Source organism: Ipomoea nil, unplaced genomic scaffold (assembly GCF_001879475.1).
Source record: "Ipomoea nil cultivar Tokyo-kokei standard unplaced genomic scaffold, Asagao_1.1 scaffold3069, whole genome shotgun sequence".
Taxonomy (NCBI): Eukaryota; Viridiplantae; Streptophyta; class Magnoliopsida; order Solanales; family Convolvulaceae; genus Ipomoea; species Ipomoea nil.
In genome coordinates this window covers 4,999,638-5,287,363 of record NW_017619497.1, presented here as the reverse complement: position 1 = coordinate 5,287,363, position 287,726 = coordinate 4,999,638, and the positions used below count along the sequence as shown (strand labels likewise).

The 287,726-nt window shown below is 34.6% G+C and overlaps 26 protein-coding genes, 5 long non-coding RNA genes, 2 other non-coding genes and 1 pseudogene across 44 annotated transcripts in view; 14 read left to right on the top strand and 20 right to left on the bottom strand.

The window, feature by feature from the left end:
* LOC109164565 (probable cinnamyl alcohol dehydrogenase 6) overlaps nt 1-1,263 on the top strand; it is a 2,273-nt gene extending 1,010 nt beyond the window's left edge. The window contains exons 4-6 of the mRNA XM_019313069.1: nt 1-279; nt 760-913; nt 1,014-1,263. The exon at nt 1-279 is cut by the window's left edge and continues 10 nt beyond it. Coding sequence (XP_019168614.1) covers nt 1-279; nt 760-913; nt 1,014-1,219 — 639 coding nt within the window. The 3' untranslated portion in view covers nt 1,220-1,263. The remainder of the gene's footprint in view (nt 280-759; nt 914-1,013) is intronic.
* Nucleotides 1,264-5,017: 3,754 nt separating this feature from the next.
* On the top strand, nt 5,018-7,388 carry LOC109164566 (probable cinnamyl alcohol dehydrogenase 6). Its single transcript, XM_019313070.1, has 6 exons — nt 5,018-5,140; nt 5,259-5,372; nt 5,696-5,923; nt 6,004-6,292; nt 6,719-6,872; nt 7,041-7,388. The coding sequence occupies exons 1-6, from the start codon at nt 5,046-5,048 to the stop codon at nt 7,244-7,246; spliced, it is 1,086 nt and encodes a 361-aa protein (XP_019168615.1). The 5' UTR covers nt 5,018-5,045; the 3' UTR covers nt 7,247-7,388.
* A 297-nt stretch (nt 7,389-7,685) lies between these two features.
* Nucleotides 7,686-11,807, bottom strand: LOC109165768. 4 transcript variants are annotated; one of them, XM_019314690.1, is made up of 5 exons: nt 11,712-11,807; nt 10,633-11,165; nt 10,233-10,560; nt 9,101-9,861; nt 7,686-8,418 (listed from the first exon to the last, which is right to left on the bottom strand). In XM_019314690.1, the coding sequence occupies exons 2-5, from the start codon at nt 10,965-10,967 to the stop codon at nt 8,037-8,039; spliced, it is 1,806 nt and encodes a 601-aa protein (XP_019170235.1). In that variant the 5' UTR covers nt 10,968-11,165; nt 11,712-11,807; the 3' UTR covers nt 7,686-8,036. The 4 variants fall into 4 exon arrangements, with proteins under 4 accessions (XP_019170235.1, XP_019170232.1, XP_019170233.1 ...); XM_019314687.1 differs by having other exon boundaries at nt 10,233-11,165; XM_019314688.1 differs by lacking the exon at nt 11,712-11,807 and adding an exon at nt 11,374-11,672 and having other exon boundaries at nt 10,233-11,165.
* Nucleotides 11,808-17,754: 5,947 nt separating this feature from the next.
* On the bottom strand, nt 17,755-19,736 carry LOC109164788 (fe(2+) transport protein 1). The gene is given in 5 exon segments (XM_019313337.1): nt 17,755-17,940; nt 18,383-18,532; nt 19,152-19,183; nt 19,186-19,271; nt 19,273-19,736. Coding segments are annotated over 5 exon segments (918 nt in total).
* Nucleotides 19,737-20,650: 914 nt separating this feature from the next.
* On the bottom strand, nt 20,651-21,640 carry LOC109164787. Its single transcript, XM_019313336.1, has one exon. It carries the CDS (start codon nt 21,638-21,640, stop codon nt 20,651-20,653), a length of 990 nt encoding a protein of 329 aa, XP_019168881.1.
* A 22,681-nt stretch (nt 21,641-44,321) lies between these two features.
* On the bottom strand, nt 44,322-45,764 carry LOC109165483 (BOI-related E3 ubiquitin-protein ligase 1-like). The gene is made up of 3 exons (XM_019314267.1): nt 45,596-45,764; nt 45,200-45,503; nt 44,322-45,114 (listed from the first exon to the last, which is right to left on the bottom strand). The coding sequence occupies exons 1-3, from the start codon at nt 45,652-45,654 to the stop codon at nt 44,542-44,544; spliced, it is 936 nt and encodes a 311-aa protein (XP_019169812.1). The 5' UTR covers nt 45,655-45,764; the 3' UTR covers nt 44,322-44,541.
* Nucleotides 45,765-57,872: 12,108 nt separating this feature from the next.
* On the bottom strand, nt 57,873-61,767 carry LOC109165484 (vesicle-associated membrane protein 721-like). The gene is made up of 5 exons (XM_019314268.1): nt 61,325-61,767; nt 60,515-60,656; nt 60,316-60,436; nt 58,950-59,012; nt 57,873-58,288 (listed from the first exon to the last, which is right to left on the bottom strand). Exons 1-5 carry the CDS (start codon nt 61,515-61,517, stop codon nt 58,139-58,141), a joined length of 669 nt encoding a protein of 222 aa, XP_019169813.1. The 5' UTR covers nt 61,518-61,767; the 3' UTR covers nt 57,873-58,138.
* A 1,237-nt stretch (nt 61,768-63,004) lies between these two features.
* On the bottom strand, nt 63,005-63,076 carry TRNAK-UUU. The gene has a single exon. It is a non-coding gene; the product is annotated as a tRNA-Lys (tRNA).
* Nucleotides 63,077-63,170: 94 nt separating this feature from the next.
* Nucleotides 63,171-68,418, top strand: LOC109165482 (zinc finger protein ZPR1-like). Of its 2 annotated transcripts, XM_019314265.1 has the most exons (16): nt 63,171-63,439; nt 63,581-63,625; nt 63,736-63,776; nt 63,872-63,953; nt 64,423-64,467; nt 64,717-64,773; nt 64,920-64,979; nt 65,069-65,196; nt 65,714-65,978; nt 66,059-66,125; nt 66,416-66,486; nt 66,583-66,672; nt 66,790-66,898; nt 67,399-67,490; nt 67,813-67,918; nt 67,995-68,418. In XM_019314265.1, the coding sequence occupies exons 1-16, from the start codon at nt 63,293-63,295 to the stop codon at nt 68,111-68,113; spliced, it is 1,524 nt and encodes a 507-aa protein (XP_019169810.1). In that variant the 5' UTR covers nt 63,171-63,292; the 3' UTR covers nt 68,114-68,418. The 2 variants fall into 2 exon arrangements, with proteins under 2 accessions (XP_019169810.1, XP_019169811.1); XM_019314266.1 differs by lacking the exon at nt 63,171-63,439 and having other exon boundaries at nt 63,872-63,942.
* A 471-nt stretch (nt 68,419-68,889) lies between these two features.
* Nucleotides 68,890-69,900, top strand: LOC109165485 (probable NAD(P)H dehydrogenase subunit CRR3, chloroplastic). Its single transcript, XM_019314270.1, has 3 exons — nt 68,890-69,295; nt 69,380-69,492; nt 69,621-69,900. Exons 1-3 carry the CDS (start codon nt 68,946-68,948, stop codon nt 69,740-69,742), a joined length of 585 nt encoding a protein of 194 aa, XP_019169815.1. The 5' UTR covers nt 68,890-68,945; the 3' UTR covers nt 69,743-69,900.
* An 821-nt stretch (nt 69,901-70,721) lies between these two features.
* LOC109165551 (ribonuclease H2 subunit C) lies at nt 70,722-73,816 on the top strand. 2 transcript variants are annotated; one of them, XM_019314366.1, is made up of 5 exons: nt 70,722-71,062; nt 71,151-71,243; nt 73,119-73,294; nt 73,548-73,599; nt 73,637-73,816. In XM_019314366.1, the coding sequence occupies exons 1-4, from the start codon at nt 70,903-70,905 to the stop codon at nt 73,596-73,598; spliced, it is 480 nt and encodes a 159-aa protein (XP_019169911.1). In that variant the 5' UTR covers nt 70,722-70,902; the 3' UTR covers nt 73,599; nt 73,637-73,816. The 2 variants fall into 2 exon arrangements, with proteins under 2 accessions (XP_019169911.1, XP_019169910.1); XM_019314365.1 differs by having other exon boundaries at nt 73,548-73,816.
* Nucleotides 73,817-75,011: 1,195 nt separating this feature from the next.
* LOC109165549 (ADP-ribosylation factor-related protein 1) lies at nt 75,012-78,624 on the top strand. Of its 2 annotated transcripts, none has more exons than XM_019314359.1 (7): nt 75,012-75,184; nt 75,840-75,953; nt 76,981-77,121; nt 77,505-77,613; nt 77,746-77,807; nt 78,092-78,195; nt 78,297-78,624. In XM_019314359.1, the coding sequence occupies exons 2-7, from the start codon at nt 75,861-75,863 to the stop codon at nt 78,394-78,396; spliced, it is 609 nt and encodes a 202-aa protein (XP_019169904.1). In that variant the 5' UTR covers nt 75,012-75,184; nt 75,840-75,860; the 3' UTR covers nt 78,397-78,624. The 2 variants fall into 2 exon arrangements, with proteins under 2 accessions (XP_019169904.1, XP_019169905.1); XM_019314360.1 differs by having other exon boundaries at nt 75,012-75,213.
* A 476-nt stretch (nt 78,625-79,100) lies between these two features.
* Nucleotides 79,101-83,072, bottom strand: LOC109165548 (phosphatase IMPL1, chloroplastic). Its single transcript, XM_019314358.1, has 10 exons — nt 82,541-83,072; nt 82,327-82,394; nt 82,106-82,239; nt 81,624-81,712; nt 81,381-81,438; nt 81,228-81,280; nt 80,764-80,862; nt 80,023-80,136; nt 79,670-79,771; nt 79,101-79,486 (listed from the first exon to the last, which is right to left on the bottom strand). Exons 1-10 carry the CDS (start codon nt 82,832-82,834, stop codon nt 79,388-79,390), a joined length of 1,110 nt encoding a protein of 369 aa, XP_019169903.1. The 5' UTR covers nt 82,835-83,072; the 3' UTR covers nt 79,101-79,387.
* Nucleotides 83,073-90,929: 7,857 nt separating this feature from the next.
* LOC109165553 lies at nt 90,930-91,502 on the top strand. Its single transcript, XR_002051561.1, has 2 exons — nt 90,930-91,090; nt 91,146-91,502. It is a non-coding gene; the product is annotated as an uncharacterized LOC109165553 (long non-coding RNA).
* On the bottom strand, nt 91,411-98,295 carry LOC109165552. The gene is made up of 3 exons (XR_002051560.1): nt 98,099-98,295; nt 94,357-94,407; nt 91,411-91,637 (listed from the first exon to the last, which is right to left on the bottom strand). It is a non-coding gene; the product is annotated as an uncharacterized LOC109165552 (long non-coding RNA).
* A 10,771-nt stretch (nt 98,296-109,066) lies between these two features.
* On the bottom strand, nt 109,067-111,165 carry LOC109165550 (cytochrome c6, chloroplastic). 3 transcript variants are annotated; one of them, XM_019314363.1, is made up of 7 exons: nt 111,024-111,165; nt 110,793-110,931; nt 110,223-110,320; nt 110,098-110,129; nt 109,889-109,952; nt 109,608-109,805; nt 109,067-109,474 (listed from the first exon to the last, which is right to left on the bottom strand). In XM_019314363.1, exons 1-6 carry the CDS (start codon nt 111,084-111,086, stop codon nt 109,665-109,667), a joined length of 537 nt encoding a protein of 178 aa, XP_019169908.1. In that variant the 5' UTR covers nt 111,087-111,165; the 3' UTR covers nt 109,067-109,474; nt 109,608-109,664. The 3 variants fall into 3 exon arrangements, with proteins under 3 accessions (XP_019169908.1, XP_019169906.1, XP_019169909.1); XM_019314361.1 differs by having other exon boundaries at nt 109,067-109,364; XM_019314364.1 differs by having other exon boundaries at nt 109,067-109,331.
* A 2,431-nt stretch (nt 111,166-113,596) lies between these two features.
* On the bottom strand, nt 113,597-118,581 carry LOC109164588 (ankyrin repeat-containing protein NPR4-like). 2 transcript variants are annotated; one of them, XM_019313098.1, is made up of 7 exons: nt 118,245-118,581; nt 116,922-117,398; nt 116,596-116,745; nt 115,062-115,130; nt 114,910-114,957; nt 114,384-114,820; nt 113,597-114,274 (listed from the first exon to the last, which is right to left on the bottom strand). In XM_019313098.1, the coding sequence occupies exons 1-7, from the start codon at nt 118,510-118,512 to the stop codon at nt 113,660-113,662; spliced, it is 2,064 nt and encodes a 687-aa protein (XP_019168643.1). In that variant the 5' UTR covers nt 118,513-118,581; the 3' UTR covers nt 113,597-113,659. The 2 variants fall into 2 exon arrangements, with proteins under 2 accessions (XP_019168643.1, XP_019168644.1); XM_019313099.1 differs by having other exon boundaries at nt 115,062-115,124.
* A 3,201-nt stretch (nt 118,582-121,782) lies between these two features.
* LOC109164786 lies at nt 121,783-123,696 on the bottom strand (annotated as a pseudogene).
* Nucleotides 123,697-124,105: 409 nt separating this feature from the next.
* LOC109164590 lies at nt 124,106-124,798 on the bottom strand. The gene is made up of 3 exons (XR_002051427.1): nt 124,576-124,798; nt 124,340-124,489; nt 124,106-124,123 (listed from the first exon to the last, which is right to left on the bottom strand). It is a non-coding gene; the product is annotated as an uncharacterized LOC109164590 (long non-coding RNA).
* Nucleotides 124,799-133,485: 8,687 nt separating this feature from the next.
* Nucleotides 133,486-134,529, bottom strand: LOC109164785. The gene is made up of 3 exons (XM_019313334.1): nt 134,486-134,529; nt 133,853-134,072; nt 133,486-133,770 (listed from the first exon to the last, which is right to left on the bottom strand). The coding sequence occupies exons 1-3, from the start codon at nt 134,527-134,529 to the stop codon at nt 133,486-133,488; spliced, it is 549 nt and encodes a 182-aa protein (XP_019168879.1).
* A 1,356-nt stretch (nt 134,530-135,885) lies between these two features.
* Nucleotides 135,886-136,350, bottom strand: LOC109164784 (vegetative cell wall protein gp1-like). The gene has a single exon (XM_019313333.1). The coding sequence runs from the start codon at nt 136,348-136,350 to the stop codon at nt 135,886-135,888; it is 465 nt and encodes a 154-aa protein (XP_019168878.1).
* A 6,649-nt stretch (nt 136,351-142,999) lies between these two features.
* LOC109165782 lies at nt 143,000-144,326 on the top strand. Its single transcript, XM_019314711.1, has one exon. The coding sequence runs from the start codon at nt 143,082-143,084 to the stop codon at nt 144,042-144,044; it is 963 nt and encodes a 320-aa protein (XP_019170256.1). The 5' UTR covers nt 143,000-143,081; the 3' UTR covers nt 144,045-144,326.
* A 2,745-nt stretch (nt 144,327-147,071) lies between these two features.
* On the bottom strand, nt 147,072-147,144 carry TRNAV-UAC. The gene has a single exon. It is a non-coding gene; the product is annotated as a tRNA-Val (tRNA).
* A 12,774-nt stretch (nt 147,145-159,918) lies between these two features.
* Nucleotides 159,919-168,407, top strand: LOC109165084. The gene is made up of 3 exons (XR_002051485.1): nt 159,919-159,995; nt 160,734-160,739; nt 168,396-168,407. It is a non-coding gene; the product is annotated as an uncharacterized LOC109165084 (long non-coding RNA).
* Nucleotides 168,408-171,994: 3,587 nt separating this feature from the next.
* LOC109165646 (potassium transporter 10-like) lies at nt 171,995-176,921 on the top strand. 2 transcript variants are annotated; one of them, XM_019314496.1, is made up of 9 exons: nt 171,995-172,315; nt 172,678-172,805; nt 173,449-173,674; nt 173,806-174,051; nt 174,271-174,321; nt 174,407-174,667; nt 174,772-174,939; nt 175,488-175,742; nt 175,838-176,921. In XM_019314496.1, the coding sequence occupies exons 2-9, from the start codon at nt 172,689-172,691 to the stop codon at nt 176,878-176,880; spliced, it is 2,367 nt and encodes a 788-aa protein (XP_019170041.1). In that variant the 5' UTR covers nt 171,995-172,315; nt 172,678-172,688; the 3' UTR covers nt 176,881-176,921. The 2 variants fall into 2 exon arrangements, with proteins under 2 accessions (XP_019170041.1, XP_019170040.1); XM_019314495.1 differs by having other exon boundaries at nt 171,995-172,805.
* A 4,618-nt stretch (nt 176,922-181,539) lies between these two features.
* LOC109165113 (protein CHROMATIN REMODELING 4-like) lies at nt 181,540-194,671 on the top strand. Its single transcript, XM_019313743.1, is given in 14 exon segments — nt 181,540-181,764; nt 183,266-183,513; nt 183,845-183,946; nt 184,043-184,798; nt 186,585-186,680; nt 186,850-186,980; nt 187,017-189,579; nt 190,232-190,386; nt 190,656-190,770; nt 190,883-190,977; nt 191,417-192,029; nt 192,120-193,978; nt 194,054-194,321; nt 194,323-194,671. Coding segments are annotated over 13 exon segments (7,032 nt in total). The 5' UTR covers nt 181,540-181,764; nt 183,266-183,294; the 3' UTR covers nt 194,383-194,671.
* A 2,231-nt stretch (nt 194,672-196,902) lies between these two features.
* LOC109165114 (bifunctional purine biosynthesis protein PurH) lies at nt 196,903-202,328 on the top strand. Its single transcript, XM_019313744.1, has 12 exons — nt 196,903-197,076; nt 197,160-197,256; nt 198,250-198,325; nt 198,829-198,925; nt 199,312-199,414; nt 199,540-199,673; nt 200,000-200,177; nt 200,557-200,711; nt 200,941-201,150; nt 201,284-201,631; nt 201,739-201,865; nt 202,079-202,328. The coding sequence occupies exons 1-12, from the start codon at nt 196,948-196,950 to the stop codon at nt 202,228-202,230; spliced, it is 1,806 nt and encodes a 601-aa protein (XP_019169289.1). The 5' UTR covers nt 196,903-196,947; the 3' UTR covers nt 202,231-202,328.
* Nucleotides 202,329-202,885: 557 nt separating this feature from the next.
* LOC109165116 (50S ribosomal protein L7/L12) lies at nt 202,886-205,662 on the bottom strand. Of its 2 annotated transcripts, none has more exons than XM_019313747.1 (2): nt 205,444-205,662; nt 202,886-203,783 (listed from the first exon to the last, which is right to left on the bottom strand). In XM_019313747.1, exon 2 carries the CDS (start codon nt 203,713-203,715, stop codon nt 203,068-203,070), a length of 648 nt encoding a protein of 215 aa, XP_019169292.1. In that variant the 5' UTR covers nt 203,716-203,783; nt 205,444-205,662; the 3' UTR covers nt 202,886-203,067. The 2 variants fall into 2 exon arrangements, with proteins under 2 accessions (XP_019169292.1, XP_019169291.1); XM_019313746.1 differs by having other exon boundaries at nt 205,439-205,657.
* A 734-nt stretch (nt 205,663-206,396) lies between these two features.
* Nucleotides 206,397-213,211, bottom strand: LOC109165115 (UDP-N-acetylglucosamine diphosphorylase 1-like). Its single transcript, XM_019313745.1, has 15 exons — nt 212,781-213,211; nt 212,310-212,364; nt 212,046-212,197; nt 211,615-211,654; nt 211,204-211,296; nt 211,017-211,126; nt 210,843-210,917; nt 210,184-210,223; nt 209,934-210,016; nt 209,757-209,834; nt 208,605-208,748; nt 207,817-207,884; nt 207,102-207,216; nt 206,852-207,008; nt 206,397-206,654 (listed from the first exon to the last, which is right to left on the bottom strand). Exons 1-15 carry the CDS (start codon nt 212,931-212,933, stop codon nt 206,557-206,559), a joined length of 1,461 nt encoding a protein of 486 aa, XP_019169290.1. The 5' UTR covers nt 212,934-213,211; the 3' UTR covers nt 206,397-206,556.
* Nucleotides 213,212-219,525: 6,314 nt separating this feature from the next.
* Nucleotides 219,526-222,053, bottom strand: LOC109164782 (protein FAR1-RELATED SEQUENCE 5-like). Its single transcript, XM_019313332.1, has 4 exons — nt 221,056-222,053; nt 220,127-220,936; nt 219,812-220,049; nt 219,526-219,696 (listed from the first exon to the last, which is right to left on the bottom strand). The coding sequence occupies exons 1-4, from the start codon at nt 222,051-222,053 to the stop codon at nt 219,526-219,528; spliced, it is 2,217 nt and encodes a 738-aa protein (XP_019168877.1).
* Nucleotides 222,054-232,104: 10,051 nt separating this feature from the next.
* On the top strand, nt 232,105-235,958 carry LOC109165806. The gene is made up of 4 exons (XM_019314747.1): nt 232,105-232,411; nt 234,348-234,422; nt 234,586-234,726; nt 235,453-235,958. Exons 1-4 carry the CDS (start codon nt 232,232-232,234, stop codon nt 235,777-235,779), a joined length of 723 nt encoding a protein of 240 aa, XP_019170292.1. The 5' UTR covers nt 232,105-232,231; the 3' UTR covers nt 235,780-235,958.
* Nucleotides 235,959-243,759: 7,801 nt separating this feature from the next.
* On the top strand, nt 243,760-251,632 carry LOC109165809. Its single transcript, XR_002051588.1, has 3 exons — nt 243,760-243,770; nt 244,654-244,658; nt 251,316-251,632. It is a non-coding gene; the product is annotated as an uncharacterized LOC109165809 (long non-coding RNA).
* On the bottom strand, nt 247,934-251,977 carry LOC109165808 (thioredoxin O2, mitochondrial). The gene is made up of 6 exons (XM_019314749.1): nt 251,650-251,977; nt 250,868-250,933; nt 250,580-250,630; nt 250,324-250,403; nt 249,394-249,438; nt 247,934-248,266 (listed from the first exon to the last, which is right to left on the bottom strand). Exons 1-6 carry the CDS (start codon nt 251,879-251,881, stop codon nt 248,168-248,170), a joined length of 573 nt encoding a protein of 190 aa, XP_019170294.1. The 5' UTR covers nt 251,882-251,977; the 3' UTR covers nt 247,934-248,167.
* Nucleotides 251,978-254,483: 2,506 nt separating this feature from the next.
* Nucleotides 254,484-255,294, bottom strand: LOC109165807. Its single transcript, XM_019314748.1, has one exon. It carries the CDS (start codon nt 255,195-255,197, stop codon nt 254,508-254,510), a length of 690 nt encoding a protein of 229 aa, XP_019170293.1. The 5' UTR covers nt 255,198-255,294; the 3' UTR covers nt 254,484-254,507.
* Nucleotides 255,295-287,726: the final 32,432 nt, after the last annotated feature.

The following is a 287,726-nucleotide window of genomic DNA, read 5'->3' as shown; positions in this document are numbered from 1 at the left end:
CACGTGCCGGAAAGTTTACCAATGGATAGGGCAGCGCCGTTGTTATGTGCCGGCGTGACGGTGTTTTGTCCCTTGAAGGACAATAATTTGGTTGGGAATCCAGGGAAGATGATAGGGATAATTGGAATGGGAGGATTAGGGCATTTGGGAGTCAAATTTGGGAAGGCGTTTGGTCACCATGTCACGGTGATAAGTACATCCCCATCCAAACAGAAAGAAGCTAAGGAGCGTTTGGGAGCTGATGATTTCATCCTCAGCACTGATGCACACCAAATGCAGGTTAGTTAACTAACCTCCACTTAATCATGGTTAAAATATAATAAACTCCCTTTACCCCCATCAGTCCCTCATCACATGATAAAAAAAAAAAGAAGTTTATTATCTATTTTATTTTATTCTGTCACGTTAGGTATGTAATAACAGATTAAGGTTAATTAAATAAGTGCTCTCTATTTTATATTATTAATGTAATTTTGAAAGAAATACTGACAAACTCTACTCTGCACCATCAGTCCATCGCACTTCCCCATTTGAATATTTTAGAGTATTCTGCACTATGATGTCATATTTTAAAAAAAATTTATTTAATTATGCGAAAAGTTAAAACAATTACTTCTTTTTTAGAGATTATAAAATAAGTTAATGCTTATCGTGTCATATGACACCAAGAACCTTACAAAATTAAATTATCTTTTTTTTTTATAACAATAAGTTAATGCTTTTTTGTTGTTGTAAATTTAAATAATTAATAAATCACAGGCCAAGAAAAGGAGTATAGATTTCATTTTAGACACAGTTTCTGCCAAACACTCCCTTGGGCCGTACTTGGAGCTACTCAAAGTGAATGGAACTCTTGTACTCGTGGCTGCTCCAGATAATCCGGTGGACTTGCCTTCTTTTCCCCTGATTTTTGGTAAGATATATAGTATATATTTATATTGTTATATAATTTTAAAATATAATATAATATTACTGTTTTTTAATTAAACTCAAAAATTAATATATATTTGTAGGCAAGAGAACAGTAAAGGGTAGCGTCATTGGAAGCATGGAAGAAACACAGGAGATGTTAAACATATGCGCGAAGTTTAACATTTTGTGTGACATCGAAACTGTCACCCCAGATAAAATTAATGTAGCTTTTGATAGGCTTATGAAGAACGATATTAAATATCGCTTTGTCATTGACATTGTGGGCAATCCAACATCAAGCCTTTAGGCAGCTGGAATCTTAGTCTCTCTTTTTATTGTTTGTGGAGAGTTATGTTAGTCGTTGCATTTGAAGTTTTATTATTATTGATGTAAATCGAAATCAAGAGTTTAGTCTTATGAATAAACTAATAAGAGAGAAGTCTTCAAATGTGATGAATAGTAAATCAATTTTGAATTAGTTAACTTTTTTTTTTCTTTAAATTTAGGGAAATTGGATAATGAAATAATATTTAATTTGGTGAATTGTTGTTGCATGCGTAGACTTTTGCTGTTTGGCACAACAACTAGACCAATTAACCACACCTAAGCTCTATTCTTTTAGGTAATGAGACAAATTTGCAGGTTTTATTTAAAAGTCTATATTAATTAAATCACATTCTTATATTTTAGTTACTTTTAATTAATTAATACATAATAATTAACAATGAATACAATATTTTTAAATTTTCAATAAAATGGAACTTCACATCTAATCATATATTAAAAGAATTTCAACTCTTACTGGCTCAACAAGACTTCCATCTGTTGGAAAAAAATAGCTTAAAATGACATAAAATGGCATGTTAAGTGGCTATTTTGTGGTACAAATATCAGTGGGGTCCACTTCCAATTTGGGTCGGGTCAAAGTGGATTCGGATTCTTCGTAGTGAGACGAAGAGATCGATATATTGTACGCTCAAAACGGATAATGGGTGAATGAGATATTGATTCTCAAAGTAGACCCATTTGAGTTGGAAAATGAAGGGAAAAAGTGAGCTTTTGTCCCACATTGGTTTGGAAAGAGGATTTGTCCCCCTTATATACAAGAGCTCTTTTGAAGCTTGTAGAATTGTATAGCATAGAGGCTCTCTCGCGCGTGGGGAGGGGGGTGCAAATCAAATTCCAACTAGAAGAGATTGAAAAAGGCTTGATTCAAGCCCGAGCTCGTGCGCGCCGACACCTGGGGGCACGAATGTCGTCCGGAAATTTGGCTGGCCTTGCGGGCTAAGTTATGCCAAACTTCGGTATCATTTTCCAACATGCCACTGTAACTTGTTTCGGTTTGGGAACCGAAACTGAACAAGGCCAAACTTCATCATGGCCGAAACTACCATGTTTCGGCCTTGTGAGAGTCATGGCCGAAACATGGTAGTTTCGGCCATGTGGGCACCATGTTTCGACCTTGTGCCGAAACTTTCAGTTTCGACTTACACGAACATGTGCAGTCTGTGACCGTTGGGTGTTCAATTCTACTGTTACGGAATTAATTCTTTGAATTAATTCCAATCTTAAATTTTTGAATTGAAACCCATGGTAATGGTTGCTGTTACCAGGTGTAGTGGGGGTGCCCTTAAGTGCCTAATTAAAAGCTATTTAAGTCCTCCACCCCTATATAAAGAGGAGTTGGGCAGTAGAGTTTTTACATATAGAAAATCTGAACACGAAAGTTCATCTTTTATCCTCAAAACCTCTCTGCTTCTACTCCTTCTTTAGCCTACTGTGTTCATAGCCTTTGTCTTGCTCGCCGGATTCCTTGTTTGAGTGCTCAAACATTGAATCACTAGCAAGTTTTATCCTGGGAAGCCTAGGCCACAACGCTCCTAGCATCTTTGGGAGGTGGCAAATAAGGTTTTAAGGAAAGAGTGCTCACTTGACTCTTGCAAAAACCCAACACCAAACACTAGCCAAATTTCTATCTTTTCTTCCCTTCTTTCCAAAAAATAATAGTCAATTTTATTTTATTATTATTTGTTTTCCTACCAACGGTTCATACACCATCAGCCATTAACTTGGATTAGTACACTATCTATAATAAGTTATCATCAAACAAAACAATTGAAAAGAAAAAAAAAAAAAAAAGATTCAAATTTTATTTTACTCAAGTAATTTAATTACTTAATATAATAATTACGAGTATCAAATTCAACCTAAGAATTGTTGTACTACATATTCACAATTGATGATAGATAGTGATGGAGGAATAATGTATGAGTCTAAGGTTAATTGGATCAATAAATGGAGATTCATGGGTTAATGAGGTCTAGAGAATAATTGAAATTCATGAGCAAGATTTTTGAAGCCTAGATGAGAAGAAAATAAAGTTAGAGGTGCGAATTGGATTGAGAAGTTGCGTTAAGGGGGCTGCCTGCGATGCAAATATTAAAAGCTAAGAATGGAGTTTAAAGTGGGACAATGCGGAAAGTTAATTATTAAGAGGGTGAGTGTGAAAAAACTGAAGGTATATGGTATAAAGTGAAGGAAGGAGGAAAGTTTGAGCGTCAAAACATAAAATTTGAGGTTATAATGGGATTGGGTGGACGGAACGGTGTGTTAACTCCCACACAACTTATAAAAACAACATCGTTTTGAGTCAAGATATACAATGCATTGTGCGTCCACGATATAACGAGTGCTTCCTCACCAATCAAAGAAGTGTGTTTAGCATTAGTTGGGCCAAGGACTTGGACCACTTGGCTTTGATTTTATTCCTTGTACTTATTTGATTATTTGTAGCACAATTAGAATATTCAAAGGACCATGGGTCTTGTTAATATTATTATACCACTATTTTCCTGCAAATTATGCTGGGCAACTGGTGCACACGGTTGTGAAATGACACCGTTTACTATGATGGAGTAACGGTGTCATTAGTGGCACCGTTTAACTCCACTAATCAATTTTTTTTTTTTTAAACAAAAACTCCAATCGACGTATGAATATATAGTTATGCAAGTCTGAATATATAGTTATGAAGTTATAGATATATACTTATGAAGTTATGGATATATAGTTTTGAAATTATGGATGTGTAGTTATGCAATTATGGATATGGTTCTCTGTGAACAAGCACTTTAAGAATTCTGAATATGGAGTTATGTAATTATGAATGTCTAGTTGTGAAATTATGAATGTTTAGTTATTATTTCTGAATGTACTGTTGTCAAATTATAAATATATAGTTATGTAATTCTGGACATATAGTTATGTAATTCTGGATATATAGTTATGAAATTGTGGATATATAGTTATGAAACTGTGGATATATAATTATAAAATTATAGATATATCCTACTGTTTGAATACGAAAGGAAACCGCCTAATGCCGTTAACGACGATCCGAACAGGATTTTTTTAAAAAATGAAACGACGTCGTTTTGCAACCATGCACACGGTTGCACAGCATAACGATTGCTATTTTCCTGCATTATTTAATTTATGACGATCTGATGAATTAAAAACTAAAATATTTGGGTTTGATCTCAAAGATGAAAATATATAGGTAGAGTATTCGTTCTTTTAATCATTCCTAAATGTATTCAAACTCTATCCAAACTCATAACAAGTATTATTTCACCTACCCAAACCTATTCTATTAGACTTCAAGAGAATTGTGTGGCCACTGTTATTATAGTGTTATCTAACTGCAGGTGATACGTGGCTTTCAAAAAAGTTTTAAAAAAATAAGTCAAACATTAGGAAATTCAGAGTGGCTATCAAGGACAGTGACCTGAGAACCACCCACAATATATTCCTATGCAACTTTATTTTTGAGTGACAAAGAAATTTACACTCATTATTTTATGGTATGATTTGGATAAATTTCAATTTATGACCTTAATCGATAAAGGATCATAAGAAAATTGACTTAACTCAGGAAGGTTAATGAATTGTTTGCGTGAAAAGTTAAACTTGTAATATTGTGATTACTAAGTCAACAACCTAATTAACCAATATGGCTGTATACAACTTTAGGTAAGTGTGAAATGAAGCAAGTATATAAAGCCATCATCCCACACTCATTTCTCAAACTAACGCAATCATTTTTCTCAGATTGATACATATACTACTCTCCCATGGCTGCAACAACCCTAACCCACACTCAAGTTGTTTCCGGCTGGGCTGCCCACGATTCCTCCGGCAAGATCGTGCCATATACCTTCAAAAGAAGGTATAACCTACATAATTGTACATATATAATTCTCAGGATGGATCTGATCTTTTATCTTTCTCATTTGGCATGTTTAATATGAGTTGCTGATTTCTAACTCATATATTATTGAAACTAGGGAAAACGGAGCTAATGATGTTACGATCAAGATTTTATACTGCGGGATATGCCATAGTGACCTCCACGTTGCCAAAAATGACTGGGGCACCACTGTCTACCCTGTTGTTCCTGGGTATGCATATATGCATATACAAAATTTCCATTTCTCTTTTTCTTTTGTTATAATTACTAATTAAACTAGCATTGCTACTTGAATTGAAAGCTTGCCATTTCTTTTACCACTTTATTAGTGTCAAAAACTTATGATTTTCAGTTTAAAAAATGATGTTTCAGACCAACTTTCTAACCATTTTAAGGGTTTAAAAGGTTCAAAAAATCTTAAATTTTCATTCACTTTTTGGTGGTGGGTAAACTGAAATTATAAGTTTTCATACGATCTAGTATTAGTTGTTTAACTTTGTTTATCTAAGTTCATTTTTTTTGGACACATATTAGGCATGAAATTACAGGAATTGTGACGGTTGTTGGAAGTAATGTGACGAATTTCAAGATTGGGGATCGGGTAGGGGTGGGTTGCATGGCTGCATCATGTTTGGAATGCGAATTCTGCAAGCAATCACAAGAAAATTACTGTAAAAATATTCAGTTAACGTACAACGGCATCTTTTGGGATGGTAGCATCACTTATGGTGGCTATTCTAAATTACATGTGGCAGATTATAGGTAAAATTTATTTTCATTTCTTAAACTTATTAATCTTTAACTAAGTAAGACTAAACTCAAACATGTTAATTTTGATGAAGGTTTGTGGTGCACGTGCCGGAAAGTTTGCCAATGGATAGGGCAGCGCCGTTGTTATGTGCCGGCGTGACGATGTTTTGTCCCTTGAAGGACAATAACTTGGTTGGGCATCCGGGGAAGAGGATAGGGATAATTGGAATGGGAGGATTAGGGCATTTGGGAGTCAAATTTGGGAAGGCTTTTGGTCACCATGTCACGGTCATAAGTACATCCCCTTCCAAACAGAAAGAAGCTAAGGAACGTTTGGGAGCTGATGAGTTCATCCTCAGCACTGATGCACACCAAATGCAGGTTAGTTAACTTCAAACCAACCAACAATACAAACAACAATCAATTCAGTTATATTCCCCAACAGTGTTGTAAAAATCGACCTAGATGCTCCTAGGCCGAGGCGATTTTATCCCTAGGTGCCTTAGTCGGCTGGCTGACTTGGTCGAGTTAAGCACCTAACTCAACCGAGTCGGGCGCCTAACTCGACCGAGTGATTTTTTTTGCCTGCTCGGCTACTCCTTTTCTATATTTCTCTAGTCATGTATTCAGATAACCATCTAATATATGCAGTTGACCAATTTGAAGATTTTAACAGTCTGACAACTTCTAGCCTCCGGGCGCCTGGTGCCCCGGGAGCGTGACTAACGCCTTCTGCAACATTACTTTATATATCAAAAAGGTTATGATATTTTTTGGTTGTAAATTGAAATAAATAAAAAATCACAGGCCAAGAAAAGGAGTATAGATTTCATATTAGACACAGTTTCAGCAAATCATTCCCTTGGGCCATACTTAGAGCTACTCAAAGTGAATGGAACTCTGGTACTCGTCGGTGCTCCAGATAAGCCCATAGACTTTCTTTGTTTTCCCCTCATTTCCGGTAAGACATATATTTATATTGAAAAAAATTCCATCAGTATTATAGACTCTCTTTTTTTTTTTGAAAACATTATAGACTTTCTTATATTTTTATATAATTTTAAAATAAAATATTATTGTTTGTTTGTTTTTTTGTTTTGGAATTAAACTTAAAAATTAATATATGTAGGCAAGAGAACCGTGAAAGGTAGTGTGATTGGAAGCATGGAAGAGACACAAGAAATGTTAAATATATGCGCAAAGTTTAACATCTTGTGTGACATCGAGACCATTACACCAGATAAAATTAACGTAGCTTTTGATAGACTCGCGAAGAATGACGTTAAGTATCGCTTTGTAATTGACATGGCCGGCAACCCAACATCAAGCCCTTAGGCTGTCAGAGTCCTAGTTTCTATTTTGTTGTTGGTGTAGAGTTGTTGTATTAATGTAATTGAAATTGTAATTTCAATTTTATGAATAAAGTAATAACTATCGAGAGAAAAGACAGGTCAACGAACTTTGTATTAGTTAAAAATTATACATTGGAGCTAGGGCTCTCCATGCGATAGTTTGATCAGTTGTTATACTGTAGACCATGGTCCACACAGTTTTCGATATTATCAATCTAAGTATTGTTGTGTTGTGGAGAGTTGAATGACCCCACCGGCCCCCCCCCCCCCTCTCCCACTCCCAATGGAAGGGTTAGGGCCTTTATAAAGGATTAGCCCTTAACTATTTGATCTGATACCGAGCAAATACAGGTATAGAGAGATATACCCGAGAAATAATTGATAGTATGATCTACACAGCTCCCAAAAAAAAAAAAAATCTCAAGTGAAATATGAAAGTATCACTGCAGCTTAGCTTCCTTCATAAAAGATACAATTACTGTTATGTATCTATCTTCTCTTTCTACCAAGAGAGATTTTGTCATGCATATTTGCCTAAATCTTACAGTAAAAAAAAAAAAAAGTCTAAAAGGGAGAGGGCCACTAGCTCTTAGAGCTAAGGATGATAAACAATGGGGCCTCTTCACTGATCTACAAAATGGAGTTTTCAGAGTGAGATGCTCTGTCTCCTTCCATATCAACCATTTTATTCAATTCAGTGCTCCTCAACTTCTTGCTGAAAAAAAAAAGAAAAAAAAAAAAAAAAAAAGTTCATGTTTACGACTCATCGTTACTCACTGGAAAATGTCTTCATAGTAATTGTCGCTGATCACAGAGACGAACCGCTCCAGCCAAGGAAGCTGATGGAGATCCTTCATGGCGTCGGCATAAGAATCTGTACATCGCGGGGGGGATTGGTACGCTTGGTGGTCGGTCAGGCTGAAGCCTCCCGCCAGAAACCGCTGGATCAGTTCCAACTGCGATCTCTCTTGGTCTGAATATGCATCCATTATCATGGGGACCGACTCGAATGAGTCCCACGCCCAGTGCTCAAATTGTTGCGTGGGATGAGTCACCAAGTCCGGGGAATAATCCTCGTCCCAGAACGCGCATTGACAAGTCTGTTGACCGTCCCTATACTCCGCGCCACATGAATAGCAGAACTCATGCCCACACCTGCAGAATCAGAATGAAGAAGAATAAATTCGAGTTGATCCTTTTTGAAAAATGAAAAGTCGAAATCTTAGGAGAATCTTTAATGCTATCTACATTTAGCTAGTTTACCAAACACTTTTCTACATTCAGCTAATGCTATCAACTAGTCAAACCCACTAACCCAATCAGCTAACAGCCATTTACCAAACACCCCCGGCCCTGTTTGGTAAAATAGTTACCCTATCAGCCAATTTTGGCGTGTTTGACCACTATTAGCTGTTTGACTTGGCTAAACAACCAATATGAATGCTCGATTAATTAGCTTTTTGTAACAGCTTATTGCTACAAAACACTCAAAATTCAAAAAGCTGCTCAACTAGTCAATTTTGTATGTAATCAGTTATCAACTAACAGTTAATTTACCAAACATTTTTCAACAATTAGCTAATGCTATCAACTAGTCAACCCCCTAACCCAATCAACTAACTGCTATCAGCTAACAACTATTTACCAAACACCCTGATATGTTTATCCAATAAAGAACCAAGAGCTTTATTTAATGTTTTCTCATCTATGAAAAGAAACAAGATAATCTTTTGCTTATTATCCTCAGTTAATTTATAGTAGACTTATAATAAACCACGAGGAAATTTATAAAAAAATAATAATAATAATAATAATAATAATAATAAAAAACCCTCACCAGCAAGTTATATGGTAGCAGCCGTGTGTGAGCTCAATCATCCTCTGACAATGTAAACAACGTCTCCATCTTTTATTTTGTGCCAAACGATGCAAAGTGACATCACCAACGTCCCTTTCGTCGTGTGGGAGATTTTGGTACTCCTCACATGTCATCGACGAATGCCAAGGGACCCGACAGTCGACACAAATAAATCTCTGACATTCTCTGCACTCCACGCAACTGTTGTCTGACTGGCTTGACGAGCTAGCTCTCATTGAAAAGCATTCATGGGGATCGAGAAGAACCGAGCAATTAGGATAGGGGCAGTAAATTTTGTCAGCATCAAGAACATTTGCTTCTACCAGGACTCTCTCCAAGGATTCATACGAAGCAACTGGCAAAAAAGATTTACATTCCGCAGAAGAGATATAATACTTGCATCTTAGCTGCGGGCATCTAATAGGAACTTGCGTAGATTGTACTTTCCCTTCAACGTAAGTCTTCATGCATCGAGAACAGAATTTGTGGGAGCATTTCAATGTCATCATCATTAACGCAAGCTTGTCCTCACAACATATTGAACAACTTTCTGTCGAGTCATCTCCCTTAAGACACGGGGAGACAATGCCTATTGCTACTTGGGCAAGCTCCAATGCTCTTGCAAGGTCAGTGCTCGGAACAAATTTTAGAACAAAGACTTCCATGCCATTGGCATAGTCTAATATCCTTTGCCTCAGTGCCATGAGAAGTGGGTTCTCGATCTCCGTTTCATGCATAACCTGAAAAAGTTTACTACTTTTAAACAATGTAAAGAAAATTGAAAACTCATTCAAAAGAGATGTTAATATTAATCCAATTGCATCATGATCATATCAATTGGATTCTTTGAAAAATATTGATTCAGCAGCAATCAGAGAAATGAACTTTTCTGGTGTTTTTAGATTGTGGATGATATTTTAGTCTTAATGAATCGTAATTACCCTTCATTTGGCCTATTAACTAGACTTGTTATGAATCTGTTTTCACTTTCATTTGGCATATCTACTACTCAACACCTAAAACTTAAATGATAAAAGTTTGTTTCATCTCAGTATACCAGAAAACAGGAGACAAAAACGGCATTATTTCTATAGAGAAGATTGGTACTGACCTGATTGTATAAAATCTCAGAATCGGTAACGGCATATACCCGCCTAATTTTGTTATGAGCAGCCTCTACCAACCCATCCATTAAGGCTAAATAATCTGCAGCTAATTCCTCCACGAAAAAATCGAGCTTTTTCTGCACTTCCATGGGAGGAGAGTTTATTATACTCCTCTCCATGACCACCCCAATTCCAGAAAGCCCAGAACCAGTATCTCCAGGGCCACTTATGGAAACGCCTTTGAAGTACAACTTTACAGAATGTTCATCAAGACCTATCTCAGAGTTTTCAATATTCGATTCCTTGTCCTCCACTTCATCATCTTCTCCCTCTCCACACAGCTTCTCTGATTCCTGTTGCTCCTTAAACTCCTCATTCTTGCTCTCTGATTCCTCGTCCTTCTCTACAGCCAGTTCCTCCGACTCCACAGAGTGTCCATCGAGGTCTATCTCAGAGATTTCACTCTCCGTTTCCTCATCCTCCTCTAGTATAATATGTTCTCCTTCTACAATCAAGTTCTCTGGTTCCTGCATATCCTTCAACTCCTCCAGGATATGCTCATTGAGATCTATCTCAGAAATTTCACTTTCCTCCTCCAATTCATCCTCATCCTCTGGTTCCTCCCTCTCCTTCAACTCCTCCACATCTTCACAGCAGCTTCTAAACTCCTCTTCATCTTCTTCTAAATATAAACTCACCCCCTTGGCTGAATTCAAGGAAGTCCCATCTTCCCCATCCATTTGTAACTATTCCCAGAAACCCAAACACAGGGTTTTTAGACCCTAGCTCTCCATAAATGCTTATTCCAAAAGTTTACTCAACCACAACAAGAATTATACAATGTGGAGGAAGTTATTATCTCACAATACCCAACTATCTACCATTCTATACATCAATTGAAACTCCAGAAAAGTTGTGATCTTGGAAGCTCAGTCCTTCTGCAGCAATGTTCAAGAACTACCCATCATGTGCAGATCCAAAAGAAACCATAAAAAATCAAAGGGATAACATAACCATACTATTTCCTAACCTCACAAATAAAGGTGCAAAAACTTTCTGAGATGCAACAAAAGAAAGAAAGCCAAGACTAGGAAGCAGGATCTTTCATTCATTCTCGTATATACATATAATAATACTAATACGAACCTCAATTAAAGGGATTAAAAAAAACAAAACACTGAAGTAAATCGAAGAATTGAAGCCTCTATACACATGGGTCTTCTCTGGCGTTTGACTTTATTTCAGAAGAATTCTTCATCAGAGTCCTTTACCAGCTTGTCTCCCACACCTCTCTTTCTCTCTCTATCTCACTCTCTCTCTCTCTCTCTCTCTCTCTCTCTCTCTCTATACACTTGCATTGCATATGCAGTGTGTGTATACCCGTGTAATCCGTATTTATGTACATAGAATAATAATAATAATACGGATTATATAAATAATACAGAATTACAGAGTATAAAACAAAACTTAAAAAAACAAAAAACCTTAATCTGACAGCGTCACAGCGGATTATGTGTCTCCAAGTGAGAGTAGCGACCATTGCTGAAGTATGTAAATTCCCTTCTTTCTCGAGAGAAAGACGTCAGTTACTGGTTTAAAATAAAATAAAAAATAAAAAATAAAAAGCGAAAAATTCTACAGTGCCCAGCCCCGAAAAAGGCAAATTTGCCTTGTTGCTAAATTCCCAAAAAGCCAAAACTGTCGTGCTATCTGTGATGACTATGGGGTGTAAAATTGTAAATGTGCATAAGTTTGTTGTTTAGGAAAAATTTTAACTTTTTTTTTTTGAAATAATAATAGTAATAATTGACTCATTTAATTAACTCATGAGTACTAAAAATAAAAAAGTATATATAAATAAGTTACAATAAGTAATTAGGATGGTACCAAGACTATGTAGTCTAATGGTACCCGGGTTGGACTTCCATTTGGAAGGTTACGAGTTCGAGCCTCAGTGGAGGCAGAAGTATATGAACAGATACTACAATGTAATTGGCATATTATTAACTTATCTTGTGGTCTAGTGGGACTAAAAACTTAGCAATATTGATTCAAAGTGCCCTTAAGCGAAATAGCTTTGTTGGAAACAACATGAATTTATTAACTTATCTTGTGGTCTAGTGGTACGAATGACTTTTCTTGTTATGAGTTCAATCTCCAATGGGAGTGATATTGACTAAAAAGTTCAATCTCCAATGGGAGTGATATTGACTAAAAACTTAGCAATATTGATTCAAAGTGCCCTTAAGCGAAATAGCTTTGTTGGAAACAACACGAATTTTCGGAGAAGCTTTGTTGGAAACAACACGAATTTTTGGAGAAGAATCATCATTGGTTGGAACAAACTGGAGCATGACTGGATTGCGATCAATGTCGATGGTAGCAGCAGACCTCCGACCTACTCGGCTGGCTGTGGTGGCGTTCTAAGAAATAATCTAGGTGATTGGATCGTGGGGTTCCAACTCTACCTGGAAAATTGTTCAACCGACATCGCTGAGGCCTGGGGCATTTTAACGGGAATTAAGGTGGCATGGCAAATGGTACATCGCAACATCACTATCCAAAGCGACTACGTTAAAGTGGTCAATTTGATAAATGACCTCCTTTTTTACGCCAAGGGTGGTGGGACCCTGAACAACATTATTTTGGAGTGCAAGAATTGGATCAGAAAAGATTGGAATGTCCGTTGTTGTCACATTTTGCGAGAACAAAATCAAGTTGTGGACTGGTTAGCCAAGAACTACAGTGTTAAGTCTGAGTTGGCCCTGTTGTTTTTTTGCCCGAATGCCAATCTTGCGGCTCTTGTCCAAAAAGACTGTTTGGTGGTTCTTTCGGTCCGTGGTGACTAATTTTTTTTTTTTTTTTTTTTTTTGTTTCCTAGAGTTCTACCCTTCCCTTCTTGTAAAAAAAAAAAAAAAAAAAAAAAATGAGTCAGTAGTACTAAGAAAAAAAATAAGTGTTTAAAAAATTTTAGAGTCTAGCTTTCATTCAATAAGCTCATATTATACTACTGCTGGAATCCCATCTCAAGTGTTACCTCTTAGCAATTATAAATCACCAAATTTTTTAATTAAACTATTTCTTTGATAACTTAAAAAATTATTCCCTGAGTAGTTATGAACATATACTACATTGTAATATAGTCAATAATATTTTAAAAAATAATTTTCATTATTTTCTTGATTTTTGAAATCCAAAAAATAATAAAAATAGCAAACCTATATACCACGCTGGCAGTTACATATTACATACATATATTCATTATTTTAAATTATTTCTAGCTTCTCAAATTTTCCAACAAATGGAGATCAGCACACATAATTCACTATCGGTTAAGCAATTGAATTTAGCTTCAAGCCATTCCAGAAAAAATTTTAGTCATCAAGATACTATTATCAAAAAAAAAAAAAAAAAAGTCATCAAGATACTTAAAATTCAAAAACATAGATTGACAAAATGTGACGTGGCAAACAAAGGGGTGCATGCACATATAGTTAATATGGACGGCTGGACACGGGATACCCTCTCGAATCGTTAATGCGGTTTTAACTTTTAAATCAAACAATATATAATGGCGTATTTTTGGGTTTAAGAAAGAATAGTCAGAGGGTCACATGGCTCTGTAGTCTGTACTGTGAGTGCTAAATCCACTTTGACTTTTTTTCAACTCCCCAAATTATTCTTTATTCATTTTACAAGTTTAATGAAAAATACAACTATATTTTCTAACCAAACATTATTTTATTTTAATTTTAAAAAATTATATTCATTAACTATTTTAAATTCACCTATTTAGTTTTGAGTTAATCAAATAAATGAATTATTTGCCAAGATCTTGTAGTCTAATGGCACCAAGGTTGCACTCCTGTATGGGAGGTTGTGAATTCGAGCTTCAGTGGAATCGGCATTGACACGAGTAAATTGAAAAAGTAGTTATGAACAAATATTACATTGTAATAGAGTTGTACCACTCAAAAATAAGTGAATTATTTTAAAACAGAAAAAAAGTGACAGTTAAAAATAAATAAAAACAACATATATTTGTTTTCAAAATATATATATATATATATATTTTTGAATCCTATAAATAAAAACAAAATATATTTGTTTAAAAAAAAAACAAAAAAAAAAATAAAATATATTTTTGAATCCTTGCGAGCATCCTCTGTAGTTTTTTTAGAATTTTTTGCATCTGTGATTATGAAAGAGAAGATGAGAAGAAAGATAATAAAAAAAAAAGAGAAAAAAAAAACCCAAAACAAAGTTGAAAACCAAAAAGAAAAAAAAATTGAAAAGCGTCATTAACACGCCCATCTGGGCGCTGTGTTGCATCTCACACGCCACAAATGGCGTTGTTGTTGCCTGTGGTGGGGCCCACTTCACTGCAAAAACCAAGTGTTTGTAGGGGGATTTTTTTTCTCTCATCATCTTCTCTCTCAAAGTGAGGGGCTCCTTCTGCGCAATAAACAAAGGTCTAGCCTCTGTGGTTTAGTTGAGTTACCATGATTTATATCCTCACAGATGCTCTGTCGGGTTAGAGTGTGGCCATGTAGGGACCCTTGAGGTTGGGAATTCAACCATTTAGAAAGAATATAAGCCAAGTTTCTTTAACAACCTACTCAAAATGCATAAATAGGGGTGCTCTAAGTATTCTTCCCCACTCCTGCTTTAGAGATTAGTGGAGACGAAAATAGATAAATTGTAAGATTTGCCTTACTCGGCTACTAGTACCCACAATTAGACTAAATTCATATTTTCTTTTTAATCTTTGGTAAGATTTGAACATATATGCTACGACAATCAGCAAAGTAAATCTTATGAATTTATTTTGTGTTGATTGGTCAGTTGAATTACCGGAAGCATAAATAAAATATGGGATCATCATGATTAGCCCCTGCTTTTACTTAATCATTGGAGGGCTCCAAATTAATAAGTAATTTACTCGACGTACCAGTTGCGCCAGAGGACATTGATAGTGACAATGGAAGATAATACGGAGTATTATTTAACTAATTACCAAAATTATATTTATATATATTGTTATAATCTAGAAGCATGTTCACGTGATCTTATTTTATAAAATGGGTAAATGATAAGTGTATTTAAGATAATAAAAGTTTAGTCGGGTATCTAAATTTTACGGAAGGAAGAAAAAAATTTTGTTATGGTCAATTTTTAAAAAAATTAATCAGAACATATTATATTAATCAGGAATTTAAAATAGAGTAAACAATTAAGTACATGTAGTATTTGATTGGTGGAAGCATGGAGGGTGAAGTCTAGTATATTATCGTCGAAACGTGATATTACCTATTATATAAGTATTAAAAAAATAATAATAATAAAGTTGTGTATGTGTTACTAGCTTAGTTATCGCTTTTAGCACATAACAATTGGTATCATAACATGTTTATGTGTGGTTGTGTATTCGCTACTAACTATAGATTTTGGTAATAACTAGTTACTTTCACCTCTAATTGATTGACATAAACACGTTAGGTTTAGCCCATAGTTATTATTATTTTCGTTATAAGTCAAGATGAAACATCAAATTCACAACTTAAAATAATAACTGAAAATCTAACGTGACGATCATCGATTAAAGATGAAAATAATTATTTCGTGATAATTGAGAAATACCAAAAATGTTTGATATTTGGTAACAGTTTCGTAAATTTGTACAATTTGTTGGCTGCTCTCCTTGTCCATGCCATATACATAGGTGATAGGAGTGTTGTACCAACTCAAACTTATGGACTGTCGTTTTGTCTATTGATCCGTAAACCTTATATTCGTTAAATTATTGTGGTAGATAAGGTTTGGTGCAAATTAAAGCTGTTGTTGTGGTGGTCGCACCAGCTACAAAGATTCCTTTCTGCTATACTAATTTTATATTTTGAATTTTTTGTCTCCTACTCTTATCTACCAACCATATCACCTTCTATTCTTTGCCTGTAGTCTACCTTAATTATACTCTTTAATAAGCTTGTTCATACATAATTGCAACATGCTTGGTTCAATGTTTTGCACTCATTTTAATTTCATCAATCCTAATCAAAATTATGTTCTTAACTTGACCTAATAAGTAATAATATAATTGCAACATGCTTGGTTGAAAATATGAGTGTCAACGCTGGTCGATCCGTTACGCAGTAAACTGTACTATAAATTTTGTGGGGTTTTATGAGTAAGCTTGCGAGACACACATGTCAAATAATTTTTTTTTATTTATAACACTAACTCACCTCATTTGGATTGCGGTTTGATGGGCCACGCAAGCTTACTTCCATGATATTATTTTTTTAAAAAAAAAAATCATCAATATGTAAGAAATAAGTAAATATAGAATGTATAGAAATTCATAGTTTAGTTAACGTTGATGTAAAAAAAAAAAAAAAATTGTCACTTTTCAACATAATAGTTTGAGACAATTGATAATAAATTGTTAATTCAATTACATAGTCGAATGATTAAGTTTTGTATATGTGTTTCATTTTAAATAGCAATCTAATTTAGAACCTGTTGTGGAATATAATTTTATTGTTTGGAAAAAAAGAAGAAGATACATTATGGTAAATATCATAAATTAATTAATTATTACCATATAATTTCTATTATAATTTTAAAAAAAATGAAAGTAATTTAAAAATTTGAGCTAATAAATTTGGAATAAAATTCATAAAAGACTAATAAATATACTATGATTTATTGTATTATCAGAATATATATTGCTTTAATAAATGTTCCTTAATTATTACTAATTTAAGTACTCAAAAAAATTATTACTAATTTAAATCTTACTCCAAATTATTACTAATTTAAATCTTGACGGACTCTAATGAAGCTATAACAGAATGCAAATAATTTTGTCAAGTTAAAATGTAATATATAACATTTTAAGGGCAATGTATAAATTTAATTATTACCACTAAAAAGGGACAAAACCCAGGAGCATAGCTTGGATCTAACACTTATAATATTTTTAATTTTTTTAAATATAATAAATAAATAGTTATTTACATGTTGCGTGAAGAGAAGCCCAATAGTCATGTTTCTACTAGATTTCAATAGAAACATATTTGCAATTTGGTCATCAATGGTTAGAAATTAAATTTCCGAAAAACGTACGACAACAACCTATTCAAACAACTTTTTTTTTTTTAATGTTACTAAAAAATGGTTAGTGTTATTAACTATTTTGGACTAGTGATTAGAAATAGAGACAAAAAATTCTTTAAATCCTCATAATGATTGAAAATGTCACAACTAATCCAAAACTCTACACACAATTACACTACATAACCTTTTTTTTTTTTTTTTTTCCTTCTAGTACCAAACACTCAACATTAAGAAAATAACAACAACAAAAAAATAATAATAATTTATTTGATTCTCAAAAATTAAACTCACAAGAGTTTGATCTACAACTAAGACAACTTTGAGAAACAAAAACATAAAAAATCACTTTAAGTGTTCCATTTTTTTTTTCAAAATGATTTAAAATGTAAATTGAATGATAGATGTGAATTAAGCCCACTTGGCCAAAATAGACATCCCGGCAGCACCCAGAAACACTGCAACCAAACAATACATCTGTAACTTGATGCTTCTCTGCAACTTTTGGGCCATGAAATCTGCAGCAAGAAGGTCAACCAAAGCCATGTAGATATCACCCTGTTGGCCTTTTTGGTTTTTCCACCCAACATGAGCGTCCTATTAACCTTCTTGTTTTGAGAAGGTCAGAAAATAGAAAGCTTAGTCAGGGTTTACTTCATTCATTGTGGTCATTTGCAGAATTGCAGGCCAGGGTTTACAAGATGGTTTACTAATGTACACCCTCGAGTAGTGACTGTGAGTTTCACTCGTTATTCTTTTTCTCCCAAAAGGTTGAATCTCAACCTCAACTTCAAAACTCCCCACACCCCAGTCCGACAGGGCATTTAGGATGATATAAATCAAGGTGAGACAATGACTCAACTGACATGATCAAATGCTGATGCGCACAAGGGATCTGCATGTCTACTTTGAGCATAATCTCACACTGTTGCTGTCGAAGTTCGAACATTGGTCTCTTCACTCGTTATCCTATTAGTCTTTCAGGTGGTTTTTAATGTGTAACAAGAATAAATAAAAAGAAGATTGAGTGAGGTTTTGCCTGTAGAATACTGCCACCAAGTCCCATTCCTTCAAACATTTGATGGAAACAAAGGGCAGCTATGAGTCCTTTGATGGTGCAAGTGTTGCTTGTAGCTCCCATAGCGAGCCCAATCACCACTGAATGAACTATAATTCCAACCTCCAACACCTTCAAAACAAAATCACCAAAACAATATAGAATCAATTATTATATATATTCACACGATGCATGTGTAACCATATGTAATAATAAAACAAAAACATCTATATACCATATTATATATAATTGATAATAAATTTCCTTTTTTTCTAGTTTAGTAGGCTCGAAATTAGAAGAATACATCTAACAAACATTTAATCGACTATACTGATGATTTTGTTGGTGGTTAAGGTTAAGTTATAACTGATCAATTTGGCACGCAATAAGTAACGGTTTTTAGGCTTTGAATGGTAGAAAATGAGTTATTTTTTACATCAAAATTTTAAATCACTGACAACTTTTTTTGTTGTACATGGTCGAAAATGGTAAGTTTTCTAGTAATGGTTGAGTTTGGATGGATCATGGACCCTAACTTGAATTATACAGTATTATCCTAGTTTAGGACAGAGTAATTTTAAAATCTTAGAACTCCGGGCCAAAAGGGGATGGAGGAGATGAATCACCCTCTCGGTCCCTTAATTAGTTCCATCTTTGCCTATAAATTCTAACATAAGAACTGAGGCATAACATATATATATATATATGTGTGTGTGTGTGTATAATACTGTATATGTATAGAACTAATTACCATGGCAATCACTCGATAACGTGTAAGTTTTGGCCATCTACTTCTTTAATGGATCCATAGTGATGATCATGACTCCGATTGTTCACCGTTCCCATCTCAATGTTGTGGGTGGCCTCCGGCCGGAATGACGCCGGTGCCGGTGCGGGTGTTCTTGGTGTACAAGCTGGTCGCCATGGAGTTAATCGCCATCGTCACAATGGCCGACACCATGGCCACGAAGCCGCCGAACGGAAACTCGTGCAACGGGTTATCGTCCAGGCAAGTGGATTGGAGCATGTCATAAGAGTCCGGCAGGACGTGCATGAATCCGGTGGCGAGGATGATGCCGGAAGAGAACGCCTTAACCACGTAGAACACGTCGCCGCTAGGGTCCAGGACGGAGATCGAACTGGTCACCAGCGGCAGGCAAACCCCTATCATGCTCGCCACCAATATGCTGATAATGGCGATGATTTTTAGGCCTAGTGCTTTGGCCTTGTTGATGCATGGGTTCGGGGATTCGACCCCACACTCCTCTTCTTCAGTTAACGTTTGTGGTGCAGAAATTAAGAGAATAAGAACAATGACGGTAGAAATGAGCCCCATTTGAGTCTCTCGATCTTGCAAAACCAACAACTAAGACTTAAGAGTGATATTTTAATTGGTTCGAATAGCATTATTTTATAAAATTATAAATATATTTTGTAATAATATATATAATGTTCAAAATAGGAAGAATTCAATTTCATGGGTAGGCATGAACTGGCAATTCAAATTGAGAATATGAACACAAAATTGTTAATTAATGTTGTAATTATGGGGAAGGGCATGGGCAAATCTTTGGAGGAATGCTTTTGCTCGTGGAATTCGTGCTAACATGGTAAGTTCACCCTTACATTCTTCCTAAAGTATCAACCCCAACCTAAGGGCCCCTCACACTCCGGTCCGACAGAACATTTGGGAGGATATAAAAGTTCACCCTTACATGGCAGTACAGTTGACTGTGCTTGCTTACATGACTGTGTCCTGCGCAAAACGACATCGTTTTGTTAAGTTGGTAGGGAGTTGACGCGACAAAGTGTATGTGTATTCTGTTATACAATTATGTACATTCTATTACACAATTATGTAAATTTTTTTTTTTAAGGTCAACCATTGGGTTGTATTTATAGATGAATCAAAATAGAATCGGGTGAGACATTGTCCTAGTACATAGCTAATGTATAATTAAAGGCAGTTGATGCTAAAGTATGAGCTAAAGTATTATGCAATCTATAAATAAAACTAAACGAGCAATGATTAAACATATTCATATAGACTCTGTAGTCATCTAGGACGTAACCAAGATAGGATCGTGCCTGAATAGTAGTTGATGACAAATAAGCGAGTAGTGTCTGGCAATCCGTGTAGAGGTTAACTGATTGCTCCCCCCGGCCTTTGAGCCACGATAAAACTTCTTTGCATGCTAGAGCCTCGGCCATAAGTGGTGAGAAGCAATTTTGCGGAGGTACACAAAATGCTCATATATAGTCGCCGGCGTGGGTGAACAATACTGCTCCAGCAGTGGCCGTCATGGACGACGGATGGTAGCCAACATCGATAAAACATCGTCTCGGTTGGGGTGACTGATTTCTGGCGCCTGGGGGTGGCAGTTGTACCGTAGCGGGTGGATGCAACACTGCCACGCCGGACTCCGGGAGCTGTGGCTGCTCCGTAACGGATGGATGCAACACCATCGTGGCAGAATTGGGAGGCACCGGCAGTGGCGTCGGCGGGACTTGCTGGCCATGCATGCCGGCTGTAGGCTGGTCCACTTCGGCAGTAGCGTGCACCCGCTGCCAAGCCTTCATGGTGGTTATAGCTGTAGTCACAATCTTCTTTGGCATTGGTAGGTATGAATTCCAAACTGCTTCGTTTCGGGCCCTCCAGATATTGTATAATATCGCAGCTGCAAACAATATTGCATCAGAATCTAGAACATTTAGTAATGTTCCAAACCATTCATAAAAAACATTTGTCACAATTTGGGGGATTGGAAGGATAGATTGGCTCCATATGGCTTTTGCATAGTCACACAATACTAATGAGTGCATTGTATCTTCATGCATTAAACCACACATGGAACATGTCGGATCAATTTCCACCCTCTTTATAAGCAAGTTAGTAGTAGTGGGCAAGATATTGCTCATAGCTCTCCATAGGAACATTTTCCACTTTGATGGGATTTTAAGTTGCCATAGTGTGTTCCATTTATCAAAACCCGTGCTAGTACTATAGGTGCCCACCATAAGTCTATACCCATTCTTGACCGAGTAGCATCCATTTGGATCTCCATACCAATACCATGTATCCTCATATTCTGGGGAGATAGGGATCTTTAAAATTCTAGGTATACCATTCGGGTGAAAAATATCTGTTAGAATGTGAGGATCCCATGTTCCAGTTGTTTGGTCAATCAATCCTGCAACCTTAGCATCAGCTAACTGTGATAGCATCTCAGTTTGGACCATAGGATCCAACTCATCCTGGAGCTAGGGATGCTTCCATATTAAAGTCGATTCACCATTCCCAATACGTCGACGCACCCCACTGGTAATTAATTCTTTAGCAGCCATAATACTCCTCCAACAGTAACTAGGATTATTCCCAATACTTGCCTCAGAGAAAGGTAGTTTGGGGTAGTACCTAGCTTTGTACACACGGGACACCAATGAGTCAGTATTTGTCAGTAAGCACCAAGCCTGCTTCCCCAACATAGCCAAATTAAACGTCTTTAGGTCCTTGAAACCTAGGTCTCCATTTTTTTGGTAATACACAATCTATCCCATGTTTTCCAGTGAATACCACGATCAGTTCCTGATCCCTACCAATAGCGGTTCATCGTCCGTTGAATAGCTGCATAGACAGATATAGGTAATAGAAAAACGCTCATTGAGAAGGTAGGCATTACCTGAGCTACACTTTTCAACAATACTTCTTTACCTGCCTGCGTTAGGAGTTTCTAATTCCATGACCCAATTCTCTGTCTGATTTTATCCTCGATATAAGCAAAAGCAGCCTTTTTATTCCTTCCTATAAAGGTAGACCCAGATATTTTCCAAAATTCGGGACTTGGACCACTCCCAGAATCTGCGCCACCATCTCCCTGTCCCCATTGCATGTATTCTTACTATAACAAATACTAGACTTATGGTAGTTGACCATTTGTCCTGACAGAGTTTCATACATGGCCAAGCAATTTTTAACCTCAACAGCCTCATGTTGATTAGCTTTAAAAAATAAGAGGTTGTCATCTACGAAAAATAAATGAGAGATCGGGGGTGCTCCCCGTGCTACTCAGTAGCTATGAATTAAACCATTGTTCTGTGCCTGTTGGAGTAATAGGGAAAGCCCTTCTGCACATATAATAAAAAGATATGGTGACAAAGGATCCCCTGCCTGAGAACACGTGTAGGCGTGACCGGGTCACTAGGAGAGCCATTTATCAGAAATCTATAAGACATTGTAGTCACACATAACATAATTAGTTCCACCCATCTCTCATCAAACCCCAAGGCCTTTAACATCCCTCGTAGGAAGGGCCATTCCATCCGGTCATAAGCCTTTGCCATATCTAATTTTAGAGCTCCCCAGCCAACCGTTCCACACTGTTTCCGCCGCTATCATAATATCGTCGGTAATGAGTCTATTCGGTATAAACGCACTCTGTGTACCAGATATAATGTTGTCCATCAAGGGCTTCATTCTTTGTGTAATCATTTTCGCCATTACCCTATAAATAACATTACTTAGGGCTATGGGTCTTAGGTCCGTTACCAGCTCAGGCATATCCTTCTTTAGTATTAACACAACATTCGTTTCATTCAATGCAGAGGGAAAAGCTCGAGTATTAAAGCATTCAACAATATAGCTCGCGAGATCCCCACCTACCACATCCCAAAAATGCTGATAGAAGCCAGGATTCATTCCATCCGGCCCTGGTGCCTTATCAGAGAACATTGCAAAAAGAGCACTCTTAACCTCATCCACCCTAAAAGGCTGTAATAAAGCATCATTATGCTCCTGTGTAACCTTTGGTATAACTTTCTCAAATAAATCATGCCCATCCGCAGGATTACTAGAGCAAAAGATATTGGCAAAATAGTCCAAAATAACATCATTCATGGCATCCCCTTCCACCCAATCCCCCGCATTATTCATAATTCTAGACAGAGAATTTTTCTTTCTACGGTGAGAGGCATACCTGTGGTAGAATTTTGTATTGGCATCGGGATTTTTCAACCAGTGTTGTTTAGATCTTTGTTTCCAGTACGCATCTCCTAGGCCTCAACACGACTCAACTCCTCCTCTAAGCGCTGGAATTCAGTTAATGAATCTGAGTCCGTTCGCCCCCCCCCGCCCCCCCCCCCCCCCCCAACCGAAACTGATCACTCCGGAGCTGCTTAATATGTTCACCAAATTTATGGTACCGATCACCCCCCCCCCCCCAACGAGATAACCGATTCCCACAATATGCAATGCACTCCTGCAAACCATCATGTCTCCTCGCATTCCATGATTCCTCCACCACAGTCCTACAACCCTCATCATATACCCATGCCATCTCAAACCGGAACTGCTTCCTCCGTGGTCTCCCCCACCCCACCGGATCATGGATACCCAGAAAAAGGAAGGAATGATCTGATTTTCTGGTCAGAATATTAGCCACTCTTGCCCCAGGGACAATATCACGCCAGCTATTTGTGGCCAATAGTTTGTCCAATTTCTCCTCTATCCACCGATCCGTGCCCTTTCCCTTCTCCCACGTAAACTGATATCCATCCATCGATAACTGAGTCATACCACAGTACTCAATAGCCTCTCCAAACCCTCGTAAGAGGCTATTTGGATGTGGGTTACCTCCCCTCTTCTCGTGCTGGAATAATAGATCATTAAAATCTCCTATCATAACCCATGATAGACTGGACTGTGGCTTTAACGATTTAATAAGATTCCATGCCTCTCTTCGTCTATTCCGGTGTGGGAAGCCATAATAACAAGTCATCCGCCAGTTCGGAAAACCAGCTATGCTAATCTCCAGATCAATATAATTTGTCGAGAAACTTATCAGTCTTGCCGTATTGTTCTTCTTCCACAACAAAGCTAAACCACCACCCATTCTTACACAGTCAACATAAAATAGCCCTTCAAATCCAAGTTTCACCCATAACCTCTCTGCATGATCTCGTCCTACTGTAGTTTCCATAAGAAAGACAAAATCGGGCTTCTTTCGGGACACCATGCCCTCTATCTCACGAACTGTACGTGGATTGACCAAGCCACGACAGTTCCAGCTTAGCGTACTCATTGGGTCGGGCGGGCTTGTTGGACAAGACCCGCCGCATGCAAGTTTTTTGAAACCATGTTGTTTTCTACATCATCATTCAACATTGTACCCTCCACCTCCAATTCAGTCACGGCCGCACGACGTCGTTTGGATGAGGCCACAATATCCTCATCTGAACTACTCTGCTGCTGCACCATTAGTACATCATTCATGGCATCATCCGTTTCACCAGTCTTCCGTTTGGCCACCGTTGGTCTTATCGCACCAACCGGTGGCAGCAACCACGTCGCACTAACGTGGCCTTCCCCGCCCTCATCCATGGCCCATAGGGGTACGACTCAGGCATAATACCAGATACCCGAGCCTTCACACAGAACTTGTCTAGATGACCTAACATCCCGCAACAAAAACAGAAATTATGGAGACGTTCATACTTTAGATTAACCCATCCCCAAGACTTATCCCGGCGTATCAGCTTCATTCTCCGCTTGAGTGGCTTGTCAACCGGTACCGACACACGCACACAGTAGAACGTTTTCCAGGGCCCTCCCACATTACGATCATCACACCGAATGAACGTTCCTACCAAATTTCCAACCTATTCCAGTATGACATTCGATGTATACCCCATCGGCAGATCATAAACCTGTATCCACATGTCAATAGTATCCAGGTTAACCTCCCCCGGGAGATATTCATCACAAACCTGACGGCACACCAGGGTATGATTCTCAAATGACCATGGTCCCTCCTCCAACACCCGTTTCATATCAGTGACGTGATAAAAGGCGAAGAGGAACAAATTAGCATGTAGTTCCGTGACTCTCATCCCCATCACGGGCTGCCATGTCAAGGCCATCACTTGTCGCATGTACTAGACCTTGATCAGTTTTGTTGTCAGAAACCTACCAACGATCAAGTACACTTGCTTGCCCTCCTCGTCGACCGGTTGGTAGAGACCGCCCGCCTCAACCCCACCCTCCTCATCCTCAATAACCATGTCACCCCACCTTTCGGTCATCCTCTCCATTCCTTCGTTCAATTGCTGCTGCGACGCTACTGCCATGCTGGAGATCGGACGCCCACCGTCGGAGTAGAAGGCAAACGTTTGATCGGTACTGTACGGCAAATCGGAAAACCCTAGATTGGGAGGAAGAGAGAAAAAACCCTAGTTTGGGAGCAATTATGTACATTTTTTATACAATTATGTACATTCGAAATAAGGATTTTTTTGAAGAGTTAAAAGTTTATGTGTATTATGTTAAGAGTTTATGTGTATTATGTATTATGTTAGATTGTGTGTATTATCTTTTCAAAAAAGAGTATGTGTATTCTATTATACAATTATGTACATTTTATTATACAATTATGTACATTCGAAACATAAGTTTTTTTTTTTAAGAAGTTAACAGCAAACACAGAAAGCGTAATTTTAAATTAAAAAAAAAAAGTACAAAACGATATCGTTTTGGACCAGAGCACGCCATATAATTTGCCGACTTGAGGTATGTTTTAAAATTTGGCCCATTTTATTGGAACATCTTGCTGCAGTTTCTTCCCCGATTAAATCCGTTACCAGTAGGTCCATATAATGCAACAGGCCAATCCAACGACAGCCCAATTACAATAATTCCTAACTTCAAATCTTACATTCTCTACGGAAATATGTTAAATCAAGTGAAAAATAAATAAATAATTAAATTTCTTAACCATAAGATTAGAGTTTAAACTGAGACTCAACTATACTGTTCTTATATGCGACCTTTCATTCTGATGAACATAACTAGTTGAATTATTGGAAGACGGTGTTTTACTTTTATTTTTATATATGTATATGGCCTCCAACATTTTTATTACTATGAAATTAATTTAAATTTGGCTCAGGTCACACTTGTAGAGTCAAATTCTTACTTGGAGGAAAGACAGACCAAAAACTCGTCAACACAATAGTTATATTATGGACAATGGTGCATGTCGCAACATACATTCAAACATATCCCTATTTTTTCTCAACTTAAATTTATTTTTATTTTTTGTTACAAATAAAATTAATGTATAAAAAAAATATCATTAAAAAATTTTAATTTTTTTTTTTTATTACAAAGGAAGGGGGATACCCATACAACCTATGCCTACACTGAGGCTTGAAACCTAGACCTCCCACATAAGGGAGCAATCCGATACCAGTGGACCACAAGCCACCGATATTAAAAAATTTTAATTGAGATCTTATAAATGACACTCATATTGATATGTTTTAATTTTTAATTTTTAAAAATAAATCTATAGGTAAACAAAGTCACTACTTTGGCATTATATATATATATATATATATATATATATATAAATTGTTATTGTAAACTAAGTACACATGCCTATATAAGTCAAATTATATTCTAATGGCTAATTGTAAAAATATAATTTATTAATTGTTGATTGACAAAACGTTAACATAATTCGTTTTGATCAAAATTACTAACACAAATTCTTATCCGCTAATAGTTAATCAATTTGTTATTCGCTAAAATTGAATTACCGTAAAATAATAGTGACTTCTTGGACAAATTTTTCAAGCGAGGTCTTCTTTATAATGATTCGGTTGTTGAACTTGATCAAATGACTTCTTGGATGGGATTCTTTGGAGGAAAATTCTTGGATCACATGAATATGGATAAAAAAAAAATTATTTATTGAGTTAATATCTAAAATGATCCTTGACTATAGCTATTTTTCTCAATTTCGTCCTAAACAACTTTAGTGACTTAATGTAGTTCTAGACTTTTATGTTTTTTTCAAGATTGATCATACTTCTTGTACGTAAAAGTGTACATGTAGTGAGAGAATTTAGAATCATTTAGATTTTAAGGTATAATTGGCCAAGTTGAAAATATGGGTTATTTAATTTTTTTTTTTTTAAGGAGTATGAAGTCAATGTTGTTTAGGTGAATCCCAAAGAAAAAAACAAGGACATGTTGGCCGAAGTTACGTTGATTGTTGGGTGGTTGAGGTAAGCTGTTTGAATATGAAATTTAAGGTAAATTACAAGTTGAAAATTGCAAAACATAATGATGTTATGGGTAAGTTTTGGTAGTGGGGGGAAATGATATGATGGGTTCATCAATGGTTTGTCAAATGTCACAAGAAAGACCATTTGGATTTGTTTTCTCTATCCACTTAATCTCTCTCTCTTTTCAAACATTTATTTGGATTCAGCTATCAAATAAGCAACTTTCCCTTTCCCTTTTGTCCCACTCCACCCTTAATTTTCTTCCACTAATTTAATTAATTGACAAATCACAAAGTTTCCATTCCAAGTGACACATGCAATATCAAGATCACTAACCTAGAATGTGCCATTGACTACTCCTACATCTCCACCCCCCACCTTACACGAAAACAAATAATCAATACTTGGATTTCGATCAAATCTTAATCAAAATTTTAAATTCTTCTGATGCTTTCTGATTTAGTCATAAAGTTTGAATAATTCAATATTCTTTGAACTATTTTTAACTTTGGATAAAAATTGTTAATTCAAATGTAGTCAATAAGTGTAAAAAGTTTTTATTATCAGAATACATCGAATGTAGAAGTGAAAACTCAAATGAAAATTTAATGTACAACTTAACTAATAACTAACTATTGAATTGAGAGATTTTGTAAATTCGTAGTCAATCAATCACGCTATGATACAATCATGTCTCTTACAGCATGTTAGTTCACATAATAAATTTTAAGGAAAAGGAATAATATTACATGAAAATTCGAATAGGAAAGGAATAGAACATTAATTGTATTATATTGTTTGATTCGCTGTAGGAATATACCTTAGGAATGTTATTGCAATGTTTGGTTAGTTTAAGAAAATTATTTTTAATTTCTCACACCTCAAAAGCTGACAAAACTCAAAAAAAAAAAAAAAACACTTGTAAAAAATACGACCAATGTGATTACTCTAACCTTTTAAAATTGTAACACATCACACAAACAATAACTCTATCATTTTCAAAAATTACATTATCGAAATGCATTTCACGCGGGCGTGGGTGTGAAATAGTGGACTATGGGTTTAGGCGTAGGGTCTACTTCAAAATGGAGTGGGAGATGAACATACAATAAATTAAAGAACAAATCAAACGATGAAATGAAATTGAAGGTGATGGGAAGTGTATTGACCACGTACACTAAGTCACTAACACCACAATGTTAGGTTTCCAAATCTTGTATTGGATGGCCCAATGCATTAATTCTTGGTTTTTTGTCCCCTCCTATGACCTATGACCTATCCTCTCCCAATTCAATTTTTATGTGGAAAAATAAACCCCCTATGAATGTGGATAATGCCACCCAAGTTTGACAACTTCCTTCCCATTTTTCCCATGATGTTGGACCCACACCCTTTTTCATCAAAGATTGGGGACAAAAATGTGGGCTATATCAAGCTATGATGATACATACTAGGATCTTTACCTCTTTGGGCCCTACCCTTTAGAAAATGAAAAAAGAAAATAAATGTGGGATGGATGAGTTGGTTGAATGTGTGGCAATGCACCTTTTATTAGGTTGGGGGTCTTCAATTCATATGTCCTTGTTCCATGACAAGTGGTTATTGTCCATTATACTTATTCATCCATTTTCATTGCCTTTATACAAGTAGATATAATGACATATTGACATTAGTTAGTTTAGATATGAATAAAGATAAGAAAGTATTCATATCTACAAATTTTGTGTTTGACAACTTTGATTGATTAATTAATAATCACATCACACTTATATTTATATATATATATATATATATATATATATATATATATATATATATATATATATGTGTGTGTGTGTGTGTGTGTGTGTGTGTGTGTGTGTGTCAATATTTTTAGAAGCATGGTGTGCTGTGTTTTCAATATTACATCAAGTTAATAATTATATTGTAATTAATTTGCAATACAATTTAATTTGTAGAATTGTGACGTATAAATTGTGTAGTTCTAGTATTGGATTTGTGAACTTCTAGAATATAAATTGTGTACATAACAGCTGTAGAAGTAAATTTGTGAATACAATACATGGTCACCAAATCCTAATATGTTAATATTGTGTGACTATAATATTTCAAAGGAACTTGTGAATACAAAATAAGGTAATCAATTACATATATGTTAACATCGTGTATTTGTAGTATACAATTGTGAATTTTTTAAAAAGTAAATTGTGAATATTTAGACTCGGATCCACAAATTTTCAAAAAAAAAAAAGACTCGGATCCACAAAATAATTTGCACAATCTATAAGTACCACACTAATTCAATAAGCCCAAACAAAACTAAGTAACATAGTCCACGGGAGCAGTTCAAGTCATGGCCTAAATTCAAATGGAGCGTTTGGTTGGAGGGAATTACAATTCTATTTTCATCTAATACTGAAAGCAAGTAAATTCATTCGTTTGGTTAGAGTGTATTGCAATTCTGCAGAATTGCAAATCCAAATAGGTTAAGTAAACTCGTCACACAATTTTGTAAACAACTGTTATACATAAAATAAACAGTCTCCATCTCCACTTTCGTATAAACCAATCTAAATGTGAAAGTCAAATTTTACAGAAGTGTGGGTATATGAGTTGAATTATATGCAAGAAAGTTTGGTTAGAATAGGACTAGTCACGTAGAAAAACGAAGAGGAAGACAAAGCCATATATAGTGCAGCCGGAACACGATCCACTTCGTTGAAAATCTAGTACCCACATAACATTTTGCCCTGTAACAAGTGGCCGGAAATTAGTACCGACAAATCTAGCACACAAATTTCATGGCAAATAGCTTGGAATTTCAAGCTATGCTATATATCCCTAGGTTTAAACCCGCTACTCATCACCCAGTATAGGGATAGATATTAGGAATAAGGTTCAAATTGGCCACTGAACGTAACCTAAAAATGCAATTAGGCCACTGAACGAAAAAAAAAGTGCAATTAGGCCACTGAACACTCCAAAAATGTGCAATTTCACCTGATAGCAGATTACCCTCAATTTTAGCAGGTTATCTGCTTACGTGGCAGCTGAGTTGGCATTTTAAATAAATTTTAATTAATTTTTAATAAATTTTAATAATAAATTTTTATTAAAAAAAATTTTTTAAAAATAAAAACGACTTTATTTTATTTTTTATTTAATTTTTTTCAATTTTTTATAAAATTTATTATTAAAATTAATTATTAAAAATTATTTAAAAATTATTAAAAATGTCAACTTAGCTGCCACGTAAGCAGGTAACCTGCTAAAATTGATGGTAACCTGCTATCCGGTAAAATTGCATACGTTTGGAGAGTCTAGTGGCCTAATTGCACATTTTTTGAGTGTTCAATGGCCTAATTGCACTTTTTTTTTCGTTCAGTGGCCTAATTGCATTTTCAGGTTACGTTCAGTGGCCAATTTGAACCTTATTCCTAGATATTAATAGAAGAATATTATCACTCTGTCAAGGGTCGAATTTTAAGTTTTTGTGGCCCTGTTCTGATAAATAATTGAGGCCCGCCCTCCAAAATCACAATTTTTAAAATTAATATATGCCAATTTTGAACCTTTGACCTCCAAGTGAAAATACAAAAATACACATTGCTATCATCTCCTCATTAAACCTTTTAAGTTTAATTGAAAATTTTTAATTTTTATTTCTAAACTAGTTAGGTAAATATTAAATATTGGGCCTCTCTAAAATTGGGGGCCCTGTGCGGTAGCCCAGCTTGCACAACCTAAAATCCGGTCCTGACTTCTGTGGACGTAGAGACATATTGTCGAACTACATAAATTTTGCATTTTACATAAATTTTGCATTCTTTTATCTTTCTGCCATTATTAAGACATGTTTGATTCGTTGGAAAATGTTGTCCTTGAATTTGAAGAAAATTGAATTTTCTTTTGTTTGGTTAATGGAAACACTTTCCTAAAGGATAAGGAAAACATTTTCCATTACCTAGAATCCTTGGTATTTTGTTTTCTATGAAAAACAAGTAGGACAATTATCTGATCACCAATTACCATTATTATTATTGTATAGGGGTATAATTGTTTTTATATTCATTATTCCTAATTACAATTCCGAATACAACGAAATAATGAAATTCATATTCACAGTAATTTCTTTTCCATCAACCAAACTAGGGAATCCATTTCCCTGAAATTTATTTTCCATTGAATTTCAATTACATTGCCCTTCAAATATTTTTCAGCGAACCAAACAGGTTGTTATTATTTCTGGTTCTTGTTAATCTCAACACTTTTTTCTCCATTAGAATTTCATCATCTCCCATTAAGAATTATAATTCTAGGATTTATTCAAACGTTACTCCTACATATACTCAATCTTTCTACCACTGAGCTATATCGCGAAATCACATCTTTCTCTCTCTCTCTATATATATATATATATATATCCGTAGTGCAGGCGGAACACCGTGTATCCACAGCGTTGAAAATGGATCTAGTGCCGACATAACATATTGTTCTGATCTGCAGCAATTGAAAACCTAGTACCGACATAACATGCAGTTTCTGCATTACTTCTTGTGTTTTTACTGCAAAGCTAAGCACACAGATTTTTAGTGGCATATATATTAAAGAAGAATATCATAGTAGCTAGCTAGCTATCCTAGCTATGGAGTATGGGATTTTAAAGAGGATCGGAGCAGTGTGATGGCGGAGAAAAAGGGCCTTATAATGTGAATGATGTTTTGTTGCTTTTCGCTACCTCGTCCTTTTGCTTGCTAAAAAAAAAAAAAAAAAAAAAAAAAAAAAAAAAAGGAATTTAAAAAGGAACGAATTTCTTTTCATCAATGTGAAATAGAGAAAATGGTACCGACCCATATTTCTTATCGAACTTTGTACAATTTTATCATGATTTCATGAATTTATATATACCGGATTGATCTAACGGGGCGTTTAGTTAGGTGAAATGTCAATTTATCTTCTTTTTTTTTTTTTGTAATTTAGAAAAGGAAAATTTTTGGTTAAAGGAAATTTAAATTCTGTGAAATTTGAATTCTTTAGAATTCCTAACTCTTTCAGCAAAGTTGTTAATTTCATGGAGGTTGAAAACAAAAATAGAATTGTTAGGACAAAAATACTACTCAATTTATGGACAATATACTAGCTACTTATTTCATTTCAATTTTCATGCAAACCAAATTTTGTTTTCTACTAATTTTATTTCAACCAACCAAATAATTGAATTTGAAATTCTTAATTTACTTTCCTATTATTCATCTCCCAATGAATTTCATTTTTCATGAGTTATGGTCCTCTAACTATTATGATGGTTCTTCGATCATTTGGTTATCGACTTTCAATTCGACCAAAATATGTACATTGACTTTCATTTTTAACCACAAATAGTCATCTATTAAAATTTCTGTTAAATGGTGTTAAATCTAGGAGTATTATCGTTAAATTAATTAATATAATTATAATTACATCTTTTATGAGAATTATTTGAGTTATTTTAATATGATTATGATTACCTCTTTTTAGAGAATTATATGGCAACATAATTAATTTCAAATATTAATAAAAAAATGAAGTTAATAAATATAAAAATCATATTGTAAAATGAAAAGTAAAATTATTATAAATATATAAATTATTCTCATATTGTTAAGCTAAAATATTATTCTTCTTAGATTAAAATATGTAAAAGATAATTATTTATCATTATTTCAAAAGTAAAATTACCTATAGTAATAGTATCAAACATATATAATACAGTTTTATGGATGGTATATGTTGATAAATTATAATAAATAAATACTTATTTTAAAAATTTAAAAATAAAATTTATTATTGACCAGTGAAGTTTAATATACGAACTTTAAAAAACCCTCTCACAAATAATAAATGATTAACCTACACTTTCAACTTAAATTTACCTTATAATATTCATCTCTTCATGTGGTAATGTTTGATTGGATATTATTTCATTTATTTGTATTTGATTATTGAGTAGATTCCTTTATTAACTTGTGCTATGATCGACAAATTAATGAACAACTAATGTATATAAAGAATTTTATTGCCACTCAATATGTGAACACTAGAAGATGGTAGAATTCAGGAGGAAAAATAACATATATAAAGTATTTATTTTTTAAATATAGTTGAGATGAGATCACATTCTTATTGAATTAAAATATATCGGTCTATCAGAGAGAATTTTTTTTTAATATTGTCAAAGTACATTTATTTTCTTAATTTACAGAAAGTCATTATCAGATAGACAGCTACCAAGAGGTATATTTTGAATAAAATCCACATTGTGTCCTAAAAGGAAAAAATACTACAATGAGGTAATTAAACTGACCTAAGTAGGTTGCTCATAGCTTAAACTAAGAAACAATAACCAACTCCTACCAAAACTCAAACTTGAAAGCTTGTCGTTATCAAGTAACTGGCTGACTAACTCGACTGAGAGCTACCCCAAAATGCATTTATGTAACAATCAGAATTGATGGTGTTGGGATACTTGGATTGGGCATAAGCGTGACATTAGGCTAAAGAAGCAATTCATGGATCATATTCATATTAACCCACATAATTCTCTAAAAGAGGTAATTGTATTCATATTATGATTTCACAAAAATACTCATAGATTTAACACCTATTAAAAAGAAATTTTAACGAGTGACTATTTGTAGTAAAAAATGAAAGTCAATGTACGTGTTTTGCTTGAATTGAAAGTTGATGACTAAAAAGAGTATTGCCCCTGTGAGTAATATTAGTGATTCTCATCGCCCCAATAGTTAGAGGACAATTTGCAAAATTACGGGGTCGTTTACTTCATTTCTCTGTTTTTCCATTTCCAGTTTTCCATTTCTCCATTTCTCCAATTTTCCTTCTCCATTTCTCCAGTTTTCCATTTCTCCAATTTTCTAATTTTCATTCCCCATTCCTCTAGTTCTTCATTTCTCTAACTTTTTGTTTTTATTAAATACAATCATCTCATATATCATTTTTACATTTCTACAATAAAATAATAATAATAATAATAATAATAATAATCTTCTGAAGAAGGGGGAAACCTGAAGCAATAATAATAATAATAATAATAATAATAATAATAATAATAATAATAATAATAATAATAATAATCTGAAAAAGAGGGGAAAAACTGAAGCATTAATAATATTATTATGAACTGGGAAGAAAGTCAAGAAACTGAAGGTGAAGAGGCGGAAAGCTAAAGGAGAAAAATTCAAAACAAAGAGCAAGGCATGCTTCGAACCAGCAACATATTGGCCAAAGTTACTGTTCACCCGTTTTTTTTTCCATTCTTCCATTTGGAGATATCCAAATTTGCTTTCTCCAAAAATGTACATGAAGTGGAAAAATGGAGAAGAGTTAGGCAATTAGAGAATAGATTTTAGTAAACAAGTTTTCTATTTTCCATTTTTCCACTTCTCCAATTTTCTGTTTTTCCAGAAAATTTTCCATTTTTCCAGTTTGGTAAACGATCCCTACCTCTTTTTTCATCATAATTTGCTCATTGCAACAAAATGCACTTTAAAAGGCGCTAAGGCAATGACCCTCCGCCATCCCTTGTCGAAGCCTTGGCCAAGAGGTCGGCCAAAATGCCCCATGGCTTTCTTAGCGAAAAATCAGCAAAGTTTATCCTTCCTAGCTTACTTTTCTTACCATTACACCTTACAACCCTGAATTTTATGCCTTGTTACAAATAGGTCCTATACTTTTCGCCTTCACCCACTTCAAACCCCATCTCACCATTGGACGACCTCAATCTCCTAACTCTATTCAATCTAATTTACATCCCTAACTTTCTTCTCTCCATTTGTCTGAGCCCTAAAAACCTTGCCATAAATTTCAGATATTCTCTAGATCCAAATAACTCTTGAATTTCGACTTCTTAACGCAATCGACCTTGGGCTCAAGCCCTATTTCTCCACCTCCTTCTCCAACAACAACAACAACAACTAATAATAATAATAATAACCGGCCATACATTTTTATAGTCACATACATCATATACCTAATTAGTTTTTCTTACATTGATTGACAACCTTATTTTAGAATTCTAGTCTATTTCCTTCTTGCGTTACCTTATTGTCTTCTCATCTAACAATTTAAGTCTTAAAATAACTAAAACTTTTATGTCATAATTCTCACAAGCTTTAATTTGAATATAAATATAAATCTAATAATGAAACACACACGCAAATATAAATTTATACATTGTATAAGATGCGCATGCAGTAGTCATTCAATAATTCATTATCTTTATACACTTGTGATGTTATATATATTAGTAGATACAACAGAACTTAATTAGATAGCTTTGACCATATTATCGATCACAAACGAATTGTTATAAACACTCAAGCTCAAAGTCTCAACCAAATGTCCAAAAGTCACAAGATCGAACCCTTGTGGTGGAGTATTAACTCTTTGGATTGCAACAGATAAAGAAAATATAGAACAGACAATACTGCCTTGTAATAAAGTCAATAGTATTCTTAAAAAAAAAAAAAAATAAATAAAAAAAAACTTTGTAACCCAATAGATCGGGGTGATCTAGTGCCCTATTAGGTAGAAAATAATCTCATATCTCAATTGTCACAATTCTGATTAATACCAACACTCTCTCGATCAATCCTATAGCATAGAATCTTCCTAGTGCAATTAATCATCTTGTATAATTTATGAGTTATTTTATAAGAATGGAATTTACTAATTACATACCTTTAAATAATTAATGCAGATATCTTTATCAATCAAAAAAATGTAAAATAAACAAATAAATATTTAAATGATTTTTGACCAAATAGTTGTAACTTTTATATATAAATAAAAAGTTATGCACGATTGACTATGATTATATCCTCAATTGTCACTAAAATGCCTCCGCTAATCTACTCTCTTTGGTAGTCCACATCAGCGGCCATGTAATTTCGTGACATTTGTATGTTAATTTTCTTTTTATTTAATAAAAATCGTCACAATAACCTTTTTTGAAATGTCGTTTTCATGAATCCGAAGAAAACAACAACAACAATAATAATTAGAAAAAAATAATAATAAAAAAAAATGTTCTGGCTTATCGTGACGGCCTAAACGTCCTTCTCGAAAACACGCCTGGACAAAAAACTACGGATAATCTTTGACAAAGAAATTTATGTTTAAAATAATCAGATGAGATAAGCACCATCCTCAACTGCTACTGCCCTCTTACTGCTAGGCGGCTAGGCCTTCGCCTTCCATCATTTTCTCTATAGTATCTGTTCAAAATTACTTAAGCAAGTAAGATTTAATATCGTCCCATTAGAAATTGATTTCATGACTTCTCAATTAGAAAAGTCACTTCGTATTACTAGATCACAAGGTTATTAACTACAAATTATAGTATTGACTACTAGGTAATTTATTAAAAGGTAAATTTGATATGAGGCCGTTTCACAAGTCTTAGTTCGTAAGACAGGTCGAAGTTTTGATTAATGGGTCAAAATTTTGATTAAAGGATCAAATCTTTGACCTCATTAATTAAAGATCCGATCCGTTTTATGCAAGTTTTTACCTTTATTAACTGATTAGCACTCATGCAATGCATAATTGGTCAACTTAATTAGGCCACTTAACGTCTCAACCTAAACCCCACCACAATCCCATAATTATTATATCTAAGTAATGACATTTAATTTAACACTAATCTCTAGGATTAATAATTAATTATAATAGGTGAAGAGGGAAAGGGAGATGTTGCCCGTGGAGCAAGCTAAGGGACAGAATCTGTCCCACTAGTGGGCCCCAGTCTCTCCATTAATTCAGTATCGCCAAATGTTGCTTTCACCTGCCACACTCATGCCTTTGGGATTTTATTTTCGTTTTTTATCTTTATTCCAAAACATCATATTTAACGACAACAATTTTTTAGTCGTTTTATTATTTTATTTGTGTGGTTGATTCGTTTCACACTAATTAACACAACTATTTACAGTTTTGATTTGAATATTTGATACGGAGTATTCACTGCTGGAAATTATGGAATATTCGACCACCTGAAAGTGATCTTAAATCAAGTTGAAAGTCTTGTTCCGACCACTTTTGGTATCCGGAAAAACCTTTATTGCTATTTCCGACCACTTTTTAGACTTTTTGGTATTAACTTAATTTAAAATTATTTTCCGATGATCGGAAATTCCATAATTTCCAGTAGTGTATTATTTAATCCACTACTTTGATTTATCTAATACATTGAACAAATTTGAAAGCTTTATTAAATGAAATCAATATTTGATATTATTTAATCCACTACTTTGATTTATCTAATACATTGAACAAATTTGAAAGCTTTATTAAATAATCCGTATATTATTAAATAAATACTCCGTAATAAATAAAACATAATCAATAGTACTAAAAAAACATAATATCAAGTTTTAAATTATAATAAAATAAATAAGATAACAAAATAAATAAATATAAGTTTTTTAGTTAATCAACAAGAACCACATATCGAGAATAATTATACTTGATTGGTGAGTTGAGGGGTCCTATGTTCGTCCTCGGCTTGTTAGGGACCTTGTCATTGATCAAATGGTCAATATTGTTGCAGTCAATTCTTGTGTTCCGGACATAATTTCTTATTTGTCAAAATAGCTATTTTGAAGTGATTTATTATGGAATTTTATGAAGATTTTGTCATGTTTGGAATCTAATAAATTTGTAATTCATTAGTTTTTAGGGATTTATTTTCCTAATTTGGCTAAGGGCATTTAATGCTATTACATGTAGTATATGTTCTATACTTCCACTATCTATTGCAGTCCAAAGAGTCAATACCTCATCACTGGAATTCGATCATGTAACCTTCCATCAAGGAGAGCCACAGAGGTACTATCTAAGCACAAGGTACTTGGCGCTCCATCTTGTATATTATATATATATATATATATACCCTAAAAAAGAAAAAGAAAAGACTTGTAAAGAGTTCACAATTTACCAAACCTAAGGTAATATATTGATTTTTTTGCAATTCTTAACAATTGTATACTTGTTTAGAATGAAAATATTATTTACCGACCGTTAATTGACATAGTCATAAAACCAACACTAGTACTTAATGAGTTTTGAGACAACTGAATTTCAAGACTTGAACTATAGCTACTGATTAAACTGAATGAGATCTAGGATATTCCATTTACATATTATGAATATCCAAACTATTTATTAGTGTGAATAAGAGGACAGCAACGTGGCACATGCGATGCTAATATGGATGAATGATAATAATGCCATAATGGCGACTATATGAGAAGAAGAAGAAGATGGACCATTCATGGGTGGCTTACGTTGACACTAAACTAACGACGAAGAAATGCCGATATGATATGATATTATGCTGCTTTTATTCTTGTCTTTGTACACGCCTCTCAAATCTGAATTTTAGTCTGTAGACACATCAATTTATTTGTTTATATTACTATTCATTAAATATAAATATATGGTGTCGTGGTTTATACGTTTCAAATTATTGGACTTCTCAAAATTATTACGGAGTATTATTATTTTAAAAATATATATATTGTTCGAGGAGATGGACCATGCATAGCACAGTGCGCGCTTTTTTATTATTGTCCGGCACATGCATTATTCATCCTCTGTTAAATATTTTCAGATTCCAATTTTTTACTATTAATAATAATAATAATAATAATAATAATAATAATAATAATAATAATAATAATAATAATAGTGTGAATTTTCAATTCTGAGTGGTCACGTTTGCCCATTGATAGACAATTTGAAAAGTAATCAAATTGTGTTTCTTTATAATTAATACAATATAACCGTTATCCATTACCAATATATATTTTTTATCATTTTTATCATTGCTAAATATATATTTTTATCATGTTCATTGTAAATGGTAATTTTTTTCAAAATTTTATTGTTTAATACGCAGTTTTTGTTATTTGATTGTTTTAAATTAATGCCAAATTTGTTTGCAAATACCTACTCTAAAATATTCCATGAAAATTTGATCAAATTCAGGATTAAGATAATGAAACAGACAATAAAATGACGGATGACACCATGAAGAAAATCCAAAAATAAGATATATATGAGATTTGTCTTCTTCTCCCAAAAGGTTGAATCACCAACTCTAGGCCCCCAACACCGTGTCCCGACAGAGCACTTGGAAGGATATAAATTACGGTAACTCAATGATTTAGTGAACATGGCTAAATACCAGTGTGCACAAGCATATATATGAGATTTTTCATTAATACACATTAATGTTTCTAACTTATAAGTATATAAAAAAAAATTGCGATTATACTTTTGATATGATTTTATTTATTTATAAGGATGGGACCACAAAAATTCAAAAAATAACCATGATCTGACACGTTCTTGATTGGAATGAGAAGTCACTCTACGAGTAGAGGTATTATAGATGGAAAATACTTGATGTACTCTCACTCTCAATTCGTACTTCCTCTAACATGTTTTTGATGTAGACATTTTTCTGTGAACTCACATGATGAAAATAATCAATCCTGATTTACCATCTCAATGAGTAGAAATAAGGAAGTACAATTTTGGACTCTATGTAGTAGAACCATTATAGATTTGCACGTAGGGTGAGGTACGGTCCCTTTTCCTTTGTGATTACGCATTTGTATAATAGTGTCCCGCAAAGCCACGAACCCAACCTGCATCATCCAACTCGGTTCACACGTGGTGGGGTTGACGCCTGAACCCATCATTATTCTAAAATTTATTAATTAATTAATTTATGCAAAAAAAAAAAAAAAAAAAAAAAAAAAAAAAAGAGGAAAAGGAAAGGTGATATTTGATTGTGGGGCAGGGGCACATAGAGATACAGTCCAAACGGCCCCTTGTGTTGATCTGATGTGTGAGATTGATTGTTGGCACATGGGCGACTGGGCGTGACGTGCAGTGTATTTTGATCAGACACTCTCACAGGTCTCAGCCAGCCTTTAATTACTGATCCCATCGTTTTGTTTGGGAGTTTGGACCGGACCAGACCACGCCAATTACGTTTCCACAACCACCCTGAGACTTGCCTTTTTCAAACCATCCACTATTAATTCCCACGGTCCCCACTTCTTTGCCCTCTTAAACTCCATCTTATTACACTAAAATAAATCATATATCTTAATTAATGTCAATTATAGTAAATATTTGATGTGACAATTAGTATCATATATGATAATGCATATACGCCTGATCGAGTTTTCTGATAGACGATGAAATCAACCACAGTGATTGTTTATCGGGCGATATTACATTATTACTAGACTAGTCTCACGGTTAGGTTGATCGAAATATTTATCTTTAAGACCGAAAAGTGGTTTATATCTCTACCCGTTTAACCGAACACAAAGCCTAGGCACCTTGTTCAATCACGTCTCATCTACCTTTTTCTTTTTAAGTCAAACACTCGGTGACACCTCTCTGATTCGCGCACCTTCATCCGCCACATGGAGGACATGCCGGTTCTTCGGCATGTGTATCTTGACATGCCTATATAAGGGACATTTAGTGCTGATAGACAGAAATTACACTCATCACTATCAGATCATGGGTTTGTTGTGTGGTTGATGGCTAGCAATGCAGTGTTGCCCCGTGTGTAGATTTGCGCTTGATCCTAAGAGCAATATTAAGCTATTAACTTTTCTTTGGATTAATCAATCAATTAAATTTAATCTTTTTCACTTAAAAAAATTATTGTTCTCTTATGGAGTATAACTCTAATTATATGTTTAAATTTTATTATATAAAAATAAAGCAAAATTATAAGAAACTATGACACTTTTTTTTTTTCTATATCAATCAAAATATGACACAAAAACCATAGGAAAAAACAAAGTAAAAAGTGAATACATATAGGACACTTTGCTCTGTACAGATTAAGATAGGTTCTTCACTTCTGCAGTTATCTTTTTTTCTATTTTTTTACTGCTGCAGCTTCAATTATTATTATTATTTAAAAAAAAAATTACACAAGGATAGACCAAATGTACTGTGTTGTTTACTTTTTCTAGAATCTGTTGAATTGTCAGAGTAGAAAGACAAGATTGCATTGCATTGCTATGTTATATAAAAGGAGTTGGAAAGGGGGCGAATGGCGATGGCTTAAAGGCAAGTGCAAACACCCATCATTGCACCACAACGCCAATTTTAATTTAATTACTCGTATAAGAGAAAACGTGTGTGCCCTATTTCCTATCATCACAAACACGACTTCACTATGATTGTCACAATGAGTTGGCCATAACCATTCTTTAATTTAAAATTAATTCATTTCTTTTAACTCCTTAAATAAATTATCTCACTTCACATATTATCGGTCTCGTTCATTGACGCATTCGAGAAGCTAACCAAGAGCATCCACAACGGTGGGTAATGCACAAATTCTAAGAAAAAGTAAGCCATGGTGGAAGAAATAGAGACAAAAAAAAAAAAAAAAAAAAAAAAAAAAAAAAAAAAAAAGAGAGAAAATTGGGGAGCATCTGTAAGGGATTGAGTTATTGCAGCAAAATGGGTCCCACCTCAAAATACCTTAGTCGCCCAACTTTCGCGTGAGCTTCAAATGTGTGCCCAGCGGGCGCGTCAGGGCGCGCTGACAGCGTGACAAGTAACATTTATTATTATTTTTTCTAAAAAAATAGTTTTATTAATTTTTTTTTCTCTCCTCCCATATTCCTTTTCCTAATCACACTTACAAAAATCACAATGCTGTAAGAGCATCCACACCAGGGAAGCAAGTGAGGAGAATGCATTACTTTTAATGTATTTAATGCTTACATGGATGAGAGCTAGATAACAGAGAGAGAAAATTGGGAAGCAACTTTAATGGCCGGGGAATGGCAGCAGGGTGGGACCCATCAGGAAAAAGAGCCAAACGTTACATTCTCTTTCCTAATCAGTTTTTATTTTCTCTCCCCTCTCACATTCTCTTTCCTAATCACTCTTACATTCTCCGCTGATATCTTAACTGATAATGTTGCTATAACTTTCTAAAAATATTATAATATCTCTCGTAAGTCGTAAAAGCATCACTCACAAAAAAAAAAAAAAAAATCTTGGTGTGTCAAACATCTTAGCGTGTGGAAAGACCGCGTGGTGTGGAAGATATGGCGCATTGTTTGATGGGTTTTGGTGAGGGAAATTGACAAGAGAGCTAGCTAGCCATCATAATTGAAAAGCCAAGCAAAAGTTGATATCAAACAATCACAACATCAATTCAATTGTCCTCACACCACCTATAAACTGTGTCTCATAATGGAAGATTCCTATTAGGCTATTACAACACCACCACCCCCCCCCCCCCTCAATCACTCCAAATTGTGTTGATGGCACAACCCACCTGTCTTGGTATGCCCAATATTAAATTCTTGGACCCAAATTTCTTACCAAAAGGGTGACACTAGCTTTAAGGGGGTGGGGGAAAAAAACAGCCCTAATTCATGTGAAAAAGATGGGGCATGGTTTTCAAGAATCAAAGTGGTGGTGGTACCAATTCTCTTCAACTACACAAGCATCTCTTTTCACATCACTATTCATGCCTCAAAAGTTAAGGGACTTGGGTTGGCCCTACTACCCCTCCTTCAATTGCTTTTACTAGATTGGAAACTTGGAACAACCAAAGCAAACAACAATCCCCACTTTTTAAGCTTCTTCACATTTCTCCCTCTCAATTATTAGCCCTCCAACGTTTTGGACAAGATAAAAAGTCTCCAAACCATTGCCATGACTTGTATCCACCACCAATAATAAAATCGAAAAGAATTCGATTTTCTTTCGGATACAATCTTTCTACCGAGTTTCTGTAAACAAAACAGTCGATACTGTAATGGTTTCACTAAGTAAATTTTAACTGCAACTTAAAACTCAAATTAGTTCGAGAAGTGGAAAATAGTGGGATCAAACTGATTGGATTGCTCTAATCGTATCGCTCCTGCTGAACCCTAACCTCTTCAATTAGAACAGCGAACTGATCCAATTATTCTCCCAAACGTGTTCTCAGAAGAAAAATGCTACATGTACTCCCATTTTGTACTCTCAAACACAAAATTTTTGATGTAGATACTTGTATTAGGACTCACATAAAAATTTAAAAAAAAAAAAAAAAAAAAAAAAAAAAAAAAAAAAAAACCTTATCAGAATTCGTCACATCTCATCACATCATGGAGTAAAATTTAAGAAGTACATGTACTAGAACTCTTATAAGAACTATTTTACCGAATAAAATAATTTCAAAACACTTGAGTGCCGAATCTTTAAAAAATGACATTAAAACAAAAACACTTAGCATTTTGTGTGTGAATATGATTTAGTAAAAATTCAAAGTTTGAATAAAGTTATTAGAGGACAAGGACCATTAATAATGGGGGTGGGGAGGGGTGTTTGTTGAATTCATGATGGAATTCCTATCCTCCATCCCTATCTTTTATGTCACCATAAATGAGCAAGACAAATTCATGAGTCATGACATTGTTAAAGACATCAATGACAAATATGCTTGCTTCAAAGTACCTAATTCAAGCAGGACCACATTGCCCAAATGGGTGTCCTGTCACCAATCTCTAAAGTAGGATTCTTTGCAAAAGTTTGTCATGCACCCCCAACATCTTTTGGTGGACTGATTCATTCCCCCATATCCATGAAAAAATTGAAATTTGTAAAGGAAAAAAAAGGTAATTAAGTTAAAGCAATCATCAATCCTTTCACAACAATCAATAAAAAGATAAGAATCTCTACTTGAATTCATCCATCCATCCATCCATTCTATCAATCAAATTTTTTGGGAAGAAATAAAAAAGATTTCTTGAAATCTTGGAAAGAATGAATAATTTGATTGAACCGTGGCTAAGGAAATTTACAAGAAATCAAGAATGGTCTGTCTATAGCATATTAGCAAAACCTTAACAACGAAACAAAAAAAAACAAAATATGACAGAAAACTATCATTAATTTCACCTGCTGCAACTATTTTTTTCTGTTTTTTTTTTCTGGGTTCCTATTTTCTTTCTCCTATCGAAGTTGATGGGTCATCAAGAAGACATGTTAACATGCACGGTGGCATTCATGTTAGAATTACATACAGGGCAGGTACGGAGCAGAGTGGACCCACACACCGTGCAGAGGCAGAGATGCCGGCACGGCAGCAGCAGAACGCTGGATTCCCTCTCGCCGCAGCTCCGGCACTTCCGGCTGCCGCCGTTTTGCTCTGGGTCGGCGGCGGTGCTCGTCCTCTCCGGCTGGACGGCCGCGAAATCGCAGCCGTGGTCGTTGCTGTCGCAGCAGGACTCCGCGTCATCGTCCGCCGCCGCGGCGGCGTTTCCGGCGAGGAGGCGGTCGTCGGCGACGTGTGCCAAGACTTGCTCCAGATTGGAGCGGAGGGAGTTGGCGGTGGCCTCGTTGGTTTGGGCTAAATCTCGCCATAATTGGTTCTCTAAGTACAAGCTTTTGACTCTTTCTTGCAGGGCGAAATTGAGCTTTCCCAGTGTTTGAATCTGCTCGTCTTTCTCCCTCACTTTCTTCATAACATCTTCTCCAATGGCGGCCACCAGAATTCTCGCTTCTTGCTTCTGCCTCTCTTCCATTTCCATTCTCAATTTCTTCGTCTATAAAATAACCAAAACAAAAGATCAGAAAAACCCATCCCAACAAAAAAAACAAATCCCAAAAAATCTGGAAAAAAATGCTTACATGATTAGAAACAATCCGATCAATTTCAGATTGATACTGCTGCAATAACGGCGTCACATCTTCACCGGAGGCAATAAACTGCTCCTCCCTACTCCGCTTCCTAGAAGCCTCCATCGGGAGATTATACGAAAGCCCACTGTCAGTATTGATCGACGTTTTCCCCTGAACAGCCTCACAAAACAGAGATCGATTCACCGGCAAAAAACTCTCCGGCATTGCCACACTCCCGTAAGGGATCCCGGAACCCATCTGAGCGTTGTATCCAAACCCGAAACCATTCCCTTTCGCCGAACTCACAAAGCCACTGCACTTCCACCCATTTTCCGGTCAGCAAAACGGAAAAAAACCCAACACCCACCAAAAAAAACACACAAAACAAAACAAAACAAAACTTACCGGTTGGGAATGAGTTGCTGGGCAGAGAAAAGATTGAGATGGGTAGCTTCAACGGCCATGGAAGAGTGTTGAGAGATAGAGAGATAGAGAGAGAGAAACTTCTGTGGTTTTCCCGATACTTTCCTTCTCAGAGAGAGAGAGAGGTGGCGACTAGAGAGGCAGAACGGAGCTTTGGCGTATATAAAGGCGTCGGGTTTTATTTTTATTTTATTTGTGGATAGAGAGGTAAGAAAGTCAAAGATCTGTAAAGCCACGATGTACCAAACAGCTTTGGAAATTATTATTATATTAAAATATTGGAAATGCTGATTTTGTGTCCTTTATTATTACGGGGTATTATTTTATTTTCAATTAAATACGGAGTATAATCAACAGTTACCGATGTAGAAACTGATATTTTTAATGCACAATTTTCATGCATTCATTTGGTGTGGATCTCCTGGTTTGGTTAGTTTTAGTGTACCAAAAAGCTGTGGTTTTCGTATTCAATAATGTTTTCCACAATTAACATTTCCCTAAATCTGAGTAAATTTTCTTATATAATACGTAACCTATTATGAATTTAAAATTTTAATTCAGATCCAATATACCAAACTAAGCAAAAAGTTATGATTTTGAATATTATATCACCTCTAGATAAGTTGACAGAGATTTGTGTCACTGTATACATATGCTGCTCAGTTAGTTCACGGATAGTAAATTATAGATAAGAGCAAGACTTATGTGTCATTTCATATACATCCTAATAGATACCCCAAATCAGATACCCGGTCGAGAGTGTGAAGCTAGGCAGTCAGGTTCGAGCATGGTTTGATACTTAGCAAGTTAGACGCCATATATGGTTCCCGTTCGCCATATGAGACGCTTGGAGATCGCAGCTAGTCATCATCAGCAACCAGTCATCCACAAATACAGACGCCTCACGCCTCCGCAGGGGGAGATCGGCCGGCTCTGGTAAAGCGACTAGACTTCGTAGTCGGTGTGTTCTCGACTGGGTTCGCACATGAGACACGGTTGGGCGACCAGCCTTAGTACTCGGCATGTCGCCGACTGAATACCCTCCCGCGATTCAGGTGGGCAACCACGCTTCGCTTGCTGCGTGTCCTCGACTGGGTGCAACTCAGGAACTCAGTCGGGCGACCAGGCTCTGTGGTCGGTGTGTCCTCGCTATAGAGTATCGCGGCCCCTCAAGCCATCTCCAAGGCAGTCAAGGCGTCCCCATCTGGGTGCTCGCCCAAAGGCGGTTACAAGCAGATTTCACGGAGATCTCTTTCCTCATTTAATACAAGTAGCTTCCTTTATTAGTTTAGACATTTATGGCAATAAGGAAGCCGGATTCCTTAACTGACTTCGCTCCACGTTAGTCCTACTTTCCTTGTAGGAATCTTGTACCCTTGTATAAATATCTCCACGGGATCACCTTTTAGGGGCTCGAACGACTGAAAGTATAGATAAATAATACTACATTATTCTCTCAACTTCGCTGAGTATTTCACTCACAAAACACCATAAGTATTTTACGTAGTGTTGGCCCGTCGAACGGCAACCAAATGCCGTAAAACCAACACATCCCATGAATATATTTTATATCATTTATTAATACCATATTAAATACATACAAAAACTTATTCGAAATGACAAAAACTTGTGTGATATTGTCTCATGGATCCTTGTTCGTGAGATCCATGAGACGGGTCAGGTCCATATTAAATGTAATACTTACACTAGCAAATGTAATACTAAATCAATAATAAAATGTTTATTACTTATATGAGAAAATGTAATCTTTTGAAGAAAAAAAAAAAAGTAATACTTTTATATTTTGATGTACAAGTATTATAATTTTCATCAAATATATTACATTTTCCTTTATAAGTACAACATTACTTATAAAGAAAAATATAATACTTTTGATAAAAAAAGTAAAAGTTTTACATTAAAATATAAAATTATTACATTTTGTTCTCAAAAGTTTTAAGTTTTCACTATAAGTAACAAATATTGTTGTTTCTAATTTAGTATTACATTTACTAGTATAAGAATTACATTTGCATATTGGCTCAATTCGACCAGACACATCTTATCCGTGGGACGATCACACACAAGTGTGATCCATTCGAAATAATTCTTTTACCCCATCAATTTCGGTCAAACTCCGGGTATAGTTATACCAAAATCATATTATTTTTGGCACAAGTGTCAAATAGGCCCCTCTACTACTGCCAAGTGCTCAATTTTTAACACGAACTAAATTAAGTGCCAAATAGGTCTATCTACCAGCTAAATTTGTTCGATTGACTTTTTTTGCAGGTTGCTAACAGGTTGCCTATTCAATTATTAAAAAAATATATAATATAATAATAATAAATATAAATAATATATATTTAAAAAAAATTCAGCCACCGGCTGTCCGCGCCGGACTGCCGGTGGCTGAAATTCTTTATATATATATATATATATATATATATATATATATATATATATATATATATATATATATATATATATATATATATATATTAATAATTGAATAGGCAACCTGCAAAAAACGTAAATCGAACAAATTTTGCTGGTAGATGGACTTATTTGGCACTTAATTTAGTTCGTGGTGGGAATTGAGCACTTCACAGTAATAGATGGACCTATTTGACACTTGTGCCAATTAATTTTACAGTTGTGTATTATTCTAAAATAATATATATTTTTTGTATTAAGTATTATGTATCTTCTCCAATGTGAAATAAATCCAATTCAGTATACTGTATTTACATTATCAATTATCAATTATCTAAATAATGTCTCAAGTTACTATGTTAATATTTTTTTAAACAAAAATGCCAAGTGCCTCTACACCAACCATTAATAAAATAGTCATTCCTTAATGTGCAGGACAAGTTTTATATGAATTGTTATTTCTACTTTATTCCAAATCTCAACATATTAAAACTTGTAACATCATAGGGTGATTATTGTGTGAGTGAGAAAAGTAGGGACATCTAATATTAAATACCTAAATTTTTACCACTCACAAATGAACCATTCCACGATATTAAACAAAATTCTATATACTAGTTGTTGTTTTTTATTTTTTAAAAAGAAAATGTTAAGCTTTAGGCATTATTTTGCGATTGGCGGTTAATGATTAATAGATAACGGATTGTGTATGTGATTTTGACAATCGAATTGTATCAACGGATTGTAAAATGATGTTTGGTAAAATTAGTTATTTAATGTTTGCGGTTAATATGTAAAATAACACTTAGGACATTTTTGTATAGTAACTATTAGGCAGTTAGATTATTAGCTCCTGTAAACCTGGTCTTTAGCTAATTCCCTATCTTTGTGTTAGTCTAGTAGTATATATATGTATATTGTTTTTCCCTTGTTTAATAAGACACAGTTACTATATACTTCAGTCTGGTATTAGCTTAGCCCTATTGATCCTATGGCTTCCAACACCCCATCACCCAACTCTGACACTGTCGCCGATCAGGCTCTTGCCACCACCACCCCACCCTCATCGGAAACTCCCTCACGGCCTTCTCCCTCCTCCAATAACAACAACAACAACAACAAGACGATGACAACAACAACAACAACAATAATACTTTGAAAAAAAAAAAAAAACAACAACAACAACAACAATAATAATAATAATAATAATAATAATAATAATAATAAATTGAAAAAAAAAATATGCAGACTCTCCTTCATCACAAACCGGTAAATAATGAAAGAGGAATGTTAAGACTTCTCTATAAAAGGAGCCTCAAGGTCATCTTTTAGTTTTCAATATCATATGGTGTCCCACATCGGGTATATAATGAAGAGAAGCCTCGAAACTCATATATTAGAGGAGCATTGAGGGCCTTGAGACTTCTAAAATGAAAATAAATATTTTTTAAAGGAAAAAGTGTCAAATTGGCCCCCTAAGTCGAGTGGATAGTGCAATTGTGCCCCCTAAGTGAAAAAAGATCTATTTAGGTCCCCTAAACCTGTAAAATTGTTCAATTAAGTCCAGGTTGACTTGTTTATTAGGTTAAATGCATACGGTGTTGACACGTGTCCTTATTATTATTTTTTTTGAAAGTATTATTTATTATAAATTAAGTAAAATAATAATAATAATTAAAAATATTATTTATTATAAATTAATTTAAAAAAAACAACCGTGGTGGTCCGGCCACGGCCGTCTAAGGAAGACGACCATGGCCGACGAAAGAAGATGGCCAGTTTTTTTTTTTTTTTAATTATTATTATAAATTAATTAAAATGATAATAATAATAATAATAAAAAAAAAAACAGTCGCGGCCGTCTATGGAAGACAGCCATGGCCGACGAAAGAAGATGGCCATGTCCGTTTTCTAGATCTAGAAGACGGCCATGACCATCTTCTTTTTCGTCGGCCATGGACGGCCACTGCTGTTTTTTTTTTTTTTAATTATTATTATTATTACTTTAATTAATTTATAATAAATAATTTTTTTAATAAAAAATAATTTTTTAAAATTATTATTATATTTTAATTAATTTATAATAAATAATATTTTTATAAAAAATAAAATAAGGACACGTGTCAATATTGTATGCATTTAACCTGATAAACAAGTCAACCTGGACTTAATTGAACAATTTTACAGGTTTAGGTGACCTGAATGGAGCTTTTTTCACTTAGGGGACCCAATTACACTATCTACTCGACTTAGGGGGCCAATTTGACACTTTTTCCTTTTTTAAATAATGTGTAGGGACGATAACGCTTCTATTTGTAGTGTTTGGGGATTCATCGGTTTAGAGCCAAATTGTTGATTACCAAATGTTCTAATTAGTGGTATGACCGGTTTTTGAGTGTTGCAAATTGTTGATTACCAAATGTTCTAATTAGTGGTATGACCGGTTTTTGAGTGTTAAAAATATAAGTATTTGATATTTTAAAAAAAAATAATTTACGAAATTGGGCTTACGTGGCAGCGGCAGTGGCAGCAATAATTGACATGCTGGAGGTGCGACACGTAGGAGTGGGAGCCGAACAGGCCACGTCGGCGTGAGGTTTGTACAGTTTAACTTTATTTTCCTTTTTCGTCATGGGGAACGTGTGGGAGTGGACTCTGCACAGTGGTCCTGCTTTGTCGCACGTGTGAGGTGTACGCAGTAGGGCCCACGTTTCCAGTCCTGACACTGTTTAAACGGGCCCCACTTTCTGTCTATGTGCTGTTTCCTAGTCCATCACCCATGCCATGTTTCTGTACGGACAACCTCCAATTACAGATTCTACGGGACCAATACATCCTGCCATGCCTTTTTTTTTTTTTAATATACGAAATCAGTTTCTATTTAAGTAACAAATGAAAATAAAAATAAAAAATGGTCAAATAGACAATCGAAGTTTTGTATCAGCAACCAACGGTATGTGCTCAACCCTTTATTGGCAGAGGCTAGGGCATGTAAGGAGGCCTTCTCTTGAGTGAAAGCACGGGACATTCGAGAGATCTGCGTCCAGTCTTACTATTTGAACATGATTCAAGCTTTACATAGCCGGAATGTTAGTAGTTCTTATTTAGGTTCTATTATTTATGATTGTTTGTCGCTCAGCAGTTTGTTTTTATCGTGTGTCCTTCAGTATATTCCTCGGACCACCAATCGGTTCGCTCATGCTTTGGCTAATGTGGCTAATTCCCGATATAATCGATTGAACTGGGATGATGTTTCTTTGACGAGGCTTAATATATTCTTTAAGTTTTTAGCTTTCAAAAATAAATGTTAATTAATTAAATTAAATGCTCAATTAAATATTGAGTAATTCGTGTGAAGGCAGGGAAGAGTTGATTACTTTTCTTTTATGACTATTATTCTATTAATTAATAATTAATAATGTGAAATGAAAGGAAAATAATATTCTATATATCCTTAAATTTTGCCTCCTTGACTATACTAAACTGTCTAAAAATTTATTTCTTTCATAAATATGACATTTATTATTTCAATACTCAAAATATCGTGTGCTGAATATATTATTTAAAAAAAATGAAATATATCACTTAATTAATATAGTAAATATATTTCCATAAAGGAGACAATATTTTGTCAAATAGAGTAGAAGGATTTAATACATGTAGGCTATGTTTGGCATAACTAGCATAAAAACTAACTTAAAATTGAAAGTTTAAAAGTTAATACCTACTATTTTATTTTGAAATGCTACTCAAAATATCGTTTCTAAATAAGATACTTTTCATGTTTTATCAAACAAACTTATAGTTTATTTATATCTTAAAATAAGCTAAAAGCTTTAAAATAAAGTCACCAAATAGCCATAATGATTTTCAAGCTATCTCGCAAGGTCGATGATGTCAAATCTTTGCCACACATCAAGTTTAAAAAAAGTTATTATTATTATTTTTTAAATTTAAAAATTGATATGTTAACTTGCATTGTAATTTACACGATGCATGTACTGATAGTCTTATTTTTTTGTACAATTTTCATATTTATATCAGATTAATCTAAACATGTTTCGCTTCTGTCTTTTTTCAAAATAAAATTTTTACACCTATTGTTGGGTACAACACTATATATATAGAATTTGTTGATTTTTTGGGATAAATTATAAGATAAAAAAAAAAAAGTGAAAATTAGGACATGATTGTAGAGAAATTCACAGCATAAGTAGAGGCAGGTGCAATGGCAGTTAAACCTCACATGTATGCACGTACATTGTATGTAACTAAGAAAGTTCCATCATATGCGTGCACAACTCAATAACATATCTATTTATTATTTTTTTTTTTGGAAGCCCAAATTATAATATCTTAATAACTTTCTTGTTCTACCTTTTTTTTTTTTTTTTTTTCTTTGGGTTTTAACTATGTTTTAAAAAAATATATATATATATATGTTTTCGAGGTCAAAAGTTGGATGTCCTTGGGGTTGGGCACATGAAATCCGCCATTTTCTCCCACGATTCTGACTTTTCTTCTTCAATTCTGTTTTCAAACAATTATTTGGAATAAGGTTCAAATTGACCACCGAATATAACCTGAAAATGCAATTAAGTCATTGAAACGAAAAAAAGTGCAATTAAGCCACAAAACACTTTAAATGTATACAATTTCACTTGATAGCAGGTTACCTTCGATTTTAACAGGTTACTTGCTTGCGTAGCAATTGAGTTGACATTTTAAATAATTTTTAATAAATTTTAATAATAAATTTAAAAAATTGAAAAAAAAAAAAAACCACGGGATGGCCGGCTTTCTCCTCTCTTCCTTCGTCTCGGCGGAGACAAAGGAAGAGGGGGGAGAAGGGGGTCGTTTTTAAAAAAAATAATAAATTAATTTATTATTAAAATTTATTAAAAATTAGTTTAAAATGCAAACAAAACTGCCACGTAAGCAGGTAACCTGCTATCATGTGAAATTGCATATATTTGGAGTGTTCAGCAACCTAATTACAATTTTTTTTCATTCAGTGGCCTAATTACATTTTCAGGTTATGTGCCAATTTGAACCTTATTCCCAATTATTTGGTTGCATGGCATGATTATTGACATACGCATTTTCCCCTATATTTCTAAAGAACTAGCGGTACTACCTTGGGTGGAAACAGATGAATGATTGGACAACTCGCGATTTACCTCATTCAGCACTCTTGCGTAAAAGTTTTGGGAACTTAGAATTAATATATATAAGTTGGGGAAACCTAATCTTGTCAAGATCAGATCCTATATATCGAGATTATATTAACATTCAAAACAATGCAAGCTGGCGTTGTGGTTTAAATTTTAAGGTTTTAATGCTTGACTGTATCGAAATGGGTAATAAAATTATGAGCAGATCGGAGAAAATAATGAACCACACTGTCGTCGTCTATTGCCAAACACCTTGTCGGAAAAGAAAAGCCAAATATGGGATACGATTAGTCAAATTTAGGTGTTTCAAATATAGACATCTTTGAATTTCTCATTCTTATCTCAATATAATAATTGTATAAACAAAGAAAACAACAACGGGAAAAACGAATTATGGATGGAAAATTATTGGCATTATATTTGTGTATTTTCTAGAAAGTCTTATAGGATTGTGCATGTATAAAAATTCCATTTTGCAAATTCAACTAAAGATAATGTGGAATTTGATTAAAATTTAAAATAATATTGTAACAATATGAATATTGTGATAATTTTAATTTTAAATTGGGGACGATTAATTTTATTTACATGTATCGGCATTGGATGAAGCATATTGACAAGAAAGCTAATATTGTAAAGTATGGATTAAATTGTAACTCGTCATGATCACAAATCACATATAGCATGTCGTATTTATTGCTAATACACCTTTAACATAAATTCAGATAAAAACATTATGCATTTAACCACATTAGTTCTTTGGCGAGAAACATCAAATCCGATTGTATAGTAAAATGGCTTATATGGATTATGTGTATATATTATTTGTACTAATATCATAGAAAGTCCATTATAGTTTTTTTTTTTTTTTTTTTTTTTTTTTTTTTTTTTTTTTTTAATGATGAGAAAAACCTGAAATCACTATTCAAAAAGTATGTACTGAGTAAACTCAAATTTTTGTTTCTTTTGATTTTAGGTTTTTGATATCTCTTTGTCTTATTGAATGGCATGAAATACAAAAGTGATAAGTTGTCAATCAAAGGGGTTGAAAACAACAATATTCAAACAAAACTAATTTAAATGAGAAAAAAAAATGGAATCTTATCAACTTAATCATGTTAAGTTAGTATAAACTTGTGGCTGATGGCTTCAAATTTTACTTGCAAAAGCCAAACTTGATTGCGATTGAATATTGGAATAGCTGTCGACTCTTGACAATTGGGAGATTTTTTTAATTTTTTTTGGTTTCCTCTTTGTCTATTATTATTATTATTATTTGTTGATTGTTGATATTATCATATTTGAGTAGACCCAAGGCGTAACTGCTATTTTCATGGGAGCCCAACTCTCTAGTGGGCCATCAATGAAGAAGACGATAAGAGGGAATAGGTTAATTACAAGTCTCAAGGTTTTAAGAGTCCATTCACCAACTACAACGATAAGAGTGGCTAAACTTGTCCGTACGAGTTTAGCTCAATAGTTTAATAGACAGTAATTAGGAGAAGAGATTGAGGTTCCTAACCTTTAAGAATTTGTTCATGAAAAAGAAATTATCAAGAAGATTAATTTTATTGTTTTGTTGGTAGATTTGAAAAGAAATTATTGAAATATTGATTCCATTGTTTGGTTAGATTAGAATGGTAAGGAATAATGAGTGTAAATACCATAACGTCTTTATACAATGATAATGATAATAAGAGTAGCCCGCATGGGTAACTCAACTGGTCATAGAGGTGAAACTTTGGAAGAATGATCAGGGATCGAGTCTCACCAGTGGCAGTGAGGGGATTCCTTGTGCGTAGTGAGCACTGGAGTGTGGGGGAGGACCCTTAGGGTTGGGGTTCTTCCTTTGGAAGAATGATAATAAAAGTAATACAGAGTTTTAAATTTTTAATTAAAATATAATTATTTATAAAATACAATATCATAAATTAAAATATTATATTTATATATTTTATTATAATAATATAATAATAAAAATTATTATACACATTTTAGTCTAAGGTAATTAAGAATGTTCTACGAGGACAAACTAGTCCTACCATGTAATACTTTGTATCCAAGTTTCATGAACAACAAAATATCACGCTTTTCCCTTGGGAATTTTTTTTTTTCTCAAAAAAAAAAACATTTCATGTGGAAAAAAGTTTTCCATGAACAAAACCGAGAAAAAAAATTCATTTTTTCTCACATTTAAGGAACACTTTTTCCTTAATTTTTTTAGTCCAACCAAACACCACTTATTCTTGATTAATCTTTGAGCCTAACCTATTTACCTAATTAATTGTGGGTACTCAGGTCTAGGATCTATTATTATTATATATTAAGTGAAGTCATAATCACGCACTTAAAAGTTAAACGACATTGTTGGGCACTAAGCACATATGGGCCCCCAACAATCTCAATCTTTCTCAATTCTCAGAAATTTCGTCGAATCAGAGAGAGACCCTTCATTCACTGCTCCCACTTCCGACAAATACATTATTATTCCAATTCTTGTACTCTTTTCTTTTGAATTTCTGTGAAAAGTTTGGTGACCATTTGTCTCCATGCCCATAATTTCAGCCTGCAGCGTCAATTTCTTTGCCTTCCATCCGTTTCTTCCCTCAATCTCAAGAGTCTCGAGTCTCGACCCGACAGAACATTTGGGAGAGTCTCGACCCGACAGAACATTTGGGAGAATGTAAATTATGTTGACTCAATGATTCAGTAACCAGGATCAAATGTGAGTGCACACAAAGAATCTGTCCACTTTAAGTATAATCTTCCTAGTGCCGCAACCAAAGTTTAACATTGATATCTTCTCCCAAATACTGCCTACTAAACCTTTTTCTTTCCTATACTATAAAACTTTCTCTATATTCATTATCATGTTAAATAACTTTTTTTTTAAAAAAAATTTAAGTTGAATTTATATCGAAAGCGTTTTGAAGTTTCATTATTTCATTCACAGAAAAACGCTTTGAAATTTTATTCGTGTAATCGATCATAAAATTCAAACATAAGCAAAGAAAAGTAACTCATGTTTACTTAAATCGCAAATCACAATCGTTGATTTCACTATATGGACTGAGGTATTACTAAAAGTTCAATTAGTGGGCTTCTTATGACGTGCGTAATATGGTTTACGCTAATCCTATCTATCATCTGTCTTTTTTCTTTATTTTTTGAAAGAATCATCTTTGTCTGTTATTGTTGGATTATTCTCCCAATTCTGGCTAACATTAACATATGGCTACATTCACAAATTGTGTCCCATCATCAACTTATTCAACGTTCAATCCAAATCAAATGTTAAATAATTAATGGGCAATCAAATGTCAATACTTAATGACAAAGGAACTATTAAAGTTCAATATTTGAGGCTTTGTCATTTGTGCCCGTCTGCTAAGTTTATTTATGTCTTTATGACCCATGATTTTAGATAATAATAATAATAATAATAATAATAATTATTATTATTATTATTATTATTATAAATTTTGTATATGATATATTGATATCACATGTTAAAAAAAAATTAAGTGATCTCAATTTTGTCGAACTAATCTTACCTTCACAAGATTCACCCCTAGAGCTACTGAGTCGTGCAATTAATCCACCAATCAGATTCTAATTTTCATGTGCACACAAATGATCCAATCAAGACCTTCCAGCATCTTGGACTTTTTTACCATACATACATGCTTCGTGTGGATTCTAATGACATGGTTATCACCACCTTCGGATGCTAATTTTAGTATGTCGATAAATTATAAAATCAGGGTGACAAGTAAAATAAGCAACTGGAATAGTAATATTGTTATTATAGTATTCTGAGTACAATTTTGAAGGTGCAAAATAGCAAAGTAATAATAAGTTTACTGAAATTTGGATCCTAAAGAGCTATGGAGTACTATTTATACAAGAGCACATCTAGGTAAAGTAGATAATACAATTTTAATCTCGGCGGCGGCAATACGACAATTATATCCAAAGTGGGCAGATCCCTCGTGCGCACCAGCATTTGACACGATTTGTTGAGCCATTGAGTCACTCTGATTTACATCCTCCTGTAAATGCTCTGTCGGGTCGAGATGTGAGATCTTGGAGTTAGAGTTCAACTTTTTTGTGCGAAGAAGATAATGCAGTTCTGACAGAATAGTTACTTTGCTTAAATCACGGTGATGTTTCATATCCTATGCAACATTAACAACCCAAAGATGCTATCATGTGTAGTGTCTTAGCACTAACTATATGAAATGAAACTATTCGAAAGATGAGATGTATGATCTGAGTCTAGGCCTTGCGAACTACTCCGTATTTGCACACAATTCTTTAAAGTTGGTCCCAACGAGTTAGGTCAGATGTAATGAAACCAATAGTAAACACAAACTATTTCAAACAACTTATAGATTGCTATAGTTTTAAAAAGTTCTAAAATACTTTGCCACTCATGTAATAACTAAAAGAGCAATACTACAAACCCCTATATTTTCCCTACAAATTTAAATTTATTTATTAGTTAGTGGTGGATTAGTCAATTCATTGGCACTCAATGAATGAAAGACACATGAGAAAGTTTGGATGCAAAAATCAAGAGGGGAAACAAACATTTTCCTAACTAAAATAAGACATGCCGATCAGTGCAAGGTTCTGAATACAAGATGAAAATGCAAAACATATCTGTATTCTGTAAACTGAAATGAAAATACCAATATATATCAACTAAAAGACCAAAGGTTCCAAAATAAAAGAAAATAAAATCAAATCAAATAAAAGACCAAAGAAAGAAAGAAAGGCATTTACAGATATACTATAGAAGAATGGTTGCAAATCGATCAAACGGTTCCTATGGCTTCAAAACGAAAGATTTCAGTGGTGCATATGCCAACACAAAGTTGAGTGCCTCCGAGTATATCATGGCAAAAAAGGCTCACTTTCCGCAGTTGAACCCGTGGCAAACAGAGAGCACTATGATGAGGATTAGCGCAATTATAATTCCCAATACAATCAGCTTAATCTTCATGTTTTGCAGCCACATTTTTCTCCGGATTTGTGTGCCAGTGTTTCTGAAGTCCTGTGCCTGTTCCAAACAAAAGATACAATAAAATTACTACTTTACCCATGCACCTACATGTTTCAGATAAACCAGCAAAGCAATAATGCTTTTGGATCAGATTGCTTGGGCTAGTTTGAGTGCAGAACCCTCAAATTTTGAACTTATTGAAATTAAAAAAATAAAAATAAAAAATTGGTATTTGGATAACTTCTACTTTGCGGAGTAGACAAGGTCCAAAACAAGTTGGGGCAAACAAGCACTAAAAAGAAAATCCAAATGGAACTTATTCTCACAAAATATAATGTTCAAACTTACAGCGTTAGGGCTGGATCACATGAAAAACCCTTTTAAAATTTCAAACCCAACATCAGTCATTCTTGTCAAAAAGACGTGTGAGCATGCATGCATGTAAATCCTTAAATTTTGAAATTACTCTATGCATAATAATTCACTCATAAGTAATTTTGGCACCATAAAGCTGAGATAAAGTTCAGAAGTGATGAAGAGCAGCCCTAAATTTGTTGAAGATACAAAGAAAATAGTAGATTCAGATCCATATAGCATGGTATTACTCCAAAAATAAAGGCTTACACAAAAGGGAATCAAGAAAAAGGAAAAACAAATGACAATCCCAATTACTGATACAAAGAGTATGAAAATAATCACCCATATATATAAGACCGACCTGATTATGAAGATTCTCTGTCTTATCCACGAGAAGCTCTATCTTTTCCCCACGGTCTAGAACCTAAGACATAGAACAAGTATATTGGTTTTCATATTCTTAAACTGAATAATAGCACATCAGGGCACAAAATATTGACAATAGAGAAATTCTCTCTTTCCATCCTCATCCAAACAGATAATCAGGCTGTTCCCCTACCTCCAGGGAAGAGAGAAAGAAAGTAGGGGAAGCCTTCACAAAAGGAATTGGATGAAGAGGAATCAATCAAGGCACTGTGGAAATCAAAAGGCACTACAATTTTCAGCCCAAATGGCTTGCAAGTTCTAACGATTAACAAAAATGTTGATATCTGCTGGAAATGAAAGTCGCTCACTCTGCAATAATCTAAATCACCTATATAAGGCCTTCACTGTTAAGTGGTTCCTAATTCTCATATTGATGTCTAGATAGATGAGTTGTTATTGTTTTACAGCACCAACTTCCAAAGCTAAATGATGATTGTGGCTGAAAACCATAACAAATGCACATCTAAATTACTTATCAAAATGAGATAAACCCTAATATCTCGTTTTTATAACGCACTAGAGTACTAAACCTGTTTAAACCATCCAAAATGATTCCCATGACCATAAGTAACCAAGCTTTCAGTAATGTAACGTTGTAGATGACTAAGCTTTTCAGTTATGTACTATTATAGATGATGGATTTGAATAATCAGTGAGTAATTTGAACCCTAGACCTGAGTTCAAGAGATTTTTGTCTTTGTGATTAGTAATTCTGTAATTCAGGAGATGTATTGTTGACTAAATCTTTCCATGCATCAAGTCACCAGTTTGTTTAAACCTTTTGACAGTGGTTTACTAAAGTTGAAAACAGAATACTCTTTATTTGCTTGGATAATTTTTACCCTATTTCTTTTCATGGAATCTCAGCTGTCAAAAGAATAAAGGTTCTAGAAGGTAGGCCAATTTTGGTCATAAGAGCATCACCATCAATGCATATTGTGGGGAGAATAGTACAATATTTGATGACTTGGAAGAGAGAGAGGGTACGACAGAGAAATTTGAGACCTTCCTACAAATGTGGGGAGAATAGCAGAAAGTGGGACCCATGCCTTCATTTCTTTCACTCCCTCACGCTGTGCGTGAGGAACAAAAAAGCCGCCCAGCGGGCGCGTCAGGCGCGCCGATAGGCAGCCATTAAAATATCATTATTTTTATTTTAAAATTCAGTTTTTCATTTTTTTTTTTTATCTTTTTTTCTCTCCCCTCCCATCTTCTCTTTTCTAATCACTCTTACATTCTCCCCACATTATCCCCAACTCATGCGGATGCTCTAAGCAGCTATGAAAAACACATTTCCTTACCTTCTCAATATTCTCCATCATGACACCTTTGACTTCTGACACCTGAGCTTTCACCTTTGAAAGTTTGCTCACCTCCTCAGGATGGTCAACACAATATTGCATATGGTCCCTTAATTTAGGCCTGCAATACACAGTCATCTGCAATGAGATTAGGTTATACAAAATATACTGGAAACTCTTGTAAGTTGAAGTCAGATACCCAAATTCCCTGTTAAGGCTATTAGCAGCAGCAGCTGCTGCCTTTCCACCGCCATATTTAGATACAAAGTCATCCTTGATGCGCTCCAGGTAACCTATGGGGATCTGCCTTCCTGCTGATTCTTCCGCAACCACACAGTAAGCTATGAAAACACAAACCAGTAACCCAATAAGCTGTATAATCAAAGCATATATGATAGTATAAAATTTTTATGTTTCCAACAAAACAGAAATCTGATAAGTGGCAAAATCCAAATATGTATGAATGCAGTAAAATGCACCACCAGCTTCATAAGCAAGCTCACAAAATGAATGCTCATAAGCATATGCACCCGATTTAGCACAACCAAGCAGACCTAAATTCATCCCATCCCATATCATTCAAATGCACTAATTCAATTGACAAATTCCTTTCAGTTCTTTCAAAACCTTCAGCTATACAAACAACTGATCTAGAAGTAAGGCATCCAAACAAAAAAGGGGAGTTATCAGTTACGCCAACCTAACAAATACAATCAGATCAAGCCTGAGACTCACCTACTTAGTCACTAGACAATAATTGAATGGAATATTGGATACCGCCTTTCATATGAACCTATGAAGATTTGCCTATGCAAGAATTCCAGCAAATAGATAAAGCAATTAATCAAATATGTATTCACTACTGCAGACAAAACCCGATCGCGATCGTGAGTAACTCGAATCGAGCCTTCCATTCCCTTTCCGTTAACATAGTTACAATAAACAAAACATTTAAGCAATACTAATCAATTTAACGATGAACTAGACAGAAGGGGCCGGAATAGCTTACTGAAGCCGTTATCGACGAGGTAGTTAAAGGTGTGGCCATCGCAGTTGTAGGTGAACTTGCTGTTGGAGGCAGGAAGCTTCTGCAAGCATTGGTAGGCTATGGAGTTGAAGTTCCCGCTGAAATCAGTGTGCTCCGCCAGTATCACGGAGCCACGCGCCACGAACGCATAGATCAGCGCCTTCTGTTGAACCATTTCTCCGATCGGTTTCTGACGGCCGATGCTTTTAGCGTTCTCCGATTATGCTTCGTGATTAAGCAAAAACAAATAGTTGTGGGAAATGAGGTAGCGAACGCCGAACGGTATAGAAGAAGACCCTTCTCCCCTATCTCTCTCTCTCTCTCTCTCTATCTGTAGTCTAAACTCGTAAGTCTTACGTCTCTTTGTAATTTTCTAGAGAGAGAGAGAGAGAGATTCGGAGCGCGTAACGGTGGACTGAGCTGAAACGGGGAAAAAAGGGAGTGGGGATTGAAGTTTTAACACTGTAACTTCTTTTCTTTTCCTGTCATTTCTTTTATGGACTATTATTCTTGGCTTTCTCTTTTTCTTTTCTTTTCACTCATTTGTCCTCCAAAATTAGTTTTGTGATTTAGACATTTAGTTATCTAAATCAATAACTAGTTTTTTTTTTCTTTTTTTTTTTTAAGCAAATACTAGTTTAAGCGTACTACTTTGAATATAAAATTGTGAAACCATTTCACTGGAAAGCAACTCAAAATTCTTTATACATTATTAGTGCAATATCTTCCTCTCCCAATTATTAGTGCAATATCTGATTGGAAGAATGATATGCAATTTTTTACTTTGAGTTATTCGATATTTGTTATTATCATTTCTAGTTATTACTCGTGCACGTATTTTGTCTTTAACCTTTTATCTATGTTATTTTTTTTGTCCATAATTCTTTAGTAATTATTACATCTGTCCCTAATTATTGTGCAAAATGCATGGGATGAAAATAACACTTACCACAAAAGTTAAGAACAAGAAATGACAATTAACCAATAATTAGGGATGAAATAATAAAATGAACAAAAGTTCAAACTGGGAGGACAACCATTTGGACCGCCTTCTAGGCCACCTTCTCAATGAGAAGGTAACCCAAAAGTTGCCTTATCTTCCGTTGATTAACCGACGAGCGTGGTGGCCGATCAATTTATTATCAGAAATATCATTGGAGTTTGTCAAAATGTTGTTTGGAATTGTAGTTACTTGTGAAGCAGGTTACTAATCGATTTTTGAACTTCATTGCACAAAAAATACAATATTTATGAGTTTAATTATTATTTAAAAAATTTTAAGAGCCTAACTGACTTCTTAGATAAAGTTTGAACGCTTTTGACCATTTTTCCTATTTAAAATAATTTGGACTTCCAAATTATGCTGTGCCCTTGCAGGGATTGTCAAAAATGCTGTGCCCTATCAGAAATATCATTGGAGTTTGTCAAAATGTTGTTTGGAATTGTAGTTACTTGTGAAGCAGGTTACTAATCGATTTTTGAACTTCATTGCACAAAAAATACAATATTTATGAGTTTAATTATTATTTAAAAAATTTTAAGAGCCTAACTGACTTCTTAGATAAAGTTTGAACGCTTTTGACCATTTTTCCTATTTAAAATAATTTGGACTTCCAAATTATGCTGTGCCCTTGCAGGGAGGTAGCAAAAAATGTTATTACACGCCGTCCGTGGGGATCGAACCCACGACCACGTGGTTAAAAGCCACGCGCTCTACCACTGAGCTAGGACGGCTACTTGAAAGGCTATGGATTTAATGCTTAATATTAAATAATACTTCTTTCCATAACGTTCGAGATTTTCGCGTCTCTTCCAGAATGCAGGTTTTGGAGTGAAACTAGAAAACGCCTCCACTCAAATACCCACCCGTCTTCGTCGCCGCTTTCAAGACAGAATCGATTCACGAACCTCCTTCCTTTAGTTCCCGAACTCGAATACTTTAAGCTACAAATGGAAAATTCAGCAACGGCTCCGGCGAAGGACCAAATAGTCGACGTACGGTCGGTGGTGGAGGCCGTGGCCGCCGCTGGAGACGACGCCGATATCGATACCCCGCTCTACGTGGTCGAGAGTCTATGTATGCGCTGCGGCGAGAATGTGCGTATCTCTCTCACTCTACCTGGGAAAATAATAATAATAATTTTGACAAGCCCGCCGGAAATTTGTGCTCTGTTGGGGTATTATATTGTTTGGCTGTTTTACTTTGTATTGACTCTTTGATTTGTTTGTTATTCGTAGGGCGTGACTAGGTTCTTGTTAACTTTAATTCCCCACTTTCGAAAGGTACGAGCTGGTTTTCTCAATTATGGCTCGGAATTATCATTCAAAAAAGTAGTTTACTCTTCCCAAACTCCCTTCCTTGATCTTAAAATTGCTGTTTTGTGCTCTTTCAGATATTATTGTCAGCATTTGAGTGCCCGCATTGTGGTGAGAGGTATGTTTTTTACTCTGCAAACGATATAAGAAAGTGATTGGGTGGACTCGGTGTTTCCAGAAGGTTTCTTATGCCATATTCTTTGTATTTTGAAGAAATAATGAAGTGCAATTTGCTGGGGAGATTCAGCCTCGTGGTTGTTGCTATAGCTTGGGCATTCAAGCAGGTGATCGAAAGGTTGTAACATAAATTTATAATTGATTTCTTTGATTGGAAGTTTGTGGGTTCGTATGTTTGCCTAATGGGAATGTGTCAGATCATATCAAGTTCATACATGTTTAACATTTATTTTTTGAAGAGTAATGTAAACTTTAAACTAATTGATAGTGTCTCTACCTTGATTGAAAGTTGTGCTGCAGAGGATTTTTTGTGGTGTGAATCACTGCCAACCAGCATACTAGGCAGAGCCACATTGTGTTAAGGGTGACAAATACTCCCTACCATCCCCCAATTTTAGAAAAATTAATTTAACCGTTATGTAAATAGTGTTTGATATACTGATACAGTCAGTAACTAAGAATATACTCTGTAGTTTCTGAATCCTGTTGAGTTTTATATTTCTTGACTTCTTGCCAGTGGTGCGTGACTAATCATTTTCAGAGAGTAGTTCATTTGAATGTCTAACTGTTTTGGTATCTTACTGCAGATGCTTGACCGAACTGTGGTGAAGTCTGAAAGTGCTACGATTAAGGTGCTTATGCTCTTTTTGGACTAGTTATAATATGCATGAGTGTTTCATGCATCCATTTGTATTTATTAACTCTCTCAAAGAAATATGCTTAGTTGTCACGTTTTATTTTTAAATCATACCAGGGATTTGACAAGCATATTTGTTAAGTATGGCTGAATAAGCCTATATACTGAGCAGTTGCTTTCCGTATGCACAGTTTCTTCATCAGTATAACTGGTACTTATATTGCTTGCATGTTTTTCCATGCAGATTCCTGAACTGGATTTTGAGATCCCTCCAGAGGCTCAACGCGGATCTTTGTCCACGGTATATATATATATATATATATATATATATTCTTACACAGTATTATGGTTGCACTGTGCTTTTAAAATTACACGTCATATTCTTGTGCTTTTCTGAATCCTCAGCTCATGGTTGCTTGTTTAAACATAATTGGGTATATTGTCTAGGTGGAAGGGATATTAGTTAGAGCTGCAGATGGGCTTGAAGCCCTTCAAGATGAAAGAAAGGTACAATTTCTGTTTGTAATACTCACTTTTATTTTTAAAGTCATCTGTTTCGTTGTCTAATTTCGATTTGCAACGTCTGATCTGTGCAGAAAGTTGATCCCAAGACAGCTGAAGCCATAGACCAGTTCTTGGTAAAATTAAGAGCTTGTGCTACTGGCAATTCATCCTTCACCTTCATTCTTGATGATCCAGCTGGTAACAGCTTCATTGAGAATCCGTAAGAGACTTATCTTATTTGGAGTGAACTCAGTCAAGTCTACTACATTTGTTTGCTGTTTCATGCTTGGTTCAAGTTGCTTAAAACAAAGAAGTATTGGTGTGTGGTGAGGGTAGCTACTGAGGTTAATTGTGAGCACAAAAGGAAAATATGAACGAAGCAGTTTTAATGGAACAAAATGTGAAATTTTCAACCAAAAAAGAAATGGAAATTCCAATGCTGTTATAGTTTGAATTTTTTTCAAAATTGTAGAATGGTATAGTTTTGAGTGTACTAGAGAAACCAACAAATAGAAGTTATGCTTGTTGGAAACATGTGTGTTTTCTATTTGCTTCTTAAAAGTTTGTGCCTTTTGTTAATGTTTGCAAAATTTAGAATGAATTAGAAGGATACGTTTTCTTATCTTGCTGGGTAAATATGCGTGCATCATACCTGTGATATTTAAGGTAACATCTTTATCTGAGGATCATAGCTTCTGTCTCCTAGTCTGAATTTTTTAATGGATTATTTGGGACAGGTGTGCTCCCTCTCCTGACCCCTTGTTGACTATTAAGTTCTATGAGCGAACTCCTGAACAACAGAAAGCTTTAGGGTATGTTGTTGATCCCTCACATAAAGACTCTATTGGTGGGGTATCAGAAGAGGGGACAAACAATTTGCCGGAGCAATTGCAAAATGAGCCACATGGAGCAGTTGGAGCGAAGGCTGGACGCCGTGCTATTGCTCAGGGTAACAGTACTGAAGTTGCAGAAGCTTTATTTAGATATTCTGCACCTGAAGAGGTATACTTTTTCTGCAGTTTTTCATTAGTTAGTTGTTTATTCATTGCATTCACATATTTTTACCCACCTTTGGTTGACAGGTGATGGTGTTTCCATCAACTTGTGGAGCTTGTGCTGCAAAGTGTGAATGCCGAATGTTTGTTACTAGTATCCACCTTCCAACTATAAACATAGTGTATATATTTTCTTCCCTTAAAGGCTAAAGGAAATTCAAGTGTTTTTACCCACTGTAAGATGTGCACTTCGTGGATCTTGAGGTGCAATTGTTGCAGCAGGCACATAAGTCATAACAGGCAGCTTTTTGTAATCTCACAAATTTTTTAATTAGCTATCACATGAAAAGTGTATATATATATATATATATATATTATCAACTTTCATTATGCATTATCAGCTTTATAAAAGCCTCATCAATTTGTGAACTTAACCATATTTAGATATTCCCTATTTTCGAGAAGTAATTGTAATGGCATCTGCTTGTGATGCTTGTGGTTATCGCAATTCTGAGGTTTGTAAATAAGCTTTTAGATTTTTCAAGATTCATTATGACTGTTAATTTTGTATGTTTGTTTATTTCACCTCGTGACTCTGCTCATATTCCCAGTTGAAACCTGGTGGTAGCATCTCTGATAAAGGAAAGAAGATCACGGTTTTGGTAGAGAATGTCAAAGATTTAAGCAGAGATGTGATAAAGGTATACTTTTGCACTAGTCATCGTTGGTGGGGAGCAGATGCGTTCTCTTCTCTCCATTTATTTTCTTATTCATTTTGTTTTGTTCTTTTTCCTGATTGAAACTGCTGAATTTATCAGTCGGATAGTGCTGGGGTGAGCATACCAGAGCTTGACTTGGAGCTTGCTAGTGGAACTCTGGGTGGTATTGTAACAACCGTTGAAGGTTTAGTCACAAAAATAAGTGAAAGTGAGAATCTTCTTACACATTTCCTTCTTTCATCTTGCTTCTTCTTCTTCCTCCCTTTCGTTTTTTTTTTTAAAAAAAAAAAAATCAAAATTATCTATTGAATAAAATTATGTGGCTGGAGTTTGCTTTATGATTTCTCAATATTTTAAATTTCAAGAATTAATACTTGCTGTATATGTGGACGGAAAATGGTACTGCTGTTTATTTGTAACCTTCATTCTGTTATCCTTGGTAAGTTGGAGTATGTAGCCATGTAGTGGATAATACGCTCCAAGGACAAGTGATTGTGGATGATGCTGGCCAATTGATTTCATAATAATTTATTTTTGCACCATCGATAAGTCATTTGCAACCTTGCTATCAACATTGTTTTGATATTTCTCTGCAAGTTTACAGTTTTGTTTGATTTTTACTATTATAACAACCAGTTATTTGGTATTATGTCTATCTGATCTCATGCTATTTTCATGAGCATTTGTTTAATCAATTAATTCCTTCAGGTCTCGAGAGGGTGCATGGATTCACATTTGGAGATAGTCTTGAGGAGGACAAGAAAGCTAAGTGGCTGGATTTCAGAGCAAGACTTAGCAAGGTAATGCTAGTTTAGTAAAATGAAATAAAATGAGAAATGCATTGTCGAAATAATTTCTAGTTCCTAAGAAGGTTAAGCATGTGCTTAAAAAGATAATTGCATGCGGGCAGTATTATTGCAACTAATTGGTTGTCCAACCATTTTAGCCCCTTTGGTCGATTATATTTTCCAAAATCGGATTTTTTGAACTGTAATGATTCCCTACTTTGCAATCTTCATATGTTTCACATATTAGGGGAAAACTGGTGGTGGGAATTATTACAGACACCTATGGATTGTATTCTGACTCATCTTCTAAACTTTATCTTCACTGGTTCTGCAGCTTTTAAGCTTGGAATCACCTTGGACTCTGATTATCGACGATGCACTTTCAAATTCTTTTGTGGCTCCTGTTACCGACGATATGAAAGATGACAAGCAGTTAACATGTAACTCTTCTCAACATTGATCATTCATTAAGCTAACTGTATTTTACTCACGAAAATCTTGCCTTACAATTTGCAGTTGAGGAATACGAGAGATCATGGGAGCAGAACGAGGAGCTGGGACTTAACGACATGGACACCTCTGTGGCTGATGCCGCTTATAGTTCTGCAGACACTGCGGCTACTGAGAGGAACTGATGGCTGGCGAGCTTGAAACGCCCCATCATGCCTGTTGTTGTAATTCCGTATTTGTTACTTGTTATTGTGATGTTCCATCTTTACAAATTATTTAGGAAAATACTCTGCATATATATTATTGTTGAGGAAACATATCAGGACATTTAGGCATGTAGCATTTGATCAAACCATTGAGTTTTTCGGAGTTGTCAGTGAAGCTTTTTGTGGCTAGGCATGTCAACAGAATAGAGTAACAGATTTTGATATTTCTTGTCGATGAGTGTCTTGTGTGAGTAGAATTATATTTTTTTAGTTGACCCTTTTCTTTATTTTTTTTTTTTACTAATTACTTCAAAATTTGCATCGGAACTTGGAGGTCATTAGGAGACATTGATCAAAGATTCAAAGGAGATGAAGATCTCATGTATGCAGAGTGGACAAGTTATACCATGGATTGGACTATGCATTATGGATTCTGGTCCAAAATAACATTCAAATTATGTGTGTATTTTACAGGTTGACACATAAACTATTAATGTTAGACATAAATAATCTAACTATACTAAATAAGAATACGAGATACCTGATCTCGTAAGCGGCGATAGTCGTGTTGATTTCTAGCCATAGTTGATAGATCATTAGCCATATTTGTCCATACTTAACTCAGTGGTGTATTAGTGTTTGTTGAGTATCTACTGAACAGGGTGAAAAGAATCTGACGAACTAAGAATTTTACTATTAATTTAACGATATAACTAATGTAATAATAATAATAATTAAAAAAAAAAACAAAAAAAAACTAGAGCGTCAAAAACATGATGGCTATAAAAACAGTAGCAGGCCAGAGGGGTGGATGTCACCTCTTAGGCTCTTATCCAAAAACCAGCCAACCAACAACAAATATCTTCCTCCCATTTCATTTGCAGAAGAGGGTAATCAAGCTGCTACATATTCAACAATGGCTGCCAAGTGTTTCTCCATTTCCAACACTCAAATTCTAGCCTGTGCAGGCCACAACAGCAGCAGCAGCACTTCACATTCCATTCCCAAGACTTCTCCCTCACTCCCCAAATTCAACACTCCCACCTCTTCCCAGAAACTAAAACACCCCAAGAACAAGCACAAGAACTCTACCCGACCCTCCATTGCAGAGATCGAAAGAGCCATCGGCGCTGGTGTTTTCCGCGATCCCGCCATTTATAAGCAAGTTATCTTTCCAAATAAGTTAACATACAACTTTGTTTCACAAATAACAAAAAAAAGAAAACTGTTGAATTGAATTTGCAGGAGGGTGGAGTCAGGCTCTGATGTTGGAGGTGAATGGCCTGTGGAGAAGAAGTTGCGTGAGGTCGGGGAATGGCTGCTAGCCGCCACTGAAACCTCGCCCGACACCTCTTCTCGTACGTACATACGCTATTTCTTCTGATCTTCACTTTCCCCACACACACAAAAAGAATCTTTAATTTGTTCCTGCATCTTGGATTCTTGGTGTAGATCGATAATGTTGGGTGGTTGATTTAATTTGCAGGAAAGATACTGAAGACTGTGTTCTTGTGGATTCTACCAATGTGGGTTTTAGCATTCCTTGTAGCTGCCAGGATTATACACCTGCCCTTCACCTCTCCATTTCTTGATGATCTGCTCTTATAAGCTCTTATATATAGAGCATCTTTAATTTGTTCTTCAATATTTCTAAATTATGAACATAATTGATGTAGAATAGACATACAGAATTATAAGATCAAATAATATCTTATTACTTACAATCAAAGCTCTTCTTTCATTAATCATTCTTATATTTGGGCATATTATGGAGTAATTATATTAAAAGGGATGTGTAATGAAGATGATTCCTGGAAAATGAAGAAGTCAATGAGGTATTTATAGTGGAATCCATCACCTTATGGAACTAAGTCAATTAACCTATCGAGTTCCCTTCACACAACAAGTTGAGTTGGTTAATAAATTTTCTAACTAAATTTGATTAGTCTTATTAACGTAAGTTATGATCTAAGAGCATCCACATTTGTGGATTATATGGAGTTATTTCAAAATTAATTCTCCCCACCCAATATAATAGCTAATGTGGGGAATAATTATTTGAGAAATAATTCTCCTGCAAATGAAGGGAGAATTCAGAAATGGTGGGATCCACCATAAAAAGTAAAATAAAGCACCACTGGCGTGGCTGTCACCATAGCGCACAGCGGGCACGTGCAGTGCACGCGCGCGTCACAGTCTTAATTTTTTTTTTAAAAATTTAATTTTTCATTTTTTTTTTCCTTTTTTTCCCTCCCCTCCCATCTTCTTTTTCCTAATCACTCTTACATTATTCCGCAATTCTCCCCAACAAATATGGATGCTCTAATATTGCAACTGGAACTAATGTAGCGAGCTCATTTGACTAAGCAACTTGGGTTGGTTAATAAATCATTGTCTATTTCATATGGTGTTAATTTCTTAAAAGTGGATTTATTATGTTTGCTGTTTGAATTATTGAGTCACTTAAACTATCTTAGAACTCTATTATTTATTAATGTATACCTTTTTATTTTTAACTATCAAACAATTTGGCGATCAATACGGTATAATTTCTCCCAAAAAAATTTAACAAGCATTTAAACGTTACTAAAAATGGGTTCGGGTTAGTAGAAAATCCATTCCAATATTCCATAACCAATAACCAACCCGATACCCGAATTTCAGTATTTTAATTTTTCGAAACGAAAATTGTCTGCTCAGCGCGGCAAACGCTTGGACCAAAACATTAGGGCTTCTGGGCGGTCATTTCCAATTTCGGTTCCAGCAGAATGGAGGGAAGAATAGACAGAGGGGCTTCAGGGACGGTCGATTTCTCCGGCCATCTCCGGCCTGCAGTGGATTTGACCGGCGGCGTACACCAGCTGCCGTGCTGTATCAAGTACAACGGACCCTCCGAGGTCTCTCACTACTTCAGACCCAAACATACTGGTATGAAAAAATCACCTAAAATTTTCCGCACACTTTTGATTATGTAAACTTAAACGGAGCATATGTTGATTTTTATGTCGACGAGAAGAGGTGGTGCTTGATGGACTAATCGTGGAGGAAGCTCATTTTAGAGGAAGGAAGCTCCAGGGCGCCACTCTTCCGATACCACAAGGATACTCCGGTAGCTATCCATGATTCGCTCTGTTTTCATGTGTGTGTTCTACTTAAATTATAAGCTTGTTTGGTAAAACTTATTTGATTATAACATTCATAATCCAGTTTCTAGTATGTAGCACAGATTATTGATAATGATTGTACACTACTTTTTAGGTTATTGAAGTGAATAGTTTATAAGTAGCTCGGAGTTGATTATGGATTGTGAGTGATCCATAATCATTAACCTTAGTTACAGTACATAATCATAAGTTTTACCACACAATGCCGTTCGTTGTACTTGCAATGATTGTTGTCTTTGATGTTCTTTACTTTTGAAGTAAATGTTTGTCATTTTGTAATGCTCGTTGCCTTTAAAGTAGATATTCTTCACTCTTGGAATTTTTCTATGCTCATAGAATGCTAGTCTGAGCTCATAGTATATTAATTGGGGTTTCTATTAGTTAACAAGGAGGTGCATGTCTTTGTGCTTTTATCTTTGTTTTTGTTTCTTTGTTCTGGAGACTTTCTGTTTAAATGATTACTCTTTTGCCACAAGTTGTTATGGGTGATACTTGAAGTCGTTGAAGATAGCCTATTTGGGGAGAAAGAAATAGGAGGGAAAATAGAGAGAAAGGAAAGTGGAGGAGAAAATTGGTGTTTGGATGAGTCCTAAGAAGAAAGAAAATGAGAACAGAAGGGTAAGAAATGGAGAAAGGAATTTCCATGTATAGTTGGTGTTGAGAAATGGAGGTTACTTTTTGCCTGATTTTCTTCCTGTTTTGGGAAGGAAAGTATTTTATATGATTACGCTTCAATTTTCTTATACTCTTTTCCATACATTTTCTTTCTCACCCAAACAAGAAAAACTAAAATTTCTATCCCACTATGCAAACACATTATGAAAGTCAATGAAATCATCTACTGTTTAATTCTTTTAACTCTTCCTGGACTTCTTCTCTATATTTGTTCTTAAAATGGCTTCATATATATTCTGTATACAACTTCTGTAATTGCACGATTAGACTCTGATTTCTTCATGCAAGTTTAAGATTTTGAGACAATCCTTTCATTTTGGTATTAGCAAAGCATTAGTTTTAGGTGCTGAGTATTTTCAAGATATGATTGTAAAACCTTTAAAAGAATGTTTTAGCATTAAATATTTCAAGGAAAGGTTTAACAAGGATACCATTTTGTTGTACTTCAAGTGCATATGTCTAGAATGCTACTAAATGTAACAAGAATATCTCTTTCAAAGTTTTTAGAAATACACATCAAAGCGCAAGACAATGAATGAAAGAAAAACTTGTTTTGTGTTCAGGACCTGTTGGATCAGTTGACATGAGTGTTACAAATGTGTTCCCAAGAAAGAAAATAAGAAAAGGAGACTGTTCTGTGCTTTTCGGATTATGATGTTGGGTACAGATATGATTTCCCAAGAGATGGTAATGTAGTTAATGTAGTGCAATGCCAACCAAAAGCTCACTCGAGAGTTCTTTGTGATTTTGAAAATTTAATCTAAATATTTATGAGCATCAGCATGTATTAAGGACTTCTGTGTTGTGTTTTTGGTAGGGTAGCATTCAAGTTGTTCCAATTTTTTATTACTGAGTTAGTCTTCACATACTGTAAAAAGTACAGGAGTTGATTTCTAATTATAATATGCCTTTAGGCCTAACAATATGGCTACCCGTTATAAACCTCTGAATTGAGCATGGTGTTCCTTTTTGATTGATTTCCCATTTTTTTTGGGGAATTTAACTATCCCTTAGTACGTTTAAAAAAAAACTATCCCTTAGTACTAATTATAAGCTATCTGCTGTCACATCTGTTTCCTTAACTCTACATTATTTGTACTTCTTTTTTCTTCCAAAAAGTATAAATTTCTTGGTATTACCTTCAGGATTTGTCTTGGGAAAGAGAAAGCCTGATGGAAAAGCAAATACGTCTCAGGAAAACTCAAATTGCTGGGAGATGAAGGCAAAGTTCCAAAACGTAACATATTGGAATCATGATACACCTCCCTCACAAAATGATGATTTATCGCGTGCATTTCACCTGTTTGCTGTTGCAAAATCAGTAAGTTCTTAGCTATTATCAGTGATCATGAAATATCTTATTATTGTGCATATCCGACCCTACTCGTTGAACATAGACTGTGCTTACTGATTAGCTATCTGTTAAATAATACACATACTGGAATCCCCCTCTTAACTTAACACAGCAAACTTTATGACACTGCTATATGTACTCCCCCCTCAAATGCACATCAGAAAAGAAAAAAAAAAATTGAGGTATTTTTTATCTAATAGTTGAACGCTTACAATTGCAGCTTCATCGACCGGTGAGCATTGAGGATCTGGAATCCGCACAAATTGATTGAGACGAGACCTTGAATAACAAGTTGATTGACAAATGCTAAAGGACTCAGTCTTATGTTGTGTATGCTTAATCCATTTTAATTAAGCAAAAAGTTTTTGGTATTTCATTTGGTATCATGATTCCCAATCTTGGGTAGCTGCACACACCCTATTCCAGGGATATGATTGTATATAATCCCATTGTAATTCTATGGTTTAAGCGAATTTATGTCTTTAGTTTTCCATTGTTCATTATCTGTTTTTTAAATTGAAGAAATTTATAAGAGAACATATCCTTTTCTCAAAAGAAAGGGGAAATTTTCCAAATAATTTACATACTATTAAATTAGTATTTTCTTTAACTATTATAATCTGATTTTTTTCTTCTCTCATGCTTTTAACTGGAAGTTAAATTTAATGTTTAATTATTTAGAAGTTGAAATTTAAATTTGTTGTAATTTCTAAATGGAGAAACGTGAAAATGAGTAATTATTTTTGTTTGAAACTATAAAATTTTATTATTATTAGTTTTGTTTTTTTTTTTTTTTTGAATAGAATTATTAGTAATTATTAGTAATTCCATTAAACATGAATTATAATAGAATAATATACTTTCAACGTTTAAAAAATGATAGTGTCTTTTTTTATTTTTTTATTTTTATTTTTTTTTTTATTTTTTCTTTTAATGTTAGACAATTGTATAATTTTTGTTAGTGAAAATGACATTTTTTCTCTCTGAGTTATATAATTATAACAGTTTTTCTTCTCCCGAGTTATTCATGTATCTACATTTTTCCTCTCAGTTATATTAAAAGTGACAATTTTCACATCATTTTATGTTAGATGGACATTTTACCCTTAAAACTAAGTATTTTATTTATTTTTCTTTTACCAATAAATTATTATTTATATGTACGGAGTAACAACCAAATTGAAACAGTAGGGACATTTTTTGTTACGATTCAGAACTGGAAAATAAATACAATTTATTTATTTATTTTTATAAATTCTACTTCTTATTTTTAAAATAATCTAAATTCAACAATTATTTTATTTATTTTTATTTTTTTTCTGTTTCTAAATCGTAACCAAAACCGTCCCTTCTATTTCGATTTAGTTGCTACACTGTCTGGTTAGGTTGAAATCGAACCGCGGTCATCCGTACATATAAGTAATAATTTGTTAGAGAAAAAAATAAATAAAATATTTAGTTTTAAGGAAAAAATGTCTATCTAATATAAAAGATGAAAAAATGACACTTTTAATATAACGGAAGGAGCAAATATGAATCCATGAATAATTTAGGGGAGATGGGAAAAATATGTCATTTTCGGATTTTCCCTTTTTGTTAATAATATGTTGGTTAGAAAAAGCATTTATAATTTTAATAACTAAATTATACGCAAAATAACGAATTCATCTTCTCCACGACTAGACTACACCTATTAATCTTCAAAGCCAAAAGAAAATACAAAATCTCCTCCACCTCAGCAGTAAATGCTGAAATTCGAGTAGCCACGGCGTCAATATCAGATTCTGCCGCGAGCTTACGGATCCACCGCCAAAACGCCGGATCCAATCTCGCCGCTTCCACCGTCTCTTCACTCAGGTTCTTTTCAACCCTCCGTCCGATCACCGATAAATTTTCTGTCTGTTCAGTTAAAAATTACTGTTTTTTCCCATTTCTTTCCGTCACGGTAAATTTTATTAATTTTTCTTTTAAAATGAAGCATTGAGATTCCCCCAGTTGTGAAAATGACTTTTAATTCTACATCGATTTTTGCGCTTGTTCATGAGCTGAATTTCTGTGTAATTGTTGGAGTACTATACAATTACAATTTAGTTCTTACAACATTTTTGATCGAATAGGATTAGGTATTACTCAACAGAACCTGGGACGTGTGATTCTAAAAGCTGAGAGAAGTAAATTTATGTCTCTTTAACTGTTTATAATCGTTTGTTTGCACTTTTTTGCATTTGCAAATCTAAAACCCATTGCTTATCATTTGTCTAAAGCCTGTAGAATTTTGAGTACCATCTATGAAGTTTGTAATTGATCATTCTGCACATTGAGAATTGAGAGAAACCTAGAAAAGATAAGCTGGTCTTGTGTTAGATTAGCTAAAAAAGAAATTGGGCAGTCCAGATATTGATTAATTGCTATTTTATCAAGATTGTGAAAATTCTTTACTTTATATGATTCACTTGAATATGGAAAAGAAACCCTTTTTGATTTCTAAGAGGTTGCCTAAATCCTTTTGCAGGGGAACTAGAAGGACATAGAAATGTTTTCATTGTTTTATGGACTTTGGAAGTACGCCTTCAGTAAGACAGAGTTTCATGTCCTTATTCTGGGGATTGACAAAGCTGGAAAAACGGTATCATGGATATGTAGTTTACTTTCTGATTCCCTTTTGTTAACCTTCTCAATTAGCTGAGACCATTCAGGTTCTTTATTTTAATTTATTTATTTTTGTGGTTTATGAATTCTCAGCATCACAATCACCTAGTGTTTAGTTGTATATGATAAAAGGATATGGTTATTTCAGATTTGATAAGTTACGTTTCTCCATTGGCTGCTATTGCCTGCTATCTACAAGTCCATTGCTCAAGTCTGTAGGCACTGAACAGTGCAAACTTTTATTCGTCACCATTTCAGTGTTAGTAGAAATTGCACTTATGGTAGAAATGGTTAAATTAGTTCCTTAATTACAGGGGTGAGCTAAGTCACCCCTAATCATCTACCAGAGTGGCTATTTTGGTCTCTCTTGTCACAACAGTTGTTAATTCTGTCTTAAAATTTACATATTTCTTATTAGCGATGTCAAAAATAAAAGTATGGCTGGCATGGAAATCTAGAATATGCCAAATACTCGTGTGACTGTCTAATTAGGGGTGACATTGGCTCACCTCCGTAATTAAGGTACTAATTTAGCCATTCCTATCTATCTTAGGAATAAAATGCAATTAACCCTAGTTTGTATGAACACCATCCATTGGAACTATTTATTTTGGTTTCTAGTCTAGATTTCCTTGGAGAACAGAAAAATGATGCTAATAGCATTTCATTAAAAACACCGGAACATTCACCTATAACTAGTCACTGCATTGTCTTAATTGGACAGATATTTCCATCCCCATCCTCCCCCCTGCAGTTCCCTTGATCAAATTGAGCCCTGGGATCGAATGGTGCTCACTGAATCTCAAGTTATTGCCTAGTGTGGGAGTGGGGGATGGGGTGGGTAAATAATCCCATCCCCTTCCCCAATGCCAAGTGTCCATCTTTATGTTAAACATTACATAAAATGTAAATTTGATTTCTTCTTTGTTACATAAATGATGCATGTGATGTTGTTTAATAAAATATTTTGATTTTAGCTCACTTCTATGATTTTGTCATTTTAGACATTATTAGAAAAATTGAAGTCACAATTCTCAAACTCAGAAGGCCTTCCACCTGATCGCATTGTTCCAACTGTCGGACTAAATATCGGCCGTGTTGAAGTTTCAAATTCAAAACTTGTATTTTGGGACCTTGGAGGGCAGGTATGTGAAAGAAAGAATTTTGGATTATAAATGCACTCATGCATCTTGTATGAACCCATATATAATTAATTCATCATGTTTGTTAGCTATAGTGTAGTCAATAACTTGAGTTGTTGAAGGCAGACACAGCGCCATAAGTTCTTTAGCTATTGTTCATTTTGCTAGCTCTAAACTTTCTGTTTCTTGGGAAGTTTCCAGTGGAAACCCAGGTGCTCCACCTTTTCTTATGGGACCTAAGTTGATATATAGAGATTATATAGTTCCTGCCCTCCTGAGCTATGGCATGTCCATGTAGTGTTTGGATGCACTCTGGTTAATGCAGGCTTTCATATGCTTCCTTCTAAGGAATTCTGTACCTAATGTGGATCATTGTGTTCCTTCAGCCTGGTCTTCGCTCAATTTGGGAGAAGTATTATGAGGAAGCACATGCTGTAATGTTTGTAGTTGATGCTGCTTGCCCATCACGTTTTGAAGATGCTAAATCTGCTCTTGGTACCTATTTTAACCCTCTTATGTTTTGAGGATTTTGTGCATTTTGAGTTACTACTTGGTGCTTATCATCAAGAAGTCTTATTCATGGAGAGGTGATGTTGAAGGTGCTCTTGATTTGTAAATGATTGACAGAAAAGGTTCTCCGGCATGAGGATCTCCAAGGAGCCCCCCTTTTAATATTAGCAAACAAACAGGTAACGTTTCTGTTTAGGTAAAAACTTTGGTAAAAGTCATTTAGATGTTTGCTATGGAATTTCCAATCAAATTATGACAACTAATGCAGCCCAAAGAATCAATACCCCACCACCGGGGTTCGATCCTGTGACCTTCCCTCAAGGGGAACCACGGAGGTGCCATCTGAGCACAAAGTGCTTGGCAACTTTCCTGTTTTTTTTTTTTTTTTTTTTTTTTTTTTTTTTTTTTTTTTTTTTTTTTTTAACATACTTGAGCAATATCTTTGTTGAACTTATTGACACAGGATTTGGGCGGATCTGTATCAGCTGAAGAACTTGACAGGTATCTTGATCTCAAGAAATTGGACGAGAGAGTCTATACATTTCAAGCTGTTTCAGCATATGAAGGGTGAGTGGAAGAACCATTATTTTCTGAATTGTTTTAGAGTAAAGACAGCTACCATTAGCGGTGAAGCATGACTTACGAGAGAATTTTAAACTTGGGTACAGGGTGGGAATCAAGGAAAGCGTGAACTGGCTTGTAGATGTAATGGAGAGAAGTAAACGAACAGAGGCGTTGAAACTACGTGCAGACTCCTCCAATTTTTGATCGCCAGCCGTAGATATAGAAAGCAAGCTACAATTAGTATTCACTGCACTTCATGTTGCTACTTTGTGTAAGTAATCCATTGTTCAATTTGAATTAGTAGCTTATATTACATATATATATACCTAAACGAGAGTTGTGGATACTCTCGCTGTACTTTGACATTTGTGTTTAAGTTCGCCTCCCAGTTAGCAAAGTGTAAAGGAGAAATCTTTTGTTCATTTCTTTCAAGCTGTGGCTTACAATCCTAACTCATCTAGTTGAACCAAGTTATTTTTTTTTTTGGGTTTTTTCTTTTAAGGAAAATGTTTTGTTCAACTTCAAAAATTCTCTCCTAAAATTTGTCCTAACATGTTTATAACGACTGGGTGTCATGAATTGGTTGATCCTTTTAACTTGTTATCAAAGATTAAACTATTCAATGAGAAAATGTCATGTCAAACTATCAGAGGGAGATTAATAGGAAAAAATCTTGGAAGTGTGCGTAGGGGTGAGCATTGGTCGATTTAAAACTTTAACTGAACTTTCATAATCGATCGAAAACTAACCGATCAACCTTCATAACTTCATAACCGATATAATTGAAACCGACAAAACTCTCATTGTCACAGAGTGTCCCTAATTTTCTCTGGTGTTTAAAATTCTTGAAAATTGAGTTTCGAAAATGGAAATGGAAAAGGAAAATTGAAAAAAATATAAAAAGGAAGTAAACAAGCCAAATTAATTAATTTATTGGGCAGTCATGTAGGGTAGCAGCAGAAAGCAGTATGGTATGTTGAGGCTCAACTAATACTATTATGATTTATGAAAGAGCTCTCAACCCATACAGATAAAAAGCTTTGGGAAGCCATGAAAAGTAACAACCCCAACCAACCCTCACTCCCAGCTAGACATCTACATGTACAAAGGAAACAGTTATGGTGACGAAACGAAACTTGGTCGCTAAAATCTTCACAGCACAGCGCAGCAGCATTAAGGTTTAAGAATGAGGTTGTCAAAAATCTGTCTTGTAAGCTTCTGGTTTGTACCACAGCGAGAAATCAACCCCTTTGTTTTTCAACTTCTCGGTTGCAGGACCAATTTTCTCGAGAAGCTGCATAAGAAAGATGGCAAATGCAGAAACATTGTGAGTTTTTTGATGAAATAATCAGAGCCTCGTTATCTCAAATAAGAAAGAAAAGCTAGTTAAGACAATGCAGAAACATTCTGTTGGTTCAAAAATACGTAACAGACTTTGAAGTTCGAGAACCAAGCAATTGTCGGGGACAAAACTGACCTTGTCATGAAGCGCTCCATTGGATGCCAAGACGGATCTATCGAATACACAATATTTTTCACCATCCGTGCGGGAAACTAAACCCCCAGCCTCTTCAACTATCTGCATGTAATAGAAGCACCATATACATTGAATTTCTAAGAAAATGGTAGGTTGTCCTTGCAAAAAAATGATGCTTTACACTTCTACTAATTCAAAGCTTCTATATATTCTTTTTATATTTCAAGTTTCTGGGTACACAAGCAAAGCATATATGAAAGCAAGATTGAAACATCTTCTGACTGTAAAGAGAACTTGCTTCAAGAAACTTCAGTAATGAGCGTGTATTTCAAGAAGGGGACAAGAAGGTATACCAGAACTCCGGCTGCATTGTCCCATGGTCTTAGACGGTATTCCCAGTAGGCTTCAACAATTCCCAGAGCAACATGGCAGAAGTCTACTGAAGCAGCGCCAAGCCTTCTCACGCCCTTTACGATATGGCAAGAAAAACAGCAAGGATGTGAAAACGTGCGAGATCTTAACCCAAGACCATCCTAAGAATTAGGAGATGCTAGTAATGCAATCAGTTGGCCATGGAATTCTTCGGCCAAGAACCGTAAAACAAGCTATAGGAATGGTGGTGTATAATGCGTCTAGCTCAATTTTTGCTTTTTGGAAAATAACAACATACAACATAGAGATCTTACAGGAATTGCGCACACGCCCTATCTTATTAAATGAAGAAAACATTCTCCACTAAATATCTTGCCCACAAAAGACGAAATCCTTTGCCCCAGGGGACCCCACACCCGGCCGGCCGGCCGATAGGATTTGTGGAGGTGGTAAATCATAGCAACTCAACGGCCCATTAGGTGGGAGGACCAGTGCTTGGTGCCCACAAGGAGCCCACCACATTGGGTGTAACTCCTACACCGTGGTTGTTAGGGCTCAATCCTGCATCATTGCCCACAATCTGCCACTCAAGAACTAACTAAGCTACCCGTGCAGGCCACTATACAACCACCACACGAAAAAAATGAAAAAGAAAGGAAAATTGGAGTGGAGATAATAATTCAAAAGAAGAGAGAGAGAGAGAGATGGGAAAAAGTTGCTACCCTGCTTACGCCAGTAAATTCCTTAAATAATTCCATATTGGTAGCCCAGGAATCATCACGATCATAGCCATATCCCGTCACTAGGAGAGATTGCTCCACCTACAATTCGAAGAATTGGGGAAATTGAGTATTAGAGGCAAATTTCAATATGAGCAATTTAATCTTAGCCATGCATAATTCTACATGCATACGTAGGAAGCAACAGATGATGTCATAAAGGAGAGAAGCTACTAAACCATTTGTCCATAAAACATGTAAAATACTTGACGGCAATGGCACATATAAAGTTTAAAAATAGCTTCCAATAAGAAAACTAAAACTTAGTTGAATGAAGGTAATAAGAAAACTAAGCTCGTCCAAAGCCTCATGCAAGATTAACCAATGTAATAGAATTGAATGAAAAAACAAATCTTTCTCCTCAATCCTAACTTGAACGGGATTAAGCCATATTAGAGTTCGCTCACCTTATCCGTGTCAGTGACACTTAACTTTTGACCATTAGCATATGCACCTTTGCCTATACAAATTTGATAAGCTCTTGCTCACATATATATATCATTGAAATAACCAAATATATAAATTGCAAATAATAATTTCCAAAACTCAAGTATTCTTACCAACAGCTGCAGTATATGTGCGAGTGCTCCAGCACATAGGGCCACCCACAAACTCTACCTAAGAAGCAATAAAATAAGGGATTCAGATGTCATTTTCTAAGACTATAACCGAGAGAGAGAGAGAGAGAGAATGTTTTTCCACCAATAATTTTTGGGATGTCACCGAAAGATATGATAACTATTATTTACATTTCACTAAATGTATATAATTCAAAAATCGATCAAATTTATTTTAATAGTTACCACAGTCGATGCAGCTGGCTTTCCTCTGAAAAGAATTGCCACAGAAACAGCAAAGCTCGCATAGCTATGGGTAAAGTTCGTTGTCCCATCTGCATTACAAATTTATGTTAGGAAATTGCAACAATATAACTATTTATCAACCAAGTTGGTCGGGCTGGAAATTATGAAATTTCCAACCACCTGAAAGTGATCTTAAATCAAGTCGAAAGCCTTGTTCCGACCACTTTTGGTATCCGGAAAAACCTTTGTTGCTATTTCCGACCACTTTTTGTCTCTCGAGACTTGGTCAGGTGGTTGGAAATTTCATAATTCCGAGCAGTGCATTATGCTGCTGGAATGATTATTCGAAACAAATGAATTAAAAAGATCCCAAAATGTATGAGTTTTGGGGGTGGTCTAGTTAATACAACCTCTCCAATGCCCATAAAACATGAGAAAAATGAGATGAGACTTAAACAAAATAAAGAATCTATAGGCCTAACCTAAAGGGTCAATGCACCAAAGATAGTCGGAAGATGGATCCCCAGTAAATCCTCCTTCCTCTCCAAGAACTAGGTGATCTGGGAAATTCTTTCTAACGACATCCAGAATAGCAAGTTCACTCTTTTTATCAGTGCTGAAATGAATTTAAACTTTAAATATCACCAATAATTGTAAGGAGGGGAAATGAAACCATTAAAAGACAAGCAACTAAAGATCTTACTCAGTTACTAGGTCAGTGAATCCTTTATAGTTAATGTTTCTAGGTTTATTGACAGCATCCATTACAACCTAAAACAAAATGAAATAGGAATGTTAGAGCACGTAAAGGAAGAAAGCAATCGACTTTGACTAGAACAACCAACAAGAATCAGTTGAATGCAAGAATTACGGTTGAAAACCCAAAATCTCATTAAAAAAGAAATGGAGAAACAAACCTCAGCGCCAGTCTTGGCAGCTGCTTGAACAATTTCGAGAAGCTGATCGGAAGGGATGGAGCCAGTGGAATCAGCCCCTATCCTCAAGTACTCTTTCTTGCTTTCAACCTCGGACATCACAGCTTTAGCGCAAATACTTCTTCTGAGGGACAGAATCCTCTCAAACCCATACCTTAAAGGCTGCAAATTTGCGTTCAAGAACGGGAAATTTGAGCGATTACACGGCAGAATCGTGATGGGTCTGTGAGAAAATCTCAAAGGGGACATTGCAGTTGACACAAGACGTTCTCCCATTTCGTAACAATTCAGGAATCTCTCTCTCTCTCTCTCTCTCTCTATCTTTCTCCCTCCCTCACTCCCCTCCACTCTCTGCGGAACTTATGTTTCGCAATGCGTCTGCTTTATAACGTTGTTACTTGTTCGACAAAGGTGGGGAAATTGTTGTGTGGGTCAGGGGGATACGGAATCATACATCATTGTTTTTTGTTGCTGAAGAAGCCTTTCTTTGTCCAAAACCAGGCCAGTAGTGATACCCCTTTCTGTGCCAACGCTTAACATTCCACTCATTTACAATGAACAAATTAGAAGAACTGCGATAAACATTCCACCTATTTACAATGAACATTCATCCAAAGTCACTGCACTTTTTTGCTAATAGGTTTAGCTTGTAACGAAAATACAAATTTATTTTTATTTTTTTGATAAAGAAAACTTACCGTCATGACAAAAATACAAGTTTCTTTATACTTACATAATAATCAGCTTCATGTTCCAAATGCACATTCACAACAAGATACTGAATTTTGAGATTTCAGTCCATCGAAAAATTATGGAAGTGTTTGGTAAATACATGTTAGCTGATTGGGTTAGTGGGTTTGACTAGTTGATAGCATTAGTTGATTGTAGAAAAGTGTTTGGTAAATTAGCTGATAGTTGATTACATGCAAAATGACTTTCTAAAAAAACTGATCGAAAAATTAAAACTACTTTGAACAGCTTTTTAGAGCAATAAGTTGTTACAAAAAACTAATTAATCAAACATTCATATTTATTGTTTAACCAAGTCAAACATCTAGTAATGGTTAAATAAGTTAAAATTATCGGATAGGCTAACTATTTTACCAAACAGTGCCTATATTTAAATTAAAATACAATATCATCATAATTGCATTGAATTTACTATTTTTTTTTTTAATTTTAAGAGTGATTTTTAAATTAAATTGAGATAAATTATCAACTAGATAATGTTTGTGACGGTAAATATGTTGCCGGATAATATTAAGATAACAAGTTGTATTGCTTTAGAGTACAAATATTTAGCATGTCCTACCTAATGAAGAGTCTCCTACTTATATTAGTGTCTCCAACTTTCTTATGCTCAAGTAACAATTTCAGAGTAATGGGGAGGCAAGTCTACATTAAATGTGGTTCACCATAATTGTCCCATCTTGAATAGATAAATACTGGAGTAAATGTTTTTGTTCCATGACCGTTGGTCTTCTTTAGGTGGTTTAAGATCGGATGCATATTTCATTATCCTGTCCAGTTTGATAAAAAAAATAAAAATAAAACATGCATTTTATGTTTATACATTAAAAAATGAAAAGAAAATAAACATAAAGGGGACAAATTGAATGTGGACCAATGAAGGTATTCACAAAGAGAGAATTATCTGCTCTATTTTTAGAATTAGGGAGGACTATACAATGCAGTGGCTGCAGATCAACCCACACCCAATTCCAAACATTTCTAAGCTTCTATGTTTGATCACCACAACCCTACAAACCATATCCAAACACGTGTCCATCCTATGCTTAACTCTCATCATTTTTATGCATTAAATAAATAAATAAATAAATAAAATACTAATATAAACACACACACATTATTTTTATTTATTATTTATTATTATTGTGATTCATACCTTTTTCTCTTTTGTTTTCTATCTACAACTAGAATTATACAATATCAACTAGATTTGATAGTTTTTTATTTTATTTTATTTTTAGAGTAGTATATTTTTCTCCTAAATTTATCTATAATCTTAATATTCACCTTCTATATAAGATTGTAACACTATTTGATTATATTCTTTTTGAATTTAATGATTAAAATAGATTTTTTTTTAATTCGTGGAATAGTTGGTAAGTTCATAAGCAACCAACAAATATAATTTTATGTTTTTTGAAAGGAATATAAAAATTTTATTACCTTGCCAGAAGGTGAACGTTGTGTGGTGAATTCAATCATAATCATAAAATAACGTTTTTCAACTAAGAATTTGTTCGATTTGAAATATTTTAAAGAAAAATTGCTATATTTTCTTTACTAAAATAATTACATAATCTTCATTATGTGATGTGTCATTTTATTTATAAACCTTAAAAATTACATTTTTTTATTGATATCGACTTCTTAATTCTTATGAATTATTTGACCACACATAATTAATTAAAAAGTGTACGTACTAATTAAATTGAAAAAAATTAATACAATAATAACACACCACATAGTAAAAATTATTGACCCCCTTTTTTTGGGTAGTGAAATGTAGTCTTACTCTTTGTAAAATTATATACAATAATCATGATTCTAAATTAGAGTATGGTTTCAAATTTCTAATTATCCTTCCCAAAAGGTTGAATCCCCAACCCCAAGGGCCCGACAGAGCATCTCGGAGGATGTAAAACCATAGGTGCTAGACCTTTGTTTACTGCAACACAAAGAGCCCCCTCACTTTGAGAGGTTGCTTCCACACTGCCGCTGGTGAGACTCGATCCCTAGTCATTCTTCACAAACTTCACCCCTATAGCCAGTTGAGTTGCCCATGCGCGCTTCAAACTTCTAATTATTAACTAATCGTTGTGTGGGTTACTTGTCTGATGTGATTTGCTGCAAATTACACAAGAGCGGAATTTACCAATTACACATTTAAATAGTGATTACGAATTTTTCTAATCACAAAATAAATAATTATAGTAAACGATTTAATTTGAAGGAAACAATTTGAGTGGAATTCGTGTTTTCAAAATATTTGAAGTAAATATCATTAACACTTTTTTGTCTTGTCTTTTGATATTTGTCAATAATATATTCCATATTCTGCGGTCAAAGAATTGCATGCGACGTGTAGCATTCTCGTTAAGGAAAACTTTGGTAGGTTCATTTTTATTTCCCGCTAAGGAAAACTTTACGATTGACTTTTTTTTTTTAAAAAAAATATTTATATTTAATTATTAAATAAGTTTTATTTAATTTATAATGTCATCGATTAGTTCATTAGCAAATAGCACCAGATGTAAATATTATTATAAAGTAAATTTAGAAAGAAAAGAAATATATTTTTAAAAGAGTTCTACTATGAAAATTCTCAAATTCTACTTTATCAATTATATTTTTTGATGTGATAAACATTGATATAACATTTTCATCTCGTGGGTCCATAAAAAGTTGTTTGCATTTGTAAGAGAGAGTAAAGTTGAGAATACAAAGTAATTTTTTTTTTAAAAAAATAATACGAAGTAGTAAAAAAGTCAAATCTAAAATAATACGGAGTAACAGTTTATCAAATATATAATACTATTATGAGAGATTTCTATAATGTTAAATAATATTTTTTAAAACAAAGTAATAGTTTTAATTATTTCATTATTCAAAAAAACAAGTCACCAAGTGCACTAGAAAAATCATCCCACAAAATCAGGTAAACTGCACTAGAAAAATCATCTGCGATGAGTCTGATTGAGAAGGTGTTGAAAAAACTCAAACTCATAACTTTATGATACGATAATCATGTTATACCACTCGACTATTCATTTTAGAACTTGTTTTCTCTTTTAAAATTTGTTATTGTTATTGTTATTGTTATTATTATTATTATTATTATTATTATTATTATTATTATTATTATTATACTGTAAAACTGTAATAGGTGTCATGTGCAACTGTGCAAGTATCTTTTTGGTGACTCTGCAGAATATGTTGTCTTATTCATTGGTTTAAAAAAGACATGTGATTGCAGATTAAAATGATGGAAGAAGAAGTAGAATAACATAATTATAATTGGGGCTTTTTTCATATTTGTAGGTACACGTGTCAAGTGAAGATCATTGGTAGTTATTCCTTAGCAAAAAATAGAGGGGGAAGAACATGACGTGTTTGGTGGATGAATGGTGTAGTCGAGATTAATGAAGATGACAGAACTTCAATTATTTTGGCGAGATGTGACATTTTACTCCTTCAGTATACAAATGCGAACATGGGGCTCCTCTCCCTTCTTCCCACATTGCTGCATTTGTAAATTGTACATATCATATCATGCTCACTCACACACTAACATGTAATCTTCTTCATTTATCTCTCTTTTTGTTTTGTTTTTTGTTTTTTTTAACCACTAGATGTTCCAGATTTTTCTCCATTCGTCTTACTCTCCATTCGTCTTATTGTCCGGATCCACCTGATTAATCCTCGTTAGCTCCGAAAGGCATGGAAGTTGGCCCAAGGGGAACTGTCCACCCTACTCTAATATAAAAATTTTAATAAATATTTAAATATATATTATTATATTAAGAATAAAAATTCTCTTTTGACTTCTCTCAATTTTTATTATTTTTTTTTTACAAAATTTTACTATGTATTTATTAAATATAAGCCTAAGACATACTACATTGACGTTCAAATTCACCAAATAAAAAATAAATCAAATAATTAATTAGTTAGTTATTATGCATTTTTATTATTTATTTACACTTTTAAGATATATATTTGCTAATTTAAGATTAATTTTTAAATTGAAAAAATTAATGTTAATATTTGTTTTTTTAATTCGTGATTTTGAATTTTGTCATCATTCTTCAAATTTTGATAATTAGTAAAATTAATATCAATTAATTATGTATATAAAAAAAGTTGCCAACAAAATAATTGAAAACTTTTATTTGATAAAAGAGTGACAAACAAGATTGTTATTGTATATATTTTGTGTTATGTGAAAAATTATAAAGTATCAATTAATATCAATGTCAATCGTTACATAAAGTATCATTATAAATTATTATCGATAATATATAGTATAATTATGCATGGTATATATAATGATATCATGTATGACTGCTACTATTGTTAATTGGTATTGTAAAATTTGTCTATGATCTTGGCCCCCCTTACATGAATTTTCTGGCTCCGCCCCTGAACTTAGGTTATCTCTAAGATCGTTCCCGCAAAGAAGCTCATTTGCCACTTGAACTATCCATTTAGTTTTCTTCGTTTATCTCTTTGATTCGCAAAAAATTCCGCAATCATAATCCGAATGTACACATTGAATGAAACATGTCATATGAACGTTGATAGGGATTATCCCCGATCACACTCCGTATCGTACCCAAGATTGGTACCAAGGTTGCCCACCGAGTAGAGCCATAACCGACCTCTTTGAACGACTGATCCGACCTAGATCGCAAACCGAACATAGTTTCACTCTCCAACATAACCTGTTCTCATCACTGTCGTATATTAAGTGACGTAGTATACCATTATTATAGTAGTGATTGCATGCCACTCTGACAAAAACGAACAAGAACATCACCATAGTGAAATCTTTACATTGGAAAGTTTTTAGATGAAGTTGAAGATGAACTTTTTTGGCATTATTCTAGTTGATTATCCCACATTTTGATCGTAGAATGAGGAGAACAAAAACCTAATTTGAAGAAAAACGTACATAGGCTACTGAAAATGAGTCGCAAATTTATTAAATTGGATTGCAAAACCTAAATTACCCATTTTACCTTTCATTTCAACACCTACTTCACGCCAAAGTTAACAGATGACCATTTTGACTTAAAATTCAATAGTTAGAGGACTACTTTAGATGCAGAGGAAATTTCAATTTTAGTCATATGACTATAGGGGTCTTGTTAATTTTAGTCCAAGACTTTTAGAAATGTCAATTTAGTACCTTAATTTTGCAATTTTTGTCAATTTTGATCACTCCGACTAAATTGCCGGCCAAATTTCGCCAGAAAATTTTAATAATCAAAATAATGAGGATATTATGGTCATTTCATGCCTCTTTTCTTCTTCTCCGGCGAGTCCATCCCTTTCTCTCCCGTTTCCGGCGTTCTTTCTCCCTGTAAACCTTATCGTTAATATCATCAAGCCTCATTTTCCCATCATCTTAGTTCATTGCATTCGCCGGAAACGGGAGAGGAAGGGGTGGACTCGAATGGGAAGAAGAAAAGAGACGTGAAATGATCAAAATACCTTCATTATTTTAACAATTAAAATTTTACGGCGGAATTCAGTCGGTAATTTGGCCGGAGTGACCAAAATTGATAAAAATTGCATAGTTAAGGTACTAAATTGACACTTTTAAAACTCAGAGACTGAAATTAACAAGACCCCTATAGTCATAAGACCAAAATTGAAATTCCCTCTTTAGATGCAATTAAAAGTCAAAAAAACATTTAAAAAAAAATATCTATAGTCGGAGGATATTATGTTACTGGCTCTATTACATTGTAGTATCTGTTCATATACTTTCTCAACCTACTAAAATACAAAGAACCAATAACGCCTCCACTAAAGCTCAAACTCACAACCTTCCAAATGAAAGTCCAACCCGAATACCATTAAACCACGTCTAATACAAACTACATAAATTTAACTTGCGGATAAGTAATTATATCACTCAAGAAGAAAAATACTCCGTAATAGCTTTGATTTATTGGATCTCACTCCACTTAGTCCTAAAAGCTAAGTTTGGTACCACCTTTTTGGATGTCCCAGATATTAATGCGAGTCAGGTTATATTTTGGAAGATGCTCTTAGAGTTGAAATATTGAGAACATGGTAGTGTCATAGGCAAAGATTTATATACATATAAAAATAAGGAATAAGGTTCAAATTGGCCACTGAACGTAACCTGAAAATGCAATTAGGTCATTGAACGAAAAAAAAGTGCAATTAGGCCATTGAACACTCAAAAAATGTGCAATTAGGCCACTGAACTCTCCAAACGTATGCAATTTTACAGGATAGCAGGTTACCATCAATTTTAGCAGGTTACCTGCTTGCGTGGCAGCTTAGTTGGCATTTTTAATAATTTTTAATAATTAATTTTAATAATAAATTTTATAAAAAATTGGAAAATATTAAATAAAAAATAAAATAAAGTCGTTTTTATTTCTTAAAAAAAAATTTTAATAAAAATTTATTATTAAAATTTATTAAAAATTATTTAAAATTTATTAAAAATGCCAACTCAGCTGCCACGTAAGCAGATAACCTGCTAAAATTGAGGGTAACCTGCTATCAGGTAAAATTGCACATTTTTGGAGTGTTCAGTGGCCTAATTGCACTTTTTTTTCGTTCAATGGCCTAATTGCACTTTCAGGTTACGTTCAGTGGCCAATTTGAACCTTATTCCTAAAAATAATATTGTAGATACATAAAAGGCCAAAACTTATTAAAATGAAACTGAATATATTATACAAATAGAGTTATACAAAATGAAACTGAATATATTATATAAACAGAGTTATTTTTTGCGGACGGTGCAGCACAGGTGCTGTTTCTTTTCATTAAAAGAAATGACACCGTTTTGATGCGTGTATCACAATGCATTATTGATTGCGGTCCACGGTATAATTTGCCCTGCATGAAGGATTGGGCTTATTTCATTCGATTGGTTGGGCTGCTATGATATAAATTGGGCCGAAAGCCCTTTATTATCAGACTAGGGCTCTATATATTTAAATAGTGTTTGAAAGCTTGTAATTTGCAAGTTTTCAAACCCTATTCAGTATTAGTTTTTTAAATACTTTTTCAAAAATTTGGTACTTTTTAATAACAAATTTAAATATTATTAGTATTATTATATTATATTAATTTTAGAATAAGTTGAAATTGAAGAAATGTGAAAAAATAGTATTAAATTTCAAATATGCTGATATGATAACAATATAATCTACTTTTAAAGATGAGAAAATTACAAGATATCTTAATACCTTTATGTCTATATACACACATGTGTGTGACTTGAGTCATTTGATAATCTTCTTTAACTAACTAATTAATTATTTATTGAAAGATGTGACTATATTGCTCTTCAGATTCCTCAATCGTCATAAATAAAGCAGGTCATATAATGCGACCAAAATAAATGAGGGTGTACACTAAGAATATTCTGTGCGACAATAGATTTAATGAAGAGGATATTGACAAAAATTGAACTTGTAATCGTACAAATACAAAAATCATGTTCTACACTTGTACCACTCGGTCACCCTTTCCGGAGCTAGAGTGCTGATTTGTACCTGGGTTGGACTTTCATTTGGAAGGTTGTGAGTTCGAGCCTCAGTGAAGGTGTTATTGGTTTTTTGTGTTTCAGTAGGTTGAGAAAGTATATGAACAGATACTATATTGTAATAGAGCCAATAGCATTCAAAAAAATATATGCTAATTGAAGTTACAGTTTATATTGATATGCTTTAGTTATGCACATTATATATGTATTACTTACAATGTTTTATGTTTGTATACTTTATGTACGTACAATATATATGCTTAGGTACCCTTAGGGTTGTGGTTCAACTTTTTTAGAAAGAATGTATATACTTAGGCATCATCATCTTTTTACCATAAACCAATCAATAAAAGGTTAAGTTTCATCCACAACCTCATTAGGGTTAGCACATTGATTGAATTTCCTCATTTCTATATGATGAACCCCTTTATAATTCAACATATGAAAAGTACAAACTAACATTTTGGGTTGACACGAACTGAACTCGTAATGACGTTTTAGGTAAGAGAATTATGTTCCATCTCTTTCAAAACAAGTACAAATTAATCTTAACTTGACTTGCTAATTAAAATAAGTTAACACAACATTAATCTTATAGAAAACTAGATATATAGTAATTAAGCTTGACCATAACACCATATTTAACGGCTGCAAATTTAAAATGTTGCAAAATGTGCAAGTTAATTAATAATATATATTGAGTCGAGTTCAAGTGCGGCGGCGTCTTCCGTGTGGTCAGAGCGGCGGCACCAATAGTTATGCAAATATACACCATCAACGTTAAGAAATGCACTACAAAAACACACACATATTAGGTACGCATCACAAAAAATACACCATTAGGTATGACTAAAAGCACCACGCAGTGTTCGGAAATACACCATTAGTGGTAGGGAGGTATATGATGTATTTTTTTGGGTGTGTTGTGTATTTTTTTAGTGTATTTTGTATTTTATTGTTGTGTGTTTCTCTTACACTATTGGTGCATATTGTTAACACTATTGGTGTATTCTGAAAATCGCCGCACGGGAGCCGTGGCGGTAGGGATGTCAACGGGACGGGGTGGGGGCGGGGGACATATCCCCCGTCCCCGCTCCCGACTTTTTTCTCATTCCCCATCCCCGTCGGGGAAGGGAAAACTCCCCCCATCCCCATCCCCATGGGGATTATTTGGGGACGGGGAATCCCCACCCCATTAATAAGTTATAAAAAAATAAAAATTAAACATTAAAAAATATTTAAATAAATAACGCATATATATTCATCCCAACTTAAAGTAGTATTTAATATTTTACAATTAAACACGTTATTTAAATATGTATTTCCTAAGCATGACATACAATGACAAGAATGCTTCTAAAATTATATATTGTATACAAAGTAATACATATGTGTGTGTTGTGTGGCTATATATATATATACATACATACATATATATATATATATATATATATATATATATATATATATATATATATATATATATATATATATATATATATATATATATATATATATATATATATATATATATATATATATATAGAAAAACGCTCATATGTGGTCATGTCATTAGGTATGGTCGTGTGGTCGTATCTGGGTCGTTGAATCAGTTTAATCTAAAGGCAGTGGTAATTCTGAGAATTTTCGCGCGTTTTAGTAAGTGGGGGTGTTATGGTAATTACAGTGACCATTTATAGCGGGCGGGTTCCAGAATACACCAACAGTGTTGACAACATACACCAATAGTGTAATAAAACACACCACAGTGAAACACACCAATGGTGTATTCCCGTGTTATGGTAATTACAATGGCCATTTATAGCGGTCGGGTTCCAGAATACACCAACAGTGTTGACAACATGCACCAATAGTGTAATAAAACACACAACAATGTGATTTTTCTTATTCCGGTGTTTTATGACAAGTTTACCCTTACAGTTCTCTGGGTAGGAGAATGTGCGCGAAAATACTGGAAAAAATCTTGATTAATATGAATCATTAGATCTATCTAATCTAATGGTCTATAATTGACCATATGACCACACCTAACAACATGGCCACATGTGAGCGCTCCTCTATATATATATATATATATCGGGGACGGGCCGGGGCGGGGAGAGTACTCCCAATCCCCGCCCCCATCCCAGGCGGAGAATTCAAAATTGTCCCCATCCCCATCCCCGATCCCCTATTTTTGTCCCATCCCCGTCCCCGTAGGGCCGGGGAATCAGGTTCCCCGTCGGGTGCGGGTACAATTGATATCCCTACGTGGCGGACCCAGAAAATAATGTGAGTGGGGGCATACTTAACTTTAGATCTCACTCCTAAGAAAAAATTGCATCTTCCACAATTTTGTCTGAAGAATTCGCTACGACTTTAGAATTGTCAATGAAAAAAATATCAAACATCTATAATATGGTTCAAATACATTATAAATTATAATACAATAATATTTATGATAGACGACAAGATAGTTAAGGGCGGAGTCAAAACTATACTTGGGTATGTAGGGTTAAATTTTAAAACACTTTGAAATGCTATAAAATATATGAAACATAAGTGATTAGATAAAATAGTTTGAGTAGAAAAGATAGTATATTCATAAATATTTTAATTTTAATTTTCTTTAAGTTATATCAACTTTTAATTTTTCTAAATTAATTCGAATACAATGAAGTATAATATAAACTTGCGGACTACATTAACTAAATGATTCACAAAAATGTAGACTTAAAAAATATTTAATTTATTGAAGGATTAGAAGGGTTTAAATAAAGAAAAGAAACTAAAAATACTATAGGATTGGAATGGCTAAAATAATTTTTTTAATTAAAAATACAAAAAAAAAAAAAAAAAAAACACTACCAGTAGAAATTGATCCCATGACCTACCATAAACAACCTAAGGTATCTACCAACTAGGCTACTAAAACCTTTTGGTAAATCCTATATTTATATTGTATAAAAGGCTTAAATTAGGGAGGGGTTAGTGGCGGCAGCTGCCCCCACTGCCCCCATTGTAGGTCTGCCATTGCACGGGAGGGTGCCGCCGCATTTGAACTTTTTCATATATATATATATATATATATATATATATATATATATATATATATATATATATATATATATATACATACATACATACATATACGCTTCCTTGTAATAAACAAATTATAAATTTTGTTCATCTCTATAGATTTCAAATACGATGATTAAAATTTACTACTTAAAGGAATTGTAAAATATAATTTGAACTATAACTTGTACTTATTTTCATTTATCAATTTTTAATGTTGTGGATAAATTTTTGCGCATCGCGCATACAAAATGCTAGTGTATATATATATATATATATATATATATATATATATATATATATATATATATATATATATATATATATATATATATATATATATAGAGAGAGAGAGAGAGAGAGAGAGAGAGAGAGAGAGAGAGAGAGAGAGAGAGAGAGAGAGAGTGAGAGAGAGAGAGAGGAGCAAGATAACCTGAGAACTAGTAGCTCCCTGAGAAAATGAGGATTGATCTCATCCCTCTATCTGAAATAGTTAAAAATTAAGAAAAATTATGGTAATATTTTCGTAATTATGATGATGGATTTGGAAATGTTTGATAATGAGTTTGTGGATAACGTACTGACAATGCAATCAAGATCTATATATAATTGTGCACTCACATGTGTACACTATTAGTTATTCGCGGATGCACTATCAAATATTTTAAAATGCACTGTCGTGATTACAAATGTCACCGCATTTTACACAACTTTCCAGCTCTTGATCATTCTAAATAGACAAATAAGATTAGTCTACAAGTTCTTACAGGACATGACTACTATTTCTCATTTGTGTGTGTGTGTATAGAATCCTAATCATATGAGAACCACTCCTCACTTGAGAACTTGTGGACAAATCCAAACCATGCAAGATCTGATGTAAGGGAAATCAAGTAAAAAAATGAGTGGTGTCATTTTCATAAATATTACAAAGTTTTGTTTATTTTCAACTGTTAGATCTACTAGATCAATGGTTTGGATTTGTTGATAAGTTCTCACTTGCGACATGATTTTCACCTGATTATGTATGTATGTATGTATGTATGTGTATATATATATGTGTGTGTGTGTAATTTCAAATCTCAGTAATTAATTTTGTTGGAAAGAATCAAATCTAAAACAATCCACTACTTGCTAAGAACTGAGGACTTATTGTGTGGTTAGGTATTGGAATAGGGCTTTGTAGGGGAAGATTGGTTGTGCACAGGACTTCTAGGTCAAAATGTTCATGTAGCAACAGACAACCTTCACCTACATCCTACTTATTTGGGGTCAAGATGATGTTAGGTTTACTTAACTACATTCTAATAAAGCCGGCCGGCCCCAAATAAGAAAATTAAAGATATAATCAGTAACTTAAATTATTTTAATTTCTTAAACATTGACAAACATTATAATAATAAAATAATCCTTGAACCAATTATATGATTAGTTTCCACAAATATTCTATATAAATCAGACTATATAATAGTTATATGAGGTGAAATTACATTATTAACCTATCCATTTACGAATAATCTTTATTAACTAATCACATGATAACATATGCAACAACACATATTACAATGTTAAGAGAGTAGTGTTACATGTTTATGTCGGTTGATGGATAACAAAAGTTAATATAATAAAGAAATATAATATTGATCTTTCAAGTCAAAATAATAGTTAGCTAGGATCAAAGGCAATTATTCAAACATAAGCATTCCCCACAAAAGATAAAGAGCAATGATTATCATGGACATAATTTTCTAATGACAATTCAAATCAGACTACTAGTCTTACATTGACAACACGAAGAAAAAAAAAATCATTTTCATATCTTGGCGGTTTAGAGAAGAAAAATAACAGTAAAATTTGGCTATATTTTTGTTAGGAAATTATTATAGTTGAAGAGATTATTATTAGTTTGATACACTTATTATTATTATTATTATTATTATTATTATTATTATTATTATTATTATTATTATTATTATTATTTGTTTGATATGATGAAAAATACAATCCAATTACGATTATTTTAATGAATGAAATACTTTGTAAGTTATTAATCAACCTATTATAATCATTAAATCCTAATTGCAATTATAATAGACAATATCAATCTCTAAATAACGAAGGATAAAATATTTAAAATATCAAAATCAAATGCTTATTACTAATAGCGAATTGAAAACACAACTTTATTTTCTTATACTTGTTTAGTATGCAGCCAACGGCCAAACGTCACGTTTTGTTGTCAAGATATTTGACTTGACCTTTCAGGACTCTGCCCAGCACTAGCTACAACCAATTGTCAAGATCAAACATACATTATATATATATATATATATATATATATATATATATATATATATATATATATATATATATATATATATATAGGGAAAGGTTTAGGTGCGGGTATAGCTTCCCGTGCAGTTGTGCGGTTAAATCTGAGCAGTTGATCAAATTTAGATCAACGGCTCAAATCAATGAAAATTATCAAAAAAAAAAAAAAAACGCGTGCCTGGAACAAAGAAGTATAAACTAAGGTGCACCTTAAGTGTTAGATCTTAATCACAAACTCACGCACTTTAAGTACAAAATCAACACACATTAAGCACAAAACCCACGCGCTTTAAATATTAACTCGCGCTCACAGACTTTAAGTTTCAACAACTACTGACATTAAGTACAAAATTCACGCACATTAAATACAAAACCCACGCACATTAAGCACAAACATCACGCACATTAAGCACAAAACTCACGCACTTTAAGTATTCACTCACAGACTTTAAGTTTTAACAACTATTCACGTTAAGCACATCCCCACGCACATTAAGCACAAACCTCACGTATATTAAGAACAAAACACACGCACATTAAGCACAAAACTCACGCACATTAATCACAGATCCACTCACCTTAATTTTGACCTAGATGCAAAAATTACAAAATTGCCACCGCGTTTTTTTTAAAAACTTTGATAATCCTGGACGTTGATTAAAGCGAGACGAATGGCTCAGATTAAACCGCACAACCGCACCTGAAGCCCTCACCCGCACGAGAACCTAAATATATATATATATATATATATATCATTACGACAAAAAGTATAACTAGTAGTGAATGTGTAACGCCTTTATTTCTTTATAGTTGCGTAACAACCCATATAATGGTTTGATAGTAGGATGCTGGATTTTGCCCTTTAGGCATCCATCCAACACATATACCAATTGATTTAATTTGCCCAAGATTGGTACCAATAACTTTGCCCAACACTAATACCAATTATCAAAATCAAATATTTATCACTATGCCAAAAGTTATAGCTAGTAACAAATACACAATTTTATAATTTATATTTGCATAACAGTCAATGTCACATTCCATTGCCAAAATATCGGACTACGTCCCCAACTCCCCATGCTTTCGCCCAACATAAAACATAACAAACTCTCTGACCTAATGTTAGAGGCTACATATATCATAATTAGTATCATATATTCATATCATATATATTCATTAATAATAAAAGTGCATTTATTAATTACATTATTATTATAACATGCATCTTACAACAGTAACATGACTATTAATTATGAATATAATGTTTGTTACATATAAAACAATATTTCACTTATCATTATAATAATATCCATATATAACATCTTATGAAATACAATTCATTAACATTATATATATTCATCAAATTCTACTATGAACGTTATGTCTGTTAATACTCATGTTTTATAGTATGTTCTAGAATTTGGTTTTAGATGCTGATGATTACATATATATACACACCCAAATAGATACATCCATTATATTTTTATGAGAAGGAAATTAAAAGAAGAAATATAAATATAAATATATATAATGGATGGATGACATAATAATAAATACTCCTTAAAATTTTATGCACAGATAGAGACATTTCTTTATAGAGAATTTGTCTGCCATTACTGGGGATTAATGATGCTGCTTGACTAGAAGAAGGAATGAAATTCATCAACAACCCAACATTGAGAGAGAATCCACAAATATAATTTCGATCAGATAAAGCAGATAAGAGTTGTCAAGATTTCAGTGAGAATTAATCATCAGATTTAATTATTATTATTAAATATAATAATAAAAATGAAATAGATTGATTGCAGTAAATTAAAGAAAAGTAAAGAAGTAATTACCTGATCTGATATGACCACCACAAGGGAAGACTGAATTGAATGAGGCGAAGCCAATTAAGCTTCATCAATTCCACAATTTATTTTATTTTTGAAGAATTTATTTTGGATATTGTTGGTGAGTGATTGAAGCTGCTAGATGACCTGATGGAACCAAATCTCAGAAAACCTAATGAAATTCACTATGATTTAATTCCCTCTCCAATCTTCTTCTCCCAAAAGATTGAATCCCCAACTCTAAGAGCCCTCACAAAATCCCGATTACTCAATGGCTCAGTAGATCAGATAAGGCTAAATACCGGTGCGCACAAGAGATCTGTCTACTTTAGGCATAATTCACTCTCCAATCTTTAAACTATGTACAGAACCCATACCAACCAACCAAAAAAAAGAATTGAAACAGAAGGGGGGAGAATGAAGAACAGAAAAAAACCCCAAAGATGTGTTCTTTTGGTACAGTGAATTCTATTTCTGCAGAAAGATGAAAACCCCATAAAAGAAAAAGTGGGAAAAAGAAAACCCAAGATTTTGTTCTATCTTACCAGATCATGCTGGCAGCTTCAGCCTCTCAAAACCAACAAACAGTACAGTACACATCTGAGAATTGAAATAAAGTTTTGCAGGTAGAGAAAGGCATGAATAAATTGAAGGAGCTGAGGGTTTATTTAGGGATGGAATTGAAGGAGAAGAACAGACCAGCTAGGCCAGCCATGCATGGTTTGGTCGGACGGAGAATGATGGAATTTATAAGGCTCGTGACTCTTAATTTCCACATCATCAGTACCAGTATGTATTCATAAATGCACCCTCACCTCACCTCTCTTCTCCATCTCCATGGCATCAACATCAATAATTTATAGAGGGAATTGGAAGTTGGATAGATGGGTTTCCAATCCGCCCGCCCTTTTCTTACAGCTATTATAGTCACACTCACTTTTTTAATTAACAATCTATTTCATTATTCCAACCCCTACTAATACCAATTTTTTATTATATTATATTGTTTGAGATGCTTGATCAATAAAAAAAAAAAGTCTATTTATTACTTTGTAAAATATAAATTTAAGAAAAGTCTAAGGTGGGTACAGTGGGGACAAAGTGTCTTTGTTCCCACAATACCAATGTAACTCAAAAGATATATATTTTTAGTAGTCATTGGAAATCAACACCACATCAATTGACACATTATCCCAAAAAAATATGTATGGATTGAAATTGAAATAAAAATAATTATGTATTTTTCGATTAGAAGAAGAGGGAGGACCCGAAGGGAAGACAAAGGATTAGGGACCAGTGATCGAGACTATACCCTTCTATTGCAATAGCCGCCGATTTTATCCTCCTAAATAATGTCTTGGATTGTGTCTAAGGGGACCTTAATAATCTTCAAACCATGCGCATGCAGAAGGGAAGAATTGATCGATCACTAATGATTTGACAAAATTTAAATTATATTGGATCAATTAATTATTCATACTAGTAAGGTTTTGTTGATTGAGTTTATTTAAGATCTTATAATTTATTTTAAGTTACAAATAAACGCTCGTATATTACATTGTAGTGTATGTAGTAATAACTTAAAAAGAAGAGTTCATTAGTTAGTTTTTTTTTTTTTTTTTTTTTTTTTTTTTTTTTTTTTTTTTTTGGGTTACATGCTTTTATGAATCTGTATTTATTTTTTAAAATTTAAGGGTGCCTTAATCCCATAAAATTGACACATACGTGTTAAATCCGTTCGCTATATATTATGATGTTTAAAGATGAATGTATAAGCAAGAATTGATTAGTACAGGAACATGTATACCAATGATTTTTTTAAAAAAAAATATATGGATATAAAAACTTTATAATAGTATTAATATGTGTCTTATAAAAAAGAGAAAAAAAGAAAAGTGAGAAAGAGGGACCACAATATAGCAATAGCTTAATATTTTGCTGTATTGTTGGGCTATAGTAATTACAAGCAAGGTTGGTGACTTAATGTGGTTGGTCCACATGAAATGAACATATATAAAGTGGCTTGACTTGGTCGAATGTGGCAGATCTGAGTGAATTTTTGGCTTTGGACCACCATTTATATGTAATGTATTGCAGACATTTCAATTTAGTCCTATGCAATTTGGCAACAAATTTGACCTTACATTCTTTATTTCCAACTGTTCATTCGCATCACCCATTTTAAGAATTCAAAGGAATACTACAAATTATTATACGGTCGACCATAATTTATATTGTAAGGTAAGTCACTAATACATGTTCTTAGTATATTGTATGTACATTTTTAATGTAATACAAGTTCAATTTTAATATACTGTATGTTCATTTTGAGTGTGTTAATTATAAGTTGGTTTTTAAGTACTATAAGTTAATAGTTTTACTTTTTGTACCCCGAAACATATTTAATTCTAAGTTTTGATAAATATTCCAACAAAATTAAATGTGAGTTTTGATGGTCTAAAAGGCAAATTTATTAAAAATTAATTAGATACCTCATTACCACAAAAGGGTTTTTACGTTTTCTTTTTTTCTTTTTTTCTTTTTTTTTTTTAAACAAAAGAAAAAGAAGCCTTTTACGTTAGTTTTTATGCGTAGTGTATGCTGGCATATTAGTTTAGAAATGAAACTATCGAATATTGGAGGTGTTTGGTAAATAGTTGTTAGCTGATTGGGTTAGTGAGTTTGACTAGTTGATAACATTAGATTGTAGAAAGATGTTTGATAATTTAGTTGTTAGCTGATAGTTGATTACATGCAAAATGACTTTTTCAAAAAAAAAAAATGATTGAAAAAGCTGCTTTGATTAGTACGTCGTAAACAAATAATGAGTAAATGTGATATTTAACCTTAAAACTTTATTTAAAAAAAAAAATCTTAATGTCAGAACATGATCTTAGCCATAAATTCAAATTTAAAATAGATGTATAGATTTGACTTTGTAATGGGCACTAGTATATACAATGCCACCTAAGCATTTGGGGGAGCTATAGGCTAATTAAAACACATTTCATGATTTATATCCTTCACCGTACCAGTTCTCAATATAGAAACGGTCAAGTTTGAAGTTAAAACTAATAAATTTCAAAACAATTCAAGTGAAGTCACATGATATTATATAGTATATGTTACTTTTCATAGGGTTTATTACTTTATTATTATTATTATATATATATACTCATGAATATAATGCAGAAGGAAGTGAATGATAAGTGTTGTGAGAGCTAAAAGGTGGGGGTGAGAGATGGAAGTAGGTAGTAGCTAGTATAGGTTAAGATAGAGAATTGATTGAGTAGTAAAGAAGGAATATAATAGAAAGTTAAGGAGGGCGTGATTGGGTAGGGGCACATGGGCAATGTTGTTGGTGAAGACAAACAAAAGTTGCAGCTAGCTCCAACATGCATACTGCCATCCATATTCTTAATGGTAGTTTTCAGCAACTTGGCAATTTTAAGAAGACAATGAAAATGGCTTTTGCTTTCATTCGCATGCTTCCCTTTCTTTTTGTAGTGGACCCTAACCTATTAGCTAATTAATTTACTCCATAATCCTCCCTCCCATACACATCTTTACTTAATTGGTGAGATGATATACATATACATATATATATATATATATATATATATATATATATATATATATATATATATATATATATATGTATGTATATCTTGTATGTTGGGAAAACGTTATTAGTTGTCGTGTGGACTCGTAACGTGAATGAAGTTGGTCGTTACGTAAAATTTAAAGAAATGAAGTTGTGTTTTCGTTCATTGTCATATATACCTTTTGAAGTAGTATGGTAGTTAACACTCATATGACAATTGGTATCAAATCGGGCAGCTAGACATGTTACGTAGTTGAAGGCTAGCTAGCTGATAAGTATTGGAAGGCTCAAATAAGCTAGTTGCTACATAAGTATAAAGAAATAAATTACACTTTTGCGGCTTTGATCTAACAGATCCAATTAACGCATGCATTCTTAACATAACAAGTTTATACTACTCGACCACAATTTTTGACAAGAGTATTATTATTTATGCACACCAACAATATGTAGATGGAATCAAGATATAACTTAAAACTTTATTAATTATTTACTAGGTAATAACTACAAATTAAGTTGTAAGTGAACAATTTTAGCTCAGGGAACGTGCACGGATAGCTCAGTTAGTACATACTCGAGTGATAGATTGCGAGTGAGTATTCAAAATCGAGACCTGGCAATTGCAGTGTGAGAGTTTCACTCAATGTGATGAGTTTTTTTAAAGTACCAGACACTGGTCGTCCTCACACTTAAAAAGTCGCTAAATTATCGTAATTTACCTTTCTACAATCCAACTCAAAGATGATGTGCGCACACACACACAATATATATATATATATATATATATATATATATATATATATATATATATATATATATAAATGTAATGGGGATGTATATATGTATGTATGTATATAAAGGACAGGTTGGTGGAATCATATGATCGAGAGCATACTTTTGTCTTTAGCTTTGGGCGGTTCTTGTGTCTTTGCTTGACAAACAGTGACATGTAGACAAGCCCTAATGGAGGGACGGACCACAAAAAAAAGAAAATTGAAAATTAATTTTCGATTTTCTTCTATTCTGTCTTAATATATTGCTGGATCAATCGATAGTGTCACATGGGTTTGCCTTGTAATTTAGGTCTATCACTCCAATAATCTTCAACTGATCAAGGTTGGTGAGGTAGTTGTCGTGATTAAGTGATTAACGTTGCCCACAATTTTTTTTTTAAAAATAATTTTACATTTGAAATTTATGATTAATTCTTTAAATTTATTTTCTATGTCCTATGTTTTTTAAGGTCCCACTGGTTTAATTCTCAAAATGTGGATTAAATTCATTGTGATAATTTCATGAACACTCCATTCATCATTACTGAATTATATTATATCCACAAATAATTTTTTTTTAAAGAATTTTCTTTAAATTTAGTGGATATAATCGAGATTGGGGTTGATGAGAATTAATGGTTAGCTTTAAATATATTCAATCAATCTTAGACTAAACTAAATTGGATCTATATAGTATGTTACAAGTGTATATAAAAAAAAATTATCCTCCAGAATTGGATCTATACACAAAAAAGCTACCAAATTAAATCGAATTCTATCCTGAAAGTGGCAAACAACATTCATTGGTATGTGGTCCAACATAATTCTTTTCTAGTTACTTGCTTAGAAGATCAACATGTTCAATTATATTTCTTCTCATCTCTAAGTGTATGCGACTCTTTTCGAACCTACCCATTTCTGGTTACCTCCTGATCTTCTTCTTTTGTGTGTGTAAATTTGATTAAATGTATAATAGCAATTTAGATACTTTAAAGAGTTAATTCTTAAAATGCTCCATTGATTATGACCATTTTTGAATTTGTATCCTGGTCTTTTTTCGCCGATCACTTAATTTGGTACTTTAATTATAAAATTTCTACTCAAATAAGTCTTACGTTAAGTTTCCATTAATTTGGTTTTAAAATAAAAGGTAAATGCATCATTCCAATATATAACTTTGGAAATTTACTCTTTAAAAAAAAAAAACAAAAAGTAAAATATTATTTTAAAACATAACTTAAAATAAATAATTATTACTATTTTAATTATTAAGATTAAATTTCACTATTGAAATGGTGAAAAAAAATTCATTTAGGGTTTTTTTTTTTCAATTTTTTTATTTTAATTTGGAGTAATGAAATACGGAGTATTATTTATTAATTTAAAGAATTAATTATCAATTATTTTATTAAAAACAATATTTAATTATTTTTATAAATTAATAAATTTTTAAATCTTAACATCTCTTAAAATATGTAATGCAATAAAAAAAATATCAAATCAAAATCATTATATAATGCATAATTGGTAACAATTTGATTTTTTCTTCAACACATCTACTGAGGCTCAAACACATAACTTCCCATCTGAGAGTCACTTCCATGCCGCTTGACCATAAGGTCTTTGGCAACCCTTTCTTTAATTAGTTGCTTCACATAATATTCTCTAATACTCCGTATTTAATTTATTCAACGCCGTAATTTGGCAGGAACTAAAATGTCTCACGGGTTAGAGCAAATTAGAGATCACATTCACAACAAAATGAGTCAACTAACGCGTGCAAAATTAAATTGTGCTAAATATAATGCTTTCAACTTTAGCAGCATTCACGTTTTATGACTACATGCATATTGCAGCCCCCAAAGTTGCCATTTACGCAGCCTTTTCTTAAATTTTAATCAAATTGTTCTCACTTCTGCCTAGGAAAAGAAAGAAAGAAAAAAAGCATTCAATTCAAATTTCAAACATAGACCAATAATTTCTTTTTGCTATATTATATTGGTCCTACTTTTGACTCTTAACTTAGGATCATTCAGGTTTGGTTTTAATTCACTTGATACATGACTTCAAAGTCAAGAAATTAATTTCTCCCTTTTGGTATTTAAAAAATGATAAAAATAAATTTTTATTTTTGAAATGATCCCTCCAATAATTATGTGGTAATTGTCAATTTGGTTCTTGACTTTTAATTATCACATTAATTCATTGACTATAAAAATCTTACTTCATTCATCCTCCATCAATCCATTAATATTTAATTTCGTAGTTGTCAAATTTGAAGACAAAAAAGTAATAATAGTGATTACACATTTTCTCTCATTTCCCTTCTCCTTAATTGTTGTTCTTTGCTCTAATTTTTAAATTTTCACTTTATTGGCAGGCTCTGGGCTAAAATTCTACTAGATCTTCGATCACAATATATTAGATGTATCGTTTAATTTCGTTAGAAATTTTGTGTAATAAAATTCATTTTTTAAAGATTTACTTTTAGTGTACTATAAATTTACTTTTAATATACTACTATTTAAAAATGAATCTATAGTATATTAAACATGGATCTATATTATTTAGGGGCCGTAGCTCAGACGCTAACTAGCAGGTATCACAACATATTAATTCCTTTAGTTGGTTATGCAGACTAGATGATGGGCACCAGATAGAAATGAGACTTGCCACATATGGTTTTATTATTCTTTCTGACCAATGTGTGTTTAAGATGGCAAGGAACAACCCATTACGGTGTATTCAAGACCCTCTGATGACTGAGGCCTTAGTGGTCAGGAGGCTCTCGTGTGGATCAAACAGCACGACTTGACGCATGTTAGGATGGAATCAGATTGTCTTAATTTTTGTTCTAATATTTCGAATGCCAGCATTGATCGTTCCTATATAGGCTCTATAATTCATGAGTGTCAGCGTCTTGTTTCTTTTATTGCTGGTTGTGAGGTCCAATACAGCACGACTTGACGCATGTTAGGATGGAATCAGATTGTCTTAATTTTTGTTCTAATATTTCGAATGCCAGCATTGATCGTTCCTATATAGGCTCTATAATTCATGAGTGTCAGCGTCTTGTTTCTTTTATTGCTGGTTGTGAGGTCCAATACATTCGCAGAGACAAGAATCAAATTGTCCATTCCCTTGGTAAAGCGAATGGGGCTTGGTTATCTTACTCTGAGTAGACTAATGACCTGCTGAATTTTTTAATCGCGTTACTTTAATAATATTCTGGTTTGTTTGCTTTCAAAAAAAAATGAAAGAGTGAATATTTATAATTTATGAGTGATTTATCTTTTAATATGGACTATGTACCACCATATAATTTGCCAAGAATAATGAGGTGTACAACATTTGACCACCTCAAGTCCTCAACCGAAATTAGAAGTAATATATAGTAATAATATTTAGGGTGTGTTAAGGAACAAGGGAATATGCAATCTGAATCAGTGTCTATCAAGTATCGGATTATTTTTATGCAGATTGTGTATTAAGTCATTGTCAATCTCTTAAATGACACTTTGAATCAGTGTCTATCAAGTACGTTTCTCGATCAGTGAACAAGCTCGCTCATGTATTAGCTAAGGTTGCAAGTTCTCATCCTGGTCATTCTAGTTATTTTTCTTCTATTCCGTCGTGTATTGAACATTTAATGTCTTAATTTTAATGAAGATTGTTTCCTTTCAAAAGAAAATAAAATTAGGGTGTGTTTGGTTCATAGATTTACATATCAAGAATGAGAATCAAAATCATAGTTAGTGTTTTGTTGACAACTTTTTAAAACACAACTATGGGATTTGATTACACCTTCAATTAAAAATCTCATTTCCTAATTAAAAACAGGTATCATTCTATCTTATTGGTAATTTAATTTTTAAGTTTTTTTGTTCATATATATTGGTGCTTTGGATGTCATTATATTATGATCAATTGCCTAAAATTTTATTTTTGTATTTTCAAAACCTTTATTCCTATTATAGGATCATACATAACAAAATATCAATATTGATAATTATTTCAATTTTACCATACTACTAAACATGCAAAATACTTTCATCAAAACTCATTACCATTACCAAGTATTTGATTCTCGTTCAGATTCTGATTCCCTTTTGCGAACCAAACACACCCTTAGTTTACACTTTTAATATCCCTAAGGAAGAATGAAATATAATATTTTTCAAATCTCGAGTACATTTTCACTTTTGATTTCTTTTCCTTTCCTTATCCCTCTCTTTCTTCTTCTTTTCTTGGTTTATTATTTTGATTTAACATTATTAAAAAAAAAATGATTCCAAACTATTTGCATCTGAATAAATGAATATTAAAACTACTTTTACTAAAATTACACTCACTCAACTACTAGATAACTAATATTCAACTTATTCATCATATCAATCTATACCATAAATGTAACCCAGTTAATAAAATAAAAAATCACCATTTCAAACGAGTTAAAAGATATCTATATATGTTGTTATTATTATTATTATTATTATTATTATTATTATTATTATTGTTATTATTATTTTGAAAAAATATTTATACATACCTAATCAATTCATCGTGCAAAATGGAAGAGTACAAGTACTGAAATTGAAGAAAATAATCAAGAAATCATGTCTTTCATTTCAGCAAATTGTTATGTTAGTTGTAGGTCTTTTGGTAGAGATTAGCTGTCCAAATTAGGTTTAATGTCAAGGTTAAGTGCTTTCATGTACAGTAATTATGTGTTTTTGTGTTTGCCATGATACATGTTTTAATTAATTTCAAAAATATAATGATTTTTAAAAAAAAATTAATATCCTTAATTATTGATTTAATGGCCATGGACCATGACTAAGCATCTTCTTTTCTTCAGCCATTAATAATGGGTTATTAAGGGACAAGAGTGACTAACGACGTTGATTATATTTTGGCAAATTAGGTATAGGTTCTCCAATCACTTGTTGACATGTGTCTGGGTTGATGGGATTAAACTCATAACTTCATCAAATAATGTGTAATTATTGACATAATAATTGTTTGATAATTATGATTAGTTACTCTCTCCATTTTTTAAAAAAAATTTCCAAATATAGGTACTTTTTAAATTGAGACTTTTTGGCAACGAAAACACTATTTATGTCAAATACAAATAATGTTATATCAAATTATATAATTTTGTGACAAATATTAGTTGACGTGCTTGCATCACAATAATTCAGTTTCGAGTGAGGGCTTTGGTGCATAGGATTGGAAAAATTAGTTTAAATTGACATTTAAAGTAGTCTTTTTTTTTTTTTTTGAAAGCTTAAAGTAGTCATTTCAACTGTTCCCAAAAAAAGTTGAATCCCCAACTCTAAGGCTCCACGCCCTGAGAAAGCATTAAGATGATATAAATCATGATAACTCAATTGAATACAGAGGTTGCTCCCACATTACCGCTGAAGAAACTCGATCTCGGGTCATTATTCACAAACCTCACCCTTGTGACCAACTGAGCTGCCCATGCGGATTTTTTAAAATAGTTATTTCAATCCAAGACAAATCATTGAGAGACACGCTTAATCGGGGTTGAACCCCTCTATTGGATTGGAAAAAAGTGGTCATTTTGAGTGTTGACCACTTTCGATTTGAGAAGAGTCAAAGTATATTCGAATTCTCCTAATTGAGATGATGAATTTGGTATATATTAAGGACGGAGTCAAAAATTCGATTGAGGGAAGGCAAAAAAGTACAGACGGATTCATAAAATTTTTCCAGTAAAAGCGAAACATTAAAACAAAAGAGATAGTTTAAAAATAAATAAATAAATTACCTAAGAAATATAGTTGTAAATATTGTTGGATATGGACGTAAAATAAAACATATCGAAACTTTACAAAAATATTCATAACAAAATATGAAACAGAATTTATTTCACAAAATAATTTGAATAGAAAACACATTATAAATTACACATCTCATTAGTTTTAAAAAAACTATGTTGCTGCTAAAATTTGAACCATTGACCTTTACTACTACTAAATATATGCTCTACCAACTACTCTAACTCACTTCTTATTAACAATTAGTAGTTTTTTTATACTAATACTAAAACATGTACTATATATACATATATACATACAAAGACTATATATGGGGTGGGGATGAGGTAGGGGGATAGCTGCCCCCGTGCCCCCTTTAGCTCCGTCCCTGATATATATACTCTTAAAATAAAACGAGTGAACTTACACTAGTATAAATACAATTAAACTTTTTAATATATTTAAATTGTATAATATAGAAGTTCTCTCTTGCTCGCAAGGGTTGTGCATCTCAAAAGCTTGCACTCGGCGAAGAGAGCAAAGATTTTTTTCTCCAAAATTTTATTTTTTCCTCTCCTATAAAACTATCTCTTCTCTCTAAAACTTTTTTTGCTAACATGGCATATATCCACCATTGACTTTTTTTTTTTTGGTTTAATAAAAAAAGGTTCTTTATTTATTAAACCAAAAAAAAAAAAAGGTTCTTTATTTATAATAATAATAAAATACAATAAAAGGACCAATGTAATAATAATGATACATATGGCCAGCACTTTACTCCTTAATTGAGCCGGCTCGGTGCGAACTGAGATTAAATTCCAAAAATGTAATTTTATGAGAGATCAACAATCAACTAATCACATATCATATAAAATATTTTACTGACCAGAATACCTCTATTCCTTAAAAGTATCATCAAGTTCAAATCTCACTACTTCAAAAGTCAAAGCCAATATCTAAACCAAGTCTCTTAAAAGTAGCAGCTTCAACTTTCAAGGATACATAGTTTATTCAACACCTGCATATATGACTTTCCTCACAGCAGCATATGAATGTGCCAAAGCTGATTGATGAATGTGCATGTTACCATGTGCCCAGTTTTGCCCCCTCTATAACATCAGATAAACTCAACTCACACCACAAGTATAGAAATAGAATGGCTAATCTGAGTTCACAAGCAACGATTCTACGATGAAAATCACCCGCAATTCATGAAAAGCTAAGATCAGGGTAATGTCAGAATAGTAATTTTTGTGTATTTCACCTCTCCAATTCCTTAAAACCACCAATAAAAGATTAAATTTTTGTTTTTTTTTTTTGTGCGGGACGGAGCTAAGATGACGAGAAGTTACCTTTTTAAAGTTGATGTGTTTCTGTTTCTCCATAGAACTAACGGAGATACAGTTTTTTCAGTTGTCACCACTTTCTCCGTTGGGCCAGCCTAGATCAGCCTGTGACTTCACAAACTCTGCTAGCAATTTAATCTCGTCTTCCTGTAACCTCGGACCAAAAGTACATTGGCCTCTTGGCGTGCATTTCTCACCAAAGCCCTGTGAAAATACACAACTATTATATTCGCCGCTTTGGAGTTAGATCCATTACAGGCATTTCTTTACGCATCAAACGTACTCACTGGCATTCTTCCTTTTCCATAGTAAGTTACTCGGTATATTTCCTCCTCTGTATCTACTCCATTTCTGTGTAAGAAATGAGCAATCAGTCAACGATGATTTCCATCATTCCATGTTATAAAGTAGACTCACAAACCTACTGTATTGCAGTTTGTTAATCAATAAAACGAGGTAAAATCCACATTCGATATGTTGACCTTACAGTAATTACCTCTGAAGGTCCTTCAAGAAGAGTGTTGCACCCTGACAGGTCAAGCAAAGAAAAGGTACTTAAGGTTAGTTTAAGATGCTTAGAAGCAATTGTTGCGGTTCTTTCAAGTTATAGGGTAGACTGACTGGTTGTATTATATTTCCACCGGCAGTATGACACCCTATGCAAGCTCGATTGAACAACGAGGCTCCTTTTTGTACATCTATTGTCTGTCCAAGTGACACTGGATAGAAGGAAGAAACAAGAAAACAATTGTGGAATTCAGACTAAGAAAACAGCAAGCATACAAACTGAAAAAGAATGGTAACATAAGCAATCCAGCCAAGTTGGTCACGTTATTGACTTGGTAAACACAATGTTACAAGTTTGACTCCCAACAGGAACGGTCTATTCGCCTTCTTCGTTTGAACCGGTCAACTGTCACTTGCTGGCTAGGGTTAGAAGGCGGGGATTTAAAACAATACTTGAAGTTATTCCAGGCAACACAGGAGAACAATTTCCTTCAATTGAATGTAACAGCATATTGAGAATAAGAAATTCAAACTTCAATCATCCTAAAATATCTACTATTCCCATTGGATTTCATCGCTGTTCATCCAACCTAAAATGTTCCAGCACGATGCGGAATTGAAAATGCAACAAAAGAATGTTTTTTCTTCACTGGTAAATTGGCGAATGGGACACAAAATTGTTACCTGGGGGGATAAAAAGAGGACTAAAGGCAACAAGGGCGGCCATCAGAGGTGGAGCTACGCTCTTCAGCAGGTTCAATTGTCTCGATCTCTTTGCTGTTTGGAGATTTGGGTTCTCTCCTCCTTCATCCACATTTCTCTTCTGAAAAAGAGTATAATTGTGTATCAACAAAGCAGAAACAGAGAGAACAGAAAAGGGGGAGGGGGAGCGGCGGCGGCGGCGGAGGCGCTTACCTCTGTGGGGTGTACAGAACAGGCGGTGCTGACGCAACAACGCGGCACGCAGGAAACCTGCATGCTTGCAGTTTAGACTGTTGGGATGTTTGGATAAGAATTACAGTATATTACAGGTTCTATTTTTTCCCTTAATAGTTAGATTATCCATGAATTATATTACAGTGCTAATTTCTTTGTTTAGTTTGTGGTGTGTAGTATGAATTGTGCAATATAGAATAGCCTAAAGTAAATAGAGTAGTGATCCGGGTTTAACGCACTTGGTTCGTTTCCATGTGAGCACATAAAGGGCTGATTGCGTGACTTGTGATTTATTTTCACAGTGACACTATATGCAGGGTCCTTGGATTTAGGATTAGCCCGATAAAATTAAGATCACTTTTAATTTTATTTTTTTTAAAGAGTAAATAGAGTGGTGTGGGAATTTTGATAGGAATGTATATAATCCTCTAATTTACTCTTATCCTTTAATAGCTAGCAAGAAAGGAATTTTTTATATATTGTAGTAGTACAAATATGAGTGAGAACTCCTCATTTCTTAAGTAGCTTTGCTCTATAGTCTATACCTAATTTGCGTAAAAAGCTCCTTGCACAATTACTTCTCTGGCATCCCTATTAGTAATTGTGATTTTTGAGGAAGCATGCTGGGACGGAGCTAGGAATTTTGTTGAGGGAGGAGGGGGGGCAAAACAGAGGCGGATTCGAAAATTTTTTCCAGTAAAAGCGAAACATTAAAATAAAAGAGATGTTTAAAAATAAAGTACCTAAGAAATATAGGTGTAAATATTATTGGATATGGGCGAAACATAAAACACATCGAATTTGAATATATATGTATGTATGTGTGTGTATTAAATATTTAAAAAGCTATTAAAATGTGACTATGTTAAAGCCATAGATAGGGAAGGAGCCAAAAAAAACTGTAAAATTATATTGACAACGAAAAGGTTTGAACCCTTGGCCTTCATTAAAACCAAACACATGTTTTACTAACTAATCTAACTCATTTCCTATTGATAATCAACAGTTTTTATATAGAGTAAATACCCAAAATAGTCCCTCGACTATAGCTAAATTCACAAATTGGTCCTCGACTTTCAATTTCAACCAATTAAGTCCTTAACTTTGTAATTTTAACACAATTTGGTCTTCTGTCTATTTGACTGTTTGATGACTGTGATTTTTGAGGATATATATGTAATTTTATGGTCTATCGTCGGTTTTTTAAGGTTCTAGTTGCATTTCAAATCGCACTGTTACATTTGAATCCACTGCCGGAAGCAATCTACCAAATCCGGTCGCCTTTCTTCATCCTCTCTTTGGATTTAATATAGTTGAGTTTGTACCAGAGCGAAGAAAACGACGTGTTTCCGAGTGCAACGTCATCCTGGAGGCCTTCACGTGCTCCGACGAGAGCTGAAGGTTCTTCTGGAGATTGTCGATCACGGTCAACAAACGGTCAAATAGATGGAGGACCAAATCGTGTCAAAATTACAAAGTTAAGGACTTAATTGGTTGAAATTGAAAGTCAAGGACCAATTTGTGAATTTAGCTATAGTCGAGGGATCATTTTGAGTATTTACTCTTTTATATACTAATATTCAAACAAGTACGATATATACACATATACATACAAAGATTATATATGGGATGGGGGTGGGGGTGAGGGTGGGGTGAGGGGGGGGGGGGGGGGGCAGCTGACCCCATGCCTCCCCTTTGGCTCCGTCCATGGAAGCATGACGAGATGGAGATGGAGATGGAGATGAGAAAGAGTATTTTGACTTCTCTTGCAAAGATCTTATTTTTTGCCAGAGAAGATGAAAAAAAAAAAAAAAAAAAAGACAGGAGCGCATATGGAGCGTACTTGGCAAAAACCATACTATTGGAGGGATTTGGAGATGCTCTAAGAACATGCATCCACACTTGTGGATTTTATGGGGTTTTTGCAGACTAAAAAATCAAGGAAAGTTTTTAACAAGTGTGGATATGAGTTTTTGGCGTAATTTTTATTTCTGCAAGTTAAGGTTTTTTGAGGGCCCACCATGTGAGAGAAAAAACAAAGCAAAACTGAATCCCTGAACAGCGAGAGGGCCCACCATGTGAGAGAAAAAACAAAGCAAAACTGAATCCCTGAACAGGGAGACGGTCCAGACGGTTGCGTGTACCGCTCCCGGTACTCGTCTTCTCTTACTTTTTTTTTTTTTAAAAAAAAAAAAAATGTTGATAGTTATGTTAGACGTTTTTTTTCTTTTTTTCTTCTCCGTCTTTGTTGGCTCATAAAAAACTGTGAAAAATACCAAACTAATATGGTTGCTCTAACTTTTCTTCTAAAGTGTCAGATCACATGCATATTTCATGATGAACAACTCTTTTCCAATTGATATATCAATAGATCAATAGACAATATATCATTATTCCTCGTATTCATAAACTTGTCATTTTCTATTACTCCGAATTTAATATGTTAACTGTTCTAAAATTACAAAACAATGTAACAGAAGATGTAATTTTACAAAACAATACAAAAGCTATTCACTCCTAACAATTCAGAACCAATTACCAGTGGAGTGTAGAAGAGAAGAAAAAGGTTGTAACTTTGACTAACCTATGAAGATTACATATACAGTACAATTATATCAATATAGCATATCCTTTTGTGTAAGAGTGAACATCCCTGACCCATAAGTAGAACGAATGGTATCAGCCAACAGAGGGAATTGCAGAAATGCAAACAATGTTACAGGAAGGCAGGCAACTAATTCAACTGGCAACACAACCCATGCTAACTGTCTCCTTAGTACAATCGAAAAGCTTGAGCCAAATGCCACCAGCATTGCTGTTATGGAGAGGAAGAGCGTTGCAAGCCCGAAAACCAACCTCTTTGGCAATGTACTCACGAAATCTTCTTCAGCATAGCGTGACGTTAGGATGGACAAGAACATCAGTATAGAAGTGACCGAAGAAAACAGGGCGATGGCATCTGATACTGCGAAAGCAACAAACAACTTGTCTTGGAGGAAAATCGGGTTCCCTGTCTCGTTGTTATTCCCTCCTGGAACTGTAAGGATTGCTGCAAACATGATTGTTGTAATCAGGGTAGCAACAAGCATGCATGATGATGCAGTGTCCTTCATCCACTTTTCTCCTTGTTTGACTAAACTTTTGTGTTGCTCGGTGAACAACATCCGTGGTGTTTGCCCTCCTGAATCTTTCATCTCCTTGTACGATGGCTGCACAATTTTCTCCACTTCCTATAAGTGCTCACAATATGTTGAAAAGTTAATGAAAATTTAGACATTTGACTATTAAGTAAACGTTCAGTTTTACTATCAGCTTAAACTTTTAGTTAAAATGGATCACCTTAAACCACAGCAACTCGCGTTGCATCTGGAGTGCAGCCCCTGAGACAATGTTAAGTCGATTTGAAGGGGCGATTTTTGCAGCCAAGTGTAACATGTTCTCGTTGTCAGTACTTAGATATGACGCGATTATATCCTTGTGCGCTCCTATGTTGTAGATGAGTCTAAAGATGTTTTCCTGACGGTGAACCACAGCAATGTGGAAAACACTTTGGCTTTGCTCATTCACCTTCCATATTAGATCAGGATACGAGCGAATGAGCTGCACAACAAACTGAATGTTCCCTAATTCTGCTGCGACGAACAATGGATTGAAAGGAGTTTTGAGCAAGTCCCCAAGTTGTGAGCGGCTCAACAAAACCGCTTGTTCCCATGAGCAATGAAACAACTCAAGTGCTTCCATGCACATTAACTTTCTTTTCTTCATATCTGCCACTCCTAATGGTAGAAAACAGATGAAACAGTCATTTTACTTTAAAGTTGCAGAGGATTAGGGGAAAATCAAGACCATATTCTGTGTTTTGTACCAAATAATTCTTGCAGATACCCAAGTAGTCTAGTATGGAATGGATGAGCTGCATTTCCAAAACAATTCTATGGTCAATTTTTTGTACTATGACTTCAAGAATATATGATAACTGTTACATGAAATCTAACACTGTAATATGTTCAAACCTACCTTCAATGTACTTGTTGTCATGGGAGCTGTGGCTGAATTTGCTCTGAGGATGGACAGAAATACCTGTAACTTGGTAATTATCCATAAGGAGTTTTTTCCACTTTTGATCCTATGACTTTAGGATCTCCGTCAACTTGAGTTTATAACTTTCATTCCCAACAACTTGGGTTTATAACTTTCGCTGAGCACTTTTGCTCACTATTGTATCTCTTTTGTTAAACGTTCTGCGAACCGGACGGCTCATATCCTTGCAAGGGAGTCCGTTTCTATGTCTGAACCTACGGAGTGGCTTCATGTCCCTCCCTCTTTCATTTGTAATGCTCTTTCCTATGACTTAATATAAGTTCGTTGTTTGCTTTCAAAAAAAAACTTTCATTTCCAACATAATAATGCTGGAATTTGAATTTTTTTTTCTTCCAAATTCGGTCATCCCGACCTCGTGCCCGATGAAAACTCACCGGAATCTATAAATTGTCATGACATTAAGGGTAAAAATGTCTTTTGGCAAAGCTCCACTTCTCAAAATTCTTCCACCTTACGATTCTCGATTTGACCGAGAAGTGGAGCTACGCTTGTCTCCACGTAAGGTGGATGGTTAGCTTGTCAATTTGATTGAGAGGTGGAGCTTTGTCAAAAGACATTTTTACCTATAATGGCAGGACAGTTTACCTTTAATGGCACAATAGTTTATAGATTTCGGTGAATTTTCATAGGCATGTGGTCGGAAGGACCAAATCTTTAAAAAAAAATAAAAAAAAATCAAAGTCTAGCACTATTTATGTCAGAAATAAAAGTTGTGAACCCAAGTTACGTAAACTCTAAAGTCATAGGACCAAAAGTGAAAAAAAAAAATTATCCATAAGTAACTTGATGTGGATTATGGATTATGCTCAATAGGGATCGCAATGAGTCCGGATGGCTACAACCATCATCCCACCATCCCATTCACTTTATATTTTCTTCACTCACTCCGACTCCTAATTCACCCTTCATCCCACCTAATGTGGGACTGTGGGTACACACAATGGATTCAACTTATTATCTTATTAAAAAACTAATAATAATTTTTTAATTATTTAGACATAATAAAATAACAAAATTCAATAATTATAATAAAATATAAAATATTCAAATATAATAACTAAACTGTTAATTTTGTCTAAATAAATTTATTAATTTAAAACTAAAAATAGTAAAATGTTAACTACAATTATAACATTTTTTAGAATTAACTACATAGCAATACTTATTTTGCTATATATATGGTGGTTCGGATAGAGTTTTATGCAGGTTGTGTATATAAAACATGCATTTAACCTGACCGACATGGAATTCACTTTTTTAAGATTTACCACCCACTTTAACCCAATAAAATACAATCCAGGCAGAGTGGACGATTCTAGTGATATCCCTGAGAGGCCGGGATTGAAATTGTCATCCTTATGCTCAAGCAGTAATCAAACACCATCATTATAGCTTCTTAATTTGCAAGAATATAATATATATCATCTTGAAATGAAGTGCAGAAACTTACTTGTGTACATCCACTTCTGCCAGAGTCCAAGCCCATGTTTGCCAGAAAATGCTGAAGGCTTTCTTGCTAAGATATGGAGTACTGTCTCCCCATTTGGATCGCGCTCAATCGCCAGCCCAGGCTTCTGCATGAGAATATGCAGAGTGACATCTGCTGAAAATGGAACAAATTTACAGTGAAGAATAGTCCTGGTGCTCCATGACTAAACTTGTATAGTAGTTCAATTGCTATCTCCCAGCTAAAAACGTAAGTTGATATATAGTTGAATTGCACATATGTTTATATATTATATATATGCTCAACAATTATACATTGTGTCTTCTCACCAAGCAGATCAGAATTGATGGTCGCAATAAGAAGGCCAACATAATCCTCTTTATTGAGACACTGGCTATCAGTAACAGAATAAAGATACCACACCATCTCCCTGTGGCCTAACAATGCAGCCATGTGAAGAGGTGTGACTCCCTTGCTGCCCCTCACCACTGGCAAATCTGTGTTCTTTATCACCATAGTCTCCGCGATTCGTGTTATTCCAGACGCAGCGGCGAAACAAAGGGCTGTGTTATCATGCTTGTTTCTCAATGCCAAGTCCATTGGATCCATAAGCTCCACCAACTCTTCCACAAAGTGAATGTGGTTGGCTCCAGCAGCAATGTGAAGAGCTGTTTCCCACCCTTTGGAGATCCTGGCAGTAATTGCATCTGGGTGCAGACTGATGAATTCATTAGCTTTTTCCCAATCACCCTTGAGCGCAGCTTGGTATAGTGGAATGTACATGGCAAGGTTTGCAGATTGTGTCCCTGAATATAACAAGAATAAACCATAAACCAAAGATTTTTTTCCTTGCAGCCACTACCTAGAGTGTACAGGTAAACTCTACCTTGCCACCTTGACCTAGCGGACTATTAGCCTAGGTTGGTAAGGAGGATGTTAAGATTAACGAGAACAATAATGGTACAAAGTATGGTTATGCAATATGTTTACGTCCATGCGAGAGAGAATTAGTTTTTTTTTTTTTTTTTTTTAAATAATTTTGATGGTGATGAAAAACAAAGTTATAAGTATCATATTTATATGCAATACTAAATATGTACATATACAGGTGTACTATATTGTAGGGTCCGACATACACAATAGGGGAGAACCCATTGAAACTAAGAAGACTAATGCCTAAATCAAAGATTTTTTTACCCACAGCCATTACTTAGGGTGTGCCAGTAAACAATACCTTGTAACCCTATCGGACTATTAGCTTAGGTTGGTAGGGAGGATGTATGTTAAGATTGACGAGAACAATAAATGATAACAAAAGTAGAAAGTATATGGTTATGCTATTTTTTATTTGTAATGATCCTGGTGATGATAAAATAAGGTTATAAGCATCATATTTATATGTAATACTAAACATGTACATATACAGATGTATTATATCATATCGCAGGGTCTTACCCACTACATTTGTACATATAAAACATATACAATGAAAGATAACTTGTTGAAACTAAGAAGGCTTATGTCTAATATAAGTTGCTCCCTGTTGAGAGTATAACTTGTAATTACCAACTAAACTTGGCTGGGATGATAAATCAAAGATTTTCATATATATCTCAAAAGGATGACAAAAAAGGGTGGCAAATGATGGTTACTTGGTCTAGCAGGGAAAGAAGCGGCGGCGGGCCTGGCAGTCTCGTCTCGGAGGGGATTGGATGACGGCGGCGCCGCTGCTGCAGCGGCTTTGGATTGGGTGTGGTCATGGTGGGTAGTCTGTTGGAGTGAAATAACATGCTCCGCCGTTGAGATTGAGTTGTATACTTCGCTGCTTTCATTAGATGTCGGGTTTGAGGTTCTTCGGGGAAAACAAGATTGAATTGAAAGGGTGCGTTCAAGTTTCAACGTTCTCTGCAAACCATCCATGCCGCCTTCTTTTCAATTGGATCACTTAGAAAATTTCAAGCTGCAAGACAATGTCGTCGAGATTCCTAGCTAGGATAGCTACCTGGCTGGGTTTTACATTTATGGTAACTAAAGTCAACAGGTCCATTGACATCTGACGCGCTGCATGGAATTGAAGTAGCTTCACGTAACCTTCCTTGAAAACGACATTCTTGGCTTCCTGGAAACTCAAAACTGAACATCCACACTTCGATCAACTTCTTCCATCCTTACCCACTTCACCGGTAAATTATTGTGTGGACCACAGTCCAAAACGACTGTTGTTAAATTTTATGAGTTAAAATGATATATGTTATGAGTTAAGAATAATATAATATACATTATGTGTTAGAATAATGAAACTTTTGAGGTAAGATAATGTACTTTATGAGTTAAAATAATGTACATTATGCTTTGAAATAATGTACATTATAAGTTATAAAAATGTATGTTGCAGTGGGTCGCGTGAAAAAATTGTTTCACCCCACCGACCATGCCTCGACATGGGAGCCCGATTGACGATTTATATCATGGACCAGGGTCCATATAGCATTATGGACCCTAGATCGAAACGAGGTACATAATTCATACTCTAAGGTATAGGATTTCATAACATAAGATACAAAAAATCACAACACAAAGACAAATACACATGTTATATATTTACTTATTTTTCAAATATGAGTTAAGTACATAATTTATGTTTATAGGCACATACTTTCACAACACAAGACACATAAAGTCATGACATAAGACACAATTACTAATTTGTTTCAGGTACAGAATTCATACTCTTAAGGTACAGAATTTCATAACACAAGACACAAAAACTTACAACATAAAACACATATACATGGATCCACAATGCAATGTGAACCCTGGTCCATGGTATAAAGAATTAAGGATTGAGTCCGGCTAATCTTGGCCAACCAATATAATCCTTCAATCATTATTGTGTGGATCATACAGCTATGTAGACTATAGTATCAAATAATATACATTCAATACATAAATAATATATTTTTAATATATTAAAAATGTACATTATATTCAGGAAAGTAAATTATTTGAGTACTGAAAGTACATTATTTTATATAATGTATATTCAATACACAAATAATGTACTTTTAATATATTAAAAATGTACTTTTTATTATGATCGACATAACACTGTGTGGACCATGTAATTTACCCCGGCCCAATCCCTTAGTCGTTATATTATAGACATGCACCGCGGTCAAAAACGACGCCGTTTCTTTAAGTAAAGAAACGGCCCGCCGTTAGAGTTAACGGAGTCCGTTTGTTTAGTATATTAAACACCAACTGACACTACAGTATATCCAAACCGACACTGCAGTTATATCAAAATGATACTGTAGTTATAGTGAAATGAAACTGCAGTGTATATAAACTGAAACTGAATAACATTTCACATATTTGAGTGTATATTGTACAACGAAGCTGTAATTATATCAAAATGATCATGTAGTTGTGTTTTAATGAAACTATAGTGTATATAAAATAAAATTAAGTAACATTTTCACATATTTGAGTCTATAAATATCGAATGAAACTATAGTTATATCGAAATGAAACTGTAGTTGTATTCAACTGAAACTGCAGTGTATACAAAATGACACTGAATAACAGAGTTACTTTTTGCAAAAGGGTGCGAAACGGCGGAAATAAACACTGTTAATTTTCATTTAAAAAAAAAGACGCGCGGTGCATAATCGATTATGCACCGCGGTGCATAATATAATTTGCCCCAATCCCTACCACCACTCATTTTTATTGGCCCACAATGTCTTCTCTACTTTTGGCCCATAAAACAACTTCTCCCTCTTAGGACAATCATAATTCCGTGGGTAAAATAATGTATATTCATTACAAAAATAATGTACATTATACTCAGGAGATGTACATTATTTTTGTTCTGAATATACATTATATTGTATAATGTACATTCAATACAAAAATAATGTACATTTAATATATTAAAAATGTACTTTTTATTATAGTCCACATAACATTATGTGGACCATGGTCCACACAATAATTTGCCCTCTTAGGCCGCCCTGGGCAAATTATTCTGTGAAACATAAAAGAAAGTACATTTTTAATATACTAAAAGTATATTATTTGTGTATTGAATGTACATTATATACAATAATATACATTCAATACATAAATAATATATTTTCTCTGAATACAAAATACATTTTTAATATATTAAAAGTACATTATTTTTTAACTAAATATATATTATTTTATAGTATATGAAATATGGTCCACACAGCTTGTGTGGGCCATGGTCCACAAATAAGACCACCATGTTTTTTTCTATAGTCCATCAAGACCTTTAACACGGCGTTTGGTTGAAGGGAATTTAAATTCCCTTCCCACCTAATTTCAAAGGCCACAAAATTTCCTTGTTTGGTTGAAAGGAATTGCAATTCTATGGAATTGCAATTCCCCCATTTTCATGGAATTAAAATTCCATGTCCCCCCTGGGATTTTAATTCTTGGGATTTTAGGAAGAAAAAAAGATAGTGATGAGTCAAAACTACCCCTTCTTTTTTTAACCTAAAATTAATGCCTAACAACAACAATAGACATTTTTGACTTTGTACTACTTATTCCCTTTCAATTCCCATGTATACCAAACATTGGAATTGAAATTTTCAGTAATTCTATTCCCGTAAACCAAATACTGGAATTTAAATTCCACTTTATTCCTAGTAATTCATTTCCCATGGAATTATAATTTTTTTTCCACGTAATTCCCCCTCTCCAACCAAACGCCTTGTTAGTCTTATCACCAAAACCCCACCAATAAAGATGACCTCTTCTTAGGCATTAGGCTAAGACTCTACCAATAAAACTTGGCCCCAAGGCTCCATCATGTTTAATTTTGAACGTTTACTTATTTAAAGTAAATATTTCCATACATTATGTTTTGTTTTTTAAATAATGCTACGGAGTATGTTGTATTCTTTTAAATAATTTGTCTGCGGGAAACTTAAAAATCTGGGTTATATTTGAGTGGGTTGAAAATTATAATTGTTACAGATGTTTGATATTAGTATAGCATATCCTTATGTCTAAGAGTGAACATCCTGATCCATAACTGAAATGAATGGTATAAGAAATTGCAGAAATGTAAACAATGTTACAGGAAGGCTGGCAATTAATTCCATTGGCAACAAAATCCATGCTAACGGCCCCCTTAGTACAATCGAAAAGCTTGAACTAAATGCTACCACCATTGCTGTTATGGAGAGGAAGAGCGTTGCGAGCCCGAAACCCAACATCTTTGACAATGTACTCACGAAATCTTCTCCTGCATAGCGCGACGTTATGATGGACAAGAACATCAGTGTAGAAGTGACAGAAAAAAATAGGGCTATGGCATCTGATACTGCAAAAAATAATGAACAACTTGTCTTGGAGGAAAATCGGGTTCCTTGTCCCGTTGTTATCCCCTCCTGGAACTGTTAGGATTGTTGAATTGCAAACATGATTGTTGTAATCAGGGTAGCAACAAGCATGCATGATGATGCAGTGCCCTTCATCCATTTTTCTCCTTGTTTGACTAGATTTTTATGTTGCTCGGTGAACAACATATGTGGTGTTTGTCCTCCTGAATCTTTCATCTTCTTGTATGATAGCTGCACAATTTTCGTCACTTCCTATAAGTGCTCAGATAAGAGGAATACAGTGTTACAAAATGTGGAAAAGTTAATGAAAATTTAAACATATTGACTGTGCGGCAATCACCTTAAACCACAACAATTCGCGTTGCATCTGGAGTGCAGCCCCTGAAACAATGTTAAGTCGATTTGAAGGGGCGATTTTTGCAGCCAAAGTGTAACATGTTCTCATTGTCAGTATTCTATGTTCCCCTCCCAATAAAAGCAACCTATTGACTAAGCAACCTAGATGGTTTAAGTCCTTATGGTCTTTTACAGGCAAAGGTCACAAGACGAAATTTACCCGTGCGCTGTGACGGGTAATCATCAGTAACTCCAAATTATCCGCTACATCACAACACCATTGACTTTCATTTGCAGAGACCAATAACCTTATAACAATACAACTCAAACGTCCACATCTACATTAGACAAAGCAACCTTACAAACTTGCAAACAATGTTACAGGAAGGCGGACAACTAATTCCACTGGCAACAAAATCCATGCTAACTGCCCCCTTAGTACAATCGAAAAGCTTGAACTTAATGCTACCACCACTGCTGTTATGGAGAGGAAGAGCGTTGCGAGCCCGAAACCCAACATCTTTGGCAATGTACTCACGAAATCTTCTTCTGCATAGCGCGACGTTATGATGGACAAGAACATCAGTGTAGAAGTGATAAGAGAAAATAGGGCTATGGCGTCTGATACTGCAAAAATAATGAACAACTTGTCTTGGAGGAAAATCGGATTCCTTGTCCCGTTGTTATCCCCTCCTGGAACTGTTAGGATTGTTGCAAACATGATTGTTGTAATCAGGGTAGCAACAAGCATGCATGATGATGCAGTGCCCTACATCCATTTTTCTCCTTGTTTGACTAGATTTTTATGTTGCTCGGTGAACAGCATCTGTGGTGTTTGCCCTCCTGAATCTTTCATCTCCTTGTATGATAGCTGCACAATTTTCGTCACTTTCTATAAGTGCTCAGATAAGAGGAATACAATGTTACAAAATGTGGAAAAGTTAATGAAAATTTAAACATTTTACTATGCAACAATCACCTTAAACCACAACAATTCGCGTTGCATCTGGAGTGCAGCCCCTGAAACAATGTTAAGTCGATTTGAAGGGGCGATTTTGCAGCCAAGTGTAACATGTTCTCATTGTCAGTACTTAGATACGACGCGATTAGATCCTTGTGTGCTCCTATGCTATAGATGAGCCTGAAGACCTTTTCCTGACGGTGAATGACAACAATGTGGAAAACACTTTGGCGTTGCTCATTTACCTTCCATATCATATCAGGATAAGAGCGAATAAGATGGAGAACAAACTGAATGTTTCCTAATTCAGCTGCAACGAACAATGGATTGAAAGGCCTTTTGAGCAAGTTCCCAGTTTGTGAGCAGCTCAACAAAAGCACATGCTCCCATGAACACTTAAACAACTCAAGCCAGGTTGTAGATACCCATGTAGTCTAGCAATGAATGGATGAACTGCAGTTTCCTGTTTGGTAAAATAGTTAGCGTATAGGTCAATTTTGGCTTATTTGACCATTATTAGTTGTTTGACTTGGTTTAAAAATCATTATAATTGTTTGGTTAATTAGCTTTTTGTACTCCAAAATGCTAAAATTGAAAAAGCTACTTAAAGCAACTTTTTCAATTAGATTTTTGAGAAAATAAATTATACCGAACAACTAATAGCTAATTTACCAAACACATTTCTACAATCAGCTAATGTTATCAACTAGTTATATCCACTAATTAACCCAATCAGCTATTAGCCATTTACCAAACAGGGCCGAAATCTCAACAGCGTAATATGTTCACAACTATCTTTAGTGTATTTTTTGTAATTGGGATCAAACTCATCAGAGCTGTGGATGAACAGAGATACCTGTTAAAATTGGGATCAAATATCAGTTAAACCAATAACCATTCCCTGACTAAATTGTGTTCATTTTCTCTATTTGCTTTACTCCTAAGTCATAACTTTATCAATAGTTAACAAACACAACAGATAGAGATTAATTTTGTTGTCCAGTAACTTATATTATTGTCTTTCTATTTAATCTGCAAGAATATAACCTTGAGATAAAGTGCAGAAACTTACTTATGTATATCTATTTCTGCAAGACTCCAAGCCCGTGTTTGCCAGAAAATGCCAAAGGCTTTCTTGCTAAGATATGGAGTCCTAGCTCCCCATTTGGATCGCGTTCAATTGCCAGTTCAGGCTAGTTATGAAGTATATCCAGGGTAACATCTATTGGAAATGGAACAAATTCATTAAGCAATATATATTGAAGCAAAGTCCTCAAACAAATAAAGTATACATTAGTGCCTTCTCACCAAACAGATCATAATTGATAGTTGCAATAGAAAGTCCAACATAATCATCTCTACTAAGACAACAATGATCAGTAACAGTATAAAGATACCACACCATCTCTCTATGACCTAACAATGCAGCCATGTGAAGAGGTGTCACCCCCTTGCTGCCACTCACCACTGACAAATTTTTGTTCTCTGATACCATAATCTCCACATTTCTTTTTATTCCAGATGCAGCAGCAAAACACTCTGGAGTGCAGCTTGGCATAGAGGAATGTTAGGCATCGTTTGACTGAGAAACTGTAGTTAACTCATCCTTCAACGGTGTCATGAAGGACTTTCCGGAGGCCTTCTGTAGCTTGTTGGCCAAAGTGTTGGACGCATGTCTTCCCAATCGTCCAAAAAGTTCAAAGCTTCTATCATGTTTTCTTGCAGACAACTAGCCTTTGATCACCCCCAAACTTCAACACCAAATCAAGGTCATCATCGTGAAGCTCCTTCAAAACGAAACAAACAGGTCAGCGCTCAAAACCCATTGAATCTGCATTTCAAGACTGGGTTTGGTATACCTTTCTCCAAGAATGAGTAGTTGGAAGTGGTAACGGTCATATCACAATATTTATCTTTTCCCGACAATGTAAGTGGTATCTTTCTGGGGAATGATCCCCAAATACCCTATTATTTTAGTCCCTTTGTTGATGTTTTGTGAGGGATTTCAGAAGTTAATGGAGTAGAACAATAGAAACGATAAAAGAGTGAGAGTCGCAATCGTTGCGGCCGTAGTAAAATTGATTTTGCATTTAGCTACACTATCCAAAGACGACACTAATTCCAGTTTTTTGACCCAAATGATTATCGAGTTGAATGATATTGTTTCCAGTGACTATATTACATGTTATATTCTTAACTGATCAACAGGTTATTAGTTATGATTTGTATTAGTCCTTAGCAGACTAAAAAGTCTATTCAGCCCTCTTTCTAAACTTTTTAACTTCCTCGGGACAAAAAAATGGTATCAGAGCAGTTGTTTGTGGTATCAGAGAAGTTGTTTGTGGTATCAGAGCAGTTGTTCGATTCGACGTGTGGGATTGGCCACTACAAACAACAACTAAAAATAAGCGCTTAAGGAACAACGAAAATACAGACCCACACGTTGGTAATGATATCTCCTGGAGTTTATTAACTAACCATATATATTATTTTTATTTTTATTTACTATTTTTATCATATAAATGTCTTTTGCCTTCTCCTATAAACACCACCACCACTACTTATTATTATTATTATTATTATTATTATTACAAATTGTATGTTTATTTTCCAACCACCTAAAAATATGATCGAAAAATGACATTTTTTCAATTTTTCATCAAAAGATTATGATGGGAAAATAGGTCGGAATTTCCGACCACCTTTACTTAGTGGTCGGAAATACCAACGACAAAGTAAAGGTGGTTGAAAAAAAAATTGGACAGTTTAAATTTTTTAAACTGGGTTGAGAATTTCCGCCAATCTTTCTAGTAGCCGTTTATTCCGATCACTTTTCAAAATTGGATGCTATTTCCGACCACCTCTCCGGTGGTCAGAAATAGCGACCAAGATTTTTCCGGATACCAAAAGTGGTCGGAATAAGGGCTTCCGACTTCATTTAAGATCACTTTTAGGTAGTCGAAAATTTCTTAATTTTCGACAGTGTAACCACAATATTCTAAGTTCGCCTCCCAGTAGAAGCAATCTATTGACTAAGCAACCTAGATGGTTTAAGTCCTTATGGAATTTTCAAGGAAAGGAAGAGTAGTAGCCTTACTTTAATTACGGATCTAGGAAATGAAGTAGAGAGTGTGTGTGGAGCAGTGGTTGAGCTGACAAGCTGGTGTTGGAAGGTATTGAGTGACGCCGTTGTAGCAGCAGCCACCTCGACATAATCGTGGTGGCTACTCAGCTGAAGTGAAATAAAATGTTCTGCCACCATTGAGGTTGGGGTTCCTATGTTACTGCTAGTCGTGGAAGAAGCACTGGAAGCCCTTTGCGGGAAGCATGCATGACTGGATTGAAAGGGTGTGTTCCAGTTTCAAAGTCTGCAACCGATCCATGTCGCCTTGTAATTTTCATTGCAAGGCGATACTCGACCACATTCTTCGCCTTATTTATTGTAAGCCAAGTTAAAGGTCTGGTGACGATATGCATGGAATCTTCTTGGCATGAAAACGCCATAAAACATGGGATTAATTTTCCTATTTTTGAGGTGTCCAAGACCCTATAAATAGGGATCTATGTAATGAAAGAAGATTTGAAATTTCCAAGAATTAAAAAGAAAAATATTATTTGGAAGGTGCTGCAAGAAAATTTCAAAATAGAGAAAATTGGTGTACTATCTGGAGAAATCAGCTCCACTTTATATTAGTATAAGCTGTGTTGAAATCTAGATTGGTTACAGTTTGTTTAATTAGTAGAATTAGTTCAAACTGTATTTGTAAACTTTTCCATAAAGTTGTTTTATGAGGTTAATGTTTAAATAAGTGGTAAACCTAGTTTCGTAATTCAAATGAACCTTAGCTTGTAATTGTAAAAATCACGGGTTGATCTTGAGTGAAAAAAAATTTGAGCGTGGCCCCGCATATTATGATGTGTTCTCCAACTACGTTGTCAAATTCAGTTGTGTGCTTACTTAGGTGATTCATTTACTACTTTATATTGTGTATGGGTTTTAATTTGGTGTGTATTATAAAATGAACTTTTGTAATTTGCATGATGCATTTTTGAGTTAACTCGTTAAGAAATTAACCTCTTAGCGCATGCATATGTTTAATAGAACATGTTTAACCACATATCAAAATCTTCCTAATAGTTTCGAGTAAGTAAAAGTAAAGATCTATCAATAACATTTGTTTTTGTTTTTTCAAAAAAAAAAAAAAAAAAACTTTTGTTATACTTAATTTTTAAAGTACGGTAATTAAATTGATGAACTTAATGATACATAAATTAAAATGAATATTTTATATTAGTATAAATTAAACTTAATACAATTTCTATAATTTAATTAACGGATTTCAATTATAATGAGATGGGATTAGGGGATTATTCATTTATTCTCATGAAGCCGGAGTGAAAAATAGATAATACCAATTGATGGAGATCGAGATAATTTTAGCGTATTTTTAAGTTTGACTATTGCTTAATTTTTGAATGGATAATGTATTTATTAATGTTATTTTATAATTTAGAAAATGTTTAATAAATGTTAAAGAAAGAATAGTATAATGAATCAATTTACTAAAATTTTGAACCAATGGCCTCGTTTTAGTTTTATCATTCAATTTACTGCCATGGATTACAACCGTTCTTTGTATTTTTCAAAAGTATTCTTTCTTTTTTTTTTAATTTTTTAAAAAGAGTTCATATTTTTATATTTACAATTCATTAAATATTTTCTTTATATTCTTATAGTTCATTCTCAAAATAGAATATAGTATTAAAAATAACATTTAATTATATTTTTAAAAAAAACTTTTACGAGATATATGGTGTCAACTTTGTAAAAATTGCAAATTTTACAATCTTAATCTTAATATGAAAATAGACATGTTAAATTGTTAATTTATAATTTACACACAACGTTTTATGATTCAATTTAATGCAAACAATTAGGGTCCGTTTAGAAAGCAGAAAAATAACTTCTGAAAAATATTTTCTGAAAAATGAGTCATTTTTCGAAAAACGTTTCCTTTCTCGTGTTTGGCTGCACAACAGAAAACTGTCTTTGTGTGTTTGGCTTATTTTCTGGAAAATGATGTAGAATTGTATGATTAAACATTTTATATAATTAATTATTTTGTTTAAAATATATTAAATTTACAATAATATTATAAATAATAATATTATATATTTTTTTAAATTAAATAATATTATTTATTAAAAAATTTAAAAAAATAACAAAAAAAAATGACGGAAACCACAGAGTATAACTCTCTGGTTTCCGCCGTTCTCTCTGGTTTCGCCGGAAACCAGAGAGGATTGCTATCTGGTGTCCGCCATGGTCCCGGCCGCGAGGCACGGCGCGTCAGGTGCGAACGCCGCCGACGTCGATCTGTTCACCGCCTTCACAATCACCATGGCTCACGATCAATCCAACAACGAAGATGTCCTCATGATCAATCCAGGGTTGGGTTTGAGAATTGGGGGGAATTCACAGTGTTAGTTGTTGTTGTAGATAGAAACGACGGTGGTTGTTGTTGTAGACAGAGACAAAGGTGGTTGTTGTTGTAGACAGACGAAGGTGGTTGTTGTTGTAGGCCAAAGAAGTCTTCCGGAAAATGACTTCCCCCAAAAAAAATTTGGGGAAGTCATTTTCCGGAAAGTTGAGCTCATTTTCCATTGATCATGCCTCATTTTCCTTTGACTTCTCATTTTCCCTAGCCAAACACCAAAAATCATTTTCCAGGTTTCCAAACACACCCTTAATGTAAAACGTAGAAAATTGTCTGTACTGGATTACGATCGCTTCTAGCTTAGTAGCCACTCAATCATTATTCTACAGATATACACATTTGTGTGAATCATAAATAAAAAAATATTTCGCATACTTTTAATATATTAAAAGTAAATTATTTATATACATAAATATATTATTTAAAAGTACATATTATATATATATATATATATATATATATATATATATATATATAGTTAATCAACGATTTGGTCCCTCAGTTATTGCCAAACTGTGAATGTTGTCCTTTAATTCCTTAATCATCGATTTAGTCCCCGAAAAAAACTGTTTTTAGTCATTTTAGTCCCTCCGTCCGTTTTCCGGCTACACTCCGATTAGGCCTCCGATTTACCAGGGTCATTTTTGTCATTTCATTTGTTCATTTGCTTCGTTCAAAAGGGGCTTATTACACTTAGTACAGTAGGTAGAGTGTCCTTAAGACAGTGGGAGCAAAATCTACAAAATCCTTGCAAAATCCAACGAAAATCTACCAAACCAGAGCAAAATCGCATGAATTGGAGCAAATTCGAAGGTATTGGAGCAACACCATGACGAGTCGGAGGATTAATGGCTTTGCTGTGACGCCAAATTGTAAGTTTTTGAATTTAGGGTTTTTTTTTTTTGGAAGATTACGTTTTTTTTAGACATAGAACCTTTACATGAGGAATTTTGTTATCAGGTACATTTGGTACTTGTAGTTGCTGTTGTTGTTGCATTTACTATTGTTAGGTCCACCAGTGCATTAATGTTTGTTTATGATAGTTGTTTGGGGGACCCGGTTTTAAGCTTTTGGTGTGATTATTGTTTGCTTTGTATATACATATTTTGGAGGTGGGGACCATGTGCAGGTAGACAGTGCTGCCTTTACAGGAGCACTTTGTTTAACAATGGGGACCATGTACTTATTTTTTTGTCTGTAATGTCTATGTATGTCTTTTTTTATTTTATTTTTTTAAACTTTTCTTGATTATTATATCTTTATTTGATATAGATGATGGTGAGGAAGAATCTGTGTTTACAATAAAATTGCATATTGGTGGGGATTTGGTATTGAAACCTAGGATTAGTTATGAAAATGGGATAGTGGAGTACTTTGACCATTTTAACTGTGATGAAGGTAGTATTGAAGATTTGAGAAGGATGGTGAGAATGCTTAGGTTTTGTGACAAAAAAGTGCAGTTTTGGTATAAGGTTGTGCACAGAAGAAAACCTACAGTTTTAAGGATAAATAGTGATGCTGATATCCTAGGGTTGATTACTGAAATTCCAGTGAACAAAGAGGTTGATATATATGTAGAGCATTTGCATGAAAATCAATGGGACAATGATGTAGAAATCTCTAGGGAACTAGGAGATGATGTGTTATTGCATGATGAAGAAGGTGATTCTGATGAAGGAGTTGATTCTGATGAAGGAGGGGATGAAGGAGGACCTGATGTGTTTCCAGTTGATGTAAACAATCTTAAGGATACTGGTAATAGTACACAACCAAAGGGGATAGAGGATATTGTGGAGATTGACTGTAATTTGTCTGAACAAGTACTAAGAAGTTTGTGTGATTCTGATTCAGATGGCCAAGTTGTTGGGCCACTAAATGTGTTTGAAGAGAGACTTCTTAAAAAGGAAGGGTTTAAATTTGTGATTGGAATGGTGTTTACTTGTTCTAAACAGTTCAAGTGGGCAATTCAGTACCATGAAAGTGTGAGGCAGAAAGATGTGATGTTCAAGAAGAATGAGGCTAGAAGAGTTAGGGTAGTGTGTAGACACAATAAAATCTGCAAGTGGTCTATTTTTGCTTCAAAAAGTAATCCATCTTCTCCATTTACTATCAAGAATTACAACTCTGTACACACCTGTGGGAATCAAGATGAAAACAAGGTTGTAACTTCTGGATTTCTAGCAAAAATTTTTAAGGATGATTTCAGGATGAATGCAGAATGGGGTAGAGGACCATTTCAGGAGCATGTGAAGTCTAAGTTTAACTGCCAGCTAACTAGAAACCAAGCCTATTTGGCCAAAAAGAAAGCTTTAAAGCAATTGGATGGACAGGACTCAGAACAGTTCAAGCTATTGAATGATTACTGTGAAGAGCTGAAAAGAAGTGAATGGAACCACTGTCAAAATGAAGTTAGACAGTGAATTTATAGTGAATGGAAGGCCTAGGTTTGTAAGGCTTTACATTTGCTTTGGAGCATGCAAGGAAGGATTTGTGAGAGGGTGTAGACCTATTATTGGGCTTGATGGCTGCCACCTAAAGGGTCCTCAAAGAGGAGGGCAACTACTCAGTGCTATAGGTGTAGATGGTGATAATAGCATTTTCCCAGTGACATTTGCTGTTGTGGAGGGTGAGTTGAAGGAGTCATGGACTTGATTTTTAGGGTTATTAGACAGTGACTTAAATCTCAGTAATAACCCTGGTGCTTGGACAATCATTTCTGATAAACAAAAAGGTTTAATACCTGCTGTGGAGGAATTATTTCCAGGGCTTGAGCATAGGTTTTGTGCAAGGCATTTACATGCAAATTTTTTGAAGGATGGTTTTACAGGTCACCAACTGAAAATGCTATTCTGGGCAGTGTGTAAGGCTACTACTGAGGCTGAATTTCATGCTAAAATGGAGGAGCTTAAATTAGAAAATCCTAAAGCTTTTGATTGGCTAAGTGCAAGAGATCCAAAACACTACTGTAGGGCCTTTTTCAGCACATTCCCAAAATCAGATATGCTTCTAAATAATGTGTGTGAAGTCTGGAACAGTTGCATTTTAAATTTCAGGAATAAGCCAATCCAAACCATGGTTGAAAAGATAAGGTTGTATTTGATGACTAGGATGCAAAAGAATAGGGACAGAATGAGTTCTCATCCATTCAAGGTGTGCCCAAGAATTATGAAAATAATTGAAGAAGGGAAAGATATGTCTGCCAGATTCAATGCATATAAAGCAGTTGGTGAAATTTATCAAGTGGATGATGACAACTTCAAGCCTTTCAAGGTTGATCTAGGTGGTAGGCAGTGTAGTTGCAGAAGATGGGACCTCACTGGCATCCCTTGTACACATGCCATTGCAGCTATAAGGAAACAAGGTGATCATCCAGAAGATTATGTCCATGCATGTTTTACAGTGGAGTACTATATGAGAGCATATGGTCCTGCAATCTTGCCTATCCGAGCTCCAGAATTATGGCCCAAAACTAATCTACCACCTCCAATCCCACCAAAATATAAAGCACAACCAGAGAGACCAAAAAAAGAAGAGAAAGATAGACTCAATTGTTGAAAAGCCAATAAAACAAAAGGTACAAAAAAGGGTGAAGTTAAAAAGTGACATCTGTGTGGCATGAGTGGTCATAATAGGGCAACTTGCAAGGGTAAAGGAAAACAGGTAATGCTTAACTGTTTTTCTTAACTGTCTATTAATAATTTTCCTATACTCATGTATTTATTCCTTGAAGGCACAAGAACCAGAGGCAGTTTTGGACAATGAAGAGCAGCATGGAGTTGATGAGCATGAGCAACAACATGAATTCCAAGATGTGGCTGTTGAGACACAAGTTCCAGAATTTGTGCTAACTGAAATGGTAAGTACACTTGGACATAAATCTTTAATATAAATTGTTGTTTATTAATGTTTTTTGCTCATATTGTCAGGCATTAATGTCATCCCAACCATCACAACCACTTGAAGGAAGCAATGTGATCCCAACCATCTCAAACTTTATCTCATCACACATCTCATCCACCACTGCTGTTGAGCATGAGATTACTACTAGAAGGAAGAAATATGTAACTGTTGGAGGCCTTAAAAACATGAAGAAAAAGTGAAGATGTTGTATTTTGTAATGCTTTTTGTAAGAAAGAGTAAACAAACTGCTTTTTGTAATGGTAGTCTGATAGCTAGGGTGCAAACTCTATTTTGTATTTGGTGTTAATGTTAAGTTTGTTTGTATTTTGTAATGCTAGCCACTGTTGTGCAAAGTCTAAGTAGTGTTCAAATGAAATTTGTGCATTCTGTAAACAATATTCAAGTAAATGAAGTTTGTTTACTCTTTCTATAATGCTTTGTTGGTATTCAGTGCTCACTGTAATGGTCTGATTTGGAAAATTCTGTGTCAAATGGTATTCAGTGCTCAGTGTTCAAATGGTATTCAGTGCTCACTGTAAGTTGGCAGTGTGTAAACTACATAATGCTCACTGTAATGGTGTGTATCTGTGCTAATTGGAAAATTCAGTGTGTAATGGTCTGATTTGGAAGTGTGTAAGTTGACAGTGTGTAAACTACAAAATGGTCACTGGAAACAACCAAAATGCTCACTGTAAACTGGAAATAAAATACTTCATTATGAACTCATTACACCATTCAATTACTGGAAATAAAATACCACAAATTTAGTTCATTACATCATTCACTTGGTTAACTACTTGTGGACTAACATAAACTAAACCTACTTGAGCTGCAATAACCCTTTACTTGGTTCACCACTTCTCATCCAAATACTCATAACAAGGACTGCAAATACAACACCGAATCCAAATCCATACAAAAACTTCAAATTTGACTCCCAAATCTTCTTCTTAATTTCATGCTCCTTTTTCTCAATTGTAAATTGCAGCTTTTCAATTTCATGCTCATACTTATTTGCCCTCTTCAACAAACCTCTAAGCACATTTGTAACTCTTTCGGAGACATCATAATCCATCCATTCAAAATACCTGCAGCTGTCATTTCCCTAACCATACACCATTCAAAAATTCGATTTATTTAACAAGATTTAACCTAACAAATTTTAACATCGCAAATTTTACACTTACCCCGTATCTTGGACATGCCCTATATCTCTTCCCTGGGTTAGCATAACTCCATGACATCTTCATTGGAGCCAAAAATCCGCACCTACATCGCACCTCCGCCATAAATTCCGATGAAGAACTTTGGTTGCAAGACATTACCTCTTCCTTGCGAGTTTGCTCAGATTTGCGATTTTGGTTGTGAAATCCTCCCTTCTGTTGAACGATGAAGTGTAATAAGCCCCTTTTGAACAAAGCAAATGAACAAATGAAATGACAAAAATGACCCTGGTAAATCGGAGGCCTAACCGGAGTGTAGCCGGAAAACGGACGGAGGGACTGAAATGACTAAAAATAATTTTTTTCGGGGACTAAATCAATGATTAAGGAATTAAAGGACAACATTCACAGTTTGGCAATAACTGAGGGACCAAATTGTTGATTAACTCTCTCTCTCTCTCTCTCTCTCTCTCTATATATATATATATATATATATATATATATATATATATATATATATATATTATCAAATAATATACATTCAATATTTCAGTATACAAATAATATATTTTTAATATATTAAAAATATATATTACATTCATGATCCACACAATAATTTGTCGTAGTCACTAGCCACGTCCTACGTCAAACTACCACCTGGCAATGTTGACAAAGTCAACATCCACTGGTTTCTGTACCATTCCAGACATTTAATTTAGAATTTGCGATCAGAAATTCGACACATATACATACTATTTAAAAATTAGTAAGTCATAATTTTTGTTTTTGTTTTCTTTTCTTCTTCCTCTAAATTCAGGACACATGTTAACAGTTGTACTCGTTTAAGAACAATATAAAATTTTCAAATTTAAAATAAATGTCTTGCAAATTTTAAGCTTGTCTTTATAAGAGTAAATACTCAAAATGCTCCCTCGACTATAGTTAAATTTACAAATTGGTTCTCGACTTTCAATTTCAACCAATTAAGTCCTTAACTTTGTAATTTTAACACAATTTGGTCTTCTGTTTGTTGACTGTGATTTTTGAGGATATATATGTAATTTCATGGTTCATCGTCGGTTTTTTAAGATTCTGAGGATATATATGTAATTTCATGGTTCATCGTCGGTTTTTTAAGATTCTGGTTGCATTTCCAGACCACACTGTTACATTTGAATCCACTGCCGAAAGCAATCTACCAAATCCGGTCGCCTTTTTTCATCCTCCTTTTGGATTTAATGTAATTGAGTTCGTACCAGAGCAAAGAAGACGACGTGTTTCCGAACCAGTGCAACATCATCCTAGAGGCCTCCACGTGCTCCGATGAGAGTTGAAGGTTCTTCTGGATATCGTCGATCACAGTCAACAAACGGTCAAATAGATAGAGGACCAAATCGTTTCAAAATTACAAAGTTAAGGACCAAATCGTGTCAAAATTACAAAGTTAAGGACTTAATTGGTTGAAATTGAAAGTTAAGGACTAATTTGTAAATTTAGCTATAGTCGATGGACTATTTTGGGTATTTACTCTCTTTATAATTATATTATGATTAGTTCAAGAGAATGAAAAAAAAAAAAAAAAAAAAAAAAAAAAAAGTCAATTTTGTCTCTAGCTACATACAATTCCGATCCATGCATCCACAAACAGATATGATATACTATGAAAGATATACAATAAGTAGGGTTTTTATTGACATATTACATGAACAACACCGGCAATGGAAACTAACAAATTAAAGTCACTAAACCCACCACTCAAAAGAAGATGAAAATATAAAAATAAAAATAAAAAACATCGCAGGTCAATTATCAAAATGCTCTTTCACTACAATAACTTCGCCATCACTTTCAGTTTCGTCAAACAATATCCTTAATATTAAATTCGTACCATTTTTAATTATATATATTGTATTCATCAGAAGTATTATAATATGTACGAATTTAACTATCAAAGACATTATTAAGCGAATTTGAGAGAGTGTTGACGAAATTATTCTAATCTGGAGACAATTTCGATAATTTACTCTATCACCACAAATCCACAATATTTTTTATGCCTATGCTGGGGCAGGAGGAGTGAAGAAAGGAATGTTAGGGATAGGCGGCAAAGGTGGAAAGGGAGGGAGGCCAGGAATGCTAGGGAAGGGCAGTGGGGGAGGGAGTGGAAGTTGAGGAATCCCAGGAATTGGGGGTGGAAGTGGGAAATTAGGAAGTGGTGGGGTGGGAAATGGAAAGTTGGGAAGAGGCGGGGTAGGAAATGGAAAATTCGGAAGAGGCGGGGTAGGAAATGGAAAATTCGGAAAAGGTGGGGTGGGAGATGGAAGATCCGGAAGAGATGGGGTAGCGACCGGCAAAAAATCTTTCTCTTCACCCCAGTTAACCCTAACCCTACCACCCTCGCCACCATTATCTTCCGTATTCTTCTCCGCCGGTAGTTGACGAGAATCGCAGCAAGCAGCCATGAACACGGCGGCGACGACGGTTGCAGCGGCGAAGATAAAGATGGGATTTTGGAGATCCATTTTGGGTTTACTATAGCTTGCACAGTACATATATATGATGAAGTATGAATGAATACTTTGTGTTTGTGTATATATATAAAAGGAAATTAGGGTTTCTTGAGGTTTCTGGGACTTTGAAAACACAAATACTAGGAAGATGTGCCATGGTAATCATCATAAGATCAGAGAATTAATATAATGAGAGTAAATGAGCTGATGAGAACGAACATATTGAACAGTGAGCCAAGCTGATTCAAATGGCCATTAACTACCTAGCAGTGAGGCTAGGATGATCCACAACATTTGTCAACTTGTTTATAAATTAGAATCACGGACTTAGTTCACTCGTTCAATAGGTAGTATTAGAAAGAAAAGACTAATGTTTAAACATTGACAGTTACAAGTGGGCAGATCACTTGTGCGCATCAATATTTAGCTCTGTCTGCTGAATCATTGAGTCACCCTAATTTATATCTTCTAAATACTCGGTCAGGTTGCGCAAGTATAGGAGACCTTTAGAGTTGTGGGTTCAACCTTTTGAAGAGAAGAATAGTCCGTACCCGTTGGGTTTATGAAAAACAATTGAGAAGAAAATTAATTTAAATTTTAGGAAAAGTAAATTATTAGGAATAATACATAAGACCACAATTAAGCAAGGAGCCAAGGAAAGAATGAAAATTAGTAAGTATTTGTAGTATTATTTAGAAAATATAATAATTAAATTCATTTTAATTTTAAAAAAATGGTTCATATAAAGTTCTCTTGAAAATAAAATATTAAATCTCTAATATATTTATGTCACACGCAAACAATAAAATTTTCAAATGAGCTGCAAGCTTCTCTTTCATTGTTAGACATCTATCTTTACTTGATAGGGTTTCTTGTACGTTGCAACTTGCAAAGAAGATAAATAAGTAATCTGGTAAATTTTACAGATTTATATATTGTATTTATTTTCCTGATTTCAAGGATTCACAATTCTTGTTAATCAAAACGTACTTTTCAATTTATATCACACATGAGAATAATTTGTTCATCATTTAAATTGCTATGAAAGTATTAACTTTCATGACTACAAAACAACTTCAAAGTCTTTGGTTTAAAATTTAATTTTTGAAGGTAATGAAATGTTTTTAAAATTTACATATAACCTAAGAATGTAAGAAAAATGTAATTTTCATAAATATTAATATATTATCAAAAAAAGAATTAAAGAAAATTTATGAATTTCACATTCTTCTTACAAAATAAAATGAAAATAGTATAAAATTAAAAGACCCAATCATATAGTGCAATATCGTTCAAAAAAATAATAATTAAAAGCTAAGTTTAAAGTAGAATGTAAAACCACTCCATTTCCAATTATAATTTTGTAGCCCGGACATAGTTCAATTGGTCAACCAAGTCAAGATACTTTCACAAAGTTTGTCATTATTAACAACTATATGGTGCAGGTTTTGAACCTGGCCTACCAATATGCTCATGCAATAATTATAAATGACCTTAGTTCAAAAATGTTGCCTCCTTAATTTTAAAACTAAAGGTTCAATTTTTAGGTATACTACTGCAAATGAATATAGTCTTCAATACACTAAAAATGAATATTGAAAAAATAAATATTTAATATATTAAAAATGAACCTTTAATATCTACTATCTACTATACTAATAAGAACCCAAGAGAGTTAGGCCTATAATGGGTAGAAAAAATGGCGGTCAAATTTTTTTCTACTATACTAATAAGAGCCCAAGAGAGTTAGGCCTATAATGGGTAGAAAAAATGGCGGTCAAATTTTTTTCTACTATACTAATAAGAGCCCAAGAGAGTTAGGCCTATAATGGGTAGAAAAAATGGCGGTCAAATTTTTTAATCAAATGAATGGCTCAGATTGATCAGATTTTAATTTTATATACTAATAAGAGCCCAAGAGAGTTAGGCCTATAATGGGTAGAAAAAATGGCGGTCAAATTTTTTAATCAAATGAATGGCTCAGATTGATCAGATTTTAATTTTTCCTTGAGATTTCCTAATTTATCCTTAATGAATATGATTTATATATACTAATAAGAGCCCAAGAGAGTTAGGCCTATAATGGGTAGAAAAAATGGCGGTCAAATTTTTTAATCAAATGAATGGCTCAGATTGATCAGATTTTAATTTTTCCTTGAGATTTCCTAATTTATCCTTAATGAATATGATTATCCGTTAACTTTTCCGTTAAATATTATCTTTTCCGTTAGTTTCTGTTAGTTCACCGTTAACTTACTCATTGATTTCAATAAGAAAGGTCTTAGGTTCGAACCTCATCCCAATCAAAGTTGGCATAATTAATTAGTACTCTATTTAGAATTATGTGTTTACAATGTCTTTAGAATTACCAGGACTATGTGGTCCAATGGTACCCGGGTTGGACTTCCATTAGGAAGGTTGTGAGTTCAAGTCTCAGTGGAGGCGTTGCTAGCTCTTTGTGTTTCAGTAGGTTGGGAAAGTATATGAACAGATATTACAATGTAATAGAGCTAGTAGCATTCAAAAAAAAAAAGACAAATAATTTCATTAGTTATATTGTCTTTATTTTTTTCCAATATAAAAATTCTCTACATTCAAAATTCAAATTCATCAATTGATTATATTCGCTACATTGTCCCTACAATGTCTTTATTAAAAAAATTATTCATTATCAATAAATTAATTAAGAGAAATAATTTCATTAGTTATATTGTCTTTATTTTTCTCCAATGTAAAAATTCTTTACATTCAAATTCATCAATTGATTATATTCACAACATTATCTATTATCTTTTTTGTGTACTATTTTTTAATTAAATATCAAAGTTATAATACAAAATAATGATATATATTTTTTATATTCACTACATTGTTTCACTTTTTCGATTTGTTGACAAAGATAGTATTCAAATCACACAACAAATTGAAGTGAGAAACCACCTCGCAATGTCCTTGTTTGACAATCAGCAATTAGCGGTTAGCATTAGCGGATTATATTAACGGATTTGACAAGCGAATTATATCAATGATTGGTACCCTTTGCAACAAAAATACTTGTTACTATTTAAAAACAAATTAGTAACAATTATAATGAATCTCCTATATTACATTGTATTCATATACTATGAATTACATATTTAAATAAACAAATTAAACATAAATTACTTATGTTGAACTTCTCATTATAATCTTGCATTGATATACTTTCAAATATTTATTTAATTATAAACATTTGGTAGAAAAAATGACCGTCAAATTATTAAATCAAATGAATAGTTCAGATTGTTCAGATTTTAATTTTTCCTTGAGATTTTCTAATTTATCCTTAATTATATGATTATCCAAACCGTTAACTTTTCCATTAAGTACCGTTAATTCACCGTTAGTCTGATTCTAATATTAAAGTCTAATATAGAATTATAACTACAACATTAATCTAATTTTAATATTAAAGTTTTAATAGAACTCTAACCACAAATCCTACTGCCGGAATCTCCTCAAACAATATTAGTATATATTTAATATTTTATGCTTTAATTTTTATTTGTTCTCTCTTATGTCCCGTATTTGGTTCCAACCATACCCATACAATTATTTTATATTGACAATTATAAACTATATTATCTTGCATTTGTAAACTTAGAATTACCAATTTAAATACACAAATTCAACATTCAATTATCTATGCATAAACAATTTCAATATAATCTTGCTTTAATATACTTTAAAATACTTATTTAAGAAAAACATTGGGCATTTTCCCAATCGCGCAATGCGTGTAAAAAACTAGTATTAAAAATAAACATGTTAGTGGTCTACCTTATAATATAAATCATGGTTCACTTATAGTGATGGGAGGGGCAAGCTAGTGAGTTCTTAAAGCCAACTCGGCAATTGAAGTACTATCAAAATGTTTGAACCAATGGATTGTTGTCATACATTTAAAGCCACGATTAATTTAAAAATAAGTGTAATCAGTAAACCTCTTGTTAGATATTTTAATTTTGTTCGCACAAATTTAGTTCACTGGTTTAATAAGCAATTTTTTAGAGAAAAAACAACAAAGGTTTAAAACTCGTTAGCACTTACTGAATACCGTGATTTACGTCTTCCTACATGTTCTGTCGAGTCCTTCGATCTGAAAGAAGATATTTAAAATTTATTGAAAAAAGTAATAAATTTGTGACTCATCAGCATTTCTTCTTCTTTTTTTTTTTTTTTTTTTGGTCTTTTTTTTCGAAAAACCAATCTATGCCGCATTAGCAATGAGTACAAAAAGAGAGAATATGTACAATCATTATTGCGTTGATCCGTGGTCCATAGAGTTGTGTGGACTACAATTTAAAAACACATAAAATACATTATTTTAATTTATAAAATACATTATTCTAACACATAGAGTACATTATTTTAACACATAAAATACTTTATACATTATTCTAACACATAAACTACATTATTCTAACTCATAAAATATATTATCTTACCCCAAACTTTTCATTATTATAATACATATAAGGGAAAAGGGTCAAATAAACCCCTAAACATTACCCAAGAAGCCAATTAGGACCTTGAACTTTCAAAATGTGCAATTAAGCCCTTAAACATGTTATTTTAGAGCGAAATGACCAAAAAACCGGTTGGTGACCTACAATTATAAGTCAAAAGAATTCCGACGATATTACGGCAAAAAAACCAGCAAAATGTTCACCGGTGGGATTTGACTGCCTTTTCCGGCGAAGGAGAAGGCAGCCCTTACCTCCTTCACTGTATCTGGTCGCCTTCTCCTTCGCGAACTAGATCCGGCAAAGGAGAAGGGTTGCCTTCTCCTTCGCAGGCGAAGGTGACCCAGATGGGTCGCCGTCGCCTTCTCCTGCGAAGGAGACCCAGATGGGTCGCCGTCGCCTTCTCCTGCGAAGGAGAAGGCAACCCTTCTCCTTCACGGGAGAAGGCTTCTCCGACGACTGGTTCCCCAGTTGCCGAAGAAGGGTGACCAAAGTAGTTGGTTTGCCTTCTCCTTCGCCGGAGAAAGCAGCCAAATCACGCCGGCGAACGTTTCGCTGGTTTTTTTGCCGGAGTGTTGTCGGAATTTCGTCGGAGGTTGGTCAGAACCCTTTTGACCTATAATTGTAGGTCCTTAACGGTTTTTGGGCCTCTTTACTCTAAAATAATATGTTTAAGGGCTTAATTGCACATTTTGAAAGTTCAAGGGCCTAATTGACTTTTTGGGTAATGTTTAGGGACTTATTTGACCCTTTTCCCTACATATAAAATACATTATTCTAACTCATAAAATACATTATCTTATCCAAAATGTTCATTATTCTAACACGCATTTACACTCATAAAAGGCAAATAATTTTTCTTTTACATAAAAACAACGTCATTTTGGACCTGGTCCACAAGAATTTGCCGAATATGTAATATCCCTCTTAAATTTTTTTATTATTTTGCAATATTTACTTCATTTATTGATTTGCTCGATTTGCAGTACACTTGTTGGGCTTCTCAATAGACCTAAGAGTAGTGCTAACGTATTTGGGCTCTAGTCTTCAAGCACGGCCCTGGTCCAGACTCCAAGCCCAGGCTTATGTTACTGGGACTGGGCCTAATTTTAGCATCGCAGTAACCACCACAAAAATATTATGTGGACCGGGTTCACTTTGTAAAATAGACCCAGGTAAAAAATACACAATTTACATTGTGCATGCTCACAATTTTGTAAAATATAAATTGTAAGCATTTAGTATGTAAATTGTGAACATTTAATATGTAAATTATAAATATTCAGTATACAAATTGTGTATTTTAGACTCGAATCCACCTTGTAAGTAGGACCTTGATCCATGATATAATAATTAGTACACCACCGAGTATATTAGAATCATTTTAGAACTATAGAAGAGCCCTAAAAATCTATGTGGGATGGTGCAACATGAATTTAAAATATTAAAATATAGATGAATTGTCGAAAATAAGTGGATGCACAAAACTTTTTACGCGGAATCCACAATGGAAAACTAGCAGCCTTATTTGATGGTGTTTAGCCAAATCCATTATTTTTTGAAAAGTTTTGTATATGCACTTTTTGTAAAATGCTTGGATTATGAGTAATTTATCAAGTTTATAAGAGTATAAGGACATTTTTTTTCATTATAAATTTTGTAGTTAATTATTCATGTTATCTCTATTTGTCATTGATCACGGAGTTCCTTTTATAGTAAGAGAGTAGACATCGTAACGTGATTATGAAATGATAACCATAATTGATAGGACAACGTGATTGGGGATCATGTAATTGATAGCCGTTAATTATGACGGATTTAGTGGATCTTGACGGCTCTTTTGTTTTTTGTTTTTTTTTTTTTTTTTAATATTACTGACTCTATTACAACTTGTTGAAGCACAAAGAGTCAATAGTCTCTATTGAGGCTTGACCCCACAACTTCCCTATGAAAGAGCAACTTGATGCTATTGGACTACAAAATCGTAACTACTGTCATAATTATCTTTGTATCGTGTTGTTTTAGCGAAATTTAAAATATGATGTGGGGTCAAAGTGTAAATTGAATGAGTGCAGAGGTGGAAGTGGGATTATCTAAAAATTTGTCCTTTGACTGTTTGGAATCAGTTGTACGGTATTGACTAATGAAACTCAAAAGGATTGAAGAAATAGGCGATCTATAATCTATACCCTTCTCCCTCACCGACCGCCATTCGCATCCTAGATCCGAGCTTTAGCGATGGATCTGCCGCCGGAGGAGCTGCAATTCCTCACGATTCCCGACGTGGTTAAGGAATCAATCTCCATTCCGAAGCGATCTGCGAAAACATTTTACCTAATCACTGTAACCTTAATCTTCCCGCTCTCCTTCGCAATCTTAGCCCACTCCCTCTTCACCCACCCAATCTTTGTTCAGCTTCGCGAAAACCCTCACGCCGACCACGCCGACCAGTGGGCGAAGCTCCTCCTCTTCCAGTTCTGCTACCTCTTCTTCCTCTTCGCCTTCTCGCTCCTCTCCACCGCCGCCGTCGTCTTCACCGTCGCCTCGCTCTACACCGCCAAGCCCGTCTCCTTCGCCTCCACGCTCTCCGCCATCCCCAGCGTCTTCCGCCGCCTCTTCATCACTTTCGTATGGGTTTCCCTCCTCATGCTCGTCTACAATGTCGTGTTTGTAGGGTTTCTCGTGCTCCTCATCATCGCCGTGGATACCGAGAGCGTGGTTTTGTTCCTGTTCTCGGTCGTGGTCCTGTTCCTGCTGTTCCTTGTGGTTCATGTCTACATTACTGCTCTCTGGCACTTGGCCAGCGTGATTTCCGTGCTTGAGCCGGTCTACGGCCTCGCCGCCATGAAAAAGAGCTACGAATTGTTGAGGGGGAGGGCCCGTATGGCATTCCTGCTGGTTTTCTCCTACCTCACGATTTGTGGAGTGATTAGTGGGTTTTTTGGGCTGATTGTGGTGAATGGAGGGGACTATTATAGTGTTCTTTCCAGGATTTTGGTCGGGGGATTCTTGGTTGGAGTGTTGGTGATTGTGAATCTTGTAGGGCTTTTGGTGCAGAGTGTGTTTTATTATGTCTGCAAGAGTTATCATAATCAGGGGATCGACAAGACTGCTCTTTATGATCATCTGGGAGGATATCTTGGGGAATATGTGCCTCTCAAGAGCAGCATTCAGATGGAGAACTTGGACGATGATACATGACCGCCTTGCTCTGGTGAGAAAGCCTAAAACTCTATGCTTTCTTCCACACTTGTTGTAAGAACTGAAATGTGACATGTAAAGAAGAAGAATTATCATCAAACGATTTCCAGTTCGATGCTCCCTTGAAAGCTTGTATGTGTTTCTAACGATATCCAGTTCGATAGTCCTTTGCCTGTGTACTTGTTGAAATTTGTTCCATACATTGATGATTATCGTCATTTTCCGGTGAACTTGTTGAAATCTGTTCTATACCTTGATTATGGCATTGTGTTCTTTGTTTTCCTTCTTCATTAGTATAATAATAGGTATTGCAAATCTATCTGAGTTTTCAAATTAATGAGAGGAGGTTTAGTACTTTAGTGTAAGCCCCCTCATCCATGAACCAAAATGCATCAAATGTTTCGGTTTCTAATGTCTGCTTATGATTTGATCTCATTCTCTAGCAAAGAGAAGCCTTTTATATGAGTCTGAGTTTAACGTGTTGCTGGGATCTATGGTTCCACAGTTCACCTACCTAGGAAGATATGGGTTGTGAAAGAATGCAAAATCTTTAATAGGCTATTGCAGAATGCAGACTTTGCAGTATGTAATGCACAAAAGCATGAACTGCTTTAAGTAGTTGCATATCCCGTGCTTCCTTTTTTATTGTGCATATATTTTTGATACATTAGGTTTCCCAGCTTATGCCAAACTTTTGTTGTGCATATATTACATGTGGTAACTTGCGGACCTTAATGATTTGTTTTGCTTACAGTGCCAATCTGGTAGGATATCTCCATAGTACTGTACTTCACAATAACCATTGTTTCTTTTATCTCATGATTGAGAGTTATATTTTATATTATATATACATTAAATAATAGCTAACGGTGGGAAAAGGTCTTTAACTTTATGAATGGATTAACCCCTTCTGAGTCATCTGAAGCACTGTGAACATGAAACTGAAGGAAGTGATGATCCTATTTGAGTTTGAAATTTCATTTTATGTAGTTCATACTGCCCTACAGAGATGATGTATAGAATAGTTGATAAGTAAATTAATTCTGATCCATTATAGCACCAGAAATTTTTTTTTTTTTTATGTATAGGAAGAATTTTTCCCCTTGGACTTTCAATATTAGTTTCTCATAGAGTTATAGGCTCCTAAGAGTTTTTCCCATGTCTGAGCCTCTATTAAGAAGTCATTCAAAGAAACTGCACTATTAGGAGCCAAGCACCTTGTGCTTAGATGGCACCTCTATGGCTCCCCTTGAGGGAAAGGTCACAGGATCGAACCTCGGTGGTGGGGTATTGACTCTTTGGGCTGCAATAGTTAGAGAAAGTATAGAACAGATACTACCTTGTAATAGAGTCAACGGTACTTAACTTGACATTTCTTAGTCTTTGAAATGGTCTGTTTCTTGGTGACTCCATTCTCTGAGCATTACCTAATGAATAACTAGCCTGGGAAAGAACCAATTGCCTGAGTTGTCTTGTCCAGATGCAATGGATTAGGAGATGATTAGTTACCTCTTCCCTAATGTAGTAGGTAAGCAAGGTGGGCAGTTGTTTGTTGAACTTTAGTTTAATTGGGATAATTATAATATATTTTTATTTTTTGTTATTTATTTTTATAAAAATATTTTATTTTGTAATTAAAAAAAAAAAAGTACAAGCTTACATATAAGCTCTCACTATATTTTGATTATTTTCTTTCACATTGCTTATGAAATGAAGAATAGTATTAAGTGGCTAGAGCTAGTCTGTATGGATCATTAGGTTTATCAATTTTGGATTTATGGGGTTAAAATATTTTGACTTTAACCTTAAGATTTTTCGATCTTATCGAGCTAACTCATCATCTTCAGGATAAGATTAATATCCCTAGTTGTTTGGAGCATATACCTTCCTTTTCTTCTTTGCATCTAAAAACACGTTCTGATGGCTTTTAACAAGGCTAGCCAGGAAGAAAAGGATCCGTATTAGAATCCTAATTTGGCAGTTGGAAATGGTTGGAAGCATTATGCATTCTACAGACTTCAGCTACCAAGCACTCCTTTCTTTCTTTCCTTATTTATTTATTTATTTATTTATTTTTTTGTTTGTGGAGAGGTAAACATTACTAGAAAAATTATATGTAACTGATTTAATTGACAAAAATTAAAATCGTAATCTATGGAAATCATGTTTCACCCGCTCATTCACTCCTTTCATGGTGATTTGATTGTTTCTTTGTTCCTTGGTGACGAGGGTACAAACTGGGATATGATATGCAATTATGCATTGTATTGTAGCTTTCCAATACTAGATGCTGTAAGAACAAAGATTCAATTCTCTCCTATGTGTAAACTACTAAAAAATTGTCTTGCCAAAAATCTTTAGGCTCCTCCCTTTCTTGAAATTAATGTATGGTTTGACGAAATTATTTTGGTGCCATTTCTTTATACAGAAATGAGATTGATGCGGTTTGATATTAGCCATATTTGGTAAAATAGTTAGCTTATCCGTCAATTTTGATTTGTTTGACCACTTTTAGCTGTTTGACTTGGTTAAACAACCAATATGAGTGTTTTATTAATTAACTTTTTGTAACAACTTATTGTTCCAAAAAATTAAATTCTAAAAGTTGCTCAAATCAACCAACATCTAATTTATCAAACATCTTTTTACAATCAACTAGTCAAATCAACTAACCCAATCAGTTAACAACTATTTGCCAAACACCCCCATTGTATCCCAAAAATTTGTCAGCATAAAAGCCTGCAACAAATTGGAAGTTGGTTCTTAGAATCCCAGGATTGAAACAACTCAAAATCTTCTATAATGTGAATTTTCTGGGCTTGTATATATGTAGCCGTAATTACAAAAGGCTTGTAAACTCAGTTAAACACTGACACAAATAACTGTTTTAAATTTTAAGCAGAAAACACAACTCCAGGGATCCTTCTAACGTAGGATTAAGGTGTAATTATTGTTCAGTTTGATTCCTGAGCAGAATTACGTAGGAATTATTAAGATGTAGGAGAAAATAATTTAAAAAATAAAACATGTTGCTGCCCAGGATCGAACTGGGGACCTTCAGTGTGTAAGACTGACATGATAACCACTACACCACAGCAACTCTTTGTTTAGGGTATTGGTTATTGTAAATAGGTTTGATTTGTACTGCAAATATAACTAGACATTATAATTAAAAATTACTTATTGAAATGAGGTATGGAATTACTAGTTTTCTATCACAATTAGATTGTCCAAAATTAACTGATGAATATATTTTTTTCAAAAAATAAAATATGACTTGATATCATTACAATTAATTATCAAATTATAATAGTAAAATTCAATTGTCACTACTGCAACTGAGAAGGAAAAAATGTGATATTGAGTAATTTAATAAGGTGGAACATTTTAACCTAATAATGCCATAATTTTGGACAATTTAATTGTGCTAGAAAATTAGTAATGACATACCTATATTCAATAAAATGTTTAATTATAATAACAATTCCTCTAATGCAAAAGTTGCTGTGGTGTAGTGGGCAGCTACATACTTTATGGTTTTACAAAATATAATTTTTTTTTTTTAAAAAAAAAAAGACCTGAAATCACCCTCAATTGTTACTGTTGGGTAAAATTTTAAGGATAAATGTCACTTTTATTCTTCTAAAATATTGATAAGCCAAAAGTCAAATGGCAGCTAACTATATGAAATTAAGAACTTTTTGTGACAGGGAATATAACATTTTTTTGAATGCTATCATAAATTTTAAAAAGAGAACTTCCATTAATTTGTTATATATTGATCCTTATTGGTATTCTTATTCTAATATAACAAGTGGAAGGTACAATTGTATAAATATATATATTCAAATAAAATTATATTCAAAGTATAGATGGACAGATACTACAATGTATTAAAGCCAGTAGCATTCAATATATATATATATATATATATATATATATATATATATACAAACAATTGAAACAAACAAGTATATCATCATTAATTTTTTTTTTTTTAAAAACAGAAAAAAAAAAAAAAAAAAAAGAAGAAGAAGGAAACATATCAATTTAGGACAGTTTACAATTGTACTAGTAACTCATTCCAGGAATATTCCTATTCCATTACTTTTACTCCTTTACATGGCAAGATATGATAAGGCATTTTTATCATATGGGTCTTACCAAAAGTGTTTACATCAAAAGTATGAGTGTGAGAGTAAAAAGTTTGAAGTAGAGTTTGAGATCGGAGTACAAATAGCATTTTTCTGCTATTAATAAGGCAACATCTAAGGCAAAACGATATAGGTAGCCGAGCTGGTAGCTTGACCATATACATTCAAGAATGTCCAACGACTAGGATGATGTTAGAGTTAGTTACACCCAGTGAATTATGTGGTAAAATGTATTAGAATGAATCCTGGCAGATATGAGCCCAATGATACATGTAATCACCTTATTTGTAACCATTTTGTACATTATAACCCTAAAGGAATAGATATAAATATAATGTTTGTTATTAAACAAAGGAGCCACTTTAATACACTATACTCTTAAGTTAAAATAGCTCCAGGATACTCAAAACCTTAATCTTCGTTGTTAGACGTTGTATTCCATTGCCTTTCTTCTATTGCAAGCTTGGACCCAACTTACGGTTACATGTTAGGGTGATGAGAACTTGTATTTGAAAAATGAATCAGAATGTTCAGGGATACATTACAGATATATATACATAGAGGAGTTACAATATAACTAGAACTAATAGAGTCTTAATATCCCCCTCAAGCTGATGGTAGTCAAACAACCTGAAGCATGTCACGAAGAAACGAGGAACGCGCGAGTCCGGAAGAGGCTTCGTAAAAATATCCGCAAGCTGGTCCTTAGTGAAAATAAAGTTCACTTGAATCTCACCTGAAGTCACTTTGTTAAGAATAAAGTAATAATCAATGTCAACATGCTTAGTACTTACGTGCATGAAAGACTGGATTGACACACATGCATGTAGCTCCAAGATTGTCACACCATAACTTAAGCACCGGAACACGATCGACCAACATCAAGCTCACGCATTAACGAGACAAGCCACGTGACCTCTGCACAAACATCCGCCAGGGCCTTGTACTCCGCTTCCGTAGAAGATCGTGTTACCGTCTCCTGCTTCTTGCAGACCCACGAGATAAGATTAAAACCAAGAAACACAACAAAACCACTCGTAGGTTTCCGATCGGTGGGACAACTAGCCCAATCAGAATCAGAGAACGCATGCAGATCAACATATGAAGATTTACGCAGACGCATACCAAAATTAAAAGTACCCTTAACATACCTCAGGACCAATTTTAACTGCACATGTTGGGCGTCGGCCGGGTTGGCCGAGTTCAATCCCTGCTCGATTCGAGACGTGACGTTGTGGCTTATCATGGAGCTGTGGAATGTAGTTAAATGTCACCTACTTATCACCAAATGGTTTTAAGTAGGATATGACAACCAAATAGTCAAAGAACTCTGTGGTTAAGCATGCTTTACTTACAGCAATCACATTACAATAATCATAGGATGGGTGACCCCTTGGGAAGTAAGAATAATGCGACGTTGAGATCCATCAGCACCCAATGAGACACAGTCAAAGCATGCATGTGCCTGCAAAGCTCTAGCCAAGCTCCGAAAGTGAGCTAACCTTCTCGATGCCAAGAAAGAAACCTGGGGCTCCCAAGTCACAAATCCTGAAAGCGGCAGAGAACTTGGCCAACAACATAGCAACCAAAGCCGAGTCATTCCCCATGAGAAGAATGTCATCAACATACACCAACAAGTAGACCTACGAAGAAGCATTGCCGGAGGGATTGAAGCTCGCCCCAAATAGTCAGTCACTAACGCATCGCCTTGCCAGAGGGATTGAAGCTGACCAAGAAAATTCAATGCACGAGCTCGAGAAGAAAATGCCAAGGCCTTCTCAACAGAATCCCAAATTTCCTTCGACGTTCGACGTCCAACAGCCAAATGCATAACTTCCTTAGAAAGAGAGGAAATTAGCATGGACATGATGGCTTGATCTTGTTGAACCCACAACGCAAACGCTGGGTTGGGCACAACAACAACACTAGAGGAGGACGCCTCGCCGGACGGAAGAGAAAGAGTCGCCAGCGGGCAGGGTATTGCACCATCAACATACCCCATCAGATTTTGCCCTCGTAAGAAAGGAAGTTGCGTTCGCCAAAACAAAAAATTTCGGGTAGTTAGCTTGATAGTAACAAAATGATGTGTAGTGGACAAAGAATTCATGGCCATAGACAACAGGGAAGCAATAGTTGCATCGGAGACTGTCCGCCAGAAGAGACAGTGACAGAGCCGTCAGCAACCTGTGAATGGTTAGTCATAATTTTTTTTAAACCCTAACTACTGATACCATATGAGAACATACTTGTATTTGAAAATGGATCATAATGTTCAGGGATACATTACAAATATATATACATGAGGAGTTACAATATAACTAGAACTAATAGAATCTTAATTAATAAGGGTTATAATGTTCGCATTTACTCCAACATTAATTTTGTAGGTGTACCGCGAGTTGAATTTAGATTAATGTCACATTAATAAGATATTGATCGAATGTGATTTAATTTGCAACAAAAAATCTTAAATATTAAATTTCATGTCTTCTCGTATGATGTAAATTGAAAAGTGCGGCATTATGGGCAAGATTCAGTGGATCTAAATTAGGTTACCCATATTCTAAAAGTCAACTTAAAACCTAAATCTAGGCATATAACCTCAGAAAACAAAATAATTAAGATAAAGTACAAAAGATAGTAGCACTAATCAAACTACTAATTATTTGAGCAGGCAAGTGGCTACTCACTTGTGCTGCCGTGTTGTACTTTTTGAATATGAAGTACAATACTATTAACTCCTCATAATAAGAACTCGGAAACTCATTGAACTCCATCATCACCACTTTGACAATATTTCACCATTTTGCACATGAAGATATTTAAGATGATTTTGCCCAATTTGCAATGGTGTGCAAGAAGCAAGAAAAAAAAAAGGAAATTAAAGGGGGGGGGGGGGGGGTGAAATACAATATATAGATTAATGTATCTCGAGTATTTGATGTAAGATAGGAGTTGTATATGTAATTAGAATACAAAGAGGACAATTATTGTATGAAAGATGTGATTATATGTGAGGATGGGTGTGACTCTCTCAGAGAATTTCTACTAATCATTAAGGACCGATTTACTTTCTCTATTGGAGTTTATATCCCTCCCTCCAATCAAAAGTAAGATACAAGGATCGACATGACTCACCAGTCTCCCCCTAGAGAGTTTCTATTGGTCACTAAGGGTCAGTCTACTTTCTCAGTTAGGGTTTACCCCTCCCTCCTATAAAAAAATGATATACAAGGATGTACATCAATCAATTAGAATGAGACGATCGACCTTGCAAATTGGTCTAACAAGTTAATGTTATGTGAAGTTATTGGTTGGACAAGACGATTGAGTAGATTATTGGTCAGTAAAAGAGATATTGGGTAGACATAATGATTCGCTATGTGCATAAATGTTACTCTTACACCTAAAAATTCAAACTTACTATAATTTAGAAGAGTTGAAAAAGTCAAATAAAAGCATTTGAGTGATAGAGTATGATCTTCTATATAAGTTGGGATTCTCCAAGCGTAATACTATACCTCACTAATGTCTCAGCCCCAACCTATAGATTATTTCCAATCTCTGCTCGGCCAAATTAAAGCATCTTGGCTAGCTAAGACACGAGCTGAGCTAGATCATCGTCACGTTAATTATCTTGTTGGGTCATTAGGTTAATCACCTTAATTAGACTTAGATTTTCTTACTCGTTTCCCGTTTCGATGCTACATAAGTACATAAGGTCCCAATAATTTTGTTTTTAAGTAATTTCTGTGGGCGCTACATACCATGCATATATATATATATATATATATATATATATAGTGAAAGGTTCCCGTGCATTTGTTGCTTCCCGTGCGGATGTGCGGTGGATTAATGTGCATGAGATTTGTACTCAATGTGCGTGAGTGTTGTGTTTAATGTGTCTGAGATTTGTACTTAATGTGCGTGAATGTGTAAAATGCGAGCTATGGTGGTTAAAAATTAAAATTATGGGAATAATACAACAGAAATCCACACTTAGCTGCTGTGCAAATTTTACTGTGCATGCGTCATTTATATAAACATTCAACTGCACTGAAGGTAGCTGATAATTTTTACTGTGCATGCGTCATTTATATAAACATTCAGTGCACTGTGCATGCGTTTATATAAACATTCAGTGCACTGTGCATGCGTCATTTATATAAACATTCAACTGCACTGAAGGTAGCTGATAATCCAGAATCCATGGCCAAATTGAAGGAAGAAGTAACAAGAAGCTTGGGCGTTAATGTGTGTGAGTTTCTGTTCTGCTTCCTTCTGAGCTTGTAATTCTGAAATACACACCCCGGCTTTGCCCGTGCGGATGTGCGTTTTTTTTTTTTGAACCAATAACGCCTCCACTGAGGCTCGAACTCATAATCTTCCAAATGAAAGTCCAACCCGGGTACCATTAGACCACATAGTCCTGGTGTGAGTTTTGTACTTAATGTGCCTGAGTATTGTGGTTAATGTGCGTGAGATTTGTGCTTAATGTGCGTGAGTATTTCAGAATTACGAACTCAGAAGGAAGCAGAACAGAAACTCACGCACATTAATGCCCAAGCTTCTTGTTACTTCTTCCTTCAATTTGGCCATGGATTCTGGGTTATCAGCTACCTTCAATGCAGTTGAATGTTTATATAAATAACGCACACACAGTAAAATTTGCACAACAGCAAAGTGTGGATTTCTGTTGTATTATTCCCATAATTCTTAACCTCCATAGCTTGCCTCCGCATCATCATCATCAGGGAGGGGGCAAATGGCTACTGGGGATGGGGAAGAAGGCTGACATCAATATTTTCTGCTGCATTTTACACATTCACGCACATTAAGTAAAAATCTCAGGCACATTAAGCACAACACTCACGCACATTGAGTACAAATCTCACACACATTAATCCACCGCATATCCGCACGGGAAGCATTCAACCGCACGAGAACCTTTCACTATATATATAGAATAAAGTTCAAATGCGGCGGGATCTTCCCGTGCGGCGGTGCGGCGAAATTTCAGAATACACGAACAGTATTAACAATATGCACCAACAGTGTATGAAAAACACGCCACAATGAAATGCAATAAAACATCACAAAATACACTAACAGACCTAAAAAAAATACACCATATAACTCACCACCCCCAATGGTGTATATTTTCGAACACTGTATGGTGTTTTTACTCACATCTAGTTGTGTGTGTTTGGTGATGCGTACCTAATTTGTCTCTGTTTTTTGTGGTGTATTTTCCTACGTTGATGGTGTATATTTGTTGAACTATTGGTAATGTCGCACCGCCGCACCGTAAGACACCGCCGCACCTGAACTCGCCTATATATATATATATATATATATATATATATATATATATATATATATATATGTATGTATGTGTGTGTGCGCGCATACATGCATCAAAATAAGTTAGACATAGAAGCAAGGCCGAAAATGGCGGTCATCGATCACTTTTGATGTCAGCCCACATGGAGACGACAGCCACTGCACCCAATTGAATTTCTCTTCTCCATCTTCACTTCACTTGTTAAGCACTCCGCCCATAAGCTTTTCCACCAAAAAAATCATAAATATTAAACATGGCCTAAATAATAAAAAGTGAACTCTTAAATTAAATAAAACCAAAAACCACAATCTAAACTCTAAAATCTAAACCCTAAATATATTGCATTTTCGCATTTTGCATAATATAATGCAAATTTTTTCAATAATAAACATGCACTTTGTAACAACATAATGTGCCATTCTTGAAAATTTCATAAGAAGTGAAGAGTATAGTGTTTAAATTACACAAGTGATAATTACAAAAAATATCATCATATTTTCTTTTTAAATTGCAAATACATATATTAAGGATATTTAAATAAATTATACAATATAATCTCCAACTAAACATGTTCATATTATATTCTCATGATTCGAAAGAGATGACCAAGTGAGTGAAACATGATTCTTGTATCTAAAAGTCACGAATTCAATTCTTATCATCAATACCCTCTTGATCGAATTCATCGCACAAAATCTTTTTAATGTAATTTACCTCTTCTATGTGATTTGTAAATTATTATATAAGAGTAGTGTGAGTTTACCTCGTTAATTACATAAAAACAAAAGTACATTCATTTCGTAAAGTACAAGCCCCTACAAAGTATTCTGTAATAATATCAGAGTATCTAGTTAATCCTACTGCCTAATGTAATATAATATAACATCCCATAAACTAAACTCCCTTTTAAGATTATCAAAACAAACTTTTTAACTCATACAGTCATACCCCCTTGATCTTTATTTTAAATGAATGATATGATACTGTAAAATTAAATATTATAGAAGTATGTATAAAGTTTTTTATAATATTTAGGGTTAAAATGTCTTAAATACTTAATAATATGAATTCATACATTTAGTTGTAGACTTGTAGTATATACAGTTTGACCTATTTAATTTCATCCAATAATTTTTAATTCAAAGTTGTTCATTAAGAAAAATGTGTAATTTTAGTCACTTAATTATTAGTATATATCAAACGTCACTCTCAATTATTTTAAATTATTGTGACTTTTGCCCTTATACTGACGATTTGAAAAGACATTAAGCTAAGAAAACATATGTGTGGGACAACTCCAACCAAATTAATTAGATAATTAAATTGATAACTACAATATTTCAAGTTTAATCTATGAAAGTTGGTTAATTATAGACAACATAAACTGATTTTAATTTAAGAAAAAAAAAAAAAAAAAACGCGATGTGGCTGATATGCAGCCAAAATCACAATTATTTAAAATAATTGAGATTGGCATTTACTCACCTTTAATAATTAAATGCTAAAACAACTAATAACGCTAATAATTAAAGGGTTAAAATTACACTTTTTTTTTTTCAAAATCCAATAGTTTTTAGCTTTGCTTCAATTTTTATTTATTTTTTAAAAAAATTCATTGAGCCTTTTCCATATATTTTTTTCAGTGTATAATTATTGTATACAATAAAATTAGCCCCAACTAACCTCAACGTGCAGGAGATCAGACGAGGCAAATTCTGCTATAAGCCTGGCACGTTGATTTAAAATTTCTGAATATAGGACAGAGCATATATTATATTCAATTAATAGTTTATAATAATATTTTTATTATTATTAATGGTTAATGAAATCTTTCAAAAAAAATGGTTAATGAAAAATACAAAAGAATATAAATTAAATATTAGATATAAAAAAATATATACTAACTACCTTGTAGTGTGATGGCATCCTGATTACTATTTCAAATTGGTAGTCGTAAGTTCAAACCCAGCGATGGGGACTTAAATTCTTTGAACTGAGAATTTTAAGTATTTCGAAAGTTGAAAAAATTAATCAAACTCTTGACTTATCATTAACATGTTTGATGAATGTATGAAGAATATATAATTTATATGAAAAACTAGTATTTTCACCCGTGCGATGCACGGAATAGAATTATTGTAATATATTAAGAATATTTAAATTGATATATAATTATTTAAGAGTTAATTTCACCAGAGGTCGCTTATCTTTCCTGACAATTTTAAATTTAATCCTAGACTATTGTTATTAATTATTACGATTTAATCTATGTTATAATTCTTAAGTTAATATTCTTACTATTATTATTAACACTTAATTACTTTTAGATATTATTATTACCACTTATATTATTATTATTAGTTTCTTTTCAAGTTCTGTTAGTATATAATGATCGTGAGGCACAATAATAATATAACCATAATTAAATATTCTTCTATTGTATTCCGTGAGTCGCAATAATAATATAACAATAATTACATATTCTTCAATTCTATATTCTTCTAGGATTTCTATTACCATCATTAATTATTCCCTAATTTACCATAATTAAATAATTTGACAAATTATAAATAAAGATTATTAAATAATGTACGGGACAAATTTTTAATAAAAAAATTTTAAAAATTCATTAATAAAATATAATGTTCTCATATTTTTTTCTTATAAACTATTTAATAAAACATTTTTTTTAGAAATTGGTGGGCCAAACCGCCTACGGCAGTTTGCGATGGATAGATCTCGAAATAATACGCGATTTCAAAAAAACATTTGTCCAAAACGGACAACTGAGTCAAAAGTTATGCCGTGCCGAAGTTTTGACACATTACAACTTAAAAAATAAAAAATAAAAAATAAAAAAATAAAAAAAAAAACTTAATCGCCGGTTCACCCGGAGAGGTGGCCGTGGAGGAGGCCGATTCCGGCCTTCATCGCCGCGGCCAGCAACGCGATTTTTGCAACACTGATTTATTATATAGTATAGATAATAAAGAATGATTTTATCGCATATGGAGATGCAGAAATTCAGCAGTGTGGGACGCCACATTGCCGCGCCCAATGGCGGCTTGGACGCAGGCCACGGCGGCACTGCAGTCTTACCGGCAAGTAGCCCGCCGCGGCTCGACACCCCACACAGCAGTTACGGCGGATGGAGACAGGGACACTACCCAACGATGTTATGTGGATGCGGGATACTGGGAAAACACGGGAGAAGCTACATACGGTATTGTGCTTTTGTCTTCGGAGGGATCTTTCCTTGCGGTAAAAAATGGAAGATTACCCAATTGCTTGTCACCGTTTATGGCAGAGGCTTTAGCATGTAAGGAAGCTCTGTCCTGGCTATTAGAAAAAGATATAACAATGGTAACCCTTCAAACAGATTGTTTACAGCTGAGGAATGCTATACGGCAGAGATCGACTATCATAATGTCCTATGTTGGAGTGCTGATAGACCAATGTAGGAATTTAATTTCGTCGTTTAATAATGTCATCTTCAATCATATTTCTAGACAGCTTAATGCGCATGCGCATACGTTAGCTTCGTTAGCATTTGATCAGGATCAAGCTATGTATTGGGATTATATCCCCCTAGACTGCATTGCAGCTTTGATTCATTAATACAATCATTCATTGGTTGGCTTTCAAAAAAGAATGATTTTATATTTCATTGTTTACGGCGAGTTTAGTCAAACTCAATTTACTAAAAAATTAGTACATAAATAGGTCACAATAAAATTAAGTTGAGTAAAATAATATGTAACCGTGTATTGTTAGTAAATATATAACTTAAGTTTATTGTCAATTTTAGAGCACGAGTATCAATAAATGAAACAATAGAATAATGGTAAAAATAGAGGAAATTGGATCTGCAAACCATCTAAGAAAGAAATAATATTCACAACTATCTGTACGGAATTAACTTATTGATTCAGTGTAGTATTTGACAAAACTACGACTCAAAAGAAATCACTGAATCCAAGTATATTTAATGAAAGCGTCAATAAATATTTCATTATATATGAATAATAAAAAAGTTCTACTACATAGACTCCCAAAATTCTACTCCCTCATTTATACTTCCTGAGGTGGCAAATCAGGATTGGTTATTTTTAATCATGTGGGTCCACAGAAAAATTTTTACATCAAAAACATGTGAGAGGGAGTACAAGTTGAGAGTTTAAAATCCCTACCAAAAAAAAAAAAAAATTGAGAGTTTAAAATGGGAGTACACCAAGTATTTTCCATAATAAAATATCAATACTCTCATCAAAACTTATCAAATTAAAACTCTCATCTTAGAGTCATTATTGACAATTTGACAAACTAAATATATTTCTGTTGGTTAAAGTTGTTGACAATTTGACAAAAACATAAAGTAAACATCTCTCTTGTTGGCTATTGTTAGAGCCTAGCTACTATAGTACAAAAATGAAGTTCAATGCAATAAGGTTACATGTCCTATGTCCCCCACCTTCATAATACTCCCTTTTTTTTCACACAATACACTATGAGTGTGTTTAGTTCACACATGCGAATTGAAATCGAAATCAAAATCAAATACTTGTTAATGAATTTTGGTGAAAGTATTTTGCATGTTTGGTAGTATGGTGGAATTAGAATGATTATCAATATTGATATTTGGTTATGTTTAACCCTATAAAGAGAATAAAGGTTTTAAAAATACAAAAACAAAAACAAACAAAAAAAAAAATCAAGGAAATTTATCTTAATATGATGACATCTAAAGCACCAATATAAAAAAAAATCAAAACAAAATTAAAATCTAAAAACACTAATCCAAACTTAAAAATCATATTAGTAGCTAATAATTAGTTGGAATGATACATGTTTTTAATTAGAGAATGAAGTTTTTAATTGAAGGGTAATCAAATCCCATATATAGTTGTGTTTTAAAAAATTGTCAACTAAACACTAATTATGATTTTGATTCTCATTCATGTGTGTAAACCCATGAACCAAACATTGCCTATATTAACTGAAAATAAATGAAATATATTATAACATGATGAAACAATTTAATGACATAATATTTCTTCATATACCAAGGAAGAAAATTACAAATGAGAGTCTATCTTGATAATCTTTACGAAAATGATCGGTTTCATATTTTTAGAGGATGACAAAAAAATATAAAGACCTAGAAGAGATGAATGATGATGAAGCATTATTGCCTCCCTTAGCTTTAATATATATATATATATATATATATATATATATATATATATATATATATAATTAGGTTCTGGTGCGATTGTGCGGTTTAATTTGGGTCATTCATCTCACTTAAATCAACGTCCAGAATTACCAAAATTAAAAAAAAAATGCGGTGGCAATTTTGTAATTTTTGCATCTAGGTCAAAATTAAGGCGAGCGGTTCTGTGATTAATGTGCGTGAGTTTTGTATATAAGATGCGTGAGTCTTGTGCGTAAGGTGCGTGAGTTTTGTGCTTAATGTGCGTGGGGTTGTGCTTAATGTGAGTAGTTGTTAAAACTTAAAGTGTGGGCTTTTGTGCTTAAGGTGCGTGAGATTTGTTCTTAATGTGAGTGGAGTTTGTGCTTAATGTGCGTAGGGTTTGTGCTTAATGTGCGTGAGGTTAGTGATTAATGTCAGTAGTTGTTGAAACTTAAGGTCTGTGAGTTAATACTTAAATTGCGTGGGTTTTGTGCTTAATGTGCATGAGGTTGTGCTTAATGTGCGTGAGTTTTGTACTTAATGTGCGTGAGTTTGTGCTCAATGTCAGTAGTTGTTAAAACTTAAGGTTTGTGAGTTAATACTTAAAGTGCGTGGGTTTTGTGCTTAATGTGCGTGAGGTTGTGCTTAATGTGTGTGGATTTGTACTTAATGTACGTGAGTTTGTGCTTAAGATCTAACACTTAAGGTGCGTCATTTTTAGCTTATGCTTCTTACTTCCAAACACGCGTTTTTTTTTTTAAAAATTTTCATTGATTTGAGCCGTTGATCTAGATTTGATCAACGACTCAGATCTAACCGCACAACCGCATGGAAAGATATACCCGCACCTGAACCCTTCCCTATATATATATATATATATATATATATATATATATATATATATATATATATATATATATATATATATATATATATATATAGGGAAGGGATCATGTGCATTTGTTGCTTCCCGTGCGGTTGTGCGGTGGATTAATGTGCGTGAGGTTTATACTTAATGTGCGTGAGTGTTGTGCTTAATATGCCTGAGATTTGTACTTAATGTGCGTCATGTTAATATGCGTGAGTTTTGTACTTGATGTGCCTGAGTATAGTGCTTAATATGCGTGAGATTTATGCTTAATATATGTGAGTAGTTCCCGAAAATAATACTCCCAAACGCTCCATTCAAAAAGATGGTGTCCAGATTGGGTTTCCATGGTGGTATTCACTATTCAGGGCACTTACAAAACCATTATATTGTGCTTGGGGCGGTTATCATGGTGGTGGTTGAATTGAGACGAAAAGTAAAGTGGGGTTGGAGAGTAGAAAACAAAGATTTCGGCCGGGAAATTGGGTGGTGGTGGACGGGAACCTTTCAACTGCACGAAAATATGGATCATCATTATCAGGGAGGGGCCAATGGCTACTGGGGATGGGGAAGAAGCTGATATCCATATTTTCTGCTGCATTTTACACATTCACGCATATTAAGTACAAATCTCAGGCACATTAGACACAACACTCACGCACATTGAGTACAAATCTCACGCACATTAATAACCGCACAACCGCACGGGGAACCTTTCAACCGCACGGGAACCTTTCACTATATATATATATATATATATATATATATATATATATATATATATATATATATATATATATATATATATATATATATATATATATATATATATATATATATATATATATATATATATATATATATATATATATATATATATATATATATATATATATATATATATATATATTTGAAAAAGTTCATTATTATTACATGAGTGCTCTGATCTCCTCTAGGATATCAATGGAAACAGTGTTGCAAAAATCACGCCTAGGTGCTAGGCGGTCGGCCTCCTAGGCGCTCTAGGCACTCTAGGCGGTCCCCAGGCGCCTAGAAGGCACCTAGCGATTTTTTCAACATCGAATGGAAGTATTGATCCCTTGTATCTCAACTTCTTGGATCTTTTGAGTCTCCGGTAACAAGACAATTTTAATAATTATCATATTTCTAAATCATCTTTGTCAACTTAGTTAACGAAAGTCCATGATAAATCGTCCAATGGTGTTTTCAAAAAAATAAAATAAAATAAAAAGTCGATCAATGGAGGAGATGTCCACACGGCCACACCAATGGTGAAACCACTAATACACTTCCCAAAGCAATTTCTAAACACACCATTGTTGTAGCGGCTTGTGATTGATCATCAACATTAACTTAAAAGGAGAAACTTATCTCATTACATAACTTTTTCTCGTTTTAGAATTCTAATATACATATAAAACTTTCACTTTCTCATTGAATTTTCTCTATGTCAATTAATATTTCACGATTAATGAGAGACTAAAGCGTATCCAATCAAAACTACTCGTGAAGACTTTGAAGCATCCAATTTTAATTTGATTAAAAACTCATAAATATAATTTATTAATAATTTTGACAAAAACTTTCACGTATATATTTTTCATTGATCGAAGGAGAAAATAAATATTAATGTGTTATCTATTATTATCAATGACATGCTATCGTGATAAGGAATATAGAGAAAATATGAAAATACGAAAAATAAGGCAGAATAGAATAAGATGCACATGCCCTGTGCCCCCCACCCTCATAATACTCATGGGTTTTTTGGTAAGTACAAGGGAGATTTTTCAATCTCCATATAATTAATGTTTTATAGTAGAGGCATGTGGTCGGTCCACGTGTAGTCATAAGCCAATTAAGTTTGCTCCATCGCTATCTTAGGATCGTATGGTAATGGTTGTGTGTTTTGCTTTTGCTTTCTTTCTTTCTTTATTTTTTTTTTTTAATTGAACAAAACTATCGGTACTTTTTTTTTTTAAAAAAAAAAAAATTGTTTTTGAAATCTCATTCATCAAATGTCACACTAATATTATGTTGTACAAGTATTGAATTTTTTTTTTTTTTTATTTTGGCAACGAAGAAACAGTATTGATTTCACTTTATCTTCTTTTTATTTATTTATTTTTTTTTATTAAAAGGAGAGGGGATAACCCTCGAGAATCAAATACGCCTGAAGGCCACCGCTCCCAGCTAATCAAGCTTGAGGTCTTTCAAAAGGTCTACGGGTGCATCCTGGAGGTCTCGATAGCCAGCTTGGAATTTGAGAGCCGTCGAGGCTAGCTTGTCTGCCACTACATTTGGGTTAGGCTGGCAAATTTATACTTCTATTTTATTTGTATTATTATTTTTAGAAATTGTAGTCTCCTATTTTCAATATTTCATCATATTCAGTCCATATTGTTATAAATGATTTAATTTTTAGACATTCTAGCAAACTTTAATTTCCCATGTGAGAAAGTAGAGAGCAATTTTTAAGTAATACTAAATTTGTCAAGAAATTAGAAGTTGCGGGTATGTTAGATCTCAAATTATTGGTAATTTAAAAAAAAAATCTAAAAATTATATATGGAGTAGGTTCAAATGACTACAACTTATCTTGTAAAAAATTATGACGGATCACGATCGTCCATTAAGGTTCATCAATAGTTGAAGATTGTAGTAAAAAAAACAATATATATATATATATATATATATATATATATATATATATATATATATATATATATATATATATATATGGGTCAATTTTATAATTAAAAAGTTTGTAATATTTATAAAACTAACCTGCTATTTTTTCTTTATTTTTAACAACCATCTGCAGTTGATCTACTCAAATGGATAAATCATATCAATCCTTACTTTGTACCTAGAAGCATGTTCTCACTTAAATCATCTCATAGGTAAGTCAATGACAAAATAGGAGTTTCTATATTATTAAATCCTTTCATTTAAATAATAATGGGGTGTTGTGATGTGCTTTGGGCGACTGTGTGCACTCAAGCACAATATCACGTGCACCATGCAATGTTTCCAGAATCGTGTATACACACGCTACACTTATACATTACACTATACACTCTAAAATTTCACTTTGCACACGTTCACAATGAAATGCACACATACACATCATGCACCACCACAAGCAAATGCGTACACATATGTACTATGGTACACGCACGCCAAGTATACAATGCACACACATATCACATGAACACAAAATGCACACTAGGCCACAATGAGGTGCACACATTGACGAAAACGCAACAACGGAGACCGACATTGCAAATGCACCAATTGAGCCCACAGTGCACACTAATACATTCTCTCAAAAACTACACAAATCAATTACAAATATAGATAATATTAAACTCAAACGATAGACAATTAAAAAAAGAAAAAAGACTACATCACCAAAGAAATTTAAACTTACCATAAATTTCTTCCCTACAATCATGCATTACAACTATATAAAATACTATATATATTTAAAACAAGCGTTAATATCAACCCAACTATCCTTATGAAAATTAGCAAAATTTAAAAATAAAATAAAAATCATAAAATCAACCACACATCCTCTGAATGAAGAGTGAATATTGTGAGGGGGACTTCTTGTGCGCAGTAAGCAAATGTCTAGCCTCTATAGTTTATGTTCAGTTGAGTTATCATAATTTACATCCTCCCAAATACTCTGTAGTTTATGTTCAGTTGAGTTATCATAATTTACATCCTCTCAAATGCTCTGTCGGGCCGCAGTGTGGGAGGTTCTTAGGTTTAAAAGAATGAAGAGTGAATATTTATCATTAGTGGGAAGAAGAATATTTATCATTAGTTTTTATGTGAGAAGGAATAAATAAATTTATAGATCAAAAGGGAGTTTTATAATATCAATTGTTGTCCGCGTCAATTCTGATTTAGATAAGCTTGTTAGATCGTTATTCAGTTCTAGACGCAACTCGATGCCATCATGCCACCTTAATATATAGTCCAAATAGATTGATTAATGAAGTTGGATTCCAAAATTAATACATCAACCAATTCATATATTGCTATGTAAAACACTAAAACTTGGGGTGTGATTGAGTGGAAGAGACCCATCTATCTTTAATCAAATATTAAGAGTTTAAATCCATAACTTTTGACATAACTCTGATACTAAATTAAAACATGTATTCCATCTCAACTAAAAGTCTAAACTAATAATTGAATTTCACATTTATGATATTATATATGCTCAACAGTAAGGAAGGGATGCCTTAGGTTATTGAATATTTAATTTGGATGTTTTAACAAAAAAGGGGTTAACACATGGACAAAGTAATGCTAAGTAAATGGATGCCTACAGAAATATCTGGCGAGATCAGATGGCCTTATCGTAGTGGAATTTTTGTTTGCAGATAAGGTTAAAGCCCGCATCATTATTATTCTTAGCCAAAAAAATTGACTAAAATTAAGGACATTTACATTTATTTGCGTGTGCCCGTCACTAGTGAAACAGTTATCCAAACTCATAAATATATATATACGTCACACACGCACACATTAATCATCTCACATTAACTTTGAAGAAAATAATAAGAAGACCAAAACCTAGTACCATTCCTTATATAGATTATATCCTGTTTACACAAACTATATATTAAGAGTTAATTACCGAAATGGTTCATTGACTATAGCGAAATTATCAATTTGGTCATTGACTATTTTTTTAACCAATTAAGTTCCTCAACTTAAAAAATCTTAACCAATTTGGTCAACTATTTGACCGTTAGTCAACCGTTAACTTGGGACCAAATTGGTAATTTCGCTATATTCAAGGGACCATTTTGGTAATTAACTTTAGGGGTGGACAATTCAGTTAGTTTAGTTTTCTCGAACCGAACTAGTTTGGATCGGTAATATACCGGACAACCGAACGGTATTGGATTCTTGTATACCGAACGGTTCAATAAAAAATCGATCTGAACCGATCCGAATTGTTCGGTAAAAAATTGAACTAAACCGAATATCATTTGATTTTTTAAAAATATACAATAATAATAATAATAATAATAATAATAATAATAATAATAATAATAATAATAATAATAATAATAATAATAATAATAATAAACAAATAAATAAATAAATGAAAAGTAAATTCAAGTCCCTTGCTGATTGATCTGTCGTTCAGTTCATATTCTCACGGGTATCTCTCATAAATGTTTTATTTGATTTCTTTATGGTTTGTTATCTAAAGTTCTATATTATGTGTTATGGTGTTTACATGGTCCATATCCAAAGTCTAATATATAACAAAATAGCAATCCAAAGATCAAATGGTATTCGGTTCTATTCAATTTTTACCGAACAATTCAGTTCGGTTAGAGACTTCGAGTTTTTACTGAACCGTTCGGTATACAAGAATCTATTACCGTTCGGTTGTTCGGTATATTACCAAATCTAGCTAGTTTGGTAAGTTCGGTTCAAGAAAACTGAACCGGATTGCCCACCCTTAAAGTTAATTACCAAAATGATCCCTTGACTATAGCGAATTACCAATTTAGTCCCAAATTAACGGTTGACTAAAGGAGGATCAAATTGGTTAAGATTTTTAAAGTTGAGGGAGTTAATTGGTCAAAAAAATAGTCAAGGACCAAATTGATAATTTCGCTATAGTCAATGGACCATTTCGGTAATTAACTCTCTATATTAATAAATTTTAATTATTCTACGAATTTTTTTATCCATTATTTATGATATAATATTGTTAACATGGCTTTAAAATATGTCAATTTTTATTCTTTGTGTAATGAAGTGAGAAAAAAAATAAATTATTATTCCGATGTTGAACTTTAAAAAATTAAAATTAAAAAAGTTTATCAACAAGTACATATTTTTGTTGCACGCTACTTTATTCCCCAACCTTGGTTATATTGTTTTTTTTTTTTTTTTTTTTTGAAACACTCATAATTCTTTACCATGTAATATCTAAAAACATAATAAGTGTGGATGGAGGTTATACTCTTCATTTATGTCCGTTTTTTCCGTTAAGTTTTATGATACATTATGCTATAAATGTTGTACTATACAATATTTTGGACAAACATACCCCCACCGTTATAACTTCTGTTATCTTTTCCACTATTGCTATCATACACATGTATCCACCATATATTTTCTTATTTTTTATCCACCATGCTCTGTCGGGTCGGAGGGGGGGGGGGGGGGGGGGGGAGGGAAGGGGGTTGCTTAGGATTAGGGATTCAACCTTTTGGGAGAATAATATACACATTATATATTGGGATTATATATTAGTTATTTCTTAAAATATAAATATTAAATTTATAAAAATGTTTTACATTATTATTATTATTATTATTATTATTATTATTATTATTATTATTTACAATAATTTAAATATTTAAAATCTAAATATATTTAAATTTTTAATATAAAATATTAATATTGGGCATCTATTTTTTGTGCATCGCGCATAAGAAATATTCAATCATTATTGTGTGGACCATGGTCTACACAAGTTGTGTGGACCATATTTTGTCAACTATAAAATAATGTACATTCAATACAAAAATAATGTACATTCAGTACAAAAATGATGTACACTGTATTCAGGGGATGTACATTATTTTTATTTTGAGTATACATTATATTGTATAATATACATTCAGTACAAAAATAATGTACATTTAGTATATTAAAAATGTACTTTTTATTATGGTCCACATAACATTGTGTGGACCATGATCCACACAATAATTTGCCAGAAATATTAGTCTATTGTATATGTTCTTAAACTTTTTTGGCCCAAAGAATCAAAGGCTCAAAGTCCCTAGATAAATTGTTGGTCCACACAGTGCTGTATGGACCATAACAAAAAGTACATTTTTAAGATAGTTGAATGTATTGTTGGCACGTGCATTCGGTAGTTTGCCAACACAAGGCTTTATTTTTTAAATTAAAGTTTATGGGCATCATAAATTGTATACTTAATGGCTTGTTTTTCAAACAATTCCTTTCTAAGCCACTTCATCATTCTTGATAGATCAATACAAGAAAACAACTAAATTTCAAAAAGAGCTTCCTTTTATAAGAGTCTTAGATTCTACTTTTATTGCACATCTGGTGTGAGAAGTGAGAACATTGGATGAACAATTATTTGAAGAAATTAAGAAAGAGGGGCGTTGGGCTCTTCTTATAGATGAACTCAATCAACACCCTTCTTTCCTTGATTTTTCTATGCGGGCTTTTTGGAAAGTAAGAAATGAACTCGTGTTTAAACATATTTAATGGAAAAATATTTACAAATACACACTTATATTCTTTTTTAATATTTGTACATTTTCTTCAAATTTCGTACTTTGCTTTCTTTTTTTCCTTTTTTTTTGTGCTTTGTTTTATCATTTATCATAATGTGCTACTTAAATAAAAATTAGTATGAGTTTGTTTTTATTATGGTAAAGATAAACGGAATTGCTCTATTTTAAAAGTCAAAATCTATAAAACCATATTTTATACAAAAGGTAACGATCAATCACGCATGTACGAGGAAGTGAATTCAAAGGAATATTTTAGAATGAGAGTAAAATATTTGATGAAGATCATGCGGTGTATTAATTATTATTATGCCATTTGGTATTCTTTATTTGCCAAACACCAATTATATTGCACTTATTAGTGGAGCCATTAATTATGTTTCTTAAACAATCTGCAACGATGTTAGTATTCAATATACTCCGTAGATCCCAAAAATATTGTCTGTTTGTCCTAAAAAGAGATGATTAAGTAATTAGAGTATCTACTCAAATGTCATGAGTTTATTATTATCAATATCTTTTCGTTCAAGCTTGTCGTACATGATCTTTCTAGTACAATTAACCTTATATATATATATATATGTGTGTGTGTGTGTGTGTGTGTGTGTGTGTGTGTGTAATTTACGTGTTATTACACATGAGCATAGTTTGTGCACACATTTGAATAGTGATTGTACGTTTTCTTCATCACAAAAATAAAAAGTTTAAAAAAATCATGTTTCAACTTACGCATACAAATTTAAGAGAGTTATATAGATCCTGTTTGGTAAAATAGTTAGTCTATCAACCAATTTTGGATTGTTTGACCACTATTAGATGTTTGACTTGGTTAAACAACTTTAATTAATTAGTTTTTTGTATCAGTTTATTGCTCGAAAACACTGAAATTCAAAAAACTGCTCAAAACAACTTTTTTAGAAAGCCATTTTGTATGTAATCAGATATCAACTAACAATTAACTTACCAAACATCTTTTTACAATCAGCTAATGCTATCAACTAGTCAAATCCACTAACCATCAATCAGCTAAGTAGCTAACAGCTATTTTACCAAACACCATTTAATATATTTGATTAAATGATATATTTCTACTGTTATTTATAATAAATTTATTATAAGCTATTTTTGAATAATGAAGTTATAAATATTGTTATATATATTTACAAGGAGAGAGAACATGCATGTTGGAGCATTCTAATATACAATATACTAATAGATTTCTTTCTTTCATTTTTACCCCTCAACTATAATATCCTTTTCAAATTAGGCCCCTGGCTATCAAGATTGCCTTGCTTCTTCTTCTTCTTCTTTTTTTTTGTTCAGTTTATTTTGTACTTATTTTTCAGTTTAGGTTGGTCAAAAAAATTGAAAAGTGACCAAATATTGAAGAAATTGAATAGTCATATCAAAATTAGAAATCTTGATAGTAATTAGAGACATAGATTTGAGAGGGGTATTATAGTCAAAATTATATACTAATAGCATAAGTGAAACCGGCGGTTACAACTATGCTACGAATATGTATGCTGCAAACAAGTAAAAGAGGACACTCGATTGGTCAATTGATCGTTGGTTTACCGGGTGACTACTGAGCGATTTGAGGCAATGTTTTATTACAAGTAACGAGCAATTACAAGTGAAGTATATTGCAATGTATGGTAAATCACAAGTGGTGTGATGTTACAGAGTACTGAATATTACAAGTGATGTGTTGTTATTACAATGAGATGGATCTCACAAGTGAGGGGAGGAAACCCCCCCCCCCCCCCCCCCCCCCTCCCTATTTATACTAAGTAAGTCGGTTGTGCATTTAATGATCCAGATGCAAGTTGCTTGACGTGGCGCGCTCACGTTGGTCTGCTCAGTCGGTAGCTCTGCATTTACTCGTAGACTAATTGCTTAGGTGATAGAATCATCATTTATGCACGATGTCAGCCACCCTCCTTGCAGGCACAAGTGGATCTCCTTTACTTGTAGCATAAGCTAAACCCTCCAACTTGCAAAGTGGGTCAAGCAGCAAACCGACCGGGTGGCCCTGACGGACCGACCGTGTGGCACTCTACTGGCCGACTTCACGGGTAATCCTGGAGCGTCTTTACACATCACCAGGCTTTTCAATACGAGCGGTGCAACCGGGTGACACTATGTTGGGTTCCTATTGATCGAGTAGCACTCCGTTTGAATCATATGGACCGCGTGGCACTCTGTCGGGATCCTACTGACTAAGTGGCACTATATTGGGATCCTACTGACTGGGTAGTCTTACTACGCATTTACCCATCATATACTAATAAGAATACAACTTTTATGCCTTGAAATGAATGACTAAGTATAGTATAATTATTGTATCTAAAAATCATGAATTTAACTTTTATTAATATTTTTTAGTGAAATAGATAATATTTCTGGTGGTTTATTGGGCAGAGGAGTATCCTTACGTCTAGGATACGTGGCACCCAAGTAGACGGGCAGAATGCATAAGGGGGAAGGTGTACATAACCATACTCTAGAATGTTATGCCACCCTATCTTCTCCCATTAATTGGTCTAAAAAGTTACAACTAAAATGACTACCATTTTACTATTATATCTTCATTATTCTTGTTGTTTGATCTTCAAGCCTAACCTTTTCACTTAATTGTGGACACCCCAAGTCTAGGATTCAACAACAATATTCATTAACTATCTGATTTTATAACAAAAAATATATATATAAATCATGTTATTATAATTTATATATATGCGCCCACCAGATAGATGCAACCTCACATAATATCATATTAAATTAGTACACACAATCATTCATATGTTAGGTATTGCCATTATTTTTGAGAAGAAAAAAAAGAGGCACTATATTTTAGAAACACCTATCAATTGCATGTGGACCTCCCTTGTCCAACACCCCAAAACAAAAATCTATCAAACTTTTAAATTCCACATTACATCAAAAACCTACTAAAACATATAAAAATCAAAAGCCATAGCTTCTAGCAAACCTCCCCCATATAAAATGTTTATCTATTGTGTCCAACACCTATGACACTTAGTTTAATTATTGAGATCTTATTGTCTCTTATTTCCTGCTACTAAAGTCGCCTATATATTATTGAGTTTTATTATTATTATTTAGATGATAATGAAAATCGCAACTATTATTTAAAGGTGTATACTATTGTTTTTATTGGAATTTGAACTTAGAATCTTGTAGTTATTAAACCAACCGCTCAATCAACTTTAATGAATTTGTTCCATTTTATTATTGTTGTTGTTAGTTTGATAGCCAGTGTTCTTAATGTCCTGAGTCCAATTCCTGGAGTACATATGAGGTTGTCCACTATTATTAAGGAGTATTATTTTGTATAATACTATGATTCATTGCTTACACCTATTATTCGAATTTTTTTTTTTATTGAATCTTTTGCTAATTTTAAGTCAAATTGTTATTAAATCTCATTTAATAGGTCTTCCTTGATGCTTATTGCGCTATTTGTAATGTTCATATTTGAAAGTATATTTAAAAGGGATTGAATCTGAAACCCATTTCACTTAAATCACAAATACACAAATAATAAATTATTTGTCTATTATTTATTATCATTTATCAAGTAAACGTTGTGTATGTCAAATTTGGTCTATATACATACGATATGATTAGGCAATGATCCAATCAATGTAATTCACAAAATATAACACAATCTGAAATTAATATGTTACTATACTCATTTAATTTGTTTTTTTTTTCTTAAAGGAAGGGGGACACCCAACATATACACAATATTCACCTACACTAAGGCTCAAACACTAAACCTCCCACATAAGGGACCAAACTGGATACCAGTGGACCACAAACCATGCCAATATTTAATTTAATTTGTTGAATACATTATTCAATTCATTTTAGTTGTCATCAAATAAGTATTCTTTAATATGTTTAATGTGATTTTTATATTATAAATTTTATATATCAATGCTAAATTAAATATAAGAAAAAGGGTATAAATAACTTAAATTAAATCTCATAATCAAATCAAAACCATAAAATCTCTCTCTCTCTCTCTCTCTCTCTATATATATATATATATATATATATATATATATATATATATATATATATAAACTCTTGATGTAATAAGTCAATTCATGATTTTTCAATGAATATAAAGTTTTATTACAACTTAAGAGTAAATTTAAGAGGTAAATTTAGAAGAGATCACAAAATTAGATTATTCCTTATTAATTACCTTTGGTATTTAATTATGTATATTAGTACATTACTTCCTATTATGGCTATTATTAAATATTTCTATATTTGTTCAATACCAACAATCTTTTATTGTAATTATGCATATTACATTATGACTTCCCTTTTATGGTTATTATTATTAAATATTTTCTATATATGCTCAATGCCAACAATCTTTTGTTCTTATAAAATATTGAGAGTTGTTCATCTTAAAAAAAAAAAAAAAAAAAAAAAAAAAAAAAAAAAAAAAGTGAAGAGGAAGGGAGAAACTCAATTAACTCAACCTACTATCAGTATCGTGTATTCTCCAATAGCATCATCAATTAATACTCAGCGTATCTTCGTTAAAAGAAATTCTAGTAACTGTAAGTCACGTTCATATCTATTTAAGCTAGAAGCAAGATTATTATATATTATAGTTTGCTATGTATACATATGTAACCCACACATATCATATATTGTCATGTTAAATGTTATTTGTATGTCTCAATTAAATTATTCGTAGCATAATGAGTCATTTCTCCTTCTTATTATTTATGATTACTTAATTTATGAAAATAATCAATAATATAAATATTGTTCCAATTAAAATACATTATTAATTTACACGGAGTATGTGATAACTTAAAAATTATAAGCATCCTAGGATAAAAAAAAAATAAAAAATAAAAAATGAAAAGCACACAAGAAGAGCACGTTGACTTGTTATCTTTAATAGAGAGTAATTAGAACATTAGAAGAGTGAGTAAAGTACAGTAAGCAACGTTAAACCCAGATTTGCAGTCTTAAATCACAAGGTTGTCGCATCTGGTAATGATTCCGGGAAGATTCGCACAACTGACAACGACCACTCTCCGACTCTCTCTATCTCGTCCCCATCCTCTGCGGCGCTGCCCATCTGTCTAGCTGTGTTCATCATACCAGCTGATTGCGAGAGAGAGAGAGAAAAGATAACATTTTTCGTTTGGTAAAATTTGAAGTGCAGAAAGAATTTGCCCTGAATAATCACTCTTCTCAGAGACTTCTTTTCCGTCCTTCTAACCAAAGCTCGTTTCTTTCAAAGCAAAAAATGGGTTGAAAATCCCGAGCTAAAAAAAGCAAGAAAAGAAACGGGGTTCATTCATTTCAGGTGATTCAATCCGATTGCCTATTGGGTTGGGTTTGGGGTGTTGTGTTGTGTGGTTGGAATTGATTGGAGTTGGGGTTCTCAGCTTGACCCCACTGGGGAAATTCCTGTACCAATTGCCGAGTAAAAGACAAATCTTTTTTTTTTTTTTTCTTTCTATTGAATATAGGTGTATCATGTATGTGAGGTATAGTGCTGGGTGTGGGGGTTTTTGGTAAAAGTACCAGCTTTGCTCTGCACCTTTTTCTTGGATGCTTGTAATTAATTGAGTGGGAATTCTTGTTGGATTTCCTTCTGTTTAAGCTTGTATAGCCGCCTTCTATAGCTCTATCACCAGTGGAATAAACTTTTTCTGTAAAAAACAGAGGCTTCTACAATGGAATTTGATGAAGACTCCACTGAAACTAAGGGAGGGATGTGGGTTTTGGACCAAAAACTTGATCAACCTATGGAAGAGGAGGCTGGAAGGCTAAAAACCATGTACAGAGAAAAGGTAAACATTAAATTCTCTGTTTATGCTTTTCTATGCTGGATTGTTGGGTTAAAGCCTAAAGGATATCCTTTTTATCAGCTTTCTATTGGATAACTCAGTTGATTCTTCTTCTTTCTTGCTGTATTTGCATTGGAACTTTGTTCTGTGATTAGGTAGGCCAAGTACAGAATTAGTAAGAACTAACCTCATGCTTCTGGGGTTTAGTAATTAATTGATTACCCTACTTTTGTTAAAGCTTAGAGTTTTTTTTAATGGATGTTTCAACTTTTAAGGTAATTCATTGCAATAGATTTAATCTAAATGTTGACAAAGACAATTATTTTCTTGATCAGTAAACTTTGACTTTGGGTTGGCACCTGCTGTTTATGATCCAGTTAGTGACTTGTAAAGTTCAGGTGTTAGTGTGTGTTTGGTATCAGAGCCAGACCAAAGGTCATGGGTTCGAATCTCAACGCCACCTATAAGCGACTACGGTCCACGTGTTGCTTAGAACCCATCGCACACGTGAGGGGCGTGTTGAGCATATAGCCATTAATGTGCAATCCAACTATCAGCTTAGGCTTTTAGTTGAGATGGAGCACATGCTTCAATTGTGTGATTTTTTAGTCTTTGTTTGCTGATTCGGTTTGTTTTTTTATTGCAGAAGTTCTCCTCGATTTTGCTATTGCAGCTTGCGTTTCAGAGCCTGGGAGTGGTGTATGGGGACTTGGGGACATCGCCTTTGTATGTTTTCTACAATACATTTCCCCATGGGATTGAAGACACCGAGGATATCATTGGAGCACTTTCATTGATCATCTACTCGCTCACCCTTATACCGCTCCTCAAATACGTTTTCATAGTGTGTAGAGCGAGTGACAATGGCCAAGGTAGTATGCCAATCCTAGAGTTTGACCATTCAATCGTTTCGTTAATGTTTGGTTGGAATTAGATTTCGCATAATGAGTTCTTACAGTTACTGAACCGGCAAAGCTTATGGGTTGCCCTCTTTGCTGTTTAGGTGGGACCTTTGCTCTTTATTCGTTACTCTGTCGACATGCTAAGATAAAAACCATTCCCAATCAACACCGGACGGATGAGGAGCTAACGACTTATAGCCGTAACACATTTCACGAGCAATCATTTGCTGCAAAAACAAAGAGTTGGCTGGAAGCATATGCATTCAGAAAAAACGCGCTGCTTATTCTCGTCCTTGTTGGGACTTGCATGGTAATTGGGGACGGAATTCTTACTCCTGCTATATCAGGTACTTATGTCTTATTAATTCGACCAATTAAGTGGGCTGGTTTTGTTTTGGAAGCTTATTAAACTATAATTCCTGACGTGACTAGGTTGTATAAGGAAGCTTAATGTAACTATCCTTTATTTGTGCAATTTTGTCTTGAAATGCTTAATCTGACCCCGACTAGATTGGAAAAAGACTAATTTTTGCGCTGAATTGTTTGGTATGCTTAAAATTCTCCAGTTCTTTCGGCTTCTGGTGGAATCAAGGTGGAGCATCCAAAGATGAGCACTGGTACTACTCTATTCCGAGACTGCAGAAGCTATATTTCTCGTATATGTTGTATGTTATGTAATTTTATGTATTTCTGTTTCCGCAGATATAGTTGTGCTTGTTGCGGTCCTTATACTAGTTGGTTTGTTTAGCATGCAACACTATGGTACAGACAAGGTCGGGTGGCTTTTTGCTCCAATTGTACTACTTTGGTTTCTTTTAATAGGAGGTATAGGCATTTTCAACATCTGGAAATACGATAGCTCGGTTTTGAAGGCCTTTTCCCCTGTATACATATATCGGTATTTCAGGAGGGGAAGGAAAGATGCCTGGACATCCCTCGGGGGAATCATGTTAAGCATTACAGGTTTTCCCTCCTTCTAAATCCCCGCAATTACTTCTCTCCTCCTTTAGTTCCCGTGATTGATTTGAAGTTTTTGGATCTAATTATTGTTCGATCACTATTGGCAGGTACCGAGGCGCTTTTTGCTGATCTTTCTCATTTTCCTCTGGCTGCAATTCAGCTTGCTTTCACGGTTATCGTTTTCCCCTGCCTTCTTTTGGCCTACTGTGGGCAAGCATCCTACCTCATTCAACATCGAGATCACGTGAACGATGCATTCTACCGTTCTATTCCAGGTTTGTCTTGGTCTGTAATATGATTAGTCATTACTTCATTTCGGATGCGGGGAAATTTCCTTAGATGACATATTTGTTGAAACACAAAAGTTTTGTACAAAGGAATCCATGAAGCTCATTTGTGATAACCAAGCAGCTTTGCATATTGGGTCAAATCCAGTTTTTCATGAAAGAACGAAACACATTGAAATTGATTACCATTTTGTTCGAGAGAAAGTTGCATCCGGAGATATTACTGCTTCCTTTGTAGGCTCAAATAATCAATTAGCTGATATATTTACTAAAGCTTTAAGAAGTCATAGGATTGAATACATTTGTAACAAGCTTGGTGTATATAATATACATGCTCCAGCTTGGGGGAGTATTGAAACACAAAAGTTGTGTCTGTAGGAATATGTCTGTTAATTGTGTAGAGTTTGTGTCTGTAGGATTGTGTCCTTTAAATCTGTATATATTTGTTTGTTGTCTCTCCATTGAGACATCGAAGTAATATAACAAATCTTCTACATCTCTCTCAACAATATTGACATTCAATTCTTTTTCGGCAGATAGCATATATTGGCCCGTCTTTATCGTTGCTACTCTAGCTGCTATTGTCGCGAGCCAAGCCACCATATCTGCTACGTTTTCGATAATCAAGCAGGCTCTAGCGTTAGGCTGTTTTCCGAGAGTTAAGGTCGTGCATACTTCGAAGAAGTTCCTCGGACAGATATATATTCCGGATATCAATTGGATCCTCATGGTTCTTTGCATTGCTGTGACGGCTGGATTCAGAAATCAGAGTCAAATTGGCAATGCTTACGGTGAGTTTGTCCATCAATATACATGCTCGTCTTTATAGAAATCATGATTTAATTTGACATGTTCGAAAGCATTAAACCCTAATACATGACAACAGGCACAGCGGTCGTGATAGTCATGCTCGTCACCACGCTTCTCATGATCTTGATAATGTTGCTAGTCTGGCACTGTCACTGGATTATCGTCGTTATCTTCACGGGATTATCTCTCGTGGTGGAGTGCACTTACTTCTCGGCGGTTCTTTTCAAGGTCGATCAGGGCGGTTGGGTTCCGCTTGTGATTGCTGCAGCTTTTCTGATAATCATGTACGTTTGGCACTATGGCACGGTGAAGCGCTATGAATTCGAGATGCACAGCAAGGTCTCGATGGCTTGGATTCTCGGGCTCGGCCCGAGCTTAGGCCTAGTTCGTGTTCCCGGGATAGGGCTCGTTTACACCGAGCTAGCAAGTGGAGTGCCCCATATTTTTTCTCACTTCATCACGAATCTACCAGCTACACATTCAGTAGTGGTATTCGTGTGTGTGAAGTATCTCCCCGTCTATACAGTCCCGGAAGACGAGAGGTTCCTCGTGAAGAGGATAGGACCGAAGAACTTTCACATGTTCCGGTGTGTTGCAAGGTATGGTTACAAAGACCTTCACAAAAAAGACGATGATTTTGAGAAGAAACTGTTTGACAACCTCTTCACATTCGTTCGCCTCGAGTCCATGATGGAAGGCTGCTCGGATTCCGACGAGTACAGCGTGTACGGGCAGCAAACACAGCAATCGAGGGATTTCCTTCTGCCGAAGAACAATGGCAACACATGCACGAGCACAGACCTCACGGTGTCCTCGGTGGACTCCATCGTGCCCGTGCAGTCTCCTAGGCACGGGTGCAACATGACCATGTCGTCGGGGCTCGACAGCACGCAGACAGAAGTCGACGAGCTGGAGTTCTTGAACGCTTGTAGAGATTCCGGGGTTGTACACATTCTTGGGAACACAATAGTGAGAGCAGGGAGAGATTCTCGGTTTTATAGGAAGATCGCCATCGACTATATATATGCATTTCTTAGGAAAATATGCAGGGAAAATAGTGCAATTTTCAATGTGCCTCATGAGAGCCTCTTGAACGTTGGACAGATTATATATGTATGAATTTTTTCCCCATCAATAAGACCATTTTGAATTCTTGGACAGTTTCATGGCTTGCTCTTTTTCTCTCTCTGTTGTCAATTGCATCTAGTTCCTTACCCTTTAGCAACAGTTTAAATGCCTTGCCCAGAAAATGCAAATCCCTCGCCCCAAGAGCCCCCATATTGCACCCTCGACAAGATGATGGAGGGATAAATTACGGTGATAGATATATTATGATCAGAGCAAACCGACCCGCGAAAGCGGAGCAAGGAAGTATGGAATGGACTTGGGGCTCCGAGGTTGAGCCCCGTGCTCGGCTCAAGGCGCCTCGGCCATATGAAGTCGGCTATATGAGCTCGACCATGTGAGCTCGGCTCTATGAGCCCGGCCATGGTGAGCTCGGCCATGTCGAGCTCGGCACGGTTGACCCGCGGATTCGGTCTCGGCCCGGGCGCGGTCAACACGGGAGATGCAACCACTCCTCGGTTTAGGTGGGGCGGTTGGGGAGTTTGACTTGTATAAAAACCCCCAAACTTGTCTTATTAATACACGTTCTCATTATCTTACATACTTTGTCATAACAAATCATTGTAATAGCCTATTTACGGCATTTAATATAATATACGGTCTCTGCGACCTTTACGACATCGTTTCGTCTATTCATTCCTTTACTATCTACATTCTTATCTGGATTTAGTGATTCGGGTCCACCCCGAGTAATCAAATCCATCATTCGCCATGGATGACTTATGTGTAGTGTAGTTATTCGGCCAAAGGTACTCTTGGTAACTCAGTACCTTCTTAGGTGGGAAGACCCGTGTCGGGTGTCTACAAGAAGCACATTACATTGGGTGTAACTCTCATATTGTAGCTGTCATAAATCGATCTTGCTTCCTTGTCAATAATTTATCACATTAGTACCAACTGAGTTGCCCTTGCATGAACAAACCTAAATGTCTAATCATAAGAGAGGGAAGACCAAAAATTGTACTTAACAATACATTTATTATTAAAGGATTGAGTCGATTGCTAGATGTTTTATTAAAATGTTTGTCAACAAAGACCAAAAGTCGTACTTAACAATACGTTTATTATTAAAGAATTGAGTCAATTGCTAGGTGTTTTATTGAATGTTTGTCAGCAAAGACCAAAAGTCGTACTTAACATACGTTTTTTAAATGTTCGTCAGCAAAGATAAAAAATCATACTTAATATGTTTATTATTAAGAGATTGAGTCAATTGCTATGTGTTTTATTAAATGTTTGTCAGCAAAGACCAAAAGTCATACTTAACATACGTTTTTTAAATGTTCGTCAGCAAAGATCAAAAGTCGTACTTAACATACGTTTTTTAAATGTTCGTCAGCAAAGATAAAAAAAATCATACTTAATACTAAGAGATTGAGTCAATTGCTATGTGTTTTATTAAATGTTCGTCAATAAAAACAAAAAATCATACTTAACAATACGTGTTTTTTATTAAAGATTGAGTCAATACCTTAAACTCAAAATTACCATTTCTCTTAAATAAATTGATTTAAGTGTATAATCTCTAAAACACATTAGTTAAAATTGCATTTTTTGGGTTAAGGTTTTCTGATTTCACTTTCATATACTGCCCTTTCGTTAACTAAAAAGTTAAGTCAAACTAAATACTACCTTACCTACTTTTGTAATTTTTTTTCTTTTTTCATTTTTTTTTAATTTTAAAACAGTACTGTATTATTCAAAAAAAAAAAAATAATAAAGAATTAAACCAGTATATGCATAGTAGGGCATTTCACACTTCTGAGTTCTGACAGGTGAAGAACCATATGATATATTTTAAAGCTTGTTTGTTTTAAATAAAAATAAATTATTATACCCTAAAAAACAATACCAATTATGCTGACTTGCTGAAAACATGTTTATTCATTCGTTATTAGGCAAAACAAAACAAAAACAAAAAAAACAAAAACAAAAAAATCAGCCCTACTCACACGTAATTATTACGGAGTAAATTGAAATATGCCTTCTTGGTATTTTAATTTATTGCATACTTTCTCAATCTACTAAAATATAAAGTGTCACTATCCCCACTAAGATTTAAATTTGTAATTTCCCGTTTGAAAAAATCACAATTATGCTGTTTGATCACAAGGTCTTTGACACCTTCTGGTATTTATTTTCTCGTCATTATGACAAGCCATTAAACACAAAAATAAAGAATGTGGGAGATTAGAAGCTATCTATTGACAATGTTGATTTGAGTTGGTCATAAGAGTCGTCTATTAACTTTATTGGTTTGACCTGATCAATTATGGACAATCTAGACTGATTTTAGGTCATCGTGATCTATTGACCTTCTTAATTAGTTTGAAATGATCAATTATTGACAACTTATACTGATTTAGTGTAATGTAATTATTTGTTAGATAAGATTACAAAGTAAATTTTACCCCTCGCACAACTTTGACTAGCAACGCATTATCGTAAGTCAAAAGGAAACAACATTGAATTCAAACATTTGAGACAAAAATACTAATCACATTTTTTTTTGGTTACTTTGTTAAGAATGTGTTTGGAGAAACAGAAGGAAGAGCGACAAGAAAGCCACAGCAGAAGTAATAAAAGAAGAAATAAAATCTGTTCCACAAGGTGTTGTACATAAATTGGTGTTGAACAAAAAAAAAAAAAAAAAAAAAAAAAAACCAAATTAAGGATTTCAAGCAATCACGTCAAAGTCTCAGAGCTGTCAACCTCCCAAAATTAGTCCACCCAAAATTCACCAAAGAATCTACCATTTCTCCCCTCAAACCGCATGCCTATCTATCTCTTTCCCACTCCCAATCCATGGGTTTATAAACGGTAAAAGGATGTGGATTTCTCCACGTCTTCTTTTTTGACCCATTCAACGTTTATGGTAACTACTTAATTCTGAAATTTTGTTTAAATTGTTGTAGTATTTATACATGTAACACAATTGTACTTTTATACCTTACTCATAAACAATGTTGAAAAAATCGTTAGGCGCCTGGGGACCGCCTAGGGCGTCTAGGTGCGATTTTTGCAACAGTGCTCATAAAGGCAAATCTCTCGCTCAAAGACTTTCACACCCTGACCCAATATAATTGTAGAAGAGTACTCATTGGTTTCAAGAACCAACTTAGTTACTTGTGCGGGTAAAATAAAATGAGCGGCCGTTATGGGTCAAACCTACGACCTGCAATATGGCTACACAAGCATCACCCAACTGGGCTACTTAATTGAAATATGTAGTAATTTTACCTTTTAGAGCGGGTTACAAACTTTAGTAGTAATTTTTGTCATTTAATTTTTTTTAACTAGTTAGAATGTATAAATTGATCCGATTTAACTTTCCGTTTAGTCCATTGGGAAGGTAATTGAGTGGTGGAAATGATGGATTTGGAAATATGGGAAAGTTACAATGATGCAAGTACTACGAGAACAAAACCAAGTCATGAACTATCAGTAAATTTGACTTTTCATTTTTCAACATGCTATGAGATAAATCGAGCTTTCTGAAACCTCTGTGGAGTAAACGAAATGATTATGGAATACCATATGGGCATTCCTTGAATAAGGAGACGTTTGGAGAGGTGTTGATGAATATAATACTTGGGTTCCAGTCCTTTAGAGACATACAAAAAAAAAAAAAAAAACAAAAAAAAAGTAAAACAGTATTAGATAAGTATAGATTGCTTCTAGCATTATACTATTACAATGCCGAGTAAGATGTCAATTATCAATATTATTGAGATTAATTGTGACATTTTTCATCATGATCATGCTTGCTCCATTAAACACGTCACATGGATTAAGAAACAAACAAATATGCATTTTAGTTGGCTTTGGGGGTGTAATATACTAATATCAACGCCCCTGGGGATCAACCTATTGTCTTGTTGTGGATGTTATTGAGATTATTTTGTAGAGTCGTGTAGTTGAGTTTAGTTTTAACAGACTCTTTTGCTAGCTGTATAAAAAAAAATTGTACATATATGTTCTAAAATATAAAATTATGTAACGAAATATACTGATTATTTCAATTCATCAGATATAATTAACAAAATGAAAGAATTATATATTTCTTGCATATTTGAATTGTACTATTTGGGTGATGTTCTCCTCAATTCCTCATTTGAATCAGGCCAGGTAGCAATGAGCATATGAAATTTGTGGGAAAAAAAAAATTAAAAATAGTTAAAAGTAAAAAAAGGAAAGAAGGCTGCCAATTGCCAAAAACACACGAAATGAAGAGCGGATGGCGGCAATTTGGAAAGATCTTAGAGAGAGAAAGAAACGTAATAGGAGGGAAAAGAGAAACATATACGGAGGAGTATGCTAAATATATGTATATGTATATATACATTTGTTATCCATACAATCCAACAGCGCAGTAGAAGCAACGCAATCTGTAGTCTCTCTCTCTCGCTCACTCTCTCCGGGAGAGGGGAGAAGAGAATGGAGAAAGAGCGAAAAGTGTGGGGAGATGAGGACAAGCGTTCGGGGGTGCCACGCGTCGAGATGTGAGTGGGGGAGGCCCGGCTCGCTTCCCGCAACCCTTCCTACGATTGTCAGTGTGGTGTGTTGTGAGTTGTGATGTGTAACACCCCCCACCCACCCCGCAACACACACCCGCCCCACCTGGGAATCCGTATACGTATGCACTCTCTCTCTACAAACTCATTCTCCCTCTATTTATATACTTTCCACCGCTTTCTCTCTCTTCGTTCTCGTATTCCTCTCGCTTTCTCTCTCCCTATGTCCAATACCCTAATCGGCTAATCTCTAGTGCTCCCTTTGCTGCATATAGCTCCCTCAATTAGCAAGATTGAGTTTTTTCTGCGTTTTTGTTCCGCTTTGATCGGTTTGGAGGATTGCTATGTCCTATTCTTAATCTGGGTCAGTTTTATTTTTTAATGTTTTAGTGCTTTCATGCAATTTGAGCTGATTCTTTTGTGTTTTCTGCCTCATTCTCCTGTGGGTGCTTCTTGATTGGTTGGAATGTTGTAGGTTTGTGCTTCAATTTTGCTTACAATTTTGATATTTTTGTGGATTGAGTGCTTCTTCAGGGTTGGAATGATGAATGGGGGGATTTTTGCAGATTTTCAGGAGTTGAATGCATATGCTTGCTCTAGGTGTAATGCTTTTGCTTAAATTAATAACTGCATGCATGAGATGTTTGCCTTGTTATATATGTGGAATGCTTGTTTATTGAACTAGCTTAAGTTCCAGATTAAGTCTGAGTTTTTCCGGTGATTTTAAGTGATCTTAATTAATTAATGAGTTGGTTTATGCATTTTGGTGTTCAATACCTCACTTCCATATGTATGTTTAAATGGAAATTCATGAATGCCATAAATGCCTATGATTGCCCTTTCAAATTTGGAGGATTAGGCTTGAGTTTTGAGTATCTAATTGAATTATCATGAAAATGAGGAATATATCAATTGCTTTTTGTTGTTTTTGGTTATATGCTGCGCGAATGTACATATATCTCAATAAACACATTTCCCCTCTTCATGGCAAGTATTAGCTCAGTTTTAAATGCTGTCTTGAAGTGGAAATTCCTGAAACTTTTTGATTTTCTTACACTGGAGGGATTAGTCTTGGTTTGTGTTATCTATATGACTTTTTGCTGACATACATGTATGCCTTGCTGTCTGCTGGAATTTTTACTGAAGGATTAAGCTTCAATTTTATTCATGTCGTCAGTTGGAGGAATGTTTGCCTTTTTCTTGATTTAGATGATCATCTACATGTTTTAGGCAAGTGCTGGTTTACCTTTCTGACTTAATTAAATGCAGAAAGTATTTCTAGTGTTGCTCTGATTGATTTCCTCAGGTGGTTACTATTTGAATACCGTGTCACAGAGCTATAGTGGAGTTCTGGCCTTCCTTAAAAGAAAAAAGGACTCTAATCTCTCTTGAAACACTATATTGTCAGTTGTGACTAATGGGACTATGATGAAATTTGAATTTCCTAAATTATACCGTTAAGTAATGCAAAAGAACAGAGTGTATATGGGGTTTAGATGGTGCATATTTGATGTGTTCACTATCTGAAAGCACTTTGTCCATTGGTTTGTGCCATTGTATTAGTTGTGAATAGAAGTACATGATTAATGTTCATCTAAAAACAATGCTGTTGCACAGAGAAACAGATCTAGTTATGGAGGAGTATCTCACAGTGCAGATCTTGGAAGTTTTTACACTAAATATAATGACTTTAATCCTAGTTTCCTTGACTGTTTATGCTAGATATGATGTCTTTATGCCTAGTTCCTGATATCTTTCTCTTTTCAAGCATTCTCATTTAGTCATTTTTCTTGGAGTGTGTCAAATGAGAATATGAACAGTGTACTGCCCAAACACTTTTTCTGATTTCCAACGCTCCATTGCAGTTCTGAGATGTACAACCCCGTTCCCAACAATGAAAGAAGATGTTGCAGAAGCTAGTAAAATGCTTAACAAAAACTGGGTCTTGAAGCGCAAACGCCGAAAGATTCCATCGGGCTTGGATTCATCAACTGTCAAAGAAGAAAATTCTCAACCCTTGGAATCAGTACTGAATAATCCTTCATCTAAACGTGGGGTGAAAGATGAAGTTGCCTCAACTCGTTCTTCAAGCAAGAAAAAGGGCCATGATGGGGTGAGTTTTTCTTTGTGTAGTTTCTTCACATTTATTGTTTTTTGGTGGGAATAGTACGAAGATATGGAAGAGATCTTTTGGGAAGAAAGCAGGGGTGGTCTATAACAGGAGTCAAGCTTTATGGTCAAGAAACAAATAAACTTTCTTAATGTGTCTTCAAATTCTTGCAGTTAACTTTTGCATTCATACAATTACATTAGATTAACAATGATAAAATGTTAAATAATTAGACTAAATGACAACAATTTTTACTTTACTGCATTCTTGCAATCTTAGCAGTTTCATTTTTTGTTTTTTTTTTTTTTTTTTTTTTTTTTTTTTGGTTTTCCAGTACTATTATGAGTGTGTTGTCTGTGACCTTGGTGGAAATTTATTGTGTTGTGAGAGTTGTCCTCGAACCTACCACATTCAGTGTCTAGAACCTCCGCTTAAGGTATGCTTGCTAGTTACACTAGTGTCTTCTTTCTTTCTTCTTATTGTAGTTTCTTTGAATGATTTTATTTTATTTTTCCCTTGTATCTCATTGTAGCGTATACCGACCGGGAAATGGGAATGTCCAAAATGTTATCAGAAGACTGATCCACTTGGGCCCACAAGTCCTTTAGATTCTGTTTCAAAACGAGCTAGAACAAAGGTCACTACTACTGGGAAATCTAAAAATGAGAATAAATCATCAGGAAGTACTAAGATGTCTAAGAATATTGGAGGTTCCATTCTTGATAATCGAAGATTGTCAAGTAAAGAAAAATCTTCTTTGTCTCAACGAGTCCAAAAGGAGAAGTTGGATCCATCCCCAAATAGTGTATCTTCAAAGACCAAACTCAACCATGCTTCAGGGGATGGGTCTGCTGGGTGCAGTTCATCGTATGTGAGTGTTGAAGATGAGCCAGAGGAGAAGAAGCCAATCTCTCCTGGTAAGGGAGTTAATTCTTTGTCAAATGTAATAGATTCAAAAACAAATGAAGAAGCTTCTGTGAGAAGGCCTCGGTTGTCAAGCACTGATAAATCTCCCATGGATAAATGCATCACTTTAATGGATTCTGCATCACGGAAAGAAAGGAAAAGGAAACATGATTTCTTCCCTGTCGATAGTTGGAAGAAGCGTAGAACTGATAAGTCCAATCATACTGCAAAGACAAAAAAAAGTAAATCTGAGTCAAACTCTGCTCATCCAGGGGCCAATAAATCCCAAAGGAAACTCAAGTCAATTAACCATGAATCTTCCAAGATTCTGCCAGAAAAGGATGTTGGAAAGGATACTGTTGATGAACATCTTAAAGAACAGGTATATGCTTTTGTTTTGATACTATCTATTGTCCCTGCTACTTGTTATGATATACTATAATTAATTTCTATTTGCTACTATAACTGTTGTGCTTATACTTGTGAAAAAAAGTCTTGATTAGATTTGGTTTCTTTGTAATTTTTGGTTAGTTAAAAGTCTTAATGAGTTTTAGTTACTCCTTTTTTAACATTACATACCATAGATTCATGTCAAAAAGTATATTATGACTCTTCTCTGTCAATTCTCTCTTCTCTCTGCTCTGGGATGAGACACTTTCAGGAAAAGGTGAATGTGTACATCACTGTACAGCTGACGCCCTTTTAGGAGAAAAAACAAGGTAAAGTTATGACTTATGCAGGACATATCAGGATCTGGTAATTAGTCTAGTCACCCAATCTACAACGCTCTTCTCCTAGTGTTTGAAAATCCATTCTAGGCTTCACCTTAGGAGAGATCTGTATCTTTGCTTTGTTTTCACTCTTAGCTTACACCAAACTACTAGCATGTGTTTCTCCTTCAAGGCCTAAGATTTTCCTTTCAGTGTGTGAATGACCTATCTTTTGGAAGGGATAGCTTTTGAATTCCGAATTTGATCACTTTCCCTTGGACTCCATCTGGTCACATATGGCTAATCTCCTTCTTGCCGAGTGGATATTGTGCATAACCTTTTTTAATTGAGCTGTTCTGTGTCACTCCCTTTTGTCTTGGAAAGAATGCCCAATTTACTGAATACACATTTTAAGGATAATGGAGAAAAGTGTATATTTTTCCTCTTTTGCCCACAAAATCTTGGATAGTGTTTTGACTGTTAGGTATACTTTTGTAAAACTGAAGCAGAAAGCTAATGTAGGGAAGTAGAATTGTCTGTGGTGTTTATTTTAAGAATGTGATCAACATTTTAGGCCACACTAACAACGAAATGTGGGCAAGTTTCTTGTCAATTTAACAATAGCTTATAGTTAGCAAGGCAAACAGAAGTTGATTGTTTCTGTTGTTTTGGGTGATTCTTGATGTGAATAGGTGTATCTTCCTTGAAGCACAAATGAATACATTTGACTTACCAAAGTAAATGCTTCTGTTAAAACTTGTAGGGATAGAAAATGAATAAAACTTATGATGCATAAGCAATTAAAGCCATTTTGTTTTTAATAGAACTATATGCTTTTATATGTTAAGGAATCTAAGTGTTGTGTTTGGTTGTTGCCTATCTTTCCATTGCCAACTAAGGAGCTGTTAGTTAACACATTTGTGATTTATAATATGTTGGAAACAAAATCTGAACAAACTTTTTTTTTTTTTTTATAAATATTTTTTGCTTCCAAATGCAATGACTAGCATGGAAGAGGCTATTCATCTAATTCCATTATGATGTATGTGCCATGTAGTTCCACTAAACCTAATACATACATGCATAGAGAATGATGGTGAATGTGGACCAAATCTTAGAAGATTTATATTTTGTTTGATAGAGATGATCAATAGTATTTTGCAAATAATTTTATCCAATCAGACTCATAAGTTTAATTATCAACCCCTCTTAGAATTTAATGATCATGTTAATTATATTAAATAGCAATGCATGATAATGCTCCATGCAAAATGACATTAAAATATATTGCCTTTTTAAGAAAAGATTTTTACTTAAAAAAAGATTTTATTTTCCAGCAAAAACCTGTATTGTGATGTGATAAATGAGATCTATGATTTACGTCTCATTTCCTTTCAAATTTTTAGCCTTGTTGCTCTACTCCAGCTTCATTTGGTATTTGTTGCATTCATTTTGCAGATAGTCCCTGAGGGAGCATCTCATCCACCTAACGAGTTAGGAAAAGTTACAGTTGAACCAGTTACAAATGAAGAAAGTGGGCTTGATGCTCTACAGGTACTGTTGTATAGTGTACTTCCATAATTATGCATCCCAATTCAGTGTATTAGCTGCAGAAAAATTTGCTTCCTACTTATCACTTCTTAATCAGGAAAGAAAGTGAAAAGGAACCGGAAAGATGTTTGAAATGCTCTTTATGTAATTTTCTTATATTACTCAAATGCAGGTCGATAGGGTACTGGGATGTCGAGTTCGAGATGCTGATGCAAGAAATTCATGCAATACCCTTGTAGCACCCGCAAATGACCCACAATCAGAGGGTTCCCCTGTTCCTAAAGATGAAAATAAGTTGAATGATGGAAACCCAAGCGCCTGTGATGTGGGTTTGAATGAGATAGCTTCCACTGATGGCTCTCAAGGTCTTGCAGATTGTCCTGATGAAGGAAGGATCACAAAAAATGATATCTTGAAGGACAAGTTTCAAGTATACAGAAGATCAGTGATCAAAGATTGTAAAGAAGGAGTTAATTCAGCGAGAACAGAGGATGAGGTCTCGGGAGACTACCTTGCAAATGAAGAAGAATTTGCTAAAACTAGCGAAAAAACTTCGAAGGAAACTGATTCCTGTGTAGAGATCCGTGACCGTAATGATAATATGGAATGTTCTCAAAATTTTGCTTCTAATCAATTAGGAAATGCAAAGGTTGTTGATACAGCTCTGGAAACCAGTAGCACCTCCCAGAAGAAACACAAGGGGTCTACCTTGGCTGAATCTTCGAACTCCAATGGAGTAACTGTCTCGTATGAATTTCTGATCAAATGGGTTGGGAAGTCTAATATTCATAATACATGGTTACCAGAGTCTGAGCTGAAAACATTGGCAAAACGAAAGCTGGACAATTATAAGGCAAAATATGGGACAGCTACAATAAATATTTGTGAGGAGCAATGGAAAATCCCTCAACGAGTAATTGCTGTCCGGTCTGCTTCAAATGGTGCAACTGAAGTTTTTGTAAAATGGACCGGCCTCTCATATGATGAATGCACTTGGGAAAGGATAGATGAGCCTGTGATCTCAAAAGCATCCCACCTGATTGATCTATTTCACAAGTTTGAATCCCAGGCATTGGATAAAGATGCTATCAAGGATGACACATTGAAGAAAAGAAATGAACAGCAAAGTGATATAGCTTCTCTCACTGAGCAGCCTAAAGAACTCCAAGGAGGTTCGCTATTTCCCCATCAAATGGAAGCCTTGAATTGGTTGCGCAAGTCTTGGTATAAGTCCAAAAATGTTATTCTTGCTGATGAGATGGGGCTTGGGAAGACGGTGTCTGCTTGTGCTTTTTTGTCATCAGTGTACTTTGAGTTCAAAGCTAGATTGCCTTCTCTTGTCTTGGTTCCTTTGTCAACACTACCAAACTGGATGGCAGAGTTTGCATTGTGGGCTCCTGAACTAAATGTTGTGGATTATCATGGGAGTTCCAAAGCAAGAACCATAATCCGTCAATATGAATGGCATGCCAGCAATCAAAATGGTTCAAATAAAAAAACTACTTCCTACAAATTTAATGTTCTCTTAACAACTTATGAAATGGTTCTTGCGGATTTGTCTAATCTGCGTGGAATTCCTTGGGAAGTTCTTGTGGTGGATGAGGGGCATCGTTTGAAAAATTCTAGCAGTAAACTTTTTGGCTCACTCAACACATTTTCATTTCAGCATCGTGTGCTGTTGACTGGTACTCCTCTTCAGAACAACATAGGAGAGATGTATAACTTACTCAATTTCTTACAGCCAACATCCTTCCCATCCTTGTCTTCATTTGAGCAGAAGTTTAATGATCTTACAACCGCAGAAAAGGTAGATGAATTGAAGAAACTTGTTGCTCCACACATGCTCCGGAGGCTTAAAAAAGATGCTATGCAGAACATTCCCCCTAAAACAGAACGGATGGTTCCTGTTGAGTTGACATCTATTCAAGCAGAATACTATCGTGCAATGCTCACAAAGAACTATCAGGTTTTACGCAACATAGGAAAAGGTGTAGCACAGCAATCGATGCTAAATATTGTGATGCAGTTGAGGAAAGTGTGCAACCATCCTTATTTGATACCTGGTACTGAGCCTGAAACTGGCTCATTAGAGTTCCTCCATGAAATGCGGATAAAGGCTTCTGCAAAGCTGGCTGTGCTCCATTCTATGCTCAAGGTTTTGCACAAAGAAGGTCACAGAGTGCTTATATTTTCACAAATGACAAAACTTCTAGACATTCTTGAGGATTATTTGACAATTGAATTTGGTCCCAAGACATATGAGAGAGTTGATGGATCTGTTTCAGTTGCTGATCGTCAAGCATCAATTGCACGTTTTAATCAAGATAAAAGTCGTTTTGTGTTCTTGTTATCAACACGCTCTTGTGGCCTTGGAATCAATCTAGCTACTGCAGATACTGTCATCATTTATGATTCAGACTTCAATCCACATGCTGATATCCAAGCAATGAATCGGGCACATCGGATTGGACAATCCAAAAGACTTCTGGTATACAGGCTGGTTGTTCGTGCTAGTGTTGAAGAGCGCATACTGCAGCTTGCAAAGAAGAAATTGATGCTTGACCAGCTTTTTGTAAACAAGTCAGGGTCGCAGAAGGAGGTGGAAGATATCCTAAGATGGGGAACTGAAGAACTTTTTAGTGATTCTTCTAACACAACAGGGAATGGGATAGGTGAAAACCTGAACAATAAAATTGAAGCAGTATTGGAAATAGAGCAGAAACATAGGAGGAAGACTGGGAGCCTTGGGGATGTATATAAGGATAAATGTGCTGAAATCAGTACAAAGATAGTGTGGGATGAGAATGCAATTTTCAAGTTGCTTGACCGATCAAACCTCCAGTCTGATTCACCTGATAGCAATGAAGCTGAACTGGAGAGTGATATGCTTGGTTCAGTGAAGGTAAATATAGCTCTCCCATTTTATCATCATATTTCATAAATCCATTTTGTTGCCTGGTCAAACATTTAATTCTAGACTTTCACTCTTTGTGAGTCAATATATATTACAATAGTTGGAAATGTTCAATATGGATGCACCTGTTAGAAAGAATGATAGCATAGTAGTGATGGGAGATGGGTAATACACTAAAATTGATGGATTTATCAAGGAAAATATTCCAGATCAAGGGCTTTCAATGGGTTTAGTGTTTATAAGCAAATGGAGAAATAGGAACTAGTAGCTGAACTCAACTAGGTTGATTTATTTAGTATTTACTATCCAAAATATGTTCATTTGATTTCATGATCTGTTTATGTGAAACTGAATGGACTGGGTGCACTTTTAAGCCTGTGTTTATTCTGGAAGAACCCTTTTTTGCAAAAAATAAAATAAAATTAATTGTTGTTGAAAGAAAGTCTAATAGTTGGAAGACTAGATACCTTCGATATGGGTAAATGAAAGTCGCTAAATGGAGGAAAAGAGCTTGAAGAATAATTGATGCTATATCCCGAAAGTCACTTTGTCTTTAGTTATCAGCTCTTTTATAACGTGATGAACATTGCAAAAACCATATCATTCTTATAATTACATTAGTAATTTTGTTCTCAAGCAGTCTTCGGAGTGGAATGAGGAAGCAACTGAAGAACAGGCAGGAGAAATGATGCTGGCAAATGATGATACAAGTACACAGAACTTAGAGAAGAAAGAGGATAATCTAATTGGTAGCAGCACTGAAGAAAATGAATGGGACAGGCTTCTGCGAGTGAGGTAAAAGTACTAGCTTGTATAACCATCTCTTTATCAATCATGCTATGGTGCTACTGACAATTGATCCATAGATGGCTAAACCTCCTCCCGCCCCTATGGAAAGAGAAAAAATAAAAAAAGGAGCAAAGTTGTTGAATCTTTCTCTCTCTCTCTCTCTCTCTCTCTCTCTCTCTCTCTATTCTATTCTATTCTATTCACTAGTAAATAGGAGTAATTAGTAGTTTGTTGGCAAATCTTTCATGTTGTGACTTCTCTCGTTGCATTTTTAGATGGGAGAAACACCAGAGTGAGGAGGAAGCAGTTCTTGGTCGCGGTAAACGCCAAAGGAAGGCTGTTTCTTACAGGGAGGCATATGCCACACACCCCAATGAAACATTAAGTGAGGTACTATCTTTTTTTATTTAAAAAAATTTCCCTCTTTTGTACAACTCTATTTATGAATTGAGAAATGTTAAAGAGAATATATCTGAAGTTATTTCACTTTCTGGCATAGCAGAGTGGAGCAGAAGAAGATCAGGAGCAGAAACCTGAACCAGAACTTGAACCTGAGAGAGAATATACTCCAGCTGGAAGAGCACTGAAGGCGAAATAGTTAGTTCCATTTTCAAACTTTTATCAATATTTTAAACGTTCCAATATCTTAATGCAGGAAGATGCTGTTAACTGCTGCATATATATAAACTAGTGCTATTATTCTTCTATGAACATAATAAGGACATAATAAGGAAATAATGTGCCACATAAAGTTTGACGGTTATAGGACTATATCTATTAGGAAAAATGTAGGATGGCCAAAATAAATAAAGGTCGAATGAGGCAAAAATAAAAAAATAAAAAAATAATCTGTGGTGTGTGTGCCCCCATATTCCAAAACTTTCTTGGTGTCATTTGGGCTGTTTGTTTTGGTCTTCATATCATGACTTTATTTATTGTCTTCTTGAATTTCGTAAATAGCTTTGCAAATCCTTTTTCCAATTGAGGGAACTAAAGATTTGTCTTTTCCACCCTGTTATATTTTCTCTTGGAACAGTACTAGGCTTCGTGCTAGACAAAAAGAAAGATTGGCTAAAAGAAATGCGAAGGAAACTTCTGCACCTGTTGAGGCATCCACTGGAACCCAGTATTTTCCACAACTCCTTCAGTCACAAGCTCAGGATGGAAATCAATCAGCTTTATCCATTCAACCTGGTGAAGAGAATTCGTCAGCTCTGTTCTTAGATGGTAGTAGTTGTGGGCAGACTTCAGAGGGGCGAAAAAACAGGACTGACTCAACTATAAGGTTGGTAAAATTGCCCAAGTGTAAGCTGAATGAACATCTTGGTCAACCAAATCTAGGAGAGGGCCCAAGCTATATGAACTCAGAAGCTGAGAACCCCCTTGTTATTGGATTATGTGCTCCAAATGCCAACCCAATGGAGTCATCACAGCGGAAGTTTTCAAGATCATACAACAGAAAGAACAGACTGGGATTGGGACCTGACTTGCCGCCTGGTATTGCTCCTTGTCCCACAACCTCAGATGAAATGGGAACTAAAGCTCATGAAACTATATCTGGCAGATTTAAATTGCCAGATCCTCCACTTGATGTTTCCCAATCTCGACCAAAGATTAGCATTCCTGATCTGTATCATCCATTTAATTCAGTATGTTCTCTTCTCTCTCTCACACACAATTTGCAATCTGCCTAGTTGGTCATATATTTGTGTGCTTATGTTGCACTGTTTTATTTGCAGCATCCTCTCATTTTCCCGCAAGGCAAAGGTTCTACTGTTAATTTAGAGAACTCCGCCAGTAGTTTTGCAGCCTTTCAAGAAAAAATGGCACTGCCCAAACTACCTTTTGACGAGAAGTTGTTGCCCAGATATCCATTTCCTACTGGGAACTTTCCCCGTCCACACCCTGATTTATTCCCAAGTTTGTCATTAGGATCAAGAGTCGCAGATGTGAACGAGCCACATCATGACCATCCAACAATGCCATTGTTTCCAAACCTCAAATTTCCTATGCCGCCTGATGCGCCAAGGTGTAATCAGCAGGAGCCAGAGGTGCCTCCAACACTAGGATTGGGACAGATGCCTTCTAAATTGTCTCCATTTCCTGAAAACCATAGGAAAGTTCTTGAAAATATAATGCTAAGAACTGGATCAGGATCAGGATCAGGAAATTTATTCAAAAAGAAATCCAAAATGGATATTTGGTCTGAAGAAGAACTGGATAACCTGTGGATTGGGGTTCGCAGACATGGACGGGGCAACTGGGATGCTATGTTGCGAGATCCTAGGTTAAAATTTTCCAAGTTCAAAACTGTGGAAGATTTGTCAATGAGATGGGAAGAGGAACAGACCAAAATTTTGGATGTACCAGCATTCCCTGGCAAGGGACTCAAGCCCCCTAAATCAGGGAAATCGAGCTTGTTTCCATGTGTCTCTGATGGAATGATGACTAGGGCATTGCATGGAAGTAAATTTAGTGGACCATTGAAATTCCAAAACCAGTTTACAGACTTGAAATTGGGGTTTGGTGACTTGCCTCCCAGCTTATCTCGTCTGGAACATGCTGATCATCTCAGCCACATATCTCCTCTTCCGACATGGAATCCTGACAAGTACCCACTAAATGTCCCTGGAGACTTGAATGCAGGACCCTCTGATAGGTTGGGTGCTCCCTCAAAATTTCTAATGGAGTCCCCATTGCTGTTGAGTTCTTTGGGTACAAGTAGCTTGGGGTCTCTTGGTTTGAACTGCCCAGCCAGCTTCAGTTTGCCACAAAAAGAGGCAGAAGAAAGTGCAAGTAGATTTGGAAAATTATCAAGCATTCTTGATCGATCACTCAATTTCTTGCCTGATAGTAACATTAATGTGGGGAATGGTGAATCCAGTGGTTTTGCATTGCCTTCAGATGTAAGTAAGGGAAAATATAAGGGGAAAGAGGTGGCAGAATGTAGTTCACCAAAGAATAAGCTCCCTCACTGGCTTCAAGAAGCCGTGAATGTTCCTCCAAAGTCGGCTGCACCTTCACTGCCACCTACTTTGTCTGCAATTTCACATTCAGTCCGCCTGCTGTACGGGGAAGAGAACCCTACAATTCCTCCATTTACCGTTCCTGGTCCACTGCCCTCTCAACCAAAGGATCCCAGACTGAGCTTGAAGAAGAAGAAAAAGAAGAAACAGAAACTGCATATGATGCCGGAATTCCTGCAGAGTTTAAAAGGATCTGGTGATACCCTCCAAAGCCACCTTCCTGGTGAGAAAAATGGTTCAAGTGTAGTTCCTCAAGACCAATCATCTTCCATGCTTTTGAAATCACTTGCTAGTACCTCAGAATCCCCATCAATTGAACCCGACCTTGGTGTGTCTACTCTAAGTCAGAATGTGATGAACCCTTCATCCTTACCCGCTAACCCATCTCTGCAAAAGATGACTACTCCTGGATTGTCTCCTTCCCCGGAAGTTCTTCAATTGGTTGCATCCTTACCCGGTAACCCATCTCTGCAAAAGATGACTACTCCTGGACTGTCTCCTTCTCCCGAAGTGCTTCAATTGGTTGCATCCTTACCCGATAACCCATCTCTGCAAAAGATGACTACTCCTGGATTGTCTCCTTCTCCAGAAGTGCTTCAATTGGTTGCATCCTTACCCGCTAACCCATCTCTGCAAAAGATGACTACTCCTGGATTGTCTCCTTCTCCGGAAGTGCTTCAATTGGTTGCATCCTGTGTGGCCCCTGATCCACCGCCTAGCCTTACAACAGATATTAATGAAAACACAGCACCACCTCCCCTTTCTGCTGATGAAGGAACATCCCCAGCCACCCATGAGAAAGCAAACGATACCTCTGCTCCTGGCAAGTCAGGTTCATCCGAGGAGGATAAAGATCAAAGTGAGAGCAGGGATTCTAGCCAGACTCAGTCAGATCCTGCTCGAGGCAGGCAAGCATGCTGTCGAGGAAGTATCTTCAGAAGAGACTGTGTCTGATCACCTTGCTATTGAACCATGAACAATAATAGGCTTTTTTTTTTTTTTTTTAATGGACTTGACTGGAACTCTGCATGTAGTTGAAGTTGCAGAGCCTCGACCCGAACTCAAAATTTTTGTAGAGCATGATGCAATTGCACAGACTGTTAAATGAGTAAGTGTAGTATAGTTAGACCAAATTCGTAATGTAAAGCCTCTGTAAGAGAAATCAAATGAAATGAAATATATGATGGTGTAATAGTGGTATTAGAAAATGAGCTTTAGCCTCTGGTTTTAAAGATTATGCAGAAAAGGGATTTATTTTCATTCAAGTGCTTCATGTGATATAACTGTGTTGTTTCTGTTTTGAAAGTGTTAGAAAGGGGGTGATATGAGAAAATAATGAGAATCTCGACATTATGGGAATTTAAAACGTGAATTGAAACTCATTAAACTTTAAAATTTTCACTTGATAGGTTGTTATTACTGCATAAATTATTGATAGGGTGTATTTGAAAAAATTATATGGGGTGTTTTTACGGTACAACTATAGGGTGTTTGACAACGAAAATATATAGAATTATTTAAGTTAGAAAGCTACTTCTTTGAGACATGAAAGGGCAAACCTACTTTGTTTTATGATTGTTAATTATTGATGTATCATGATTTATTGATCTTTTGAATAGAATTATTTAAGTTAGAAAACTTTTGTATTACTTAAATATGAATACATAAGCATTGGTGTCTATGTTGATAAATAATTTTTTTTTATCCTTTCTCTTATTTGTACTCTGAGTTTTTATCTTGCTAATATTGCAGTGAAATCAAAGTCTGTGTTTGGATGGTAATGGGGTAGTGGCTAGAGATCAGGACCATTGGTGAATTCGAAACGCCTTATGTATATCATATTTATTTATAATGAAAATTTTAAGAACTATGCTTTCTCAAGTATATTTGATGTAGTAATGATTAACTTGTACTCATTTTATGAGAAAGTTTCTTCTTTTACTATCTGATGATGGTTTTGAAAACATTGACATAGGAAGATCTACTATGATTAGAGCTGCGAAAAATGTTACTTATACCCATTCTACCTTCTTAATAGACGATAGAGATCTATTTAATTTTACAACTATAAATCTATCTCTACAACCTTTGCAAAAATTCTATACAAATAATATGGTTCTCTACATTACTAGTGTTATGTACAAATTTTTGAAAAATTCTACAAACTATGAAAAACTATGTACTAGTGTGAGAAATGTCTAAAATGATATAGCTAACCTTGGAAATGTGTAGCAAAATGGCTACTGGCTAGGGCGCTACATTAAGGAAGGTTAGATTGTTCTTTAGAAATTACAAGTATAAAGTATGAATACAACTTTATGTGGTTTTGTTAATGAAGGTTAGACTTAGGAATGTTATATTGTTCTTTTGGGAATTACAAGTAAAAGTATGAATCCAATGGGGTTTTGGTATGAAAACTAAAAAGGTTGTATGTTTATTTGAGTGTTGAGACCCAAAATATTGTCTAGTAGTTAGGTTAATTATTGGATGATAGGTTTTTTTTTTTTTTTTTTTTTTTTTTTTTTTTTGGTATGATGAGTGTGATTTGATTGAGTTCTATTTCACTTTCTTCGTTTCTTGCACTAATAATATTGTAGTTTCTGTGCTAGTTGTGTCATTACTTAATGCATGTCTTGAATTAGGTTATTTTTTATTTATTTTTTTAATAGATAAAATTACGTGACTAGGTGATCCTATCACCTACTAAATTCCTCTAATACTCGTGTCAATTGGATTGCACTCATATACTATAAGTCTATAACTTCAACAATTTTCTTTTCTTCTCTCAAAAATAAAAGATATACTTCAACAATTTTCTATTTACTCACTATGTTGTCTATTTATTTAAAGCATATTTTTCTATAAGACCGTGCATCCGCTTTTTGATAAGTATTAATCCATATAATTTTTCTTCATAAGTAACTTTTCAACTATTTTTTTGTTGTTGTTGTTTAAAGTAAGTTTTCAACTCTTAGTATTAAATTTTGATTTAAAAGTATTATATTTTCATAAAAAATATCACATTGTTCGTCATAAGTATTACACTTTTATCTTATAAGTAACAATTAAACAATTTATCTATTATTAGTATTACATTTTTTCCTAATTTATCCATGACATGGAATTCTTAATTTTTGAAACTCAATTTTTTTTATATAAAAAGTTATTATTTTTTAAATTGATAATTATATTTTCAGAATTAATAAGTTAGTCTTAATTGTAAGTGAAAATAATATTTTAAAAAGAATTGACATTGAAATTTTGACGAATAATTTTTCATTTAAATATGCACAAAAATGTCATTTAGACAAAATCTTTTATTACATTTTTATTTTTATTTTATAGTACAATAAAAAGTTCAAATAGAAGTCCCTTTAGGTCTTCAGTTATAGAATTCTTTTATTTTATACTTTTATCATTATTTTATTTTTCAGAAAATTTTGAAATTATATTTAATGCCAATATAAATAGACATCCTTATTTTTTAAAGGAACCGCACTTTCTGCAATTAACCCTCTGCAGCAGCGCTTGCTAGACCAACATGCTCGGCCTCACTTCCGCCTCCTCCACCGCCGCCACATCAGCGAAAACCGTCGCCGGCACCGCCTATCCTCGCGTTGCGCTTCATTCATTGACCACCGGAGCTAACTGTTTCTTCAACCGACAACAGGTGCTTTCCTTTTGCCAAACTTTAATTTGAATTTGCATTTCCGATATTCCAATAACGTTTTATTTCTGCACTGTGTGGTTCAGTTTTTAAGGACGCCATATAAGCTAACTTTTCACTCAATCAAAGCCATGGCTGAAACCCTCGCTACTCCCGCCCCTGGTTCCAAATCATCTACTTCAGGTTTTTTTTTTTTTTTTTTTTTTTTTTTTTTTTTTTTTTCTGCATACATACATAGCTTCCGTACAGAACTTCTCAAGTTATTCTGAGTTTGGTACATTACATCTAATCTGAACTGTAGTCACCTCTGGATTTATCTTCAATTTTACCCAATTCAAAGTGTGCATGATGTGTTTCCACTTTAATAAAAACAGGATTTTTTTTTTATTTTTTTTTATTTTCACTAAAATCTCAGTAGAATTGAGTATATTGAACATGTGGGCCCAGTCTGATGTGTAGCATACGAAACAACACAAAGAAGATAATGTTGATCATTGCATATAGAATTCACAGTGCTGCTGCTTTTGCCATCAATTTGGTTTAGAAGCTTTCACATTTGCACCACTTATTATACTAACTAATTAGATGAGAATTTCAACTTAAAGTAGCTAAGAAACAATACATTTTTTTTTAAAACCGTTAACATGTAAACTTCATCAACTACTTTTTCTTATCCTTTTTGGAACAAAATACCAACATTATATTTTCCCTTAAAAGTATGTCCCTTGCTAAAAGAGAAAAAGAAATGTAATCTATGAGTTATTCTTATTTTAAGCAGTAATTCATCAGAAAAAGGAATGAGCAGCAGTATAACAGCAAGACAGAACATTCTGTTCCGGCTTAGGTCTGCTGTGATTGAAGGTTGCTAACAAACACTAATTGTAAAAGGTTTAAGGTTCTTCTAAGGTTTGGAGAAGTTGACAGTTTATCTTTGAGGATCTAAGGTTCACAAATCACAATGATAATTTGGGTGCTGGGCTAATTGATCAAACTAAGTAATGAGATTAGCATCTCTGTCATGGTCATTGCATTTGCATACAAGAGATAGCCAAAATATACTTCTAGGGAAAGAACTGATAGTCAATGCTTTCCAAAGGATTAGTGTTTGATGGGAATAACTTGAGGAGTTTGTAGGATTATTTTACTTTTAACATATATCTATGTTTTTGTATTTAGGAAAAAGGCAAGCTTTGATATCACTTTCTGACAAGAAGAATTTGTCCATGCTTGGCAATGGATTACAAGAACTAGGGTAAATGTTGCTACTTCCCAACGTTCTATTTATGTATTTAGATTTCAAGCTCATTGTTTTTCGCATCATGTAGAGGTGTTGTTTTTATCGTAAGAGAGTAAAGATATGAACAAATTGAAACCATCATTGCACCCTTTTCCATTTAGCCATTACTTGTTCGTATGTGCAACTCAAAGCTTCATTTACATTCTGCTCCATGGTTCAGTTTCCTTTAAATCTCATACCAGTTTTCTGGGTAGTTGCTGCAGGTATATAGTTGGCTGCACTGTTTTCCCTTTAATTGGGAGTGCCTGACTTACATTATTCACCAATAGAAACACGATGTTTATGTTGGATTGCCAGTGCATTTCTCTTACTCAGTTTCAACATCATCATTAGCATATAGCCATATACTATCCTTTTAATTAGCGAATTACCAAACAAATGTTAGCATTTGATGGTGATACACCAAATCTCTCAATCTGGTGGTCTAAGGTGTCTCACTAAGGTTTGAACTCTTTTAGGTACACAATTGTTTCAACCGGAGGAACATCAAATGCTCTAGAGGCTGCTGGGGTTTCTGTCACCAAAGTTGAAGAGCTTACTCATTTTCCTGAAATGGTAATAAATTTTGAAATGTATGAATTGTAGACCTTGTTTTTTTTTTTACTACTTTTTCTTTTCATAATAACAATAATGAAAATGAGTGAAGGAAGTTAAGACACAGCAGAGAAGTGAAACTAAATGGTTGATTATACTACAAAGAGTACTAGGGACATTTTTCACAAGACAAAATATGTATATTGCCTTTCATTTGTGAATATATGTATTACTTGCCAAAGAAAAAATATGAATGCACAAACATTGGTGTTTATCTTTATTGATAAATAATTTCTTTTTATCCTTTCTATTATTTGTACCCTAAGCTTTTATCTTGCTACTATTACTGCACTCAAATCATTGTCTGTGTCTTGGTAGATAAATTCCTTTTTATTTCTTCTTTCCAGCTTGATGGCCGTGTAAAAACTTTACACCCTAGCATTCATGGGGGTATTATGGCTAGAAGAGACCAGGACCATCATATGGAAGCCCTTGATAAACATGGAATTGGTAAGCAAAAATTTACTTTTGGATTCAGTCAAACACCTTTGGTAAATTCAAGAAGGCCTCATGTATATCATATTTATTTTACAATGGCAATTCATTAACTTTCTGTAAGAACTCTGCTTTCTCAGGTACATTTGATGTAGTAGTGGTTAACTTGTATCCATTTTATGAGAAAGTTTCTTCTTCTACTGGAATTTCATTTGAAGATGGTATTGAGAACATTGACATTGGAGGACCTACTATGATTAGAGCTGCTGCAAAGGTTTGAGATTACTGCTTACTCCGTATTATATAATTAGAGTTTATTTTGACTAAGCTTTTACCTTTTTGGGTTCTAATACATACAAATTCTGGAATACATTTACGACACCTATATAAACAAATCAGAAATAAGTAATGATGCATTTTGACAAATATCTCGCTATTGGGAAGACAAAAAGTACCCTTAATTTTATTAGTTTGGTTGTGCTACCCATTTTCTTAGTCAACCTGAAAGATTAGATAAATGAATATTTTATATTCTATGAGCTCTTTTCAATATCCAAAGGTTGTATATTCCTAAGTTGGATTGCACCTGATGTTAAACAGAATCATAAGGATGTTCTGGTTGTGGTTGATTCTGAAGACTATCCCGCACTCCTGGAATTTCTTAGAGGAAAGTCAGATGATCAACAATTCAGAAGAAAGTTAGCTTGGAAAGCTTTTCAACATGTTGCTTCATACGATTCTGCAGTTTCTGAATGGTTGTGGAAGCAGACTGGTGGAGGTATTTGCTTCTTATTGATATCATTTATTTATTGGAGAGATAATAGAAGATCAACTTTTCAATATTTTAACTCTGGAAATAATTTGTTTCATTGATATACAAAAATTTAAAGTAATCTATATTTTGTCCAATCAACTTTGAAAGTTAAATCAACTTTGACTGATAACTAATTTATATTTAACTGGTAATTGTCACATATGAGAATTGATATGTATCAGAATTTGAATCTTCTATGCTATGTAACAATACTTCAAGTGAATTTATATGATTTTCTTTTTCAAGTCGTCACCATCAAATAATAATTGTAAAACTAAATAAATATAAATTTAATAATAACAAATGAAAACAAAAAGTTGATGAGCTTTTTGTCTTTTGGAAGATGATTTCCCTCCTGGCCTTACGGTGCCTCTTTCTCTAAAGAACTCACTCCGGTATGGTGAAAACCCCCATCAAAAGGCTGCATTCTATGTTGATAAATCTCTGTCTGAGGTTAATGCTGGTGGTATTGCAACTGCTGTTCAACACCATGGCAAGGTAATCTGTTACTTCATGCAGTGTCTATGATACTGACTGATTTTATTTTATTTATTTATTAGTTATATATATTGATTGATTTTATATCAATTAATTTATCTGATATAATATTTGGAACTGCCTAATTGTTTAACTGGGATGGATTGTAAACATTCAGACATCCCATACAAACAAGTTTTTGGTGCTATGAAATTGCATTCGACCAATGATGTTGGTTCCCTGAACGCAGGAGATGTCATATAATAATTATCTAGATGCTGATGCAGCTTGGAATTGTGTATGCGAGTTCAGTAAACCAACATGTGTAGTTGTGAAACATACAAACCCTTGTGGTGTTGCTACAAGAAGTGATATTATTGAAGCATATAGGCTTGCTGTCAAAGCAGATCCAGTTAGTGCATTTGGTGGGATAGTTGCCTTCAACGTAGAGGTTGATGAGGTAAAGTTGGCTATGAACTTTTTACTCGATTTGAATAATTAGTCTTTTGCTGACTTATTTGTATTTGTCAATTGGGGGGCAGTACTGACTGCTATTGATTATGGGAATAAATATCATTTTAATATGTTGATAGGATCTTGCTAAAGATATCCGAGAATTCAGAAGTCCAACAGACGGTGAAACTAGGATGTTTTATGAGATTGTTGTTGCGCCCAAGTATACAGAAAAGGGTCTTGAGGTTCTTCGTGGAAAGTCCAAGACTTTGAGAATCCTTGAGGCTAGTAAAAATAGCAAGGGAAAGCTCTCACTTAGACAGGTTGGTGGGGGTTGGTTAGCTCAGGAGTCGGACGATAAGACCCCGGAAGACATTCAGTTTAATGTAGTTTCTGGAAAGACTCCACAAGAAAGCGAGCTCAGCGATGCCCAGTTTGCATGGTTGTGTGTCAAGCATGTGAAGAGCAATGCGATTGTGATAGCGAAGGTCTTGTTTTTATTTCCCTCCCTAACGTGTGATTCTTCTCATTTAAATTGAAGTAAAATAGTAAACAAAGTGGTTACTAAATCCCGATTATGGTATTTATGATGCAGAACAATTGCATGCTTGGTATGGGAAGTGGACAGCCAAACCGTCTCGAGAGTTTAAGGATAGCCTTGAAGAAAGCCGGGGATGAAGTCAAAGGAGCCGCATTGGCCAGTGATGCTTTCTTTCCATTTGGTAAATACTCTTTTAACATTTTAATTTGCAAGCATAAGAATTATTTAGTTCTTCCCTCGTGAATAAATACCCTTAGGGTTGGATCCTAATGTATTCATGTATATACTCTACGATTAAACTTTGCTCTTCGATCACAACTATTATAACCATGCCTTACTATTTTGTTCGGTATATTAGTTTATAAATTGGAAATATTTTTTGGTTATGCAACAGCATGGAACGACGCTGTAGAGGAAGCTTGCCAAAGTGGAGTTAGCGTAATAGCAGAACCAGGAGGCAGCATCAGAGACCAGGATGCCATTGAATGCTGTAACAAGTATGGAGTATCGCTGCTTTTCACCAATATAAGGCACTTTAGGCACTAAACTATATCGGCTATGGTTTTTCCCTTTTGATGATATCTTGGCTAGGAGCACAAGTCGAGGAGAGATATGTAATAATATGCAGGCTTATATTAATGTCATACATATAATATTTTTCCAAATGGTGTTTTAACGAGCAAAGCTAGACACTCTTTACTCCGATTTTTTTTTTTTTTTAAATGTTTGTTTAATGACACTTCAAAGCTTTTTTGTTTATTTTTTAGTACTACTGACTCTGTTACAATGCAATATCTGTTCATAATTACTTTCTCAACCTACTAAAGTACAAAGAGTCAATACTGTCTCCACTAAGGTTTGAACCCACAACTTTTTATATGGGAGAGCAATTTTGTGCCATCAACTGCTTGACTTTCAAAATTTTCAAGTACCCTATATTGGACAATCATTACCTATAGGTGTGCATGGGATAAATCCAATCTTACCTTATGATTTAGCTGGCAAAATAAAATGGGTTATATAAGCTTAAAAAGATGAGTAAGTTATTGTTTTTGCATACAAACAAGCTTGACAATTCCACACAAGAATAAACGTAATAAGCCATGCCTATGCCCTATGACCTGTTATTCTGTTAAATTGATTCATGCTTCTCATCCTACTAGTTCTGCTACTATGTTGAACACTTGAAAGATTGTGCACATTAGTAGGAAAATGCTCATATTCGATCAAGTCAGAAGCTATCTGCAATTCAAGTGTGTAGATGTATGAAATTATTTCTAAATCCTTGATAAGGCAAAAATAAAGCAAGAAGATTGAAGCTAAAACTGAGAAACATTGATTGATTCCAGAAAATTCAATAGATGAACAGAAGCAAGTTCAGTTTCATTCCATAACAACTTTGGCCCCAACCGCCTTCATCTTCTCAATGATTTGCTCTCCTTCGTCCTTCGAAACTCCCTTTTTGAATATTGCAGGCGCTTTCTCCACTAATTCCTTTGCTTCCTTGAGACCTAAATCAGTAACACTGCGGATCTCTTTAATTATCTTTATCTTTTGAGCAGCATCAAAAGACTCTATCTTCAGCTCAAAAACAGTCTTCTCAGGTTTCTTTTCCTCCTTAGCTGCTGCCGGTCCCTTCATTGTAGCTGCAGCCATGCCAGCTGCACCCGCCTTCATAATCCCCACTACAGGTGGTTCTGTCATTCCCAACTTCTTCATCAAAATGCCAGACAGCTCTGCAACTTCAACCAATGTAAGTCCCGAAACTTCATCAACAAGCCTCCACACTCTGTCCGTTGGAGGACTGCGATGCTCGGTTGGATCAAACGTTGCAGGGTCATAATCAGCTGGAAGTCTTCTCTGATCAATCTCTACTTCTTCCTCCTCTTCTTCCTCTTTCCTGGCAGGTTGAGCAATGTGTCGAGTGCAACCAGCTGAGGTAACTGGAAATCGTACAGTCACATTGTACAGAATAGGTTGTCTTATGAGTAGACCAGGCAGACGATGCCTTAACCGTGTAATCAAAGCCATTATACTATGCAGTAGATGACTAATAAACAACCATTTATTTGGTGCTCTCTTATGCAGCAAATCACCTCCTGTTGAATCCAGACAGCAATAAAGAACTCATGATAATATAACCAATTCCATTTCTAAAGTGAAATATAAATAAAAAATAATCTAAAAACTGAGGGCCAAAGCCAATGCACTGCAAATACAAGAAACACAGATTTAAAGAGAGATCACAACCAAAAAATTTGAGTCAGAGAGGATAGCTCAGAATACCGTGTATAAATACATAGAAAAGTAATCTGAAGAGTTAAATCTACAGAAATCAGGTCCCAGTTAGAATAATTTCTATCTTCTGCAGTATCTTACAATTAAAAAGAAGCTGGAATTTGTGATGCAAGTTTTGAAAATTCTTTCCTATATCTTCTACTTTAGTAGTACTGAAAGTTGAACAACAAATCCAGTCATGAATGAATTCCTGAGCAGACACCAAACTCATATTTCTTATTCCAAGAATGGAATAGATTTCGGTTCTTCCTCAAAAATTAAGAAATGTTCACCCAAGACACCCTACAATGTCTATATATCACATCAGCTCAAAAAATCTATTTGACAAAGCTCAAAATTATCAGAAAGTTTTTTTATTTTTATTTCTCAGTACAACAGTACATACCCTTAAATCCATGACAACCCAAATTCTATGAATCCCAAATTCACAGCCCAAAGAATACACCACACAATGTAGTCATGGGGCAACCCACAAAAAGAGCTAAAAGATCATATCTTTAAAGAGCATACACACAGAGAGGGAGAGAGAGAGAGATGTGTGCTAGAAAGAGAAAGTAACTTGAAGAATAAAATAGCTGAAACCAGAGAGTGAAAATCTGAGAGAGATGAACCCTAAAATGGGTTTAAGAGTTGATGGCCGGTGAAAGTTTGAAAATAAAAGACGGAAGCACTGTATACTGTTTTTAAAGCTTAAACACTTTCAAGTAGGGGTGGACAAATGGTCAGTCGGTTATGTAACTGACCAAAAAAACGATAGGAATTTTTTACCACCATAACCGACCATCGGTTTTTTCAGTAGATTATATCAGTTACCCAACAACCGAAAGATTAACAAATTATTCCACAATTAATAGTTAAAAATTCTAATGTGCAATACTACATAATTCCAAATCCAAAATAAATAGAGAATTACACTTGAAAATTTAAAAAAATAAAATATAACAATCCACATGTCCAAAATAATTCATCTCCAAATATCAAATGACATGCAATGATGCAAAGTGCCAAAGTCCCAAAGATACTAATCCAAATCCAAATACAGTATAGTGTAATACTACAAAGTCAAATTGCCAACTGCAGAAGTCTAAACACAGTAATGACTGTACAAACTAACAAACACACCTGACAATTGCCAAAGTGCCAAAAAAAAAAAAGTTCATTTCAAAGGCTCAATGTATAAACCCACTGTCCAGTGTCCAGTACAGGCTGTACAGCAGTACTCCAGTCAACACTCAACGCCCAAAATTGTTTATACAATTAATCAATAATACTGGTTGAACACTTAATTAATCATAAAAATGAACAACTATTTCAAACACACTGTACAAAAATTTACAAATAACATATTGTCCAAACACATTAAAAACTCAAATATTAATGAACAATTAAAGAAATGGCAGCATATAATGTAAGAAATCCCTTTTAATTTTAATTTATGTAAAAAATAAAAATTTACCTTCCAGTGTCTCAGTGAGGCAGAGCCGCTAAGTGCCTGAGTCGATGGAGTGAGTCTGAGTGTCTGACCGTCTGACTGAGGAGCGAGGGCGGAGGCCGGAGGCCGGAGGGCGTGATCGCCTGACCAGAGGAGTGTCGCCCAGGGCGGAGGGCGTGAAACGCAGAGACCGGAGACGAGGGAGAACCGTCGTCTGGAGAAGAAGAAGGAAGCCGAGAAGGGATTAGGGATTAGGGCTATGCTATTTTGTGTGTTTCGTATTGGGCTACTGGATTTTTGAATTGGGTCAAAACATAAAATTATTTCTTTGGGCTATTGGCAGAATGATAGTATTGGTCCATTGTGCAGCTTTATATATAGTATTTTCCCTGGGGGGAATAAACTTGATTGAAAGAGTGATGAACTGCTGTCAAATTCTTCTTGCAAGTTGCAACAGTTTTTTGTTGGATGCAGAAAATTCATATTTTATTAATTTATTTTGTCCCTTTCAATTGTTGTTGACGTGAGCATTGTTAGCTTGGTTTGGTTTTTTTTCCTTGAAAGTTTTGATTTCTCGACCTATTAATGAAAAATTGTATATTTTAAAATTAGATTAACTGATAAACTCGTTACGATTGCTCTCGCGCATGATAGAGAGATTTGAGTTCTCGTGGATGAGTCATTGTTTATGGAAGGCCTACTCTGAGAAGACAAGGTTGATATCAGAATCTATTGAGGAGCATCAAACTGAAGAGCGGGTGTCAATAATCATTAGTAGTCTACACCGCGTTTCCCCCTCTCTTTGTTCCAAAAAAAAAATAATTGAAAGATTAAAATAATTATTTTGTATAAATATGGAAATGAAAAACACTATTTTTTTTCTTTATTTATTCATTTTGTTATTTGCCCTTGGCAACTATGGCAAGTTGGTTCCACACCCCCACCCTATATGCTGTATGTATACAGGATTTGTACATAATGATATCTGTAATGCTTAAAACCAGTAAGAGCTCTCCATTAAAAGTTAAAACCACAAATACAACCCTCATACAAATATCAACCGGATCGGAGACAAAATAAAGAAAAATACAATCCAAGAAACATCTGTGCTCAGTTCAAAAGCTGTCCTTTAAAAATCCAAACTAAAACGAGATTTCACAAGGAGCATGGAATGTTCTTCCACGACATATAGCTTCCAAATTTTCTCCAGCATATGAGCATAGTGGTGAAACTTCGACACCTGAAAGTGGGAAAGGTCAGTACTTTGATAGTTACCACTTTTGAAAAATCCCTATCACGTTGGTTCATAAATAAATACATATCATTGAGGAAGAAATGGATTCTGGTAAAATCTTTCTAGCCTCGATTTTGCTTTACCCTTTCCTTATTTATATGCCAAAACCAGGCCTCTGTAAAGTATCTATCTGATCTGCTTACCTGTTGCATACAAAGGCACCGAATGTGTTAAGAAGCCTCCAGCAGCTACCACCCAACGGGTGTGGAGGCGAAGAACTAGCAGCCTGGCACTGTCTGGAGTGTCAAAGTTTGCCCCATTTGCATTTTTAACTGGAGCAAATTCTTCTTCCCGCAGTACCTATATATATATTGAATAAAGAGTTTGAAATCATGTTATGAATCATACTATTGCTATTCAAAAGAAATTGCCAGGTGGAAATGTCAAATTTACCTCAAAAAGTGCTGTTGAAGGGCTGTAAGGAAATGCATCAAATATGAACTGCTCTAGTTTGTAACCCATTGTATAGCCATGGACTGAAGGAATTTTCTTCTCAGCAAGATGATAGCTGCATAAAAAATCTCTCTACACTAAGCTCCGATAATTGAAGCAGTTCTAGTAATACTTGATCTTTACCATCTCTCAAAAAGAGGACACAACCTAGTTGTTATCCACATAAATACACACACAAAGACGTGTCATGCACTCATGCTTGAATAATCACTCATTTACTACATTTTGAAGCAATATATTAATTTAAAAATAAAAAAATAAAATAAAATAAAAAAACTTTACGTTCTTGGTGTCAAGAAGCTAAATAATCACAAAATGGTCGATGCAAGGATGTAGGGAACAGATTGGGAATATCACATTATGTAGAATATGTTCAACTCTTAGGCTCTTAGCAGTTACAAGTCTACAGAATATAGAAAGGTGGAATGCCATAGATGTGTGTACAAGTCTAACATAGATAGGGAGTAGTGAAGTACTATGTTAACGTTGCTACCAGATTCATTCCTACTTCCTACTGTTCAAGAACCATATAGTTAGCATAGATTACACAGTTATAGATATTCATAGTAGGCAAAATGTCAACTATGTGGGCATAATTGTATAGGAAAACAAATACAGAGTATATATCTTAATAAAGAAGATTAAGATTACTGACATGCTGTCTTTCTCAAGGCCATTTGCTACTTGATTCAGGAAATCCAAAGTAAACATATGCAAGCAAACCTGGAAATAGAAGAGTGGATATCAAGTGACAGGCAGCTAAACGAAACATGTATTTTATTTTATTTTTCCTTGTAAGCAATAAGCGTTCTAGAGAACTTTTCTGAGTTAACACTCAACAAATGTCAAAACCAATTAAAATAATTGAAAGAAATCATTCACCAAAGTGGAGGGAGAAAAACAGAATGTGGTTACAGATTGTTTGGATCAGATATTTACAAAGCAACAATAAAGTATCATTCTTCAGGTGGTAATATGTTTCCTGAACCTTCTATGCTCTCGGAAAACAAGCCAAAATCAACTTCCAAAGCAGATAGTGAAGTGAACTTTTTGGTAAACTAAATTGCAGCATTCAGAATAGCAAATTCAATTCTAGAAAGTAATCTTATTGAAGGAAGAAAACCAGAGGTCATTAAGCAGTAGAGTTAACTGTTGTAATTTAAATATCCAAGAAAATCAGGCATTTGATTTATCTGCTAACACAAAAATATAAAACAAAAAGCAGTGAATTATAGACCAAGCTACAGTGAGGCTGAAACAATCTGAGCTACTCACTGTGGCTCAGGTCCTAATGTTAGTATCCATAAAGTAATACCAATCTTAGTTTCAATTATATCAAAGCATGCTGAAGCAAATCAACTAAAGGATTTCCATTAGCCAGATTAAGACCTATTTTTTATAAAAGGAACAATCAGATATAAATAGCTGAGTAATTGACCATACATTACTCCAACAAAAACGAAGTCGGCCAGTTTCCTGGTTGATTGCGCTTGAAAGTTCAGGATCCAATTCACTATATTCAACCACAGAGAGAGGCCCACCTTTACCTCGTCGTACAAACACACCAACCTTTTCTTGTGGGTATGCCTACACAACCAGAATCAGGGAAAAGATGTTGAATATATAATGTAAAATACAAGCTCACTGTGCCCTATTGAAGGATTTGAAGCAATATTAACCAATTGATATATCTATTTTATAGTTAAAGAAAATGTTCACTGAATCTGGGAAGTTGGAACCCAATTTATCATAGTTTGAAATAGTCATCATGACATTGAAGAAGAAATAATTTACTAATATATAAAAATTTTACTATGCTGTAAGTCTGTAACTTCCATTCATTACCTTTATTTATTTATTTTTATAACTTTATTCCTGTAGAGAGAAACTTATAAATGCTAGACCAACTAATAGTTTTTAAGGAAGGATGCACTAATTGCTGTTATGGAATCTCAAAGGGGTCCTTGTCATGGGAATTTAAAATGCCACCTAAAATGAATATTCACAATTTTCATACTATAATCTTAAAAAGTAAACTTATTATAGCTCATCACTTAAAATCCATGAAAACCTAGTTGCACCAACCAAAACAACAATAGAATTTTAATCCATAGTGGCAAATATGCCACACAAATGATAGGACTAGGGGAAAGACACTAAAATGTTGGGCCTCCTTTATATGAAGTATTACAGATCAAAGTTAATAGTGCCTACAACTGAAATGATTGTTGTGAAATACAGTAAGATACAGAGTGTCACAGAGTATATAAAACTAATTCAAGCATCTTTCATATACAATAAACTCAAATAGAGTCCAATTTAAGTTTACTGGTTGTGTGGAAGGCTTTATCAATCTTTCCATTTTATTGTAAGTACACTAATATTCACAATCATAATACTTGAACTTTAATCAAAATTTGGAAAAGGCTTCTCTGGTTACCCCCAGAGCAATGAATCAACATCTTTCATGTTTTATTTATGAGATTAAATCTTAATTAAAAATTCTCTCAAATTCCTAATCTTATGTATAGAAAGTTGGATTCAAGAAAATGAAATTAAATAAACATCAAATAATAATTTTAAAAAATTACACACCTTTCTTACAACTTTTGCTGCAGCAGATACACCCTTATCAATGAAATAACCCAAAAAGGTTGGATCTGCAACTCGGACCTGTTTTATTAACAGTTATATATAAGAATCAGATGTTAACTTCAATAAAAGAAAGCCATCCAACTCACCATTGAAAGTAAAAAGAGCAGAAAGACTAACCAAAGCATTGTCAACTCCATAGCAATCTACATATTTAATGCCTCTTGTTGCCATATCTTCCAATAATTTTGAATACTTCAATGCTGAAACATTAGTTCAGAATGAATTACTTCTGCCTAGTCTAAGCAATTAAATACAATTCACCATAACAAGAAGAGGAATGTAAATACATAAGTCCACATATTGTACTCCAATTAAGAAAGCAGCCATTGTTTTGTATAAACAGACAGTATTAGAAACAGTAACATACCTGTATAAACTCCTCCATTTCCATCAGGAGACTTAGCTACCTGGGTTTCGAAGGAAATGTCACATTCTAATCTGAACAATACTAGGAAAGAAGAAAAAAGAGGGTAATAAATATATATAAAATCTCGAGTCATATCATCGTCCAAGAATCTTTTCCCCCAGATTCCTGCATCATGATGCAGGAGCCTTGTAGTATTTGGGTCTGACAACTGAGTGAATAAACAAGATAAGCCAGGACAGCTTTAGAAACAGCAATACTGGGATTTACCCCTCCAGTAGCATTATTCCAAATACAGAACAGCTTTAGTTCCTAACTATGAGATTAAAATGTGATCTTATTTAAAGAAAATTATGTGTACTTTATCCTTGAAAAGCCACCAAGGGTTGCACACATGGTAAGGAGGACGGGGGGGGGGGGGGGGGGGGGGTGCGGCAATGCTGTACTATCAATGATTAGTCAATTTTGCTTCGGAAACAACTAACTAACTATATGCCTACAAAAACGTCACAGTGGTTTCCATATGATCTAATGTTAACAGCGGACACATTAATTATTTAATTTATTGTTGCGAGGAAATGTAGCTTCCTGTGAATATGCAACTCTAAGCCTATGAGGTGCAAAAAAACATTTTTATTGTGATAGGAAAGAAATCACCGTACGCTATATGGAGTCTCCATTATAAATCTTCCATCCTTTGAGACACATGGAATTGTGCCCTGCTGGAAGAATGTAACCTGCATCCAAAAACAGTTCCTTTCATTCCAAGTGCCAAAAATAAATGAAAAGATATGCAACCTAAACACCAAAGAACATAATAAATTAAGAGTAATTACTTGATCTTCATCAAGGCCAAAATATTTATGACTTTCAAAAAATTTGTGAGTTGGTTCATCTGTGAATGGACTAGTCATAATGTACCAATGAATTGGAACAATGCCAGCACCTGCAAATTATATACCGCTTAGAAGCATCAAGCATCTGTGAATTAACATCCAGGTGGGAATTGAAGAAGAAGCTCACCTTCATTTGCTGATCTAGCTGCTAATCTTTGGACACGCAAAATTCTCTCAGCTTGGATTTGGAAAAGTGATTTCCCAGACGGAAGTCCAATATCTGCCATGAAAAGGAAAGGACATAAATATATGCTTCTCTCACCTTTGATTTTAATGGAATTGGAGAGGTTTCAGAAAAATCACAAAGTTCCAGAAAATGTAATTTAAAAGAATTGAAAGCATTAATTTGTTAATGGAAATACATAGTAGAAACCTAGGTATGATGAAGCACAGATGGAGGGAACATGTAATTCCATGTGAATCTTTTGCAGAAAGATTGGAAATATTGATTGAATCACATATTCTCCCTCTCTGATTGAACTGCCAACAAAGTAATGAAGACTGCTTGACAAAATCAAATGAAAATGAAATTACTCACTGAAACATCCTTTTGGATCTGAGCTTCCAAGTCGAGTTCCCTGCACCAGAAGTTATATTAAAAAAATATAATAATAAAAAAAAAAAAAAAAAAAAAAAAAAACAACCCAAGAGAGAACCTAAATAAAAAGACATGTGATTGTACACATAAGAAAAAAAACAAAGCCACTTTGTGAACAGATATATGACCACTTACATATTGCAACATAAGTATCCTTAGAATGAATAATATGTTCCCACTATTGGGGGGAGGAGGCAGCAAACTCCTTTCAATTTATTATGGTGTAGTAATTGATAAGTATGATATTTTTAACCTTTAAAATATTATACTTGTCTCCTACTCCAACAGAGGCATAAATGCTGCAACTACTTTAAGCAAGCATAAAGGTCCAGTTGTAATGACATATCAACAACAATTGATCAGCATCTTACCTGCCCACCAGACAGGAGCAACACAGCCAGCTTTCCCTCAGCAATGGCCTTCATACCCACATTCCACCATCTATCTCTATCCTCCACTGTTCGTTCCTCCACCGTGGACACGCAGCTTTCTGGCACTGGCTCTATTGCTGCTGCTGGGAGGCCTTTAAGTTTTAGAGCAAAAAAAAAAAAAGAAGGTAAAATTAGATGCTCTGGGATTGAAAAACTTATTGAGCTACATGAAGACAAGAAATGAACAAAGTTGTGAGCACAGACCTTGAAAGCGAAAGGAGCATTGTATGATCCTATCAATCCTTGGGAGATCTATGTTCTGCAAAGCTAAGAACCTTAATGTTACTAATCTTTACAAGTTTGGATATGCATTTCTATATATATATAACAACCGACACAATCACATTCCATAGTTATAGAAAAATATTAAGGACTATAATTTCATTCTTCTACATAGTAAAAGATCATCCAAAATCTAAATCTATAACATCATTTCTTCCATATAAAAATAACACAGCCTTGAGTCCTTGACCATCTAAACATTCACAATCCGATGAAAAAAATAATTCAAAGCTAATCTTTTACTACACAAACGGTTTTAAAATCAAAAATTAAATCCAGACTTCCAATTTCGCCTTCAATTAGTCAGGAGGGAAGTTCCAAAGTTAGCAAAATTCAAATTGAAAAGATAACTGAAACGGTAATGAATCAGTGAAAGGATGGGGGGGAAATGACCTCAATGTCCTTGACGAGAAGGTCGCGTTCGTCGGCGGAGAGCTCATCCCAGAGGGCAAAAGCGTCTTCTTGGCCATAGTCTTTGAGGCGCTCTAGCAGGGCCTGGGGCGGAGGAGACGCCACGGAGGTAGTGTCGGTCACCTGTTCCCTCATCCTGTGTAGTGTGTCTCCAATCTGAACGATTTTCTCGGTCTAGATCTCTGGGTTTTCTCTCTCTAGATCTATACGTAAGTGTATATATAGGCAGGGAGGAGGCGTCGGGTGAAGACTGTGTGAGCTGTTTTTTTTCTTTTGCTGGCGGTTGGTGGTTATAGAGAGAGAAGAAACAGTGGCGACTGGCGAAGAAGACAAGAATAAAACCAATCCTTTCAAGGTGAGTGAGTTATTTACGGAAATACCCTTCTCCGCCATTGTTTTATCACAAAAGTACTTCACCATGATTTAATCATTCAATTACTATAATAATGCCGAAATTCCAGAATTTGAAACAAAATCAAGCCAGAAATCAAAGTTCAAGACTTCAAGTGTTCAACCCAAAAATTAGCTGATGCAAAGATCTGAATTGTTCCAAAAAACTCAAATTCAAAAAGTTACTCAAAATAACTTTTTCATTCAGCCTTTATGAGCAAGTCATTTTGTACGTAATCAGCTAATATCCAATCGTTAATCAATTAACATTCATTTACCAAACACTCATATGACTTTTTTCTTTCAGCTTGATTAACAGTAGAGGCCGGCGGCGGAGGACGCTTCCGATCACTGCTTCTCCATCAATTTCACGATGTTAAATATTGCGTCCCTGAAATTCGTCTTGAAATATATGCTATGGTTGCACTAAAACTAGAAAGTGATGCACCTTAAGCTTTAAACATATGCACCTAAAATCCAAAAAGTCCTTATTCATAAGGAAAAAAAGTTGTGCATCTTAAGAGTTAAATTCATGCAACTTAATCTGAAAATTGAAGCACCTAGCGAGAAAAAAAAAAAAAATTGAACTTACACAAAATTATCATAATGCCACCACATTTTTTAAAAAATAAAATAAAAATTCTTCATAGCTATTGATTTTGGCTAGATCAGTGATCAAAATTTCACCTTATTTTTTATCTGAGAGCTCCTACGCATTTGATCTAGATTTCACACGCACTTGCTTATATTATGAGATAGATGGTAAAAGAATTGATAACATCTTTTATTTGTATAAATTAATCTAAATATAAATAGAGAGAAAGTTGAGGTTAGGGGTGTTAGCGAACAGAGCTTTCGGCAAATTATTCGTGTTCGTATTCGGTAAGCGTTCTTTTATGTTCGTTTGTTAAAGGTCAACGAACATTAACAAACAAAATTTAGAGCTCGGTTAATAAACGAACAGAGCTTGAACAGTTGTAAGCTCGTTTACTAAGAGATCGTGAACAAGCTCGTTTGTGTTCGTTTACTAATGTTCGTGAACAAGCTCGTTTATGTTCGTTTAATAATGTTCGTGAACAAACTCGTTTGTGTTCGTGTTCACACACACACACACACACACACACACACACACACACACACACACACACACACACACACACACACACACATATATATATATATATATATATATATATATATATATATATATAGGAGTGATCACATATGGCATATACATTAGGTGTGGCAGTGTGGTCAAATAAGAGCGGTCTGATCATTTCAATCCAACGGACAAGATTATAATTTTATGGCGCGCCTATTTATCTATAGCGTAGCAGAGAGGGGTAGATCTGTCATTTCATTCTATTCAAACACTGTGTGAAGGTTCCTTCTACAAGTCATATCGATTCATAATCCCAAAGCACAAGAGAACCGCTCCACTTCTCTCACTCTCTCGGCGACGACGTACTCTCCTTACTCCACGAAAGACGGCGAATAATGGTGAAAAAAGGCAAGGAACCGGCGCGCATGGGTATGAACTCACTGCATTCTGTAATATATACTCGAAATAGACCTTTTTGTGTGTTTTAATTGATGATCGGTGTATACTAAATAGGTAATTAGAGTATTTTCAGTGCCCTACATGCTTCCACTCGTCCATATCGTTTTTGTTCTGTGCATTGTCAATGGCATCGTGTAATATATTTCAATAAATACTGGTGTAATGGTGTATTTTTTCATTGTGCTTGTGTGTTGACTGTAGTGTACATTTCAATACCTACTGGTGTATTCTGACATACCTCAGTTGAGTATTGTAACCAACATTGTTGTGTGTTTTTCTTTGATATTGGTGTATTTTTTGATTGTGCTTGTGTGTTGACTGTAGTGTACATTTCAATACCTACTGGTGTATTCTGACCTACCTAAGTTGAGTATGGTAACTAACATTGTTGTGTGTTTTATTTTGATATTGGTGTATATTTCACTAAGTAATAGTGTATATTTCACTAAGTAATAGTGTATTCTGGACTACATCACTTGAATATAATAAAAAACATTGTTGTGTGTTTTAGTTTTATATTGGTGTATTATTTCTTGTGTTTGTGTTGTTGATTGTAGTGTATATTTCAATAAGTAATAGTGTATTCTGGACTGCATCACTTGAATAGAGTGAAAAACATTGTTGTGTGTTTTAGTTTGATATTGGTGTATTTTTCAACATTGAGCTTATATCATGCAGACACCAAGAGGAAAACATTAGAACTAGAAGATCCCCCGGCAGCAAAACAAATAAGGAGGCAACAAGCCCTTGACTTCATTGATAGAATCGAGGTTGAGCTGCAAAATGAAGATTCCGAGCAACAAAATCAAGATGAGTCCAGCTCAAATGATGAGGAAGATGTACTGGATGTTGAAGACAAAGAAGCTGGCCTGAAGATACGACCCCTTCCCACCCAATTAATGAACCCAATTGCAGACCTAACTGATCCCCAACGCAGAAGTGTAGAAGATATTGGACTAGGGAGACTTCTTGACCTGAATATTACCAATGTCCCAAGGAAGTTGGGGCTCTGGCTTGTTCAAAACTATGACGCTAGGAGCAACACGTTAAACCTGCCAACTGGTGAACGACTACCCATCACAGAACATGATGTTGCTGCCACAATGGGGCTGCCGATGGGAGGCATTGAAATTGTTAAAAGGGCATCCAAGGAAGTGTCTACACTATTGGCTGGCTGGAGAGCAATGTTTGGAAAGACTAACGGCCACATCACCCCCCATATTATGTCTGAGCATATGTTGACACTAAATGCTACTGATCCTTGGTTCAAAAGGCAGTTTGCACTGCTTGTAATGAGTGTATTGGTTGAGCCCCAAGTCAATGGTTATGTCAACCAAAGCTACATTGATAACTTCCAAAATGTTGACAACATCAAGAATCTAAATTGGTGTAGAATGCTCATCAATTCGCTCATCACCAGCAAGCAGTCATGGCTGGACAGTGTTGATGGGAGATACGGAGGACCAATTATTTTCCTGATGGTAAATATACTACCAGCAAGATGCATCTAATTTATTACCCACCGATCAATTAATACTCTAAAATGCAAAATGCAGATATTCTATGTTGACCGTGTGGTGCTCTACCGGAGGACAGTCCCAAGAAGCTTCCCTGCCATGAAGAGCTGGACATTTAAGCTGCTCCGTCAACGAGAACAAGCAGAGATAAAATCTGGTGGCTTTGGATATGGCCGTCTTGAAGATGCCTTGCCATTGGACAGCACACCGTTCAAAGAAGGAAGTCCCCCCCCCCCCCCCCCCCCCATTGATACAATCTGATGTTCGACCCCAACCACTGGCTATTGAAAGTAATGCACCACTTCCCACTGCGTTACAGGTAAAACAGACCACTTGAGTCACATTCATGGTGTACTCCCTTATATCTCTTTTACTGTTTTTAAACCTATTGACTGTTGTGCATCTTACAATGCGGTACCTTAATCAGTTTGTGTGAATAAGATAATGTACTATAATGGTGTGCTTCTTAATAGTATTTAGTGCATATTTTGATATACATTGGTGTGTTTTATTATATCCTTGATGTGCATATGCAGGAGTTTGTTGATGAGATTACTAGCAACACAAGGACAATTGCAACAAGTTTGCTGAGAATATCCAGACTGATTGAAAATGCACCTGCTGCTGTTTTGGAACATCATACATTCAAGCAAGTTTTTGAGTCTGCTAGACAAATGCTAGGATTCAAAGCACAGGAAGATGGACAAATGACATTTACCCAAAGCGAAGACGCCTACTGGAGTGACCCTGAGTTTCTGAAAGCAGTTGATGAGATTGTACGTGCGGTGAACAAAAGGAACTTCCTAAATGATATACCCTCTTTCAGCCTGGGATTGTCATAGGATGAACCAAACAAAAGCTGGGCAGATGTGAGTGAAATTGCACGTGACTACCAGGATGTTAACGAAGCTGATGAGCCTGCTGAAGTTCAGTTGGGTGTGGATGATGATCAAGCAGCAAACAGACACCAAGAATGCCCTGAGACAGCTCAACAAGAACCCCTCTCTGACCACCATAAACAGGCCTTGCATGAGACTCACGCAGCTGACACTAATACTGAGGTAATAAACTATAATAAATCCAACATTAACACACTATAAAACCTGATGCTCTCACCTTTAAATATTACAGGTCACACCAGAATGCCAAGGGCAGCCAGCCCCTGCATCGAGTCCACCCCCCCCCCCCCACCCCAACCAGCAGACAAGGGAAAAGGCCCAGCTAGAGTGCACAGCCCAATTGCACGAAGGCCGATCACATACGTGCTTGACATTGACACACCATTATCTGCAACAGAGGAAGCTATCAGGCAGTGGGTGTTGGAAAATCCTAATCCAAATCTGTAAGCACAACACATTCTAGAAACAATGGTGTGCTGTTTATAAATATTTGGTGCATTATATAATGATGTTGGTGTATAAATATCCTATGCACATTGATGTGCTATTCTATGTGATATTAGTGTATATTATGTTAACTATTGGTGTGTTTATACTAAATGATTAGTGACTGATTGTGTTTTATACCTAACATATTTCTTTTGTTTTCAATAGGACCCAAGAACTGTTCAAGTATGAAGGAAGGGTAATCCATTGGGAAGATATGCTGTCAATGAGGCCAGATTCACAGATCCCAGTCTCTATAATTGATGCTTGGGCAGCCATAATCAACATCCGTGAGTCAGAAAGAGGATGTACGAAGTTCATTGCTTCGTTATGGACAACAGTGAGTTGAACATATAAACCTAGCTTCAACTTTAACCAGCTTACAGTTCTAACAAAAATACCCTTACAATTTGCAGTTGTACACCGTTGTGGACCCACATGGAGATGAGGACGTTAGATTTGCAAGATTCAAATCAAAGTACCTTGAAGACAAACTCATCGCTGGCGACGTTAGGTGGAACAGCATTCTATACGTAAGATGTTAATATACATTTGATGCATCCTACTGTTTATCTATTTGTGGTGCATTACCAAGATTCGTACTAACCCCCGTAAAAAACATATCTTTTTTCTATAACAGTTTTTGTTTCCAATTGTATCATGCAACCACTACTACCTGCTTTCCATTTGCCCACTAATGGAAAGATTTGACATTATTGACAACTCTTCTGTCACTGTGAAGAAAGAAAACAAGTATGGGACTGTGCTTGCAAATATGGTAACGCACTAAACCCTGTCTGATTACATATAATTACTGCACAACTACAACAAAAAATGCTCAGATTGTATTACTTGATGCAGCAAAAATTCTTGTCAAGGTTCTTGTCTGACCTGAAATCCTCATACAAGGCTGAGAAAGTGAACAAGGTGAAATCTAAGATAATGAAAATGCCTTGGAGAGATGCACACAACAAGGTAGATTGTGGGATCTTTCTCATGCGACATTTAGAGACTTTCCGAGGGCAGACATATGATCAGTGGCAGTGTGGACTTCAGAAGGACAACAAGGACCAGTTGAACAAGCTACGAGTTCGATACATGGCTGCCCTAATCATGTCAGACTTAAATGAACACAAACATAGAAACATTCAGCAGGCAGCAGAGTTCCGGCTTTGAGCATGCCATTAATGTGGAAGAAAGACACTGTGAATATCTCTGACTTGACATGTTTTTTTGTGGTTTTTGATGACCAGTAGTTAATTTTTGTGATGCCAGACATCTAATCTGACAACTACATGTGCTCTTTTTGCGCTATAACAATGCACTATATGCTATAGTAAAACGCACCATGATATATTCTAACATGCACAAATATTTCTGTGTTATAAAACGTCTGCATACCTGTAAAATACACCAACCACACAGGTAAACACACACCATTGATATTTATTATAATCAATTTACATGATTCAGTATACACTATTCTGACTGTAATATACACTACATTCAAAACCATAATACATGGTTGAATATATATAAATATGCACCACTATATGACTGAAAACGCACCACTGTCTATTATAAAATGCACAATACCAACCACACTCCAAAAAATCTGATTCTGTGTTATGAATCATCTGCATACCTTTAAATACACCAATCACACATATAAAACACACCACAATCACACATGTAATTCAGAATACACTATAAAATACACCAAATTGTGTGTCAAAACGCACCGTTATGTATTGTAAAATGCACAATTCCACAATGTCTACAAAATCCGAATTCTTTGTGTTATAAAATGTCTACACAACTGTAAAAACATCAAATTCCACAATACAAACCAACTAAGAAAACAACACAAAACTCTAGCCATTTAATGGGCACGTCCTACTATTATGGCCATATTCATCACAAGTATGGCATTTCCTTGATTGCTTTACGCACTTATTCACAGCTTTCTCCCTTGCACTCTTCATCCGCTTCCCGCCGCCCTTGTTCTTAGCTTTAATTGGATCACGCACCTCCACTGTTGACCCCTGAGACACATCACCACAAAATGATTTAATCACACTTTCTTTGCTGCTACCAGCTACCCCATTGTTATCCTCACACCCATCTTTGATAAAAAAACTCCCTTTGCTCACAAATAACACGTCTTAGTTTTTCCAACCGTTCTACATTACCATCAGCCAATCCCACGCAAGCATAAATTTCAGACCGCATTAGATTAGTAAGCACCCTAACATTGTCCACTTTAGCCGATTGGTCAACAACCGTATCATCAATATCAAATATTGGCTTCAAACTAGCACCTTTTGTCCACCGAGACACCAAATACATAGAAGGAATTCTCTCAAGTCCATGATCTTTAAACACAAAAAAAATATGCCTACACACCAACCCCATCCGCTCAAACATCTTGCATGAACATATAGCACTACAGTCAGCCAACAAAACTCCACAGACCATGCCTTCTTGTCACCATCTTTTATCCCATAGCACACCTTACCCTCGCACTCACACAAAGACACCACTCGACAAGAAAAACAACCTTCACAAATCTCTACTTGCACATCATAAAATACAGAAATGGTATAGACATCCATTGCATGTTTCTCCAGCGCCAATGGAGTCTTCAAAACAGGAAAGCATGATTCAGAGTCAGCAGTCAATTTTGCTTGGGCATGTCGTTGTGCACTAATAGCACTATCAAAATGCACCAAAAACTCAACCAAACTGGAATGACCATTGGAGAAACTGCCAAAAAAACTATTTTGAGACTCTGATCGAGATGTTGTCCTAACAAATCCCGACATAAACTCATCATGAAAGTATGGAGATGCCCAAAATGTACGAGACTCAAACAAGTAACGAAACCAACCATTATCACCCAAACCATATTCCTCTATAATACGACTCCATAAATCCTCAAAAGTTTTGGAATCTATAGATTTGTTCCAAACAATGCCATTCAACTTCCTCCTAAACACCTTGTCCTTAGCTAAAACCGGTCCAACCTTCTCGCCAACCTTGCACATTATATGCCACATGCAGAATCTATGTTTTGATGTACCAAACACACGAGCAACTGCAATCTTGACAGCTGGATCTTGGTCAGTAACGACACAAATAGGTTCATGACGCATGGTTTTCTTAAATCTCTCCAAAAGCCAAACATATGAGTCTATGTCTTCCCTCGTAAGTAAACCAGCACCAAATGTGATGGATCTCTTATGGTTATCAATTCCAGTAAATGGGACAAACACCAAATTATACCTACATAATGCACAACCCAATAACTACTGAATATACTAAATATAACAAAACACACTATTTGAAATCAAAATATGCACCAATATATTATACATAATACACAATAACTATAAATTACTAACCTGTTAGATCGGTATGTAGCATCGAATAAAACAACATCACCAAACAATGCAAAGTTCTTCCTTGATACTGCATCTGCCCAAAAAACCCTTGTAAGCTGATCAACATCATCAACGTCATATTCAAACTCGAAAGCCTCACACAATTCACGTCTTTTAAAAAGCGTATCTATGAATAGTTGAGCATCACCATTCAATATGTATGCCATCAAATCACGCTTGAAATTCTTAAAATCCACCCCAGTAGCCCCAACATTGGAATACTCACCAACAATCTCCTTAAACAGCTTATACGACCGAACATACCCAATATTTGCCCGAACACAACTTGCAATGAACATTTGATGGCCAGTATCAAGACTACGATTCACCTTTAAAAACTGCTTAGCAATAATTGAACACATCACATGAGTGTGTCGTTCCTCCAAAAAATGCACAACAAACAGTCCATTAGACTTACGCTTAAACACCACTCTAGCCTTGCAGCCAACCCTATTTGTCACCCTCCGTCTCTTCACAACAATAGGCTTACCATCACCAACACACGTAGATTGAGTACTATAAATACTCTGTTTAAACCCCTCTCGGCTACAAAATACCTGTCTCTCCACAACAACACCATCCCTCCTCCTCCGAATTGTACCCTTTCTACAATCAAAACCAACATACCCAGCATACTGTTTATAAAAAACAATAGCACAATCCAATGAATCAAACGTTTGCCCCACCATAGGCTTCAAACTATCAGTGCAAACTGGACGCCAATACTTAGTCAACCCAGGAGACGTTTCCAAAACACATGCATTGTCTTCCGCCTCAACATCAGTCAAACAGTGTTCACTGGCACCCTGACCACTAGTCTCTACAGCAACATCAGTTGAATTCCCTTCATCACACTGACTCCCACTTCCTTCTACGCAACCATCAATATGACCACCACTGCCTTCTACACCGGCATCAATTGACGTATCTTTATCACAAACGAAGCCCACCGGGTCCATAATAATAGCTGCACACCATGTATATATAATAACACACTAAAATAACCAATGCATGACATTTGGTAACTACAAAACACATAAAATACTATACTACTTAATATGCACCACAATCATTCAACTTTCACACTATATTAACACAATAACACACAACATCGTAACAACAACAGTGACTTATCTCACCACCAGAAAAATATCAAACCAGATAAAAAAACGCTATACTACATTAATATGCACCACGATGATTCAAATTTCGCACTGTATTCACGCATTAACGCACAACGTCGTACAGCAACATCGACTTATCTCACCCCCAAGAACAATATCAATCCATATAAAACCGATATAACACATCCATGACATAACAAACGCATATTATTATGATCAAAATAAAACTACAAACGTCAATACATCAATACATACCATTCTCCATCGCACAAACTGCCCGGTATACTCAGATTGCCCTACCAACTGATCTCCGGCGACCTTCTCCGATTTGCGAACCGATCGCGATCTTGAACTTCCCGAAATTGTGATGTGATCGCTATCTTGATCTTCTCTTCACCAAGTTGCCGATTCTCTCCGAGTTTACATATATAGAACAGAATAGAATAGAAATTACCTTATATACATTCCCGTAACCATGTAAATGAAATTACATAACTACCCCCACTTACCAAAACGCGAACAACTCTTCCTTATTTTTGAAAATACGCCTCTGCCGTTAGATTGCCTTGATCCAATGGTTCAAATATAACCACACTGCCACACCTAACTACACTGCCACATTTGAGCATTATTCTATATATATATATATATATATATATATATATATATATATATATATATATATATATATATATATATATATATATATTAGTTTTGTAGTTGTGTTGTTTGTTTGATTATTGTTCGTGAACGTAGATTATTATTGTTTACGAACGAATTGTGATCATGAACATGTGCAGGTGTTTGTTTATTAAGTGTTCATGATGAATATGTTCGTGAACGTGCTTGTTAATAAACATGTTTGTGAACGTGTTTGTTACCGTTAATGAACACGTTTGCGAACGTGTTCACGAACGTTAACAAACACATTCGTGAACATGTTCGTTAACGTTAACGAACACGTTCATGAACGTGTTCGCGAATGTTAACGAATGCTTAACAAACGAACACGAAAATGATTTTCAAAAACCTTAACAAACGAATATGAACACGAACACTCCAAATTCTTTAACAAACAAATACGAACAATCTCCGTTCGTTTATGTTCAGCTCGTTAACAGTCTTAGTTGAGGTAAACCACAATATGTGTCTCAATTGGATGGCCTATAAATTTTTCTCATCTAATGACACATTATTTGACTGTTAGTAAAACAATATTTATAAACTAATTTTAAGTTAATTGATAAATTAAGTTGTATCTTGAGACAATTAGTCAAAGAAATTCATATTATATTATTCTTCTCCCATAATGCAGGATTCGAAGAAAATCAATTAATGCATGATTGGGGTGGGGGGCAAAGGTTTTTATAAAGCTAATATAATACATATTTTAAATAATATTTTCGGCTGTATCAAGAGAAGCATCAATTACTTCAATTATATAGAGTTTAAATACGCACAACTGTAGTACGGTCGTCATTACATAATAATGATGATGATACAAAGTAATAATAATAGCAATAGCTACTTTCAAAAGTTTAAGTAAAAATGTAAACAAATAGTGTATGAGAGGTGGCAACGAGCAGGTTGGACCGGCTCTGTTTGACTCGTCATTGACCAATTTATTTTTTTGACTTAATTCGATCTAAAAATAAAAATTAAATTTTGATTCGGTATATAATTCAGTTTAAAATAATAATAATAATAATAATAATAAATATTAAAAATTATATACTGACTCATATAAATTAAGTTTCTTTCTAAATTAGCTTTACATGTTTATTATATATTTATTTTCACCTATTTAACTTAAGAATTATTACAAAAATAAATGAAGAAATTAATAATTAATAATGTAATAACATTTTTTTTTGAATGCTACTGGCATGTAATAACATTTATATAACAATAAGTTTACATATTGCAACTACTAACTACTATGAGGTATGTAAGAAGAGTAATTATCCAATTTTTTTAAAAATAAACATTTACAATATAAAAAAATATTTTTAAGCAATTGATAGGAACCAATCAAATCATGAATACAAGGAGGAAAGGATAATCAAACCTCCAGACCAAACTGAGAATAACAATCGAAGCTCGAGCAAGGCAGTTAACAACTTGATTCGTTGATTGACGAACACACCTAACAGATAAATCTCTAAAAGAGCTAATCAAACGTTTACAATCATTAATAATAAGGCCTCTAAAGCTAAAATCTATAACATTATGAGCCAAACTCTTACTCAAATGCGGACAATCTATTAGTAATTACTAATTAGTATGGTAGTTAAGCCATTAGATAGCTAAATAGTAAATGCGTAGTAATTTAATATGCATAAAACCAGTTTCACAGCTTCTAATGTGATAAGCTCATGGACCATTAGTCGTTTTAAGACACATAATACTTTTAAGTATTATATATTTGATGAAACGATCTCACACAAAATTAATCGGTAATCAGATAATAATATGTGTTATAGTTGTTGTGAATTGTGATTACAAAACTTATAAATCTGGCAATCGTTATGCTCTGGACCCGTGTCCAGCATGCATGCTGGACACGGGTAACAGTGCCGTTAGGCACTGTTATTTTTATTTTTATTTTTTTAAAATATTTCAGATTCGTTATAGGAGTATATGTTCATAATTTTATTACTATCTGTTCATAATTGTAAGTTCATAATGTCAGAGCTTTATGTTCATGATTCAATAACTGTACATTCATACTTCCATAACTGTACATTCATACTTCAATAACTGTAACGTCATAATTTTCGAAGCTCTATGTTCACAATTTTAGAGCTCTATGTTCATAATTTTATCACTATATGTTCATAATGTCAGAGCTCTGTGTTCATAATTCCATAACTGTATATTCATAATTGCATAACTGTACATTCATAATTGCATAACTGTACATTCATAATTCCGTAACTGTACATTCATAATTAAATAACTGTAAAATCATAATTTTCGAAGCTCCATGTTCACAATTTTAGAGCTCTATGTTCATAATTTTATCACTATATATGTTCATAATTGTAAGTTTTTTTGAAATATGGCGTACCAATATATTAAATCAAAAATTGAATGATAGAGTCAGGAGGGATTAAATCCCAGTACATAGAATGATCCTGATCATGGGTTAATCTAGCAAGAGTATGCGCATGTGAATTTAAAGTTCTTGGAATAAAACTAAGCAAACAATTAACGAAACTACTAATAGCTATCCTGCACTGCTCAACCAGAATTCCAGTATACGATAAATTCGGTGTAGTTACTGCATGAACCGCATTCTTTAAGACAAGACAATCCGTAAGAATATCCACCTCGTTTTGTAAGTTAATAATGTTAGAATTCTGTATTTATAATTTTATAACTTACATTCATAATGTCATAACTGTCCATTCATAATGCCATAACTGTACATTCATAATCCCATAATTGTACATTCATAATAGCACAAACGAATAACGCCGTTAACGGCGAGACAAAATAAAAAAAAATTAACTGAAATAACGCGTTTTTCTTAAAAACGACGTCGTTTTGGACTCATGTCCACAATGCATTGTGGACACGGGTCCAGTGCATAATTTGCCTAAATCTGCTGGTCAGTAAATTTTATTATTTGGGTACCATAAAGGCCCACTTTGTAAAAACCTGATTTTCTGAATGGTTTAAATTGGGCCTAGATTTAATGCCTCCACTTCGTACATTCTTCTCCTGGCCGTCATGTTCTTAATGAAGGAGGCTCTTATGAGTCTTACCTACTTTTAAGACATTTTAAGTTTCATATTCAAATATGATTAGTTTTTGTCATTTTGTGTATGACTAGAGAGCTTTTGGTAGCAATAAAAATTTAAAAGCTGATAAAATAGTGTAATATTTGACTTAGAAAATGTGGGTAAATTGAGAATCTAATTCATTGACATCATGAAAAGTAAATCTCACTTTAAAGGGGTTATGATTCTTTTTTCAAGTAACTGACAATCTACCAAATTTATTCAATTACACATTTATAACCATTATAAAGAATAACAATACTGTTTATCGAAGAAATTTGACTCTCTCAACACATTTTATATAATATTTTTTATATTTTGAATATTCTTATTGCAGACTTGAATTTTTTTTGACATATAATTTATTAATTTACAAGTGATTTATTATACTCTCAATTGTTCATTATGTTTTTTTTTTCCCTTAATATTTGTATATAACAAGGATATATTTGATGCTTACAAATTTTTCCTATGAAAGCTTAAACAAATCAAACATTTTAATTAATTTATAGATAATTTAATTCTTATGTTTTCAGGGTAACACCGAACATGTTAATGAATTTTTCTTGCAAGCTTATTCTCATCAAATACATTATAAATATTTTTTCAAGAATTTAATTGATAAAAAAGTATCAAACGTCACCTTAATGTACCTACTTATGAAATATGTGACCATACAAAAAAAAAATTATAAATTTTTTTAAAGACCTACTTCTTTTAAGCTAATTATTATTGTTGTTATTATTACTATTATTTGGTATACTAATGTAATATTAGAATTTTTTTTTTTTTTGAAATTTCTGGAATAGGGGAGATGGGCAAAGTTGATTCCTGGGTGGCGAGTTATCCCGACAATTGGACAATGTTACAATTTCCCAGATTCTTCATCTTATCTGCAATTGTGCATTGCTTTTAGGAGGAAAAACCAATGTAAAACACTGTACATTTTTGTTTGTTTTTAAAAAACAATCTTGAAGGACGATTATAATTGAATTTGACCGACAGATCTATAAATTTTTTAAATTACTAGTAACAATAATCTATTTTTTTCGTTATTAAAAATATCTAATATGAAAAAAGCAATTAAATAATTAGTATTATATATTCAAACAACAAGATTTGTTAGCCAACAATATTAATAATTACTTACTAATGTTTTTAACAGAACGAGAACACAAGATATGTGTGAATAGTATTTAAAATAACTTTTATGTGTTTTTTTTTTTTTAATTACTGTAACAATTTCAAACTTTAGAACCGTATGTGTTAACAAAGATAATAAGAAAGACAAACTTTACAAAATGATCACATGCTATGTTTGTTTTTCTTTAATGTTTAACTAAAACAAGTAAAATACATTAAATCAGAAAATTGATATACAAAACGTATACGGGGTGTTTGGTAAACAGCTGCTAGCTGATTGTGTTAGTGAGTTTGATTAGTTGATAACATTATTAAATTGTAGAAAAGTGTTTGATAAATTAGTTATTAGCTGATAACTGATTACAAACAAAATGACTTTCTCAAAAAATTGATAGAAAAAATTGTTTTGAATAACTTTTTGAATTTTAACATTTTGGAATAATAAGATGTTACAAAACACTAACTAATCAAACACTCATATTCATTGTTTAACAAAGTCAAACGGCTAATAGTGATCAAATAAACCAAAATTGGTTGATAAACTAACTATGTTATCAAATCGGGTCATAGTAATTTTCAAGGATTAGAAATAATAAAGTGAAAATATATATACATATACATACATACATACATATATATATATATATATATATATATATATATATATATATATATATATAGTTAGGAAATTAATGTAGTCTCCAATTTCGTTCAATTGAAAAATAGTACTCCGTATAACATTATAGAAAATTAGAAACAACAAAAATAAACCATAAATCCATAAGTCTACAATTATAGAATCAAAAGCTACTAGACACACTTAATCAGTCACCTTTTTCAATTGATTCTATTGCGTATGACTTTTTTAGTGTGATTTATATTTCATGTGTGGTTTACTAGTTATTAAACATAAACGATTTTTATTTGATATACATATTTAAATAAAGGAAAATGGTCAAATAGGTCCTCGAACTTTAACTTAAAAGTCAATTAGATCCCTAAACTTTTTAAAAGTGTAATTACACCCACCAATAATTCATTTAGGTGCAATAAAGCCCAAAAATAAATTAATGACATGCTATCACAGGTCATTAGGGTTTAGACCACCTTTCGGCAAAAAAAAAAAAAAAAAGTGACTGGTGAAATTTCCGACAAAAAAAAAAGTGACTGGCGACTGACGAACGGTCGCCGGCGGTCACTTTTTTGCCGTTCACTTTTTTTTTTTTTTGCCGGAAATTTCGCCGGAAGGTGACCTAAATCTTAATGACCTGTGATAGCAGGTCATTAACTTGTTTTTGGGCTTCATTGCACCTAAATGAATTGTTGATGGGTGTAATTGCACCTTTAAAAAGTTTAGGAGCCTAATTGACTTTTAAGTTAAAGTTCGAGAGCATATTTGACCCTTTTTTTTTTTAAATAATGATTGTGAATTTCTTTAGTTATCCAACGAATATTACTTTTAAATTTTAATCATTTAAATGAAAATAAAAAAGAAAAAAAAAACAAGAAAAGATGTAAAGGTAAACACACATTTTGACCTTTGTACCATTCTAGTTGCACGTTCTCTTGTACAAATCAACATTATTATCATTATAGAAATTACTGTTCTATGCATAAAAAGTACATCTGAACTAATGCTGGAATTATTATTATTTTTTAAAAAAAATTAAACACACTTCCCAAAATTTAAAAAAGGACAAGATTTAAACACAACAATTTGTTGTTTCGATAAAAATGAGGAGGTTGTTTTAGTTTTTCAATAACCTTATTAAAATTTTAATATTAGTAAAGTACGTACAAAGTATAAATAAATAATTAAATAATTAATTAATTATTAAAAAATAGTTAAATAATTATATATAAAAAGAAAAAGACAATTTCATTGCATATCTTTGTACTGCTTTTAATTACTTCCATTATCGAGTTCCAAAACTCAAGAAAGGAATATTGTAACACATCTATTAACAATGACAATGCAGAAATACATTAGCACAATAATGCAACGTGACGTAACAAAGTTAATAGTACTAAAAAAAATTAATTAATAAAATAATTATAGAGTGTTAAATAAAGGATCATATTAGATACCCATAGTCAGGTTTTGATGTGTTATTTTTTTTTTTTCTGAAAATAGTTATTAATTTATGGTGAGATCAATCAATTTATCAGCAATTCTTATAATTAGAAAGTTTTTTTAAAAAAAAAAATTCTAGGAGTGCTAATTGTAGATGTGAGAAACATTTTCCTTAAATAAATATGTAACGTCATATATCTCACATTTAGGACGACATTCTATCTCATTTATCTTTTATTTGGATGTTTGTAAGTTAGTTGAGACACATCACGTGATTTATTTTATCTACCAGTACAGTCTCCATGAGAAGAGCGACAATGAACTCTTAAGTTTGGGATTCAAATATATCTTCATTTAATCAATTTTGGATAGTTATACAATAGAAGGTTACCTAAGTTATCATGCATGCATGCTACCCAAGGCTTAATATAATAGTTTTGGATGTTGTGGGGGTGATTAAAGCTTCATTTAAGCTTGTAGAACATTTAACAAACTTGAAAATAATATGAAAGGACAAAATTGAAGGGATCTTATATAGTTGCATGGCTGAATATGCATCTATTATGAGATTGGTGAATTGGTCGAAGATGAGTGGAATACGATTATCAAAATAGATATTTTAATATCAAGTTAACAATGAACTAATTTAAAATTGGTTGATTTTGCAAAAGTGCTTAATGCACATTGAAATTGTTCTCAATGTGTTATCGATCTTGGATCAACAAACAAACTAATTTAGGAGATGCATAATTTTTACACTCATATAAGATTTAGATGCATAGTACAAGATACTTGGACTATCTATCTATTGTAAATTAAAATTAACCAACGCATTCTCTTGCATACAAATTGATGACAATATCAACTACTCAACTTCTTGGAATTTCATACTCTATATTATTATTTACTGAAACTCCACATTGACAATTTTATATTGTATAGTATGTCAGTCAAGTTAGGTCGGACAATTTACTTAGTAACCACAAGGTTTTAAGTTCGATTTTTTTTTTTTTTTTGTGGGAACTGTTTATTGGGGTTTCTTAGTTTGAGTCGGTCAATTGCGAGCAATCTAGAAGCTAGTTAGCTACAAGCAACCTAAACTGATTTACCTCATAGTGTTTCTCACATTCAAATTACAATACAATACAATATTATATTATCTCAACTAAAGAATAAAATATGCAAATCTTACAATTTACTTCATCCACCAGTTTCCAGGAAAAAACCCATCACTCCTAGTACTTGTTGAAGTTAGGATTCACTAGTTATATTATGGACTATGGTCACTTAGCTTTGCAAGGTGGATCATAGTCCAAAGATTTTACCTCATTAAGTTTTTTTTTTTTTTTTTTTTTTGTAGAAATAAAATTATTGTATAAAAAGTATACTATATATTAAAATTTTTTAACTGAGACCTGGCCTTTTTAAAAAACATTTATAGTTTTTTTTTAATTTTTTAAAAATGAATTTATAGTCAAATACATTGTGGTCTGATGGCATCATTGTTATCATTCTAAATGGAGTCACAAATTTTAATCCCATAGAGATTGTAGTCACACAAAAAAAAAAAAAGTGAATCTATAAGTATATAAAGTCATTATTTTAATTACATAAATTTGGTTATAAAAATTATTGTAAGTACATAAAAGTTCATTAGTGTAAATACATAAATTCATTACTATTAATGTCATTTTTATATATCTATAATATATATTTTTTTTTATGTTTTTAGATGTACCATGTGAGGTGAACTCGGTGCACAAAATAAATTGCAGTTAGGATTAGTGTGAGGTTTCTATTTTTGGTGAGGGCTTTATTGTGTATTGGAATATATACGGACTTACGGAGTATTTGAAAAAGGGTGAGAATCGAGAAAGAAAAAAAAAAAAAAAAAAAAAGTTGAAAGGAAAACGTCTTGGCAGAGCGAAGTACCCAGCGGTATCTCCGTATTTGATAGGCTGTCCAATCCCCCAAGGCCCCCATTTCTGCCACTGCCTCCTCTCCTATCATTTTTTTCCCTTTCAATTTCTCTATTATTATTATTATTATTATTATTATTATTATTATTATTATTATTATTATTATTATTATTATTATTATTATTATTATTATTATTATTATTATTATTATTATTATATTTTTTTGGGTGAATATTATTATTATTATTATTATTATTATTATTATTATTATTATTATTCATGATATGACTAGTATTGCATTTGCAGAAATTTGCAGAGCTACCTGGATTTCTAGGGTTTCTTTACTAATAATTTAATTTCATTCAAATGGTAGGGGTGATGTATCAATTATCATTTGATTTGTTATTCAATTTCTAATGATTTTTTTTTTTAAAGTAGCGACATAATTGTTTTGAATTGAAGTGTTTTTATTGTATGAAATGAAACGTGTCCATAATTAATTGATACTGATATTATATTATATATCCATTATTTGAAGAAAATAAATAAATATTGATTTGTAAAATAACGAAGTTATTGAAAGTAAATTACTCTGGCAAAATAATTGGGGAACATATAGAGGTAATGTAACTATTTACTTAAATTAACAAGTTTTTTAAGCAGTTTGGTTGATGTGAGTGACCATGATGTACTGTTATTTCTTAAGAGAGATTCAAATCACACTCTACGAATATAGCATGAAAAGAATGACCAATGATCGAGTCTCACCAGTCACAGTGTGGGAGAAACTTCTCAAAGTGAGGAGAGCTTTTTGTGCGCAGTTAGCAATCAGGGTTGGGTTCAACCTTTTGGAAAGAATATAACATGAAAAGATAAGTGTTATATAAATATACATACACATATATATATGGGTGTGTGTGTATAAACAACTTCTTTATGTGCCCAATTGAACAACAGACACAGATAAGGAGAGTTAGCTGGTAAGCTGAGACTTCAATTTCGTTCCCATTTCAGAGCCTTTTAATCTTTATCTGTTGAGCAGTGTAAAAAAGAGAAGCTAAAAGTAAGAAAGAAGATCAGAAGAGAGTAGTAATGGAGGGTTGTGTGAAACCTGCATGGCTGGAGCGGCTGATGGCGGAGGAGTCATTCTTTGCCGGCTGTGGGCTCCACCAACAACGTAGGAAGAACGAGAAGAACATTTTTTGCTTACTTTGTTGCCAAAGCTTCTGTCCTCATTGCCTCCCTTCTCACCAATCTCATCCCCTTCTTCAGGTACATATATACTGCTTCAATTCAATTCTCACCATCTTCTTCTTCTTCTTTTTTTTTTTTTTTTTTTTTTTTATATTTTTATTTTTCATTTTCACTCTCTCTCTCTCTATATATATATAATTGAACTGTGTGTTAAATAATCAGGATCTTTAGTTTCAAGTCTGCAGATTTTATGAATCTATCCCTCTATATCAAGCTCTCATATTAATTTTCTTGTTTGTTCTGAAATTTTAAGGATAAATTAGGTGAAATTAATGTTATGGTGTTCTTAAACTTTCGATTTTTGGTCCATCAAAATATTCATTAATTAATTCATGATAAGAATTTCCAATTTTTGGACCATAAAAGTGTGCCAAAGAAGTGTATGTGTGTCTATATGTATATAATTTGTGAAAATTAAGGAGTTTTGTTAACAGTATTCTCAAACATAATACTTAGTTTCTTGAATTCTCCATTGTATTCTACAGTCTTGGGGGGTGGGGGTGGGGGGGGGGGGTGGTTCCAACTTTTGGGGCTGTTTATTTTTCTATTTTTAGAAGAAAATTTATTTAATTTTCCACCCAAATTTTGCTCCAGCCAAGGTTCCTCAGTGGTTGCTTTCAGAGACAGTTTGACCCAATGGTAGTCTATTTTGTCTCTGTTCTCTTTCTTGTGTATCTATGGACTCAACTACTCATCATTAAATTCATGTTTTTACTCTCCAATAATTCTCACTTCATTTACTAACATTTATTTATTCCTCTTGGCTTCATCTCCTGCAACTCAAACCTCATGTCTCATCACAATTTTCCAACCTTATCTTCTTCCCCTTTAATTTTCTTTGCTTATAATTCATCTCCTTAAGACTTTAATGTCATGGAGGGTTGAAAAATATAATGAAAAAAAATATTATGTAATGAACAAGCTAATAAGTTAATGAATTGAGTACGTTGTTTTGTTTTTTTTTTTACGAGTTAATAGTTTTTAATGTAAAGTGATGTTTATTTGAAATTGCGAATTTGAATTTTACTCCGTATGAAATATAAATATTGATTGTATAGTTTCTTTATTGATAATTTCGTATTTATTCAGGCGAGTGAAGGTGTTTATACTTGTTAGTAGGAAAATTGTATTGTGAACTTCATGACGTATAGAGAATAAGATGTAATTAATTGGTGATCCTGTGTGCTTAGTTATTCTATAGACCAAAAGTATTGTAAATTTAACAAAAATGATATAATTGCAAAAAAAAAAAAAAAAAAAAAAACATAGTAGGGCACTAGGGCTATCCCATTCACTTTGGGATGGAAATGTGTAGACCAAATGTCAAACTTGGAATAGACCAGTGAATTAGGGTTTTTATAAATTATACATCAAGTAGAATTAAGGGAGTGTTTGGTTGGATGAAAAATATTTTCTATTGGAAAAGTAATTCATTAATAAAAGTGTGGTATTTTATTTTCCACATGACATGAGAAGTGAAAATAACATGGTTGAACAATTATACTCTCATAAAAGTTTCTTAATTACATAAGTGATATTTATGCTTAATTTATTATCATTATTATTATTATTGTTAGAGACATATTGGTCTTTATATTCATAATTCCTTACTATCTCAAGCCCAACCAAATAATGAATTCATATTCTCAGTAATTTCTTTTCCACCAACCAAATAATATAATCAATTTTTTTAGTAATTTATTTTCTATGGAATTTCAGTTCCATTCATCTTCAAATATTTTTTCAACGAACCAAACGAGCTGTAAGCATTTTCTATTTCTTGATGCATAAAGGGTTGAGTGTTCAATGGTGAAATTTCAAAATTTAATTTATTTATTTTATGCATGATTCACTAATCTGTCAAAAATAAAACAATAAAATAAATTGATAATTTTCAAGGAAAAAAATATTTTTTAAATTTTCAATTAATTTGAATTCTACATTGATGGGATAGGTGAGAAGGTATGTTTATCAAGATGTGATTAGATTGGATGACCTTGAGAAGCTCATAGATTGTTCCTACATTCAGGTACACTAATATATTCTTTATCTTTCAAATCTCAAAAATAGTTTTAAAATATGCATTGAACTTAATTTTAATTTTTTTGGGGGTACAATATAAAATATAATGACATTATTATATAATACAGATAATGGTTGCTGAATTTTCAATTTTGTTCCTTGTTTGGCAGCCTTATACAATAAACAGTGCCAAAGTTATATTCTTGAATCAGAGGGCACAGTCCAGGTCTTGCAAGGGCTCTGCCAATTCTTGTTTTACATGTGACAGAATTCTTCAGGTCCCCTTTAGCTTCTGTTCACTTTCATGCAAGGTATCTCTCTCTGACACTAAACCAAAACAAATTTGCCAGCAATATGCATCTTCATTTGCTAAATCTTAAGATTATGGTTACCATTTTTAAAAAATAAACTGAGTTTAACACTTAACTTGATAATTATAAAGTTTAAAGTTCTCAATTCTTGGTGAAAACTACCTAAGGAAGATTTATTTCGTGATTTTTGTCAGCTAGGATCATTTTGGATCTTTAGGATAGTGAGTGTAGTCTGTTTTGTTGTGTTATTATAGAGAGATTCTCATTGTCCCCTAATCCCCTCATGTTTTCTGTCAACTAGGGTCATCGGGCGGTGTTACATTATGTCATTAGAGAGATTCTCATTGTCTCATTGTTGAGCATATAATCATTAATGTACAATCTAACTATCAGCTTAGAATTTTAGTTGAGATGGAACACATACTTCAATTTGGTATCAGAGCCATCCACGTGTTGCTTGGAGCCCAAATGTAATCGGCTCGCACACATGAGGGGGCGTGTTGAGCATATAACCAGCAATCTAACTTTCAGCCCCTTACCCTGATTTTCTGTCAACTAGGGTAATTGTTCACTTTTAAGTAATGACTGTAAGCTAGGGTCATTGTGCACTTTTAAATAGTGACTGTAGCTTTGTGCTATTAAACAGATTCTAATTGTCTTAAAAAATTAAAGTTTCCATAAAATATTCTTGTAACACGATCTAAGTAACAATTGATTTTGACGCAGGTTGATTTTATGGTGTATCATAATCAAGATTTGTCGAGCATTGTGTACAAGTTTGATGCATCCGACATTCCGGCGTCACAATTCGAGCGGCTGCGGATGGACGGCGACGGCGATGGCCAAATTACTCCAAACTCCATCCTTGAGGATCCATTAGACTACAAGAACTCGTCATCTTGCACCAATAATGACATGGGCATTTCTGGGATTTCGCACGCCTCCTCGGAGACGACGAATAGGAAGAAAAAGGGCGGCGGTTTCCTCCCCGGTATCATGCTCTCCTTGAGCAACCGGCGAAAGGGAGCCCCTTCTAGGTCTCCCCTTTCTTGAAATTAATTAATTTTAAATTGAATTATATTTTAAAAAATTGTTACTCATAATATATATATATTCTTAATTTTATTTTCGCTAAAGTTCTTTAATTTAGTTTACCAGAATGCATGGTATCGGTGCAAATCCATTACTATTTATAGGTGGTGGTTTGAGAATTTGAATGGCAAATTAAGCTTTCGGCTATCACCGATTTTGTACCTAATGTAATGGAAATTAGACAAATATTAGTTAATCTATTTGTTAGTGTAACAATTTATATTTTTCCTTTAGATATTCTCTTCTCATTTTATGTGACTATTTCCTTTTGAACCATTATCTTGTTTATTTTTATTATCTCATTCGACACTTGTTATAATCAATTTAGACAAATTTTTAATCTTTTAGTATAAATATTACATTTTCATTTTGACCTGACATGTCTCACGAACAAGGATCTATGAGATAGTGTCACACAAATTTTTGCCAAAGTTTTTAAACCTATTATTATCATGTTTAACTAAACATTTAGGAGGATTCTAAAACTTCTAATTAGGCGGGAAGACACTCGTGCCATTAGATATGATTGCGGTTTGGTTCTAGTTCTGCCGCAGGTTCATGGTTCCGAGAAATGATAAACCGAAATCGGAACCTTAACGAATACTTTTTTTTTTTTTCCGATTCGAAACTGGAACCAACTAGTTAGTTCGGTTTCCCAATTTAATAAATCAAAAAGTATGTTTATGATTTTGAACCGTAATCGAAACCGTCCCTACGGTTACGGTTTCAGTTCAGTTCGAACCGGGATCATCCCTACATACCATCTCATTCACCATGATAGTAGGTCATATACTAGGAATAGGAACCACGAATTGGGAAATTGATGCTGGGATGATTTATTAGGTCATATACTAGGAATAGGAACCACGAATTGGGAAATTGATGCTGGGATGATTTATTTGATGCAAGGTTACACATGAAAAGTTTCAAAGAGAACATAAGTGAATTTAGTGTCAATTTTAATATACATTATATTATTTTGTAAGTGGAAGTGGCATTTTGAATTATAATTAAGTGAAAACAAATGGGGATCTAACTATTCTAGATCTTTGAGGTAAATTTTTTAAAAGTGAGAACTAAAGCAATTCTGATCTAGTGTCAGTCAATGTTGGAAATTTCGCATTTTCCGCCCAACAAATGTTAGACGGAAAACGCGATATATTAGTCGGAAATGACGTTTTCGTCTAACATACCAAAAGGAACATTCGGAAAAATTTTCGTGAGAAATTTCGTCCAACTACAATTTTTGGTCGGAAATAGCGTCCAACGAACAAAAATTGAACGAAAATTTTGGAAAGTAACCCATCATTTTTAAAACGTGGGAACTTCCGACCAACTTTGTGCATTCGGAAATTTCGTCCAACTATGTGCGTTGGTCGGAAATTCCAACCCAACTTTGGGCGAAAAACTCACCTATTATATTTTGTTATTTTCCTTCCAACTGTTGGTAGGAAAATTCTAAATCATATGAAATATTTTTATTATTTTTATATTACCATAATTTTATTTATAACTGTTGTTAATAAATTATGCCACCAACAAATTAATGAACACACTAAATTGAAAATTGAAAATTAAAAATATATTTAAACATCAAAATTATTTACAACAAAAATTATGTTCGTGTTCATAAAAGAAAACATAAAAAAATATATATACTACTTGATTGATACTCCGTACTACTTAAGTATGAAAATAAGATACTACATAAGTATGCTCGCTGCACCCAAATAAGCCTTTAAATCCAGCACTGCTTCAGTGGCTTTGATCAATCCAGCATCCACAACCTCCTTCTTCAATGAAGTTGATCAAGTGTAAACCTTCACCATAAATGGACCGTGATATAAGTAATCTAACACAGAATGAGTAGATACCTATGCACTTTACAAAATGACTAGAAAATTAAAGGAATGCATTTATGTTTAAGTAATCTAACACACAAAAAATAATAATAATAATAATAATAATTCTGAATTCTTACATACTAATTCTAAAGTTTGTTTAGTATAAGAGTTGTACTAGCTACTTGTGTTCATTTGTTCATCCAACAAATAAGTTTTAGCTGGACACTAAATTTATTTGCAGTTCATGTGAATGTGATATAAAAGGGAATTGTTCATAAGCACATCCTATGGCACTCAAAACAACTCAAAGAACCACCTCAGATGACTAGTTAATTTATTTGCAACTCTATTGAATTCCTCTTCAATACCATCCAATTAAATGTTAACTTCAAGATTATACGTACTCCACAATTGTTCAAAAGATCACCATTGCTACATCCAAAGAAGCCATATATGCAAGTAATGGAAAGTAAGAAGAGATGGGTCTAGATGCAACACCTGAATACTGTCACCACGAGAATGTTTTCGTGCCCTATTATCAGGTACATTTACAACCTGAGACAACATAATGTCTGTAAAACAATCAACAAGGAAATTAATTAGAAATAAATAACCACGCTAAACAAGCAGGCACTTTGTAGAACACTTATACCTTAACAAGATGAGTTTAAAAAATTAAATACCATTTGTTACCATGTTAAAAATATTAATTTTGTTCATTTATTTGGATTATTATTATTATTATTATTATTATTATTATTATTATTATTACTATTACTATTACTATTACTATTACTATTACTATTACTATTACTATTACTATTACTATTACTATTACTATTACTATTACTATTACTATTACTATTATTATTATTACTATTATTATTATTACTATTATTACTATTATTATTATTATTATTACTATTATTATTATTATTATTATTATTATTATTATTATTATTATTATTATTATAAGGACAAAGCTTATATATACTCTCTACTCTTTGCCTCTTTTGATTGTTCTAGAAATCAATTACCTTAATCAAACATTGGTGCAACTCAAAACAAATATTAACCTACAAACATTCTCATATTGATGGGAAGTTATTACTCCCTTGTTGAATGGATCAACCAATTTATTTTTTTTCTTCTTTTTAAAGTTAGATTGTCAGATCACCATGTTGTCATCATAGCTGCACTTGAGAGTTAAGTCCATATTGTCATTCTTGTAATATTTCAAACCATAACGTTTTTTTTTTCCTTTTTTTAAAATTTTTTTTTTTAATAAGAACATTGTTAGTTAATGTTAAACATGGTAACTCAACTGAACATGAACCACAGAGGCTAGACCGTGCTCACTGGTGAGACTCGATCCCTGGTCATTCTTTCAAAATTTCACCTCTGTGACCCGTTGAGCTACTCACGCGGATAAAATTTCTGAAATATATTACTAACAAAAGGATTGTCTTTGGAGGGGAAAAAGAGTACCATATATTGTTGGAAAGCTAATTTAAAAAGTTAAAGAATGATGAATGTCTCAAAAAGTTGAATGTGACAAGGTTAGTATAATTTGCTTAACTTCAACTATGGCACAAAAAATAAGTAATAATGAAAATAAAAAATAGAAAAACGAGAAATGTAGAAACGCAAGATATAAATGTATGAAAAGAAAATACAAGTGTATGGTTATATATATATATATATATATATATATATATATATATATATATATATATATATATATATATATATATTTCAAAAAAAATACATTTTTAATACAGAGTATTTAGGAAACAATCCCAAAATGCTTAAGATGAAGTTAGGGCAGCATTTACTTAATTTTTTTTATTTTTCATTTTTCATTATTTGTTTCAGATGGTACTTCTGTAACTCTCTTTGAAGGAAGGTTATAGTATCAAATTTCGGTGGTAAAAAATTGACTCTTTAAACTGTAATAGATAGCAAAAGTATAGAACAGATATTACATTGTAATATATTCAATAGTATTAAAAAAATGTATTTTTTTTCGAAAAAAAGAAAAGAAAAAGGATTGGTGATGAGTGATCTCTGAGGGAGGAACAGTTAAGTGACAAGAGGAGGTGGTTGAATGGGTGCAAATTGGTCTTTGGAGTCTTGGATAGAAGCCACGTGTCAACGCCTTTTTGGTCCACAGCATTGTGATCAAAATGGCACCTTGTTGTACGAGCTGAGTGGAATGATGGGACAAGTGGAGAGCGTTTCTGACCGTCTGATTGAGGGCACATGTTAACTTACCTGCGCCCTATATTACTAGGAGCTCTAAGCCGCCAAGTGCGGCCAACCAATCTGTACTCACCTCTGCTCTCACGTTTCCATGTTTATTCACACATTTTCTTTCTTTCAATAAATAATAACAATAATAATAATAATATTGTTATTATTATTAATTTTTCCCTGCTAAATTTCTTTTCATATGTAACTTATATTTATTGTATATAAATTGGCTACATTTACTTATAACTAAATACTAAAAAAATCAATCAGGAGGAACAATTTAAAGTATATAACATTATAATACTATAAATAACTCTACTTTACATTATAGTTATCATAAAAGTTTAATAGTGAACAAGTTGACAACTTTTTATGTCAACATTTGATTTGACCATCAATTTAAAACCCAATATTAAAGAGTTGATTTATTTTTCAAATTTAATAATATAAATTAACCACCCACCTCTAAGTCAAGGTTGGGAGTAGAAGTGGAAGCAAGCAGTGGTTCTATAAAATTGTAAGAGTATGGTGTTTGGTGATTAGTAATCATCAATCCACAATAGATTAAAAAATTGTAGTCGTAAAATTTATAGAGAATTAAATGTATTTTTATACATCAAAATTCAAAATTACTTACCAAACTTATAAAGTTACATATAAAGAAAGACAACCCAAATTAAAACTTCTTTTATTTTTGTTTTTGGTTTACTTATGGATGACATTAAAGAATTGACATCCATGATTGGTGATGTCGAATTCTGTTTTATTAGGCATTTGCGAATCGTGTCGCTCATATTGTTGTCCGAGAGACCTTTTATGTGTCAGGTTACGGGGAGTGGTTTGATACTCCTCCCATTTTCCTTGTTGATTGTATATTTGTATTGATGATGATTTAATGAATTAAGGTTTTGGTTTCAAAAAAAAAAAAAATCACCCTTAAAAGACTCCGCTTTTGAAGCATATATTTAATGTCAATTAATGCATAATGCTATCCAACACATCATTAAAAAAAATTATATTGTCAGGCCATCTCCAAAGAAGGCACCAAAACACCATTTTGGTGTAAAAATTTGGTGCAACCTTCCTCCAAGGAAGACACCAAATTTTACACCAAAATGGTGTAAATGAATAGTGTTACATCAAATATGGTGTAACACTATTCATTTACATCATTTTGGTATAGAACTTTTTAAAATCTTTTTGCTAATTGTTTTCTTTTAAAATTTTATATTATTAGAAATGAATTATAAAGATTTAAAGATCACATTGAGATGTTTAAAATGAGATCAATATCGACTATAAAATAATTAATAATTAAAATACCTAAAAATATAAATTCCATTTTAAAATTTTATTTATATTAAAATAATTAAAGTAAACAAAATTGAATTTTTAAATCATAAAAATACAAATTATTTTAGTGTATGAATAGAATTTTGTGTAAATTGATTGGAGATGAAATAAAATTTGGTGTAAATGGGTTGGAGATGAAAAAAAAAAAAATTAGTGTTAGAACATGCTGAAAATATTTCTTTTAATGTAAAATTTGGTATTTTGAGTTAGAGATAGTCTCTCACATATACATATACATATGTCTATAATGGCCAAATAATCAGTATATTTATTCTCTTATGATCTAATAATTCAAATCGCCCTCAAACACAATTCAGTTAACAACTTAACATCTTATAAATTACCCCCCAAAAAAAGTAAATGTAAATATCCTTCAATTTATAAAGTAAATAAATAAAATAAATGGGTATAGTAGTAATAAGCTGCTGATTTGAAAGCATGAATTGGAAGAACAATTCAAATGAACAAATCCTATGCATTCACATGACATGTTGCTGCTCCTCTGTACAAAATAATGAACAAGAGAAAAAAAAAAAAAAAAAAAAAAAAAAAAAAAAAAAAAAAAAAAAAGAGGAAATGTTGAAATGAAAGATTATTATTATTAGAGATCAATAAAAATCTGAAGAAGGTTCTACAATTCATATGCAATGGGACCTTACTTGGTACAACAACGTTAACTCGAAACAGTTTTTCACTTCTATGTTGACAATATGTGGGGTGTGTGTGTCCTAGAGGTCGAGAGTGCTGGGGTAGGGGGTCCAATTTTTAGATAGACTATGGTCTTTTTTTTTTTTTTTGTAAAAATTAATTAATTTTAGGAATGATCTCTCGACTATTGTCATTTATCAATTTTTATTATTCAACTTTCAATTGGACTATAGAATAGTTCATTGACTATTGATATTTATTAATTTTCGTACTCGACTTTCAATTTGACTATAAATGGTCTGTTGACTATCGATTTTGTTCCAAATTTGATCTTTCAGTTAAATATCCATTTAATAAACATTAAATTTTAGAATAATAATGTAAAAATTAGTTTGTTGTTTAGATGGACAAATTGAGTTCATAAATTTAATACATCGAGTTCACCATTATGAAGAACTAATTTTTTTAACATTATTATCCTAAAATGATGTTTAACTAGATGACCAAATTTGGAACAAAATCAATAGTCAAGAGACCATTTATGGTTAAATTGAAAGTCGATGACGAAAATATATAAAGATTAATAGTCAATGGACCATTTATGGTCCAATTGAAAGTCGAAGGATAAAAATTGGTAAAAGACAATAATAGTCAATGACCATTCCTAGAATTAATTCTTTAAAGAATTTTTAACTTTAAAATTGATGTAACGTATTATAAAATTGAATCCCACACTTAAGAGTCTTTCACTACTTCTACCTTCATTGTTGTTGTTGTGCGACAAAAGAACCCTACAAAAAGGGCACTCATTACATCCTGACCCTTTACAAGTTGCTTCGCTAATACCATCTAAAAGAAGAAGAATCTCTAATGGAGCGTTTGGTACACATAAATTGTAATTTCATTATATTCCTTTGCAATTTTATAACAACCAAAATTTCATTAGTTTGTTGGAGGAATTGCAATTCTCTCCAACCATGGAATTGAAACTCCCATGCAATTCCAAACCTCATAAAAAAAGGAAAAATTGTGTATTAACAAATTTGCCCTCAATTATTATTATTATTATTATACAATTGTACAATAATATTTTAGTCTTTATATCAAGATTAAGTTTATCAATGTGCACTACTGGAAATTATGAAATTTCCGACCACCTGAAAATGATCTTAAACTAAGTTGATACCAAAAAGTCCAAAAAGTGGTCGGAAATAGCAGCAAAGGTTTTTCCGGATACCAAAAGTGTTCGGAACAAGACTTTCGATTTAAGATCACTTTCAGGTGGTCGGAAATTCCATAATTTCCAGTAGTGGTGGTGAATTATTATTGAGTCATATAAAGTCTAGCTAGCTAGTTAGTACTTCATGTCAAAAACTAAATTTGATCAATCATACATGAAGTGTAACTAGAAGTTTCATAGTATCATAAAAAGATCCATGCCTAAGAAAATATATTTTATTTTTAATTAGTTGATTGAGACAAAAATCTAATTTTTCCAAATATCAATTTCTTAATTATAGCTATAGTATTGAAATAATAAATTTTATTTATTTATTTAACCTAGTGTCCTAAAAAAAAACTCCATATTCCAATTCAGATAAAAGTTATTAAACATAGATATCTTTATTGGGTAGCACTAGTGTGAGATGTCTCACTGGTCTCAATCTGTGAGACGGATCAATTTTTTAATTAATGAGTTAAATATTTGTTCAATGAGTCGAATATTTGACCTCATTAATCAAATATTCGACCCGTCTCACATATTAAGATTCGTGAGACGGTCTCACACAAGTTTTTGTCATCTTTATTTTAATTAAATTTATTTTTATAAAATAAAATATAGATTTTAAAATAGTTATTAGAAATGCTAATGACAATAAAATGTTTAATTACTTTCGCATCATCACATGTCATTTTATAAATTAATACAACTAAAAATTAGCCACTATTAGTTTTATCAAATGAGTTAATACCCAAAATCATCCCTGACTATAGTGGTTTTTCTCAATTTCGTCCTAAACGACTTTGGTGACCTAATATCGTCCCAGACTTTTGTGTTTCGCTCAATTTAGTCCCAGACTTTTGTGTTTTTGCTCAATTTAGTCCCTCATTTGTTATTCTGTCCATTTGGTGTTAAATAAATAGACAATTCAGTCATTTTAATATTGGCATCTCTTTACTCATAGACAAGTGAACTGCAAAATCATTTTTTTTTTTACGAATTACTCTCAGAATTACTCCAAAAACTGCGAATATAAAATTTGATTTGCAGGCCCGGGAGTAATTCTGGGTGTAATTCGTACAAGAAAGAAGAATTTCGCACTTCACAAGTTGAAAGTAAAGAGAGATCAATATTGACATTACTGAATTGTCCCTTTATTTAACACCAATTTGACGGAATAACAAATGGAGGACTAAATTGAGCGAAACACAAAAGTCTGGGACGATATTAGGTCACCAAAGTCGTTTAGGACGAAATTGAGAAAAACCACTATAGTCGAGGACGATTTTGGGTATTAACTCTTTATCAAATATATCGGACAAAGTACCTACTAAGTCTCTGTATCGTAGCGTTTTGTTTAATTTAGTCGTTGTACTTTTATTATGTTCGACCAAATTTATATTTATATTTTATCCCTCTCAAATAATGTAGATGTAATACTTTAATTTATGTGAGATCAATAATATTTTCTCTCTCTCTTATAATCACTTTTTTTTTTTTTTTGTTAACCTCTAGTTAAAGTAGCATGGATGGATTAATTTTTAAAAAAGTGCATAGTATTTTTTTTTTTTCATTTCTTCTTCAAGATCAAATTGTGTAGAACTCAAAGGGTGTAAGCGAGTCAATTTATTTGTGAGCTATTCGAGTTGAATTTGGTAAATGCCTGAATTTAATTTTATTATTATCAAGTCGTATTCAAACTCGAGTATATATATAAATTTATAATATGGTCAGAATTGATACATAATATTGAGCTTTGTTATTATCTTTGGTTAAAAAAAAAGTTTATATTAACAAAATTTTTGTGTACAAAAAATAAAAATAAAAATTCTTGACTAAACAAGTAAACATGTTCATTTGAATTGAAATAACTCGTGTTTGAGTAAAGTGAAACTCAAACACAAAAAATCATTGTTTTGGTTAAATTTGAGCTTTGATTTTTGAAATCAAATGGTGCTTTTAAACTTGGATTCTTTGACATCAACTCCCTATGTGAATGTGAAAAGAGTAGTGGGAAGAACTTTGATTTAGCAGAGGAAATGATGCAAGTATTGGGGACACAATAGAAAGGTGTTGGGAGTTAGGGGAGTAGTGTGAAGGGAGTTGGTAAAATTGAAGCAACCAAAGTGTGGTTGTTCAAGTTCCCAATGATTGAAATGTTTGATAGAACAGCATTAAAGCCACATCTCTATTTTACCTGCAAACCTTGCAGCAGATTCTGCCATTGCAATTGGGACCATAAAGGGTAGGGCTCCCCCCTGGACATGTCCCTTTCCACCTCATTCCATTATCTCATCACTCTACTAAATTAACTTGCGTAAAAAAAAAAACCACAAAAAAATAAACTAATTTAGGTTATTATAGCTGTTCGACTCAATCAAGAGTGGGTAAAGAATCACAATGATCTAAATTAGCATAGGTTACACATAGCTGACAGCTTCAAGTCAAGAAGCTCAACGCAGCTTCTAATAAAGAGTTGAACTTTGAAGTTTGAACCTTGTAGTTACCAAATCAACTGCCCAACCAATTTAACTTAGTTACGGTTTTAGCCACTATACGAAAATGTGCACGGACTAAACCTTGCCTTGTAACACTTGCCAACGAAGGACTACAAAAAAGTAAATTAAACCAGTTTAAGTTGTTCATAGTTGACCGGCTAAAACCAAGAAGACCAATAAACTGTCTAATTAACTTTGGTTAGGGTTTTAGCTACTATACAAAAATGTGCACTGGGTAAACCTTGCCTTATAACACTAGCCAGCGAAGGACTACAAGGAGTAAATTAATTTCAGTTGTTCATAGTTGATCGGCTAAAATCTTCTTGATTAATAGACAATTCCTACATGAGTTAAGCTTGAAATCTTATGGTTATAAAACAGATCGTCTTGACAAAATTTATTAGGGTTTTTTTTCATTTTCTTTTGATGGTATATTTAAGAGATTACAATTTTAGGATTTTCTTATAAACAAGATTATAAAAATTGAGAGAGAGAGAGAGAAGTGTGTTGTATCATCAATCTTTGTCACCAATCCAGATAGCAGGCAGGCTTTTTCAAAACTGCAGCTGGCAATTTGGAAAGGCATTTTCCTCTCCTCGTCATATCTCTCAGTCTCTACTGCTTTATTCATGTGCAATTAGGGCCTTTATGTTTGACTTTTTAGTCATCTCAAGGTGCACCATCTTCATGTAATCTAATTACTTTGGACTTTAACTTTGCAGATAATCAATGTACTTCTAATTCACACTTATTAGTATATATAAACTTCAGTTAGTTGTTTAGGACAACCACAGTAATACTAGTGAATGGATTCATAAAAACTTAAAATTATGTTACAAATACGTTATATAAGTCATTTCTTTTAAATGTAAATTGAAGCTACAAAATCGAGGAGCTCTAGTTAAGATGGTTAGAAAAAGATACTGATGACATTGAAGCTAATTTCCAGGTTGTCTATGATGGAGTTCAAATCTATCATGTCGTTGAACAAGAGTTTCAAGTACAACTGTTCAATCACTAAATCACTGTTTTAGGGGCAAATGAAATCATAACTAGATTTGCTTCTATAGAGTAAAGTTCTGTTAATAATCATCCCTTACACAGTAAAAGATTCATCCCTGACCAATGATGTGAGTTAGGAGGAAAGAATTTGAATTCAAACAAGATATTTGAAAAATGGGTTTATCTCTGAGTTAAATAGAGTGGTGGTAATGATGGCAGATGAAAGATAGCAACACAAGAGTAGGTCCACAGATGCTTTGTTTTTAGCTGATATGGTAGATATGAGTCCTACTACATGTACTCTTAAATTTTACTTCTTCACTTTTACTTCATGACATGGCAAATAAAGATTGACTATTTTTATTAAGTGGGTCTCAGAAAATATGTCTACATCAAGAATTTATGAGAGGGAGTAAAAGTTAAGAATAAGAAATGAGAATGCATGTAGTATTTTCTGATAGATATAGATGTAGTGTTTATCTTATATTGCAACATTGTATGAAAATAGGTGGACATCCTGTGTTGCAGACCCTCTGCAACTCTCCTCAAAGAGCTAAAACATCAGAAGGACTCAGACCCCATTATTGTCCCAATCCATTTGACCATTTGCTTATGTTCCCTTCCCCAATCCTCAGTCATTGACCCTGCCTGTGACCCCCTATTTCTTGTAAGTCTATTGGAGGGTATCCTTACTTTTTCTCCGGTGATATAACGGTATCAAAAAATCAAGTTTTGAATTTTCTTGAATACTACTAATTTTGTTACAATGCAGCATCTGTCCATATACTCTCTAATTTATTGAAGCATAAAGAATCAATACCTCCACTACTTTACTAGTAATTAAGTGTAATTTGATTATTATAAAAAGAAACTGTATATAATTAACTCTATCTTGAACACTAGCTAGTTATTGTCTTATTGAAGCATATCACATAACTTATCTCGATTTCAAAACAATAATAGGTGAGGACGCTTGAGATTGAGATGCAATTGTTTAAGAAAATGATAAAAAGAAAGATTCAAACAAGCATACAAAGTGAGTAAAAAGTCCAATTTTAGAAATTTAATATTAAACTAGATGACCTAGAAAATGAAAATCACATTACTTTTACCAAATAAGGAACTATTAACCCCAAAACCCTCACAATAGAAATTCATTCCAAAGTACTCATGCATCTGCTAGCATGAGTTGTGCTGTCTGGTGTCTGTTGTGATGTTAAACCTGGCCCCCATCCATGCATCTCCTGCAACCATTGCAAGCAAGTGAAGCCAAAACAAAGGGAGACATGAAAACAAAACCCTCAAACTCAGTTAAATTAGCAACATTTATATAGTCAAATAATGAAGGACAAAAATACTGAGTGACAGTATCCAAATCACTCTGGAAATTGGATATAAAACTAAGATCCCACTTTACAAACATCGGGTTTCATTAAAATGCACTCAAACTGAAGCATAACACAACACTCGGACTATAATTCTATAAATTTTCTAGAAAGCCTAGTTCGCACTGCTCCTCCTGTGCTTAATCATTTGTAGAGTGCCTCCATTGTGTCTTTCAACTTTTGAACATCAGCGCCAATAACTTCAGAAGCTTTTTTCCCATTCTGAAAGAAGTGCAATGTGGGCTGCAGAGAGATGTTAACAATTGTAAAAGAAAATGAGCCTTGGAAGAATGTATAACTTGGCAGAAGTTTATAGTAAAACATAGCTTGGTGCTCGATAAAGTGATAAACGGCTAAATCATTGAGAAAACACCATTGTTATCATGAAATTCATAACATCATATTAATACAAGCTAGAAGTATCTATGCTGCAACATAGTGATCTTACATGCAAAATTATATTTGCAAAATTAAACTCAAAGAGGTGATGCAATGTTGTATTGCTATTGGTATAGTCAGATTTTAATTTCTTCCTTGTACAATATCTAAAGAGTTAATGCCTAAAATGGTCCCTTGACTATTTCATAATTCTCAAATTGGTCCTCAACTATCAATTCACTCAAAATGGTCCTTCGGCTATGCAAAATTTTACTCATTTTAGTCTTTTGTTATTTACACCAACTAAATTTGAGTAAATTTTTCATAGTTGAGAGACCATTTTAGGTGAATTGGACAATTGGTAGTCGAGGACTATCTTCAAAATTATGACATAGTTGTGTGATTATTTTGGATATTATCTCATATCTAAAGTTCATGTCCAACACCTAGATACAAACATTAAGAATATGGAAATGAAAAGAGGACAGTAGGTACCATAAGTCCTTAACTATATGAAGTCAAGCTAGCAGTAGACAGTAAAAACTAAAGAACTCTTCTCCCCAACATATGTTATGCATTGTTTAAATTTATGCCATTGTGAATGTTATAAACTAAGACTGGGCTATAATGCACATGGGCCAAACCACACTAAAAGATTGAATCCAACCAATTAGCTAGTCTAACCCATGGCCTTATAAACCCATATGTTCTATCTTAGTTTATCAATGTGGGACTCTTAACAGTGAACCTTGTAATGCTATTCCAAATGATTTTGTGCCATTATCCTAAAACATGCATCACCTTTAGAAGATAGTTTCAACTTTCCACCATATGTCCATATCTTTCAAATAATAATTTTTTATTCCAAAACAAATAATCTTGATGTTACAGAAAGAACTACGCAGACTAAAGAGAACTTCAGCACTGTATTTCATTAAGGAGTATTATTATTTGCCTAATAAACTTCACTCCTAAAAGGATTGATGTTTTACCACTGAATGAATGTTTAATTTGCTCAATGCACTTCCAAGCCCCTCCTGCACATTCAAAAAATGTATTCAATTCACAAATGGTTGAAATTTGAAAATACAGCACCAAAAAATAAGAAAATATTTGCAGGTGATTATACTGGTAAAAAAAATCACAAATACTACAAATACAAAGTAAAATGGCTCACTAATATTCTATGAGGGCTGCTATCATCTCAGAATCTGATGCAAAGTTCCAGTTCTAGATGCCAACTAGTAACAACAGACAAATATCTTAATATAAAATGGGAGATAGGAGCTTTTATAGTTGGATGTTTCAATTATCAACAAGAAGTCTTTCTATGCTATACAATCTGGTATACCAATTATATTTCTGATCACTTTTTTTTTTGGAGATGATTGCTCATTGGGGGAAGTAAAACATGTAGCACAAGTGTGTTGTGGTTCCAATTTCTGATACTAAAAGCAGGCATCATGTACATTGGAAAGTTTTCTAACACCCAGGTATTTATCCATTGAGCCGGCAGATTCATTTAATGTATCTTAAAGCTACTCAAAGTCTACTGGTACAACTCCACAAACTTTTTATTCACAAAAACAGAAAAAGGTAGCTATGCCTCTTATTTAGCTAGCACATTAATCAGAATACCAATGCCATTAAATTATATCCAAAAGACATTATCAAAGTGCATAATAAAAACGTGTAGCACACTGCATCAACATAGTGTGTTAGGGTAAAAAGTAAACACATGGGCTCAATACAAGCAAGGAATGCGGTTAGACTGTTGCATAAGGTCTCCACAGTGGAGAATGAAAAGAGAACATTAAGCAAGTAGGCATGATTGACAGGGAAAAATGAGCTCTTAGAGGTGACAGTATAGCCTCTAAACCACCACAAAGACGAAATCATAAGAGTAATATGCTATCTCTTACCTTATCAATGTCAACTTTATATGTTGTAACATGAGGATACTTCTCAGATAATTGCCCAATTATAGGAGATAACAATCTACCTGCACACGCAACAATAATAATTAAAGAGAAGGTATTTTCCTGCCCTTGCTGGAAAACTTAGAAAGAAAATACATCTTCATTGATATTCTAGTCAAAGTCTAAAACAATGTATGTGTGTGCGAGCACAAATCCTTCCACCATCAAAAGAAAACATAAGTAAATAGAATTATCTTACATGGCCCACACCAGACAGCAGTGAAGTAGAATATTGCTGGCAAGGATTCATCTGGCCAGAGATTCAAATCCATTATACACAAGCACAAAACTTAAACTGTATGTAGATTAAAGCAACTTGGAATAAAGCAGAAAAAGAAAAAAATAATAATAAAGATCTCCATCCAAAGGGAAACAGGGAAAATGGAGTTCTCTATATGTATCCAATCACAATGAGAAAACAAGTGAATTACTTCCAGCTTGTTTTTAAGCTGTGGTAACTTTCAAACTTGTGCAGTCAATAACTTACCTTGAACCTTGCGAAGTGAAGTATTAAACTGTTCTTCGGACTCAATTGAAACAATATTTGATGGACCTGTAAGAAGAGACAAGATCGTGTTATTTCATTTTAACCAATACACCCAGAATGGTCACAAACAGATATGAAATGGAATTTTATATAAAAGATATTAAGTTCAACATACATTCATGATTCATCTCATGTGTACCCAACCAAAAAAAGAAACTCAAGGGCAACCATGAATTTCCCATATATTAGAATATTAAATTTACTTAGGGTGCATAAAAAATGTCTCCAATAGCTTTCTAACCATATTATACCCAATCCTTCTCCTTCAATAGTTTTTTTTTTTTTTTTTTTTTTTTTTTTTTTTTTTTTTTTTCTTCAGAAGCCATACATATTACTTTCTAAAATCTCAAGCAATGAAATAGTGTGAGGCATCCTGTAAATATCTCAGTTCATTATCAATTTAGTGTCTAGTAACTTGGCATACGCAACTACAGTTTTCATACTAAATCCCTGAAGATTTAAGAACAATTACTGTGAATTCATCCAAAGCCAAGTCATTAACAGGTGTTATAGGAATTAGAAAACTACCACCTAAGTTACAGCAAACTGGCCGACATAAATGTGTAAAGTACTAAAGCAAGAGATATACATTCAAATGATTCAATGCTATAGCATTTTAAAACAGACTTTACATACCAACAAAATTTCCAAAATTCATTGAAACAATTGGGAGCATTCACCAATTAACAACACCAAAATACTCTGAGCATTTCAGAACAGACCTGAGGAAGATGGAGACGAAAAGTTACGGGAATGATTGAAGGCGTGAGGCGATTGTAAATTGACAAATACGGTAGGGGCGATTGTGGAATTGAAAAGTGGTTGGGGCATATCGGAGAGAGCCACGGTGGCCGCCGAGGACACTATCAGAGTTTCGCCGAGTGAAGAAGAGCGAGCAGCAAAACACGGTCTCCGGCGGATTAAACAGCGTAGCATTGATGAAGCTCCTCTCATTTTCGTCTTCTCCGTCGATTTCTTCCCCCAAAGCGGCTGTAGTCCCTCTATATTGGTTTTCTTTTTATTTTTCGTTTTAATACTCCGTATTTTTTACAGCAAAATAAAAAAGGAAAAAAAAAATTAAAACGCATTTTGCCCCATTCTTTTAAGTGTTGGCCCAAATTATTAAAATAAAATTAAAAAAATCCTATGCTAAAAACGAATGTGAGAAATTAGGGCAAATTATGCTATCGACCCGTGTCTACCATGTGCATGGTGGACACGCTATACATTCATAATTTCTATACTGTAGATTCATAATTTTTATACTGTAGATTCATAATTTATAAACTGTAAATTCATAATTTTTATATCGTAGATTTATAAAATCTATATTGTAGATTCATAATTTCTATACTGCACATTCATAATTTCTGTACTGTATGAATCTACATTATAAATTTTATGAAGGGAAAATTGCATCTTTAGTCCCTGAGTTATAACTAAGTTTCGACTCAGTCCTTAAGTTATGACAGTATCCGAGTTTAGTCCCTCAGTTATGAGCAAAGTGGCGAGTTTGGTCCCTAGCGTTAATATTCTGTCTGCAGCTAACGGAAAACTTAAAAACAATTTAATAACAGAGGGTTAAAATAGGAATTTCAAATTATAATCCCCTTCTTATGTTGAAACTCATTGCGCAACCGTCATTATTTTCTTCTTATATCTAACGGAAGTGGGAGATTTCATAGCTTGGGGAAGAAAAAGACATTCAATTGTAGGTATAAGAAGAAAATAATAACTGTTGTGGAACAAGTTTCAATCTAAAAAGATGATTATAATTTGAAATTCTTATTTTACCCCTCTATTATTAAATTATTTTTAAGTTTTCCGTTAGCTGTAGACAAGATATTAACGCTAGGGACCAAACTCGCCACTTTGCTCATAACTGAGGGACTAAACTCAGAAACGGTCATAACTTAAGGACTGAGTCGGAACTTGGTTATAACTCAGGGACTAAAGATGCAATTTTCCCTTTTATGAATCTACAATATATAAATTATGAATCTACAGTACAAAAATTATGAATGTGCAGTATAAAAATTATGAATCTACATTATAAATTTTATGAATCTACAGTATAAAAATTATGAATGTACAACGTGTCCACCATGCAATGCCCAATAGTGGACATGGGTCCATAGCATAACGCTCCAAAAATTATTGTAAATGAACTCACAAATATAAAAGATATTGACATAATTCAATCTGTAACTTATTTACCTTATTCAAACTCGTCTTTAAGTTTTACTTTACTATCTTTGAATTATTAACTATTATTTGAAATAATATTTGTAATCAACTAATCATCTCATTAAATTACAAACTTTCAAATTTTTGCTGTAATTATTAGAACATCTGAGTTTTTTTTTTTTTTTTTTTTTTTTTTTTTTTTTTTTTTTAACTCCATAGATTTAAGATTTAATTACTCTTTTGAGAAGGGTACAACATTTAAATATTTATCATCAATTGATGAAGTTCAATTTTTTTTGCACAATTAACAATCTTAGAAAACAGCACACTGCACACCCCTGTCTTTCAAAAATTGTCTTTTTTTACTATATTAGATCTCTCAAAGTTAGTGTCACTTATCATAAATACAATAATGTTTATTATTTCATTAGTCAAAGTAGGGGTCTCAAAGTGTGTTGAGGCCCGTTGGCCGGCCAGCTCTAATTTGCCCTACCATGACAAATTTTATTGTCGACCATGATCTAAAATGATGTTTGAAAAGAAACGATATTTGTTTCGTGTAATTAGTTCTGTTGTATAATATATTCATTTTCATTTTATATACATTGTAGTTTTATTTTAGCACAACTAAAGTTTTATTCTGTTTCAACTACAATTTTATTTGATATTATATATACAATAGTCTTATTACAGTGAGTCCCGTCATTGAAGTTCATTTTATACACACTGTAGTCTGATCATATTACAACACCACTAAATTATAATTATAATTCAACTACTGTTTCCTTGGACAATATACACTCAAATATGTGAAACTGTTATTCAGATTCATTTTATACACACTGTAGTTTCATTACAACACAACTAAAGTATCATTTTGATATAACTACAGTTTCATTTGATAATATACACTCAATATGTGAGACATGTTATTCATCAGTTTCTTTTTATACATACTATAGTTTCATTTCAACATAACTAAAGTATCATTTCAATTCAAGTACAATTTTATTTGACAATATACACTCAATATGAGAGACATGCATGTTATTCAGTTTCATTTCAACACAACTAAAGTATCATTTTCAATTCAGTTACAATTTTATTTGATAATATAAACATGCACAATATGCAAGACAAGTAATTTAGTTTCATTTTGTTCAAAATACACCAAAAATATGAAATTTGTTAAAATTTAACAACTGTCGTTTTTTTAACTTTACTTGAAACGGTACCGTTTCAGACCATGGTCCACCTTATAACAACCGTACCTGGGTGCGTTAACATAGCTCTTTCCTTTTCTTTTTCTTTTTTTTTTTAAAAAAAAAAATTACTTTTCCCCCACCCTCTTCCCCTCTTACTTGACATCTTAAAATTTGTGCAAAAACTTCTCTTACCATTCAAAATCATCCACTGTAAGCATACTACAACTATGATCATTATCAACACCCGAAATATAACTGTCATGAGAACTGTTATCATATGAAACCCCACGCTGTTGTTGCTGTCCACCCTGTCCTTGTCGGAACTCCGCATTAGGATACTGATGATGATGAAGTTCCTGCAGATTCTGACAGCGATCCTCGTCGGAGTAACATCTCCGGCCAGAATCCTCCTCCGCCGACAGCTTCCGGTCAGCAGGCCGTCCAAAGCTTAAAATAACCGGACCCCTACGGTTCTTGAACGAAGCCGGCGACGCGAGACGACGGCACCCAGTGTACTGTTGCACGACGGCGCGGAAGTTGGCGATGCTAGTGCTGAGGAGAGTGGTGGGGGCTTTCTTGGAGGCCCTCGACCGCCTTCTCGCCGCCGCCGCCGTACTAGGTTTCGCGCTTTTCTCGCCGCTGTTTCCGGTGCACGACGAAGAAATCTCCGGGCTCAGAATGGTAGTCTGCTCAGTCGCCGCAGGAATAACAGCAGCAGTTGTGAAGCTCGGAGAAAACGAGGTTTGATGATAAGGTGCGGTGGGATCGAAAGGATCGTAGTATGGATTAATGTTGTTTTCGAATGATCCGCAGGTTGTCTGTGGATAGTAGGGCATCTGATGATCCCACAAAGGAGAAGATGTGAATGTTTGGTTCATGGTTTAATTTTGGTTCTTGGGAGTGGGGAGTGGGAACAGGTAGCTAACTAATACAGCACTACAGAATATGAAACCGTATTAAATATTGTGCGCTAGTTTCTTGAAGCTAAATAGGGTTCAAGGGAGCAGAAAAGAACAATTTTGACTTGGCATGCAATGATGCATGTCTGTCTTCCTTTTCAGCCAAGAAATTAAAGACATTTCATATTTTTGACCATTCAAATGTAGAAGAAGAAAGATGTGGAATGCGAATGGTACCCTTCCCCCACCACTTAGAAATAAAAAGTTTGGGCAGCTCCAGTTTGTCATGTTATTGACTCCGTAATTACAAGATTATAATTTACAAATTTGACTCATGACTGGAACGACCTATTGGCCTTTTTAACGGGAGTCTGTTAGACTGTCGGTTATGGACAACTAGGTTACAAAGTATTTTATAGGCCCGGTTTGATAAATGATTGTAAGTTGTTAGTCAATGATTGTGTTAATTAGAGATCGAGTATAACTAGATAACATTAGTGATTGTAGAAAGGTGTTTGGTAAATTAGCTTTTAGCTAATAGTTGTTTGGTATAATTTTTTTTTTCTTTTCAAAAAGCTAATTTACAAAGTTACTTTGAACTGCCTTTTGAATTTTAGCATTTTGAAGTTATAAAAAATTAATTAACCAAACACTTATATTGTTTTTTTTAACCAAGTCAAACAATTAATAGTGGTCAAATAAGCCAAAATTAAATAATAAAACTAACTATTTTACCAAACATGGTCATAATCTTTTACCAATTAAAATTAGAAGGTGAAATTTATTCAATACAAACCCTCGAATAGTTTGTAGGTTTTTCTCCTCCACTCAACAAAAAGAGTTGATTGCAAGGGGGAATTCTTACAAATATATAATCCGTGGGTGGTGCGTGTTACGTTGCTTCCTGGAAACTCAGTATTAAAATGTATGGAATCTTTATTCTATGGTTTTCCCCAAACAAATCTTGTCCCATTCTAAGTCAAGCCTCAGGATAATCCAAGAAACATTATTGACAATATATTTATTGTGTACACACACACATATAGTCATATACTAACCTCAGTAAATTTCCAGTGTCAGTGTGTTCACAACTGCGGCTAGTAATTCTTAAGTTTGCATACACGCTTCTACTTTTCACCTATAGCTATCAAATCAATTGTGAAACCAACATAATTAAGTTATGTTGAGCATATATAATAATATAATATATAAACATAAATATACACTTTAATTATCAGTATAGACTTTTAGTTGAGGTTGAGCATATACTTTAATTTAGTATAATCGACTCACACACATGAGAGACATCGGGACAAACATAGTTAGCTTATTAGTCAATTTTGACTTATTTGACTACTATTAGCTGTTTGACTTGGTTAAACAATTAATATAAATGTTTGATTAATTAGTTTTTTTGTAACATCTTATTATTCTGAAATACTAAAATTTGAAAAGCTACTCAAAATAGATTTTCGATCAGCTTTTTTGATAAAGTCATTTTGAATTTAATCAGCTATCATCTAACAGCTAAAGAACAAATTGCACTTTTGGTCCTGTGACTATTAGGGTGTTGATAATTTGAGTACGTGACTTTCAAAACTCTCAATTTAGTCCTTTAACTATGTTTTTTTTAGCAGATTTGGTCCTCCCGGCGAAATTTCGCCGGAAAAACGTGATTGGGTTCAATTTGTTTTTTTTTAAGGGTAAAATGGTCATTTCACTCTCTTCTTCTTCCTTCTCCCCCCTATTCTTCGCCGGAATCACGTTGCAGATAGTACGGCTCAGGTTTCAGGCGGAAAACTTAGGAATAGAATTTGAAAGCCTTAATTAAGCCGGAAGCCATGGAAGAGAATCATCAAGAACAGCTGCTGAGCCTCTACCATGGACAACTCTTTCTCCAAGCTCACATTTTTCTTCTCGGGGTTCATCAAATCCACATTTATTCACTCCAACACTAGGACCGCCGCTCATCTTTTCCGCCTTCGCTGTGCACGCAGGTGCCACGGCAGCAGCCATCATTTGCCTCTCGGCAGCAGCCACCATAAGCTCCCTCTGTTTCCGGCAGTTCTTCACCTTGCTCGACTCTTCTTCCTCCCTTGGCTTGCTTTGGCTCCGGAGACTCCTTCTGCACATTCTTCCTCAACGCTACCAGCAAATCCTCGTCCTCTTGAACTAAGTCGCCGGAGTGAGCTACCTGTGAGGTTCTCGGAGTCGATTATGATTTCCCCCTTTTTTAAAAACGTCAATTGACTGGAGACTCCTACTGCACATTCATCCACAATGCCACCAACAAATCCTTGTCCTCTTGAAATGAGTCGCCAGAGGTTCACGAGCGACGCCGGAGTGGGATGATGTACGGCATGCCGACGTCGACGAAGAAGAAGAAGAAGAACGAAGAAGAAGGGGGAGAAGGAAGAAGATGAGAGTGAAATGACCATTTTACCCTAAAAAAAAACAAATTGAACCCAATCACGTTTTTCCGGCGAAATTTCACCGGTGATTTGGCCGGGAGGACCAAATCTACTAAAAAAAAACATAGTTAAAGGACTAAATTGAGAGTTTTGAAAGTCACGTACTCAAATTATCAACACCCTAATAGTCACAGGACCAAAAGTGCAATTTGTTCAACAGCTAAATTACCAAACACTTTTCTACAATCAGCTAATGTTATCAATTTGTCAAACCTAGTAACCCACTAATCCAATTAGCTAATAGCTAGTTACCAAATACCCCCTAATTAGATTTTTAGTTGAGATAAAACACATGGTTGTTAAGTTATCCGGCCCTAAGATATTAACTCTGATCTAATAATATATAGAAAAATTATGTCACCACTACAGAAAAGAGCTACGAAGGCGGTTATTTTTACATATACACGACGATTTTTGAAGTGACGTGTAAATTACTGTAATTGAAGTGCCGTGTAAATGACTGTGTACATGTGAATGTGCTTGAATTGTCGTTACGTTGTTGGTAGCGCATGGATGCATGGGGGTAAGTTTTGTGTTTTGTGGATCGGTTTAATTTCTGCGTTTGTGGCGGGCTTTGAATGGATTATTAAATTTGGTTGACGTAGGTTGAGGTCAAGTTGTCTTGCATCACAATTTTGGATTGTGGTGTGGACGTACTGGAAGCCGGTCTAGATCTAATCTCTCTGAACATTCTTGGAAATTCTTCAATTCCATGAACCTTTAAATGGATAAACAGTAGTCTTGTAAAAGAATTTTAAGGATGCATTTATGTTCAGTAGCTGTAGATCTAGAAACGCGTTGGATATGTAGATCGAAATTAAGGGTGTGTTTGATTCATATGTTTACACATTAGAAATGTGAATTAAAATCATACTTAGTGCATGTTTGATTGATAACTTTTTAAAATACAGTTATGAGATTTGATTACCTTTTAATTAAAACTTCATTCTTTAATTAAAAAAATGTATCATTCCATCTAATTGGTAATATGATTTTTAAGTTTGGATTATTGGTGTTTTAATTTGGATGTCATTATATTAGAATCAATTATCTTGATTTTTGTTTTTTTGTATTTTTAAAATCTGTATTCCCATTATAGGGTCATACATAACCAAACTTCAATATTGGTAAACCAACATTTTGTAAGGTTGCCAATTTCCTGTCACGAGACATTTTGTTTAACCACGCTTTTGACAAGCAAATATGTCACCGTGTTTTGCTCGCGAAAGACGTGCTGGAAATTAACTTTCCATCGTAGGGGCACCAACTTTTTGCACTTATCTATGATGCTCCTCAAGGGTTCCCTAGGCATCGGACCACCTTCCATCCAACCAATAATACTCTTTTGAATGGCTTTGAATATATTAGTAGTTGTTGTTGTCATTATTATACACATTATTTAGTGTTGTATTAGAACTTCCAACTCCTATCCAATGTTTCTGCCATAAGTAGTTGTTGTTGTTGTCATTATACATTTGATGTTGTATACTTGTATTATAACTTCCAACTCCTATCCAATATTCCAATGTTTCTGCCTCCCCCAGTAATCAAATCAGCACTACAAATAAGTCAAGATACAATAAATCAAATTATCCAATCCAAAATATACAAACGATATCTAAAAAATAAAATAAATCCAATGAGGTCTTAACCTCGATCTCATAGTTTCACAGCCTAATAAATATCAATCCAATTGAAACATGTGCTCCATCTCAACTAAAAGCCTAAGTTGATAGTTGGATTGGACGTTAATGGCTATATGCTCACACGCCCCTTGCGGTGAGTTCCAAGCAACACGTAGACCGGTAAACCGTAGTTGCTTATGAATGGCGCTAAGATTCGAACCCATGGCTTTTGGTCTGGCTCTAATACCAAATTGAAACATGTGTTCCATCTCAACTAAAAGCCTAAGTTGATAGTTAGATTGCACGTTAATGGATGTATGCTCACAAATCCAATATAACAACAATGTAGTCCATGTCCATCCACACTCATAAAGTTTGAATGAGATGACATGCGGTTTTACTCCCCTCCCCCTCCCCCCCCCCCCCCCCCCCCCCTTTTTTTTTTTTTTCAGTTTAATCATAAACCAAAACAATCTTAATTGACGGACTAATAAGGTGGTATTTGATTGGGGACTTTTGCATCATATTACTATGCGTTTTGATATATATTAACATGTTTATTTGTTTACTTTTGTTATCCTATTATTGGAATCAAATCCTTTAATAATTACAAAACTCATTACCCGTTTTACTCTACTTTTGAATAATGGAATCAAATAAGAGAGAAAAAATGAAAAAAAAATAAAAATAAAAAGGTCATTGTCCATGCATTAAATATTGAATTAATACACATATAACAAGGCGTTTGGTTGAAGGGGGGAATTATGTGGGAAAGGAATTGTAATTCCATGGGAGTTGAATTACTGGGAATAAAGTGGGAATTTAAATTCCAGTGTTTGGTTGACATGAATAGAATTACTGGAAATTTCAATTCCAATGTTTGGTATACATGGGAATTGAAAGGGAATAAGTAGTATAAAGTCAATAATGTCCATTATTGTTGTTAGACATTAATGTTAGGTTAAAAAAAAAGGGTAATTTTGACTCATCACTATCTTTTTTTTTTCCAGGAATTAAAATCCCAGGGGGGACATAGGATTTTAATTCCATGAAAATGGGGGAATTGCAATTCCATGAAATTGCAATTCACTCAAACCAAACTACGAAATTTAATGGCCTTTGGAATTAGGTGGGAATTAAGTGGGAAGAGAATTTAAAATCCCTCCAACCAAACGCCATGTAAGTATTTTTATATATTTGTATTTATTTTAATTAATAATTATTTATTTATTTATTTTGATTCCAATTCCTATTCCTATTTACTATATATCAAACAAAGTAACTTATTCTACTTAAACTCATTAGCATTACCAAATATTTGATTCTAATTATCATTTCGATTCCAATATTTGAATCAAATGCACCCTAAAACTTATTGTAATACAAAAAGAAAATAATAATAACATACAGTCACTGACTTTGTCAAACCCACTAAACATTGCCACAAACAACTTGTTGATACTTATATTGACAACATCTATCAAAAGCAATTGATGATTATTATTATTATTTTAGAAATAATAAAAGAGAGGTCTAAATTACAAAATAGGCGAAGAAATTTAATGTATGTGTGTGTTTGTTTTTTTTTTTTGTTTTTTTTTTTTTTTTTTAAATATGGATATTGGGCGAAAGTTTAGAGGATCAAAGTTCTGCATTTTATCGAAATAACTTTTGATCATAGTGATAAGATCCTAACAACTATACCATGGATTAGGGTGGAGCTTGGTTCTAAACGACGTATAAATTATATATTTTTAGTATTAGAATTGTGAACTTCTAGAGTATAAATTGTATTTCTAAGTCAAAATACATAACATCTGTAGAAGGGAATCTGTTAATATTGTTTGACTGCAGTATTTGAAAAGAACTTGTGAATATAAAACAAGGTAATCAATTACATATATGTTAACATTTTGTGTTCTTTAGTATAGAAATTATGAATTTTAAAAGGTAAATTGTGAACATTTGAATTCGGATCCACCTAAGTCCACTGAATAATTTGTGACTAGTATCAGAACAAGTCACATGATGGGCTGGTAGGCTTTAGGAATAGGCTTGATTGGTGAGTTTGAAGGGTCTGACGAACTATAAGAAAATAAAATTACGTCTTTACCATTAATTATAAGTTTTGACCACTTATCCTAACAATGGAATTAAGTATTCAATCCAAACATGGAATTGCGTGGTTGGTTGTACGTCGCTATCGAGCCACACCTTTGAAAGTCGTCCTTAAATCAAACGTCATGATGTATTCTTATCTGACCAAACTTCATCCTAATAAAAATAAATTAATTAGCAACCTTAATTTACTCGATCACTTGGATGACTTCATTTATATATGCAGGCCTGTCTGTGGGTGTACAATAACATTAGCATTTAGCAATGTAATTAGTTTGATTATACACCACATGTCTACATACAAAGATGGTAAAGGTAGGGTATTGACCAATTTAATTATTTTCAAATATGAATACATTTAGAACTATTCTAACTTATCTTGAACTTGAATGTATATAATATGTACTCCTCTTTAATTTGCTTATTTAAAATCGTCTTATTAAGATTTGAGAGGGTCATGTATCCAATATTTCTTGATTCACATTCTACTATATATTGTGACACTGAGGCGACATTGATATGCACAATCAAGACTGGTTCTAATTACCTTAATTAACTACCTAGCTAGCCGCAGGTTAATTACCATGTCAATGCCATTATGAAATAAATTGTTGAATATAATTGGGAGTAGTTCACTTTCATCTTCCATGATGCAAACTTCTCTCCTAGAAAAATAGGTGTGTCAAAACGGCATGATTTGGGACTTCCTAACCACCCGATTAAGGGTTTAATCTCCATTTATTCATGAATGTTAGTAATAATAATTGATGTTGTTAAAAGTATTCTTTGATATATTGTAATGTTGTGGCGCATTTCCATATATTTCCAAAAAAAAATGTGTTCAATAAATAAAAATTATTATTATTATTATTATTATTGATGGATATATTAGAAATGACCCAACAATAATAGGGACCCGGGGTCCGCAAATGTACAAGTACAACTCGAGCAGCCCAAGAAGAGTCCCAAGCCCGGAGCTCGTCTCTGGACCCAGAATGATGGACTTTTTACTTAGTCTTGTGGCCTACCGTATGGACCTGACTTAGTCTCGTGGTCCACCATGAGTTTAGCCTAGGTTGTTGCGATTTCTTTTGTATAAATTAGCCTTGTACAGTTATTACAAGGGCAGGTCTTGTCCTACAAAATGGACTTGTAATGCTTTAGCTTATTCCATCTAATATCAGAACAATTCCACGCAATTGTTTACTTTTTATTTATTATATTATCTATGCGAGTCTATTGATCCGTATAAATACATACTTTGAATTATATCCTGGATCAAATTTTTTCCATCAATTATTATTGATGAGTTATATGAGACTCTAATTAACTCAATAATCTTAATAGAAAAAGCTCACGGAGCAAGCCCAAAAAATGCAACCTGTGGGAACCTACCCAACCAACTAGTCTTGGGTTGATCAGTCTAGAGAGGCTCATGCTTGCTGACTGTAGAATAGATGATTACTATGGTTGTAACATGACGGACGTGCAATATGTGAGACATGACAATCAAGTGGATTGAGGTTAGTTGTTCTCAAAATAGTCGAATTCGAATCAAATACTAAGATATTTGAGTCGACAGTTGTCATGCTGTGCAACCGTGTATGTGCATCATGCATGGTGCACACGGTTGCAAACGACGTCGTTTCACTATTGTGGAGTAACGGTGCTATTAGTGGCACCGTTTAACTCCACCAATCATTTTTTTTATTACACATTCATAACTTTATAACTATACATTCAGAATTACATAACTACGTATCCATAACTTCATAACTATACATTCAGAATATGAAATTATAAAATTATGAATATATGTTTACGTAACTAACGGCAATCGAAAATGATTTTTTTAAAAAAAGTAAAATGACGTCGTTTTTGTAACCTTGTGCACCATACGATTTTACATCATAAGTTGCGCTGACTCGATTCGATTCGTTTAGACTAGAAATGATCTATTCATACTTAAATGGCACCCAAACAACTTCCTTCAATTCACAAGTTTAAAATATTAAATTATCCAACTTTTTCCATGGTTTAGTATCTTTTTAATAGAGATAATAATATTTCTCTTTCTTCCTTAATATTCACCTTCTAACCTAACAACGTAACAAACTTCTTTATATTTATTGATTATCATAAATGAATTGATCCATTTTAATTTAAAAAAAAAAATCTACTCATTAATAAAGTTTTTTTTTTTATATAAAGTTATCAAATATTGAGATGTGAATATTTAATTATTTAGAAATAAAATTTCAAAGGAAATATAACACCGATCCTCCTTTTCAATATTAGCAGCATATATGATGAAATAATAAATTGAAAATTTTGCCAAAACTTGGTTGATTCACCAATTCTTCTTGATTGGGCAAACAAAAGTAGAATAGCTTGACTTAGTCTTCATGTCAGATGCATTTACTCATTCAAAACAAAACAATTTATTATTATTATTTTTTTTGGAAACAAAATGAAACAAATCAATCCACTCGAATTGTAGTGAAATCCAATACGAGAAATTTAAGAAACAGTTCTTCCAAGAGCGTTATTACATACACATAAATTTAAATTCTTGATCACATGCATGTTTAGCATCTCAAACTCGCCAACGCCTTTTGATAAATGAGCCATCATTTTTTTTTGGTATTTTTAATTTATATATATATATATATATATATATATATATATATATATATATATATATATATATATATATATATATATATATACACACACACACACACAAAACAAAATCTAATTATATACACAAAATAATTGTCTTTTGTATTTGTATGAACTCAATTTGGCTGAGTCAATGTATTCCCTTCAGGATTCAGCTCCAACTGAGAGTGGAGTGATGGAAATCAAAATTGGATGACTTGTCTTTATCATTCTCCAAATGCAAATAAAATAAAAAATAAAAAATAAAAAATAAAAAGCATTTGACTGACTCTTTCCCATATAGCCTCTTCCACATCCACGTATACAAAACACATGCGTTATTACAGGTAATATAATTAATTAATTATTAATTAAAGACCATTGTGTTCTGGCATGTGTTTCGTGAAGGGAAGTGTTGTGCTGATTGGTCGACTAATTGGGGGCAAATGGGGGATTAGGGCACTGATATGCCATTGATTGGCAATGGTCCGGTAACAAGAATAATGTATATTACCTTATATATGTAATTAGGAGAATAATTATTATTTATATGTAATTGATAATTAGAAAAATAATTAGTCATTCCATGATTATAATTACATTATTTTAGGAAGTGAGATAGTATATATAGGGTATTGTATGTAATGTTAAAGGCATGCAGAAATCATTTATATTAAAGAGTTTTTCATTTTCTTTCGTTATATTGTTTTCTTTTGGAGTTATCGTAACTTGAATACGGATTGGAGCCAGAAGCCTGCTCGAAAGGTTTCTTCTGTTGCGTACTAAATTTCAGTACGTAACATTGGTGCTTTCATTCTTCCAAAAGGCTGAACCCCAACCCTAAGGGCACATTGGTGCTTTCATTGATTCGATTGGTGAGGGTATCTCCTATCTTTTTATTATTTTATTTCATTTTTTTTCATTTTTGACCGCATCCCTTAGAAAATTCAAAAAAAAAAAAAAAAAAAAAGCAACAAGCATTTACATTTCTTCCATTGTTTGATCCTTTCTTTTTTATTCACATATCAAAAAAAAAAAAAGTTCTCAAACAAATCAGAAAAAAAAAATCACAAAATTTTTCCTTATTCGTATTTTTTTCTTTATCATTATCTTTTTTTTTTCATCACAATTCTTGAAATCAACTTATTGATCTTTTACATACCGTCATGACAAATTGGTTAGTAACAAATCTCCCAGTTTTCGTCCATAATCAAATTATCCACACCAATAATTTGAATCTCCAACTCCAAACCATTAATGAAACATTGCAAAGTTTGATTGTATCAATTGAGGAGATTAACCATTGCACTAGCAATTATTCGTCCCACAACAATCTTCATCAATTATTGGAAAAAGATCAACATCAACTAGATGGCCCGAGAAAGCATGTAGATATCCTCAATGAAACAGTGCCAAAAGATCAACTACAATTTGAGGTAGGTGTCAATGAATGTGGTTGATAATAAAAGTGTTCGTGATCTCATGGAGTTAAGCATGGACAAAAATTTACAAATCTTCGACAGGCCTCCACCATTGATATCACCACCACCCCCTCCTAATATCTCATTGACAGTTGAAGAACCAATGACGGTTATGAAGAATTGTACAAGTTTGAGTTCTAATAAGGAGGATGAAAGTGCGCCAGAAAAGATTTACGTATAACTAGTTTGTCCTATAGGAAATCCTCTCATGAAAAAACTCAATTTATATCCAAGAGGACACACTAAAAGAGACAATGAATTTTGTTACCCGACTTCACAATGAGGAATTCTCATTTGTCTCTATATTGCAATGGTATTGGTTCGGTCGAGCCTTGTACCTGATGTACAAGCTTCCTAACATTTTTCAACCAAAAATTTGGGTGGAATATTTGTGTTGGGTAGAACTCAAGAGATTAACCACTTATACTTCCACTTCAGGACAAGGTGATTTTCGAAGGGGCAAGGAATGATACGCCATTGATTGGCAATGGTTATGTAGCAAGAATAATGTATATTACCTTATACATGTAATTAGGAGAATAATTAGCATTTATATGTAATTGGTAATTAGGAGAATAATTAGTCATTTCATTATTATAATTACATTATTTTAGGAAGTGCGATAGTATATATAGGGTATTGTATGTAATGTTAAAGGCATGCAGAAATCATTTATATTGAAGAGTTCTTCATTTTTTTCGCTATATTGTTTTCTTTTGGAGTTACCGTAACTTGAATACGGATTGAAGTCAGAAGCCTGCTCGAAAGGTTTCTTCCGTTGCATACTAAATTTTAGTACGTAACAGGCACGCCCTTTTGGGAGACTATTCCAATGGAGTTGGAGGATTTGATCAATGTTGATGCGAGAGGTTGGTGCACTCGCTGGATTAGATGACGCCTTGGTTGTTAGCACGGGGTCTCTCACCAAAAAAAAAAAAAAAAAAAACATAATCTTACTTTTATGAAACATTTTATAACGTTGTGCATTGGTATCAGAAGGACAGGGCGTTTGGTTGGAAGAAAAGAAATTGTAATTTGGTGAAAAAAGAATAAGGTGGGAAGAAAGTTGGAATTCAAATTAGAGCTAAAGAGAGTATTTTAGAAAATCATTTTATTGGTTAAAAAGAGTGTTTTGAAAAACCATTTTATAGAATAAAGAGAGAGCTAATGAGTGTATTTTGAAAAATTATTTTATGTTATAAAGAGAGTGCTAATAAGAGTATTTTGAAAAATCATTTTATGAGCTATAGAGTATTTTGAAAAATCATTTTATGGGCTAAAGAAAGTATTTTGAAAAATTATTTTATGGGATAAAGAGAGCGCTAATGAGAGTATTTTGAAAAATAATTTCATAAGATAAAGAAAGAGCTAATGAGAGTATTTTGAAAAAATCATTTTATGGGATAAATAGAGAGCTAATAAGAGTATTTTGAAAATTCATTTTAAGGGCTAGGGAGTATTTTGAAAAATCATTTTATGAGATAAAAATGGAGCTAATGAGAGTATTTTTAAAAATCATTTTATGGGATAAAGAGGGAGCTGAGAGTATTTTTAAAATTTTAAGAGATAAGGAGAGAGCTAATGAGGGTATTTTGTAAAATTATTTTAAGAGTAATTTGAAAAATTATTTTTTGCTAAAGAGAGTATTTTGAAATGTCATTTTATGGGATAAAGAGAGAGTGAATGAGTGTATTTTGAAAAATCATTTTATAGGCTAGCGATTATTTTGCAAAATCATTTTATGGGATTAAGAGAAGGCTAATGAGAGTATTTTGAAAAATTATTTTATGGGCTAGAGAGTGATTTGAAAAATTATTTTGTGCTAAAGAGAGTATTTTCAAAAAAATCATTTTATGGGATAGAGAGAGAGGTAATGAGAGTATTTTGAAAAATCATTTTATGATATAAAGAGAGAACTAATGAGAATATTTTGAAAAATCATTTTATGGGATAAAGAGAGAGCTAATGAGATTATTTTGAAAAATCCATTTATGAGCTAGTGAGTATTTTGAAAAATCATTTTATGGGATAAAGAGAGAGCTAATAAGAGTATTTTAAAAATTTTAAGGGATAAGGAAAGAGCTAATGAGAGTATTTTGAAAATTTATTTTAAGGGCAAGAGAATATTTTAAAAAATTCATTTTATTGGTTAAAGAAAGTATTTTGAAAAATTATTTTATGGGATAAAGAGGAAGCTGAGAGTATTTTTAAAATTTTAAGGGATAAGAAGAGAGCTAATGAGATTATTTTGAATATTTTATGGGCTAGAGAGTAATTTGAAAAATTATTTTTTGCTAAAGAGAGTATATTGAAAAGTCATTTTATGGGATAACGCGAGAGTGAATGAGTGTTTTGAAAAATCATTTTATAGGCTAGAGATTATTTTGCAAAATCATTTTATGAGCTAAAGAGAGTATTTTCAAAAAAATCATTTTATGGGATTAAGAGAGGGCTAATGAGAGTATTTTGAAAAATTATTTTATGGGCTAGAAAGTGATTTGAATATATTATTTTTTGCTAAAGAGAGTATTTTGAAAAATCATTTTATGGGATAACGAGAGAGTGAATGAGTGTTTTGAAAAACATTTTATAGGCAAGAGATTATTTTGCAAAATCATTTTTTAAGAAAAAGAGAGTATTTTCAAAAAATCATTTTATGGGATAAAGAGAGAGCTAATGAGAGTATTTTGAAAAATCATTTTATGAGCTAGTGAGTATTTTGAAAAATCATTTTATGGCATAAAGAGAGAGCTAATGAGAATATTTTGAGAAATCATTTTATGGGATAAAGAGGGAGCTAATGAGATTATTTTCAAAAACCAGTTTATGAGCTAGTGAGTATTTTGAAAAATCATTTTATGGAATAAAGAGAGAGTAAATGGGAGTATTTTGAAAAATTATTTTATAGGCTTGAGATTATTATGCAGAATCATTTTATCATTTTATGAGCTAAATAGAGTATTTTGAAAAATTATTTTATGGGCAAGAAAGTATTTTAAAAAAATCATTTTATGGGATAGAGAATATTTTGAAAAATCATTTTATGGGATAAAGAGATGTCTAATGAGATTATTTGGAAAAATTATTTTATGGGATAAAGAGAGAGTGAATTAGAGTATTTTGAAAAATTATTTTGTGGGATAAAGAGAGAGTGAATGATAGTATTTAGAAAAATCATTTTATAGGCTAAAGAGTATTTTGAAAAATTATTTTATGGGCTAAAGAGATTATTTTCAAAAAATAATTTTATGCGATAAGAGAGAGCTAAGGAGAGTATTTTAAAAAATATTTTATGGGCTAAAGAGTATGTTGAAAAATCATTCTATGGGATAAAGAGAGAGCGAATGAGAGTATTTTGAAAAACCATTTTATAGGCTTGATACTGCTAATTCTACGTAAGCAATATAAAATATCACGAGACCAATTAAAGCAAGTAAAATCTTTACTGATCCCGGGAAAGGCCCTAAGTACAGTCTACTTGGTTGTTCTGAGTACCGACTGACTGCGGTCGGAATTCTCTAACAACAACCTATCGATCGTCCAAAAGTCCTCTACACTGTAGCTACTGTGGGTATTTATAGCCGCTATGCCGGGGACAAGATTCCAGCCGCTCGGCATGTCTTCCACGTAGCCACCACGTGTCATCTTCCCGGGTGCCCTGTCTGTCGCCATGAAGAGCCGCCACGCGTCCTCTCGCGTCCTTGCACCAGCTCTTTCGTCGAAGGGCTACCGCTCGGTGGTTGACATCAGCGCTCGGGCAACTCCCAGCCATTCCCGACCGGGGTCTTCATGGAAAAAGCCCGACCTGCCATCTGAAAAGATCATAAGAGAAAGACAAAGGCAAGTCGGTCGTGGTGGAGCTTATGTCGGTCGGGATATTCCCTACCAAAAGCCCCCCAGCTCGGGCCTTTTTGATCAGTCGGGAAAAAACGGGACGGGATGAAGAAGCCCAACCGTCAGGCATTAGACCGACCGGCCAGCTGTCATTCCCTCCTACGCCACGTGTCGGCCTCTGCCGGCCTCGGCGATCCCATCCGTCGCCTCGGATTCAGCGCGGGTCGTGTCAGGCAAGTTGGCCCATTTCCCGCCTAAATGCCCTCCTATAAATAGGCCCTTGAGGCCCTCATTTGAACTTTCCTCACTCTTTCGCATCAGTCGGTACCCTCAGAGAGTCCCGAGCAGAGCAGCTTAGCAAGGCAGTCGAGCAAGCAAACTTCAACTTTCAAGCTTCAAACTTCAATCTTCCTCCAATCGGTAAGCTCTTAACCCTCCTCTTTACTTTAGGCTCTCATTTATAGGTAGAACTGCTAGGTCAACTAACTGTCCCGGACGTCTCAAGTCCTTACTAACTCCGACCGACCTTTAGGTAGATCGATATGACGGACTCAGACAGTCAAAACGCCTCGATTGCTGATTACGACGAGGAGGTCAAGCACATCAGCGACGAGGAAGTGGACATTATGTCCTACACCCCGGACGCCAGTCCCCGAGCGACGCCAGCCCCCGAGCAAGCCGCGGAGCGAGACAACGCATCAAGCTCCTCTGGATCGTCAAGCTCAAGCTCGAGCGGATCGGGGAGCTCCAGCGAAGAAGAGGAAGAGAGGACCACGTCAAGCGGGCGGGGTCCTCCAACCGAGGGCGTTAGGGAAACGCCTACCCGGGTGGTTGGGGACCACCCGGAAGCTGCTCCTCGAGGGGGTGATCGAGAAAATACCCCCGAGCAGACCGAAGAAGACCCGGCCGGGCCGGCCACACCAGCCGTCGAGCTCGAATTCTTGAACAGCGAGAGCGTCGAGCAAGAAATGAGCCTGCTGTCCAAAGGCGAGGCGGCTCGGATTGCTGAAATACTCCGGGGTCGGGCAGAATTCGACACGAGCCGGCAGCTGGGAAACGTGATTGAGAGGCATCGGGGCAAGTGGATCGGGATGCACTACGACTCCCTGATGGCCCCGATCGCCATTCCCTTCACCCCCCTCCTGAACGCCTTCTTGGCCTATTACCAGGTCGTCCCGGCCCAGATCTGCCCGAACGCACATCGGATCCTGGCCTGCTTCCCACAGATATGCGCTCGGCACGAGGCCGAGTGCACGATGGAGTTGTTTAACTTCATCTACCAGATCAAGGTTCTCCCGGGCCGCTACGGGGGTGGGTTCCTGATGCTGCAATCCCGAGCAGATATGTGCTCCATAAAAGGCCTGCCCGGGAACAACAAGGGGTGGAAAAACAGAATCTTCTCCATCAAGTACGACCCCTGGATCCTCCCGGTCGACCGCACTTGGAGCAGCCATTTCAGGAAGCAAGTGGTGCCAGACGCGACCCAGGCGCTCAAGGAAACGGTCTCCCGGATCTCGAGCGAGCTGCATGAGTACACCATCTTCCGGACGGCCGAGAGTCTGGACGCCGCCAAGCTCCCGCCCCCCACGTACGAGCTACGGGAGAAGTACCTGCCCGTTCCGATGGGCGTGACGGTCGCCAAGCCGTCAAAACGAAAGAAGAAAGGTTTGGCACGAGCTACTTCTCTCGACCTGGCTTATCATCTCGATCTAACTAACTTTCTTGTTTTACAGCTATGGCCGAGTTCGGTGATGAAGACACCGCCCTCCCCCCGCCGGTCAAGATCTCCCTCGGCGGGAAGAAGAAGGCCAAGACCAAAGCGGCCGGGGAAAAGGAGATTCCCTCTGCCCGACCTCTGAGCGCCTCGACCGTGACGACGGGCGAGGGCTTCATCGTGGAGCAGCCGGACGTCCTAGTCACTCGGGTGGAGGTCGCCCGGGGCAAGGAGAAGGTCGCCGACCAGGGCGCGACCGAGGTGGGCAGCCTGAAGCGCCGCCGCGACCAGCACAGCCCGACCCCTTCGGCCGGGCGGGAGAGGGAGCCTACATCCGTGCTGGCACGGATCGGCAATGCCGCGCCAGCCCGAGCAGACCTGGGGAAGATGACCCCGACCCAGGTTGCTGAGCGGATCGGCTACGATCTTGCTGAGGTAAGTCCCAACTTTTAATCTTTCTTTGCCCAAGTACCGTTGATCGGGCTAATCTTGAATATCCTCTTTGTATTGCAGATCTCCCGGGCGACCCAACTTCTTCAGGGTCAAGCTATGCTGGCCGAGGAGGCTGATCACCACAAGAAGACGGCCGCTCGTCGTCTGAAGGAGATCAAAGAGCTCCAGGCCGAGCTGGAGAAAACGCAGAAGGCCCTGAAGAAGGGTGACGAGGAGCGGGTGCTGGCCGAGAAGGTCGCCAGCCGGGCGATTGGGGAGGCCAAGGAGCTGAAGGCTCAGCTCGAGAGCCCGAGCGAGCTAGCGCGAGCAGCCTTCAAAGATAAGGACCTGGGCTCGGCCTTCCTCACAGAAGCTCGGGGAACAGCGATCGGTGAAGAACTGATCGTCTCGTTCGGCCGCTGGGGTTTTACGGCTGGGAAGCGGAAAATGCTCGAACGAGTCCGCACCCGGTTGGAGCAGGCTTTGGATGGGGAGGACCTTCAGCTGGTCCTCTCGGTCTTGCCCCCAGACCTAGCCGATCCCGGTCCCTCTCCCTTCGCCCCGAAGGCCAAGGCGTCCGAACCCGGGGCATCGTCGGCGGCCCCTTCGAGCGGGAAGGAAGCAGCTGCCGGAGCTCGGGAGGCGAAGAAGTAGACTAGGCTGTCTCCCCTTTTTGTAATGATGATCGATCGGGAGCTCGGTCCCGAATTGTACCGGGCACCTTTTGCTACTTAATAAAATTTTATTTTTGCTCTATCTCGTGCCGCTCGTCTTTTATTTCCTTGCTTTTCAATTTGCACACACTGATCTTCATCACTCGACCACTTAGCCTTTAGGCCCGGTCTCGCGATACTCGATCCACTCAACGCCCGATCTTACGACCTTATGGCCTGGTCGTGCGTTCGATGTTTCGACTTCAAAACTGGCCAACCGATCGGGTTTACCCGATCTCCAGGCCTTTGCCGAAAAAATTTTCAAGCCTCTACGGTCGGAATGTAACCGAGCGACGGGCCGAGAACAAGCAAGCCTCTACGATCGGAATGTAACCGAGCGACGGGCCGAGAACAAGCAAGCCTCTACGATCGGAATGTAACCGAGCGACGGGCCTTGTATACTTCCTTATCCCAGCCCCCACACTATTGTGCGCACGAGGCACGAGTGGGTGCGATAGTGGACAGAAGTTGGACGGATCGGGGAATAATGCTGAGAGCTCCTGGCTTCCCCGATCAGTGGCGTGACTTGAGTGTCCGCCTATGTGGAGCGCGTTCTGACCGGTCGAAAGACTTCGCCCGATCAATTGAATGTTGAACTGATCTGCTCATGACGAGGGTGAAAGAAAATAACCGATCGCGCTGCCGCATACAAACGGTCGAGCAATCATCGATCGTATATACATTAAACTTTCCCGCTCGCAGGCGGTTGAACTAATTTTACAACCATAAATTTACATAGAAATGACGACCGGGACTAGCTCGCAGGTCCAGCCCCCACTTCGCCTGAAAATACAAAAAATAGGCTAATGCCTAAAAAGAACGAGGTGCTCGGAATTCCAAGTCCCCTCTATTAGCCGACCCGTCGTTGTCTCTAGTCGGTATGTTCCCGGCCGGATGACAGCGTTGATGATGTACGGCCCTTCCCAGTTCTGAGCTAGCTTTCCCCCTTCTAAAGGTTGACTAGCCTCCCTTCGTCGTAAGACATAATCTCCGACTTGAAAATAACGAGGGTTGACCCGAACGTCCTTCGAGCTCTTGACGCGCTTCTGGTACTCGGCCATACGCCGAGCGGCTAGCTCTCTTTTTTCTTCGACCGCATCGAGATCCACAGCCATGGCATGTTCATTGTCCTCCGCGTTGTAGGTTCTCTCTCGATCGGTCGGGATCCAAGCCTCGATCGGGAGTCGGGCTTCAGCTCCGTAAACCAGGGCGAAAGGGGTCTCCAAAATAGCTTCCCTCGGGGTCGTCCGATAAGTCCATAAGACATATGGCAACTCATCGGCCCAACTACGACCGGCCGAGTGTAACTTCTTTTTCAGACCTTCCAAAATCGTCCGGTTAGCATTTTCCACTTGTCCATTTCCCTGCGGGTACGCGACAGACGACCGGACATGAGTCGTCCCGATCGTGGCCAAGAAATTCTGAAAATATTGGCTCACAAATTGGCGACCGTTATCGCTGATGAGATGTACGGGCACGCCAAAACGGGAAACGACATTGCGCCAAAGGAACCGAGCACACTGCTGAGATGTGATCGTGGCTAAGGGCTCGGCTTCTATCCATTTGGAGAAGTAATCAACGGCGACGATCACGAACCTTCTCCGACCGGACAGCTGAGGAAAGGGGCCCAAGATGTCTACCCCCCACCTAGCGAAAGGAATTGCGGTCGTGACTGGCTGGTAGAAGGTTGCCGGTCGTCCAGGCATCCGGGCGTACAGTTGGCACGTCTCACATTCCCGAGCTAACTTTTCACAGTCTAGCTGGAGGGACGGCCAATAGTACCCGATCAGCATGATACGACGGGCCAGGGATCGACCTCCCTGATGTGAGGAGCAGATTCCCGAGTGCAGCTCCTTCATGACTAACTCGGCCTCGAATGCGGTCAAGCAACGCATAAGGGGGCCTCCATACGATCGCCGATAGAGACGACCGTTCACGACTTGGAACCTCGGGGCTCTCAGCTTGGCTTTTCGAGCACGTTGCGGGTCGTCTGGGAGTCGACCGTGCTCGAGGTATTCCTTCAGATCGGTGATCCAGCTATCTTCCACCGGTTGGATTGGATTGACCGGCAGGCGATGGATGCTGTGTTTGGGGATCACCAAGATCCGAGCTATCTTCGACATGTGTTCCGGGGCGTCCTGGGCCAATTTGGACAAGATATCCGCATCGGCGTTATCCAATCGGGGTATATGTCGGACGGTATACCCCCGGAACTGAGCGAGCTTCTCCATGGCAAGGTCTCGGTACAACTGCAAACGCTCACCATTGACTTCATAATCTCCGAGAACTTGCCCGACCACGAGCGCAGAATCTGTTTGGGCTCGGATGTATTCAGCCCCCAAGTCCCGAGCGCATTGCAAGCCATTTACAAATGCTTCATACTCGGCTTCGTTGTTGGTCGGGTGGAACTGATACATGAGAGCAAAATAAACTTTGAATCCTTCTGGGCTCGTGACCACTACTCCTCCCCCTGCTCCTTTTTTGCTACTTGAGCCATCAGTAGCCAGCGACCACCACTCGGCCTCGGGATCTGCAACCTCGGGGGGTCGAGTATCCCGGGCGGTGCATTCGACCAAGAAGTCAGCAATGGCTTGACCTTTGATAGCAGGTCTTGGTCGGTATCCGATCGCATATTGGGTCAGCATTAACGCCCACTTGACTAGGCGACCGGATGAAGAAGCGGTGCGGAGAACTGGGCCGATCGGCTGATCGGTCAACACGCGAATTGCTCGACCCTGGAAATAGGGAGCCAACTTCTTCGCGGCGATATAGAGGGCGTAGACGACCTTCTCTAACCGGGAGTACCGGAGCTCGGGACCATGTAGCGCGTGGCTTACATAGTACACCGGTCGCTGGACCCCTTCCGGATCGGTTCGGCACAATACTGCGCTTACTGCACGATCGGAGACGGCGAGGTACACGTCTAGCTCTTCTCCGAGCTCGGGCTTTGAGAGCACAATAGGTGACATGAGGTACTCCTTCAACTCATCAAAAGCTGCTCGGCACTCTTCGTCCCAGACGAACCCATTAACTTTTCGCAATACCTTGAAGAAAGGTAAAGCGCGCTCGGCTAACTTGGAGAGGAACCGGCTGAGGGCTGCCAACCGTCCGGTTAATTGCTGGACCTCCCGAACGGTGGAAGGTGGTTGCATGTCCAGAATTGCTTTTACCTTGGCCGGGTTGGGCTCAATTCCTCTCTTGGTCATCATGTAGCCAAGGAACTTGCCGGTCTGAACCGCGAATGTGCACTTGGTCGGGTTCAGCCGTAATTGGTACTTCCTCATGATCTGGAAGCACTCCCGGAGGTCCCGAGTGTGGTCGGATCGGTCACGACTCTTGACCAGCATGTCATCAATGTAGGCCTCCATCGTTCGGCCCAATAGATCGGCAAAGAGCATATTGACCATTCTCTGATAGGTCGCTCCTGCATTCCGGAGGCCGAACGGCATCACTCGGTAGCAATACAGCCCGTCTGGGGTTACGAAGGCTGTCTTGCTCTCGTCTTCATGGTGCATCATTATTTGGTGATATCCCTTGAAGGCATCCATGAAGCTCATCAACTCGGCCCCGGCCGTCTCGTCGACCATCTGGTGAATGCTTGGTAGAGGATAAGGGTCGAGCGGACATGCCTTGTTGAGGTCGGTGAAATCAATGCACATCCTCCAAGCTGGGGGCTTCGGAACAAGGACAATATTAGCCACCCACTCGGGATAGATCACCGGTCGGATGTGCTCGATCGCCGCCATCTTTTTGACTTCTTCTCTCACAAATTCGCGGCGATCGGAGGAGAGATGTCGGGTTTTCTGCACGACCGGCTTGGCTGCGGGATCGACGGCTAACTTGTGACAGATGACCGACCGATCGATCCCGGGCATGTCTTCGGGCCCCCACGCAAAGATATCAGCGTATTCCCGGAGTACAGCCAGGACTTCTGCCCGGAGCTCGGGGGTGAGGGCTCGGCCAATCTTAATCTTCCTGTCCGGGCGGTCCTCAGACAGGGGAACTTCTTCAATCTCCTCGGAAGGCTCAGGCTGTTCCTTCCGTTCCTTAGCCTCCTCCTTGGCTATGGTATTCACCCGGGATGACGGACCGGAGTCGCGTCTATTAACCGCTCGGGTGTAGCATTTCCGGGCGGATTGGACATCGCCACGGACCACGCCGACCCCATTGGGGGTAGGGAATTTCATGCACAGGTGGGGCATAGAAATTATCCCACCGACCTTCATAATGGCGGGTCGGCCCAAGATTATGTTGTGGACACAATGGAGGTTGACCACAACGAACTCCAGCTCCGTCTTGATCGACTTTGGAGGCGTGCCGATCTCTACGGGGAGCGTTATCTTTCCCTCGGGGTAGATCAAGGCCCCGGTAAATCCTGACAGTGGTACACCGACCGGAGTCAGCTCCTTCCTGTCGAGGCCCAGCTTCTCGAAGACGTCCAAGTAAAGGACGTTCACACTGCTGCCCGTGTCCACCATAACCCTTTGGACATCCGTCCCCTTGACATCGATCGTGACCACCAGCGCCTCCATGCCGTGGTCGCTGCTGCTAGGTTGGTCCTCAAGGGTGAAGGTTATGGGTTCCATCCTCTGTCTTTTCCCGGTCTCCCGAGAATCTACGATCGCGACCGGGCAGTTCGTCCTCGATCGAGATGCATCTTCTAGCCCGCCGAATATGACATGGATGGTGGGCTTGCCGGATGGTCGGCTACCAGATGGGGGGTCAAGGTCCCGTCGGTCATCGTGACGATCGTCCCTTCGATCGTCTCTTCGGTCCTGACCCGACCGATCAGAGCGGTGATGAGATCGCCTGTGATCCCTCCGATCGGTACTTCTCTTGTTATCCTCTCTCTTCCCCACGCACTTGTCCAATTTTCCCAAATTGAGCAAATCTTCCAGCAATTGGCGCAAGTGGGTACACTCCTCGGTGTCATGCCCGGCGCATCGATGGTAAGCACAATGCTTACTCTTATCAGGGCCGTCTCGATCGGGATGGGGGAGTTTGATGAGATTGCAGGACTGGGCGTACTGCATGGCCTCCGCGGCGGATCGGTTCAAGGCCGTAAACTCGCCATGCCTGGTGCGGGGTCGGGGATTGTCATCTCCCGATCGGTGTTCCGCCCGGCCGGCCGGTTTACGGGATGACGAGCCGACCTCCTGCGAGCGCTTGACAGCATTTGCCTCGCCCGCATTGGCATAATCAGTGACCCGTCGAAGGGCCTCCTCATACGAGGTCGGGGGGTGAAGGATAAAATCCTGATATAGATGCCCCGCCCGGAGGGAGATATGAAGCATGTGAGTGGCGGTCGCATCATCCATGGGCTCGACCTCCCCGACCGCCGCCTTCCACTTGATGAGGAAGTCAGTCAAGCTTTCCCCTTCAAGCTGCTTGGCCTTCTCGAGGTACATATAGGACTTCCTCACCACTTTGGAAGTAATGAACTTCCGTACAAACTTGATCGCCAGGGTCTCAAATTTGTCGATTGACCCCGGCTGCAGGGTTCGGAACCATTCTGCCGCCCGACCGGTAAGCGTTGAGTAGAAGGCCCTGCACATCACGGCGTCTGAAACGCCCTTCAGCATCATATTGCTGAAGAAATCATTCACGTGAGCCTCCGGGTCTGTCCGACCGTCGTAACTCTTCTCTCCCGAAACCTTTAAGTCGAGCGGGTAAGGCTGAGCCATTACCGCTGCTGTGAAAGGCGTCTGGTGTAGGGTCGATCGGTCGGCCGGGGGTGCTGTAGGATACGCACTCCTGAGCTGCGCAACTTCAGCCTGGAGGTTGTAGAGCAATCCTCGGGTTTCGTTGAGCTCGGCGGCTTGGGCGGCTTGGGCAGTGTCCCGAGCGCGTCGACGTCGATGTGATCTCGACCCGCTATGCCCAGACGAAGCCTCCTGGCTGGCTTCCTGCATCTGCGCGTCTTCTAACCGGCGATCTGGATCTTGGGGTCCCAGTCTCTGCCGCATTTCCGGTCGAAGACGGTCAAAAGCTACCGCTCGGGCAACTTCCTCAGGATCCTCCGCTCGGGCAGGAGCTTCCTCTTCTTGCTGGGCCTGCGACGCCTCCATCGCAACAGCACCCCCCGACCCCAACCGCGAACGAGCCGAGCGTCGAGCCCGGGAAGTGGGCTGATGCTGCGGCTCCACTTGAGCGGCCGGGTATACTGGGGGGGCGGCGGCTGGAGCCGTGTACGCAGGTGTGTACGGCGCGTAACCGACCGGTGGTGTGTAATATACCGGCTGGCCTGGCCAATACCCATATGGTTGAGGTGGGACCGGGTATGGATACTGACCGGGATAGACCATCTGAGGCGTCGGCTGCTGATATTGCTGACCGGGCTGCTGGTACCCTGGTTGGATGTACTGCACCGGCTGTTGGGCGGCCGGGTATGCATTCGATGGATGCGGTGGCGAGAGGTTGAGGTTGAGGTCGACCGTTTGACCTTGCTGTTGGGTAGCATGGTGGTCGGATGAGCTCGCCGCATCCGCCTGGTCGTCAGCAAAGTTGTTGCGTGCCCACGGATACATGATTGGTGGAGAGACCGGGTGCTCGTCGAAACGTTGGTTTCTTGCACGGGTCCCCACGGACGGCGCCAAAATGATACTGCTAATTCTACGTAAGCAATATAAAATATCACGAGACCAATTAAAGCAAGTAAAATCTTTACTGATCCTGGGAAAGGCCCTAAGTACAGTCTACTTGGTTGTTCTGAGTACCGACTGACTGCGGTCGGAATTCTCTAACAACAACCTATCGATCGTCCAAAAGTCCTCTACACTGTAGCTACTGTGGGTATTTATAGCCGCTATGCCGGGGACAAGATTCCAGCCGCTCGGCATGTCTTCCACGTAGCCACCACGTGTCATCTTCCCGGGTGCCCTGTCTGTCGCCATGAAGAGCCGCCACGCGTCCTCTCGCGTCCTTGCACCAGCTCTTTCGTCGAAGGGCTACCGCTCGGTGGTTGACATCAGCGCTCGGGCAACTCCCAGCCATTCCCGACCGGGGTCTTCATGGAAAAAGCCCGACCTGCCATCTGAAAAGATCATAAGAGAAAGACAAAGGCAAGTCGGTCGTGGTGGAGCTTATGTCGATCGGGATATTCCGCTATGCCGGGGACAAGATTCCAGCCGCTCGGCATGTCTTCCACGTAGCCACCACGTGTCATCTTCCCGGGTGCCCTGTCTGTCGCCATGAAGAGCCGCCACGCGTCCTCTCGCGTCCTTGCACCAGCTCTTTCGTCGAAGGGCTACCGCTCGGTGGTTGACATCAGCGCTCGGGCAACTCCCAGCCATTCCCGACCGGGGTCTTCATGGAAAAAGCCCGACCTGCCATCTGAAAAGATCATAAGAGAAAGACAAAGGCAAGTCGGTCGTGGTGGAGCTTATGTCGGTCGGGATATTCCGCTATGCCGGGGACAAGATTCCAGCCGCTCGGCATGTCTTCCACGTAGCCACCACGTGTCATCTTCCCGGGTGCCCTGTCTGTCGCCATGAAGAGCCGCCACGCGTCCTCTCGCGTCCTTGCACCAGCTCTTTCGTCGAAGGGCTACCGCTCGGTGGTTGACATCAGCGCTCGGGCAACTCCCAGCCATTCCCGACCGGGGTCTTCATGGAAAAAGCCCGACCTGCCATCTGAAAAGATCATAAGAGAAAGACAAAGGCAAGTCGGTCGTGGTGGAGCTTATGTCGGTCGGGATATTCCCTACCAAGGCTAATTGAAAAAAATCATTTTATGAGATAAAAAGAAAGTTAATGAGATTATTTTTATTTAAAAAAAATCATTTTATGAGCTAGTGAGTATTTTGAAAAATCATTTTATGGGTTAGGGAATATTTTGAAAAATCATCTTATGGGCTAGGGAGTATTTTGAAAAATCATTTTATAGGCTAGAGAATATTTTGAAAAAATCATTTTATAGGCTAAAGAGAGTATTTTGTAAAAATCATTTTATGGGATATAGAGAGAGCTAATGACATTATTTTGAAAAATCATTTTATACGATAAAGAGAGAGCTTATGAGAGTATTTTGAAAAATCATTTTATGGGCTAGGGAATATTTTGAAAATTCATTTTTTGGGCTAGAGAGTATTTTGAAAAATCATTTTAAGGGATAAAGGGAGTATTTTGAAAAATAATTTTATGGGATAAAGAGAGAGCTAATTAGATTATTTTGAAAAAATCATTTATGGGATAAATAGAGGGCTAATGAGAGTATTTTTAAAAATTATTTTATGAGATAAATAGAGAGTGAATGAGAGTATTTTGTAAAATTATTTTATAGGCTAGAGAGTATTTTTAAAAAATTATTTTATGGGCTAAATAAACAATTTTCAAAAAATAATTTATGGGCTAGAGAATATTTTGAAAATCATTTTATAGGCTAGAGAGTATTTTGAAAAATCATTTTATGGGATAAAGAGTTAATAAGAGTATTTTCAAAAAAATCATTTTATGAAATAAAGAGAGAGTTAATGTGTATTTTCAAAAATCATTTATGGCATAAAGAGAGAGCTAATGAGAATATTTTCAAAAACAATTTATGGGCTAGAGAGTATTTCGAAAAGTCATTTTATTGGATAAAGAGAGAGCTAATGAGAATATTTTGAAAATTTTAAGTGATAAAGAGAGAGCTAATGAGAGTATTTTAAAAAATTATTTCATGGTCTAGAGAGTAATTTGAAAAATTATTTTTTGCTAAAGAGATTATTTTGAAAAATCATTTTATGGGATTAAGAGAGAGTGAATGAGAGTATTTTGAAAAAACATTTTATGGGATAAAGCGGGAGCTGAGAGTATTTTGAAAATTTTAGGGGATAAGGAGAGAGCTAATTAGAGTATTTTGAAAAAAAAATATTTTATGGGCTAGAGAGTAATTTGAAAAATTATTTTTTGCTAAAGAGAGTATTTTGAAAAATCATTTTATGGGATAAAGAGAGAGAGAGAGAGAGTAAATGAGAGTATTTTGAAAAATCATTTTATAGGCTAGAGATTATTTTGAAAAATCATTTTATGAGCTAAAGTGTGAGCAAATGAGAGCATTTTGAAAAATCATTTTATGGAATAGAGAATATTTTGGAAAATAATTTTATAAGCAAGAGAGTAGTTTGAAAAATCATTTTATGGGAGAACGAGATGGCTAATGAGAGTATTTTAAAAAATCATTTTAAGGGATAAAAAGAGTGAATGAGAGTATTTTGAAAAATCATTTTATAGGCTAGAAAGCTAATGCGAGTATTTTAAAAAATTATTTTATGAGCTAGTGAGTATTTTGAAAAATAATTTTATGGCATAAAGAGAGAGCTAATGAGAATATTTTAAAAAATTATTTTATCGGCTAGAGAGTATTTTGAAAAATCATTTTATGGGATAAAGAGAGAGTGAAAGAGTATTTTGAAAAAAAAAAACATTTTATGGGATAAAGAGGGAGCTGAGAGTATTTTTAAAACTTTAAGGGTATAAGGAGAGAGCTAATGAGAGTATTTTGAAAAATCATTTTATGGGCTAGAGAGTAATTTGAAAAATTATTTTTTGCTAAAAATAGTATTTTGAAAAATCATTTTATGAGATAAAGAGAGAGTAAATGAGAGTATTTTAAAAAATTATTTTATAGGCAAAAGATTATTTTGAAAAATCATTTTATGAGCTAAAGAGTGAGCAAATGAGAGCATTTTGATAAATCATTTTATGGGATAGAGAATATTTTGGAAAATAATTTTTAAGCTAGAGAGTATTTTTAAAAATCATTTTATGGGAGAAAGAGATATGACTAATGAGAGTATTTTGAAAAATCGTTTTAAGACATAAAAAGTGAGTGAATGAGAGTATTTTTAAAAATTATTTTATGAGCTATATATTGAGTATTTTGAAAAAATATTTTATGGCATAAAGAGAGAGCTAAGGAGAATATTTTGAAAAATCATTTTATGGACTAGAGAGTATTTTTAAAAATCATTTTATGGGATAAAGAGAGAGCTAATGACATTATTTTGAAAAATCAATTTATGAGCTAGTAAGTATTTTAAAAAATCATTTTATGAGCTAGTAAGTATTTAAAAAAATCATTTTATGGGATTTGAAAATTTTAAGGGATAAGGAGAGAGCTAATTAGAGTATTTTGAAAAATTATTTTATGGGCTAGAGAGTAATTTAAAAAAATTATTTTTTGCTAAAGAGAGTATTTTGAAAAATCATTTTATGGGATAAAGAGAGAGTGAATGAGAGTATTTGGAAGAATCATTTTATGGGATAGCGAATATTTTGAAAAATCATTTTATAAGCTAGAGAGTATTTTGAAAAATTATTTTATGGGATAAAGAGATGGGTAATGAGATTGTTTTGAAAAATCATTTTATGGGATAAGAGAGACTGAGAATGAGAGTATTTTGAAAAATTATTTTATGGGCTAAAGAGAGTGTTTTCAAAAAATTATTTTATGGGATAAAGAGAGAGTGAATGAGAGTATTTTGAAAAATCATTTTATGGGATAAAGAGAGAGCTAATGAGAGTATTTTGAAAAGTCATTTTATGGGCTAGAGAGTATTTCGAAAAATCATTTTATGAATTAAAGAGAGTATTTTGAAAAATCATTTTATAGGCTAGAGAGTATTATGAAAAATTATTTTATGAGATAAAGAGAGAGCTAATGAGATTATTTTATGAGCTAGTGATTATTTTGAAAAGTCATTTTATAGGCTAGGGAGTATTTTAAAAAATCATTTTATGGGTTAAAGAGTATATTTTCAAAAAATCATTTTATGGGATAAACAGAGAGCTAATGAGAGTATTTTGAATTTTTTTTTTTTTATTTTATGGGCTAAAGAGTATTTTAAAAAATCATTTTATGGGATAAAGAGAGAACTAATAAGAATATTTTGAAAAATCATTTTATAGGCTAAAGAGTGTATTTTTGAAAAATCATTTTATTGGATAAAAAGAGAGCTAATGAGATTATTTAGAAAAATCATGTTATGAGCTAGTGGGTATTTTTGAAAAATCATACTATGGGATAAAGAGAGAGCTAATGATAGTATTTTAAAAAATCATTTTATGGGCTTAGAGAGTATTTTGAAAAATCATGTTATGGGTTAGAGAGTATTTTGAAAAATCATTTTATGGGATAAAAAGATTTTTGAGTATTTTGAAAAATCATTTTGAGCTAGTGAGCATTTTGAAATATCATTTTATGGGATAAAGAGAGAGCTAATGAGAGTATTTCAAAAAATTTATTTTATAAGCTAAATTTAAAAAATCATTTTAATCATGTTATGGGTTAGAGAGTATTTTGAAAAATCATTTTATGGGATAAAAAGATTTTTGAGTATTTTGAAAAATCATTTTGAGCTAGTGAGCATTTTGAAATATCATTTTATGGGATAAAGAGAGAGCTAATGAGAGTATTTCAAAAAATTTATTTTATAAGCTAAATTTAAAAAATCATTTTATGGGCGAAATTAGAAAAATCATTTTATAGGATAAAGAGAGGGCTAATAAAAGTATTTTGAGAAATCATTTTATGGGATAAAGCGAGAGTGAATTAGAGTATTTTGTAAAATTATTTTATAGGCTAGAGAGTATTTTGAAAAATCATTTTACGGGTAAAAGAGAGTATTTTGAAAAATCATTTTATGAGATAAAGAGAGAGCTAATAAGAGTATTTTGAAAAATCATTTTATAGGATAGATAGTATTTTGAAAAATCATTTTAAGGGGCTTAAAGAGAGTATTTTGAAAAAAATTATTTTATGGGATAAAGAGAGAGAGCTAATAAAGATTATTTTGAAAAGTCATTTTATGAGCTAGCGAGTATTTTGAAAAACCATTTTACGGGATAAAGAGAGAGCTAATGAGAGTATTTTGAATAATCATTTTAAGGGCTAGAGAATATTTTAAAAAATCATTTTATTGGTTAAAGAGGGTATTTTGAAAAATCTTTTTATGATCTGCAGAATATTTTGAAAAATCATTTTATGGGATAAAGAGAGGGATAATGAGAGTATTTTGAAAAATCATTTTACGTGATAAAGAGAGAGTGAATTTGAGTATTTTAAAAAATTATTTTATAGGCTAGAGCGTATTTTGAAAAACCATTGTATGAGTTAAAGAGAGTATTTTAAAAAACCATTTTATGGAATAAAGAGCGACCTAATAAGAGTATTTTGAAAAATCATTTTATAAGATAAAGAGAGAGAGAGAGCTAATGAGATTATTTTGAAAAATTACTTTATGGGCTAGAGAGTATTTTGAAAAATCATTTTATGGGATAAAGAGCGAGCTAATAAAAATATTTTGAAAAATTATTTTATAGGTTGGAGAATATTTTGAAAAATTATTGAAAAAAAATCATTTTATTAGATAAAGAGAGTGCTAATAAGAGTGTTTTGAAAAATTATTTTATGGGATAAAAAAAGGGCTAATGAGAGTAATTTGAGAAATCATTTTATGGGATAAAAATAGAGTTAATAAGAGTATTTTTAAAAAAAAAATCATTTTATGGGATAAAGAGAGAGCTAATGAGGAAATTTTAAAAAATTATTTTATGGGCTATAGAGAGTATTTTGAAAAAATTATTTTATGTAATAAAGAGAGTATTTTGAAAAAATAATTTTATGGGATAAAGAGAGAGCTAATGAGATTATTTTAAAAATTATTTTATGGACTAGAGAGTATTTTGAAAAATCATTTTATGCGATAAAGAGAGAACTAATAAGAGTATTTTGAAAAATTAATTTTTGGGCTAAAGAGAGTATTTTCAAAAAATCATTTTATGGGATAAAGAGAGAGTTAATGAGAGTATTTTGAAAAATTAATTTATGGGCTAGAGCGTATTTTTAAAAATTATTTTATGGGTTAAAGAGAGTATTATTTTGAAAAATTATTTTATAAGTTAATAAAGAGAGAGCTAATTAGAGTATTTTAAAAAAAAAATTATGGGCTAAAGAGTGTATTTTAAAAAATCATTTCATGGGATACAGAGAGAACTAATGAGTGTATTTTTAAAAATCATTTATGGGCTAAAAAGAGTAATTAGAAATATCATTTTATGGGTTAAAGAGAAAGCTAATGAGAATATTTTGAAAAATCATTTTATGGGCTATGGAGAGCTAATGAGAGTATTTTTAAAAATCATTTGATGGACAAAAAAGAGTATTTTAAAAAATCATTTTATGGGCTAAAAAGAGTATTCTAAAAATCATTTTATGGGTTAAAAAGAGTATTTTAAAAATCATTTTATGGGCTAAAAAGAGTATATTAAAAAACCATTTTATGGGTTAAAGAGAGAGTTAAAGATAGTATTTTAAAGGGAAAATTGTAAAAAATACCCCTCTATAATATGTCAATTATCAATGTCACCCCTGAATTATGAGTGGTGTAAATGTTGCCCCTCAATTATTAAAATGGTGCACATATAGCCCCTCCCGTAACGGACCTGTGGTTCCCCACCGCTGTCCATCGCTGGTACTTCGAATCAGGGAGGGAAAAAATAACTAAATTACATATTAATCCCGACTTAACGGTGTCGTACACTAACGGGAAATCACATGTCCGTTACGGGAAGGGCTATATGTGCACCATTTTGATAATTGATGGACAATATTTACACCACTCATAATTCAGGGGTGACATTGATAATTGGCATATTATAGAGGGGCACTTTTTACAATTTTCCCTATTTAAAAAAATCATTTTATATGATAAAGAGAGAGTTAATGAGAGTATTTTAAAAAAAAAAAAAAAAAAAACATTTTATGTGCTAAAGTGCGTATTTTGAAAAATTATTTTTTGAAATAAGGAGACAACTATCCAAGCGAGCCATGGGAGTGTAGGTTTTGCGATCTAGCAAGAGATATTTGAAAATAATTTTATGGGGCTAGTGAGTATTTTGAAAAATCACTTTATGGATGAAAGGGAGTATTTTAAAAAATTATTTTATAAGATAAAGAGAGAGCTGATGAGAGTATTTTAAAAAATTATTTTATGGGATAAAGAGAGAGTTGATGAGAATATTTTGAGAAATTATTTTATGGTCTAGAGATTATTTTGAAAAATCATTTTATGGTCTAGAGAGGATATTTTGAAAAATCATTTTATAGGCTAAAGAGAGTATTTTAAAAAATCATTTTATGGGATAAAGAGAAAGATAATGAGAGTATTTTGAAAAATCTTTTTATGAGCTAAATAGAGAGTTAATGGGAGTATTTTAAAAAATCATTATTATGGGCTAAATAGAGTATTTTGAAATATTATTTTATGGATAAAGAGAGAGCTAATGAGAGTATTTTAAAAAATTATTTTATGGATTATAGAGAATATTCTGAAAAATCATTTTATGGAATAAAGAGAGTATTTTGAAAAAATCCTAACATAAAATCTAGCATTATGCAATAAACACATCTAACATTTAGAGAAGCTAAAATTCATTAATCAAAGAGTATAAATGACAGAAGGTAATTACCTCACTTCCTTGTAGAACTTTAAATGTTTTCTGCATACTCCACAACTGCCATCTCATTGTACACATCTCCAGCATCAATATCTTCAATCTTCTCCTTCGGTAATTTAATGTTCAGTCCACAAGCTACCAGGTCAAAGCTACCAGGAACACACTATAGCTCTGTTTGATCTGAAATGCAAAAGAATATAATAAGTGCTAATCCACACAAAAGAGGCAAAATAGAGATATAATGTGAAATATCAATCTAGAGCATAAGTCACAGACATATACATAAAGAAGTGAGGGCACATATAACACTCCTGAAACATTGAGAATAAGAGAACTTGTTGATGCATATAAAGGTGCTATCATCAAAGCAACTTCAAAAAAATATACTTGAAAGAATTCCAGATAATCACAACAAACAAAAGTGGTAACTTTCTCATGTTTATAAACCCATCAATCGAGCGAGATTAAAGAATCATAGTAGTAATAAAATCTTGGAAATCAGATATATGATTACCTCCTCTATTTTGCTGTTGAACCACCCACGGGTCTTGAAGCCATTCTTTCAGATATGCCTCGGAAAATCAAATCTTCTTCTTTCTGGGTATCTCGCAGTCCTTCTTCTTCCAACTCTCTCTGAGATCTTTCTCTATATGACTATATCTAGAAACAAAGGAACAAGCCCGAATAGAAGAGTTGAGATGGCGCCCCCTTTAAAGCTGTGGAATAGGCGCTTCAACGGTCTTATGTTTTTGAAATCACACGGTGATAATATGAGGAGATACCATGCGCCGACTTAAGGGAGAGAATAAAAAATTTTGAACACACCGACTCCCTCAACGGATAAATTAATCCGTTGAGTTTATCCATTGAGAGAGTTTAACCTTTTTTTTTTTTTGTTTTTAAATTTAAATTCTTCATAACCAATTTTTAAAACCCTTTTAAAAAAGAAAAGAAATCTTCATAACCAAATTTTAAAAGGCTAATTTGTGTGGGATTGTTTTTTGAATCTTTGTCGGTGAGA

What these genes read in the sequence shown, in the direction of transcription:
- LOC109165782 (XM_019314711.1), top strand. Translation starts at nt 143,082, where the DNA reads ATGGATCTGCCGCCGGAGGAGCTGCAATTCCTCACGATTCCCGACGTG.
- LOC109164784 (XM_019313333.1), bottom strand. Translation starts at nt 136,350, where the DNA reads ATGGATCTCCAAAATCCCATCTTTATCTTCGCCGCTGCAACCGTCGTC.
- LOC109165807 (XM_019314748.1), bottom strand. Translation starts at nt 255,197, where the DNA reads ATGAACCAAACATTCACATCTTCTCCTTTGTGGGATCATCAGATGCCC.
- LOC109165485 (XM_019314270.1), top strand. Translation starts at nt 68,946, where the DNA reads ATGTCACCTCTTAGGCTCTTATCCAAAAACCAGCCAACCAACAACAAA. An exon ending in CGCGATCCCGCCATTTATAA is followed by an intron (nt 69,296 to 69,379) that starts GCAAGTTATCTT and finishes TTGAATTTGCAG; the next exon opens with GAGGGTGGAGTCAGGCTCTG. An exon ending in CTCGCCCGACACCTCTTCTC is followed by an intron (nt 69,493 to 69,620) that starts GTACGTACATAC and finishes TTTAATTTGCAG; the next exon opens with GAAAGATACTGAAGACTGTG.
- LOC109165484 (XM_019314268.1), bottom strand. Translation starts at nt 61,517, where the DNA reads ATGGTTCAACAGAAGGCGCTGATCTATGCGTTCGTGGCGCGTGGCTCC. An exon ending in CCTCGTCGATAACGGCTTCA is followed by an intron (nt 60,657 to 61,324) that starts GTAAGCTATTCC and finishes GTGTTTTCATAG; the next exon opens with CTTACTGTGTGGTTGCGGAA. An exon ending in AGCCTTAACAGGGAATTTGG is followed by an intron (nt 60,437 to 60,514) that starts GTATCTGACTTC and finishes TGTGTATTGCAG; the next exon opens with GCCTAAATTAAGGGACCATA.
- LOC109164785 (XM_019313334.1), bottom strand. Translation starts at nt 134,529, where the DNA reads ATGGTACAGAAACCAGTGGATGTTGACTTTGTCAACATTGCCAG. An exon ending in GACTTTGTCAACATTGCCAG is followed by an intron (nt 134,073 to 134,485) that starts GTGGTAGTTTGA and finishes TTTGTTCAAAAG; the next exon opens with GGGCTTATTACACTTCATCG. An exon ending in GGGCATGTCCAAGATACGGG is followed by an intron (nt 133,771 to 133,852) that starts GTAAGTGTAAAA and finishes GTGTATGGTTAG; the next exon opens with GGAAATGACAGCTGCAGGTA.
- LOC109165806 (XM_019314747.1), top strand. Translation starts at nt 232,232, where the DNA reads ATGGAGGGTTGTGTGAAACCTGCATGGCTGGAGCGGCTGATGGCGGAG. An exon ending in AATCTCATCCCCTTCTTCAG is followed by an intron (nt 232,412 to 234,347) that starts GTACATATATAC and finishes TTGATGGGATAG; the next exon opens with GTGAGAAGGTATGTTTATCA. An exon ending in TCTGTTCACTTTCATGCAAG is followed by an intron (nt 234,727 to 235,452) that starts GTATCTCTCTCT and finishes ATTTTGACGCAG; the next exon opens with GTTGATTTTATGGTGTATCA.
- LOC109165116 (XM_019313747.1), bottom strand. Translation starts at nt 203,715, where the DNA reads ATGGCTTTGATTACACGGTTAAGGCATCGTCTGCCTGGTCTACTCATA.
- LOC109164782 (XM_019313332.1), bottom strand. Translation starts at nt 222,053, where the DNA reads ATGGACCCGGTGGGCTTCGTTTGTGATAAAGATACGTCAATTGATGCC. An exon ending in GCTACATACCGATCTAACAG is followed by an intron (nt 220,937 to 221,055) that starts GTTAGTAATTTA and finishes TGCATTATGTAG; the next exon opens with GTATAATTTGGTGTTTGTCC. An exon ending in GATGGTGACAAGAAGGCATG is followed by an intron (nt 220,050 to 220,126) that starts GTCTGTGGAGTT and finishes GTTGGTGTGTAG; the next exon opens with GCATATTTTTTTTGTGTTTA.
- LOC109165646 (XM_019314496.1), top strand. Translation starts at nt 172,689, where the DNA reads ATGGAATTTGATGAAGACTCCACTGAAACTAAGGGAGGGATGTGGGTT. An exon ending in TCTTACTCCTGCTATATCAG is followed by an intron (nt 174,052 to 174,270) that starts GTACTTATGTCT and finishes AAAATTCTCCAG; the next exon opens with TTCTTTCGGCTTCTGGTGGA. An exon ending in TCAAATTGGCAATGCTTACG is followed by an intron (nt 175,743 to 175,837) that starts GTGAGTTTGTCC and finishes ACATGACAACAG; the next exon opens with GCACAGCGGTCGTGATAGTC.
- LOC109164588 (XM_019313098.1), bottom strand. Translation starts at nt 118,512, where the DNA reads ATGGATGGTTTGCAGAGAACGTTGAAACTTGAACGCACCCTTTCAATT. An exon ending in GCAGAAGTGGATGTACACAA is followed by an intron (nt 115,131 to 116,595) that starts GTAAGTTTCTGC and finishes ATAATTACCAAG; the next exon opens with TTACAGGTATTTCTGTCCAT. An exon ending in TGACAACAAGTACATTGAAG is followed by an intron (nt 114,958 to 115,061) that starts GTAGGTTTGAAC and finishes TTGGAAATGCAG; the next exon opens with CTCATCCATTCCATACTAGA.
- LOC109165548 (XM_019314358.1), bottom strand. Translation starts at nt 82,834, where the DNA reads ATGGGAGAACGTCTTGTGTCAACTGCAATGTCCCCTTTGAGATTTTCT. An exon ending in CTGCCAAGACTGGCGCTGAG is followed by an intron (nt 82,395 to 82,540) that starts GTTTGTTTCTCC and finishes ATTTTGTTTTAG; the next exon opens with GTTGTAATGGATGCTGTCAA. An exon ending in TTGGTGCATTGACCCTTTAG is followed by an intron (nt 81,713 to 82,105) that starts GTTAGGCCTATA and finishes TTTGTAATGCAG; the next exon opens with ATGGGACAACGAACTTTACC.
- LOC109165483 (XM_019314267.1), bottom strand. Translation starts at nt 45,654, where the DNA reads ATGGCCGTTGAAGCTACCCATCTCAATCTTTTCTCTGCCCAGCAACTC. An exon ending in CAGCAACTCATTCCCAACCG is followed by an intron (nt 45,504 to 45,595) that starts GTAAGTTTTGTT and finishes GTGGAAGTGCAG; the next exon opens with TGGCTTTGTGAGTTCGGCGA. An exon ending in ATCGGATTGTTTCTAATCAT is followed by an intron (nt 45,115 to 45,199) that starts GTAAGCATTTTT and finishes GTTATTTTATAG; the next exon opens with ACGAAGAAATTGAGAATGGA.
- LOC109165115 (XM_019313745.1), bottom strand. Translation starts at nt 212,933, where the DNA reads ATGAGGGAACAGGTGACCGACACTACCTCCGTGGCGTCTCCTCCGCCC. An exon ending in TTGGCCTTGATGAAGATCAA is followed by an intron (nt 210,918 to 211,016) that starts GTAATTACTCTT and finishes TTTTGGATGCAG; the next exon opens with GTTACATTCTTCCAGCAGGG. An exon ending in CAGCAAAAGTTGTAAGAAAG is followed by an intron (nt 208,749 to 209,756) that starts GTGTGTAATTTT and finishes CTGGTTGTGTAG; the next exon opens with GCATACCCACAAGAAAAGGT.
- LOC109165768 (XM_019314687.1), bottom strand. Translation starts at nt 10,967, where the DNA reads ATGGATGGGGAAGATGGGACTTCCTTGAATTCAGCCAAGGGGGTGAGT. An exon ending in CTGAGATTTTATACAATCAG is followed by an intron (nt 9,862 to 10,232) that starts GTCAGTACCAAT and finishes AAACTTTTTCAG; the next exon opens with GTTATGCATGAAACGGAGAT. An exon ending in TGCTACCATATAACTTGCTG is followed by an intron (nt 8,419 to 9,100) that starts GTGAGGGTTTTT and finishes CTGATTCTGCAG; the next exon opens with GTGTGGGCATGAGTTCTGCT.
- LOC109165549 (XM_019314359.1), top strand. Translation starts at nt 75,861, where the DNA reads ATGTTTTCATTGTTTTATGGACTTTGGAAGTACGCCTTCAGTAAGACA. An exon ending in AGATGCTAAATCTGCTCTTG is followed by an intron (nt 77,614 to 77,745) that starts GTACCTATTTTA and finishes AATGATTGACAG; the next exon opens with AAAAGGTTCTCCGGCATGAG. An exon ending in TAATATTAGCAAACAAACAG is followed by an intron (nt 77,808 to 78,091) that starts GTAACGTTTCTG and finishes TTATTGACACAG; the next exon opens with GATTTGGGCGGATCTGTATC.
- LOC109164566 (XM_019313070.1), top strand. Translation starts at nt 5,046, where the DNA reads ATGGCTGCAACAACCCTAACCCACACTCAAGTTGTTTCCGGCTGGGCT. An exon ending in TTACATGTGGCAGATTATAG is followed by an intron (nt 5,924 to 6,003) that starts GTAAAATTTATT and finishes ATTTTGATGAAG; the next exon opens with GTTTGTGGTGCACGTGCCGG. An exon ending in TTGTTTTCCCCTCATTTCCG is followed by an intron (nt 6,873 to 7,040) that starts GTAAGACATATA and finishes TAATATATGTAG; the next exon opens with GCAAGAGAACCGTGAAAGGT.
- LOC109164787 (XM_019313336.1), bottom strand. Translation starts at nt 21,640, where the DNA reads ATGGTCCAAACTGAGATGCTATCACAGTTAGCTGATGCTAAGGTTGCA.
- LOC109165114 (XM_019313744.1), top strand. Translation starts at nt 196,948, where the DNA reads ATGCTCGGCCTCACTTCCGCCTCCTCCACCGCCGCCACATCAGCGAAA. An exon ending in TTACTCATTTTCCTGAAATG is followed by an intron (nt 198,926 to 199,311) that starts GTAATAAATTTT and finishes TCTTCTTTCCAG; the next exon opens with CTTGATGGCCGTGTAAAAAC. An exon ending in ATGCGATTGTGATAGCGAAG is followed by an intron (nt 201,632 to 201,738) that starts GTCTTGTTTTTA and finishes TTTATGATGCAG; the next exon opens with AACAATTGCATGCTTGGTAT.
- LOC109165808 (XM_019314749.1), bottom strand. Translation starts at nt 251,881, where the DNA reads ATGAGAGGAGCTTCATCAATGCTACGCTGTTTAATCCGCCGGAGACCG. An exon ending in TTCGTCTCCATCTTCCTCAG is followed by an intron (nt 250,934 to 251,649) that starts GTCTGTTCTGAA and finishes CTCTTCTTACAG; the next exon opens with GTCCATCAAATATTGTTTCA. An exon ending in ATAAAGTTGACATTGATAAG is followed by an intron (nt 249,439 to 250,323) that starts GTAAGAGATAGC and finishes TTGAATGTGCAG; the next exon opens with GAGGGGCTTGGAAGTGCATT.
- LOC109165482 (XM_019314265.1), top strand. Translation starts at nt 63,293, where the DNA reads ATGGAAAATTCAGCAACGGCTCCGGCGAAGGACCAAATAGTCGACGTA. An exon ending in TTCAAGCAGGTGATCGAAAG is followed by an intron (nt 63,954 to 64,422) that starts GTTGTAACATAA and finishes ATCTTACTGCAG; the next exon opens with ATGCTTGACCGAACTGTGGT. An exon ending in GTGGTTATCGCAATTCTGAG is followed by an intron (nt 66,487 to 66,582) that starts GTTTGTAAATAA and finishes TCATATTCCCAG; the next exon opens with TTGAAACCTGGTGGTAGCAT.
- LOC109165551 (XM_019314366.1), top strand. Translation starts at nt 70,903, where the DNA reads ATGGAGGGAAGAATAGACAGAGGGGCTTCAGGGACGGTCGATTTCTCC. An exon ending in CTTCAGACCCAAACATACTG is followed by an intron (nt 71,063 to 71,150) that starts GTATGAAAAAAT and finishes GTCGACGAGAAG; the next exon opens with AGGTGGTGCTTGATGGACTA. An exon ending in GATACCACAAGGATACTCCG is followed by an intron (nt 71,244 to 73,118) that starts GTAGCTATCCAT and finishes TATTACCTTCAG; the next exon opens with GATTTGTCTTGGGAAAGAGA.
- LOC109165550 (XM_019314363.1), bottom strand. Translation starts at nt 111,086, where the DNA reads ATGCAGGTTTCCTGCGTGCCGCGTTGTTGCGTCAGCACCGCCTGTTCT. An exon ending in GTTCTGTACACCCCACAGAG is followed by an intron (nt 110,932 to 111,023) that starts GTAAGCGCCTCC and finishes ACTCTTTTTCAG; the next exon opens with AAGAGAAATGTGGATGAAGG. An exon ending in TTCTTGAAGGACCTTCAGAG is followed by an intron (nt 109,953 to 110,097) that starts GTAATTACTGTA and finishes TTTCTTACACAG; the next exon opens with AAATGGAGTAGATACAGAGG.